The sequence below is a fragment of the Leuresthes tenuis genome, unplaced genomic scaffold, assembly GCF_036924035.1.
Source record: "Leuresthes tenuis unplaced genomic scaffold, fLeuTen1.0.hap1 SCAF_4, whole genome shotgun sequence".
NCBI classification, from domain to species: Eukaryota; Metazoa; Chordata; class Actinopteri; order Atheriniformes; family Atherinopsidae; genus Leuresthes; species Leuresthes tenuis.
In genome coordinates, this window is record NW_027325358.1 from 13,364,679 (window position 1) to 13,645,809 (window position 281,131).

The 281,131-nt window shown below is 39.3% G+C and overlaps 12 protein-coding genes across 15 annotated transcripts; 4 read left to right on the forward strand and 8 right to left on the reverse strand.

The window, feature by feature from the left end:
• Positions 1–30,678: 30,678 nt before the first annotated feature.
• On the reverse strand, positions 30,679–58,432 carry ncf4 (neutrophil cytosolic factor 4). The gene is made up of 10 exons (XM_072384666.1): positions 58,259–58,432; positions 57,963–58,047; positions 57,653–57,812; positions 51,029–51,099; positions 50,191–50,318; positions 46,801–46,852; positions 37,015–37,113; positions 34,931–35,082; positions 34,634–34,699; positions 30,679–31,417 (listed from the first exon to the last, which is right to left on the reverse strand). The coding sequence occupies exons 1-10, from the start codon at positions 58,288–58,290 to the stop codon at positions 31,210–31,212; spliced, it is 1,053 nt and encodes a 350-aa protein (XP_072240767.1). The 5' UTR covers positions 58,291–58,432; the 3' UTR covers positions 30,679–31,209.
• On the forward strand, positions 37,110–72,224 carry pvalb7 (parvalbumin 7). 2 transcript variants are annotated; one of them, XM_072384668.1, is made up of 5 exons: positions 37,110–37,226; positions 70,235–70,303; positions 70,452–70,581; positions 70,706–70,815; positions 71,602–72,224. In XM_072384668.1, the coding sequence occupies exons 1-5, from the start codon at positions 37,220–37,222 to the stop codon at positions 71,625–71,627; spliced, it is 342 nt and encodes a 113-aa protein (XP_072240769.1). In that variant the 5' UTR covers positions 37,110–37,219; the 3' UTR covers positions 71,628–72,224. The 2 variants fall into 2 exon arrangements, with proteins under 2 accessions (XP_072240769.1, XP_072240768.1); XM_072384667.1 differs by lacking the exon at positions 37,110–37,226 and adding an exon at positions 65,924–66,113.
• baiap2l2b (BAR/IMD domain containing adaptor protein 2 like 2b) lies at positions 72,073–81,961 on the reverse strand. The gene is made up of 14 exons (XM_072384665.1): positions 81,475–81,961; positions 81,274–81,349; positions 80,592–80,678; positions 79,588–79,649; positions 79,084–79,155; positions 77,704–77,793; positions 77,446–77,577; positions 76,272–76,370; positions 75,527–75,629; positions 75,189–75,396; positions 73,867–73,932; positions 73,320–73,638; positions 73,144–73,187; positions 72,073–72,665 (listed from the first exon to the last, which is right to left on the reverse strand). Exons 1-14 carry the CDS (start codon positions 81,526–81,528, stop codon positions 72,590–72,592), a joined length of 1,488 nt encoding a protein of 495 aa, XP_072240766.1. The 5' UTR covers positions 81,529–81,961; the 3' UTR covers positions 72,073–72,589.
• A 1,375-nt stretch (positions 81,962–83,336) lies between these two features.
• On the reverse strand, positions 83,337–114,767 carry LOC140305699 (extracellular serine/threonine protein kinase FAM20C-like). Its single transcript, XM_072384669.1, has 11 exons — positions 114,690–114,767; positions 113,886–114,407; positions 112,776–112,951; positions 110,489–110,567; positions 110,144–110,236; positions 109,818–109,933; positions 109,445–109,625; positions 109,145–109,254; positions 84,555–84,636; positions 84,373–84,432; positions 83,337–84,068 (listed from the first exon to the last, which is right to left on the reverse strand). The coding sequence occupies exons 2-11, from the start codon at positions 114,401–114,403 to the stop codon at positions 83,816–83,818; spliced, it is 1,668 nt and encodes a 555-aa protein (XP_072240770.1). The 5' UTR covers positions 114,404–114,407; positions 114,690–114,767; the 3' UTR covers positions 83,337–83,815.
• Positions 84,643–106,949, reverse strand: LOC140305700 (dynein heavy chain domain-containing protein 1). The gene is made up of 43 exons (XM_072384670.1): positions 106,429–106,949; positions 105,857–106,048; positions 105,534–105,737; positions 105,315–105,425; positions 104,945–105,101; positions 104,490–104,741; positions 104,066–104,209; positions 103,818–103,923; positions 103,507–103,715; positions 103,155–103,398; positions 102,333–102,490; positions 101,562–101,687; positions 101,136–101,412; positions 100,891–101,018; positions 99,799–99,997; positions 99,629–99,717; positions 99,266–99,494; positions 99,012–99,137; positions 98,804–98,901; positions 95,539–98,674; positions 95,343–95,451; positions 95,078–95,237; positions 94,690–94,972; positions 93,051–94,581; positions 92,692–92,776; positions 92,472–92,586; positions 92,152–92,338; positions 91,954–92,056; positions 91,640–91,768; positions 91,303–91,494; positions 90,710–91,129; positions 90,173–90,596; positions 89,766–89,864; positions 89,488–89,664; positions 89,151–89,329; positions 87,800–88,834; positions 87,537–87,711; positions 87,351–87,425; positions 86,982–87,198; positions 86,738–86,829; positions 86,508–86,657; positions 85,657–86,276; positions 84,643–85,530 (listed from the first exon to the last, which is right to left on the reverse strand). Exons 1-43 carry the CDS (start codon positions 106,794–106,796, stop codon positions 85,102–85,104), a joined length of 13,539 nt encoding a protein of 4,512 aa, XP_072240771.1. The 5' UTR covers positions 106,797–106,949; the 3' UTR covers positions 84,643–85,101.
• Positions 114,768–122,253: 7,486 nt separating the features above from the next.
• On the reverse strand, positions 122,254–125,320 carry LOC140305706 (dynein axonemal light chain 4). Its single transcript, XM_072384677.1, has 4 exons — positions 125,235–125,320; positions 124,659–124,738; positions 123,496–123,579; positions 122,254–123,324 (listed from the first exon to the last, which is right to left on the reverse strand). The coding sequence occupies exons 2-4, from the start codon at positions 124,728–124,730 to the stop codon at positions 123,160–123,162; spliced, it is 321 nt and encodes a 106-aa protein (XP_072240778.1). The 5' UTR covers positions 124,731–124,738; positions 125,235–125,320; the 3' UTR covers positions 122,254–123,159.
• Positions 125,321–130,520: 5,200 nt separating this feature from the next.
• On the reverse strand, positions 130,521–141,384 carry nptxrb (neuronal pentraxin receptor b). Its single transcript, XM_072384671.1, has 6 exons — positions 141,233–141,384; positions 140,284–141,011; positions 136,724–137,111; positions 135,690–135,931; positions 134,600–134,779; positions 130,521–133,523 (listed from the first exon to the last, which is right to left on the reverse strand). The coding sequence occupies exons 2-6, from the start codon at positions 141,004–141,006 to the stop codon at positions 133,278–133,280; spliced, it is 1,779 nt and encodes a 592-aa protein (XP_072240772.1). The 5' UTR covers positions 141,007–141,011; positions 141,233–141,384; the 3' UTR covers positions 130,521–133,277.
• A 2,500-nt stretch (positions 141,385–143,884) lies between these two features.
• Positions 143,885–151,826, reverse strand: cbx6a (chromobox homolog 6a). The gene is made up of 5 exons (XM_072384672.1): positions 151,615–151,826; positions 150,616–150,659; positions 150,358–150,423; positions 149,171–149,237; positions 143,885–148,634 (listed from the first exon to the last, which is right to left on the reverse strand). Exons 1-5 carry the CDS (start codon positions 151,681–151,683, stop codon positions 147,351–147,353), a joined length of 1,530 nt encoding a protein of 509 aa, XP_072240773.1. The 5' UTR covers positions 151,684–151,826; the 3' UTR covers positions 143,885–147,350.
• A 2,955-nt stretch (positions 151,827–154,781) lies between these two features.
• pla2g6 (phospholipase A2, group VI (cytosolic, calcium-independent)) lies at positions 154,782–165,549 on the forward strand. 3 transcript variants are annotated; one of them, XM_072384673.1, is made up of 19 exons: positions 154,782–154,853; positions 155,488–155,708; positions 156,059–156,268; positions 157,090–157,270; positions 157,398–157,585; positions 157,865–157,961; positions 158,235–158,417; positions 158,776–158,884; positions 160,245–160,361; positions 160,973–161,063; positions 161,293–161,456; positions 161,544–161,694; positions 161,842–161,978; positions 162,201–162,278; positions 162,842–162,996; positions 163,091–163,142; positions 163,574–163,689; positions 163,914–163,987; positions 164,444–165,549. In XM_072384673.1, the coding sequence occupies exons 2-19, from the start codon at positions 155,494–155,496 to the stop codon at positions 164,586–164,588; spliced, it is 2,463 nt and encodes an 820-aa protein (XP_072240774.1). In that variant the 5' UTR covers positions 154,782–154,853; positions 155,488–155,493; the 3' UTR covers positions 164,589–165,549. The 3 variants fall into 3 exon arrangements, with proteins under 3 accessions (XP_072240774.1, XP_072240775.1, XP_072240776.1); XM_072384674.1 differs by lacking the exon at positions 162,201–162,278; XM_072384675.1 differs by lacking the exon at positions 160,245–160,361.
• An 11,433-nt stretch (positions 165,550–176,982) lies between these two features.
• On the forward strand, positions 176,983–191,706 carry LOC140305705 (platelet-derived growth factor subunit A-like). Its single transcript, XM_072384676.1, has 6 exons — positions 176,983–177,607; positions 177,919–178,015; positions 183,239–183,346; positions 183,524–183,717; positions 189,930–190,056; positions 190,723–191,706. The coding sequence occupies exons 1-6, from the start codon at positions 177,545–177,547 to the stop codon at positions 190,731–190,733; spliced, it is 600 nt and encodes a 199-aa protein (XP_072240777.1). The 5' UTR covers positions 176,983–177,544; the 3' UTR covers positions 190,734–191,706.
• Positions 191,707–220,786: 29,080 nt separating this feature from the next.
• LOC140305708 (dnaJ homolog subfamily A member 3, mitochondrial-like) lies at positions 220,787–226,515 on the forward strand. The gene is made up of 12 exons (XM_072384678.1): positions 220,787–221,021; positions 221,628–221,764; positions 222,002–222,085; positions 222,197–222,406; positions 223,161–223,313; positions 223,442–223,589; positions 223,792–223,856; positions 224,598–224,726; positions 224,998–225,113; positions 225,469–225,563; positions 225,808–225,948; positions 226,089–226,515. The coding sequence occupies exons 1-11, from the start codon at positions 220,817–220,819 to the stop codon at positions 225,933–225,935; spliced, it is 1,470 nt and encodes a 489-aa protein (XP_072240779.1). The 5' UTR covers positions 220,787–220,816; the 3' UTR covers positions 225,936–225,948; positions 226,089–226,515.
• Positions 226,516–228,666: 2,151 nt separating this feature from the next.
• On the reverse strand, positions 228,667–229,779 carry tmem187 (transmembrane protein 187). The gene is given in 1 exon segment (XM_072384679.1): positions 228,667–229,779. A coding segment is annotated over 1 exon segment (795 nt). The 5' UTR covers positions 229,692–229,779; the 3' UTR covers positions 228,667–228,896.
• Positions 229,780–281,131: the final 51,352 nt, after the last annotated feature.

The window sequence follows — 281,131 nt, forward strand, 5'->3', positions numbered from 1 at the left end:
GGCTGTAAATAATAACCTCCACATTTGGACACCTCGATATCTTGCAAACTTGTGTGTTCACAAGCAATGTTTTACTTATAACTCATAGTCCAGTAGACGGCACCAAAAATTCACAAATTGTGAATTACAAATATTGTACTAAAGGAGAAACAATGATGAGTTTGTTCCGCAAATGAAATAAAGAAAGCAAATGGAGAGGTTTCTGGTTTCTGAAAATTAGGCAATAGGTCGGAAAAAAATATTTTGGGTGAACTTGAGGTCTTCTAAACTTCTAAACCCTTGACATGGAATTGAAACATTGAAAAGCCACTCATATGATCAACCAAATCAAAGCATAGTGTGAATGGCAAAAAAGTAATGATGCTCAAAAAACGATGAAGGTGCAGTCACATAACATGCAGTGCTGGTCAAACTGTTTGTGGCTGTTTAGCATTCATTGATAGATAGCTAATTATGGTACAATAGAATTTAAGTTTTAGATAATTTTTGATAAAATGTGTTTCTTTTGGTGAAAAATTGTTCATGGCGTTTACTCTTTACATTAGCAGCACCTTATTTACACTCAATTTAGGATGGACTAATTGGAACAGGATTTTCTCCAAGTTAGAATACGTGCAGTTTGTTCTTTTGCTGTGGAAACAGCAGCAGAGCTTCGACAAAGTTCACCAGAGCCAGCAAAAACAAGCAGACACACAATAAGAAAGTCTTTATAAAAAGCAAGCATGTTGCCATGTCCCCGCTCTCAGACACTTAATTGACTGATTACAATTATGTTAGTAGCGATAGGAATGAAAATAGGCCCTATGTGTTATGCTAAAGAGTCGTGAGTGGGTGGTCCCTCCCCATCCTGAGATGCTCTGTTGTGGATTGAGAAAATGTTTCTCAGCAGTTTTGCTGACAAGAGTCTTTCTACACCCACTGGATAGTGTCAAAATGACCTTGTCATCAGTTTAAAACAAATTCTAGGCTGTTTCTTTTTCTAAGTTCCTCTGAAGTTGCTTTTCTTTTTTTTCAATATTTCCAACAAACAAGCTTACATGCCATCAGTGTTCGGCTCCTTTCTTCTTTTCCCTTGTAAGCCATAACCCTGTGGTTTGGTTCAGCAGCCAATAGGTGTCCAGGTGTGAGTTTGTGTGGTGTAATGAACCAATGAGGGTGAGCCAAAGTTCAGCCAGGTCACCTGGGCCCAACAAACTCTCTGCTACCAGTGATGTGTGTGTGCGCAGGCAGGGGTTGGCATGTGCGCGTGGCTGCCTGCCATACCATACCTGCGGTGTCCTTCTGACAAGTGTGTGCGATTGTACTCATGTGTTGTGAAACAAATGGAGAGTGTGTCTTCTGGCAATGTGTCCCCATGCTAGCAGCTTAATGAGCTAGCAGCTGGCAGCCAATCATGGACCCCGGCAACCTCCGAGGTCACACCAAGGCGTCCTGTGTAAACAGCGCGGTCGATCCTCCTACATTTAACACAGTCTTGACAAGATGCACACACACACACACCTTTAGGAGAGGTCTGAGTGGTTAGGGTGCAGTTTTAACAGATAAACAAACAGATGATTACATGCTTTTATGCAGACACAGAGACACACCTTCCTGGCTCAGTGCTGCACGTTGAAGATTGCATGTTGTCGTTGTCGTGAGAAGATGTGACTTTACTGTATTTCCCTGAGAATGAATCACTGTGAACTGACTTCAGCTGAACATACACTTAAACCTTAAAGAAATCAATGAATCAACGGTGAAGAGATCAATTTAAGCTGTAATTTTCATTAGGTCAGTCAGCACACTATCTCAAGTGGTCTGACAGTATACAGTTTATTTAGATTTACACAAAACACTGTCTGTCAACTACAAGCTGCTATCTACAACAATAGAAAATATTTCATGATAATTTATACTGCAGTGATTTAATTTCCCTATTATTAAATGAAGTGATTATTAAACCTTTTTGACTTTTTGTGATTGTGACTTTATTTCTTCATTAGATTTAAATTCAAACAACTGTCGTTGAAATCCTCTTCCATGAAACAGATAAGAAATTCACCGTGCCACTTAAAAAATCTGATAAATGTCAGGTCAATGCACTGCAACGATCATCAGTAAGTTTACAAATTCCCAGCTGAACAAGCCAAATACCATGACCCTTAAATAAAAAGACCCAAACCTCCATTTTGGAGTGCTGATGTTTTAATGCATAACTGATTTACAAGGATTTAACAGCAATTGAAGGCTCCAAGTGTGTGATAACAAGAATTACAGTGTACAGCATTTCTGTGAAGAATAGTTTTGTTTCTTCCACATCCACTGATGAGCCTTTGAAGTAATTCATATACCATGTGACAAAATTCTGTCTTGGTCAGAGTGAGGTCACAGCTACAGTTTCTGTGATCTGGCTCTGAATGATACTGCATATAAAGTGGTGCTTTTTTCGATTTGCATTGTTTTCTTTATTAACTCAGATTTAGTTCACTTGTTGAACAGCTTTCCGGTAAAACTCTCTGTCCTGCCGGGTTGGGAATTTTGGCTCAGTCTGCTTCTTATTGTGACAGACTCTGTCAATATTATCTGTCTGTCTCAATGGGGAAGTGAATCTCCCTAAATCCATTTGTTTCACTCTCTGGAGGAAACCAAGATGACCACCCCACCCCACTGACCAAACACACATACACACACAGTCTCCCTTGGCCACAATAGTGTTGTCATGTGGTGAGAGTGAGTTTGCATGGACTTGGCAGGTAGTTTGGTCTCCCTGTTGTTTGCTGAGGGGGTGTTGTGACTCCATGTGCGGCCTTGTCTAATACCCCCACCCACACACACACAACTTTGTCCTCAGTCCACCCTGTCTTAGGACACACACATGCACAACCATGTGTACATTATTCTGAAAAAACATCTGCAAGATTTAACAGGAGGATGATGTAAAACACACTCTGGCTGTGCAATGAAGTCAAACTGAGCAGCTGATTTTGAGTGAATATCACTGCAGGGAGCTCCTTAACTAAATGTTTTCTCTTGCTCCAAGTCTTAATCTTTGCTGCTCTGTGCCCCGAACCTCACCTTGACCTTGAGTTGTTTTAATCTTTTTTGATACAAGTAAAAGCTAATTTCCAGTTTGCTGACAGCAGATCTAAGCAGCATTTTAAGTTGATTGCTGGAAGTGAAGCAGGAATTGAAAAACACAAATAAAAAAAAAAGAAACTCAAAGCACACAAGTCTAATTTCAGTCTCATGACTAATGTGCAGTGCTGACGGTGCTTATTTTCAAATGCATTTCCATTACTTTTGATGATTACAGATAAATGATATTTTATTTCAAATGTTTCCCTAATCCCCAGATTTGACTGGTTTTGTTTTATTACAATGCAGTTACATGCACCGTTGAGTCAAGCTGTGGTAACAACTTGACTTGAGCATTTAACTGGACCATTGTCCTGGTCCAAGTATATAAGGGAGTTGAATCAAGTTATTGTCTGAAGTATGTCCTATGCTGCAACGCTGTGGACTGCGTGAGAAAACATTCAAGACGTCCTTATGCCTCTAACTTTCTCTGTGTAATATCATGGCATATGTAAGAATTCACTGCACATACGGTATCTTGAAGGTTTTTGAATGGTGGTTTTATCAGATGATGCTGCAGTAATGAAATCAGAATTTATTGAGAGCAGCGAGACAGACTGGAAATGCTTTAAGCAACCGTAAGTTGACACACTGTCTTAAAAAATGCATCACAGTCGTCTTGAAATACCATTTTGGGTAACAATAATGTGTTGGAGGCAACTCTGGTTCTGGCTATGGTTATAGCCAAATTACACTCTTGCCTTAAAAATGATGGGCCACAGACCAATTAGTGGCATCAAAATCACAAAAGCATGTCCATCATTTATGTATATTTTGTGATGACGGTGTTTCTAAGTGTTAAGTTTATATTATTATTATTTTTGCATTTTTTAAAGTCTAAGTTAAAGACTAACTACAATCATTCATTTATGTGATTCAGACATGATGCGTCAGAAAAAAAGGCTCAAATGAAACTCTAACCTTTACCCTAAAACAAGCTCCTAATTTCTCCAACATATCTGAAAAAAAGACATCTGCGTCCAATTGACCTCACTGTCCAAAAATGTTCAAATTCTCAGAAATTCTCAGGTCCTCCCAAAGATTCTACAAACAAGTACAAAAGCTTATACACAAAGAACTTCAGCTGTCACTCTTGCTCCTTATTTGGCATTATTTGACTTCATCACACAATAGCTTGGAATTTAATCATTCAGCACAACCTCTTGCTCAGTTTCCTGTTATTATCTTGCAAGGAGCTCAAGCAATCTATACAAGGCTGAACGTGGGGGAGAGAAAATCCATAGAATCAAGTATAACAAGACATCAACTGTCTGTCATTGTTTCTTTCATCGTTGCCTCCACTGTTTGTGCTCATCATTGGAAGTTTTCGTACAGTGTGATGTGAAAAGCGTTTTCTCTTTACCGTGTCACCTGTCCACTTTTTGTGCAAGGTGTCATAATGAGTAATATCTTCCGTCAGCGTCACAGGGAAATTACCTATCCACCTTAGTAAAGTTGGATTTCATGGGTGTGAACAGGTATGCTGACAATGCCCTCCTGCTTGGTCTAAAAAGAGTATATTTGCTCTGGGTTGCTCTGGGATAAGTCAGTTGTTCATTAACCCAGATTTTTTTTGTTGTTGTTGTTGTTCATGGAAAAAAGCTGGAGTAGTGTCGGGGCCAGCAGATTCCCAGGAGAGCGGGAGGTATTTTAAGAACAACTTTATTTGTCCTAGGGCTCTTGGTTGCAGTTACTAGGCATTAGCTTGTTTCTAAATGTCCAGTGAGGTTTACAGAAGTGAAACGAGAAGTGCGTGCTTGTCCATTTCTTCCCCTTGTCTTTGTTTCACTGTGCCTGAAAATCCAATTCTCTTTCCCTTCTGTATTCCCCCCTTTTTCATCACGCTCTTCTCATCTTGCTGCTCTGCACTTGTTCTTCTCATGAAAACACGAGGGAAATAACATAGAAAGAGGAACTCCGCTTTCCTTCTGACCAGAACTATATTTGTTTCTGGTTTCTTGGGGGATGTGGTGAAATGCAGCACCCATTTTGCAACATATTGCACACATCCTCAAAACACACACACTTTTCCTGATGGTCTGTTTTGAAGAAGTCTCACCATCAAACATGATTTTTTTTTACACATCCGAAGAAAATAAAGTCAAATCATGATGACATCAATCATTTGCCCTCAAATACTGCTTAATCTCATGAGGCAAATGCATAATTGAGTCATTAACAAAATATAATTGTGTAACAATTCATGGTTAACAATCATGACATGGCAATGTATCCCTAGTCTGCTGTTTTATGTCAAGAAAGCATCCATGTGAGAGTTCTGTAGTGCATGAGCCATGAATATTAAAATGTGTAAGCTCTGACCCTCTCCCTGTGCTTTTAACTGCTAATCTTAACCATAAACTAGTGATCACAAAGTAGAAAAATAAAAGGAAAACAATGGATTTAAAAGCACTTTAGGGTCCTTATAGTAATCTCATAGAGGTGCACTTTTGATTTTTCGATTCTGCTGTTTTTTTTCATGCTTCAAGCTTTAGGTTGGAAAAAAAACAAGACAAACAAACTTGTACATACTCTAAAAAGCAAGTGGACAAGAACAATAATCAAATGCACGCTATAGAGTTTACACAAAAATATTTAAAAAACACTTTTTTTTGCAACCCGAAAGCAATGCTATCAGTACAGTACACAGAGGCACTGCTTTTCTGCATCCAAACAAGGATTTACACACAAACAGACTGCACACACAGATTAAAAGTCCACCTGAGCTACACTGAAATCCACCACTTCTACTCTTCGATGCAATGGACCAAATCGACCGTGTAAAACATGTACATTGTCATGCAGTTACATGTCGTGGGTGAATGTCATGATGTACTGTGGCACAAACAGCAGGAGACATTTACGATGTTTGTACTGTGGACCCATGTAAGTCAGGTTGTCAGTTATTTCACAAAAAGTTTGCTATATTTTGAGGATGAGCGCGTCTTTGTCTTGTAAAATAGAGTAATTATGAATTAGCATCTATCTTTTTTTCCCTACTGTTCAGTAAAGAAAATTAGGCTATAGCCATGTTTTATAGTTTGGGAAAAATCCATTTGTTTAAGTGAAATTTTAGAGAACAGTGTTTCCAACTTTGTGCAACATTTTGATAAATGTCCTTGCTTACATCAACATGAAAACGCTCATGTGATTATAAAGGTTTTGAAGTATATTTGGTCAGTGTCTCATACTGTATTTTCATGCAGAACTCGACTGGCTCTGATCTCGACCTCATACAACACCTCTGAAATGTGCTTCACTGCAGAGTGTAGCACACACCTTGTAGCCGAGGAATAGTCTTCATCTTCATTAATGATTCAAAGCTGACCAGCTGCTTTAGGTCAAGCATTCAACTCTCTTTGAGATTTTGTCACATACTATATAAATCCCTCTTGATAATAGTGGTTTATTGCTGTTGTCGATGACACAGATACTTCTGCAACTGATGTGAGTCAAACCTGAAACATGAAGTGAAGCTGTAACAGTAGTAATTTAACTCAAATCTGAAGTGGTAAGAACAAAGGAGGCTTTTAAAAATGTTTTCCTTATTTCTGAAAAAAAAAAATACTGCTGCTTAACTTCCATCCACCATCATTCATCAGTTTTTTACCTGCTTAGCTCAGCATCACTCACTCTACTTACCTCTCGGCGCTCTCACTCTGTAATGACCCCGGTCTCTGCTGCACTCTGTCACTCTAATCCACTGTTGTCCTCCCTGGCTTGATGGTTATTATGCCGTGCTTGTTGCCCTGTTGTACCCTTTCCTTGGGATATGTGTGTACATGAGTCCCATTTTCTGTGTGGGAATATTTTTCTTGTTGATTGAAGAGAGCTTGCTTAGTGCCGATTCAGCGCCTGTAGTTAAAACATTAACTATGAAGTTACACACTTTTAAGCAAATAAATGTAGGCACTCATCCAAAAACTGAGAGACAGTAACTCAATATATAACTTGCTGTGTATTTATCGACTGTTTCTGTATAAAGCACGTAAATCTATCAAAAAATGAATGAATGCCTGATTTATGGTGTGCACAGCACTGGCTACATATTCAAGCAGCTTTGCCTTAGTAGAGCATCAACACCGGCTGTACACATCTTACTAGGAATGCTTGTACAGTCACTGTTTACTGTGTTTGTAAGTGCATGTGCCTGCATATCAGCAGTGTGAGGTCAGTACTGTGGAAACTCTGACTGTGTAGGTGTGCCACAGCCTTGGAGGCTTTAACTTATGTAAGAAGCCAGGTGTATCTGTTTATTGAATGAGCCCAATACACAAACAGGTGCCAACAAACATGTTACGTTTGAAGACATAACTGACAAACACTTCCAAATTTAGGGTTTTCTTCAAGACAGAATTCTGTCAGTACTCAGCAAATGTATGTAGACAAAAAGCCACAGAAAATTCGACATGGGTGTCCTTCTTTAAGTCACATAGCTGTGTACTGAATATATATCCAGATATCCATACTTAGGTGTTGCAAACCAGACTGAAAAAATCAGATATGAGAAAGTCAGGCTTGAGTCACATCAGCCTGGTAATGTGAATGTAGCCTTGGCAATGTTCTTTCTAACATTCCTGAACGCAGTGTGATGGAGCATATCATCCTGCTGAATGAGGCATTTTCATTGAGTTGTGTGACTGACTGGTATGCACCAACGTTCAGGCTGGTAGCGCATGTGCATTTTGACGATCTTCCAGGTGCTGATTCCTTGGCAGTATTGGCATTATATAGTATTGTGTACGCAACTCAAACAGTTTTTCTATAGTTTGAATTGTTACCATGAATGTATGGGTCTGTTGTCAGGCAGATGTGAAGATTTACAGTGAAAACAGGAAACAGTTTGACACTAGATTTGTGGTGTTGAACCCTGTTGGAATGTCAAAAGTAACATTTCAAATTTCTTATTGGGCAGTTTTATTTATGCATACTGAAATTTAACCATGAAGAAGCCCCCCCCCCCCCCCCCCCCCCCCCCCCCCCCTTCATTCTTCAGTGTGCATAAAGCCAATGAACCATCACCTAAAACATTTTTAATGGTGTGAGCCATGTTCTTGTCTTCCACCAGAGTTATGACTCGCGCACCACTCTTATGGCTCCTCAACAAAGAACCTTTGAATGAATGCAGATTTAGTAAGCACTGGTAAAATACAGGTGTTACTTTCATCATCTGCTCTTAGTATAAAATGCCTTAAGACACGCTTTGACTTTACTATAGTCGAGGAAAGGGTCAAGCAACTGAGCTGACATGTGGTAACATTTAAGGTTTCATATTGTGCTCCTTGTTAAATAGGTAAGGGGAGTCATACAGTTCACCAGAGAGTTACTTTCCACTTTCAATTCAAAGTGTCACACACTGCTCATTTAATCATTCCTGTATACCCATTTTTGTCTTTTTTTTCATTCCTGGCCGCACTTTTTTTCCCAAAGGAGCTGCTGATCACACTCTTTTAATGAAGAGTTCTATGATTGATAAAGCACAACAGCCAATAGGAGAAGTCAAGCACATCAAATTCACATGAAGCAAACTGACCGATGGGTAAGACATTACTGTACTAGTATAAAGTTAGGCTCTGCACCAGCACTGGACAACACGGACTAATTAATCGAGCAAATGGTAAACCAGTAGCTTTGGTATTTGTAAAGGTAAAATGACATATCAACAATGTTCATGTTGTTTATGTGTGCTGATGAGTCTGGTGACTGAAAACAGTGATGTAACTGTGTCAATTAATGGTTGAGTGGTTAAAAGCATTGTGCAACAGTAAGCACAATGTTTAAAAATATTCTAAATATAGAATTTTTTCAAGCTGAAATGTTTTCTGCTGTTTCTGTATTAAGCAGTTCACTGCTTAGCCTTTATTGCACACACTGCTCTTCCATACCATGGCATGAACTGCCCACACATAATTGACAGTTGAGGAGCTCACACAACACAACCTTCAACAAAGTTTGAATACTTTTATAGGCTTAGCTGGGACATTTTAGAGTAAGCTAAGACCACTTTACATTGGTCTCAGTGGCAGGCAGCGACGGCCCTGGACTGTGGAAATGTTAGCTTCTAATTGTTTTCCAGTTCTTATTGATTTGTAAAGCTTGTTGGCAAACTGGTTGAAGAACATTATTGAACATCATCATCACATTTATCAATAAAATGGGACCTTTAAACTTCCACAATGCAGCTATACACCTGTACTGTTTAGAATCCTAACAAGTTTCATTGTAAGTACAAAATAAAACTTGATGCTATTATGTTAGTTTCTATTGCTTAGTCCTTCAATAATAATAATAATGATATCAATAATCTGTTTTGACCAGTAACAAATGCTTCACTTCAAAGACTTGATCTTCCATTGAACCCATTGTCAATACTCTTATCTGTCATTCCGCCCAGCTGTTACCTCTCTGTCTCTCTCTATCCTTCAATTGCAGCTGTGTAATACAAGGACAAGTGTTTGACAAAGTCACAAGTCAACACTTAACATCCTCTCTTTCTTTTAAGCCTTCAAGCAGTTCCTCTGCAGCCCAATCTGTAGATTTGTGGTGACAATGGCATTTCTTGTGAGTCAGTGACAAAGACTCTTAGAATGAGTGTCTGTGTGTGACTTTGTGTTTTGTCCCTCTCCGTACTGTCACAGGCTGTCAGGGCCAGCGAGAGAGAGAGAAAGATGAGTCTGACAGAATGACAGCAGGATGGTATTTCAGTCTCCCATTGTTGCCGAGTTGGGGGTCATGAACCTGGTGTGACTGTCAAAAAGAGGGTGGACAGGGAGAGAAAACAAAGCAATTCTTTTTTTCATGTTTATTTTTTTGTGAAAAAAGAAGCATAAAAGGCAATCCGAACAAAGTCCTAATTTCATTTTATAAAGCCCTGTTACAGTTTAGTTTTCCTAATCAATTATGGTATATGGCCCTCAAGTTAGTCTTGTCACATTAATGCTGCAGTTTCTGCCAAAGAGTGGTTTCTTTCTCCTGATTAGTTTAGAAAACTGGAACAGTGTATTTCCATTGACTGCCAGAATTGGGTGTGGATCAGTGTCTAATTATATATTCACTTTAATTAGCGGCGCTAACGTCAAATAGTGTTACCATGTCATTTACATAATGAGAAATATGTTTTGGTTATTCCCCAGCATTTCTATTTAGATTTTTGTCTGTTTGGACCTTTTGGGTACCCTACCTCTATTCTTTTGTGACTTTTATTAAAATTCTGGTCTTGTTTCTATGTCTGTTTACCTCACCTGCGAATGCATTAGCTCCTCCATCCTGCCCTGACTCATCAAATTACATTGTTTTTTTGTTCCAGAGTGGGTATGTGTCTATGTGTGTTGGGGCACGCATTCTGTACTGTATGTGTTTTTGCATTGAAGCACTGTTTTCCCCAGCTCCTGAGACAGGAAGTGCTACCTTAGCAACATGAGGAAAATAGAGGAAGTACAAACTGCGTGCTTGAAATTCCAGCGTTTTTCTTACAGCGGTGATGGAGCTGGAGCCAAAAACCAGAATGAGCCGGAGAAAGAGGGGGAACAATGAGCAGCACAGACCAAGTTTGACCAAGAAGACATAAATGTTCAAACGGGAGAGTTGGAGTCACACAGATGGCTAGGCACAGACAAAAGGTCAATTATGAAGCTGAGGAGAAAAAAAAGACAGTTATGGCAGATGTGAGCAAATGTGCTCATATATCAAGAAACAGAAGAAACAGAAGAAAACAGAACAGTTCTAACTGCATATTCCAAAACACAAATATAACAATGTGTACCTGAAATTAAAATAGAAATCATAAAGGGGACATACAACAAAAGAGGAGCTTTTTCTATGAACATCCCCACCAACAGCAAAAAACAAACAACCAAGCAAACCAAATAAAAAGGTCAAGGTTTGAACATTTCTTATTTATTGAGTGGTTCAGATTTGCATCTTCCTCATTTTCATTTCCGCCCAACTTCATGTTCAAAAGATGCTGGATTCACTGTACCCTGGAAGGTGGAAGTTGAAACTCGTGCTTTTTGCTTTGCTATTGACAACAAATTCTCATCATCAGTTATATGACTCACTGAGCTTACAAAGAAATTAGAAAAATAATGTTTTATATATTGGCTGAAAGTTCCCGAGTTCCAGTTGTCAGTCCCGAGGTGTCAGAATGCAAATGAAGTCTGACACCAGTTGGTGACACCAACAGACTTTAGCTCTTGTGTGCTGTTGTGAGCTCTCAGGCTTGGGACTATCTGCTATGTTTTATGGTAATAATATGTTTCAAGAGTTATTTAGTGTAATATGTGTCCAAATTCATGTTTGCATAGTAGCTTGTAGTTGTAGATTAGATCTCAATGAAGCCCCACCCTGCAGAAGGGTAAAGTGGGGTTGAGTTGCTTACTCAAAATGGAAGCTCTTATAATGTCTCTATGGTATTTTGAGCAAAGTGTGTCACAGAAATATCATTTAGACCTCAAGAAATTGTGTCAAATTGAGGACAAATTGTAATACTATAAAAAAAAATAGCCAGTGGTTGAAGTTTTGAAAGAATAGTCAGCATGTGCAGATTGATGAAACCAACATGAATAGTCTCCCATTTACAATATGATCTGCCTGAGGTTACATACACAGTGCTTTAGGCTTGAGGCACTTCAGACTGCACAATCAGGAAACCCTTAATTATTTTTTTATGGCATCTTCAATTGACCATTAGTAAGAACAAAGAATGCAAAGTACTGGATAAAATGTATTATCATTGTTTATGAATTAGCAATAACCCACATGTTTAAAGTGATGTAAAATACTGTCTGAATTATATTTTGACATATGATGATAAGGAAATATGTTTAGTATTACAAGTGTACACAGCATGTATCTGCATAATAATTTAGATTTGCTTCGGGCACCAACTTCGACTTAACATCCTGTGACCAACCCTGATTGAATTTTGCCTCTTCATTAACAGTAAAAACAACAGCAGCGAGCAGCAAATGGACTCATCTGTGAACCTTAATCCGGCTTTATCTCAGCTCCAAGAGTCATGTTGTTTTTCAGAGTGTGAACAATAAATATAAACCTTCCAAGGAACTAAATGTTTTTTTGTTTTTACGGTAAAGATTAAGATGTTATTCTTTATGTTCACACAATATAGCAGTAGTGCTCTGGTGGAAACATGCATATCCGACCACTCTTCAGACCGTCCGTGTTTCTTCCCTTCAGATGTGTTTAAGAAGCTCAGTTTGTAGGGGTTTTAATGGCTTGTGTAATACATTCCCTCCTGAGAAGACTCAGTTGAAAGACTACAAACAGTTTGGTGCTTGTGTTACCTGTTAGTTCATATTGGACAACTATCCATTTTCAAACTCCAAATAGATTTAACACTGAAAACTAAACGTGTATGTAAGGTGTCCTCATTCATCCTTCCTAACCTGATTTGATATATTTTACTACCTCTCTTACTCTGGCTTATCCTTGTACATTCATCTGAAAAGTTTTCACTACTTGGCCTCCTCTCTGTACCTGCATCCCTCTCTCCCCTGACTTCCTTTTCCTCCCTCCCACACTCTCTGTTCTGACAGTGTGATCCATGGGGGCATTATCTTTCCATTATCTGTCCATCCCATAATCATTTCCCTCACCTCTGCCAGTGTCTCTGGAGAATATTAATCAGCTCACAGACAAGTCTAATCGCTGCTCTGCGGCTATAAAAGGAGCTGCAGTCCATCATGCACAAACCACACATACACACAAGAACAGTTTCCAATTAGTCTGTTACTCCCTCTCTCCCTCAGAACATTTTGCTGATATAAATCACAATAAAAAAGTTTGTGCCTCTTTTAAAAACTGATACAAGTGCATGCGATTTCTCTGCCTAACCTCCCACCTTTACATTAAACGAACATCCCATAAAAGCCATATATCATACAAAGGTGGTGTGTCAGGCAGATAAGTATCTGTAGCTTCAGTGTTTTGTTAAAAATGGAAACAGACAGTGCTGGGGGAAAAAAAACATATATTTTTGGAAGTAGAGGCTGTAAGGTGGAATATACACATTTGGAGATCTGTATAGAAATATTTGGATGTGATAACATTTTTGATGTTGAGAATAATCTTTTTTAAAGATATTTACAGACTGTATGACATCCAGATTCAGCGTATTTAAGTGATTCATCAAAGGAAAATTGACACTTTCAATTTGCGTGGCAATCTGTGTCTTGCTAATGCTGCAAAATGCAGAATATTTACTACAAAGTCCAGAAAGAGTATTTTCTTCTTCTACCATGGCCTACCTATACAGTATATGCCAGCACATGTATGTAAGTGATGGGAATCGCGATCCAGAGAATTGATGTAATTGACAGTAATTTATTTTACTAAATGGCTGTAAACTCCATTCTTGGTGCTACTATGGAGCCATAAAACAGATAAGATCTAGACTTTTCAAGGAGGAAAAGTTGAGGAAAATGGAGGGCCAGCTTTTGAATTTATGAATAAACATATATCAATGACTGTGTTTTATTAATCAACGTTTTGTCGAAAAAAGGCAGCAAAGAGTGTTGTGGATCTAGTAAAGATTCTGGAAATAACCAGTCATGAATGGACGTATTCCAATCTTGTTTTCTTTCTTTTTTTTGGATGAAACACGTGACCTTTAAAATATTTTAAACATTAGGTATCACAGGGCTTCAAAAGGAGTCTGAACTTACATTTCTGAAAATGTACTGTGTGTGTAAAGCTTCATTTGTCTGAAAAGAAAGGCACAGAAATAGCAAGGTTAATCATTAAAAACTTCCTGGATGCGATTGGAAAAATCATCAAGGCTTGACTTAAAACAGACCGTCTCCCATATATCTATGACACCAATATGTTTTATCTTTATTAAGGCTGTAAAGGATGTAAAGCCTCCAGTACATTTTGGACACATAAATATACCTGATTTGATCATGCAACATTGTCAATGATTTAGTCCCCAGTCATTTCAGGAACATCGCAGTATTTTTTTAATTGCTGTATTATTTGATTAAAAAAATTTTTTTTTTGTCCAGGGACTATTTAGGCCCTTTTTAGAGTGACACGAGGGAGAAAGGATTAGCAGTGAGAATGTGCAGCCATCCAGTTTTCTAGAACAGTGCAGTGCAATTTGACTTGAATGAAAAAACTTTTTTTGTGATTAATGATCTAATAGTGTGAGGGAAACATTTGGATTTAAAAAAGAAGGGATGTGAAAAAGTGGATTGATTGAAATGTATGAGAATACTGTTGCCAATTAAGGCAGGTCTCAACATTTGTATTAAGCTGGGAGGGGGAGGAGGAATTCTGAACTTAGGGAGTCATGACAAGGGAGACCAACACGGACGTGTTAAACAAGAAAAGGAACAACTGAAAGATATGGCGACAAATGTTGAGTGGCTGTGGTCCGTTCAAGGTTAAGAACTGAATTGGTTGAAGTGTTTTTAGCTGTGAGTGTCCCTTTGTATTTTTCAGATATTCTTTTCAGATTGCATTTGATGTCATCAAGCTAGTTTCATCCCATAAATCATCCTGCTGGAAATTATTGAAGCTTGTTGTAATCCAAATGACTTACAGAAAAGGGCAAAAGATGAAAGAATAGACTGTTTTCCCCCCAAAAGACATAAACCAGAATGTTCTTGCTCATGAATGGCTGCCCTGAGGATGGTGACAAGAGGGGGAGAGGAGAGAAGAGGAGGATATAAACAGAGGGATGAAAGGAGAAGAGAGGAAGATCAGAGGCTGAGGAATGTTTGCCATGGGGGTGCTTGAGTACAAAACATATGAAACTTTGAGTGTCCACATGCATGTGCTTGCACACATGGAGCCTTAAACAGACATAAAATAAGTTATGCAAATTTCCTACATGCAACTGCATCATTTGCCAAATGCACAGATACAGAAACTTGGCCACAGTCATGCACTCCATCCTCATTATCACACTCACTTTGGTGAGATTCTGTCCAGATGCATCTTAAAATCCCCAAATTCTCTGCATCAGAAAGGTGAGGGATGGGTTAGAAAGAGGTGCAGCGTTAGGCTGAATGCTGTGGAAAGATAAGAATTGACGGGTTATGTGAGGAAATATTTCTGTGTGTTTGTGTGTGTATGTGTGTGCATAGGCAATAAATCCCAAGGGGGACTGCAGCAGACACAGCTGTTTCACACCTGTCCAGATGTCAGAGGCGAAAGATACAGAACAACTTAGAGAGGGAACGAGACATGCACAGACCTATACACATCAAAGACAGTGGAGTAACACACAAGCGTTCATAAAAAAACACACTACAGATGGTGGAAGAACTTCTGGTGCATCAGAAGAAGCTTTGAACTGAAGAAATTAGCTCTTCTTCTCTCTTGTAATAATGTTGGAGTCTGCACACATATGCAAAAGTAAATATTCAAGCTGAACCCATAAACATCTCTGCTTTTTTTCCCATGAGTTACTGTATTTTATTACACTGTCACTTTTTTGCAAAAGAAAAGAGTCGCAAAGTCGCTGTTTAAACTGAATTCACTGAAATATCCTCAAGCTATTGTAGCTGCAAAAAACAAACAACACCCCCCCCCCCCCCAACTTACATTTGAAGTTTTATTCGTTATGTTCTCTAAAGTCTGTTGTTAGGAGCCAGATTTTTCCTGCAAGTTAGTAAATAAATACAATTTACCTAAAGGGATTTGCTGCACAGAATGACATATCCACTGAACAAAATAAGGTGAAAACATGCATGGTTGGTGTGAGCAGTCATTTAAAGTGTAGGGATAATCAGTGTCTTTTGTGTTTTAGATTCTGGAAATTCAGAGCCTTGTTATTTAGAAATACACTGACGTGAAATCTAGAAATATCACACAGAATGGACTGAGCCTGCTGTGTTTATGTATGCCAAGACAATTGCACTACTTTTTTACTTTGTTAAGGAGCAAAAATAAAACATTTAGTGTGATTTAGTGTGAATACAGTCTAAATGACACACAGTGCCTCAATGTGTGCATGTATTGTGGCTCAAACCCTGTCCCACTGCTGAAACAGAAAGAAAAGTTGTTTCATTCATCTAGAAAGACATTTGCCTAATTCTCATGGGTCTTTAGACCATGTTGGAAATGGCAACCGACAGTCTAAAGAACCTTTCAGCTCCTTGGCAAATACCCCAGGGACCCAAAATACCTTACAATTTTTGTCAAAATGCAGCACTAAAGGGCTTTCTTTGGCTGTCTGAGAGTTTGCAACCTCCCATAGACTCACACACAGACATATTTTCACTTAACAGAGCTATTCTTGGTGTTCTGCTGTCTTGCAGTCCTATATGTCCTCTAAAAAAGTATGGGAACTCATCGTCTCCTTTCCCAACTTTTGTGCTTTTTAACTGGTACTGTGTGCCTGTTAATGAATTGGAGAAAAGGGCTTTTAAATATTCTGTCCTCTGCCCCCAAACCTGAAATCAGCTCCACCAACTACCTGAATCTTAGGGAGCTAGTCTAACTACATCAATTAATTTGTTAAATGTATTTATGGAATCTATTTCATTTATCTATTTTTTATATGTATTTTTATATGTATATGTAATCTTGCATTTGGCTATATATATATATATAGTGTATACAATTGCAAATATATTCAGTGTGCGTTGTTATTACCGCTGACTTGAGCTCTGCCTGTCTTGGCTGGGACAAGACAAGACTTGAACAAGTGCATTTCGATTCAGTCTTAGATTAATGTTTCAATTAAAGTAAGAGAGGTCATATCAGCACAAATCAAATAAAGGGAATCCCCCAACACTTGGCAGGCTAACAAATGGTGTAGCTCAATCAGTCAGCTGCAAACATAGTGCACCTGTCTAGTGAAAAGCCTTTATGCAATGTGAAGCTGTTCGACTCATTTTGCCAACACCTCTGTCCTTCTTCTGTTTGCTACACATTGCATCTGCAGGTTTTTTTGTTTTTTTTTCAGTGAGCAAAACAGTACACATCCTCCCACAGAGATGTTTTTTTTTTTTTTTACAAGTATCCTACTCATTGAACGTAGCTTCAACTGGCATGTATCACTTCTTTGTAGATTGAGATTACCTTGTATTAAATCACATGGTGGGTATGTTGTCTGGAGTTGTGCAAGTGTTGCATTTTGTGTTTGCATAATTGTATAGCTAGTTTTCAGAAGCTAAGCACAGGAGAGCATGTCTCTCCTCAAGTCTGAGCATGCAAGCTATTCAAATAACCTTTTAGAGAACATTTCCATTACATACTTACAAACAATCCTTGGTAGGGATGTGTAGGAGCTCACAGCAAGTTACGAGTCATTGCTCTAAAACACAGTGCACAAACGCCTCTATGGGTATGCTGTCTACAGGATACAATCCACTGGAATGTTCATTTAATTGTTTTTTTAATAAAAAAAACATAATATCTGTCACAAGAATCAACAACAAACGGGTAGAGAGTTAACAATTCATCGCAGACGCCATTCAGCACTACTTCACTGTCATCTACCCATTTATCATTCATAAAAACATCAGACAACTTTTTAAGAGATGATGTCTTTGTTCTTTAAGGCAAAAAAGGTGCTTGACAAATGCCTGTCAAAACCCTTCACGTTTTTATTTTTCATAGTAGGATAGAATGTGTTTTAAGGACTATCTGCTGTGCTGATAATCATTTCATCAAGCGAGATCAAGTTTTAAAAATAAGTTCAAAAGGTGAAGAAAATCATTCTTAAACATTATTTGATTGTTTTATATATTATTTATTATTTGTGCCATATTTGTTCTATCAGAAATACTAGATCACAATAATAATTATTATTGAGAATCAGTTAACCTCTTGGTGAGCGGTGAAGTAGTCAAGCATCCAAACAAACCTGTGGCCTGAAAGGGCCAGAAGATCTTGGTGCTTTTTTATTAATCTTGTACCGTTTGTGAATCTGAACTGTGACAGCTGTTGAAGAAGGTCATAAAAGTGCTGAAATGGTATCTGCCCACAAGCTGCTCACAGCGGGAAGTGCCAACAGCACCCACCACCCTCACAAGATTTAGTCTAGACAGGCAGTCCAGAACACAGAGGCATCACAGGTTGGCTCTAGTTCTTAGATCCTGACCTGGCCTTTACCCACCAGGAGCATCTCAGTTTCATATTTAACTCGAAGTATGAATGTTTGGGTACTGAATATATATACTGTATACATATCTATATATATATAGATATATATACATATTTGTCAACTCCAACCCATTGTCTCAATTTTAACTGAATACAAATTGATTCAAATTTTGGAGACATCAACTCACATACACAATGACTTAGAGGGGTCACCTTTTTAGAGACTTAAAGAAGACAAAAAGGCTGTCTGTAAATAAAGATTCAAAATTTGTTATCAGCAATTTGTTTTTCAGATGCAAAGAGAATTACAGTTTTAGATCTCAGTGCCCATATGCCAGTGTGTCCAGTTCTGTAGTGGTAGTGGAGGTGGTTTCCAAGTAAAAGAGAATGCTTTTACTCGGTGAAGTTGCTGATAGGGGATGAATGCACTTTGGCTCACTTCTTGCACTTCTAACTCCAAACACGTAGACGGTAACACTGAAGAGTAAGTGTATCGGTTTCCCTCCTCAGGATGTTTTGAAAGTGAAAGTGGAGCCCTCTCTGTCTTTCTTCTTGTGTGCATACGGGCAAACGTTCACTGAGTTGCACACGGCATAGTAACCTGCATCTACCGCTGCTCAAAGTGGAAATGTGAAATTGGTGCAAACACAGCTGCATACAGAGGCAAAGGCACAACCCAAAACATGCACAAAAATGACAAAACACACATGAAAGCAACAGTAAGGAGTCTTCTTGAAGCAGAGACTAAATATAATATAACATAGATGTGCTTCATGACTTTCCAGACTTTCCAGTCGCTTCTCACTATTAAGCGACAAAAAAACAGTTAGGTCGCTTAGTGCAAAGTAAAATATTTCCCATTTCTAAAGTTTTAAGAGTGACTTTATCTAATTGTAGAGAGACCCATCAGTGAAATTTATGTTGCTGCTTCAACAAAATGTATGCGAATGCTGTCTCATTTAAGGCCCTTATTCTTATTGTTGGCATATGGGATATCAAAATGAAAATTACAGCACATCAACCACATGCTGCAGCAGTATGATAAAGTTGTGTTATACTACTATGGCCACTGTCACTGTCCTGCTAGTTATAATATAAGATAGTAATGAAAACTGTGTGACAGTCACAGCATTACAGTGAGAGTGTGAGTGGCCACGGTGTCAAGTAAACCTCTGACGAATGACTATCCTGCGAGCTGAGAGGATGATGGGTTTAAATTAAAGGTCAAGTTAAAGACCTTTAGAAGGTCAAGTTAAAGACCTTTAGAAGGTCAGAGTAAGCTGGTGACTGCAGGCACTACTGGATAAAATGTACGCTGCAGTTGCAGGTGTCAGGCTCCACACAGAGAAACAAAGTCATACAAGTTATACTACAGGAATTATTTGGATATATATTTGCATTAAAGAGGATGGAGGATGGTTTATTTAAATAGAGGCACACCACTATATTGTCTTGATAAGTGTATTATTTAACTTCCAAAATGAACATGATTGCATTCAAGCTCCTGGTATCTTGGGAAAACTCAGCCTTATTCAGACAGATTTATGAACCGATTTATGTCGTAGCTGTTTGTTTGTTCGTTGATTGCTGGTTTTTACCATTCTGAGGATCTATTGCTCAAGACCAGTTTAAAAGATTACTAGAAAGTCTGGCTGCTGGGAAGAAAACTGAATATTGGATAGCTTCCAGTTATAAGGAGCAACAAATGCCAAAGTTCATGACTCTTTCATCCAGGAAATCCAAGTCTGTGTCACATTTAGGCCTACATGTATTAGTTTTTCATGCAAATGTATTTTGTTAGATGACTACTTAACAATTTACCATGAAACAAGGCTGAGTTAACCGTGTTACACAATTAGTACGGTACATGGCACTTTCAAAGAGCTCCACTGTAACCCGATGAAAGAGGTTGTTGTTTCAGCTGTGTCACCGCAAGGCAAACTGCAGAGACCAGTTCAAACGCACCTTGGTCAGGGGGCACAGATACTTAACCGCCCCCAAACAACGCTAAAGGTGTGAGTCTTTCTGTAGTTTATCCACACAAGGCCCATTAAGTGCAGCAGCTCTTTGTATGGGCAAACCCTAATTACAGCTTGGACCATCATGAAAAAACTTCCGCTCCAACATCAAATGCAAAGTCACTGAAGTACAAAGGCTTTAATTTTTCCTTTGTTTCAGATGCCAACACAGCAGAAGGAGCGTAAGACTGAGGAGGAAACGGCGGACAGATAACACGATTTAGAAAGAGCTGGCAGAGGAATGGAATTGGATGGAGACAATAGTGGAGACAAAAATGGCACAACATGACAAGGAGACAGACAAGAATGAACAAAAAATGGAAACATGATAAGAATGATGGATGTAGGATGGAGGCTCCATGTACATATCAGATGGGTGTAAATACTGTGAGGTTTGGTGGACAGGATGAAGAAAATCCGAACAATGACTCAGACAAAGCTGATTCACAAACTTCATGAGCAAGTTCTTCCATTTTCTACCTAATCTGGCTCTATCAGAAAGAGTGCACTAGTGTGCTGGAGGGACTTTTCCAACTGTTTTCCTCTCTTTGTCACCTAAGGTTAACAATGTATTGTACAAATCTATTTCACACTGCCTGGAAAGGAGACCAGTACACCCACACCCATGTCTGAGCACTCTGAATATTACGTGTGTGTGTTGGATATTTCTGAGCTGGTTATTCCGATGACAGGGATGGTATGTGATGTCGATAAGAGTTTATCCTTATGCGTGTGTGTGTGCGGCTGAGAAGTCGGGTGTGTGTGTGTGTGTGTGTTCCTGTTTGTCAGTAGACTGAACAGACAGTTCCTGTGGAGGTGAGGATGCATGTGTGTTTCAGTGTGTACGTGTGAGTTTATTTAGAGAAAAGCCTGGTTGTTTATGGTGTGCTTCTATATTTGTGTGTTTCTCCCACATAATATCCGCTTCTACCTTTGTACTTTGACTTCAAAATTGTCTCTGTTTTGTCTCGTAAAGTGAACATTCAAAGAATGAGAGAAGGGATGATGACCATCCGTCACACTGCTGAGCTTTGGCTGACATTATGCCTCTTCTCTTGTCCACTTAGGGAAAATTATAATCAAATAACAGTTATATATATTATTGTAAGATAGATTATATCAGATCTGCAGTTCAATATGAGTACACATGAGATTTTTGGTTGCTGAAAGTATGCAGAAGTTGAGTCCTAAATGAAAGAAGAAAAAGTTCAATAGTTGTAGTACTCTCAGTTTCACATTCAGTGAATTTCCACTTCTTCTTGTGTTGTTATTCGTCTCCACTTCTGACAACTTGGGGTGGACGCTACATTTTTCAGAAATTTGTAAATACGGTTTTCACATTTTTTATATGCAAATTCACAAAGATGTTTGCCTGAGGTTGTACCTCTAATTAAGCCAGCAGTAGATACTACACCTGACCATTTCTACACGTCCCAACCTTAGCAACATTAGCAACACATAATTAGCTTTTTGATAAGGTAGTCAACTTGAGGGCATAAGTGTGTTTGAACATAGTTGAGGGTGAGCAGCTGCACACAAATAAGGTGTGGAGATGGAGGGAAAGCTACCTTGCAAGTTCTCAGATCTGTGCACATTAAATGAGTAAAAGGGAATAAAGTTATATATACAGACTGTACGATTTATCAAAATGGACATACCATTCCCATTGAGCTTGAAAAGTAAAGCCAGTGCATAAGAGCCTTGAAGCGCAACACTTCTAATGACTGCTATAGTGGTGTTGTAAATAATAATGACATTAGATGAAGCTTATGCATAAGTTCAGAAGATCTGTTCCCCCTCGTCTGCCCTGATTCTCTAATGTTTGGGCTTGTTTCTTCCATATTCTCATGCTGTCAAACTCACCTCAGTCTTAATTCTGTCATCGCTGCTATGCTCCAGTTGTCTTCTTACCTGCTTTTTTTTCAACCCAATCAGCCAGATCCCCCTGTCTATTAAACTGTGTTCTTTTCTGTCATTCTCCCTCCAAGTTGACTTTCATGCAGCTTGCCTCTCCATCTCCACATCCCCAAAATCTTTACTGATTCAACATCAGTTAATTCAGTTCCAACTGATCTCTCCTTTTTTAACAAGTCAGTCAGCCTGAAAAGGAGGTACTTTTGTCAAATCAAGTTTCAAGAATCCCTCTTTTACCCCACTGTCTCGTCTCAATGTGGTCTGCTGCTAGCTCCAAAAAGAAACAAAAAAAAGAATGCAACTTGTATAAATGCCAGAAGGCAAGCATTCAAAATAGTCATCCATAAACCAATGGGTGATGACACAATAGCTCCCTTAATTTATGATGTAAAGTCTATGGAAGCCATTTTAGTTGAAGACAATGTCCTAAACTTTTTAGTCAATTCTGTTATATGCACTGGACATGTAGAGGATATATAATGTGCCTCTCCCAGACCCAGCTCCAGGCCCCCTGCAACCACTAATTAGATCAAGCGGGTATAGAAAATGGATGGATGGATGCATAAAGTTGGTGGTGATATGCGCACAAGGCATAAAGCATTTATTAGAAAAAAGGTTTTCAGATAGTAGCTCAGTCAGTAAAAAAAAGACTCTTAGATGAGCCAGAGATGACCATTCAAATTCAAAGTAAACTCAAGAAACTTGTGCTAAAAAAAATGGACCAGACTCAGTGAAGAATTCCCTATAATACCTACTGTATATAGACCAGCGAGCAGTGCTGACCAACATCTCATTGGGGTCATCAGGTGGGAACCATAATCTAATTTTAGATGCTTTTTTAAAAAAATCCTCACAGTGTGTATATGAGATTTTCATGAACAGAAGAGATTAGCAACAAGAGGAAAGTACTTTTCTTGGATTTCAGACTTCAATCATTTTACCAAAATATTTTCTCATCAGACCTTTGATCTCTGTATGTAATCCCCATCAACTCTAACATTCACTTGCATCCCATCACATTCTCATAAACCCACATACATGCCGTCACACACAATAAACAATTTGCTTGGTATTTTGTAGTCCACACAAATAGATTTGTTGCTGTAAATCCCCTGGTGCAGACTCTGTTTCTTGTTGTCATGTACATCAAACATCTCTGTTGCTCTTCTAACATTCTCTTCTTCCTCACCTTTTTTTTTTCTCATCCTCCAACGAACTTTAAGATTCTCACAGAAACAAAAGCACACCGCCTGACAGTGACACACACATGCACACACACTGTATCCTCACACCAACATCTCAAGCCAAGTTCTTGACAACAGACTCCGAGCAGTCTCTGCCTCCTCCACAGCTTCATAATTGAACTTCTGTGTGTTGACCATGAATTGCCCATCTGTGTGACTCCAGTCACCCTGTTTGAACATTTTCACTGGTCCATCTGCATTCATTTTCTTTGCCCTTTCTTTCTCCTCCACTCTCTACCAATCCCCTTAAACTCTGCAGGATTAAATAGAGATGGCAGAATCACTCACTTTCTCCATAAAAGTCCCGCACTGCTCCTCCTCCCCTCTCTTGTCTGATAGAAAATATGCTGCAGCATGACATAGATTTTTCAAGTCATGCTCTTGTACTGACTGCAATGTGGCTTTTGCTATGCGTCTTTTCATTTTTACTAGTTTGGTGTTCGGTAATTAAGCTTGGACTTCTATAACCAAACTTCTATAACCAAACAGAGATAAAGCGGTACAGAGAGCAGCTAGGGGGACTTATGTTTTAAGTTTCACCTGCAGGACGCTGCAGGACGCTGCTGACAGTGCTCCTTGTGCTGAACCCTGATGTCGATGATTATGTTGATGAAGATGCACACGAGCTCTGCAGCACAGTCTTTGCCACAGACATCTGACAGGAACAGATCAGGAGCACCTCTCTGTGGCAAAGATGGCAAATTCAAGCTGAGAGAAAAGGATGATAGAGAGGTGACAATGCACAGGACTCAAATACAGATGAGCACTCACAATTTCCCATTTTTCAAAGTAGGAATAGCTTCAATTTTCTCACTCTTTTTTACATAAGCACAATCTTAACTCATTTACGCTGTGTGTAAAAGATTCTTTTTTTTAAAGGGAACACTGTTCTTTCCTTTTGAGTTTCCAAAGGAAAATATATTTTTGACAGGAGCATTTAAGCAACAGATCAGAATTGTGTATATGGTTATCCTCAGTTCTGACTGGTTCATGTGACTGAATAATCTTTTCAGGTGATCATTTCTCAAACAGGTAAACAGTGCCCCCCTGTGTCACGCAACAAAAACCTCATCTCTTGCTCACATAGTAAAGCAATGACATTAGCACTGAAGTTTGCATTGGAAAATTAATGACTGATATAAGTGTAACTAGAAATAGGAATTAAGAATAAATCGCTACAGATTTTTTACATGTAGCAGTTTTGTGCAGTGCTGTTGGTAGAAACTTTTTCTATTCTAAATTAATAATGCACCCATGAAATATCAGATGTGTAGACGTCTTTCTGAAGCATGTGTTGTGTGCATGTGCCTTCCATCTGTATGACAAATCACTACATGATCATAAAAGAAAGAGGAGGGGGGGGGGGTGAATGGAGCAGAATTGGACAGAGATGGATTGTACTCATTACCAGGAGCAGACAGACAAATCCATCTCTCACCAGCCCATATGTGTTTGTACAAGATATATGTGTTCATGGATGAGTGTTAGTCATGTTGATATGTTCTAAAAAATGTTATGGGAACATGACTTCTTTGTGAGAAAAAAGTTTTATCAAGGTAAATCATTACATCCGACAATAATTACATGTTCTATGGTTAGGGTTTGGCAAGTTAAAATTAAGTCTAGAGTAAATTTCTAGTGTACCATGCTCTGAATTTGTGGATATATGCCTGAGTGTTTGTGCACCTTTTGTAAGTAGAGATGAATATCCTACAGATTTAAAAGCAAAGCTTTAGTCTTTTTGTCATTTTTTTTAAGTTCTATTAAATTATTCATGTGTGAGCAGACGAATACTCTTTTACAGTCTGTAAGTCTTTCAAATATAAAATCTTGTTAATCTTCTACTCCACAGAATGTTGTTGTCATTGTCTAGCAGCTTTTAAATCGCTCTTTACAGTTAAAGTTTTGCCATCTTAAACATGGATCAGAGATGAACACCTTTATATTTAGATGCATTTGGACAAAAGACAGACTGATCAGAGTGTACTCAGACCCTAAAGGGCTTTCCACTTCTTACATTTTGCTGCAGTTCTGCTTTTTAGATTAAGTAGAGAGACCTGAAAAAGGCAGATGAAAAATGGCAGAAGCTGACCTTTTGACCCTGCTATGGTTTAATCCTCTGAAGCACAAGAACTGCTTTTATTAGTTTGGAATTTGTTAGTTTTAAAAAAAAAGGAAAGGAAAGGGAAGATATATTTATTTTAGAGGATTTTGAATTGCATCAGAAGGTCTTAAATGAGTGCACAGATTATTAGGCAGTGACATCTGAAAAACATTAGAACAGGTGTTTATTGTATATACAACCAAATAAAATCTAACAAAGTTGGTATTTGATGGTTACATTTTACATAAAGATTTCTGAAATCTCTGTGTTGTTTACTGTGGACAATTTTGATAGAATAGTAAGATGTGTGAATGTGTAATAACACTGTTTCTGCAAATTTTGAACAAAGACATTTTTTCAAAACTACTGCCAGTTTTTACAAATCCCCATGACCTAACCTTTCAAATATGAATGTTACTGTGAGCAGCTGCACGGTGGCACAAAACTGTCCAGTTTTGAACAAACGAACTAGAACGATTTTCAAACGTTCTGGCTTCTAAATTCAAGTGGGTGCTGTATATATTGCTTGCATGCAATACTCAAAGCATGGCAATAACCAGCAATAACACAGTAATCAAGTCAAACAGAGATTGCACAGTATTCTGCTTAACATCGCAAAGGTATGTGATGAATAAGTGTTTAGTTTGCCTAGTACAAAGAGGTCCAAAACACAATTTCCAAAACCTACATATCTCCTAATGGCAGGATTTACCTTACAGTAAAACTTTAATGGATGCTCCTTACACCAAAGCTCTTCAAAAAGCAATTTGGATCGCAGAATAATGTGCTTTTGAAAAAAGCAATCTCAGAAAAAAACAGCAATAGCAAAAGTAGTGAAAGGTTTGTTTTAACTATCCCTTATGTTAGGCTGCACTCCCTGTGGACTGCAATGAAATTTGGCAAGTCCAGTCAAACCTCATTCCAGATATTTTCTAATCTTTGCTGATTTTTCTCCATCTTCGAGTCAACATTGAAATTTGTTTTTTAAATTGATCACAAAACTGAAGGCATACAATCAGCCCAGACTGTCCTCTTCCCAAAAAACGTGCCCATGTAGCATCTGTTCATGAAGACAGATATGGCCAATAGTTACACTGAAAGAATATGCAATCTCTAGTGGCCGTTAGAGCAACTGCATGTGGAGGGTGAAAATGGTGGTATGTTCGCATTGCAAAAATAATTATTTTTTAGTCCTACCCATAACTCTTTTCTAATCCTAACAAACAATAAAATGTCCATGTGTCAAGCACCACATGGTTCCACAAATACAAAATATACCTTTGAGAGATTTTTGAAGGCAAAATCCTCCTACAGAGGAACCACAGAGGAGGATAGTTCAGATTTAGATTCAGATTCTCAGTCCTGCACTGAGAGTAATTGCAACTTCTTTGTCTTTCCATTCTTTTTGACCTTCCGCTCTTATTTCCTCCTCTCTGCCTCAGACCCTCTGGATTTATGTGACTTGAACCTGTCCCTGAACAGATTGTGACTGTAAAATATGGCCACATATGGACTCAGCAGAGCCAGCGTGTCAATGGAGGATGCGACCCAATTAACCTGCTATGCTAAGTGAGTCTATATTAAGCGCAAGAGAGCATTCAGCAGCTCGAGCTGTGGCTCTCCGGGTTTGGACCTACAGACTCTGGTTTGTCAGATTGTTCTATGAGTAGGTAATTTTAGACATTCACCAGGTAATGGAGCAAAGTCACTGAACACTTACGTCTCCCAGGATAACTGCCTTCTTCCTGTTCTCCCTCTGACTCTGTCCTTTCGCTGGCACTTCCATTAGAAGCATATCCCCTGCCACCCTGAGTAGTTTGCTGCCTCTGTCCTCACAGTTTCTGTGGTCCTTGTTTTACCCATCACTGAAACTGTCTGCAGCTCAAATCTGCAGCGATCCAATCAGACATCTGAATTTAAGTTCAGCTAAGTCTCTCTCAGGGGCCCTTTCACCTTGGAAGTTTTACACTGACATTTGCAGAAGAACATGCACCATACTGTACAAACACAAATAATATATTTAGTTGGCAGCTTATGTTTTATTGATAAACATCTATACATAGCACATCTATAGCAACATAGACTTTACTCCAGTCAGCCATAACATTATGGTCACCCAGGGCAATAGGAGTGTGTATGACTGCTCAGCAAAGTTTAGGTAGATGATAAGTGTCAAAATAACATCCATATGAATGCAAGGAAGCAACATCTCCCAGCAGAACATTGCATTACAGCAAAATGAGCGGTGTTACTCAAGTTACCTGGCAGTGGTTTTATTATTGTGGCTAATTCTCTTGGTAAAGAAAAACTCATTTAATTATAATGTTATTCCTTTACTTTTAGCTCTCTGCTATTTTAGCATGTGTCCCACGTATCATTGTCAGTTGACGGTACACGGCTCATCCGCAGGCTGACATGACTTTGGCCCTAATGACATTCATTATGTGGTTAATTAGATGTACAACAAGCCAGCGTTGCAGAAAAGAAGAATGCAGATAATTAAATTCTGGGAAAAGGTTGTACAGGTCACTTACTGTAGGTAGAGCCTGTTGTTTCTGGTTGTCTGGGTTAAGAAGTGCAGAGACACAGAGAATGACAGCAAAAATGATCAAATGTTAGAGGGACTGGGCCAGTTAGCAAACAGGAATATACAGATATACAAAATATTCTCCAAGAGATTTAGTTCCTTAAATGTACCTAAAGCTGGCTTTGACTTGTCTGAACCACACTCAAGTTTCAGAGAAACTCCATAACTAACCAATCCAATATTGTCCTTGTACTGTTAATAATCGTCTGGTTTCTTTGGATGAGAGACTCTAGATATATGTGGAAAACATGCCAGCAAGTTAAGACGATAGTAGCAGTAGAGTGAGCTTCTTTATGTTGCAACAGAAACAAAAAAGCAACTGGGTGCAATCACAGAGCTCTGTGAGCCAAGAAAGTGAAATAAAGAGTGATTTGAGTTTGTGAGCCATGTGTCTGTTTTGGCTTATGTCACCAAGTCCCACATTTATTCAGTTCCAAAGTTATACTCATGCATTGCGCCTCTCATTAACCAGAAAGGGATACATTTTGCTCACACTTTAGAAACAAAGAAGCCAGTCATGTTAGCACACAAACAAGCGGGTTTATCAAGAATATGTGCTCTTTTATCACTTTAATAACCCCTGTTGTTTGATTTGCATTGGAATAAATGTGTGTTAGGAGTCATGGATGTTTATTTGTGTCTGTTTCAGAGTATGTGTTGTTTACCTCATGGCTTACCAATTGTGTTTTCACTGCTTCCAGCTCACAAAGATAGATACAAACTCTCACTCAGCACAGAATTCAGCAACATCCCATTAGAGAGTGATGCATTCATGCAGGGCAGTGTACCATGCCTCACAGGAGCAGATCATCACAAAAACACCCATTAACACCTGAAAAACCACTATTTACACCTACACGTGTCCAGAGATCCCAGCTGTGCCCTCATATAAAGAGCTAACATCATTTTAGAGGGTCCAAAATAGCTGTCGTTTTGGACACTGGTCTGAAAGGAGCTGGATTTCTCATCAAACTATAATATGTCTCTTTCCGATATGGAAAAAGCATGAAAAGATATAAACATGTTGTTTCTCCCAAAATGCATATTTCCTTTGAAATATGTTAACTTTACTGTGCACATCCACAAACACAAAGTGAGGATATACACTTGAATATTCAGTAGATTAGGTATGTTTACACTGCATAACTTTCATAACACCTGGGAGGGCTTGTTAAAGAAGGAACATTAGGAGGATAACTTTGATGAGGAAAAATTGTACTGGTGCAAAGGCAATATCCGACTTTCCCGAGGCAGGTGAAGGTGAAATCCAGGCACATGAACAAAATGTGAATCTGTGGCATGAATGCGACTAAAACCCAGGTAAACAAATAAGGAATAAGATGAATCCCTGATCAAAACAAAATGAGAAAATAGTTTTTAACCCTTTTAGATCAGTGCTGTGAGGAAAAACAAGAAAAACAAGAAAAACAATTAAAATAGATTTTTCTTCCAGGCAAGAATAATAAGAATTATTATTTGTAATCAGTTATCTAGTTGTTGTATCTAGTATTATAAACAATTTGTTTAAAAAGTATTAAAGCTTTCAAAATGTGACAAAGTAATGTCATAAAATATACGCATTCTTTGCATTAGGCCTACATACCTAAACAGATACAGGTAAAGACGGCTCAGTCAGGTTTGCTTTAATAAAGTTTTAATAAGATATAGAAATAAAAATGTGCTCTACCAAACAGTTGAGCACAAATTAACTGCTTAATTTCTACCAATTACGACAGTCTGACTGTAGAATCAATGGTCACATTTCTTAGCTTTCTTAGGTTCATATACAATATTTCACTTGTCATCATCATCATCATCATCACAGATTAAAGGAAAACTTAAAAACATGCTCAAAGTGTTAGACCGTTTGAAAGTGACTGATTTTTACAACCTTGGAAGGAAATAAGACTTTCTTAGGTAGCACCAAAGTACTGTTAAATATCTGTTGGCAAGGTAAATCAATACTCAATGATCATTTTGATAAGGAAAATGATTTATTCACCTCTAAGAAGGTGGACAGAATGATGTTGCAGTTTATTTCGTGAAGCAGCAACATTTTTGTCATTTGCAAGATCAGAATTCAGAAAGATTTCCTCTTCCAGGCTCCAGCAGATTTAAACTGGTTCATTTGTTTGGTTGAAGTTTATAGTTGAGTCAGGTTGACAGATGTGTCATCTTGTAACCTGTAGTATTAATATATATATTTCCAAACTTGTTTTAAGTGGCAGACTTCTAAAATGATTATTAAGACAGATAAAGTTTAAACATACCAGAGACCAGTATGTTTAACAAAAATAACTAGATATATTTGTAGGTGTAGGATTTCGGCTACCAGATGACGTCAGAGAAAAATTCGAATTTCAGAGAGAAAATTGGGATAGATAGAAATATTAATTTAACTGAGCTCGCTTTTATTTCCCATGATCTTCACTATGGTCATGTTCAATAACAGCTGTTTTTTTCAAAACCGGATTTATACAAATATGTGAATCGGTAAAATGCTCAAGTATTGAAAAATATCCTGGCTTGCTTACAATATATTAAGGTAAGATATTAAAGTACAAAACAGAAAAAAGCAGCAAATGCTTGAATTGGACAGGCTGAAAAAACAAAAATGTCTGCAATTTAGTTTAATGGATCACAGGGTTAATGTTGTCAGATAATTGTGAGTGTATGGAAAGATGTGAGATAGTGTAGCTCAGTATGCAAATGTATGCAGACATAAAAAATAATAATGTCTCTCATTCTTGACTAAAATGTGTGCACATTTAGCAAGAACAGATACGTATCATCAGCAAAGAATGAAAGCCACAGTTTCTTTCGGTTCAGTTAAAGTATACCTCATTTCTGGCCCCTTAAAATGAGTCACCTTGGGGTTTTCTTTACCCTGAGCTGAGATTCCATTTCAATGCTGATAACCTACAAGACTAGACTTATAAAAGTAAAAACTTCAAAGAAAATATGAAAAAAAATGGAAAAATGGAAGCAAAACTATAACAAACTGGTTTAATGCAAAGTGAAATTAATGGTCCATTAATTGAAACAGGCAGGAATAAATGTAAACAATAAAAAAACATTAGAATCAATACATATTTCAATATTTTTATGATATGAGACTACTAAATATATCTCAGTGTTCTGCTTCGTCTCTCAGCCTTCACTGCTGTAAACGGAAAAGTCAGAGGCCATGGTCACATGCAGTTCCCATGGAAACTGATTGACAGGTCTCTTGACTTTTCCCTGCTGACCCCTGGCCTCCTTTATCATCAGCTGGACATCCTCATCGTCGAGTAAACGGATAAGGTCGCCATCTGGGTCACGGTAGTTCAGGGCAATATTATCCACCTTGAAGACGTCACTGAGAGAAAGAAAAACAGGGAGACGGCAACTTCAGAGTCAGTCCAAAGAGACATTTTTCTTCTCACTTGGTCCTGAGCTGAAGTACGACACCGCAGCAGTCAAAATAAGGTCAAACAAAAAGAACACAAAAAAGGAGCATTTTTTACTTCAAAAGTTAGACATCGAGCAACAACATTTAATTGAAATTTATTGTAAACATGATATGTACATCTATATATCGATATATATTATATATAGATACGATGTTTACATACAATATAAGCTGCTGGATACTCATTTAATTATCCTAATTTCTAACCATGAGTTTAAGTCTCTAATATCTCAAGCAGGAAAATTTCAGAAACCTGGAAAAGATGATTACCTGACATCGTATCCTCTTAAGCAAAACTGCAGGCAGTTTTCAGGATAAAACCTTTTCCAGGTTTGTGGAAACAGAATAAGACATTTACAAACAAACAACAAGGTATTCTGAAAAGATCCAACCGTATCCAGGACTCTTATGTGCATGTCAGTCCAGTCCCTGACAATGTTTAGCATGGATAGCAATTCATTTTTCTTTAAATTCAAAGGTTTCATTTAATTTTTGACTCACTTAAAGTAGACAAGCTGTTGACTTTTTTTGGACTGAGTCGTCTTGGTAATTTATTACTGATATTTAAGTGTTGTCATCTTTATCATCATTCCATACTATATAATCGTCTCTCCTCTTTTACTACACACATGCTCTTTTGGTCTCTTAAGTTGATTTTTTCCCCATCACCAGCCTCTTCTTCTCATTCTCCTATTCTCCCCCTCCCTTTATTAGTGATGTGCATTATTAAAACTCAAGACCAGGATCTCATTCGTCCTACTCCAGGGCACAATAGGCCTGAAAACAGACAAACAATAATGAGCAGATAAGCAGTGGCAATTAACTGGTTATGAAAGGGGAGGGCATCAATACCTATCTAAATTAACAAATAAATGAGAGATCGAGGAAGAGACTGCATGAAAGAGGGAAAAGACAAAGAAGCCCAGACAGGGTAATGAGCACATTCGGTGATGGTGCTGTGGCTGAGAAGAAAGAGTAGAGAGTTCCCAGAGGAACTAATCTGATTAGTGGTGATGATAGAAATTGGCAGTTTGCAAGTGTGCTGTGCACAACGACTAAATCTACAGATCCCTTAGGGTGGGTTGGTCAATTAACAGTCTTTTACCTGTCCTTGTTTGTTTTGGAATTGCACTGCAACCATACATATAAAATGCTGAGGAAGTGAAGAGGTGAAAGTGTGGGCAGTTGAAGGTCAGCAACCAGCTTTGTACATCAGAACATCTCAGAAAGCAACACTAAACAAGAAAATATGTTCAGCTATGCATGTGGTAGAGAAGGGATACAACTGTTACTCCCAACATGAGAACTATATGCATCTCAAAACTGTCCAACATGACACTATATGCATCTCAAAACTGTCCAACATGACACTATATGCATCTCACTACTGTTCAAATACACTCTCTTCTGTCTACACTGTAAAACGTGCAGACAGAAGAGAGTTCATTATTGTATAATGTAAACTAATAGCAATACTATGATCTGCTGGGATGTCAAGTAAGTTGCCAAAAAGACAGTGTAGTTGTGCAACGATTTTAGGTTACAGTGGGTTGTTGGCAATGTCCAATCAAATATGTCGGTTTTGGGCTAAACATATACAGATATTAATATTTTGGATAAAGAATTAGAAAGAAAAATAATTATTTTTGCAGCATAAAGCATAAAGAGCCAACATGAGATCAATAGGAGTTTCATGACACAAATATGAACCACTGAAGCCCTTGGACAAAAGTATACACCTGAAAATGTGCATGATTTGTCCAATTTAACTGTCTTCACATCAGGTATTCATCAAAATATCATTATCACATACTACAAAGGTGTTGTAATTTACTCAAAGGTGTGACGTTGTACACAATCATTTCTCCATTCACAGCTAAATAACCATCTACTCTCAACACCTTTGTTGATGCATTTTCCACACGGGTGTAAATGCATTTAAATCATCACATCAAAAACAGCCTTTTATGCTTTCATCATGCCTTCTGCTTCTACTTTTCTCCTGTTCTGCTACAAACCTCATTCCCAGAAAAGTAAAATCCAATTTAGTAATTTGTTAATTACAGACGCAAGAACAAAGGAAATTATTTTCAATGTCTTCACTGACTAATGACAATTTAGACAACATTTAACAGAGTTAAAATTGAATACCAGAAAGACACAATAAGCTGGGAGAGAGGACAACAAAGACAGAGAAGGTTATATGAAATACAATTCACAGTGCTTTCATACTCAGGACTGAGTATGAAAGAAGCATCCACCAAAGGCTTCGTCTTTCCAAACAAGGATGGGTGATGACAGACCATCTGAGAATCATCACTAAGCATTTTTGAAAAAAAAAACAAACATTTACAGGGCATTACAGAGTTAAAAGATTCAGGGAGCCAAGGATGGAAACCATTGTTGGATGTGTGAGACCTTTAAGCCCTCAAGCGGCACTGCGTGAGAAACTGTCATGGCAGAATGATCAGTGTGGACATGAGCCTCTCAGTCAAGACAGTTCGTCACTGCATCCGGAAATATGACCGAAAATCTGTACTATGCAAGAAGGAAGCCATATATTAACTCTGCAGAAAATCCACTCAGTTCACACAAGTTCATCTTAGAAGAACAGAAAGTGGACACATGTTCTGCGGTCACATTATTCCACGTTGCGTCAGCTTCTGGTTAAATAATAATGTGCAAAAGATGAGAAAGATCGTACAGGTTGTTATAAGCTAAAGGTGTCAAATGTTTATAATGCTATGAGGCGGCTGAGATGACTTGCAGATGTCTGAAGGTACCCTTAATGAAGAGACATATGAACGAGGCTACTACAGCTGGACAAAGCCAAAACATTGTGGAGAGGAGAATAAAAAACAACCACAGACTGTTGACAGGCTAAAATCTTGCATTCACAAGAATGAACACAGATTCATCTGAAATGCTGCAAAAATGACTATCCTCGGTTTCCAAATGATAAAAAGCAGAATTAAAAAGTTAAATTTTCTAAACACAATGATGCTGAACACACTAAAATAATTTCTTTGTACTTGTGTCCAATAGCTACTTTAGAAAATGTCTCAACTTTTCAAGAAATGGAGTTTTAGAGACAGCAGATAAACTTAAGCGGACAACATTTACCTCATGCGAGCCAGCAACTCCTTCTGTGATGGTTGGCTGGTAAGGTCCTCTTGTACACACACATCTCTGTAAGATGGGACACAAACTCTGTTAACTTAACCAAATTTATATAAATTCAGTCATTAGCATACTCTCAGTGCAAAGTGTTGTGTTTGAGATCTACACTCCAAGTGGAAACAGGAGCTTGTCTACTCAAGATAAGATTGAATACCCTCTTTAGTTTCACGTTGGAATTAATGTCACACAGAGCAATCTAATAACAGAAGACATCCTGTTAACTTGTTATGTCAGACAGACCTGGTTTCAACCCCAGAGGGGGTGAGCAGGAAGCAGCGGAGGCAGCTGTATGTGTAGCCTCCACCTTCACCTTCTGAGTCACTTTCTGGGAGGGGTTTAATAATCTTGACAAAGGACTCTGGAAAGATCCCTGTCTGATTATTCACTGTGCCCTGGAGAAAAAGAAGACAAGAAGAAAGAGAAAAAAACAAAGACTTAAATGTGTGGAGAGAACAATTTAGATCTCAGAGGATGGAGTGATCAGGCGCAGATGATAAGATGAGTTAAAGAAATGAACCACAAAAAAGCTGCACAGAGAATCATCTAGAGAGAAGTTCAATGGAATAATTAGCCTGTTCATAATAAGATGCTGGTGATGGAGGCACGCAGCACAATCATACAGCCTTTTTCACTACACCCCTGGTGTCAGACTGCGTTAGTCTACATAAAGACATGCAGAGACAATTTAATACAGCATCAAGCACTTTCACAGACGTACACCGCAACAAGGAAACAATTAGAAATAAAAGACTTTTACTTTATCAGCTTAAAATAATCATTTTTAATACAGTTATGATAAAATCCAGTCTGCCCTAAGAAGAAGAAATTTGTTGCTGCTGATAAAATATATTTATTGGAAGCTCAGGAACTGGAATGGACAAAGTAAAGCACCCAAGCCAAAATATGATAATATTTGCTCCCTTGAATGGGTGTTCTTGTACACACTTATCAGTCTTGAGACTACATGCTTAAAAAAATCTTTCAGTCTAGTGTCCAACTACAAGCTGTAAGTTGACATACTCTCTCAAATTTGTATTAACTCAGGTAATTAAATGACAAAGTTCCTCCAGAGTTAGTCAGACTAACATGTTTATATGCTTTCTAAAGGTCCGGTTTCGGTCAGGCTGACATGTTTAGATGCATTTTAAAGGTCTGCTTTCAGTCAGAATAACGTGCTTAGATGCATTTTAAAGGTTCGGTTTTGGTCAGAATAACGTGCTTAGATGCATTTTAAAGGTCCGGTTTTGGTCAGAATAACATGTTTAGATGCATTTTAAAGGTCCGGTTTTGGTCAGACTAACGTGTTTAGATGCATTTTAAAGTTCTGGTTTTGGTCAGACTAACATGTTTAGATGCATTTTAAAGGTCCGGTTTCGGTCAGAATAACGTGCTTAGATGCATTTTAAAGGTCTGGTTTCGGTCAGAATAACGTGCTTAAATGCATTTTAAAGTTCTGATTTCGGTCAGAATAACGTGCTTAGATGCATTTTAAAGGTCTGGTTTCGGTCAGAATAACGTGCTTAGATGCATTTTAAAGTTCTGATTTCGGTCAGAATAACGTGCTTAGATGCATTTTAAAGGTCTGATTTCGGTCAGAATAACGTGCTTAGATGCATTTTACCGGGGTATGGCATGCTTTGTGCAAGTGATTCGATTCATTCACCGCCATATATCCAAGGATAGTTACCCTTGCTCAGATAGCTATAATCGAGTTAATCTCATCATGTAGACCCACTGAATGCTGCAGCCACAGCACCAAATTTTGGTTCGCACAAAAAGTCTATGTAGTATATTGCACACATGGACATTCATAATTGTCATATAGATGCAGAAACTATAAGCTGGACAAGAGATGACTGTCTAAACTTTTGGAGCGTATGCTGGGAAAGTAGTGGGTGGATGTGTATGCGCTCATCTAGTTTGCAGCAATATGTCCTTCTATTCATATTATCCTTTCATACCATCTGTTAGTATGTTCACTCATCTTCTGTGTACCTCCTTTCCTTTTTCTCATCTCTGCATCTCTACTCTTTTTCCCTCTTAACCTTTTTCTCTTATTTTCTCTCCTCCATGTTTGCTTCTCTTCTTCTCCATCATATCCATATGCTCCATCACTTACTCCAACACCAATCCACCATCCTAATAAATATCTCTTTCTCTTTAGAAATGTTCTTTTCCTCTTTTATTCAATTCTATCTCCTCTCCCCTGCACCTTCTCTGTTTCACCCATCCCTCACTCTCCAACCCTTCCTCTCTCCTTCTTCACCATCCTCTCTTTCCCTCCCACCTCACTCTCCCGCTCTCTGCCTTGCTCAGTTTCTTACCTCCAGCCAGTCGGCGTTGACTCTGCGCAGCAGGAAGATCACTTCTCCCCTCTTCAGGTTCAACTCTGCCTTGTCGTTACCACGAAAGTCAAACATCACCTGAGACGCACGCACACAAAGAAGACAGAGCACACACAAGAGTGTGTGAGAGACAAGAGGATCAAAGTACGAGTGAAACGGACAGACTCCACACAAAGAGTGAGCGATGACGGGTAAGACTTTACACACTTTTTGAAGCGTAGTAATGGAAGAGAGCAAGTGTGCGAGCAAGAGAAAAAAAGGATGATGGAGAAGATTTTCCCAGCTTGAAGAGGCTGAAAGTTTTTTTAACCTATTGTTGAGGAGTAAGTAATGCAGAAAGAAGTAAAGTCTGCAGTTAAAGAAGATTATGAGTGTGTGAAAGAGAGAAAGAGAGAAAGAAGCCAGGGGAAAGGGAGATGAGAGTAAACATCATCTGTCCCAGATGAAAAATGACCAAAGTGAAAGAATCGTGTTGAGATCTTTGATTATGGCTAAAAACCAAAGATTGACATTTCTGGCATTGTCAGAAATTTCGGACGATCATCCTTCAGTGTGACTGCAGTTTTGGCTCTCATCTACAAACCAACTAATTGGGATATATCCTGGAATGCCGTGTTGATGTGAGTAACATCACACCAAACCAAAACAGTGTAAATGGAAGCCAAAACAGCAGAATACAACTCGTGGAATTCAAACGAAAACAAAGTAATTGTGGATGAGCTGTAACAGCAAGAGCCTTGTTTCTATAACGTTATCCACAGTTCAGACTGAACCAAGATGATTGTAGCGTGAAAAGACCAAAGTTCACCGTTTCAGCTCATAAAATCTGCTTTACATTAACATGACACTTAGCATTTGTATTGTTTTTCACAATAACACTTGAGCGGCTCGTACATTTCAGTGGAAGAGGCAGTAATTAATAAGAGGTGTCAAACACAAAGTATCTTTTCTGTCACTGGTCAACTAAGACATTCTGTCCCAGGTTTTGCTGCTTCCTGTAAGGAATCAGTCATGTGTTTCCTTGTTCATTCATGAAGCATTGACTGATGCATTGGGAGGCCGATCATGATGCTCAAAACGTCCAACTGTTCCTTTAGCTTCAAACATTTGCTTGTATATTTCGGGCATTCAAACAAGAGCTTATAGTGAAAAATGTGAGATTTCAACACTGTTCTCTCTCTCAGCAATTATTAATGTGAGTGACACGATCTTTGGATGTGTCCATGTTCTCTGAACTATGACAATTACTTTTTTTTTCCTCAAAAGGGAGGGCTCAGTTCATAGTCTATACAATAAGTCTTTGCTAACATCAGTCCACAGACAGTGAAAGTTCAGACCAGTCATGATTTTTTAAACACTTAATTTGTCAGTGGTGTAACAAGCATGAAGCATTTATTTCAATATATTATGCAAATACTAATGTAAATGTATGTAACTGATGGAGTTGGAGCTCAACATATCAGGCTGCAACGTCTTCTTATTAACATTAATAGGCTAGTTATTTTCTCAGTTGAGAATCTCAGAGTCCAGAGAGACCCCACCACAATATTTGATTTGTCCAATCAAAAGCAACAAACAGAAGTGATTAATTTCATCTTCACCCATTGCGCAATATTTGATAAGTTTGTTACATTTTGTATGTCAAAACCTTAAATTAAAAGCTAATCTATATTAAATTAGTCATACTTCGTTTATTTGGATTTTTCTGTGAAACACAAGATTAGAGCAAAATATATCGTAAAACGCAGGTACCTCAGTTTTGTAGTATAGTTGTGTATAGGGATGCACCGATATCACATTTTTTTAAACCAAGTACAAGTACTTACCTTTTAGTACTTGCCGATACTTAGTACCGATATGAGTACTAATCAAGGCCGTTACAGTTCTTACTATTAAACACATTTTCTTTTCTTTAGGCATATTCAACCCAAATACAACTGTACTCTGTGCATTTTAGTAATATAAAACTACTTCTAGTGCAACATATTGTTTTAACATTTTATCTTTCACAAACACATTGGAGGAAAATTAAGCTCCTGTCACACTGGTATTGGTTCTGTAGTATCGGATCAATAAATACTGAGTACAAGTACACGCACATGGTATCGGTACCAATACCGAATATCGGTGCATCCCTAGTTGTGTACTTTATTGAAAGTAATTAATTACATTCAGTTACTGCTAATTTGTTTCCAAGCTGTTTTTATTAATGACTGAAATGACAGAACAAGTATCGTTAACATAATGTATGGCATGTTATGCGTGCTAAAACTGCAGTATTTGTGCATTTATTCAGGTGTGTGTGTGTGTTTTTTTAAGCAAAAAACGTGGATGAGGATGCTGTAAAAGGTCAATAGCCTGAGCAGGTGCCAATACAAAACTGTGCGTGTGTGTGTGTGCATGTGTGAGTATTTGAAAGGGTGGTTAGATTCTCAACCATCTTGGTTAGCATCAGGGTGTCTAGAATAAAAGCCTGACAAAGTGCATTTGCATCTAAAGTAGAACTCAGTCGAGCCATTATCATGCTTTAAACCCCCTCCTGTGCTTTTGCTAAGAGACTCAAATACACACACACAAATGCAAATGTACAGCCATACACACACTCAAACTATAATAATCTTTTCACCTTCTAATAATTAAAAGATGTGCAAATCCAAAAACAAACATAATGTACGTGCTCAGTCTGGCTGAAATGAACCTGCACATACTGGTGTGGTGAAATACAATAACATGCAGTTACACTGGACAGAAAAAACTGAGGGGAGAATTGCAAGCACAGAAGGAGATTCATCATAAGAGGCAGTGAAACTAACAAAGATTTGGAGAATCACTGAGGTACAGAGACCAAAAAAAGAACAACAGCGGTTAAAGCAGTGGGCGGGAGGTGAAGAAGAGGAGGAGGAGTAGGTGGAGGAGGAGGGGGTGATAAGAAAAGTTAAAGTTATGCAGAGGTACTGGGCTGCAGAAAGCTGATGGATCTATGCTGTCTTTATGTTGGTTGTTTTGTAGTCAGGGCCTGTTAGTTGCAGCCATGAACACTTCTGGGCAGACAGTATCCCTACTATGGCGTGCGCATGTAAAACCACGTTACAGTCGATCAAAGTCAAAACAGACATTTACGACAAGCCCATCTTACTGGATATGCAAAGTGTAATATCCAGTTTAAAGCTTTCTCGTGGCACAAGTGTGACAGCAGTACTGCTCCAAGGAGAGCAATGCCGGTCCATCTGTTGATTAGTCCAACGGTAATTCAACAACTACTAAATCAATTTAGGAAACTAGGTTTCTGAAATGGAAATAGGGTATTATTATTATATCTATCACTCCATGGTGGCTAAAACAGGATGAGAAAATGACGACTTATAAATCAGTTGTTCATTCGAACCTAATTTCAACGTTGGGGCATGCATGCATCTTATTTACACTTTGTCCTCGCCAGTCTTCCTCCACTTGATTGGGTGGAGTGTGATACAGTATGAGTGTGATACAGTGATATAAATTCATAAAGTTCTATACAAACATTCTTAGTCACTGATGTGACCAGCATTTTTCATCTGGCACCACAAAAGAGGTTGACATATATTGCTGTGAGTCAGATTTTGAGAGTAATATTATTACCATGGAAATATCAATGTCCTCTCTGAATGAACTCTAAGCTGGCTTTACCTCTACTGCTATCATCGGGGCAGATTTAAAACCTGTGATCAGAAAAGGTTGGGATGTGCAAAAAAAATGGAGAAAATCTTACACTGACTTTTATTTTATGGCACACAGTATGAGCCCAAGATGTTTCACATTTTGTCTCGTCAACTTAATTTAATTTGTTAAATCACATCCATCTTGCATTTCAGGCCTGAAACACATTTCAAGAAAACTGGAGACAGTAAAGCCTTCATCGCTTTGTAATGTTGTCATTTCATCTGATAGATTGTAGGATGTCTGGCATTGAGGATACCAAGTGATTCAGGTGTTATTTTGTTCCATTCTTTTGGGCATATACATCTTAAGGTGTGCCAAAATATACCCTGTAATTGTTGTGTTTCTCGGGTCAAAATGTTTCTTGCATTCTCTGTTGGGGACAGGTCAGTACTGCAAGATGGTGTGCAGCTCAGTGCCCGCTCTTCTTCTTTTGTCATGTGTACATAATGTGGTTTTACATTGTCTTGTTGAAAAATGGAAGTCCCTAAAAAGAAAGGATGTTCTCTCGAAGGCAACATGTGCTCTAAAATATCAGTGTACCCCCCTGCGTTAATCACGCTTTTTCAATTGGCTTAGCTATCATGCTAACATGCTTCTCTAAGACAGTGAATAATCATATCTGCTTAGCATGCATTTGTCATTGTCAGCAGACTAGCATGTTACTGAACTCAAACATCAGCGTGTAACAGTACAAGTTTCGAAGGCTCTATAGAAATCTAAATACTTAGTCTTGTTACATTAAAAATGGAGAAAAGTTAAGTGGGGAATGTTGCGGAGCATTCAGGGAGATTTGTCTCTCGGGATGAGGTGAAGACAAAAACAAAGCTGGACAGTGAGTCTATTCATCAGAAGCATACAGTTCACAAGACTGAATAGATGCTGAGACGTGTCTGTTGGATGTGTAAATTAGCTACTGTCTACTGAAGTGTCAGCTTTAACATCATGTCTTCATGGAGTTGACCCTGAAACAAGTGGCCATAGCTATAAATCAATTCACGTTGAAGCTTTCTATTCTTCTGTTCTCCATGTTGAAAACCTAGTGTAAATCAATAACGTAAATCCCAGTAATCTGTCTGAGACAACACGTACAGTAGATTTACTACTTGAGGCAGCAAAGACAACATGTTAAAGGCAGTCTGAGTCAGAAATAAGGTTTGACGTGTTAGAAATTAAGATTAAAATATATTTCACTGTGTATAGGCCTTCAAATGACTGTGTGAGTGCGTGTGTGTGTGTGTGTCCAGGGAAAATGAGACATAGACGCGTGGCAGATTAATGAAGCTGGGGAGAGAGGGAACAAGCTGGATTAACAATCCATTGAGATTACCCTGACCCTGTGGACACACACTCATGCACACACTCTTTGAATTCAGGACTGCTATTTTTAATGCATTATTCCATGAGCTGTTCTATTATAGTGCTGACCTGCCAGTAGATGCAATTTATAGATGATGTGAAAATGTGCTCGAGCTGATACGCTTCTATCTTAAACACAAACACCTAACATGATGTGACAAAGCAATTTGTCCTCTCTTACATCTCTTTTCATCTCCCTCTTTGTCTCCTCATAATCTTTGTTTCAGCTTTTTATCCTTTTACTTTAACGACTCTCCCTTTGTCTACATTTTAGTCCACAGCTTCCAGCTGCTGCATATAAAGTACAGGATCCTTCTCTAAAAATAAATATATTAAAATCAATCTGGCAAGCTGCAGAGACATGAACAAACACCACCATCGTTATGCCACCACTGCCATCAAATTAAAATTAAAAGACTGTCGTCGCCCCCCCCCCCATTCACTCTTATTTTGCTGAAACATTATACAATCTGAAATTCTACATTATAAGAACCAGTAGCACTAATTCAGCAATATTATTAAGCTAGAGTGAAATGTAGTCACAGAGTTCATCCTCACATCATGTTTAATAGCCTCCCCAAGGACGTTTACACCAGCCATACACAGCAAACAGTTTCATTTCATGATACGCACACATTGTATTCATCTAGAGCTGATATTTGGTTAAAGAGCATCTTAAGTTCTTAGCTCCGGGCTTGTGTCTAACTGTAGTGAAACAACCCTTGGGTTCACAGCCACAGGAGCAATCACCCAGTACAATTAGTCTTACATTGACCCCCGCATTAATGAGCTTGTTAAACCCTCCGCTCGTTAGTCTGACAAGAGGGAGGTGGAGATTAGAATTGAATTTTTTTTATTTCCCTCTTTCTTAAGTTAAATGGAAGTGGATTGACTTAATAGATTGTTTGTTCCCCATCGAGCTTCAGGTGATGGATCATGTGAGGTAAGAATGAGCACAGGTGTAAGAGGCTGCATGCGTGTGTGTGCATCTGTGCAGGGCACTCCTACTTTTCAGCTGTCATGGAGAGTAAAATCAGAGCGTCTTTAAGTACTTCCACATTTGTTTGGCTATATTAAATTGCCATGAATGATTGCTAGTAGAGCAATAGGTCATTAAAATTGATTTGAAAACCTTTTGTCTGACTATCTGACAAACATTAATTAAATTTCAGCTCTCGTTCTACATTGTTTGGCTCTCTAATAACCCTTGTAAAAAACATTCATCTTTTTTTTGTTTAGCTCTTTTGGCACAATGTACTTTCAATGTGTTTCTTCTGTTTAGTGCTGTTAGAGTAAGAGACAGAGTTTTTTTTAGCTATTGAGTTTTTTTGCAGACAACATTGTTGCTGCTGGAGATTGACTCGACTCGGGTGACAAGACCAAACCTAATCATTAAGTCAATACCCTATAGAGTGTATTTACTGTTTCACAAGGACAGATTAATCGAGTAGTTAAATCTATGTCGGGGTAGGCTGAAATCTGGAAACGGGAAAGAAAGTCCAAAGCCTCTCTCTTCCACTAGATGAGCAAGGACATATGCTGCATAAATATGAAAGTGGTTAGCAGGAGGTTAAACTATGAGCAACAACATAAACACGCATCACCTGCTGACATGGTACTTCAACAGTGGCATGCAAATGTTTTTAAAAGATGAACAGATGTTCCAAAGGTCTACGGTTTTGAGATGCAAGAGCTTTATAAAAATACAGACACCCTAGACTTTGCATCTTTAGTGTTAAACCAGGGAAAACACCTGTTTGTAATGTTTTAAAAAAAGGCTGAGGTTAAGACGGCACAAAAACCTGTTTGACAACAAAATATCTTCAGAAAGATGTAGCCAAACTCAACTCAACTATGACCCTAATGGAGTAGCCTTCAGAGGAAACTTTTACTTCGCATTTAAAGGAAGCTGTGCCACATATCACAGATATGGCTCCATTGTCTCCTTCAGAGCTGATTGATTCTCTTCATCTTGGTGTAAACTTCCAGTGCTGTTTTCAGACTTATCTTTACTGCTTTTGCTGCTTGGGCTCAAATTTAAAAGGCTGAAAGGACGTTTAAATTCAATATGCTGAAAAGTATGTATTAAAATTGTCACCCAATTACAACAAAACATGACTGCCTCCTCATGTGTTAACGGAATGAAACACAAACAAAGACATGCCGGTCTTTCTTCTTGCCCTTTCTACTCATTAGCCAAATAAACATTTCCATGAGGTTAACTGGTTGGGTGAAGTCGTCTTTTAACCCTGTATGAAACCTGCTAAATCTATGGCAGTTTAATCACATTAATCCACATCCATATGCAATAATGAACCTTTAACTAGACAAATTTAGTTTAGAATAAAGATAAGAATCAATATCAGAGTCATGTGGTCATATTTCTCTCTCATTTTGGATAGCAGGGTGGCAATTCACCACTTGATTTTTTAAGACCTGATTTTTTTTTTTTTTTGTCTATCTAAGAAACTCTGTACCTCTTTTCTGTCCTTAATCTATTTGTGCCTCTTCATCTGTCCTAATTTTTCACATTGACATACCATCCCTCCGGCTTGCAGATCTTTTAAATCATGCTTACAGAGAGCAGCCTGTCGCATTGACCTTGTTTAAAGCTCCTAGTAATACAGCTGACAACAATTACTCATCTTACTGTTCAGGGTGAAACCTCACCTAATTCTAAGTGGAGTGGAAAGTGTTGCAGTGTAAACATGGTGAAAAATGCCTGTACTGTCTTTTTATCCATAAGGCTCAGACCAGCCACTGATAATTTTTTGGATGGAGTTTAATAGGCACTTTCCTATGCTAAAAAACACACATAGCAAGGCATGCACAAACACACAGAGTGTGGCTCACTGTTCTAGAGAATAAAAGAAAATGAGCTAAAATAAATGTTGAGTAGGCTGGCAGCTTCATGAGAGGAGTACACCAGTGTTTTAGCTCTGTGTGGGAGAGAAGGGAGGAAGACAGAGAGGAGGGAGTAAAATGGAGTTTGGCGATGGAAGACCGCTGGAGTGTGCGGATAAAAACAGTGTGTGTGTGTGTAAGAGCCTCACTTTTTTAGTGCAAAGCAAGGTTAGGAAAGTTAAATGCTTATGTGGGGGGATAAAGTACAGATAGTTCAAGAGCTGAAAAAACACTTCACCTGCAGACATGAACTTATAATGCAGGCTGTGTGCTGAGCAGACAAAGTGCAACACACACACACACATGAATATATACATTAAATTCAGCTGTTTGAGTTATGTCTTTTACTAAATTCTATAAATTTGTTTCATACTAGTGCTGCATGCTAGTGGTTAAAATATCAATCGTGATTATGTGCATGATTCCTTCACAAATTCAATCCGTTAAAATATTTGAAAATGAAAGATTTCTAAATGAAAACCAGCCGGATTTACCTCCTTAGAGAGAAGCATTGTGAGGAATGTGGTTGTGAGCTGTATTTAAGAAGTTGGATACAGCTGAGGAATGTGTCTCGACAGAAGTGCTTAAATTACTTATAGTCACAGAAATAATGTTGCGTAAACGTTACTCACCATGTTCAGTGTCTCAGAAGTGGAGATAAACACCCCGTGGATGCAGTTACAATGTTTTCTCACTTTTGGGGTTTTTCCACAAAAGAGGTTCCGATACTGGTTTAGAGCAAGAGCCGAACTTAGAACCAGTTCTTTCTGTTTCAACCACCAAGACCCTGACTCCAGCAACAAAAAAAATCTATGCTACGCTAGCAAGAACTCTTTGCTGGTCCAGAGCAAAGAAATGCTACGTTTGGTGACTGAGGCCCGGGTCATGGAGACTAAGTAGTCCAAGTAAACTGTTTCAATCGTCATATGTAGAAATCAAGAGCTAGTCTAGCTTTTCGTTCAAAAATCTTTCGTTTTATTTCATGGGATAACAATAAAAACTGAACTTTAACATGCAGTGGAAGAACAAGAGGTCAGTGTTCCTCTCATTTTCCTGCAGTTTATTATTGTAATATCACCAGCTGCGAATATATTTCAACCTGTGAAAAATGCCCAACGCACCGTATAGAACAACATTTACAGTCCTCGTTTGCACCTGAATTTTTAGTGTTAGTAGTTAAGTTTATGAACACTGCGATGAATATATAAAATTCGATCAGTCACATAGACCAGAAATATTTTTACAGACCATAATGCAAACAATCAGACAATGAGATGGAAAATAGAACAGGGTTTGAGAGAGAGAAATAAAGGTAGAACTAGGACTAAACTTTGGTGATGTTTAAAGCGAAGGGTGGTGAAGGGAGGAGAAACACTGAGGAGAGAAGGACGAAGGCTGATATGAAAGGAGAAACTGATTCAGAAATTACAAAAAAAGATGCAAAGTGAGGCAGAAACTTCTGATGAGGTCAAACAAGTCAAGGGAAAAAAAGCAGGAGGAAAAGTGCAGCAAAACACTTGATGTTCTTCATTTTAATATTGATTTGTAAAATTAACCGATACACTTGTGTATGTTGTCTCTTACTAAGTGTGTGTTATTTGTTGGTCTTGCATAGTAATACATTTTTGTGGACAGGACTCTGTAAAGTTGTGTCATGAGATGTCATGAGATGCAGAGGATGCTGCTGATGAGATCAATGGGTATTTCTCAGGTTGAGAAATATTTATTCTATTTTAACTGAAAGGGTGTTACTCTGTGGGTGGCCTTGGTGATCGTAACCAGAGCAACAACAACATATACAATTACCTCAGCCCTGGGGGAGGAGAACATGTCCTTCTTTGGTGGCGTAACCATCTTTCTAGAAAACAGACGAGAACAGAGAAAAGTCATGAGCATTCTTTGCAGGTGTGTCCAATAACAAGAGGCTTATCCCTTCAAGTGACATCAAAATGGGATCTTCTGGGCTTTCTAAAGCATGGCATTTCCACCAGCTGTAGTTCCAGTTGGACCCATTTCATGCGTTTTGAGTAATGGCAGCAGCAAAAACTCAACAAACGTCAGAGTTGGTCATTCTGTTATCCCCTATCCTGGCCCAGATTGAAAGATCTCAACAGTTCAAATGGAATATTTTAGAACCGCTGATGCCCTGACTTTTCATCCAGAGCCATAGCAGAAATCACCTTTCTAATTCAATATGAAATGCTTGAGCTACTATTGGGTAGATTTGACACAAACATTTCTGACCTCATCAATATTCATTTTAATTCTACTCAAATACCATTTCATGGTATTCTATTGTTGCATGACAACCTACAATTAAAATGATTTTGTGGGGTCTGTATAATTTGATCAACATGCCTGCCACTTTGCAAATATAAACTATTGTTGATTATGAAAGAAACATTACACAAGACAAAAAAAGAAAAACATGAGCATGCATAAAATTAAATTTCTCAAAATTCATACCTTTTGCATCAATTACCTTCATGCTGAATGGGTTCAGCTGGTGAACCAGAGCCTGATTTAGTTATACCCGTCTCTTATTCGGATGAATTCTGGGCCTTGACAAAGGTTTTCCCAGACAGATAGATATCTTCCAAATACAGCACCATACTGCCACCACCATGCTTGAGTGTGGGGATGGTTAACTTGGGGTGATAGGTTTGTGCCACATGCGACATTTCAGGGCTGCAGTGGGTTTTTGGAGTCTATGGCTTAAAGTAGTCCAAAGAACACTGAAAACTCTTCTTGGGGAGCTTTGCAGCTCCTTCAGGCTCACCTTTGGCCTCTGATTAAGGTCCTTCCAGCCTGGTATGTGATTCTGGTGGGCTGCCCTTTTTGACAGGTTTGTTGCAGCACCATATTCTTCCCATTATCGAATAGTGTTTGGTTCTCTGAAGTATACTCAGAGATTTCGATATTTTTATAGCCCAACCCTAATCTATATGTCTCTAGAACTTCAGATGATAAATTAGTTTTTCAAAGCATAGAGACAAACACGTGTGCACTGACTATTTATCTTTTGTTTTATACTTTAAGATTTATTTAACCCCAGCTATCTTTTCTTTATATATTTCAAGTCTTCTTTCATATCCATTTGTCCACAGTAATCCCACAATCTCTAAATTCATATTAGAGTGAACTTTTCTGTGGCTCTGTGTTGACAGATCATGCTTTAGATGTCATTGTGAGCGTTCTCGACTCTGTAGTGAAAATCAGTCAAATACATAACTTTTAATTTATTTCTGCTGAGACAACAGGGAAACTAAAAACTGCTGTTTTTAGAAAGTGTTATCAAATTGCGTTTCTTTCAGCTCCTCTGTGACACTAGCAGACAACTCACACCGATGATGGTGACACCTGATTGGATGAAGCCTGAAAAGATGATATAATGCTTCAGTAGTGCTTATTAGCTGCTCAACTCTCACTTTTAATCAGGATTCCCATTTAGATTATTTAAATACCCCAATGAAGAACCAAAAATGCAATATTCTCACAGCTACCATTAGAATGAATGCACAATTATTGTATCTGACACACTGCAATTAAGCAATTCTAATTGTCTTATGCAACAATAAATGCTAAAGGTTCAACTAAGATTAGGTATTTTACCCTACTAAAGTAAACAAGTATGCAAGCTAAGTTTAGCTAAGATAGAATAAGGCTCTTCCTGAAAAATATCTTATTTATTTTCTGGTTTGTCTATTTTCTGATATGAAGACCTGCTGAGGATATTGAATTTGACAACTGGTGTCGATGACAATGACAGACTTAGATATATTGTAATAGTCAAAAGAGGAAAGGTCTGTTTCATGAAATGTTTTGATTAAAAAGAGATTATACAAAGTTTATAAGCTCAAAACCACATCCATGGAAGAACAGGGGAAGTACTGAGACATTTGCATAATTTCCTGTTGAGAGAGTCCCTTTTTTCCACATCTCTCACCAGTGTAACCTGACCACAGGAAAATGGGCCAATGAGAAGCTTGAATAACCGTTATGGATGAGGAAGTGGACTCTAAAAATGGTAATGAGGCTCTGTGGATTTCTCTTAATGCCAAACTTCTTGTCATGTCACCAGTCTAGAAGGTGACTGCTCTGCAGTCCTGGTTTTGACATCGATATAAACGAAGCACTGTTGTAAATGTTGTATTTCTCTATGACCTTTTCATTCTCCTGCAGTACCCAACAATTACTACGACTTTAAGGATTGCTTGAATAAAATATGTTCCACATGCTAAATTTTCATTAACAGATACGGTTGAAAAAAGGAAGGAATCTTCACATAAAGACTTCTTTAACTTATATCTAAAATTATGAAACTAAAACATAATCATAATCTTATATATTACATATAAAAAGCCATCATTTGTTCTGATAAAATTAAGTTTAACATTCACTTTCTAACTGGAATATCTGCATCATTTGAGCATAGCTGTGACTCATTCAAAAGCTGCTTGGCTAATAACTGACTAGCAGACATCCAATTATATTCGTGCAATTTTTCATGCTGGTTATATTTGACACTGATTTCAGTTGATATCATACTGATGCAGTTACACTGCAAGTGCTCTCTCCACCACCCAACCCCCATATTTAACTGTATTCTTCTTAAGAAATAGTCTCCTCTGGCAGGCTAATTTCTTTATTTAAACAGCATCTGTTGGTATGAATATTTATCTGACTTGGTAAATTTGCCTTCCAGCTGAAAAAGTACTATCCATTCTGACTGAAATTACCCTGTTGAAGTCCTCGGTATTAACTGGTTTTAGTCTCTATTTGCAGTCGTTCAAACATAACACCTGACATGCTAATTGCTCCTCTCTAAGTTGTAAGAGTGAGTGTAACCCTGTTTATGCTTTTAAAAATGCACATTCAATGACTAAAATGTCTTACATGGAGACTCAGAAAAAAAAAGAAGAAAAAAAAAAGAGATATGAAATATCCATTATATTTGTTTGCTTGGTGGAGCTTATTCTAATCCAGGCGTGTATGGCTGGTGCTGTAGTCAAAACTACTGGACTACTTTTCTCACAATGTCATGCTTTCGAAGTAACAATTTGGAAAGCAGGTACCACAGTAAAGCAGGATGATCACATTGCTTCCGGCACGAGTAAAAGAGTAAAAGCTCTCCTTGTTTTAGCAGTAATACGTCTATATATTAAAAACCTAATGTTTATCAGGAGTGGAGCTTACACTTTGCGGGTAGGAGGGCGGAGACGCCTGAGGGCTTGTGGCCTGTGCTGACTGTCCTGCTCCGTCTGATAGAAAAACATCCTGAGAGCTTCATCAAGCAACAGCCATGTTGGAAGACCAAGCAACCTCTAAGAAGAGAAAGAGGAGAATAAGCCATGAGTGGTGAAAAACAAAGCTATATTTATGGGGATAAAAGACAAGACAAAGATGGGTGTTTGGAGGGGAAAACAGAGAGAAGGGTGGAGAAGGAGACATGATGCAAAAAAAAGGGATGACTAGATGTTCATAAAGAATCAAGGGTGTCAAGAGAAAGTGAGACTTCGATAGAAGAAGAGAAGGAGAAGTTGGGTGGTGAGAGATTCAAGGTAGAAGGGTGGAAAGAAATAAGAGGAAATGAGGCGAGAAGTAATACAAGTGTATGGTGAACAAAGGTGAGAAAGTATGGCAAAGCGAGAGCCATGTAGGTTGCAGGAAAAAAAAAAGCAGTAAAGCAGAAAAGAGAAGTGAGCGAGTGGGAGAAACAGAACCTGATCATGTTTTTAGCGATGGTGCAACAGTGAAACATGTCAAAAGTCCCACAAATACAGTCAGTCAGACATGATGTGGGCACAGGGCAGAGCAAAGAGAAGAGAGCAGCAACTCCTACATGTTGAGCTCAATCTCCAAACTGCTGCTGAAATATCCGAGTCAGTGCTTATCCACCTACAGCATCGCTCAGCCCACTAAGATGTAGGCTACTGCACTGCACGCTGAAGAAGTTTGCAAGCATGCCAATAATTCTTTCCTTTGTACAAAAGACCAAAGAACTTGCACTTTGGGTAAAATTAAATAGGATTACCTTCATGTACGTGTTGAGTTCAGGGATTCTGCTCTCTGCAATCTCTTGTTTGTTTCCAATGTAGATTTTTCCTGTTTTTGCAATTGGAGGTAAACAGAAAAAAGTCACTCATCAAGTATGAATTGGTGGCACAGAAGAGCTGCACGATGCAGGCAATACACACAACAAAAACACTGTATATTCACATGTTCTGTAATGTAGTACTTTTTAACTGCAGCTGTTTTCTTTGATTATATTGGGCAGAATGACATGCCCTCAGTTTTGCAGTTGCAGTGATGTACAAAAAAAGAACATAGGTTAAAGCATGATTTGTTATAGAAACAGACACCTTTTAACAATGCAAAACAAAACTAGCTCCTATTATAGCTTCAGCTAAGACTCTTCAGAACCATTTCTAAGATACTGATGTTTGGCAACTTAAAGAAGTCAAGAAAGGCCATGAATAATCTTTTTTTTCTGACATAATTTTCTCGAGGGGCTGCATGGTGGTGTGTTGGTTAGCACTCACAGCAAGTTGGTTCCTGATTTAAATCTCAGCTGAGGCCTCTCTCTTTGTGTAGTTTTCATGTTTACCCCATGCATGTGTGGAGTATCTCCGAGTACTCCAGCTTCCTCCCACCACCCCAGAAACATGTTAGGTTAATTGGCAATTCTAAATTGACTCATTCAGGGTGTAACCCGCCTCCCCCCAGGTGGCAACTGCAATAGGCTCTACTCCCCACGGAAGGATGAATATTTTCATCCATAAGATCAGAATTTAAACCTTCCTTTATCTTGAGATAAAAAAAAACTTGTTTTGTAGTGATGAGGTATCAGTTATCTCATAAACTAGGTATTGTTTTCTCGAGATGAACCGGTTAAAAACATTTTGTCAGTTTGGCCTCTAGTTTGTTTTCCTGTCACTGTAAACATACTCTTATATATGCCCACAGATGCCACAGTCTCTGACGAAGAGCAGACATTTACTAAACAGGAATTACTCCTGCATGCCTTGACTTAATGTTATAGATCCTCCACAGTTGTCACAGCAGTAATAATAACTAAATTAGGTTTAACACAGGAACCACTTATATCCAAGCTCATCATAATGACCTTGTAACCTCAATAAACTAGAGCTTGTTTTCTGATGACAACAGGTTATACTATGTGTTGTGATCCTGAGAAAACACGAAGTGGCAAAAATGAACTAATTATCACACAAAATTGAGCTGTTTCCTTAACATTACAGAATAATCAGATCGTTATCTCAAGATTATGGCATCAAAATAAATTACTTCCAGCAAAGCCCCTGACATGTGCACTATGTTCTGCATTTTAGTGTGGCATGTTGAAATATCAACAATGCAGCTTAATGCAAATCAAGACAACATCAAATAACTTCTGTTTCAATTCTATTTCTCTGCATCAAATCTCTTGACATTGAGCAGATCTGTCAGGACAGATAATGAGAAACTGAGTGACACTAAAGAAAAAGAGTGCATGCAATGCTTGATAAAACATATGTATACATAATCAGCAATGATCCCAACAAAAGCCTTGCAAATGTGTTACTTGTTCTACAAAAGCAGAATATACAGGATCATGGCAGTATGTATATTTACTCTCACACCATTAATCTAGTCTGAAATTGGCCAAATACTGCCTGAAAAAAAACAAAAAAAAACATGAATGAAGAATGAGGACGTATCACCCTTCATCCTTCATGTCTCACCAACTTCAGTCAAAAATTACGAGGCACAGCACTGACCCCCAAGACTAAATCGAGCTCCAGCAATTCATCCATGGCCATCTAACACTGCTATAAAATCAAATTTAGCTCGGCCTTAATGACCCTCAGCCCTCTCCCTTCTCTCTGAGTCTCTCATCTCATTCACTCTGGAGCATGATAACTCACTCAATTGCCCAAATCCACTCATTCACTAACAGATGAATCAGTCACTCATCTGCTCACCTCACCTATGTTGAGTTAAACACTCCGTGGATGTAATGGAATATGTAACATGCAAGGCCCGGTGTCGTACAGAAAATAGAAATGGCTTCTGTTTGACCAGACAGACCTCAATACTTTTCCCATTATTTTTTTCTATACCCATCACCCTTCCTCCCCCGTCTCCCTCCAGTCTCCCCCTGTCTTTCTTATTCCCTTTCCATCCTGATGAGATCTGGCACTCCAATTAAACCAGCAGACTCCGCAGTGGCAGATGCTAAATCTGAGTTTGTAGAAAAGTAGAACTTTCCCAATATAGCAAATGACATTATAGCCTTAAGGTTTTTAAAGAATGATGTGCTGAAATGATCACAACAAAGGCTTTGTTTCTTGTAAAAGTTCCTTCAAAGAATAAACCAAAGAGGGTAATAAGATTAAATTAAAAGTCTATGCTGTCTAATGAAGAATTAAAGAATGGTCTCAGAATACACTGCCTTGCCATGAAAATTTGGTGATATTAAAGACAATGTAGAGAGAAATCAAACAATTAATAGTGGCTCTGATGGTATGCTGAAATAAGTACATTTACAAGTTCAAGTTACTATGAATAAACTGTACAGAAAGACAAGCTTTGTTTTATTGGATCGGGAAGAATTCGGCTCTGGCGGAGCTCCAGCCACAAGATAGCACCACTCGAATAAATATGAGCAATATTGTCCACTGATTACAAATGTTAACTGCTTTTGATTTACAACACTGTTGTATCCATATAAAAAATCACTTAAAGAGATAAATGCCACTTTGGGAGAACATCCTCAGTTAACACCACTGTTTAGTTCTAATCTTTAATAACATGATCCACATCCAGAGTTAAATGTGTCCCGTCTTTGTGTGTGCTCAAGCTCTCCACCATGTTTTGTGATTCTCTGTGACACCAATAGGGTTTCAATGATTTACAAACACATGAACATGTGCTTTTTACTGTCATAACGTCAACTGCTGGAGGAGCTGTGTTATATAGAGACTGTAAAAACTTTCTCAGATTTCACAATTTCTTGATATTTGGACATTCCTATTTTTTAAATTTAATTTAATTAAATTTTTTTAATTGAAAAATTCTAAAATATCCAAAATGTGACAGTTTAGGCAACTATTGCGATGATGTCACGATTCTCAAAATCAGATTACTGTGCTTCTACTGTACAGCTGCAGTATGTAACACATAAATGAGCAATACATATACTGCACAGTTTAATTTGTTAAACAGTAACAAACTAAAGCCTTTAAGTCAATAGAAAATAGTTTGACTGGGACTTAGGAAGAGGTTTAACTGCACTGCAATTTGATTCTTAAGGTATTCTTAAGGTCCACACATACACACACACAAAAACCTCCCTCTGCCCTCGTCTCTTCCAAATCAATGGTTCGAACCACCTAAGCCTTTAGGCATTTATTGGTGCAGATGCTGGTTTCAAGCCTCCAATAATCAATGCAGACACTGATGGCCCATCCCAGTCAGACAGAGTTATGGGAAAACGATGAGCTGAATAAAACCAGAGCCACCAAGGTGATAAGGACAAGCGGTCTCACAGCAGCATAACCAGTGACAGAGGCCTGGGTATATTTGTATATAACTTAAAGGATTAGATCATCTATAAATATCTGAGAATCAAAGACTGCAATAAACACCACTAAACAAACCCAGTTTTTGGGAAATTGGTTTTGTGTGACATTGAATTTTTGGGCTTCTGTGTGCGCTACGTGACATTGAGCTTTAAAACGCACTCTTAAGAATCCGTCTCTTTACTGCTCTCACTTTCCTAATTTAAAGTTTCTGTTTGGTTTTGGCCAGCATAGGCATCACTTCACAAAGCTTGCAGGGGCCACTGCCTTTTTGTTCCAGGAACCTAGATATCTAATGTCTGTACATGCTCTGCTGGTTGTACTCTATCTCTTCTCTTTCTCTTTTTCTACTCTTTTCTTCTCTTCTCTGTCTTTAGATGATTATACCACTTAGTTCTTTTTCATTTAACAATTTCATACAACAATAATACAGACAGCTACAAAAAAAATGCACATTATTTAGCAGGAGCAGGCAGTCAAAACTGCACTGCCATCTACAATTTACTGGATACTTAACCCTTTAAACATCCCTGTAGCTCAATAGTCACAGTTTGCCATGTTATCATTCATAATTACATGAAGCAAATTCAGTTATTAGTTATTAATTGTTATCTTCTGAGCTAAAGTTATCATGCTGATGATGATGGACACAACTGAAGTTAAAAATAATAAGAAGAAGAATACTTTATAGAATAGAATGTCAAGGATTACATCATCTGTTGTTAACAAACCCTTCTGTCCTCCTCCTCACTCTTATTGCTCTTGTCTGCAATCTCTGAATGACTGGAATCTGAAGTCAAGAATTTGTTCCTTTGTGAAACACATAATCTTGCATTCTTAGTATTCCCACTGTGTTCTTGACAGCAGTCTAAGCTCACATGTTTCATTTGCCCATGATCTCACGTTACCCACAACAATCAAAGGAAGAAATGGTTTAAACTTCCTTTTTGCTCATTATTTCGCTCCTGCCCATCATCCTGGATGTGTCCTCCTCAGGAAATGGATTTGGAAATGTTTGGTGAATTATGCATTGGGCAGTCGCACCCTAATTTTACAAAGAGGATGGTTGCTCCATAAGGAAATTTAAGATTCTTAAGGTATGAAGTTGCAGCTGTTTTCTACTTGAAACAGCCGCGCAAGATGTTATGGTAAATGCCTTGATGCACTTAGAGGCAGAAGTAAACACTACATGCAGTTATTATCTCTCCCAGCTGAGCTGAGAGTGCCTCAGTAAATATATAGTAAATCCCTGGTTACTATAAAAAAAAATGGTGCTTAGGTTCTCAGCTCCTTCTGCTCAGTCTGTTGCCATCATGGTCAGGCACAAGATCCATACCATCTGACAAAAGATGGATGAATCACCTTCTTCCGTCTCACAACATCTTTTGCTTCCAGTTAACCTGCATTCTCTCTATGGCAGTCCTCTATCCATCAGCTTTTCCTGGAACGTCCTCAATGTCCGCCCACTTACTGTTTAGTAATTTATAAAAGTGAACTTGTACTGTAGGTTACACTCCCCTGGAGTACTACAGTATAACACCTGCTTTGTATTTGTGATACTGATTTATTTTTACATTTTCATAACAATTGGGCTTCAGGTGATTAAAAAGATAGGAGTGCTATTCCAAAAGACCTTGTGAGAAGAGACATAAGGCTCATTAGGTCCAATGGTATAAGAGTGTAAGCGAAAATAAACTTTAGTTCAAATGGATGAGAGTGGTGTTACACTTGAGTTGGCAGATGCTTCAATGGAGATTTTAATGCAGCATCTCGAGTTGTCAAGTGTCACAAAATATTATGCAGCAACGGGCACATAAAATATATCCACACCATACTCAAGTGGCCTGAAAAGAATTAGATTTGCATAGCACTGAGTTCACACCAAACTTGGGAACATTTTTTGTCAAATCTGTGAAGGCCACCGCCGTAATTATTCCTTAAGATATTCTCCTTGATTTCATCTGAGGCTAATGTGTTTTGAATTCTTGAAGCAAATCGAATCATGACCTGGACATCAGAAAGTTTGGGCACACTGCCACTCAGTACTTATACGGTACTATAGATGATGAGGCAACAGCAGCAAGAGGAAAAAGACTTTATGCTAGCAGCTTTATTGCATGTGAGTTGTCTGTAAAAATACTGAATCCATTGAGTAACAGCCAACTGAATTTGTGAGAGTTTTGAAAAGGGCACAGTACATGCATTAAACACAGACTCAGAAGACAGAATATGTCCTCGGCATGGCAGAAAGAAATGATAATAACGGATCACTCCATTACTTTAACTAACTCCAGTGAAGCCAAAAGTATGTTAGCAATAATTTGTGGTGAAAAAACAGTTTAGCAAATAGCATGTGTTTGGATGAAGCCATAGGCCTCTAGGTGCCAGCCCCAAAGCATGCATGGCTCTAATAGACATTTGATGACATTTAAAAACATCAGCTTCTCTCATGGAAGTCTCGTCAGTAATTTTCTTTTATCACTTTTCATCTCTACCCTTTGGTCCAAATACAATACAATAAAGTGTGATGTGACACAATGTGACATTAAACAATACAATGTCATAGGATAGGATACTATATGATATAATAACAAATAATACGATACAATATAGTATGACATACTTAAATTTCCACTTAGAGAAATTTTTCAAATGATGTCCACATACATGCCCACACAATAACAAGAAAAAATAAGAAATAAATATTGCCCCTTCTGTCTCTTTAGAAAAGCCAACATGGCAATGGCCCGAATGTAGAATAAGCCAATGTATGACATCAGACAGTTTTTGTACTTTACTACAGGTGTGCCAACTGAAACTATTTTCTAAATCAGCTAGTGGAACATCAAATTAGATTATCCCTTTGTTTGACAAACTGCCTGTCATTAAGACAACATCTGGCATGAAACTGAAAATATTTGGGTCACGAATGTTACCTGCCTGATTTCGGACGCCTGATTAATTTCCTGCTGAGCTCGATGACAAACTTGTATTTGAACAATGTGAAATCTGGCATCGTGTTACATTCCATGCCTGCATGCCACTGCAGTTATGAGTGCTGTGAACACACTCACCTGGCAGAGTAGGTAGGGTGCAGGTGTTGGGACCAGGTTTCTCTGGATTCTCGGGGGAGTATTTGGACTCAAGGATTTGGTGGAGGTTGAAAAACTCTCTATACCTCCTGTAGATCAAATACTTGCTCCCTCCTTTTGTTTTCACCTCAATCACAAACCTCTGGGAGAGAGACAGAAGCCACACATGGAATGCAGCTCTGACATTTTCTGGAGAGTTTGCACGACATGAACAACTGTTGTAAACAAATGTGCACTTTTTTTAGGGCGCTAGGCTCAGTTAGGCACAGTTGTGGTCATTGTTAATACTTACAAAGTAGTCTATGAAGCCCTTCTTCTCCTCAATATCGGCAATGGTGGCACTAATAGGGATGTTGTGAGGGAGCTGATCAAAGTCACTAAAAAATAGGAAAAGACGATCATTTTAATGTTTAATTAAAAAATAATAATACACTTAGAAATAACTTTAAACAATTGTACTGCCAGACAGTCCGCCTTTACTTTAATTACCAAGTTGTTTTATTTCAATCCTTCCGGGTCAATAACCACATGAGCTGAGGGGGACTACTATTCGCTAAGTAATGATGGATTTTACAGAATCTTCCTCACCTTTCGTCTCGTATCTGCTGCGGCAGCGACATATTGCGCTCTGTGCTGGCTCCTGACGCGCGAACAAACTTGAACTACAATCTTGAGAAAAAGCTGCTCTTAAAAGAGTTGCTGGCAAAATGTGCGCGCACACAGCACAGCCTGCGCCAACTCAGCTTGTATGGACAGCTTGCAAACGCAACAGTGCGGAAAAAGGCAATAGTGAGGAAGCGAGAGTTCTCTCTAAAAAAAATGTTCGTTTATTTGTTAGCGCAGATGTTCCGTGTGTTGCTGCAAGGGCGGGGGGAGCCCTCAGACACAGGAGGCATTCAATGACACAAGCGAAAAGTGCAGCAGCTGATCAAGTGTCGGCAGTGAGGCTAATTGAACTAATTGAACATGCGATCAGCTCGTAGAAAATACGCACATGGATGAATTTCACTCAAGGCATTAGCCAAATCTGAAGGCGACACGAATGACTGAAAGAAAGACAGAAATGTTACGTATTGGCGGATATGGGACAACATATATGATGTAATGGGCAAATATAAGCTGATAACACAGGTTCCTCATAACACTGTTCAGGATTTACTTTAAAATATTTAAACTAAACTTGAAAAACAATTCATTATCTTTTTATAAGTTAATCAATCATTCCAACACTTCCCCTCAGCATTGATACATTCTGACTCTATCCACACTCACACACCCATAAGTATATGTGGGGGTTAGGGTTAGGGTTAGGGAAGTTTCCACATCAACCATGTGTATGGTTCGTATGGGTCAACAATTGGCCTCCAGGTAAATTGTTCTTGCAATCTTGCACACAAGGGCCTTATTTGTGTGAAACACCCCACTTCCAGCAGTCCTCCGGTGTGAAACTCACACAGGTATTCTGCTCAGTGATGTTTAACCATCAGGGACGCCATTTTCTGGGGTGTAGTGGGACCTAATGTTATTGAAACCACTTACAAAAACAAAACTACCATTTATCAAGTTGTGATATTTATCCATAAATGATGCACTGACTGAGAGATAAACCACTTTGTCATTCACCTGCTAAAGTCTTTGATCAAGTTTTTCAATTTGGATTTTCAGCCATCCAAAATGTTGAGAAGTCTAGCTACAGTTTATTAGAGCTAGTCTTTACTCTGCTGTTGGAACCTGTGGCACTTATTTAGCGTGAGCAACATTTACCTGTGGACCGGATTTTAAAATATGAAAGTGTAGCAACCACACCCATCTATTGAATCCAGGGAATGGAAAGCACCTTGTTCCACCAAGACTGAAACTGGAGCGTCAAAAGAGGGATGTAAGAACAAAATGACCTTCTATGCACACTTATTCTTCTCTCTGGTACAGATGCATGCAGAAAGCTGACACATCTGCTTCTGGATTCTGGCTCTGGTTTTGTTGACTTATAAGGACTCTGTAATATGGCTCGAGTTGTTGATTATTTGAAGTTGTATTTAGCTATTTTTTAAAAACCTATTAAGAACCTGATTATGACCAAATGTTTTCAACCTTAGAACTTAAAGAGGGTTTTATTCACACTGCTATATATTTTAGCTTTGAAACTGAATAGGTATATCTAGGTACTTATCTATTTGAGGTATTATTTGTAAAAATTCTGATTCTGTTTAGGACATATTTATGCATACAATTTCATCAGGTTCACTCATGCACAAGGAACACATTGTAACTGCAATAATGGCACCAGTTTCAACTTGCTTTTAGTTAAGGCAAAAGTGGAAGTGAGCAGTTGCCTATTTCAGGGGTGCCCCTGTAGCTGAGTTCTTCCTGTTGCAGCCTGTGGTCTATTCCAACCAGGGCCCTTTCCTGCACAACATTCCCATACTCTATACCTCTTTACCTTTTATCTTCCAATCCAACACCCACATTGCTTTAGCATGACTCAAACCTCAGATAATGACTTGAGCTCTACTATTAAGCAATAAATGCAAAGCAGAGTAACTGATTTGCAACCATATGACTTGCAAAAATATATAAATGTTTAATCCTTGCTGGCACTTACAAAGGCTGTTATCAGCTCATGACTCAGAAGGGAGAAAGCTACACAATTGAATTACATTTTGGGTGCTCAATTCTTTAAACACTAGATGTCAGTAAAGTTGTTGATGTGCTGGGCTTGAGTTTGTGTTAGAGGCAGGAGGAACAACCATGATTTACTGTTCAATCTAAACTGGTTTCCCCAGTGTTCAAGATGGCATGCAGGTTACTGACTTGGTTAGATTTCTCATCAGCACAGATCTATTTGATCTCTCTTTGCGACATCACTTCTGGTTAGGGCTTCAGATGTTTCACACAAAAGATTGAGGCTCAGCAAACAATCTGCCTGTTTAAATCAGCCACTTTGAGCTTCCAAATGTGCCACAACTTGCTGGTTTTAGAATACCTCAATCATGACATCTGTGAACCTTCAACAAATGCAAATACGCAAGCAAAAGAGTTGACATAAGTTGCATAACTTTCTAAACTAAACAAGTTGCTTTAAGGGTGTGCTCAATTGGTTATGTTCTCTCATCCTGTGCTAACCTGACCCTGACTTGTTATCTTCACTCATAAGGCAGTCTTTGAATACTCGTGCACCAGAGCAGTGACACATTGTGGTGTGTGAACAGCTTGTTAGCTACAGCACAAGAGAAATTGTACACGTGTGTGGGGGGCAAGAAACTGCGCAGGTGTAAATATTTCCTTGATAAAAAAAAAGGGTGTGAGCGACTGTGTTTGCCAGAAAAATAAAGAAACAAAAACTATTAGTGAGTGCAACAGTGCGAAGACAAATGTGTGTGAGTGTGTATGGGTGCAGCACATATTGACTCCATATCTATTTTCACATAGCCTGAGATGGATCCTTTGAAACGCTGCTCGTATAACGGAACATCGCCAGCCATGAATTGCAGAAACATTTTCAAGGGTGTATTTATCTTCAAGGTCAAGCCAGCTGCTGGAGTCTGTTGTGCTTGTGCGAGTGTATGTGTGTTGTAGAATTTGTGGATTGTGAATGTGTGCGTGTGTTAGCACAAGTCCACTGTAACTGTTTGTACATAGTTTATTGCATGTTGGCCTTGGAATGTAACGCTGAAACAGAAGCACACTGTAAAAAGTCTGCTGATGAAATATAGAAAGACATTAAGTTGACAGGTACCACTACAAGTGCGCACACACAGAAACACAAGAAGTGAGACTGACAGACCGCCTCAACAAACACACGGCCTGTGTTTACCATGTTGACAGCTGGTTGCCATAGCAGCATCATAAGATAGCAGAAAGCAGAAGAGGTGAGGCTGGGCAGCTATCTAAACTCTAAATCTTTATGTTGCGTAAGTTAAACCTTGAAGCTTAGTTTGAAAACTTTTAAAATCCGTCAGTGTCAAAACAGAAAACCCAACACTTCTTTATCACTTGAGTTTTTAAAGGATAGAAGCCGAGACAACTGCAAGGTGAGCAAAGTGTCAAAGCTGTTACAAAATACACATAAAGTAGACTGAAAATTGTATAAATATGGGTCACCCAACTTCAGGGAATAACTGTTTTGGTCTAAGATTGAATTATTGTGCATGACATGACCTGCAGATGTAAAGGACAAATGACTCTTTTACTATTATAAGGGTTTCTATGGCTCAGTGTGACCCCAACTGTGGGTGAAATTCAACATTTTCAACACTTTGCTTATTCCTAACTGATTGAGCGGAATATATTACTTACATATTCAATATTTTTTCATGCCATTCCTCAATAATCAACAAGCATTGCAGCTCCTCTTCCTTACTAATGAGCTCACATAGAACCTGTCACCATAGCACACCGCTGCATAGCTTAAAACTGTAAGTCTGTCTGAATGAAAGTGCATAAATGTCTGCTGTCAGCAGTACACAGAAAAGCATTGTTTTAATATTAATTACATACATACAGCTGTGTTACGGTCAGCCAGTGGGCTGCAACATGCAAGAGGAAATATGACCACTGACATGTTGAAAAATTTGCAAGATCTCAGAATACAGGACAAAGGCAACAGCCTGGATAGTTTTTCCATACATCTTTTTTTTTCATGCACACCTTTAAAAGGCTAAAAACATATTTCATACTTTCCCGGACACTTTATTGAAACCCTTACCCAGAAGGTAGAGGAACATTTTGGAATGAACATGAGATTTTTTAAGTGAACCACATGCAGTGAATCATAAATAAACGTTTGCCATTTTTTAAAAAGAAACCACTCAAAACTCCTTTGAAAAAAGGGCGAGGGATGATTACTAGTTGTGAACATTCCTGCCTCCAAGAAATGTATGCATGATGCAGATGCAAACACAGCATATGCTGCATAAAAGACTCAGTCTATCATGATGTGGAAAATGTGTAACAAGTTGAAGTCCCGACAGCTTGGTGTATTCCTTTAAAAAAGCACCCTCTGCCACACATTCCCACACACATGCAAACAAGTGGTTATTTTAGGACCACATATACCACTATTTCTAGCACCATAACTAGAGGTGCATATATGGAAAACTGTTGGAGCTTGCATCTCTCCCTCTTTCACACATTTTGTCTGCACTGCTGCATTGAAATAAAAGCAAACTAAGCTTTACAAGCCTTATTGTTTAAAAATCATATCAGTTTTAACTTTAGGTCATTTATGTCACATTTGAAGGGACTTTATTTAACCTGCGTTAATGAAAGGGATGAGAGGGAACCAAAACAGATGTTACAAAGCCCCAGTGAGCTAGAGGGAACTTGAGAGTCAGGTGACTATATGTGGTTGTGTCGCACATTGTAAGCATGCAATCATTTGATCTATTGTTATCATAACAGTACTTGTTTTTTAGGTTCTCCTTTATGATTTCTAGACCAGAAATAAACATATGTAACACCAAAATGGCGGTAATCTTTCCAAAATGTTTTTTCACAGCTCTGCCTACATGGGAGTTTATACTGTTCAAATACTGATGAAGGTGCACTGAAAAGATGTTGAACTCTGCTTAAGTGAGGCTTTACTTTACAATCACAAGTCTGATATTCAACTGCATCTCATATCCTCCTACAAACACCGGGTTCCCAAGTTTATTTTTAGGGTCATTATCTGCTAATCTTTCGGTGAGTAGACAAGGGAAACCCCTGTGATATCGGTACCATACGCACATACACACACACAGATTAGATCGTGGCTTGAGTAGCTGCCATGACCTAATCCAGCACCTGTTGCAGAAAAGCATGTTGGTCATTAAAAATACATCCTTTCTTCTCACTCTCTCTGCCTGTCTGTCACTGTCCAGCTCGCTTTCTCTATTTTCAGTTTGATCTGTGGTGTTCACTGTACAGTGTTTATGCATGAATGCATCTACTTCACTCTGTGTGATCATTACTTTGTATATTCTAGCCTTTGCAGAGTCAGTCATGTCCCTTCATTTCCCCCAACTATTTGTCTTCAGTGTCTCCAGACTGTTTGCTCCAATTCTCCTCATTTATTACAACACTTCATCTAAAATGACTCATTTATTAGGCTCCTTTCTCTAACTTCCCCCCATGACCCAGTCCCTCACAACAAATCCTTCCAACATGTTGTCCCCAGCTCCTCACCCCTCCCGTTTGCATTTTCTTAATGCTTGAAAGTGCTGATGAGGGGTAATTCAATAGAGAGGAGACAGCTAAGTGAGTATCAGGACAGGACACTGAAAGGATATACGGTCAGTGCAGGACATGAGGGCACAGAGACGAGTAATTTCATTTGTGTTTTTGTGATCTGTGCAGTTGGACAACTGCACATAAGTGAAACACTATTCAATTTTGTTCCTCTATCAGGGAAGGATCATAGTATATAACCTTACAGTTGCAGTTCCATGTGCAGATATTATGATATTGTCATTGTGCCTTTTGTACTATTGTCATAGTACAGATTATTGTCAGATTGTTACACTGGAACACGTTTCTCCTATCAGTTCAGGTCAGAATTACTGAGACTCCCGGATTTAGACCATATTCAGATATGTAAATGTCTCGATTTAACATATTACACCATTTAAAAGATGCCAAGATAAGGCTTCATATATCATTACAGAACGAAAAACCATTGACAAAACTGAACAAAAAGATATTGTCATTCTGGTTAAAACTGTTTTTAGTCCTATCAAGAGGTTTCAACTTAAAACCTTAAGATGCTTTGTGGAACTACAATGAAGTCTGTTTTAAAAGTTTGTGAGGTTGGTGTAGACATCTAAATAGCTTCAAGCTGACCTGGACAGACCTGGAGAGGTGGTATCATCCAGTAGCACACTGAAACCAGCAGTGCTTCATGTATAAAGGATACAAAAAAGATACCGCGATTAAAAGAAAAGCAAAAAAAAAGAGTCAAAAATAATAGATTGATGATGTGCCACAACTCTTCTGGAATAATGTTTTATGGACACCCTTTATACAGTGAAACATAATGGAGGTTCTGTCATGTTCAAGGGGTGCTGGAGACACCGAATGTATCAAAGAAATTAACAAATCATGGGATTTGATAGAGATTTTAGGTCAAACTTTGCTACTAAATTTCAGAAAATGAAGTTAGAGGTGCACGTCATGTCTCAGCAGGACAACAAAGCACACATCCAACAGCACAAAAGAATGCTAAAAAAGGAAGAGATGGAAAGGTCTAATATTTGGTATTGTAAAAAGATAAATAACCAGGCTTATAACCAGTCCCAGAAATAGTTAAAAGCCCGAAAGTCCCCACCAGTCAGACAGTGCTGAAGAGGTCTTTGGGATCAGAGGTGAAGCGAATTTAAGAACCAAGAAAGGAAATCCAGCTTTTTTTCAAGTACTTACAGTAAGATTACCATGGCCTGGATGACTAAGAATCCACACAAACCAGATCAAAAATTAATTGAAAAAAGCTAAGTGGTTTGGTAAGCTAGTAATCAAAAACTAATAATCAAATTAGTAAAGTGATTCATTAATCAAAAGTTGACAACATACTTAACAGAGAAGCAATAAAATATGGATTTAAAATCCCAACACTGGGCTTGTTTTAAATTCAAATCAGGATTAGAAGGACATTTCTAATAATCTTATAAGATAAAAGGGGCCAGTGTTATTTCTTCACTTGTGTTGTGGTTTTTTGTTAAGGTCACCTAGCAACACATTTATGAAACATTTTCAGCTGTTAGTTGATTAAATAATTGAGGATCACCAAAGTATTCTTCTAACAGAGCTACTTGTTATGAATGGATGACTATCTCCTGAATCTAGTTGGGTTAAAAACGATGTACCCTGGGAACATCTGTCATTTTCTGACATTTCGTAAAAAGCTGTTTTGATCATGTACAATACCCTCCAGACTGCACTGTTAATCACAGCAGTCATCTTTTAAGATATACTGACCTTTTAGTCTCGTTTAAGGGGGAACAAAATGAGACTTTTTGTGCAACAGTGTAACACCATCAGACTGCTGTCACTGTGGCAGTTAGACAACATAAGCTTCATAATACCAACATGACAGAATCAATCACAACAGTTAAACAAAGAAAGGACAGATGTGTTCGAAAGAGCAAAGAGAGAAGCCATGGGTGGCGATGTTGTGCCCGAAGGAAATCCGATAAAGAGGTATTATTAATAGGTCAACAGTATTTGCGTCATGTCTTGACAAACCCCTCTTCTCAAAATAGAGAGGTGAGGATAAGGTTGGTGCACGGGGGCTCCATGGGACAAGGGTGTATGAGACTGGAGGCAGCTATAAAAGTCTTATTGTGTCCTCCCCCCTCAACTTGCTCATCTTACTACAGTCTCCAGACCTTTCTTCTCCAAGTCTCCCTACATCACCCTCCCTCTTACCTTCTCTCTCTTCTCATCTGCAGTCATCCACCCCTTCGTTCAGGTAAGACAGAAAATAAATAGCAATTGATGTAGAAGGGAACAGATGTTTGAAAACAAACACACAAATAGAAAAAAGATTGTTCAATTGCAAGACTGAGTTCTGGGCCACTGTGAATAAAAGAACTTAACAATAATGATTGCTGGGATTAGTTGTGACAAGCAGATATGCTGGAACTGAATGAAATGCCACGGCTGGTTGTTTAAATGATAAAGCTAAAGTGGCAGCCCGTGATAGAATATTCTACAGCTATGGAGTATATAGCAGCGGTGCATTTGTATAAACCTCTGGGTGAATGCAAGAAACTCAATCTATCATAAGCATCACTGATTTAAGATGTGCAAGGTTTATAGAATTATAACCTCATATCTTAAAATGCTATCAGTATATGATACGATATTGTCAGTATTCTGAAACATGTTGGATGTCTCGTTGATTCCCAACAAATGTGTTCTTAATGTAAGTTGAAAAGTTGGGAGCAGGAGTGAAAACAAATGTACAAACAGCATCAAAATGAATGTGACAACTTAAAATGTGGAGGCCAAGTATGGTTCTAATCATAATTTAAAAGCTTTTTAGTTGCTTCAAACACAGGGCAGTCTGAAGAGGATCATCTATCTAAAATTAGTTTGGTTTGATATTGATTTCACATCTCATACATACCCACTCACAGTGCAATGTGTTGTCTCTCTCACACTGTTCTCAGCTCTGCAGTGTTTGGTAACAAATAATCATTTTAGGAGCAGGTGCTGGTCGAATGGGTGTTGTCCTGGTTTCTGGTGTCAATGATAACAGGCGTTGATGCATGAAGTGCCGTACATATTACATGTTTTTCATCATTCTTTTTACAATTTCTACTGGGCGGGTCCACCTTGACAGAGTATACTTTATGAAGAATGAAAACTTGACTTGATTCAGAATCACAAGTTTTAGTCCTTAACTTGACGAGTTTTCTTTATTTAGTTAATCATGTGCTTTAGAATTGAGGTGTCTGATATTTACCACCTGTGCAAAGTTGTTTTGGGAAATGATAAGAAGTATGATGACTACCAGTTGTGTAAGTCTCAGGCTAAAACAGGACATTTTGAGAATAACATACTCCCCAGTTAGTTTATCCAAAAAGAGGCTCAATAGATACGCATGGATGGGAACATACAACATCTTCAAGGTCACTAAGAACAGGCAGATTCTACTTAACGAAGAGCTGCACCCACAGTACGTCAAAGATTTTAGGGAATCCGGGCCTGACACAACTCTCCAGACTTGATGCATCATTCTGTAATTCTGATACAGACCTGGTTGACAATAAAGGTTTCTGTGTTCGACTAAGTCTGTGTCAGCAGAGTTCTTCCTGCATCATCTACATACGGGCTGTTTGAAGGCAACCATCCCCAATACACCACAGAATGTGTTTAACTTCCTGGAATTTTCACCCAATGTTGGTTTTTTTCTTCAAATTACGAATTTCTCCTCCCTCAGAAAAAGAAATAAGAAAGTAAAACCGTGGGCAATTTTCTGAGGAAACTCAGGTCTGACACCTACAGTTTATTTATAGCACACTTAAAGGCCCGAATGGGTTTTCAATCCCCACTGAAAGTCTGTCATTTGATGAATAGACATGTTACTGTGCTAAAACATGGACTCACTGATCCATCAAAGAGCTTCTTCACTGTAAGATAAATTGCAGAGTCATGCTGTCTGCAGGACAGGCTTATAACAGGATTTCAAGCTTTAGGGAGGGACGAGGTTCTGATATACCCTTTGGCCTTTTTATGACAGGGCATTTTTCTCTTACCACACCTATCAGCCACAAACCTCAAATTCAAAGCTGTTTGAGCTTAACAACCCTGTTCCCAAAATAACCGGGATGCAGTGTAATGTAAACAAAACCAGAAAAAAAAAATCACATTGTTAAAACTGACTATTGTTATGGCTGTATGAAAAATGTATACAAATCTGAAGGTAGCAACACATTTTAATAAAGTTATGACTCAGGGATTTTTACCGTCGTGTTTCCGCCTCTGCACCTGTTTGGTACCTGAGGAGACAAACTACTGCGGTATCAAAGTGAATTGTTTTCAATAGGTGACTGATCTGTACTGCAGGCAAGCCAGTTCAACATACACACTTCCTCTACTTTAAAGGGTGTAAAGAACGTGTTTTGACATCTTTTTTCTCCCTAATAACAAGTCAAACGCGCCCACTTCTGCCTTGGACCAGTAGGCAACATGCAACGATTTCTGTATTTCAAAATTTCATTTGTTACACAACAGGACAGTCTTCCACTCTGCCTCAGACCACCTTAAATAACTTGGTTGCTGTGGCACTTCTGCATTTTGTGTCATAGAGTTTTAACTTGCATTTTTGGATGCATTGAGCAACTATGTTCATTATCAGTAGCTATCAAAAGCATCAGATATCATCTACTTTTAGCCCTTCACTCTTAACACCCATCACTCTAGTTCCAAGCACAGAGATTATTAAGAAACATTATTCTAGTCATTGATCTCCTTGATAAAGTGATCTCTCACAGAGTGGTGATGATCTACCCAGTTCCATTGCTAAAAACCTCTCTGGGATGCTCTTTTTTACACCCAGTTATGTTCTTGACTTGCTGCATATCAACCTAAGGAATAATGCGATCCACCAGGTGCTTTTTTGTCTTCCAGGCTTTTATTGGGACTGCTTAAACCATTCTGTAAAATCTGGCATCATATTAAAAATTTGCATCAGGTTTTCATGAAATAAGATAATTGCTACAGTTTGATTTGAACAAAAATTGCTAGATTTTTTAAAGACGGTTTAAAGGATTTGTATTGCAGTTGTTCTTGCTTTATTTGCATATTCTATAGTGTTTTTTGGACATGGAACTGAGGATTAGACTGAAAGCACTTTAGGAATGTGGTCAGGTAATGAAAGGTATGACTGAGATGCAGGTCCTGCTTAATTTTTCCTTGGTGTGTTTACTGAAGCACACCGACTGGGCATCCAGTCTGTCTTCATCAGATGACCTCAAACATCTTTATCTGAAGACAGTATCTGATAGCTGGGGGGAAAAAACACAGCACATCTCAAAAATCCCAAATAGATGCTGCCTAATTGGCTTTTGGTGCCAAAAGTGAGACACAAGATAGGTGACAAGAAAGCTGAGACATACACTGGACAGAGAGAAAGAGGAGGACTTTGAATTTCTGTTTCTTTTACTTTGTGTCTTGGTCAGGAGTGTCATTATTTTGTTGGACTCAAGACAAACAGGTGAACATGCTCCTTCCCTCCTCCATACACATGGGAGCTCAGTCTTCTGACATACAAAACAAATCTACCAAACATGTCTTGTCAACTCAACACTTGTTGCCAAGTGCAGTAAACTGATCAAGGTGGAGAGTGAGCTCCTTCAGCTCAGCTGTGACACCTACTGACAACTAAAGGTTACTGCAGTACACCGCAACTAAGGAGAGAGAGAGAGAGGGGGGGGGGGGGGGGGGGGTCACTCAGTGACATGCTTCACTTATTGTTCTGAACACAAAGAGCTTTGCAGGACAATCAGTGTTTTCATTGGAAAGGTTTATTGGCCAAAATGGTCCATACAGTAATAATCTGTAAAACAAAGGAAAAGAAATCTGCCTGGAAGTTGATGCAGTCCTCCAGCCGGCAGTTTCTATGCAACAGATAGATTCAAGGTTGACAGATGAATGCAAAAGCAGTTTCTATCCAACAGATAGATAGAAGATTGACAGATGAATGCAAATACATGAAGTGTTTTGAGATGATAGAGAGAACAACTTGTGCTTATCTGAGTAAAGGGCAAATAGTATTAAAATACAAATGGTTAGCTGATGCCAGTGATTAAACCCCCTGTTGTGCCACATTCTGAAACTGGAATGCCTACTAGACCCATCAGGGTCTAAATTGTCCTTTCATTTGTTTGAGTGCATCATCTTCCTACCAACACCTACTGGTGTTTACTATCTGCAGTTATTATGTATCACCTGGAGATTGCATTTATTATTTTACAATCAACACAATTTTCAGATGCATGGACCAAAGCTTCTGCCATCTACACTGTGGAAATGTCCTCTCTTTCCTGAGAATGACTTTTTCATGTCCTCTGTCCCTCTTTGCAGCTGGCAGAATGGTAATGACAGATCTGTTAAAAGCTGAGGAGATCAAGAAAGCTCTTGATGCCTTTGCAGGTCTGTAACCACCGCTATTCAATTCATATCAACGTACACACAGTTAATGTGAAAAACTGTGCACGTTCTGTTTTTGTAGTACTAAAATCTTTTTGCCCTCGATGTTCTCGTGGTTCAGAATGTACCTTTTTTGCTTTGCCTTTTATAGCAGAAACATTCAACCCCAAGAAGTTTTTTGAAATGGTGGGAATGAAGGCCATGTCAGCGGAAAATGTCAAGAAGGTCTTCCTGGTACTGGACGTGGATGGTAGTGGGTTCATAGAGGAAGAGGAGCTCAAGTAAGGAACTAAAAAAAAAAACACACTAAGAAAAGGTTCAAACACATACTACAAATAAGCAAATACATGTAATGCCATGTGTTACCCTACAGCAAATGTTGTGTGCATCGTTTTCTTCTAACAGGTTTGTACTGAAGGGATTTTCTAATGATGGCAGAGATCTGACTGACGACGAGACAAAATCATTCCTCCAAGCTGCAGATAAAGATGGAGATGGAAAAATCGGCATTGACGGTGAGTGAAGGCAGAAACATCCCATGTTATAAACCCATGTCCACTTTGGACAGGGCTTCCCGCTTGGAGTGAAAAACTTGATCAAAAACAGAAAGTGGTCCACAAAAATAATCAAAAAGCGCGCTATAGAGTTTGTGCAGAAATGTTTGAAATGCCTTTATTCTCTATGGAAAAACATCAAAATTGGTCAGGGTCATTGTCTGCTGTGGGTTGCTCTCCGGTTAATAATAAAGTTTATATTTGGAAAAGGGATAAATGGGTGAAGATGGAGTGGACGAGGAGTCTGTAGGTTAGCATTTTGGCTACGGGTGGGCTTCTGTAGGTCCACACATCACACATCAATTGAATCCGTTATAAATTCAATACGTGGTCAGACATCCTAATATCCTTGTTTCTCACTAGTGGTAAATATAGCAAAAGTAGATTTTATAATACAAAGGGGCAAATACATTCAAATGTATTTAAATAATTGTACTAAGCTGAGATTTTAGGCATAACAAGGAAAAGAAAACCTTTGCTAGCAATGTCAGCTGCTCGGGTGTAGTTTAACTTGTCGTATCTTTGTACGATCTGCAAATTCCTTTAAAAGACTGCAATCAACAATATATTATATCATCAGTCAGTGCTTCAGTTTTTTACAATACAAAACAACTGGATCACTTCGTTGTTATTATTTTCACTGAATCTGTAGATAAAATGTTAATATGTTATATTGTCAACCTTTTGTAGGTCAGTTTGTCTTATTTGGGCACAACTTCATTTGAATTTTTTTTCTGTATTTTCCAGAGTTTGAAGCCTTGGTGCATGAATAGGGGACAGCTGAGCCCCTTCTTCTTCCACCTCTTTTTCGTCCCTGCATTCATATTCTGTACCTGCCACCTTCAAACTCCTCTTACCTCCCTGTGGACCCCGCATACGGAGTCACACCAGGCCTGGTCCCAACCAAATACAGGCCAAAAGAGAGTCACCATGAGGAGGAACATAGGCATAAAAGGCACCAGTTTCATTTCTAACTTTCATTTTTTATATATATATAAATATTTAACCGCACACATGCTGAATGGATTTCAGAATCATTCTTAATGATTTTCATGAGGGTAGCTTGTGGTCTAAAAGCAGGTGGTACTAGTGCTGTAGATGGTGTAGATGTTAAAGACTCCTTCAATCATAATTTCCTTCCTCTGTCTTATTTCAGACTGTGTATTATTTCTTGATTGGTTTCATTTCAGAATGTTCACATATCAGTTCACTTTCTTCCCCTCTCCTCTTCCTCATCCATGTCCCCTCCTCCTTCACCTCACTCCCTGCCTCTGAGAAGATGATGTAATTAATAAACTCATATATAAGGAGAGCTGTGAAGAGAAAAAAAAAAGACATCAGTAAGAAATGATAATAAAAATCAAACTTGAGTTACCGTCTCTTTACTTAATGTTGATCACTGTCATCACAAACAAACACTCACAAAACATACAGGTGAAAAATCAAAAATCATCAGAGCACAGAGAAGTCATTTTGCTCATCTAACCTACTGTTGATTGTAGCCTTACATCTAGAAGACAGAGCAACATATAAACCAAACTGCTGTACACAGAGATGCTAAAACAACTATTTTATTGTATAGTTTTAATCATTTAGATGTAATACAGCCTCACTAACACTGTACAAAACGTGTTCATCAAGCAAAAGTCCTTAACATCTCAGAGAATGTGAAAAAAACAACAATAATCTATATCCTGCCTGCGCAACCTGATCTCACAGCGCGAGTGCTGCCACATCAGTGGATCCGAGGAGAAGATCTGTCATTGGTCGTCGTGGGGCGAAGCTTTACCGTGGCAAATGGGTTTGTGCCTCTGAAACAGGAGCATCGCGGGTAATGTTACACAATCTCACACACGCTCAAGTGTTTTCTGCCAGCGCACATTAAACAAACGCACACACATGCACAGGATCCGGGTTGAGAACCTAACACCACACTGACCTCAGCCTGAGGAAGGCACAATTTGACTGCGGGTGGTGAGCACGCTTCACGGGTCATTTTTCTACAAGTAAAACTGCCCGATGTTTTTAAACATTTGTGGCAGGAATTAGAGGTCAAACTAGGTGTTCCACTTGTTGTTATCGAATGCCTTGAAAAAACATAAAGCTAAAGTACATTTACAGAATATATGCACCAGCACTGTAAACAGGTATCAGTTCTTAAGATCTATGCACCCACACAGCTGACTCTTAATAAAATATCAGCTAGGCTCTGATAGTGATCATACACTGAATTTAGGGTATACAAATGTTTTATAACCGTTTTGTCAGCAAGTACACACTGATAATTACCGTGGAAACAGTGGGTTTTCAGGGGGGCCAGGTGGTGATAACGTCTAAGAACAAAGAGGTTTGTCAATGTAGACAACAACGAGAGAAAAAAGGGTAGAATCGAGTTAAAAAACATACAGTATCACAGCTACTACAGCTACAGAGAACAATTCTGATTCGAATTAAACATGAAGTACCTGGACATCAGATGCTGAGTCACTCTTCCTGTCCGCGAAGGGAGAGATTGGTCGAAAATCTGCTGAGCCCCTTCTGAGGTTCTGACTTGGGGGAGCAGGAGGTAGGGGCGGGGGAGGAGGAGGAGGAGGAGGCTTCGTCTCTATCACTGGTTCTGCCTTCTTTTCAGCGACTGGAGAGCTCGGTCGGAAGTCTACGGAGGCTCTTCGGTTAGGTGTGGCTGGGGGCGGGACATTGCCATAACTCTTGCCCTCTGATTGCTCGTTGAAGGTGTCAGTGTCCGGCAGATTGTTCATGCTGTGGCTTCTCAGAGAACCGCCACTGTGTGAGTCAAAGGAGCATAATAATAATAAAAGAATATATAATAATGTAAACCTAAAAAGATAATGACCTGGAATCTTTTTATGAACTAAGACAAAGTCTGAAGCTTGTCTTCTAAGCTCTACAATTTGTTTTGGGTAATGGCGAGAGAAGGTTTTCTCTTGACAATTAATCTACAAAGATTTTAGTCATGTAACATTTTCAGTGCAGACTGACGGAAACTCCCACCTGGCTGCTAAAGTGTTGGAGAAATCCTCAGTGGGAGCCACATACGCAGCAGGGAACCAGCCCTGACTGAAGGACATAAAGCAGAACAGATTAGACAACAGCAAACTTTAGAAATCTTCTTGTCCTTGTGCAACAATTGAACAAGCTGTGAAACATTCTGCTAAACAGTGAAAGTCAGAATAAGTGAATTTGTCACGTGACAGAAAAATGTGTCACGAACCATGCAGACAAATATGAACGATTAAAACTATCATCAAGCAGAGTTCTTCTAAGGTGCAGGGTTCATGTTCAGTGTGGATGCTGTTTAACATCTGAAATCATCTCAAATTAATTCCAACAATCTCTTACTGCGTAACTCACACGGACGGCATGTCCTTCTGACACGTTGTGAGAGCTCTAATGGATGTAGGAAATATTCAATCAAGTTTACGTTGTTGCAGCATTGTATCTGGTAAACCAAGCGGTCTCTGATCAAAGTTTTTAAATGTGACATCGTGTGGGTCAAACTGGTCGCCCCCTCCCACATGTGCAATGCAACCAATCAGCTTTTGTCTTCACAAAAGAAATCAAATTCTTCTTCATCTCATTATTCCACTGCAATTTACCAATCCAGTTTTTGCAAATTCTGGGAAGACACATTTCTGTGATGAAGGAAAAACGGCCTAGGTGGCATGTTTGAGGCAAATGAATTATAGTGGGTCTATTTGGCAGCCTTAAGGACCTAAATATCAATTCTGTGGTGTCATAAAGCTCTGGTTTCAGATCTAAGCTGAACAGAAAATTGTTCCACAATTCAATATAATGGTTTGCAAGCCTCCACATTTGTTGTACTCTGACTTTAATAATTTATATTTTCAGTCTTGCTATTGGTGTACAGGTAGATTGTCATTTTAGACCTGATTTCATAGTTTAAAGTGATAAAATTGTAGATATTTACCCAATTGATGGACATCTGTGTATCTGCGTGTGTTTGTTGTATTACTGATGAATAATGTGACCGAACCAGCACTTTTCCAAGACTATCGCTCACTGCCCATTCAAGTAAACAGCTAGCATTGTGTGAAAAATAAAGTCAATTGTTAACAGTGCTGACAGAAATTCCTTTCTGTTAGCAAACTTTTCCATCTCTGCTGTGAAAACGAGTCTCCACTGCCACTGCTCATAACAAGGTAAGAGTATGGAAAAGGAAAGGTTGTGCAAGGCAACAGTCACAGAAATATGCTGGAAAACTTTGTGGATGTTTATGAAAACACAGCAAATGTGAGAAATTATAAAAGTGATCCTTCTAATTGTGCAAACATATCATCCATAAACAAACACACCGCAGGCTGCTGTCAGTGCGTCCGTACAACCAGCCGTTGCGAGGCTCCTGCACCAGTACAGTGACAGTCTCTCCCCTGTTGAAAGGTAACAGCTTTGGGTTGGATGAAGAGGGGTGAGATACAAGGGCTCTCATGGCTCTTCCTGCTCCCAGACCCAGAGATTCCCCCACAGAACTGGAGCGAGAGCGGCTGGGGAGGGGAGATGGTGCTGCAGGTGGAGAACAAAGGCAGGAAGAATGGTCAGAGGAAAAAAAAAATACATAAACGTATATATATTTTTCACAAATGCACAAGCATTGTGACACACAGCAGTTGCCATAGGTGCACCTATCTCCCACCTCTAGAGGGCACTCTGCCCAGCGCCTGCTGCTCCCTCCTGGCCCAGGACATGTCCTCATCTCTGGCAACTGTCTGCAGCAGGGAGCTCACTGATCCCCGGAGCTGAGCAGACGCAACAAACAGTTTTCATTTTCCTGAGACTTCAAGTTAGGTCTCACTTTTAAGTTTTCTTTTCTTTTCTTCTTATGTGATATTTAATTATTTTTCTAGGGTTGTAGAGCTAGAAAATTAGAGTTTAAGGAAATCAATTGTGTTAAGATCGTTGGACATCTCCAGTTTCTGGCAATGTTTTCACTTTAACTGTGGCTAACAGATTGGGTTTCTTGTACTATTTTAAATATTAACAATGTAAAGTATGTGGGAGATTAAACCAGCTATAGAAAACGTGGTATTTAAAATGTAAATAAACCTAACTTAGTAGAGCTATGACATCGTCTACATATACAGATACATCCTACTAAGCAGCAGACATAAAGAATAAAGAAATGTCTCCAATGATTGTATGTTTACAAAGGTAATTCTTTGTGTTTTAAAGACGTACTGATGCCCTTTTTACAGTACTCTGAATAAGTGGTGGGACATTTTCCATAAAAGTGTCACTGAGGCTCTGAACAGACTCTTGTGCAGCAATTCCAGCATGACCAGCTTTGGTAAAGCCCGTTTATCGTGTGGACATTCACTGATTAACGAGTAATGTTCCTTAATCATAGAAATAATCGGCTAAACCAGATATAGCTGCGATACCTGCGCCTCTTGGTCTAAATGGGTGGGAGATCTGGACTCTCTAGTCTCGCTCACTTTCTCCTTCCATCCATCCGCTTTTTGCTGGAGGGATGCACCAGTCTGAAAACAGATGATAGCTAAGCACCTTAAATTAAATTTAAACCTAATCAGGCTGCAACAAGATGAACATGTGCTGCAAAATGAGACTTGAGTTTCATCAGATAATCAAGCAACGTCTAAAATACTGACGAACTCAACTGCTGCGCCGAAAATCACTCACTACTCATTTTGTGGTGGACTAAAGGGAGTTTGCTGTTATGTAGTGTGGCATAAAAACAACATGTCAAATTTAATATGATTAACGTGACCGGAGCATAACAGCACAATGAACAAATTAGCTCAAGGCATTTACTATGTATTTATTTGGGGAAAAATAACAAATACAGAGAACACGTGTTAAAAAACATACATGGTGTGTTAAATTGTGTCAGAGAACCATTCACAGAGCTAAAGAAAGTAGTGTCTGTAAGTTCTCTTTCATTTTAATGACGAGCGCACGATATAGTCATCTACAAACAGCTCCCTCAGTAGTTAGGAAGGATTAGTGAGTGAGTGTGTGATTTCGACCACAACTAATATGTTGTTCGATGAAGAGCCCTGCTGACAGGAACGCTGAAGGTATGGGTGCCGAGGTGGACACAGCACTGCCTACTGGCAGGCGGTGTAACTAAAAGACACAAGGATAATCAAACAAATCAATAAAAATTAAGTATAAGAACTCTATAAAACATGGTTGTTCATTAAATAATCCATCCTTTGTCATTTTTTCCAATATTATTTGCTTTGATTTCAGAATATTTCAATGTGATGTCCATGTTAACTATTTGATATAAAAAATCTATGTGAGTTTTATTACTTTAAAATAGACTATTTCCCCTCCACTGTTGTGCATTCTATGTCACTACAGTAGCCCGGACGGGACAAACCAAAGACAGCAATGGAGTCAGCCTTTGGAATTTTTAAAAGCCACCGTAGTTTCTCTGACAGCAGTATTCAGTATGCAGCAGGTTACCATGGTTACTGATTTCAATTGTGTATATTTAAACATTAGTCAAGCGTCATAAGCCAGATTTAGGTCCAGAGATCACCAAATTGCTCATTTCTTCTTGTGAGAAGAAAAGGTGTGTATGCATACCTTATTTATCAGGAACAGTAGTGACTGAGTCAGGCCACAGTGCTTCTCTGCCAAGAAGCGATACCTCCTCTCCTCCTCCTTCAGGATCTCCTGCTGGCTCTGCCTCAGGTACAACATGTATTCACTGTTTTCCTGGAAACATGCACAAGGAAGTAATAAACACACACAGTGGCACAGAAGCATTAGTACTGAACTGTGTTCAGATGTGCTCGTAAGAGAACCTGCATAATGTTGATGCATGTAAATGTGTGGAACTACCAAAGACTCCCTGTAGGTTCCACGTCTGAGCTGCTTCTCCAAAGCCTCCGCCCGGTTCCTCACCTCCAGCTCATACACTCTGCGACTCCCCTGCAGCACAGCAAACAGTTTGGTTCAAAAAAGGACACATTTCACACAGTTTGTTTGTAGGAAGTGCCAGTCGGGGAGTGTTGCATAGTTCACCTGTTCTACTCTTAATCAAGCCTGAAGGAACACTGCGGATGTAAGAACTGGAAGCTTCCCTGTTCACAAGACTGGTAGAGATGCTTCTTGTCAGCCCTTAAATGCATCGACCAGTTGCCTTTACCACTGGACAACTGATAAGGGTCATCTGATCATGCCTGCACTGTCTTAGCATGTCTTACCTACTATATATATGAACTTGATAAGATTTTGATGATCCATTACTTGACCCGTGTGTTTAATTTGAAGATTTTTCAATGATCTTTTAGTTAGTTTCACTTATGTTTCAACACTAAATATCAGCATAATTTCACAGTTTAATTATGGATTTGAATTAATTTATTAATTATTTGCACGATGAGACTGACACTCGTTTAAATATTGCTTTGTTTTTAAATGAATCAGTGTGGACTGGAAAGTGTTTTGTTTAAATAATCTTGATAAATCCTATGGCTGGTGTCTGCTGGATGAGGTTTCAACTTGTTCCATGCACATACAGACTTGTTTTTGCAGACAGTTTGGACCAAAAGCTTGTCATGTAAATCTTGTTTTGGCTAACCTAATCTTGTTTAAACAGAACATATGATACCTTAACTCAATAAGTTAATGCAAGTCATATCTGTTACCTAAATGTGTTTTTTTTCCTACCTAAGAGGAAACTTGATGCAACAGGGAACATTCATGTTTCTGAGTCATCATTTTATTTATAATGTCATGACGAGTGGCACAGCTGCATCATCTCTCCCGTGTTTTTTCTTTTCATAGCCTACTGTTGTATTCTTGATCTTTTTGACTGGATCTATTTCCTTCACTTTTAACATCACTTCTTCTTGCAATCCTGATTGGCTCATTGAAAGACTTACATTCTGATGATGAAAGTAAAGACATTGGAAAAAGCTTGTTTCTCCTATTTTAATGTATGTTAAAAGACATTTAAAAGTAATTATAGCGACTTGATCACAAAGAAAAAATCTGTCTGGTTTGATGAAATGACTTTTGTATTGTATCATGACTTCAAAAGAAAACGTGTTTAAACATGAACATTTATCTGCAAAACAAAAACTATTATACAGAACATCATGTCTATTCAGCTATGTTTCAATAATGTGATAAATGGATTTAAAGAGGACAAATACATATTTACTTCAGGATATTTATGCAGAATTCAAATTGGGTAAAAACTTAAAGTAAACTCACATCAATGTACTCCTCATCCAACTTGATATTCTTCTCCATTGTTTGCAAAACCTCTATCTGGAACCACTGAAACTGAAGCAGGAACAAAGACTGAGATGTAACCAAATTATTATGGAAACTGCACCCTTGTTTAATCAAGATAGTTTAATTATGAGGTTCACTGCATAGACCGACTAAATCTAAATGCAAATATAGTCCATCCTCAGGCCAGCTGTTTAATTAGAGGCCACGCTTTGCTTCATAAGATGTCTGACAGCAACCACAATTAAGCAGGCCCTGATGTGCCTGGAGTAGTGAATCGGAAGAACAAAATGTGCTCCCAAAAAGTCTACCAGTATGTAAGTAGTAAGACGTAATTTGTAAGATAAGTAGAACTTACTTATCAAGAAATTACTTGAAAGATTTTGCGCATTTACAATTTGTTGCTGATGTTTTCGAAATGTTTTAAATTCTATCTCATGGCAAGATGCAGGCTTTCTTCATGTACTGACAAAATGAACTGACCACTCCCTCCATCTCTGCGGTGAGTCTCCTCTGTGTTTCTGATATCTGGATCAGGACATCACCTGGTTAGAGCAAAAACAGACTTTACAGACCGACACCGGACCAGATACCAAGACACACGCCTGTGAAGGTCTGAACAGTTTCCATATGTTAAATATTTCATTTGTTTTATCACTCTGTCCAGTAAAAAATATGGAAAGAAAGAAATTTGAAGAAAGTGAGATCACTCTAAATCTTAATTTCATACTCTAGGTCCAGTGATATTTGACCACTGAAATGCTCTCAGTCATTCCAGTTAATCTGCATGAAAACATAATTAGAATTTCTTGGTAGGAATCTTAGTAATTTCATGTACGACTGTTCCACAATATATCACGGCTCAAGTCATCAAGTTTGCCAGGCTGCTCAGAAAATGTAAAGTCAGTCGAGCATTTACATTGTAAGTGACTCTGACCTTGTCTATTGTGGCTGAGCTAACGAACTGGGAGCAGCTGAACGACTGTCCTCATCTATATTTCAAGGGCTGCTACTTAATAGGGCCTGTGGTCACGCTGTGGCTCCTTGACATTCTCAGTTAGCCAAACTAGCAGAACCATGTGTGTCGTGTTGAGCTGGCCCTTACATTCAATGGGGACATGTTAGCATCGGACTAATTGCCACGAATATTACCAGCACACAACCCTATGGTCAGAGTGAAAGTGAAGCTCATGGAAAATACATGCTCATGCACGCACTCAAGCGAAGCACATGAGAGTGCACACAAAAACAGGCATATAAAGAAGAGGATGAACAAGAGCAGGAGAGACAAAACTGTAAAGTTACTGCATTTGTGAGTCACTTTGTAATTTAGGAAGTGTCCTTTTGCTTGAAATGAACAGCTCTTTGGCCCCTCTAAAGGGCTATTTTCTGTTTCTGTAATGAATGATGTACATTAAGGCTGAACCTGTTAAGTAATCAGTTACTAATGTAAACACACACACACACTCCTACAGACGCATTCTTACCAAGAGAGCGAGAAGAAACGGTGTGAAGGGCCTGGTCACCCATCTTCGCCACAGCGCTGAAGTAGGCCTCACTGCAGACAGCTAAGGCTAAAAGTGTTCACAGATGAAAATGCAGCTTTTAAATACAAATCTTTATGAAAATTCAACATTAGAAGAAAACATTGGCTCTACAGTAGGATGACATATTTTCAAAGTGTTCTCAATTGGGCCAGTCAGTGCTGCCTTCATTCATTAGGAACACAAGCCTGGCAGTGGTGACAAGTGATATGTGATTCTAGTTTAGGAATAGCAACACACCAGTGAGTATCGTGTTACCACACTGCCCGGTGACGGATGGCCTATTCTTGTTGTATGAAGCTAGAGTGCATTAAAGATGTGAGATGCTCACCTAATTACCAACTTAAAGAGATGATCACGATTGAAAAAATGTAAACAGGAAGTGAAGGAAAACCAATATGTTCTGAGGAAGTACAAGTTTAGATTCTGTCTGATAGCCTCAACAAGGATTTTTTTTTAAATCGTGTGTATGTTGTATGACTCCACAAGGGTCCACAATGACTTCCAGCTTTGGAAAACAGAAATTAAGATATACATTTGTACTGAAGAAAACCTTTGCTGCAAATCGATAATGATACACATTCACAATTCTGAATTCCAGCCAGGCCTAAACCCACTTACTCACCTTGGAAAGCCTTAACATAGCTGCTTCCAAGTGCAACAAGCTTCTGAAGACCTGGGTTGAAGTGCTCTATCAGGTTCTACAGTAACACACAGAGACAAACGGACGAACCAACAGAAAATTCATCTGCACCCAAAAGCTGCACAGACTCGCATTTCCACGCCATGACCACAAACCCAAAGAACAGATACGTATAGAACTCACCGAGTAGACATTTAAAGTTGATTTGTGCAGCTGGTCACTACTGACTCCTGACATGGTGACCAATTTTAAAGATAAAAGTGAATCTGAACCTAGAAAAAAACCTGTCAGAGAGTGTCAGAGACAGAACAAAGCTGCGTAAAAAGTTTGCTGTCCCATTCAAGCTCCTCAAAAGTTTCTTCAGGTCTTCTTCTCTCGACGCCCTCAAAGAAAGTCACTTTCACTGCAGTCCCACTTGTTCTGCTGTTAATCCAAAGCCAATAACACCCTTGTCATAGAATGATGGTGCTTTCCTCCCTCTCTCTTTTTCACTCATCCACTAATGAGCTCCTTTACCCCTTTGTTTTCATGGAAAGAGCGAGCAAGCATGTGCAAAGAAGAGAAAAGGGAGTAGATGGCATCGATATGACTAGATGAATAATTAATTGGTGACCTGAAAGAAAAGGAGGACAGCCAGCTGCCCAACTAGCTGTGACGTTTAGGTTCACACCTGAGGATGAACCGCTAATGAAGTTAAACTAACTGCTGGCCCCCAAAAAAAGCTACTTGTCGGGAAAGGAGCGCAGTTTAATTCGATGGCATACAGGGCCTTGAGAGGAAATAACAGGTGTTTCTGCATTGTTATGTGGTTGAGACTTTGGCTATGACACCTTCAGCTGAAAAGCATCATGTTCAGTAACAGTACCATAACTGTAAGGTCACACTGAATAACCCACGGACCTGCAGAGGCAGACATTTAAGAGAGTTCTGAGAAACATACCTACTGATTGAGTCTACTTATCTTTTTCAACAGGTAGATCTGAAGAGCTTCCTCATAACAATGAGCCAGTTACAGTGTGATGATTATACTGAATCAGCTCTAATATTAGCTTCTATTCTATATAATATAGCTTCTAATATTTAGGTTTAATTAATTAGTTTTAGTTAGTTTTTTAAAACTTTTTCTTTTAATCTAATCAAGCTTGGGAATCATTCATTGTATCTTTTTCAGCCAGTACTAGTATGGCAGGCTTGACGAAAAGGCAACTTCATCCCTGCTCTCCTGTCAGTGTGCACCTACTTGTTTGTGTGATTGTGTCATTTTTACATATCACTTGATTTATTTTTTTTAATTTTTTTTCTTTGTTTCTGTATTCTGTTTGCTTGCCCTGTCTTCACACCAGCCATGAGCACCTGCCCTGCCTTCTCTACCTGAACCATGGTACAAATAAGTGGAGTTAATAAGCCACAGAATACTCCAACTGAACAATGTAGTTGTTCATCAAAGTTACCTCTGACTTGTGTTTACCTTTAAGTTTGTGTTTCTGAGTCATTTCCTCCATTTTTGTGAGAATTTGTTGCAAATAATCATTTATAACCAGTCAAAAACATTTCAAATATATATCCAAAAGGTCTTTTAAATGCAGAAAATCATGATCACAGAAATGTAGAGCTGTGATGAACATGCAGAAAAAAGTCAAATATCAAAACTATCAACTTTAAATAGTTATTTTAATTGTAAATGAATTAGGTCTACTCAAAAGTATGATGTTATTATTGATAACTTATATTTGAATCAGATTACTGACAACAGTGGAGATAGTCAAAGTACTTTAACAATATTGTCAAACAAATAAAAGAGATATTTCTTCAATATTTATTTTTCTCTGAGAGAAAAAGAAAAGAAAACGTCAGAGACATCTTTGCATCTGTATCACAAACAGGAAATCACAAAAGTTCTCCAAGCCTACACCAACAGACCCACAAACTCTAAAGACAAGACAAATCTTATGTATTTGCATTTGAATGTTTCAAAATATACATATATAATTCAAATATATTCAAATACTTGACATTCAATACAAACAAAAAAAAAAGAGTCCAGAAAAACTGTCCCAGCTCTTACGAGACAAAAGTGGAAGCATACGTAATCAGAGGACTTCACATGCAGCAGAACACGTATTGAAACTGCATATTCAGGATATCACATAGTACTTGTCGTGGGACTGCTAATGTATAGCCACTTGTGTTGATTGTTTGATGACTGTCACTTAATATCACAGAAAGAAAAAAAAAGTGAAGTCAGTACAGTGATTGAGCCAGCAGCCGAAAATATGTCCCCATCCAGCAATTCTGCATCATACTGGCCACAATGTAGTGTGCTACTAATCATGGAGGGCCTTTTAAACTTCAGTGCATCATCATGTAGTGTAACATCTATAAATTCTGTGTTACTGTGAGCGGGAATAACTTAAAACACAAATTAGGTTCTTATGACTTTGGGTTTGGGATTAATTGAAGGAACTATGTTTAAACGAGGTCATTATAAGACCAAAGTATGAAGTTTCTCGACTCCAATGCGGCTCTATTTTAAATGGGCAAGGTCATCATAGATGACATCTTCACCACCGCCATTCTCTTTCTGTTTGTTTTGGCAACGACTTACAGTCTCCAACACAGTTTTCAAACGTCGACTGAGAGCAGCAAGGTGAGGCTCGGCCAGCAACGGAGCCACCTTGTGAAGGGGATCACGTGACAGCGAGGCCCTCATGACATCACTGATATGATACTGACGCAAAGACAGGAGACGGAGACGTAACCAAGTGGAGCGACGGATTCTAAAGTAAGAACAAAGTGAAACAGATTGATGGAGATAGAAGGGGGTGATTAGAAAGTGAGCAATAATGGGCGCGACAAGACAAAAAAGATTAAAATGGACAAAAAGGTGAGATACAGCATCAGTTAGAATTAGGTTGAAATTTGAGTGTTTCACTGCACTTCATAAGCAAAGCAGATGAAACCACTTCACTCATACTGGAAGCAGTTCTAATATGGTGATATTTATTTTTTTACAATATATCTGCAGCATAGAGAGGGACATGAAGAAGAATTCACAACATATCATCACATCCTTGTTCGTACCTGCAGCACTGCTCGAGAGGCACTAAGATAGAAGGCTCATCTTTGGAGTGACGCCCAAATCTGCAGTGACAACAGACCCACAGTCAGTCACAGCCACCGTCGCAGTCGTACCAAATGAGAAAGTAGGACAATTCCAGCATGGATGTTAAGAACAGCACATACTGCACACCCAACACACTCACGCTCTGCCGTTGTCAAGGTGCAGCAGAGAGGTTTTGTTGCCAAACTTCTCAAAAGTCTCATAGTGGTGTCTGTCCAAGTTACCTGCAGGAAGAGAAAAGATTCAGTTAAAGCTTTGCTTTTCAGAATGAGTACAAATGTTGTAAAGACATAAAATACCTGTAAAGGGTCTAACATCTACTGTGTGCTTTTATTGGTGGAGATAAAAACACGCACATCTATATTACAACAGAATCTGACACACTTTATTCAGATAAGCGCTCCTTACTCTTGGTTTTGTGGAAAACTGCCAGTATCTCTCTTAATATATATATATACATATATATATATATATATATATATATATATATATGCAAGGCATATAGTGCAAGGCATCACATAATATAAGGTATGAGCAGACAGTTTAGTGTTGTCACAAATTTATTTTCAAGTTCATAAAAATTCATAAATCTTGGCAGTACACCGCACACGTTTTCTGATGCACTGCAACGCCGGTGCATTTGAGTGTCGGTTAGATGCTTCACCGCAGGGGGCGGCAGCTCAAATCAGTCAAAGGGTACTCACGAGTCGCACCCTTCTCAAGCTACACAGAACAGGCTTTAGTTTGGAAGGAAGGGGAACCTTCGTGATAATGTTAACGTCAGTCAGTGCCCAGTTCCCACTTTGCCGCTCTTCATCGAAATACAGCGGGCAGTGGTAGGTTGGTAACTGTGGGCCAGTCAGTGAAGACACGCCTGCGGCATCAACGTTGCCTGTATTCATTACGTATGAACTTTTACAAGACAAAGTATCTGTGGCACTGTCTGAGCTCCTGACTTGAGCCGTGACACAAAGAAGAGGCATTGAAAATGGCTCAGGCGAGAGAGCGTCCTGTAGGGCTCCTTGCTGCGTGTCCCACGATGCCCCTTTCAGCTCCAGACCACACAAATACACAGCGCTTGGAGGAGGTGAGCCTGGGTATGTGCTGTCACACAGAACCTGGAGTGGAAAAAAACGGTTCAAGTTATCCTCATGAATTACTTGTAAATGTTTACAGTAAGAAAGAAACTATTCATATTACCTGTGTTCCAAATTTAAAAAGTCATTTTATGCTGTATGCTTTACCTGGAACTGCAGTATTATATCACTGATATATTTGCGGTTTACTTGAGCAGCCTCTCGCATCACCGCTATGAGGAAGGCTCTGGCGTTTCTGAAAGCAGACAGTCGGTAGGCACCAGGTGGATCTGAAACACTGTCGTGCCAGAGATAAGCACTGAGCAACTCAGCCCTCCTCTCCAACTGAGACAAGTTAATGAACTTGAGGAGGGAAGCAAAGGACAGCAGATGTCGAACAGGCTGTTGGAGATGTGAGATGAGCGAGGACACCAAATCAGTGAGATCATCCCATTCAGCCAGGAGGAAGTCACGAAGGGGACTGCGAGAAACAGCCCCCACATTTGTGAGTGCTCTGTCTTTCTTGAGAGCGAGGGATCTTTTCAGAGCCTCCATTCTGTCTTTTGCATCGCTGTGGGCTGGCAGTTTGGCAAGCTGGTTCAGCTTGGTGCTGAAACTCCTTGATGATCCTACAGGATTTTGGGAAGCCCGCAGTAGTAGGTTCAGGTTGCGGTTGTTGATCTTGGTTAGCTCGGATGCCACATCGACACTGAAACCCAGCAGAACAGGGTCACTGACGGCTGAGCCCTGAAGACATTGAGCCAAAACCTGCAATAGTCCTGACAAATCTAAGAAAAAAAAGAAACGCACACTGAATCAACATTTTCACGACCACAGAACAGCAAATAAACACATACACGTGGCTTTGATGCATTCATGACTTGCCTACATTGATTTTAGACATCAGCCTTATTTTCAAGCAGCGCTTCGCTACCTTGCTTTGTGTGACGTTTTCAGATAATAACCTAAAATGTCTCCACTGTCTGTTCATGCTGACATGTGAGTGAGCTTCTGATTACCAAAATGGCCACAACTGCTGATACAATTGGCAAGGATGTGGGGCCAACCGCCCAAAAGAGATGACTCTGTGGAGAAGCATGTCTGGGCAACACTCTCAACCGCCTCCAAATCTGCAGAGTCCGTCACGTGACCGCCGTGCACAAGATTGACTAGAAGTGGAAAGAAAACCCCAGTTAAAGTGTGCATTCACTGAATTAAAAAAAGCTTTTATTGTTTAATGTGGCCTTACCTGCTACATACTGCAAAACCTTCATCTTGTCATGACAGAGGCTGGCAATGCCAATGTGGGCATCCACTAATGCATAGAGGTCCTCCTGATTCCTTCAACAGAAGGAGAAATAAATCCATATGACGAACCAGATATTTGGGATTTGGTGTCACAGACTTGACACAAAAATCCAAACATTTGTGAAAGAAACATCACATTGGGGTGGTCACAGTTCGCAGTAAGTGTGCCCACAGCATTTCCTCACCAATGATAGACTTTTCCACAGTCTAAATATTTATAGGTCTGTCTCTGCAGCAAGACCGAGTGGAAGATGGCACAGCGGAGAATCAGCTCTGTGTTGTTTGCTGACCATGACCGAGGCTGATTGACTGACAACGCCTGTTGCAAAGAACAACTCAGTTCCTCCTTCAGGTCCCAGGGAGAGTCACAGACCAGCAGCAGAGCCCACATCCGCACAGCAGCTGCAAAAGGAAGGGAGTTTGGTGTTTTCTTTGAGCCGCATCGATAAATTAGTAAATAAACTCAATCACTAATGCACATTAATAACAATATCTATAGCTTACTACCAGGTGATAGATAACAGAACAGTAACAACAGAAGAAACATTTTTTACCTGGGACACAATGTGAGGCATTTTCTCGAGTTACAAACCACAGTCGGAAGCATGGATGAACCAGGCGCTGCTCCTCTGTGTAAACCAGAGAAAGAAACGTTTGATTGGCTCTTGGTCGCAAGCTTTTGTCTATGATAAGGAGTGGAGAGATTGTACTTTCAAACCGACTCTTGATGCGTTGCTTACCTTCCGAGTAGGAGATCAATTGACTGAGACGAGCCGCCACTTCATCGTCCCAGTGTTCCAACAGATGACAGTTGTTAAAAACCAGCCAGTGACCATCACGGCTGGCTTTGTCCAGCATTGAAAGAATGACTTCTCTGTCACACAGTGCCCCAAAAGAAATAACTTTAACTTGAACCTAAAAGATGTTAAAAGAAATATCAAGCACTGAAACAAACGTTTTAGGCTGAAAAAGATAAGAATTGTAAGGAATTCTGCTATATTACCTCGTTTTTCTCTGCCACACAGTGGGCCAATTGATTTATTAAATGAAGAGGCTGAACGGTTATTTGCACATCTTCCTCTGGATTAGGCATTGTAAGAATGATGGGTCCTTCATATTTCACTAAATATCTTGAGAGAGCCTGTGGATTACCAGTGTGAGGAGACTCAGTCCATTCTATCTTGACAGACTGGCAGAGTAGACAGGCATATATGATGTCTGCTAATCCAGCCAACCAGTCTGGGAGCACCGTCTTCCAGAGAAGAGCTCGCTGCAGCAAGGACAGGTGTGAGTGAGAACGACAGGGGACACTTCCTGCCACAGTAGAGGATGGGGAATGTAGATACTCCCGCCACTGCATGGGGGAAGCACAGAGTGAGGAAATCAGCCCTCTGAAGGTTGGGATCTGTTCCAAGCAGAGAAGCTCTGAGTGGACATGAGGGGGTATCCAGCTGGGGAGGGAACCAGTGGGGTGTAAAACTGTGCCAGAAGACTCACAGGGTTCTCCTTTAGTTACAGGATGTTCTATGCCTTCGAGACCCCTGAGGAAAGCCATCCTCTCTGCCTCGGAGCAAAGCTGATTGTGCTTGAGCAGAGCCAAACACACCAAAAGCCTCAGAACAGCAAAGTGATTCTTAAAGAGACAAGGTCTGTACTGTTCCAGCAGCTGGAGTACCATCGTGTTCATAATCTCCGGTAACAAGCTCTCTACTGCTTTACCTGTCGTATATGACACTAATGGCCTGCCCTTTACACTGAAAGCCTCACGCATCGCTGTGATGAAGCCATGTAAGGAAAAGTAATAGGCAGGAGAAAGGTGAGACACCACCTGCAGTGCTTGATAGAGGTCAACAGCCAGCTTCATTAATTGGCGCGGTGCAGCCAGCAGGGACTCATGATAATCCAGCTCCTCACTTAGCTGCTTGATCTCAGTCTGTAGTTTCTTCATTTCTTCTTGGTGAACAACCACACGAGGAAGAAAATCTGAGTCATTCAGCAACAAGGTGTCAGACTGCAGGATATAGTCCATCACAGCATCCTAAGACATACAGCATTTCAGGACATTAATGTACAGTTATGAATATGAAATAACTGTTTAACTGTTTAACTGTTTGTGAAATTGTATGTAGCATGGCAGCTTTGTATGGATTTGAATTAATTTAAGGTTAGACATAAGATTCACAACTTGACAGAAAATGACACTTAAGCAAACACAAAATTCAGTCCGCAATTAGTATAATTTAAGAGGGCAGTATACGCACTACCTAAACCAAATGTCTATTCAACTCACCACATGAGACAAAGCAACCAACACACTTATGACTTATAATGAAGCTAAAGTTGAGTCTACTCACCTCCTCTGTGAGCAGTTTCTCCTGCAGCAACTGATTGTAATTCTGGAATTGCAAGTGCCGACTCAGCAGCTCTCTACACTGAGACTGCGTTAGCTGTGTCAGCATCAGCTCCTGCATCTCCTCTGAGCCCAGAGAGAGGTCAATAACATGCACCCGAGCCAAGATGGACGCATGGATCGCTAGGAAACAAGAGTAAAGAAAGCGTTGCATGATCTCATTATTAACCAAGACTTCAGCCGAAAAGAGTGCCTGTGCATTTACTGCATTGAAATCTTCATCAAAATAGAACTGAATAAAATAAAATGATACATAAGACAACTGTAACTGAGATGCTAACCGCTGCTGAGTAGTCTGACAGGCAGATGGGTGCTGAGGAAGAGACAGAAGTCAGGGTGAACCATCTGAGGAACCTGCTGCAATCCTGGAAAGCAACATTCAGTGGGCCGGGCCAACTTTGACAGAAACTCAGGACTAGGGACCGCACGTTCCACATGAGTAACGAGAACTCTCCACCCTGAAAACATGAGGTTTGAATGATTATGGGGCAATAAAAACGCCTTGTAAAATGTAAATAGCAGGTACTTCCATCAATCTGTTCAGTCTCTTCTAATTCACCTTTCTCAGCAGCTTGGTCCAGCTGGTGCAGGAGCTCCAGATCATCTGCACAAACCACCAGCTGAAATCCTATCTCCTTCTCAAGCTTTGCATTCTGTCCTGTAGAGCGGATATGTAACATGCACTGATTTCAAGCACAAATTTGAAGCAAGTTAAAAATGATGTACACTTCCAACATGATCTTATCTAAAGCCGATGGATTACAACATAATTAACATAAGCATTTGTTGTCTATATAAAAAATGTGATTGAATAAAAGAAGTAAAAAGGATGCAATTTATGTTGATGGTTACAATGCTACTACAGTCAAAGATAAATGGATTTGTTATTCTCAGTCAGCCAATATAGAAACTAAAGCAGACAATAGCAATTTATTTATCAATATATTCATGAATGTAAGAGCATACCTGTGATGAGCCGGTTTTGAGAGCTCATCTCTAAATGTTGCTCAGTATCAGCTAGTAGAGGCCAGCGCTGGACAAATGAACATCTGTAGCCCCACAGCAGCAGCTTAACCACCAATCGTCCAGACGGAGTGTTCTCAAGCTGCCACTCGTTCATCCCTAACGTCTGACCAAGAGGCAACAGCAGCTTCTCAGTCACGGTAATGGGAAAACCCAGAGAGGGAGAAATGGGTTCCGTGTCCATGTTTGCAAACAGAGATGTTCTGGAGTCCGTGGGGTTTATATTGATGCTCCCCGTCTGGCACAGCCCCCTCCATTTGCTCATTAATTCTGTGCGAATGTCAGGTCCAAAAGGCCCGAAATAGGACATGATTGCAGCCAGAATAAGGGCATCACCGGGAATGTTTTGATGATGTAACTCTGCTTCCTGAAGGAAAGAAAGAAAGAGAAAGACAATCACAATCAGTAGAAAAAAAGTAGAAAAAGTCAGTAGTCAGCGTGTCTCACTGACATTTACGTTATTTACAGATTCTGCATCACCTGACAAGCAGCTCTCCAGACACCAACATGCATCTCCAGCTGCTCAGCACATGAGGTGGCTTCTCTGGTTTGGTTCTCGGCCTTGTGCAGCTGAAGCAGCAGGTCCTCCAGCTCATTTTGTATGAACTGAAGCTGGAGCTGTACATCCTCTAAATGCTTGTAGGTATCGTTCTTGTGCTTCCTGGCCAAATGCAGCTGACTTCGAGATTCTCCAGCCAGCTTCTCTAACTGCTGCTTGACCATCAGTCGGTGTTGCACCAAGCAGGCCTCGTACACGGCCTGGACCCATTGACACAGGGATTCGCAGGCCTTACTGACTTCTCGCACAGAATCTGGTACAAACTGAGGACTGTGAACTATCTGTCCAAGCTGCTGCAGTTGTTCTTCTGTCAGGCTGCCGCGGTCAAAAAATTCCAGCTCCTTGGAAAGAGAGATGTATTTCCAAAAGAACAGGACAAATCAATTGATAAAGGAGTAAAAAATAAATTAGAAAGGGTTCGCTAAATCTAAAAAAAACCTTGTTAATGTAATACTTCATTCATTCAATGCACTGACTTTCATTACAATCTGTGTTCCCCCTCCCCCACACACACCTGAAAAAAGTTGGACTGTCCGAGAAGTTGCTTGGCACTCTCCCAGCCCAGTGGACGATTAAACAGCAAACAAATGGCATCCATGATCCTCACCACTCCATCAGGAGGATCTCTGTAGTGGCGAACCTCCTCCAGGTCAGATGGATTCAAACACTTAAGAATCTTGATGCCTGCCCCGAACACTGAATTTATCTAGGGAAAAGAGGGATTATAATCAATACCTAGGTAAATCTTTGATGATGTTTGACTGAATGTGATAAACAAGGAAGCGTTCTGTATAGTTTGTCATATTTAGGACTTTGAATGCAAACATTGTTAAAAAAAAAAAGAAAAAGACCTGCTTCTGAGCTTGATTACTCAGCTCCTCCTGGTGATCCAGCTTTTTCTCCTCTTCGACACATTTATTTAGGGCTCTCTCAAACAGTTTTTTCTGATATTCTACAGCTTTAATGAGCTCTTTCTCACGCTGCAGAAACGTGGCAAAACAAAAACACACATAGATATCTAAATTAGTAAGATTGCAAAAGATATTTTGGCATGAACATTACTCAACAAAATACTCATAGAGCTGTCTAAATCACTGGTGACTGTGAAATATGTTCGTGGTAGTGATCCTATTTAAAGGACATGTGCTTAGTCGCACCACCTTACCTGCTGGGTTTGAGCAACCTTCTTTCGTAGTCTGAGTAAGTCCTGTTTACTTTGCACAGCTGCGTTGTTCATGACATCCAAACGAGTCAGAGCAGAGGTAACTCTGAAAAACAAAACTTCACATAAACACCTCTGTTTCTTTCTGACCCATTAAGCCTGAGTGAAATACATGTGGAATCCTTCTTTAAGAACTGCTACCTTTTGTTTTTACTCTGCCATTGCTGGTGCAGGTGGCTGCACAGGGAACCAAAGTGGGCAATGAACTCCATATAAGTCCGAGGGGTGAAAGGCTGGGCTCTTAAAAAGACGGAAGCATACTGACATGCAGACTGATGAATTCCGGCCATGGCAACAGACAGGCTGTCCTCAGAGCCCAATCGGGCAACTTAATGACAAAAAAAAAGAATAAAGAAAGAGAAAACAGATATGTCTTAGTCGTGTCTACAGCAACTCTGCGAGGAAAAATGAGTGACAACAGACTGAATATACTGTAAATTAACTTTAGTGTTGTGACTCACTTTTGTGGGGACAGACTTTGAGGCACTGAACAGCAACTTCCACCAAAGACTGCTTGGACCACGGTTGGTACACCTCTACACAGCAGCTGAGCTTCGTGGCCTTAGTCATCTGTGCCTGCAGTGTAAAATCAGCAGATTTCAGGAAAAAGGAAATGCAATGTGCACACAGTAAGTGAGAATTTGGCACAATGTTTCAATGGCATTAGTAGAAATGACTTACGATCAATCTTTGCGCTTCATTGTCGACAGGTAGCTCACAGCTGTGTGACGCAGTAAAAGGCATCAGCAGAAACACATGGACATTTCTGTGGAACAGACCATGTGTAAACCACAGTGTGCACACACTCTATATTTTTCAAAAATGTTGTTAATGAAGGCAAATATATTGGAAAACACCATTATCCTTCCACCTACAGTACCTTTACAGTATAAAACATTACCACTTCACATATTTGTCATTAAAGTCCCAATGGGCACTGACTGCGATTTTTGAATTTCAAGGCCTAATTCTTAGATGAAATGCTAAGTGCTAACAATTAGCAATGGTAGCTTAATGGGAAAATGAGGTTTTTCTCTTACTTCTCACTTAACCAGCTGTCCATAAGGTATTTTCTTGGGTGTTTCACAGCAGTCACCCTGGAAACAAGTCTCCCAAGCTCTTCCTCTGTGTACAGCGCTGGGTAGGTTCTGTGGGCCATCGCCACCAGTAACTCCTCTCTGACAAGTGGGCCGATGTCCTCGTGGACCAGTACGATGACAGTAACTCCATTGACTCTCGTTTGATTCCCAGCCTCTCTCAGCATTCCGTACAACTTATTTTCATTACAAGAATGTACTTCCATCAGCTGACAGCCTGTGAGATAGGCAGCTAAACGTACAGCAGTTTTACGGCCCGTTCCTCTGTCTGAGCCTACCAGAACTCCGTGACCCCCAGGTATGAGCAAAGCTCTGAGAATGCGCAGCAGCTGACTCACCCCCTGCCTATGTACAAAGTATTTGGATGTTATTTTGTAGATAATATCAACTTTCTTCCTTTCGTCTTCCTCTTTTCTGTCCATGAGTGCAGATAGCTCTTGAAGAAGTATATCAAGCTCTTGCTCCTGATAAGACCATCCATCTTTATATTTGTGCGACTGATTCACTGACTTCAGGGCCTCGAAGGACTCGGGTCCATACACAAGCCGAGCCATTATTTCTTCCAAATGCTGACGAATCTGTGGTTTCACAGCTTCAGCTTCTCGGCCAGCATCGTCTGAGCAAAGACTTTCAGACTGAAGAGAAGGCTCCGTCTCTTTCAGTGCATGGCCTTTATCAAGGTGTAACCTACCAGCTGGTTGTGGTACTTGAAGCAGACTTGTGTTAGCAAGGCCCTGACTTGCATGCATGATGCATGCTGTATCCAAGGGTGATGTGTGAACATCGAGGCTCCTGACAGTGGGTGGCTCATCTAAACTGTCTGGGTTGGTTTCATCAGCCAATTTGCCTCCATAATGGTTTGCTGCTGTCTCGACTAAGAGTGACAAAAAAGTTTTTCTTTCATCCTCCGAGCAGAGCCTATCACTAAAAGTCCGCATGCACTCATGCATCCATAGATGCACAGTATGAAGAACTGACACAGGAGGACCTGAGAGGACTGGAGGAGAGCCCAATTGTACATTTTTATCAGGCTGCCACAGGGACATCCCAAAAAGCACTTTCTGAAGATCATGATGGGAAAACATAAATTGGGGCCTCAGCGCAGTGGGCTGGAATTGGTCACGTACAGCATGGTAGAGATCTTTGGTAGCAGTGATGATACACTTTGACATGTCCTCACCACTGGGCTTTTGATGGATTCCTTTGAGCCAGATTTTCAGCCAGGGAGAATGGATCGACAATATAACATCTACAGACAGGCTGGGGAGCACAAAGATAGAGAACAGGCGTGAGAGCCGTGGGGATATCCCATTACTGCAGTGATCTCCCAGTCCTGAGACGCAACATGCAGTCAAATAGCTGACACTTCCAGAACTCAATGACTTTAAGGAGTAGGTGTCAAATGTCAGAATCTCTCTCTTTGAAATACTCTGACGTAGACACTCCAGAGCCATTGACGCTTTCCCAAAGACATCTGTCAACATTAACAACAGACATATTGATCTTAAAACTTAATATCACGCTGAATAAAAACAGAAAATCAATTAACAGGAATTCCCCTCGCCATATTTCTCTTGCTTACCACTGGGGGCTTCGTGCAAGTCATCCACAAACAGAAGCAGGTTTGGCCGTTTCGTCACGCAACCTGCGGAGTCTTCGCAGACTTTGTGGCTGCAGATGCTATTCAGTATAATGCGCAGGTCTCTGGAGCTCATGAGTGGACTCGCTGGTACATGAATGTGCGGTTTGTCAAAACTTAGTAAAGTTTTGCACAGAGTGGTTTTTCCAGAACCGGGCTCTCCTGCAACCAACACTGGTTGATTTGCCTCCAACATGAGGTTCAGCAGACGCCTGTACTTGCCATACTGTGTAAATACATTTAAGACTCTTAACTTGAGGGTTAAACTGTAAATTAAATGGAAATGAATACAACATTTTTTATATATTTCCACTATGGTGTGAGTACAAACCTTGGGAATGATGGAATTTGTCAGCTGTGAGTTCATGGGGTACATCTTTCTGTCAATGCCAAAAAAGTGCTCAAAAACACTCTCTTCATCGGGAACCTCAATTTTGTATCTGCAAGAAAACAGCACCTGGCGGGCTAACAAATCAAACCGTGGCCAGTGGCTGATGTAAAAAGAGAGAAAAAAAAAAGATTTTTATAATAAAAACATATACCATTGAACATCTGTACACATAAAGACACAAGAGGTTCTGTAAAGATTTTCTTACCGAGAATGCAGATGTCCACCAAATCCCCAAATGTAAGCCACCAGGAAGAGATTTCTGGTGAGCAACTCTCGTTTACTTCGGGGATCTGTGCCTGGGGTGTTGGTTCCATCTACAGGTACAGATGATATGAAAGTAGGTTCATTTAAGTCAAATAACTGCCACAATGTTGTCAGCTGATCAGTGATGATTACCGTACCTGTTTTGTCTGTTTGCGGGGTTGTTTTAGGTTTTTCCAGCTGCTTCGCAGAATGTTGCAGGAGGGCACGCAGGATCCTAACAAGCGACATGATTTCTTGCAGGCCGTACCTTTCACAAGATCCTCTTTCAAAATGGTTGGCAGAGGTTAAAGCATTTTGTCCAAGCAAACTCAGAGTGGCAGAGAAAAGGTCGTCGGCCAGGCGATTCCATACTTTCACAATTCTTTGATCCAATTTGTATTCAAAAGAGAGAGCATCCACTTCACTCTTCCACACAGCCTTCCACAGATCAGTGCCTGTGAAATAAACAAGGCTGCAGCGGGTCACCGCAGAGGGACTTGCATCCCGCAGGTCAGTGGTCTCCATAATTAGATTGAGGTGTGATTGAGGTACCAATGTTTCACCCGATGACAGGCACAAAGATGGATCCTGAGAATCGCACAGTGTAGTTAAGTAATCTAACCAGCCAGGCTTCCCCACAGGCTCCCCATCCATCACCAGCCACTTCACTTTCGATGTTTTATCACTTTTCCTGTCATTGTTGCAGATTTCAGAACATCTATGATCGCATTCTCTCAGCACCCTCGCAATGACTCCATCTTTCCATCCTTGCTTTTCACAGAAGCAGCCAAACAGCTCATCGTGGGACATGGCATTAGGAAATAAGACCAAGGTGTTAACAGAGCACCAGTTCATGGCAGAGATCTGTGGATCTGCCTGTGAAGCATCTCTTTTAGTCATATTCTCATTTTCAAACACATATCTGACTTCCTTGGAAGCCAGTCTATTGAATGCCCCAGCCAGAACACTGTAACAGGTTGTCTTTCCGCTACCTGAGGGGCCAATGAGCATGACCGCCTGAGAGAACTTCAGGGCCTGATGGAGTGTAAGAGCAGTGCAAATTATTTCCATGTCACAAGAAAGATGTGTTTCCTGTAACTCTTCTTTCACTGCATTTTGAAGCTGATTCTTTTCTTCCTCTTCAACATTTTGTTGGGGCAGTGGAAACTGACTTGCTAAAGGAAACGTATCCTTGAAAATGATGTAGAACTGTGAGACTTTTTTGTGCTCGGGCATCAACACAGAAAGAATCGCTTTGACGATAGCTGTCTCCTCCATTAAACCTTGTATTACTGACAGCTGAGAACTGCGGAATTTTGAAAGCTTTGCCGTTTTTTCACCATCCCTCTCAAAGAGCTGTTCAGGGATATTTTCTGAAGCAGTAAGATCCGCATGTGAGTCAGCCGAAACTTTAGACTCATTTGAAATTTCTCGTTGGCATACAGCACGATGTAGGTGCATTTCTGATGCGGAGATGATCTTCTGCAAGACACCAAGAATGCAGCTTTGATCATTAGGGGACAGACCAGGCAGACAGTTGAAATCTTTGGCCAGGCTGACCAAGGACACGAGACGATGACTTAGAGGCAATGCTTCTGAGAAACCACACGAGGTTAGCATCACTTCTGCAATAATCCTGCAATCTGGATGTGCGAATGCAATGGGTCTGGTTGCAAATCGCAGACTTTCTTGTATCCTGGCTGTATACCCTTTTGATGAGATGAGAACACATCCATAGCTTGGGCTGGCAGGAATGCTTTTCCCTGAGATTACCATGTGGTATTCTGGATCAGAAATCTTTGTGCAACCTCTGACCTTTCCAGCAGTTTTATACCGTGTCTCCTTATTTAGTCTCTGATTATTCTGTCTTTGTAACCTGAAGAAGGCCTGGTGTATGTCTACAAGTAGCTGTCCCAGGAAACACAGGACCCCTTGTGACAATAAGTCCACAGACTCCAATAGAAGCCATGCTCCAGTCTGAAGGGAACCCAGCAGCATCTGCTGAACAACACAAGGTGTCATGCTTGGATAACCATGTTTAACAACAACCTGTTGTCCCAGAGCTTTTCCTAACTGAACTACAGTCTTTGTCTTTCCAGACATGGAAGGTCCACTAACAAACCCACATTTATAGCTCGTCAGAGCAAGGACAATCCCGAGTATCGCCTGGTCTGTGGAGGGAGTATGCAGCATCACCGAGTCTTCTGGTCCGTAATACTCGAAGCCATACTGGAGATGATGGCCTAAAACATCCACGTAACAAGTTGGATTATCGTTGCCTTCCAAGGTCTGCTCTCCTGTGTTAATATGATATTTCATCAAGCTCAGCCATTCAAAAGACGATTCCAGTACACATGGTAAATCCATTAGTCGAGATAGCTGCTGTGCATGCTTCATTGTAAGCTGCACTAAAGCACGCAAGCACATCATTGTGTAATTGGAAAGCAGAGATTCACTTTTAGAGTCAATGACTTTATTCCTGATCATGTTGCCCAGGTTTTTCAGTCTTCTAGAGTTGTGTGCCTTTATTTTGTTCAACTTCAGTAGACTCTTTTCTTGGAAAGCCTTTAGAACAACACTGCACCAACTTGCCTCCTCAGCCACCAGCAGACACTGAAGAGGACATTCAGAAAGCAGAGTTAGCTCAGGTTGTACATCTTCCATCCTGTCAGCATAGCAAAGCTGGGTGTCTATAACCGTCTTGTCACATACTAAATGTTGACTGCATGGTTTGAGTTGATTTTGCTGCACAGCACATTGTTTCGTGAGCTTTATCATGGTCAACTTCAACTGGTTCTCAAAGGCACTCAGCCAAACCAAGGCATCACGATTTGGTTTCAAAGGAGGCTGAAAAGCAATGTGTTCCTGGAGGCTGCCAAAAACCCCCAGCACCTGCATCGGTTCCTGGTGTTCAGATGAAGCCCCGCAGCTCTCCACATCTCTTGTATTAGATATTTCACAGTCAACTTCAAGCCAACGTACCCCTTTAAAGCATTTACGTACAAAGGGTTGCAGCGACAAAGGCGTAGCTGCACAAGAAAGTAGCTGCATCATTTCCCTGTTGCTCAAGAACCAGAGTCTTGGAAACTGCTCACAGAAGGTTTGAAGGAGATTCAACATCTGGTTTGAAATGGCTTCCATTGTAGATAAACCATTCACGAGAATCTGGCAAAGGCTATTACCATCAAATCTGTCATTTATCTTACTGGAGACTAAGTGTAATACATTGAGGTTGGATGACACTGAGTCTATCAACTCCTTAAAAGTCTTGTCAACTGTTTGAAAATGCTCCAGCTGTGGAATAATAAGCAAAGAAACAGAAATTAGATAGACGCAAAAAATTCCGAATAAAATTCCAAATAAATTTGTTTCAGTGTTTTACAAAAACTAGATTTGTTCTATTTTGATGCTAATGGGACATACCAGATCCACTCTTTGATCACCAAAGGATGTTTCTCCGAATATCATTTTCAGGGAGGCCCACATGTGTTGATATCTTTCAAATAAATCCAGCAGATTTGCTATAATGATTTAAAGGAGGAAAAAAAAACATGACGATGCACCGCATGCTAGCAAGTTAGAGAATCATACAGAAAATCTTTCTTAAATCCTTCTCTAAGTACTGCTTTACCAAGTTCTTGGAGTGACCGAACCCAATCCTCCAACTGCAGCCTGAACGCATCACTGTGTCGTGACTTCAACATGGTGGATAGAGTCATTAAATCATTCTCGATCTCAGCAGAGTGTGTTTCTAGATCTGATCAAGAAAACACATAACTAACTGTTACACTTTTCTTCCCATCAGACGAGCCAAATTAGTAATTCAGCAGCAATACTTGCAGGGACATCAATATTAATAATCTTCTAGATTTGATTTAGTCTCACCTCTTATGATGAATCGAGCATCATTATGGGAGTGTTGACTCGTGGTTTGTACATTTGAACTGATGTCTTTTGAGGGCTTCTCTTTCTCTGTTAATCCATCCTGTGACTCCCAACCTCTGTAAGCAGGAAGAGTAAATTCACCCAGCTGAAAGAGTCTGTCTTCCCATCCAAGACAAAGCTTTTGGAAGGTCTGCTCCATCCTCCACTCAGTTTGTGCATCCCTGCAAATCTGACAAAGTAAAAGGTACTCTCATGCCAGTTCCTTATTGAACATCTATTCACAAGCAGATATCTAAAAAAAAAAAGAGTAATTGTCCACTGTTTCCATAGTAGCACTGCCATACCTTTCTACTACTTACTTACCTTGTTAATTAGTTTTTGGTGAGTTACAAGTTGAGACATGACATCAGCAACAGTCACCTTCTTCTCTGGGACATACAGAAGGCCCATGGCTGTGCGATGGAATTCATTTATATCATATTAGATATGCTGAGGGTCACAAAGTATGCATGCAGTGCAATATGTGCTCTGACCTTGGAAAACAGTTTCCCAGTGTTTTTCTTTAAAAGTGGGGCTGTGCAGCTTCACCATTACTTCAACTTGATGACTGAAGTTTTCCAGGATTCCTAAAGTCTCCTGCAGCACTGCATCGACGTTGGGTATGACATTGGTCAAAGACTGAGCTTGCTCCTTCCACTTAAGAAGTTTCCCCTGTGCCTCTGACACCACAACCTGACAACAAAGACAGATCTATGGATAGATTCAAAAGAAGGTGCCGAGCTGCAATTTGACACGACACAATAGCCACGTTTCTATTCCAAATGAGTGAAGCAAATTAGAAGTGATCTTTTGAAAAAAACAGCCAAAAAAAACAAAGATACTCAGACGCAACTAATATATTCGTGTTGCCTGAGAGCGGCAGCACAGCTTATGATGTTCATGGCTGGAATCAGTTAGAAGAATTAGTTGTGCAACAAACAACAACTGTGGAGGACATCCACAAGAGGAAGGAGAGGGCTCTTCTTCAGGAATTACTCTCCTATCAGGAAACATCAGGGATATTATATCATATTTGGGAAGACACCTATCAGTTGATTGTTTTCTAGCTCAAACCAGAAACAGCTGATGAAACGCATCATTTTAATCTTTTCCAGGTCAGACACGATTACTAAAGTTATTTCCATTCCCGTTATTGAACATCTTATTCACATTGTTTAAGAGCACATCAGAAACAGATGGAAAATTGGCTAAAAGAGGTGGAAAACACTAATACTTCAGGATATATCCCATGAAAGAAATAAAGACTCTTAATTTGATATCCATATAGGGCTGTGCGGTGGTGTGGATGGCACTGCCACCTCACAACAAGAGAGTTCCTGATTCACCCCCCCCCTCCCGTGACCCTCAGTTGGATTAAGCAGGTACAGAAAATGGATGGATGGATGGCTATATAAGTTAATATCATAGATTTATACTGATTATAGGTGCCAGTATCCCACTTTTAGACAATGTCTTTGGTCCAAAGGAAGAAAGGAATCAAAATGAATCCACACAGATCAGTGCCCCCATAACAAACATATTTTATTGTCTTGCCTTAAATAAAAAGACATGATATAACATGTTACCTCTCTGATGCTCTGTAGTTTCCACTCCTCCAGCCATGTGGTGCACACAGCTTTGAGTTGCCACAGCTCTTTACGGGCTATGACCTTCTGGACATCGAGTGTCAAAACGGTCAAATCTATTGTTTGTTCTAATAGGAGACAAGAAAACCACCAGAGAGAATGGAAGTCTTGTAATTAGAGATCTTTTTTTTTTTTACATCAGAAATAACTCCTTTCAATCCTGGGAACATCTGATCAGGCCTCACCTTGCATGTTTTCACTGTTCGTTTTAAGTTCTTCCACTTTTTCACTCAGAGTTTGCACATGTGCACACATGTAGTTCAGTTTGTAAACCATCTCATTAGCCTTCTGGCTTGGGTCAAGGAAAATCCCTGATGTAGCCTTAAAGACTATATTTCTGAGGTCACAGGCCAGAAAGGAAAACATTGTGTCCAATGCATTAGCCATTGAAGGAAGACTTTGGCAAACAAGGCTATCTGCTTGCTTCAAGAGGGGAATGAAAGAATCCCACAAGCCCAGCATCTAAATATAGAACACAAACAGAGAAAAAGCCACATCTGAGTCTTCATCAAACGGCAATACTTTTAAAAAAAAATGCTTATATAGTAGCTCAAGACCATAGACTCGATGTGGGTATTTGTGGCAAAATTTGTATTTCTATGTCAACAAACCTTTTCTTCCAAAGTCAGCTCCTGCTCTGTCATCCTCCTATAGTTCGTGCAAATAGTGTCATGGAGTGAGAGACTGTACGCCAAACGCTTCTGCATGTCAGCCAACACTTTCACCGTTTCCCTCACCTGCGCACAGATTAGTTCTCCCCGTTTGTCATTGCTCGATGAATTACATTTGATTAGTGATTGTAAATTACCTCCCGTCACAATGTTCTGAGGGGCTAAAACAACGCATCTTTAGATTTTGGGGTTGAAAGATTACAGAACAATTCAGGGACATTGCTTCAGGGATTTAATGTCCCAAAATTTAACTGCAGTAAATTATTTCAGAGGACTTTGAAAGAGCCTAAATTCTGCATGAACTTAAATCATTATCCAAAAAATGTAGTGGTAATTCTACATTATACATGACACTTGCCACAAGGGTTATGCACTCGTGTGCCTGTAAAAACAATACTGGAGAAGTTATGAGACCAAGCAGCATTGGATATGTATAGATAATGGAATCTAAGTACAGTACTCTCACAGGACCGTGTCCTCTGCATGAATAATTCAGATAAAGTGAATTTGTGACTAAAGGAGAGCCTCAAAAGGACCCCAATGTTCTATTAACGCTCCTTTTCGCGGTAAAACAAACAAACGGTTACTCCTAATGTGCTGGTCCTCCCTTTAGGCTGTTTTATCTCTTTTGCATGAATTGATATGTTTTTCTTGTTAAACAATCATTACATTTTTCCCCCGCGCACATGCAGTTTTAAAGAGTTCCTGTACCATAAAGGCGTATTTTGAGAGGTCGTGTAAGTCTTGTGGTTCAGTCCTAAGTTCAGCAGTAGCTCTCTCCAAGTCCAATGTGAGGCTTTCTGAGTGCAGCTTCATCTGCTCAACCAGCTGCTTCAGCACTTGCTTCTCAATAAGGCTCAGCTGCTGCCCTGAAGAAACAATGGCAAAAGGAGAAGAGGATTTATTGTGAAGAACAGAATGTACGTTACAGATTTCGCCAACGATCCAATTATACATCAGATTTCTGACGCTCACTGACCGAAAACAATGTTGTATCATTCATACGATCGATTTTGAGGAAATGTATACTTGAAAAGATATTGATTTAATTAATGTGGGTTTTTTTAGACATACATGCAGAAGTTTAGAATAATAAGTAGGCATAGTCACGTCACATCTGAGAAGTCTTCTGCTTCAGAGCTCTGTGCAGCAGTAAATGTTTGTAATTGGATTAAAGTTAGTTGATCTTTTTCTGATGTTCAAAGTAATTCTATTTCCACTCCAGCTGCTAACTTTCCTGTCTATGTACATTTTGTTCAGTTGAAGAAATGCCACATCACTCAGGCAACTGCAACAAAAAACTCCTCAATGTCAAAAGTCTTATGTGGTTCTGTATTTGTCATTGCGTAACGTGTCTTAAATGGTCAACTCTACCTTCAAATGCAACTTTAAATACTGCAAATATAGACATACTTTTTCAAGAATCTAGATTCTTACTACATGTTCATAAAGTCACTGAGGTTACTAACCTGCAAGGTGAACTTTGAGTCTATGCAAAAAAGAAGCTTTTACTTACATATGAGAACAACATACCTAAAGTTTCCTTTGTGTGAGTACAATGGATGATGAACACTTTGTTGGAGGTAGAGACTGATGAGTGGATCGCGCTGATTCTTTCAGCCCAGCTGCGCAGCCTCTTAATGTGGTCTTCATACACCAAAGCAGGCTGACCTTTCATGGATTCCAAAGACGCTGGACTCCACTGATTAACGAACAAATGGACGTCCCCCAGCCACGCATAGTTCTTACACAACTGTTGGATTTCTCGTTCAGCCTCCTGTCCAAAGTACACACACACACACACACACACAGGACTGCAAAGTCTTTTTCATGATTATTAATTATGCATCAACATCAGCTCCTACTGGACTTATCACGGTCTAACCTGCATGATCTTGGCTTGCTCAGTCTCAACTTGTTCTGTAATGTCATTGATGCTGATCTGCCATTCTAGTTGTGTTTTGGAGAGAGGAGAGTAGCAGCCATGCACCATGTTGCTTTGCACCATTAGAACAGTCTCTTCAGGCAGCACCAGCTTGCGAGCCGACATGTCTCCGAGTGACTGACCAATCGTCCTACCGCTGCTTTTCTCTCCTAGGAATGGAAAAATCAGATATTCTGTCTTCAGAGTGAATACATGATAAAATGTAATGAATGATATGAGACAAACAACGACATTAAGACAAGGGATCATACCCGTTACGGTAGAATGGTTTATACAGCTGAAGTCTGATGTTAAATCCTGAACAGAGCGAAGTGCGTTGTTGCTTAGCTCCAGGAAGAGTCCACAACTGTCACACATCTGCCAAGTTTGACAAATGTTTGTGGTCAAAGACTCATGATAGTGGCATGAAAGAGCACATGAGACTAAAACATTCAAACTCATTAAAATAATAATCAACTTCACTGTTTGATGTGCACACGGATGATGCAATACAAAATACCTGAATAATAGAGGTGCCAGCAGTCAGGAGAGATTCTCTCACTGCTTCTTGAAACACGTGTACTGGTGGATCCACAATCAGCTGCTTGCTGTCGCTGAAACTCAGCTCAGTGTGGAAGAGACAGTACTGCTGAGATGCCACCCTCTGACAAACAAAAACACATCAGTGGGTTTGAGCTATTGCCAACTTGCTTATTATTTCACTGAAATAGCAGGTTTGAGTCAATATTTATTGTGACAGTTTGAGAGCAAACTCCAGAAGTGCTCTCTCTCTCTCTCTCTCTCTCTCTGTCTCTCTCTCTCTCTCTCTCTCGCTCTCTCAAAGTAGTGTGTGTAAAAACAAAAATCATTAGGTTGCAATCATTTGAATACATTTTCTTCTCTAGCATAAAGTTCTGTATCACTGACGAATACTTTCTTGGCACCTTTAGACAACTGAGGAAAGAAACAGCATCTTGTTGGATGATTGTGACGAGGCTCTGTGCGATCATTTGATGGACAAGCGCCGCAAAATTCCCCAATTTCTGCAAGGTGCGTTCGGACCGAGCCAACTCTTTCTTCAGCTCAAACCGGTAAGCCAAATGTAGGTGAATGGGTTCGTAGCATCTATTTGGCCTTTTTGCAAGTTGTATGTGCAGCTGGAGCTCCTGGTGCGTCTTAAAGCTGTCTTCTCTCACCTGTAAGATGTAAGAGTATCATTAAAACTGATTCAGGAAAATGATCAAGTTCTTAAATCAAACAGGAAAATTTCTACAATGTTCGGTAAAGGTTCTTTGTAGCCTTAAAACATACTCATGAAAAAGAAATGCCATGCTCTTAGTTAATAATTACAGCTATCCACAAAGGTTGGAAGTCATGAGAGTAAAACAAAAGAAGGTACCGCGTTGAGAATGACAGCATGATACTGGGATAACTTCTCCAGAGTCAGAAGACACTCTTGATTCTTATTTTTCAGTTCCATTTTGAATTCCAGCAGTGTGTAGGTTTTCGAGTCATCCAGAGGCATCCGGTGCTTCCCTTTAAGCTCCTCAATCACTCTATAAAATATAAAATATTGTGTCTGAATTTTTCTTAAGCTGAACAGCTTTGCTACAATTGAACTCAAGTTAAAGGCAAGATGCACTAAAACAATTTAGAGCCACTGTCAAGTCTGATGTTACACTAAACTACATGTGTTCTACACTGACAAAAAGTGCCTCGGTATAAATCTCTAAACTCCTAATCAAATACTCAGGTTATCCTTTTCTCACCTTGTGAACACATGAAGAGCATTTCTGAACTGTGGTACTGAGAGAAGAAGCACATCCTGCAGATTGATACATTTGCGCTGAAAAAGGATCGTGCGCACATTCTTATGCCACCTGCCACAGAAACGCACAAAGCACATGATGAGAGAAGTAAGAAAAACAACTGCCGCATGAGTTGTGCTCAAATGGTGAGCAATGCAGAGCACGGCGACTCCATATTACCAGGCAAAAGTTTTCCGAAGCCTGAAGTTCTTGAAAAAAGGGATCTGCTGTAAAGCCGTCCACAACACATACTCTCTGTACCACTCTGCAAGGCTCACAAGTCCACCAAAGCCTGTCTTTGTCACGTGAAGAACAGCGTTAGGGGAGAAGATATAGTGTTCAGAGCCAGCGTCACTGCAATGGACCACTCGCAGGTCATAGGGTCTATGAACACATAAAACACTAAATCAAATGAGAGCCTGCAATTAAAAAGAACATTATAACATGAGAGGATCTATGAAAGTCTGACATTTACAGTGATTCATGTCCCCTCTTACTTCTACCTGTAAGCAGTTGCATCCGTTTCCTTCAGGTAGTGAAACTGCACATCTCCCTGGTCTCTTTTTTGGCCAAACATCTCAACGACCTCTGTGCCAGTGAGAGGATATTTATTTGGGTTGGTCGTTTTTCCATCCGCTCTTATCTTTTTTTCCTCAGAAGTTGGCACTTTTATTGAGTCATCTCTCACTGTAAGACTGAAACAACAGAGGCGCAAGAAAAAGAGAAGGGCTCAAAAAGATTGAGGAGTGAATGTCGATGGCTGAATTTGAAAGCTATTTGTAAACTGAGAAAATCTGACAGATTGTATCAGGTACAGAGATAAAGTTACAGCATGTCTGTAAAATAAGTCTCAGCTTAGGTTGTGTCAAAGGTTAACCAAGGCACACCGAGGTCTTCCACCTGTGACCCTTGTTACATATTCACCATGCTATCTTTTTCCTGCAAATGTATGATGTATGCAATAACTTCATTTTATTTGTATATTAGATAAGAGCATATCATATAAACTAAACTGAAAATAAAATATGTGGAGTGAGTTTAAAATCTAATTTCTCCAGTGATCACCATTGTGTACCTTTGTGCATTGGAATGAGTTGTTCTGGTGGGGATGGTAGTCCCTAATGCTGAGGCCATAAGACGAGGTCCCTCTGTCCATTTTGCCTCAGTTATGGCTCTCCCTGGTCCTACTTGAGCAATAACATTAGGTAGTTCCAGCACAGACAAAGCTCTGTCAGAGGGGACACTTTTGAAGGTGGATGCACAAGTGATCGTAGGCTTAGTCACAGAGTGTGCTGTGTAGCAAGGCTTTGCGAAAAGAGGTGGTAAAGACACTTCAGGGGTGTAGACCTTTTTCTTCACCTTTGATCTAGGCTTTGAAATGTCTTTATCACAGATCTGAGAAGATCCATCATGAGATCTTTCCTTTGAAGGGGCAGCGAACATGCTGCTGATCTCTCCACTAATACCATTTAGGTATGAAAAAAAAAATGTGTCCTCTTACCAGTCTACTCACTCTGACATTTCTGAAGGGAAAAAGAAAAGAATCGATTATTTTAGCAAAGACTTGGTCAATGGTACATTTATCAGCTGTTGTATTATGAGTATTATGAGCTACATATCAATAATGTGGTGTGATTAAGAGATTCTAAACATATTTTATAAAACAAAACAAACCACAAACTTTATCTTTAGTTTTCAGATTTTTTTCACATTTTCAGACACTGCTCGTGCACATGAAAAGAAAACGGATTTAGCTTAAATCTCTGCAGAAACGACAGTAAACAAAAGAAAAAAAAGAAACGTCTGCTTTGGCATGTTTTGCTTAAAACACAAGTTCTATCACGTATCTTTTACATTATATGGGTTATAGATAACACAATGTTTACAGTAAACTAAATAACAATTAGTCGGTTATTCTCCTCTACAGTACTCTAATACTATACTGTCCGATTACTTGCTAAGCTTGGTATGAGCGAGTGCCAGCCTCTCGTTAGCTAAAGATGCTAACCTTTTTTATGACAGCTGAGGTCAACTCGGTGACTCGAAAAAAACAATATTTCCACAAGTTTAACAAATTTGTATTATACCGCTAGACTTCAGACACCAAGAAGAGTAGAACGTGGCGATTCTGAAACTAACTAAGTACTCCGGCATAATTCAGAAGATGCCAACGTAAAAATATATATATATAAACTAACTTTTGTGACTGTCTTACCTGGTTGGGCAGAAGTTGGAGCGTAACCACGGCGACGTCTCGTTGCCATAGTAACACATAGTAACTTCAGTTGGGGTGTGGAGCTGGTTGTCTTCGTGGTAGCGGTCAAGTGACTAATGCTCATAACTTTAACTTCAGTTTGGTTTGTTTTTTTCTGCCTTGTTCTTCTGACGCAAATGCATTACATACACTAAAGTTGACACGCTGTGTGAAATGTTACTAAATATTAAATCTAATATATTTTAGATAAGTTAAAAGGTTGTGACAGGGACACGTTCACCCTCCTTGAACATCACTCTGTAAGCATAAGAGGAGACGAATCGCTGACGTTTTGAAAGTGACATTCCGTTTCCTGCTTACCAGATAGAAAGGGTCCAAACATGGTCTAAATCCGAATTTTCTTTGGCCCACATTTTGCCGTTAATGACATTGTTCACCAAAGGTGATGGCTGCCAAGGACTTAGCTACATATCCACCAGGCATGACCCAAATGAATCTGCATTTGGGTTGAATCTAGCCCATACAACTGATACAATCCAGTTTGGCCCAGTTCATGGCCACAAATAACTCACATGACACAAATGACCCATGCCGTGACTAAACCATAAATGCTTAAGTGAGCCCAAATAACAGCCAAATGCATTTGTCATCAGGTTTGAAACAAGACTTCTGCTGTCCAACTGTTTCTTGTGTCATATTTTTCATTTTATAAAGTGCCAAACGTTTTCAATGGCTGAGGAGACTGTAAAGCAGACAGGTTACTTTAGCACCCAGGCTCATTCACTATGAAGCCATGCTGTTTCAATAGGATCAAAATGTGGTTTAGCACTGATTCCTGCAATACACAAAGCCTTCCCTGAAAAAAACATTGTGTGGATGCAGGATTTATACAGAACAGTTCACCACTTAGCCTTGGTTCATCTTAAAAGAGCATGAGAATTCATTTATAAATGTTTCAATGAAGCATCTCGTTGAGATTAGAAATCTCTTTAAAAAGAACATCTTGTCCAAAACAACAGCAGCAACTTGCAAAGCATGCACACATTGCATTTTTTAAAATGTATTAATTTATACAGAGTCAAAAGTGGTTGTGGTTTTTACCTGTATACTGTTTTTTTAGAGATAAGGGTGTCTTTACATTTTATAGTTGTGCACATGTTTTTATTAATAAAGTCAGTGCTGGCTGAGTTGGATTTAGAACTGAGCTGTTATTAGTGCTGTTAGTAGCACCCTTTTTCATACAGCTAAGAATGTTTGTTGAGGAAAAGATAAACTCTTCTTCATCTGAGATCTTACATCTGTCATTGCAGGAAAAGTCGAGTGAGATAGCATACACAACAACAGAACCTTCATCTGACTGTTTTTTCTACTCTGTCAAAATGTCGGCTGTGAAAAATTCCCACTGAACCCTCAAAAAGCTTTTTAAAAAGCCAAACTTTTCTGCCGAGGCCCAGGTGACAACAAAACCATCAACTCTTGACAACCTTCTGTATCCCACTCGATACTCATAACACGAATGCTGCTTCTAAAAATAAACTCTGTCCTCTGATACTCGGTGTACACAGAACAGACGTACTCATTAGGAAATCCAATATGACCAGATCTATGAAGTCCACCAGCCTTGTGCCTTTGTTGTAAGGAGGGGTCTTTTTTACCGTTGAACAGTAATCAGGGTTTGTCTCCCATCTGAAACACACAAGACACTTGTGAGCAGAACAACAAAATGAATAAAATCATTTAGAATAAACATAGAAAACAATGAGCTCCTGTGAAAACTAACTTTCACTTTATTGTAAGTTATTTTCGGTCATGCAGAGGTAGAAATGCTGAATCACTTATTATCATCCAGCACACTGAATGGTCTATATCCACTAACTTTGCCAGCTTGCTGCGGCTGTACGAGCGTCTCCAAGGGGATCTCCAACTTTTGCGAGGCGCCAGAGAAAGATCTGGCAGCATTACAGCCAAGGAGGCCTCCAAGTCCCGGGGACGGCCACACACAGCATGCTCAGTGGAGCAGTAGTAGGAACACTGGCCATAGAAGCACACATTTCCCACTAGGGGGAGCAAGAGGTGCACCAAGAAAGAAAAAAAGGGCTAAGTATGGGGAGGCAAAAGCAATGACAAAGTAAAAATTGACACTGAAGAGGTTTGAAGTGGCTGAAGGAAGGAATATTATTCACAACATTTGTAATTAGCCTTTCAAAGGCTATTCAAGCAATCTGAATGAATAATTGAGGAGTGTGTACCAGGGGAGTTGAAAAAGGTTTTGGCCAACTTGCGGTCAGGAGTGACATCTTTGATCTCCTTGACCACGTCCACCAGCCTCCCAACCACAGGAGGGACTCTCCTGTAGCCCAAAATTCTGCAGAGAGAATAAAAGAAGATGTGAGATGAGGACAGAGTCAAGTGCAGAGATAAAAGACCAAAAAAAGGCCAGAGAAGGAAGGGGAGAGACGAGAAACAGTTTCAAATAACAAGTACCCTTTATGTAGATACTTCATCCACCATTTCTCTTAAGCGGCTCACTGTGGTTGTGTTGTAGTATCTTTAATCTAAAACTCAGACTCTGTACCTGTCCAAATGAAAAGCTGCAATTTCTGCATTATGTCTCTCAAAGTCAGAGAAGTAGTAGAGGTTGTAGTTGGTCTCTTCATGTCTTTCCTGCCTGTAGGAGAAAAGGCAAAGTCACAAATACATTCTGCATCAAGACGTGGTAAAATCTGTATTACTTGTTTGCTTCATCTGAGTAAGCGCACACAGGCTCAGGATGTTAACACAATGTTATCTATCTGCAGACAGACATTTAAGATAAGGGTGTAATTTTCACAGTGTTGAACACTTTTCTTCTTAGTATCGGATTAAACTGTACATGTCTCAGGTGTCTGTTCAACATGTTGTTGTTCCATGTGTAGCTTACTTCATAGGTTTGAACAAGGCTTGTCCATAGTTGGGAAATGACATCACCAGCTTCAGTTGTGTCCCTCCAGACTTCTGCACTGAAAAACAGTACGGAAAATGTTTCCATAGCAACAAAGCACAAGGCACATTCACTTCACTTGCACATACCACACTGTGACCAAACACACTGGCCATGAACGGATCACGCCAGCATATGCGAGCAAGCATACCCAAAATGTAATGAGGAGGATGTGTGCGTCATCACAAAGACACTTTAGACATTTGAATCAGTTTGTGTGTACACACAACCACCTCCATCTATGTGCTTTACACCAACATGGCTTTGATATATTTGCCAGCACTTTGCATCATTTGAATCAATTCCTGTCAGAGCTACACAGCTTAATTGATATTCATATTATCGGACCCATTCAGTACAATATTTTGGAAGGATGTATCCCAAATGTTAGTAAATTTTTGTAATAGCTCTAATTCTGTTCATCCTGATAGTTATTCTATTTAAGCTGTTGATATATTTCTCCTCTGTTTTTTTAGGCTTGTTTCTGTATATTTATATATGAAAAGATCAAGGACAGATTAAGAGGTCAGAATAATTTGAATCGACGCTGAACTGCACTTCTTTTACACATGTACTTCTGTAACAAAAATTGTTTAAGTCAATCTTAAACTAGGATGGTAAAAGCATGTACATGAGCCCTAAAACTACAGTGTTGTGCAAAAGTCTAAAGCCACCTCTCACAGCTGTCACAAAAATGCAATTTCATTCAATTTCTTTAGTTTCATCCACTAAAAACTCCACAGATGACACAATTTGACTGGCATGGAATAATATTTTGGTGATTCCTAAAGAGCTTTTAGCAGAAAACTATGTCAAACTATGCCAAACTATGCAAACATCAACAGGATGTTTGAGGAAAGTAGGAAACTGGAGAATGAAGGAAATACCAGGCCTAAAAAAGTATCTACAAGAGGTGACTAGTATCTGAAAGTCATGTCCTTAAGAAATAGGAATAAAATACAGCAAATAACTACATCTACTGTTTATTGAGGCCTCACCAGAAATGGTTTTCATGGAAGAGTGGCTGCCAAGAAGCCATTCTTAAGCCCAAATATCAACATTATTGAAGCAGTGTGGGGTAATCTTGACAGAGAATGGAACAAAAGGCAGACTTAAGACTACTTAAAGAAATTACAAGAGAGCTTCTCTAAGAGGGTTCAAACTGTTGAGAAATAAAGGTGCTCATACTAAACACTGTGTCTCAGTCTTGTTGCATTTGCACAAACTTTGCTTTTACCTTTCACAATTTATTCCCATTTCTGTTTGCACATTTCAACAAATCACTGCACCTACTTCTTGTTTTCCTGGCATTATTTAAAGAAATGATAGATGGCTCAAGACTTTTGCAAAGTACTGTATGAGTAGTTTTGACAAGGTTGTATGAAGGTACGATCATATCATCTCACAGAAAATGTATTTGTATATGTGAAAATATATGTGCATATACATATTTTTTTTTTGTCAGAGAAATCTAATTAACCCTGCCTCAGTTTGAAACTGTTAAGGTTTGTTTCTGCCATTGCTGCACTACTCCTATATAAACAGAGGCTAATGGTGGGTGATGTTAGCTAACTTGAAACAAATAGGTGAGAATAGGTGAGAAACAAGAACCAGCCAGAAGCCAGTATCTCCAGGAGTCTAACCAGAAAGTCTTCCCAAAGCTCATAGAGAATACACAGTGAAAAAGTTGACACGAAAAAGTTTGCCGCAGGACAATTGTCTCTTATGTTCTTGGCCATCCACTGAACTCATACAGTTTGTGACTGAATGTCCAAGGTCCCTCAAAGCTTCACAGCTTTCATCGCAGAAGGACTTCAAAGTGATTCTGTATTTGAAAGTCTAGCCCTAAACCACAGATCACACAATCACAACAGCCTTCTTATTTATTCTGCCATTACATTCCCTGTGGCCCACAAACCTTTACAACCACGTTTGGCTGAGAATTTCAAAGTTATTTATATTAGATATACCTCTTTTCAACTCAAAGTGTAATTTTGTGCAGATTGCAGTCCAAGCATAGTCCATCTATTTTAATTAAACTGAATCAGACGCCCCTGTCCTTGACATGAAAAGCATACAGCCGCTGCTTGTTTAACACCTCAGCTGTGATGCCTGATCAGTGTGCTGCTGGTAAAACAGTATCAGGCTCTGTGCTCTGCTTATATCATACTCTTGAGGGGTAAAACAGCTGAATACATACTGAAAAGCTACTTTGCACATGCCATACCTGCATTGACAATGAGGTTTGTGGCCAGCTGCTGGGTCAAAAGCTCAATTTTGGGGTCAAGATGCGCGTAGAGCTCCCAGCGTGTGATACCCAGGTGGAAGCGCAGCCATGGAGGGTGGCTGTTACTGCTGCGGTTCCACTGGACGTCTTCATAGCCGTCTTGGCTGGCACTCACCCTGGAAACAGACTGCACGTGGTTAATATATTGTAAACACGTGGTACCTTTCTGCCTTAACAAACAAGGGGTTTTAGAATTAGCATCATTCACCCACTCACACAGAAGAACAAGTTAATGATGCCACTGAAGACACCTGCCTGCTCATTAGGAGAAAGAAACAGGAGTTAAGGGGCAGTGAAGTGGCACAGGAAAGATAATTCCCTCAAATTGATCAAAAGTTAAAGGGGTCAGCACTGGGATTGTTTGCATTGGGCAATCATGGTTTATTCAGGTTGTCATATTAAACACCAAAACATTTGGAAGTTTTGGAATGTCAAAAAAAGCAATTTGATAACACTGTCTAAGGCACTTTTACAATATTTTGATAAATATTTAAAAAAAATTAAAAAAAAAGATTTCCAAATTATTGAAGGAGTTAAAGATTTGGAGCAGCCACTATACAAATATTATGTTAAGGAAGCTTTTGTCTCCAAATACTCAAGATCATTGAGTTTGGTTTCGTGACAACATACAGTGGCTATAGAGTTACAACAGAAACCTAAAGCAGCAACACTGTATGTCACTGTATGATCCACCTATGACAGCAAGAGAGTGTTTGCTCCCTGCAGTCTGACCCATCTGGTGAAAATCTTTTACGGTAAATATCTGAGGAGAATGCAAAGAAACCAACTGGTATATGACCTCAGTCAGAACAAGAATGTCCCGACTGTATGATGCTGTTTAATCCTGTTCAATTCAATGTGTTTTTTAGCTTTTTCCTAAGCCTGTTTGTTTTGTCGTTTGCAGAGCGAGGTTAAAATTAAAGCAAAGTCAAACTGAAATAATTAAATTAAAAATGAGAAAAGCAAAATAATGCATATTTGGTCACAGAAGAAGTCAGTCACACAAACACACAAGCACAGTCTTTGGCTCATTAACTGTGTCATACTGACCACATTTGGGAGCTTCTCTCACTTGCCTTCACCTTTGGTTTCACTCTCAGTAGCCAGTCATCCTCAGGAATAGTTGGCTTGGGCATGTTGTAAAGTGGATGGTCAAACAGTGCCTCCAACTTTAACAAGTCAGATTCCAAAGACTCAGTTTGACTGGCACTATAGCGACTCTCAGTTGTTGCCATGGTGGCTGGGGTATTTTTATCTTCTTTCACTGACAAGCTTTTATAAGAAAGTGAGTGCACTTGACCTTTGTTGTCTTTTTTGGCATCTTCATGGGAAGAATCTTTTTGTAAGGTATCAGTTGGAAGCTCAGCTGAACCTCTGATCCCTGCTGAGGAGGTAGTGTTGGTATGTGCCAAGTCTCTAAGGACATGTATCTTTGGTGGCAGTGGGGGGTCACAGGGCAGGTGGTGAGTGGAAAGCAAGACAAGTGCCAGAAGGAGGTGGAGGAAAATTGTAATAAAGGCCAAGGACAGACAGATTGTCCTGGAGCGACGACGCACACGCCATGTCATTATACTGAAAAGAGAATAAGAAGGTCATGGGAAGAAATTGCATGGAAGGAAAATTTAAAAGTGTGGTATAAGAATGTGTTTGAAGAATAGTGAAGATATAATAACAGTGTCATGGAAAGTACAGTTGGAATACTGAGAATCAAGGCATGGGAAAAGGCTTTAATGAAGCACTTTACAGTGTAAGTGCCAATGTATTCCTATTTCTTTCAATTCTCATATATCATTGAAATCCATTTATTCCAGTCAGTGTAAAATCATTTTATACAGGAAGATAAAAGAAACTTACCAACACGTTCCTTCCTTTTAAAAGCTTCCTGACACCTCTGAGCTCCGCTTGCTGTTTTTACCACAAGCCTGAAGAGAGAGTGTCCAGCATCCAGGCAATATTTACCCAACTGTTTGTACTTTTCTCTACTTTCTACAAGGTTCAGGTGGGGATTGGTGCCAGGTTAAAGTGATCCGAACATAAATCAATTTGTTTGCACATCTCTTTTGAACCAGGCCTTTTTTTGACATTGTATTTGTCTTACAAAACTCGACTCTGTTTTTTTCTATATGGTCTATAAGGACCAAATACATTACAAATTACATTATAATACTTATATTACTTCATACGCTGCAAACATTGGCATAAAAAGATCTTTTCTCATGCTCAAAATTTTATTTCTAACCATTATTTTTCAGACACAGTACTGGGTACAACAGGAAAAATCCAGCGCTGCTTACTTTAAGCTTGAAATGTTTATTTTTAACAGTACCTCTGATGGCAGTGCAGAGATGAACAATATGTTCCAACCTTAGTCACACACTCATACACTTACATGTGTCAAAAGTCAAAATGTACTTTGCACAGTTATTCAGTCTATCTTGCAAAACATGTTAATTGCAGTATTAAATTTTCTGTTATTTGTGCCATTGTTGCAGAATGAGCAGTCTAATTGCACACATAGTCTGGCTGGTTTAAAGTTTGGTTTGACTTTCTTAAATGATTTCTTAAATTTTAGCTTTGGAAAATATGTGTCAGGGAATTATTGCAATGAGAATCAAACTGAAGGGACAGAGGAAGCATTTCTTTGTGTCTTCTACAAGTTAAATGACCTACACTCAGGAGTTGAAATTGAAGCATCTGTGAGCTGGACAGACATTTTATATTCTGCATGAGTCTGCATTGAGACTTTGATTCAGGCACCTCAGGCCTCGTGGCTCCCACAGGATACATCGTTCCTGTGAAGTATGGCTCTTTAAAGCATGTGCATAGCAACATGTTGTGTAAGTGTGTGTGTGTGTGTGAGTGTGACACTCAGCGCTATCCATGTGGTATGTGTCATGAGCATGTGACACTCTGTGGAGAGCATATTGACAAAAAAAAAAAACGGCAACGTGACTCATCTATATCAGCGTAACAGGGTAAACTGACAACGTTTGAATTTAGCTCTTTCACACAGTGTTCATTCATTATTCACCAGCACTCATAAGATATTGAAGTGTTGGATAACAACATGATCTAAATGCAAATGAAAAAAAATGTTCATGCTGATGTTATAAAAACCAAAGCACATTTGAAGAAAAAAAGCATTCTTTAGCATGCATGTGGCATAAACTTTATTTAACCCTTTAATGTGCTCAGTGATCAAAACAAAACAAAACATGGAGAATGTTTCTTCGCACTTTTTCTTTTCTTTATGACAATCATTTGTGGAATAATTTACTATCATTGATTAGCCATACAGCTAATAAATCTGGTATATATTCTACATGGTTCTCAAGATTCAAAGAGATTCAAGAATTAAAGTGGATGTCGTGTTTCATAACGTTAAGAGACAATATCAAAATACCAGTAGAATTTTCTTTACTTTCTTTCTTTAATTTGCAAATCTAATAGGAAAAAGTAAACTGTTATCACAACCATGAGAGAAATCAATCATAAGTCAAGATGAAAGCAAAATCATAATTGTCATTTCAATTCCCTTCCCTCCAATATTTCTCATTTCAGATAGCCCAGAACCCTTTTCTGCCTTTGACTAATCACTTTTTGCCTGCTCTCTGCCTCAGTCTCCCCATTGATGTATTATGAACAGACTGTTTTAGGTTTGATCCACACATCCACACACAGCCCTCATCTTTTATCTCCTCCATCTTTCTGTTCTCTTTTAATCTAAAAACCTTCCTCTATTTGAACTAAATTTACAGTCCCCTTTTATTTCTGTCTCGGCTTTGGCCGATAGATAGAAAGCATCAGTTTGGCTACCAGGGATCAAAATGGATACTGCTCCACAGACACCTACTGAAACACACATTAATATTGTACTGTGTTTCTTATTTCTCAATTAAAAAAGTCCACAATTGATATTCAGATAAAATATTCATCCCTCCCTCTTTGTTTCTTCTGTCCTCTGTTGCACCCGATCTAACACGATCCTCTGTGACTCATCTACACATAAACTCTTTGTACTTTTGAACAACTGATATCTTTCAATTTTAAGTCCATAAATTCTCGAAAATCCATATTTTACATACCATTTCTAACAATAGCTGCAGAATTCTGAGTTGTCTGTCACTTTATATTCAACCATTGATCCTTTCTCTTTTTTATCTCTTGTGTGTGTCAACAACATACACACACACGCACACACACACTCGGGGATGCTTCAAAGCTCCACTTGTCATCACAGGTGGTAAGGAGGTTGCTAAGATACAGCACAGAGTTTTTCCTACACGGTGAGAAGCTTCCTATGAGGCCAGTGTGATGCCCTAAAACCCTTTGAAGTCAAACATTAACCATTGGAGGACTCATATTTGCAGCTTCATGTAAATAAAAGCTAAATTTCTATTGCCTGGTGCTGCGATAATCAATATGAACACTTTGACTGTGGCTGTCCTTTTGCTTAGACCTGAGAAGTCTCCAAATTGATTCCATCTTTAATATATTTGTTTTTTGGCTCTGTATAGTTTCATATTTTAATTTAATGCATATCCCCCAGTTTTATGTTGTTTTATGTATAAATCTTTAAATTGGTTTAGAATTTTGTCTCCTAAATGTGTAGATAGATAGATACTTTATCTGTGCTAAGGGGGAGGTTATTGGGATGGTGGGATGAATTGTGTATGACAGAGAGCATTCTGTTCCGTGACATCCCACCCATCTCTTAGTCAAACATTCCCACGTGCTGCCCAATCTTTTTCTGGCCATATGAAGAACTTTATTTTTCCTGCTGGCATCTCTGGCACTGATGGCACGGGACCGCAGATGGTACTCGTCACCACAGACCAGATCTTCAGGATCTGAGCGCATTCACTGAAACAGCTGAAGTTCTTCAGAGTGTAAAATCAGCCGACCCCCCTCTTACACGCAGCGTCACAGTTGCTCCTCCAGTTAAGTTAATGACTTCCATGTCTACTTTGTTATCATCTCCTCCCATCTCCCCTAATCATCTCCCCTAATAGAAAATTGCCATTTTTTTTACCATGTTCAGTGCCAGCTCCCGATCGCAGCTTGCTGTCAGCCAGTCTCCAGTTTGTTTTAATGTTAAGGTCTTTGGTTGTCCTGCACACTGCTGGTTTATTAAATACATTTAGCTCTGACTCCTGCTTGTCATCCCCTGCTGAGTCCTACATTTAGGTTCTCTTTCCCACTCTGCCATAGACGGTGAAATCCTTTTCTTGGTCTTGGTGACATTTGGGAGCAGCTAATTACTGCAAGGACTCCTCTATAAAGTTCTCCACCAGTTTCCTGTACTTTGACTCCTGCCCATCTCTAATACACCCCATCACTGCAGAGTAATTAGAGAACTTTTGCAGGAGGCATAACTCAGAATTACACCAAAAATCCGAGGTGTAGATAGTGTATGTGAATGGAGACGTTGCTGTTTACTGACCATCACCACCATCAGATAGGAAACTCCCCAGCCACACAAAATGACAGTAGGCTAATAACACGTCAATTTCTGTTTACAGGTCACCTATCTCACATTGAAAAACCATGACCTGCAGAGAAAGTGAAGGCATATGCTTTTTCCAGTAAGTCCTAATCAAACTTGGAATATATAAGACCATTTGTTTGGTAATGCCATAAAGGGTGATTGACTTTTAACATTTCCTCTGATGGAAATATGTCTGTAAAGTCCATCAAAATCCCTACAGAGCCTCTACCAGGAAAGTTAGCCCTCATTCCCAGTACTGGGGAGAGTTTTCAGTGTTGAGACCGAACAAACTTGCAGTTGCAAGAGTGACTTTTCTGTTCTTCGTATGAATATTTTAGAATGTCACCAAGACACAAGCAGAGGGAGGAGTTATATAAAAACTGTCTGAGGTGAAATATGGATGAGGTGGTTCTCTTGGTTTTGTGTTTCCCAACACAAAATCTACCAGATTAGTAATTGCTGAATGTGTTCATTCCTTCGCAGGAAATAGGTCGCTCAGGTAAATCTGCGTGAAAGCTATCAGTGTATTACGCTGGCATAAATCCCAGCACATCCAGATGTATCCCTTTCAAAACCATCTCGTTATTACGCTAGGATGGTTACATGCAAAATTAGGTCAGCAATCCTCAAACTGGGACTGTTTCTCAACAAAAAAAAAATCAGTGACTTTCCTGGTAAATGTCTTAAAATATTTTCACTAAACCTACGTAGTTTAAGTACATGTTTCTGACTTTTCTGCACAGCTAGAACTTCTGATTTTCCTTGTCTTTTTTCTTGCACCAACCTCTCAAAATGAAACATTTTTCTGTACTTAAACGACAAATTAGAACTTTATAAACACTTTATAAAACCATCACAGTGAGGGTGCTTTTTAAGTTTTAATGAATGAAGAAAATCCACAGTGGGGGGCTGGAGAGGTTTGGCAGTGGAGTTACACATAACTGCCAGTTAGGGAATCTGATTTCTGGTCTCATCTAAACGTTTATGTTGTTTTTCCACCTTCCATTAGTTTAACTTGTTGTTTTGTGGAAGTGTTTCTTGGCTTTTTAGGATCTAAAAAAAAAAAAAAAGCTATTAATATTCTATTAATCATTGATTTGAGAAGTTCTTCCAAATCTCTTTGAAGGTAGAGTGTGACAGAGATGATGCAGCCTTGCTGTGTCACTGCTGCGACAGTCACCCTGGTCTCGATGGAAAATTAAAATCACTAAAGACAAAAAGCAAGTTTTTTTTTTTTTTACTGACGGGCATGAATTCTGCATTTCATTTTTATTTTTTCATGATATCCAGCACAACTTTGGAGGTAATGTGGTTCAGTGGAGGGATTCTTTTGTGCCTGCGACACATTTGTGTATTTTCCAAACAGGGAAGCATTCTCTCTCACTCTCACTGAAAGAGGAGATCTGTAAAATGACGTGTTAAAATGACGGGTCTATTTTAAGGCAAGCTATGATCCATCCATCCATCCATTTTCTATACCCACTTAATCCAATCCAGGGTCGTGGAGAGGGTAGGCTGGAGCTTATCCCAGCTACCACTGAGTGAGAGGTAGGATACAGCCTGGACAGGTCGCCGGAGATTTTTCCTCTCTAGTTTTTAATGCTTTTATCTAATCAGGGGATTAGATAGGAGTTATTATTACTTCCAGACTAATTGTCCCTGACTGTTAGTAATGTATAGTGTTGTACAGTTCTGGTGCTTAGGGAACCAGTACATGCAGTAAAACAGGCAGCTGGCTTCATTGTGGATAAAAATGACTGGAGGATTATGACTTACAGTTTTAACACAATTCAGGGGTTACTCATAACATTTAGGCAAGAAAAAAGCCATTTAGAAATATTCTGTTAATGCAAGGACAACAATCGTTGCACATCCAAACTTGTATGTTCAGTTTCCACCTAAGATAACCTTAGTTTATATACACTTTAATGCTGGTTTGTAAGTGCACAAAAATCAGTGCAACACTATGACTTTGCGTCAGTGTTTCAGACAGTTAGTGATTCATTTGCTATAGTTAAACAGAGCTTACATTTTGTGTGAGACGCCTAATCCTTTTTTTTTTTTGTGGCTGACAGAGCTAAATGTTTAATGTTTCTGGCATTTCAACAAAAGTGGTTCAAAGCTCAATCTGCTCGGCTCAAAGAAATTTCCACTTGAGGAGTAAAACTTCATTTTACTTCAGCAGCCTCGAACAAAGGCTCTACAGAGACAACAGTGGGAGAGAAACAAGGCGCAGAATAATATTATGTACATTTTGTGCTGTCCATGTGTGACTCATTGAACCAGTTAACACAGCAAACAACAGTAACTTCTTATTTGGACAATCTCAAGTGTTACTCAAGTAAGAGAGCAGATAATTGGACTTTTCTATGTTCTGCATTGGGTGAGAAAATAAGCGTGTCAATATGATGCCATGATGAGATTTTTGGAGTATGCTGAAAGTGTTCTACACATGTTAAACATCTTTTTCTGTTTTCTCCAACCTGAATGAGGTCCCAGAGACCTGGATATTCTACACCGATGACTCTACTATACTGTGGCATGTGAACACCTTTGCAGGGTTTCCAATCATCATCACAGTTGCTGAGAATATGAAAAACTCAAGACGACTCCACACACAGTCAGAAACTTGCATCCACGATATGAGCGGGTTTCACTTTTCATAGAGGAATATATTCGGAATATGATCAAAGTCTGAGTAAGAGTCAAAGCCGGGCTCCTCATGGGCATACTAACACATTCTCTTACAAATTGAAATAAAAGATATTGCATGTAAATGTGAACAAAAGGCAGATGGTGAAATGGCAGGAGTGTCTGAGAGCCCAGAGAGCAGGTTGACCTGATGTGGGGGCATGGTGTCTCGGGTACACAAACGCTGAAGCAGAAGTTGCCAGATTCTGCTAATTTGTCAATAACAGCGTCCTCTGTACCTTCACCGCTGGGTCACAGTGGTCTCTGCTCTTTGGGCGACACAGCATAACATACTGTATTTATTTCTCTCACGCAGACACGTGCCACATCTTTCAGTTCCAAAAAAATAAGTAAATTCCTTTGTTTAATTTGTCAAAACAGTGTCAACACAATATTTCACCAGTTTCTCCGTTTTTGAACAGATGCAAAAATTCAGCTTCATAGAACAAGGCCGCAGTTTGTTTGGACATCGGATCTATTTGATCTAATCATGGCGATCGGAGCTGGACTGGGGTTTATTTAACACCAGCCTTACTGATACACTGATGAAGATTGATGCACCGGAAATATATTTTTACTGGGACAGATTTTTACAGACAAATTGATGCATTTAAATGGGCATCATCTACATCTACTTCAAAGTGCACTTCTTTCTTTCACTAAACATTAAAAGGATATTAAGGCCAAAAAAAAAAAAAAAAAAAAAAGCTTTTAAACATTACTTTCTCAGAGATAACCTTCCTTGTTCAGCTGCCATCATCCACTTTGACACTTCACAGTTTACTTCGTCTTTCCATATAAACGCTGGTCAGATATTTCAGGAAGGATCTTTTCTTAGTCTGCTCCACTGGGTGTTTTTTTTTTTTGGTTCCATCTTTAAAAAGCCGTTTCAGAGCAGCTGCTGACACATTTCTCTTCTGTGTGAAGCACATATTTTGAGCAGATATTAAAATCGAATTTGATTGACACATCAAACAATTGTGTCTCATTTTTAGAAATGCTGGAAGCGGTCTCTATAAATAAAGGACTGTTTTTTTTTTTTTTAAAGGACAAACTCCTAATGTTGTCATGCATCCTCTCCATTTCAACAGCTACTTTCCCCCCACAGAAGTCACACAAAATTGCATTTGCTTAGAAGTTCAGCCTAAAATGTCTTTTTAAACTTAAACCCATTAGGCAGCAATAAACAAAATGAAAAAAAAAACAAACAAAAAAAACAAAAAAACAAAACAGATCCAGTTCCCATTTCATCACGCTTTAGTTTAATGTACAATCAGATCAGTTCACATGTAATGGTCCATTACACTGGATCATTAAAACTGGCATCAACATGAAACAATCACATTGCTTCGTCACCCAGCGAGGTCATATTATCAGGGATAATTATAAACACCTTCACAAGGAGAAAAGGCTGATCTTGTTCGTTAGGTTCAGAAGTATCTAAGCCCTCACTTGTAAGAAGATGATACTGGTCTTCAAAAAAGAAAAACAAAAAAAAAAAACCCAGTTTCTTTTTTTTTTTCCCAAGTTGCATCAAAATATGTACACATAAAAAATATTACAAACTGTATTGAAATACTAGTGCTGTATTAGAGAGAAAGACACGTGTGGAAAGTTCAGTGGGGCATGGCCAGAAAAGGGTCGCACAAATCTGCTCAGACTACAGTGGACGGCGACATTGTGAGGTTATTCCAAATAAAAAATGTGCGTGTCCAGCACACACAAACACGTAAACTCACTCACTCGCACGCACACTCCCTGAAGAGGAAGGAGGATAAAGGACTCTGGAGACCCTGGCTGGCTGTAGGTTTTTGTAAAAGTTGAACTTGCTTGCACGTGCACGCCCACAAACGGTCAGGATGCGAGTTAGATGGAGGGTAAAAAAAACAAAGAGGAGAAAGAACAGTGGCAGACGAGGCATGGAGCTATTTTCATGCCTACCAAACAAAGTGACTGTCACACTCTAAATTCCCTTTCATGTATTTCCCAACTGCCAACTGCAGTTCAAGCTGGACGAGAACTTAATCGTCTGCCACAGTGGCCGGCAGCGTGGACAAAATGACCTGCCACCACAGCAGTGGAACCAGCATCTGGCGGGTAGCCGATGTTCATTCCCAGCCCCGTGACCATGTCGGTGAGGAGGTGCTACGAGCACTTCCACACGCACACGGCCAGGCTCCCTCCAAAGAACATGTAGAGCAGGTTTTTCACTTCATGTGTGACCTCAAAGCCGAAACCTTCACCAATCACCACATGCCACGAGCTGCCAAATTTTTTGTCCATAGACTCTTTGATCATCTTTGCTGCACTCTGGGACATCATGGACAAAAAAAAAAAGCAATAAGAACACAAATTCTAGTGCATTATAGCAATTATAAACAAAGTCATGACACAACACTGGGGCACAACTTAATTCTATTACAGGGGCCTGAATTTAATTTCTGATCCATCTCACATCTCACTAGCATGAGCCACACACACCTCATTGTTGGTGGCAAACTTCTCACAGGCCGTCACACACAGCTCCATGGTCTCAACCCTCATCTCCTCTGGCATGTCTGTGTGCTGGGGACAAACAAGTTGTTAGGGACTAGTATTTTCCATCTTCTGTATGCTGCACCGCACACATATATGCAAGTTAGCCACACACACACACACAAGAATTAAAAAGGTCTTATGGCATTTAACTTAATTCTCTATAAACACGGTGAAAGCAGAGCCACCCGGTACATGTAAAGTCTATTGATCAAGTGTCATCACTGAATGCCTTTTGGACACTGAACGCATCACACAGACGCGACAGTAGCAAAGATGTACAAAATGGAATAAAAATGTCCAATGTTTTGAAATGTAATGCATTGGAACCAAACAGGGCATAGATTAGTTTATATAGTTACAATATAAACTCAATAACAGTGAGTACTATGTGAATAGCTAAGTATCCTTAAACACTGACAGTAAAACATGTCAGTGGTGGATGCAGTTAGTTGAAAATGCCACTTTTAGACATGCTTATGCTTTTTAAACAAGTGGTTGGATGAAGTGCTTTTATGCACCTCTGGCTCACCAAGCTTAAACATTTATAAAAGCTTCTGTTCCTACTGTTCAATGTGTTTCACACAGCTACATTATTCCTCTGTTGGTCAATGTCTTGCCAAGAGCAAATACTGTGTGTACATGGTGGCTCCGTCCAACACTAACGGAGGATATGTCTGAAAGAAGCCACAAGCAACATTTATGTGAAGGTGAGCCATGTGAGAATGACCGCATGCCACCACTCCATTCGATGAATCTGTAAAGTTGCACATCCAGCTTCTAAAAACTTTCTTAGCCGCAACCCAAAGTTAAAGTTGACAGATTGAATTTACGGATCGTGATATTTGTGCTCGCTGTTGAACCGTTTGTGCTTCAGCCTCACAACATGGACGTTTTAGAAAAGAGGAACCGCAACATAAAGCAGACACAAATTTCTGCAAGCATATTTTTTATGTGCACCATGTGTTAGTTACCCAAAGTCTTCTTCACAATGTACATGCAATTTATAAGTCAGAACTTTACCAACTGCATTAAATGACCTTAGTTTTGCAAGTGGTTGTTATGATAGAACAGATGTTCTTGTTCTGCATCCTGATGCCCTGTCTTACCCTGATAAGAGGGAAGCTGTGCAGTCTCTTGTAATCGGCCTCTTCTTTCTTTACCTCACCCGTCCCAGCCATTCCGACTCCTGCAATTAAACATGTTTCACGTGTCAAATTAAAACATTTGACTGGTTAGAAAGCCTATTAAATGACCGAGAGGCATTTAATCGGGAGCATGGGCAGTGAAATTCTGCATGTCAGTCTCTTGTCTGTACCCACAACGCTATAAAATGACCCAACTAGAGAGGAGGTTAGCCGACATCACTGAGCCACTACTAGCTAGCGACAACAGTTATCCAATCGTAGTTGACACACAAACAGACGGTTCGAATTACGTTGACAGATGACACACATCACTGTTCATTCCTAAAAGTGGCCGTGGTCTGTAGGGTTAGGAACAGCGAGTGATTTCACTAGCTAGCTAATTAGCTTAGCTTATTTTTAAAGCAAACAGCTGATGCTACTGAATCACGTTTGCTACCACAAAATCACAATACCTTATTCCACAGTCCTGATATGAAAAAAAATAGAGTATGTTGGAATTAGTCGATAAGTATAGCGTATCAAAGAGGCTTTACTTACGACGCGTCTGTCCAACGAAAACTTCTGCTGTTTGACTCTCAGATCGGTTGTTAAGGAGACATTTTAAACAAGGTTTATGTGTACAGGAAACCCCGCCTGCTACAACAAAGCTCCGTTCCTATTGGTTAAAAAAATCTGTCAATCATCTTAAAAAACCACGTCACAATTTTTTAGAGCGGCTCATTTCTTTCTTTCTTGATAAATTAACTCAGTCATTTAAAGGGCACAGCCATCTAATATAAGCAGAATAAATACTTACAAAGCCAAAATTTGAAGAAATGTGTAGAAGGCTTTCACCAAATGATTATTAGTCACTTAGTACTTTTATTTGAATGTGTTTGTGAAATGCATATAGGTGGACATTCCACATACCCTTCTTGTAAAAAAAATTAAATAAAAAATGAGTTGATTGTCAGACACAAGGTTCATAGTCTTTGTCAACTTGTGTACTTGCATGAAAGTCATTAGGCCAATATGCGGTAAATAGCACAAGACACCAGCATGTCACCAGCACTCTACTAAAGAAGTAATTCAGGGGTCTGTTCAGTGTTATTTAGTAAGAAAGTCAGCTTGTAGACGAATAATGAATAACCCTTAACCATGTCCAACACAGTGACCAGTCATTAAACTTAACATTACTCCAGAGTAAGTTACCGCTGCCATGCTATATGTGTAAATTGCACACATAACCTACATTTAACTTTGGAGACAGTATTGATCTTGCTACATGTTGCATGATGCTGAAATTGTTAAATGAAGCAAGAGACAACATCTGTCTGAGAAGTCGTGAGGCATGCTAAATGCATTTGACCCATTATAATCTGAATGAAATGGAGGTTTGGATACAGGTGAAAATCTGACAAAGAAAAGCGGGAGCTGACATAATGTTACCAAAGAACAACCATAGAATGGAGAGGAGGCGAATTTTTTGACAAAAGGTCTTGTGAAAAGATACCAAGGAATGAGAGGCATATAAAAGTGATGACGATGTGATGGCAACAGAAAAATCTTAAGGAAAGAATTCACCTGGATGGGAAAATGTTCCGTAAATATTTGATAGTAAAATAATATGCAGCAGGTTTTAACATTGAGTAATTTGAGGTGAAGGACTGGTCATCAGTGGATTTACATTAATGTACACATGTTAGGATCAGACAGAATGGCTTGACTGCAAAGCTTACGGCAGTAAGGTGAGGTGTTAAAAAAAAACAAAAAACTTTTGTTATCTATCTCTCTAATACCCTGTGAAAGTGCTGTGGAGATGAGAAGAAGTATTAAAAGAAAAATATGTAAGAGGAAAGAATATTTTCAGTAAAAAATAAATATTTTATATGGTACGGGTAGGTGGTGGGTAACTTAAGGATTTCATAGGACATGCCTCCCTGGGAGAGTGTTAATGAAGGTAAGCTATATCTATAATTCAGTAGTAGAGGAAGCAGATTGTTCAGAGGGAAGAGGAAGACCCCATGCGATTCTGCTAACAAGCTGTGATTGAGGCAATATAAACAGAAAGATAGAGCCAACAATAACAAAATGACAGCAAAGAAAAAATGTTTACTGGCTGGGTTACTCACTGCCTGACTGATTAACTGCGTAACTGATGACTAGCTGACCGACTCACTCCCTTCGTATGACAATCTGGATTGGAACCCACATATCAGTGCGAACAAGGCTGAAGCAAATGTACGCTATGAGCTCAAAATTGGTGACAGGAGCTGCCTTTGGAAATTCAATTAAATTCAATTAAATATTTTTTTATTAATGCCCAAAGGTAAGAGATATTGTTATAGTATAGATAATGAATAAATGAGGAGAACAAATTGTCATTTTGTCATTGTGTTTGGCTATATGTTGCAGACGGGAATGGTCCTTGGTGGAGCAGAACTGAAAACTCTTTGTTGTTTGATCAGTATGTTGTGTGGAGGTTGTGCAATGTTATCCTTTAGGTTGATCCGTTTTTGCAGCATTCTTCTTTGCATAATCAGCTCCAGGCGCTCCAGCGCTGTCCCCAGTACAGAGCCATTCTTCTACATCAGTTTCTTCAGTTTCTCCGATGCCGCTGCCCCAACAAATGGCTACAAAGCAGACTGCACTCTCCAAAAAAGATATGCGACATCTTAGTGCAGACACTGAAACTATGAGACATTGAAAGACCTAAGCTTCCTCAGTCTGTTCTGTTCCTTCCTTCAGACAGAATTTATCTGTCGTCCAAGTAAACCCCAATTATATGTCGTCTTTCACCACCTCCATCTATATCCCAGGATGGAAACTGTTTTTGTGGCTTATTCCTAGTCCTCCTATGATCCGTAATCACCTCCTTTGTCTTCTTTGGGTTCAAAATGAGGTGAATGTTCCCACACCACTCATAAGACTGCTGTCTATGGAGACAACAACAACCTCATACTAAACATAAACAAAACCAAAGAATTCACTCTGGACTTTAGGAGACGAGCCCCTCCGCTGCACCCACAACTTCCTGTGCCTTGTGAGAGTCTCAGTTGGGAAAAAAAGACTGTAACAACAGTAAAAAGAGACTGCACTTCATCAGGATGCTAATGAAGGCCAGACTTAAACATTACCCCCTCACACAGATCTACAGAGGAGTCGTTGAAACTGTCCTCACTACTGGCATCACAGAGTGGTATGGCAGTATCACCCTGGCCGAGAGGAAATCACTGCATCGCGTCATCAAAACTGCAGAGAGGTCATTACTTCCAGTCTCCCTTCCATGGACACCATATACACCCAATGCTGTCAGAGGAACGCACAGAGTATCCTTGGAGACAAACATTACCCATCTCGTGCTCTGTTTCAGTGGGTGGATTCAGGCTACAACCTGAGACACCACAGGCCAGCGAGCATCCAGAATTCCAATGCACATGAACCTGTACCTGCGCTAATGGCAGAAAACTCATTTCTGTTCTATTCTCTGTACTCAGCCTCACTGATACACCAAACAGCTATGGAGTCATATTAGTATTTCTGGAGATGACAGGACTCTGAGTTGTACTAGAAGTCTGAGGTGTACAAAGTGAAGAGTTCCCTGCAGTTCTTCTGTGCTGCTGACCACCTTCGCAGACACACAACTCTTCTGTCTCACAAACTGGGGTCTTTTTGTGAGGCGGTCAATAATCCAAGTGGTTGTAAAGGTATCCACCTGTTTTTTTCTGCAGCTTCTAACATAACAATGTGGGCTGAAAGTATTAAAAGCACTAGAGAAATCAAATAACATGATCCTCACTCTGCTGCCTGCTTTGTCCAGATGACTGTAGAAGCAGGTAGATGATGGCATCTTTAATACCAGCTGAGGGTCCTGAAAGGTGCTTATTTGTTTACTTAGTTAGAAACAGTTTCCCCAGGACTTTAATGGAATGTTGAGGTAACTAGTCTGTAGTCACTGTGGGCAGATTTTCTTTAGGTACCTTGTCTTCCACTGCACTGGAACTTGACTCAGACCAAGGCTGAAGAAGTGCTGTAGTTTTGCTGCTCAGTGCAGGTTTTCAGGACCTGAAAGCTGATACCATCTGAACCCACAGCCTCATTCTGGTTCTGTGTCACCAGTTGTTTCTTCACCTGAGGTCAGATGAGATGTGACTGGAAAAATTGCTGTTCCAAGATTTTTTTCTTATTTTCAAGACTTTCTGTTGTACATCATTGGCCTGGTTAGGGTGAAGTGAGTTATCACGTTGTTGTAAAGCCACTGTTAATAGGAGAAATTCTCTGAACATTTTCCAGAAATTCTCTTTAAATCTATTAAATTATGAGACTGTAACTTTAAATCGTGCATTTCTGGGCTTTATAGAATTGTAAGGAACGTGTCCATATAATTTTCAAGCAATTTTGAAACAAACTTTTTAAATGTGGCAGAAAAAATGTAAAAAATGTTGTGAATAGGGCTTGTTTGTGTAATTTTATTGAGAATGTTAGTCGTCAGCTGCTGAACAAAAGAGGTTTAATCTGGAATTTCATGATGGCTCAAAACAAAAAATTCACTGGATTGTGATAATAACAAACACTGTGTGAGACTGCAATCTTTCGCTGAGACCGCATTTAAAGAATCCAACACTGTCATCCAGGTCTGAATGAACTATAAAAGCTATTTACTTATAAACTCTCCTTTGGTGAAATTTTCATCCAACATCCTCGAGAACTTTAGAGGAAGCTAACGATTAGACAAATATACCAAACCAACCACACAACCTTCTCAGAGGTAATTATTACAATTTAACCTGAGGATCTTGAATGTGAGCAGCAGGATGATACAGTTACCCCTTCTTCCAACCAAATATTTGGATCTTAACATGTGATTATGGATAGCCGTAGGTTTGGGAGTCAGCATGAGTGGTTGTTTTAGCCTTGTAACAGCATGGCTAACAGCTTGCCAGGCTGGTGTATCCCGCCTCTGACCCAGTGTCATCTGGGTAGATCCCAGCCTCCTGTGATCCACCAAGGGGTAAAGTGGACTTAATTAATGGATGGATGGATGAATCACCACAATCCTTGGAATCATCAGATGAGCAATAAGAATGTGTGCCCACAATTTTATTGTGATCAACCTGATATATCTCTTCAAACCAACAAAAAACATCAATTGTAAAGCTTTATTTCCTGTGCACTATTTACTTTTTTATGAAAAAAAGCTCATTTCATCAGTTTTGAAATCAAAAAGCATTAAAGGGCTTGGTAATTATTTGCTGGTGAACTGAAACTAAATATTTTCTATATTATATGCCAGGAGTTCCGTCTTAGTTTGTCTGCTTAAAAAGCTCAAAGTACAAAATGAAAAGAAACCAAACCGAAGTGAGATAAATCAAAAATGATGTTTTCATATTATCAGAGGGGGTTACACTTCCCAGCACCTAGTTCAGCTAAGACACGAGTCAAGAAATGTGTGTGGGTAGATCAGCAGTCACGAATCAACATGGTCTCGGTTAAATTCATGAGTAATACATCATGTCTACAAAATCCGACTTTCTGTGGTGCCTCTGCAGAGTGCTGTCTACGTTCAGTATACATGCATCATAATTCGTCAGAACACAATTATGCACTTACACGGTCTGACCACTGCTAAATGAAATAAGGCTAAACAAATGAGTGTGTTTGTTGTGTATGCTGGTTGTGAGCACAGCTAAGGTCAACAGATCTCTTTAAACCTGTCCAGTCACCTGGACTACACCACAGCCAAGAAGACTGTAAGCTCTCTCCATCTCAGCGTGCACCACACAAACACATTTAGAACATTTGCTGGTGTCATTTTCATAGGTACTACAACAACAAAGCTGCCATCACAATTTTATTAGTTTTAGTCCATTTATTTCACAATACCATACAAGATCCATGATGATGCAAATAAGGACAAGCGCAGCACAGTCACAGCCATTAACAACGAAAAACAAGAGATACAGAGAGAAGGAGAAGAAAGAGATGATGAAGAAGAAGAAATTATGATAAAGAAGAAAACATGTTTTTAAAAAAATGACAAAAAAACCTTTTATCTTTTCAGGGCATGAGAGCCCAGGCAGGCACTTCACAGCAGTATGGCAAATCATAATGTGGGGCAGATGTCTTGAGGTAATAAGTGAACAGAGAACTTGTTGCACAGTGTTGAAAGGACATATTGTTTGTGTATGTGGTCGAGGTGAAAATCAAACCCTTACCCAACACAGTGTGTCTGGCTGGATTTACCTTTGACTCCTGTGCTGTACGTCTGAAAGAAAGACATATATCATCATCCGTCTTGTTGTCACCAGTAAAGATGCTATTTATACGCCAAACTTCTTCAGAATATAATTTCATAGAAACCACTGAAAACAAAAGAAACAACCTGATCTCAAGAATGTGACTTACAGAGCGTCACAGTAGTAACTGACTAAGCAGACTAAAGCCACAGATTTACCTTGTGTTAATGTGTTAAACTGACATGCACTCAGTTAATCAATGCTGTTGTTGTTCCAACTATTCAACAGACATCTCCTTTCCATGTGACAGAGTTCAAATCTGATAAATTATACTTTGGAAACTAGAAAGTCTATGTTTTTCACTAAATGTATCATGACAAAAAAATAAACGCAGGACCAAATTCTGTTGTTGGATTCTTGCCTTGGAGAGATTACTAAATAGCAACGTTAACAAATAGTCTATGCGACATGAGATTTCACATTATTTTCATATTAGTTTGCTGCAAATGTGTGGAAAATAAAAAATACTATAGTAAAAATAATGTTGTTTAAGATAGATGTCTACAGGCTTAATACAATATTATTATATTTTGATTCTGTTGTCTATCTAACCAACTGTCTCATTGTCAATGTGCAAAATAGAACATTTCACATAGAGTAAATGCTTGCATGACCGAAAATTTGGTATCAGAGTTATCTGTGACAAAGCATGAATCAATAATATTTGACAAATAATAAATTAATCAATTTATTAAAAATGCCTTTTAAGACTTTAAGGCTGTGTCTCAAACGTCCCTTCACACACTTGCTACTTTGGGTGCATAAGTGTGCTTACACACACCAAGTACATTAACCCGTGGAGATACTAATATTAGCTAGCTTTATAACAGAAACATTAACATTGACATGCCTCTATCATTGGTGTCTCTGTGGTAAATCATCATCTTCACTGTTAAAGAATTTAATATGAGGCTCAGCTAACTGTAAATATGGCTAAATACAGCAGGAAGTGAAAAACCTTCATTTATAGTAAATTTGCCATCAAAATCCACACAATATACAACTATGTACATAGCGTAAACAGTGGCAGTGCAAAAGTGGTCCAAATCAGAAAGAGAGCTCTTTCGTTAGGTGAAAGCATGACGTCTGGAGTTCATTAACATCTGATGATACCAGACTCAGGCTCTTCTGTGTGTGTCAACAGGTATTAAGAACAAAATGATCACCATGTAAGGAATACACCGTGCACTCTTCCCTCTCTGTAGAGTTCCAACAAAAATACATCTACATGTTTTGGGGGAATCTGTGAAGACTAACAATGTTATGAGGAAATTCTTTTCAGCAGCAGGAAATGTGGCTTTGGAGAAAACACTCATGCAGTTTCCATTCCATCTGGCTTACATTCAAGGAAACCGCAATTTTATCAAACTCATCATAAAATCAGTGCCTGACTGGCACTTAGTGAAACATGAAGTGTTTATTTCAGTGGTCAAGAGAAAGAGCTGCTCTGTCTAGTTGCGAACCAAACCTCTGCAACTTCACTGCAGGACTGTGAGGCGTGACAGGCTTACAGCAAGGGGAGCAGACTAGCACAGAACAAAATTACCAGAAGTTATTACATTACACATTATACACTTAGAAGTAAACTCTTATACCAAATCGTGGTAAGCAATATAGAAAACTTAAAAGCACACAGACAATACCCAACAGGATCATATACAGTTCAAAATTTAACACCATTCATTTAGTTCCCCATTGATCGACAAAGTCAAAACTACCACGAGAGCATGTCAGAAATCAGTTGTAGCATTTAACACAACCAAGCTGACACAACATGAACAAAGACAGAACTTTGTGTGACTGTTTTATAAAATGAAGAAGCCCTAAGATGTGGCACCATTACAGGTTCATTCCATCACACTAAAAAAAAACAAAAAAAACAGCATAGCCCGCTGTCTAAATTAGCCTGTAAGGCTAAATGACCAAAAATGATATTGAGACACAAGGTGGTACATTTAACCAGACCCAATCATGACTCTACTATCGTATGTAGCGTCTCCATTAAAAGTGTTCATGCCAGAAGTTAATCCACCATGCAGCCTTCACTAAGGTGATTTTGTGACTAAACTCACTGTATCTCACTGCAGAAGTAAACACATGAGCGTAGACACCAACACAAAGAACACAAACAGATACAACACTCTTTATGAGCTAACTGCGCTCTCAGTCCATCAGCACGTTTATCACCTCCCAACAAGAAAATATTCTTTAAACTCCCATTTGACACGACTTTAAACATCTGAGTCGACTCCTAATTTGACCTATCAAACAGGACCACAACTGGCTGACTTCCCCTGGTCAGCCTTCACTGTTTGGGGCTGGAGGGATTAGATCTCTGGGCAGCGTGACATGGATCCAGGGACTCCTTAATGGCACCGCCATAGACATCAACATCATGATCAGTCCAAGGGGCGATGTTGCCCAGTGCTGAGGAGCTGCAGTCAGCTACGGCGGCCACCTCTGCAGGCTTCAGCACCCGGTCCCACAGGTTGAACTGGGATAGCTCCCCGACCAGGGCCTGGGACGCATCAAAACGCCCGCCCAGTGTATCCTTGGCGGGGGTAAAGTCAGCACAAACAAAGCATTGGACATCAGATTGCAATCGTGAAAAACTAAACTGAGCTTACCACAGTGAAACAAAAAATATTCTAGTCTATTAGGTCTAATAAAAGTGAGTAATTAAATCTCTTATTTTGGTCACCAGACCTTATCAGCTCCTGGGACACTATTTCTAATGTATATTATATTTGGGTATGAGGGAATATTCTATGCAAGCAGGAGACTTCATTTTGTGAACTCCAAATCTGCCATATAACATATAGTAGTGTCCAGAAGTCTTGTGCCAACTCTCCCATCCTTTATATATTCAGAAGAAGAAGAAGAAGCTTTATTGTCATTGTACAAGAATTTTAAAATGTGCTTCAATATTATACTTATTTCAGTGAACACCAATAATATATCAACACTGATATACGGTACATTTCTGAGCCCCAAAATACTCATTAGGAAACTGGTTTACTACTGTGCCTTCGAGCCTGATTAAATAATAATAGAAATGGAGCTGGAGCTTAAGCCAGGCACAAGGATACTGAGTTTTGATGATTTCATATCAATAAGATTAAAAATATTTATTCTCCATCTGAGTACCCCCGTGAGGGAGATGTCCTGGGATTTTCCCATTAAATCTAGTCAACACATCCTCACAACAGCAATTCATCAGTCATCTGCTACAGAGATTAATAAAGTGCTCGCTCTTTCTAAAATCTAACCAGTAAAAATCGAGCCTTGTTGCATCAGTGCATCGCCTTGCTGAATTGAACTTGCAGAACTCTCCTTTATATCCTGTATGCAAAAACAGTGAGCTGCTTAATAAGTTTCACATTGTTCCTTAACACTGAGGAGGAGGAATAACATCAGATTTCATAAGGGTTATATAACGTACAAGAGTCACTAATGAAGGAGAGTGGCAGCTGAGTGTGAGATTAACACAACTAGGTTTGTGCCTGTTGGTGTGTGACGAGCTAATGATTGTCCATTAAAAGAGATTTTATTCATATCATATTATTATTCATATTCATCCATCCATCAGTCCATACATACATCCATCCACCCATCTCTCTGTCTCACCTGTTCCTGTCCCAGTATGAGAACGCCCCCAGGTTTGATGGGATGCCAGGCAGCCAGTCCCTCTCCTCTTCCCTTCATCTTTCCCCCCTGGTAGGCCTTCCATACCCCATCTCTCAGGGTCCAGCTGACACAGATGTGCTGCCACTCGTCCTGCGGTAGGGACAAAGGCAGCTGCGCCACCTAAATATCAGAGGACATGGGGGCTGTGCTTAGACCGACCTTTGCAAAAGGACTGATTTAAGTCCAGTTTTAACCAAGCTTGGATTATGACTGGATATTAAACAAACGTGGACAGAATGTGGATTTATTGATGACTTATTTTGGAACGTCTGAGCCTTCTTGCCACCACAGCAAAACTCAGTTTCTGTCTGCCATGGGAACTGCGTAAGCACTTTAAAATGCAACATATCGAGCTGCAGCTCTAAGCTCAGTGGCTTTTCTCCAGAAGGTTTCACATTTTCACATTTCTTTCTTTATTGTTTCCTGTTGTAAATCACTATCCTAAAGAAGTGTTTAGTTTCTCCTATGCTTTTTTTTTTGTCTCCTACATTTAAATGCCACAAAAGAGTTATGAAATTTTAATGTGCTTTTCGAGGGCACCATCTGTTTTTGTTATAGCTGTTCTCATGCACATAAAGATGTGAACTGTTCAGACTCCAGAAAAATCTGCTGTGGACTGTGATTCACGTCCTGCTGAGGGCATCAGTGATGGAAAGCTTTGGCATTTTGCCTTTGGTTCTTTTCAACACTCATGTAAATGGTGTATAAAATCATTCTGTTCCAAGAATTGTCATCTTTCATTTTAATCAGTGGATTACAATGAGCCAGCAATTAGCTTGTGCTGCTCTGTGGAAAATCCCAATAATGTAGTCATGATTTCAGGCTATTTTGTTTAAGCTTAAAAGCTGAAATTAAACTTAATGGTGTCCACGCTTTTCTCCAGAAAGACCTTGTCATTTCCATATAAAATTTTCTTGCTTACACCTTATTTTGTAAATCTTCACCAAAATATTTCTAAGCCAGTAATTTATAGTCCCAACCCCAAGGTATGACAAGCAGCAGCCACTATTAGGTGAGAAAATCCTCAGACCTTGTCGTTGATGAGGAGCTCCACAGGATTGTGGACTCCCTGCAGCAGCACCAGCTCATTGGGCTGCCCTGGTACGGAGTAGGAGAACGGGGTCCCGATGCCGCCTTCCTTGGCCTTGAGCCATGCACAGGCAGTGAAGGCATACATCTCAGTTATTTCTTTTCTCACCAGGCCGTACATGTAGTTGGTCCGCATGGGGAAGGAGAGGACGAAGCCATCAGGGAACGGCGGCTCTGTGAGCGCTTTTGAGAAAGAGATCAAGGAGATAAAGTGAAACAGTCAGATAGTGAGGGGGGATATACTTTGAGGCAAATGGAGAGAGAAAAATGAGGAGCAAGATGTGAATGTTAATGGCCAGTTTATACAAGGACTAGTGTCTAGAAAGAGCGAGTGTTAAAATTAATGATCGACCATCGAACTCGAGGCAACGGTAGCTCTTAAAGCAGAGAAGACACTTGAGAGAGTTGGGAGAGTGACAGACTGCTGAAAAAGGTTTTATTTTTCTATAATAATTTCCCTTTTGGCAACCTTCAACTCTCAATATGTCTCCGAGGCTTCCATCTATCAAACATACCTCTTTCACCAGTGGCTTTTATGAGAGTCACTTTAATTTTGCAAGAAAAAAAATGTACTGACAAATTCCACTTAAAACCCTTCAAAACCATCTCCAAAACACATTTGTACCAGCCACAAAGTCACTGATATAAATTCATAGAGTGGAGATGATTATATGTCTAGAGCATCAAATAAACCAGATAATTAAATTTCCATTTAATCTTTTTTTAGCTCTATCATTTTTTCACCCCCTATCCCTGTTTGACATTTCACAACTTCCAGCTCTCATTAATAATCTTATCTTAATCTACAGTGTATTCTCTACTGCTGCGATGACCCAGTTCATCCACAGTGCTTGTTAAACTTTCATTTCAGCCTTCTCTCACAACGCTCTCATGTATGTTAGCTTGATGATGCAATTATCTGCCTCCCTTCATACATCAGTTTACTCTCCCCCGCTTTGTCTCCTACAGACTCACTGTGTTCCAGCTCAGTGATGCGGTGGGTGACGGTGTCAATGCCGTGGTTGATTTTCTCATGTTGGCCCTGCGTCTCCTTCCTCATGGCCTGTCGCTCCTTCTCAAGCATCTTTATCTTCCTCTCCAGCTCCCCCTCTAGGTCCTCCACCCTCCAGGTGCCCTTTCCTCGTCCAGGAGAACCCTTTGAGGAAGGCTTGGGTCCAGGGGAGGCTGGAGAAGCAGGACGACGGCCCCCTGGGGAAGCTCCTGCTGGTGAGGAGGAAGCACTGCCAGTGGGCAGAGCTGGAGCCTTGCCAGAGTTAACAGTCGGGCTGCTGCTGCCACTGTTGCTGCTGCCGGCACCCACAGATGTGTCAGTAAGGTTCAAAGCAGCAGGACCTATCTCTGCCTACAGAAAGAAAGCAAGAAAAATAAGTCTGAAGCAAAAAACTGGTTAGACACTCAAGAGTCATAGGAAAAGAACTAAGTTTTAAAGGCTTGTGTTGCTATAAGGACAAAAAGTCTTTATAGAAAATAAGCATTTTCGAGAGCTGAGCTGCTGCAGACACCTGAAATGAAGGAGAAAGTCATATCTTTTTATACAGGTCCAGCTGCGGTTACCCTTGGTTACTGAACAGAAAAAAAAAACAGACCCCCGTTCTCACATTAGAGCCAAACACCTGCAACCCCTCATCCAATTTCAACATATTTTTCCTTTCACAGAAACCAGTCACCTCAAACGCTGGTACACAAATGATTTTAAATGGATTTTCCAACTAAGGTAATCAAAGGACACTTTTTACTGCACTTCTATCTATAAATGAAACATCTAAAAGGTTATATGACACATGAAATATAATAAACACAATATTAATGAACTTCAAATCAAACTCATATGGATAATATGATCAACTTGTAGTGTAATTATATGACAGTATGACTAAAATCATATTTATTTATCACCCCATCATTACAATCAAGATTTTTTTGTTTAGTGTGGGATGTCATTATAAGTCGATCACATATCTATAAGTGACAATGTCATTGTGAATACACACATATCACAATTTATAGCTTTAGGTGTCCATCTACAGTGCAGTTGCTTTAACGTCCTCCCACTGCATGACATGGTTCAAGCTGCCTTGACTCTACCCTTATTTTTTTAAACTTTGTTTTCCATTATAGACGTGACCTGGTGCTCGAAACTTTTTTAGCATCACTCCAGAGGTTCCATGCAAGCTGAGTCAATGCTTGCAGTTAAAGTGAAAGCACTGCAGGCGACCGATAGGTTAGAGAAAATCTTCACCAATGCACGTAGCAACAATGTCTCTGCGGCACATGAGCCACAGAGCTGTGCTCATGGGCTGCAAAACAATGGGTATGGACCATGAATCCAAGAACACAAGTTGATAGTAGGGAGTTACACATTGCTCTTTCTTTTCCTCAGCACCTCAAGTTACATCAAACACTTTGTCAAGTTAGTTTCACGCAGTGCTGCCAAGATGATCGGCTAATCCAGCAAATGTTGAGAGGGTACTATCACAGCGGAAAAGTATCTGTACCAACGGTGCGTCCAATCGGGTGAAGTTAAACCGTGCAGTGAAAAAGAGTTTTTATGCCTTAATGAAGCTCTGAGATAAAACAGCCCTAATTAATTTAAAAGTGATTTTGGTGGATTCCTCATATCTGTGCAGACATTTTTAAGCAACTTTATTAGCTTCCTTGTGGGCAGTATTTCCTGATGGGGTAAACAAGCTGGTTTCACTAAAACAAATTTTAGTAGAAGCTGAAGCAGCACTTGTAGCCGTGATTATAGGCTTTAGTAGTATGTGGCACCTTTTGGTTTAGCAGTAGGCATGCTGTAGTGATATGACGCTAAGGTCATAGAAATACGATTTATGTAAGAATTCTCAGTTCCAGAAGATCATTACACTCAGGAAAATCCTACGGTTCAGAGCGAGATTAAAACATTTCCTTTCTTTTCTATTCTATATTCAAAAACAGTGTATATTTCCATTATAGGGACGTCATGGCTGTTTACTGCATTGATTTATCCTGGACTTTTGCAAGATGGTGCATCTATAGAGGTGTTTTCTGTGAACTGAGATTTTGGCATCTGAGTTTTTGTTCATTCTTATCATTAGTCTTTTAATTCCCTCTTGCTGGTTCTGATCCATGTCTAAAGATTGACCATGTAAAAAAATACTTGGATTAGGGCAAAATGTCCAGCACTTTTCTTGTGAAGATTAAATAAATAGCAAAAAAAAGAAACTAACACAAAAATATTCTGTCTTCTTCTTTGGAGCCTGTTGCTCAAGTTTCCGTGACTAATTACTATTACTATGAGAGATTTCAGTCCCATTTGCCATTTATTGGTGGAGCTGGGGTCAGTATAATGGTTAGAAGGGGACATACAAGCTGAGAAGACACAGCCAAGAAAAAATTAGATAAGAATGATAAAACGTGGTCAGCAATTGCCTTTATATTAAATGGATATAGTGAATCTTGTTTGTAGGCTGATGACACTTGTGCTGACTTGATGCAACCGAACATGAAAGCCAAGGATACATATTGGTTTTGATATAAGCAGTTATATTGATGATAGAGTAGATAGGTAGAGAAAGTATTAGTATAGCATAGTAAGAAGGTGTTGCCGAAGCAGTGGCAAATACAGGTGGAGCCATTAGTATGGATGAGACAGCTGCAAGGGCGATATGTAATATCAAGAGAGTTGCTGAGGCAGGATTGGATCTGGACATCCAAGAGATAAATTCCCTCTGACGGAGACAACCTTGTAACTGATTGTGCTTGGAGCGGGCGGGCAGTGATGCAGCAGCGTTTTTGTGTGGCCTGCCTGTGTCTCAATCTCAGCTCACGCACACACAAAGACACACAACACCCCCCTCACACTCGCTCTTTTTCCTGTCCAGTCAGCCACATATTTTATTCATGTCTTTAGCCTGTTGGATGCTGGGAGACAGGATAGAGGTGCCTGACATAATGAGGGGTGGGGTGAGACGGGATGTGAGGGCCTGCAAGGATAGATTTCCCCAGAGTCCGTGGGAACGTGCGCAAGACATGAGAGGCACTTGTGTCATGAATTACTTTTCAGAGTGAAGGCAAGCTGAAGACAAGAGAAGCATTGTGGAATAAAGATGGTGAGGGATGGAGTGTGCACAACAGAAGATGATAATCATTAGCCACTGTACAGGCCTTTAAACTGAATCATTGTCATTGTGTCTGTCTTCAAGCAGCAGAGCTGTGGCACTTTTTGTTTGAAACCTTTAATTTTGCTAAAGTAGGCCTAAATAGGACATACTGAGAGGATTATCTCCTCTTGCAGAGGTTTTTATAGGCTACTGCAATCCAAAACATAATACGGGGACATCTGTCTGAAATGGACAAGGCATGGGCCTCATTTAGACTGGACAACAAAACAGGCTACTCATTGGCTTACATAAACTTTATAAGACTGTGTTTTCTACCCTGTTGTAAAACAAAACTCAAACAGAAAGGCAAACCAGAACAACAGGTTAAACCCACCAAGTTTGATAAACCTTTTCTTTTTAAATTGGGCCTACCTCAAGTTTCTCAATGCGGTCCTTGAGGTCCATGATGGCCCTTGCCAGTTCCTCAACGGCCCGCGCTGTCTGCAGCTGCGCGGCAGCGGAAGAGCTCACATCATCCCCGGCCATGACGCGCCGGTTTCCGCTCCAGACCCCGATGCTCCGCGCCGGGGTGGTCCTCTCGTCCTCCAAGCCGCTTTCACACTCGCTTAGCTTTCCAGTCAGCTCACGGATTGTCCTCTGGTCCATGAGTATCTGGTCGTTCTGCTGTAACACCATCTGCCGGAGTCCCTCCGCGGTTGTCCGGAGGTCTTCATCTCCGTTCCCGTACAGCGGGTCATCAGCCTGCTGCTGCTCTCGTTGTTGCCTCAGATCTTTAGTCTTACATTCTCCGACAGGTACGGGAGTGCAGATCAGTCGGCTGAAACTGAACTGTTTCACTGACCCTCCACCTGTCTCCTCGCCAAGGTTGAGCTCGTTCAGAGTGGGAACCTCCAGGCCGATTCCGCCGAGTCCGTTTCCTACATCGTAAGAGCCCGCTCCGTGGAGAGCACCGAGCGGCCCAGCGTGAGCCACCGATCCAGAATCCAGGGGCTGGAGCAGCGCCTCGGATGTCAGGGTCTCGTTGTCGCCGGGAGGCGCGCCGCGTTTTCTGGGATAAACACTGGCGATGATGCAGATGACCGCGCCGAGGAAGGCCAGAGTGCCCGCTCCTACTAACACCACCACGAACTTCATTATGACTGCGAAGACAGATGCAGATTACACTAAAGAAAATAAACAAAAGCGAGTATACTCAAGCCTGCAACATCAGTCTGTAAAGCAACTTCACATTAGACGGCAGACTGGGCGATACACGAGTAGTCTATCGCGATATACCCTGGTTGCTCAACTCAAGTGTCAGTCTAACATTTCAAAATAATTAGTAGAAGATATGTTGTTTGAGCTAAAATATGACACTTACGTTGACTACAGCAGATTCAAGACTGTTTGCCAATGGAGCTGCTATCGTCTTCTTGCCACCCTTTGCGTGTGATATCGATGGCACCGCGCTGTCTGGATCAGGGATGCTCCCTCTTGTCTCCGTGTTGCTAAGCTGCTCTCCTCCGTGCGTTACCATGGGGATCGCTGTTAAAGGAGGAGCGAGACTGTGGGCGTGTGTAAATCAGTGCAGAGGTGAGCCTATAACAGCTGCAAGCAAACGAGGCAGTGATAGATCGATGTAAATATATGTGTGTGTATGTGTGTGTTGGGGGGGATAAAATAAAATTGTATTAATGTGAAAAAAATTGTATTGAATATTGAATATTGTATATTGAATATTGTAATGAAAATAAAGACATTAATACGTCTGGTATGGAAAGACTCATTTTCACAGAAAAATGTTAGCTATATGATATTTAGTCAAATGTAAATAAAACATTCAAATCACATATAAATCTCGCTGTACAGTGCCCATACGTGTTCAGAGTCATACATAGGCTACACTGATACATAGAGTCCACATCAAACAGCACACACATTCTAAGTCACAATAAGCCAGGTCACATATCCTTATTCTGGCACACACCCCCACATGGGCAGCCTATGCATTCACAGATGTGACGGTAGCACAACATCTGATAGAAAATAAAAATAGGCCATGTAGCCAATTTCTAGTAAGCATCAGAGAAACAGAAGGAATACTGTTAAACATATGAGGAGGGGGGAAACATACTAGACCCAGCCCTGGCACAATAGTCCTAGTCCTAACAGGGTTGTGCATCAACCTCATTCTCCATGAATTTCAGGAGTTGCTTTAGTGAAATGGAAACATTTTTGGTAAAGTGTCACTTTCCATCAGCCCTTCCCTGACTTTGTAGTCTACAGTTTTTAAATGTCTCTTAAACTTCCACATACAACAACTTTGAATGACAAAACTCTGAAGCCAGTTTAGAGCCGTGCCAGCAATTAATGCTCTAAGATTTCTTAATACTATTGTGAGCATGCAATCATGCCACATTTTAGCAGGTATAATGCTTAGTCAACCTTACATTCACTATTTCAGTTTAGCTGTTAATCATAATGATTAGCAACAGCTATGTAATCCTAATGGAGATATACTGTTTTACAGGCAACTTATCCTGTTAGAGAAATAATGGATGTAATATATCAATATGATCAACTGGAATTTCATCATGATGACCATCCGTACACCAGCTTTGTACCACATTTGAAAGCGTTCCATTAAATATGTGAAACATGTTATAACCTGGACAGTATTGGCTGGATATACTGTTAAATCATCAATGCTAAAGTTAGACCCACACCACTAGATTAAAAAAGATGAAATAAAACGTGAAACGACATGCTCTGTAGCAGGATTGTGTTTTAGATGGCAGTGTTTTCAGAGCAAGGTGCCGCTTTTGATTTCACCGGACTGATTGTTTTTACTCATCATAACTTAAAGTGCTTTTGTTAAAAATCACGTTCGAACCTTCTTATTATGTCCACAAGATGTTTTTTTTTTTTTTTTTTTAACGTGCTACAAGATATATAAGTGAAATCAGCCATCAACAGCATGGCTGAGGATTTCTGCTTTGAATCTACAGAGCACCATAGTCTCCAGAAGGAGATGTCAGACAGTCTTTATGCTCCACACAGTTCAGTTTCTTTATCTTCTTTCCTTTCTTCGCTGGTTGTTCTTGAGCTCGGCAAGCAAAGACATGACTTGTAGTCTGTTAGAAAGCGCAGTGTTCTCATTTCAGCCATTCACAGTAGAAGGACGTCACAGACCGCATTAATTGTTTTAAATTCCATCCACCAGCCAAACACCTGCAATAACAGATCTTTAAAACAGCAGGGGGAAATGTTTAAATGGACATCAGATGAAAATGACACAATGTAACATCCACCACAGTCAGAGGCGCAAACTCCAGTTTAATAAGGCTTCGGTGCACCGTCCAATAGCCCGATTCTAAATTAATCTCCAGAGGTGACTGATCTTGCATGCACAAACAGAGTCTGTGGCGATTACTTCATAAATGTAATGTGGGCTCAAGCCCCTTTACCATTCAACAATTGCAAGTGATTAATATTACCTTAATCTTAAGGCAAGCTTTAAAGCCTAAGTGTCAGCTTCAAAGACTGATTTAAACACACACGAAGACACACAGATGTAGGCCAATCGTGTCAAACTGTGATGACTATTTCAGCTCGATCTGGGTCACGAGCCGAGTGGTTCCCTTGCATTTAATACAGAGATCTATGAGATATAGTGAAAAGAGACGACGTGCAGAATAGACCATCCCCATCTTTCTATGCAATCAGCCGAAATAACAGATAAGATAAGATGAAAATGGTGGAAAATGAGGCTGTTTGCGCGATTAATCTAAATGTCAAAACACAGAGATGACCTAAATGTCTCTTCAAACCTCTCAATCCCTCTGAAAACACAGGACGCTGCAGCACTAAAGCAGTTGAACAGCACCTCTCTGTGGCACATATGAGAAAAATCAGCTTCCACTGTAAATAGCTTAGGTCATTTAGGTGATCATCATCTGATTTCAGATGTTAATTCTGCCTCAACGCTTACGCTCAAACAGTGAAGGAGTGAAACAAAAATCAGACGAGATCTTTTTAAAGTGCTTTTAATTAAAAGCCTTGTACAAGAAACACAGAAAACAACAGTAACATGACACTGAATACATAATCTGTACAGCAAGAGTTTGCAAAACATGCTTCAGAAGTTCAGATACATTACAATGTCATCATTATCCTCCGCCTCCATATCATTACCATCAATGCACATAATTCATATTAGCATAAAACAAGACAAAACTGCAGTCTTGACACAGAAAATAAAAAAAAATAAAAAAGAAAGAAGTTTTCTTTCTGATAAAACCCATACTGGATTATTTGAAAAAAATAAAATAAAATGAAAAAAAACGACATTCAAATGAACAGCAACACATCAACATCATTATGCATATTTCAAAAAAGTATTAAAAGTACAGTACAAACTGGGAAAAAAAATGCTTAAAAACAAACAATTTATAATTAATTGAGCATCTTTATTCATACATTACACATGGATCCTTCCTTTAATCCGATAAGTGCCTAAGATTTCTAGCACTTTGCAATTACAACACATACATGTAGAACAATTTAAATGGGAAAAAAATGAGTAAAAATCAAATAATCGAGCCCTATTTGGTTGAAAGACAGGCCACTAAAACTGAGTTGTGCTACCCCATGTAAGAAAGAGAATGAAGAAAAAGAATTGCTCAGCAGCCTAATATCTTACACATCTACCAGCTGCTAGTGTCATTTACCACCACCTAAAGATATTAAAGACACAGCACATGAATGAAATCTATTCCAAATTACAATATATCCATTTGGAGAAGAAGATGATTCCATGGTTCACCGAGTTTTAACTTAATCAAGTAAGGATTTAAGAACCGTCATTTTTAGAGAATACCTTCATTTATATTTGAGCTTCAGAAGCTGTCATTTTGTTCTTCATATAATGGATGCTTCATTTTGGAATAAATCCTTCCATGTTTAACCTACTAAGAGTATTGAAACAGCATTGAGGACAACCAGAACATGACAGGGGAGGAGGCGATGTCGTCCCGCTGTGTGAAAGACGGAGACCGAGCCGCTCAACACGTTCGGAAAAGCAGACAACAGAAGCTGCGTGAAGCTAGAATAACAGGATCTTTAAAGTCATGACTAATGAAGCACTATCTTATCTGTCCTGTGTGATAAAAAAAAGACAAGGGGTGCACGGAGCAGCTATAAGGCAACGCATGCGGAGGGATTAGAACACATCCAGAGAAAGGGGTCAAGGTCTGGGAAGGTCTGGAAAGGGCAGGCAGCACCAGAAAAAAAAAAAGAAAAAAAATACTCCTCATATGCTTTAAGCTCAAAAGAAAAGAAAAGTCCTGGATGGAAATGAGACAACCTGCAGGCAACGTGCTTGGGAAAAGATCATCATCAAGAATTCGAAAGCAATTGATCAAATCCTCCGAGATCAAAGCTCAATTCTAACCAACCAGCTACCTGATGCCATCTGACTAATTCCACCGAAAAGGGCAACTGCATCAACTTTTCCACTCAGAAAACATGTGATATGCATTTTTACCCTCATCTCTTTTTTGCCTTATAAAACAGGTAAAAATGGTGAGGAAACCTAATAAAGGTCATCAGTCTCACGAGATCTGACAAGAGAATCTATATTGAGGTGATTTCAAATGAGAGAAGCCAGCAGCAAAGAGAGGATGTTACGCATGTTTGCCACTGGCATAGCAATGTGTTCCTGGGTCTAATTTCCTCATCATTCCCCTGTATGCGTTCAGTCTGAAGTAAGGAGATTACCGGGTTGCTCAGAGACCTCTGCCGAACAGATGGGGGCAAAGCAGGAGTCCCAAACGAAGGTGTTCTGGAGCTCTCTCGCTATTATTTCCCCTTCATGAGGACAAAAGACAGAAAAGATTAAAAAAAACAAAACAAAACTAACAAAACTTTGTTCTACAAAGAGATACCATAGAGAAAAAACAGCTCATTTCCTTTCATTTCCTGTCTCACCCCAACACAAGTGACCAGTAACCTCTTAAAATGGATCTGAAGGTTTGGATCTTCGTACAGAAGAAACTAGCCCTATGGGTAGCAAGAAGACACCGTGAACCATGCTACACACACAACTTCTATCGACACAAGTACTGGATAACATACGAATAACAACAGTTACTGGAGCTAAGAAACACCGACTGAGAAATGAAAAGAAACAAAGTGCTAAAAGCCGTTTGTTTTACCAGCCGAAATGTAATGTATGGTAGAAAAAAAACAAAAAAGCAACTTTCTCCATCGATTCTTACAGGTCAAACCTGCTTGCGTTCATCTTCCAAAGAGCCGAAACAATGGCCAATTAGACCTCCGGCTCAACAAACTAAAGTTTTTGGCTTAATTATGTCGGGGGCTCCTGGACTTTCTAGACCTTGACAAGTTGGGAGTTTACATGTCGTAATTCTGGCACATCTTTCCAGACAGCTGTAGACATGACAGAGTTTATGTTTATGCATTTAGCAGATGCTTTTATCCAAAGCGACTTACAGGTAGGCATATAGGGTAAGGGGGTCTTGCCTAAGGACCCCTACTGGAAGTAGTACCTTTCATGGAGGGGATTCAGGTCTCCCACATGGAAGGTGCCAATCATACCACTACACTATCCAGTCCCAGAGTTGAAGAAGGTGGTGATTTGGGAGAAATCAAGGCAAGTAAGGAAAGACTGCAAGAGTAGCAATAACTTAAAATCTATTGTTTTTGTAGGTTTTGCAGCTTTCAAAGTTGTGCGTGCATATAAATACCTACTCACACTGTACGTATATGCATGTGCGTTACAGAGAGCATTTCAAGGCCTTAAATTATCGATGAACTACACTGAACAGTATGCTTTCAAGTGCATTGCGTTTACCTTGCTGCGTTGATGCCATATCCGAGAGTTTCCACTGTCTTAAGTGCAAAAACACATCTACTTATTTAACACGGACAAGCTGGACTTCAGAGGCCACTAGGCGTCGGGAAACTGACATAACGCCAACAACACAGCTGAGTATGCGTCTAAATTGCAAAGTTTAAAAAAAACAAAAAAAACCACGTTTTTAATTAAACCTACAGCATGTGTGCTGATGGAAGTTTAAAGCCCACACACCAGATGAGTGAGGGCTGTACTGTTAGACAACTCCTATTGCACCAACTAGGCAAGTGTGCATCAAGTGAAACGGAATCTGCTTCCAAGAGTCGATGCAGTGCAAGTGGACAAAATATGGCAATTTAAAATGACAAGAGGGGCGTATTAGCTGCCCCTTTTTGAATTTATATATCTCTTTCTAAAAAAAATATGCTCTTCTTTTTCTTTTTTTTTTTTTTACTATTCAATGGCTGGGCGGTGTTGAGTACATAAATTTCATTAAGTGTTTCACAAATATGGACAAACCCCTGTAGGGTAACGTAGGAGAGGGCTGAAGTGGCAACACTGGCATATTTGTTTTGTTTTAAATTTATCCTCAATGGCAATCAACTTCATAATATGCGATATCTTATGGCTTCGTTAGCGGGGAGTCCTCGGAGGTGGGGACAGGAAGCGGGGAGGAGGCGCTTTCGGGGCTAGCAGAGGGCGAGGCGGGGTCGGATGCAGGGGAGGGGAACTCTTTTATGGTGACAGTGACCAGGTTGGTAGTCACGTCTGTGACCACCACATCCTTGCAGCTTGGCGCCATTTCAGGATGCCAGTCAGGGTCTCCTTCGGCAGGCACTCGTTGGGGTTCAGCCGGGGCAGCTGCTTGATCCCCTGGAGCGACAGGGGGAGGCGTGGTGGGCAACTGACGTTTAGCTTTGCGTTGCCTGGGATTTTTCCTGCCTTCCTCTAAGGGCAGTGAATGGTCCAGGGCACCGTCCTCTTCATCCTCTAACGAGGAGGAGGGGGAGGAAGGCAGGAAGGGAGATGCTGACGCCACAGCGTTTGCGTCGGTGGACTTGGCAGGAGCAGATGAATTTGAGCTTTGACCCTTTTGGGTTTCTCTTAGAGGTTTACTGGACTTTGAATCCTTGCTGGGAGGAGATGCTGCAGCGGAAGGCTGAGACTGTGTGGCTGTGGAATCGGTGGGAGATTTACCTTCAGAACCACTGGAGTTGGAGGGGGAAGGAGAAGGAGGTGACTGGTACTGAGAGGAGGTGCTGTGGCTGTCCCTGGCCCCAGTACCGGAGCATGACCCTGGATGGGAGTGAAAAGGCACAGGGCCTCCACACTGCAGCCCAAATGGCTTCCCATACATCGGGAACCCCAACATTTTCAGAGGAGGCTGGAAAGGTCTGTAAGGGGCCCCTTCCTTCTTACCAATGATGCGATTGCGAGAAGGGATGTTCTGACGTCCTGCTGTAGAATTCCGACTGCCTGCAGATGAGCCACCCCTACCTGGCTTGTCAATTACCTTCAGGTTGAGGATAATCCGACCCCTCTTGACTTCCCGGGGTTTGACCCTGCGGTTGAGGATGCGGACGGTCTCAGAGAACGGGGAGACGTGCATGCGGGAGGGGAAGCCACCTGAGCTGGAAAAGGTGGGCGCCATGGGGTCTGAGCGAGGCAGAGGGCGCCTGGACATTCGGTGGCAACGGTGAATGTCTTTTTTCAACTTGTGGGTGGCCGCAAGAGAGTTGAGTTTCGGGGAAGGTGCCACAGTGGAAGAGGAGGACAGCGATGGTAACTGATGACTTGAGGCAGATGAGGAAGGAGCTGCTTGCCTGGAAGTGGACGAAGAGGATCGTGATGTGTTCTGGCGGCTGCTTGAGGCTTGGCTGCTAGTCTCTCCTTTCTGACCACGAGCCTGACGGAAACAACAAATACAATCATTCTATTATTTGCATTCAGTGATATCAATTATCCCCCAAAAAAAAGACTTAGCGGCTTAAAATATAGGGAGGTTGAAGTTTTAAGGCAAATCAACATTATCTAACTGCACTGTGATTCTTAAGACCAACTAAAAACAAGAATGGCTGCGTTAAAAAGAAATGAGGACAGCACAAATGCTTTTCTGCATAATTCTTTCTTTGTGTATCAAACAGCAGGACCCAGATGGATGTCTGGTGTAAGAACAAGAATTAAAACGGACTTCAAGAGGCAAGATGGCCTGCCCACAAACAGAAAGTTCCACGTCTCTGTAAGGTGCTGCAGCTTGAACAGAGATGCACAAATCGATCCAAGATAGGCTAAATTCACTGAATGGAACATAAAAAGGAGTTTCTTTAACAGCTGCACAAAGTCTAACGCTGTAAACTTCGAACAAGCCTCAGATTTCATGAGATACAATTTCACATTCAGCAGCTGGAACAAACACAAAAGCACAAAATGACAACAGTGTACCTTCATCACAAAGTTTTTGGGTTTTGGTCCCCGTTTCTTTGGCCCATGCATCTCCCTGTCTCGTTCCCTTGAAAAGAAAAAAGAAAAGGGTGAAAAAAAAAAAGAAAGAAAAAGACCGTTAAAATCAGGCAGCAACGACAAAAACTAAAGAGACACCAAGAAAAGAACACGACAATGAGAATAAACAGAACGAAACAAGAGATGACAGCCATGAAAGTTGCAGGGATGTGAAAGTAGAGCATGCAGGCACAGAGAGCTCGTGAAGCCACACTCTCATGTCCATTTTTGTTTCCCTTTGATGTGTCATTTTAGTTTTTTTTGTTTCCTGCAAACATCTCTGTGAGATGCACAAGATCTTTCAAGTGGCCTGGCAAGAGACAAAAAGAAATTCAGCTCAGGATGCACGATGCTGCATAGCTAACAGCCCGTGGCGGAAAGTGCGATTTTCTTTACAGTCAATGGCTGAGGCAACAGAATCGAAGCCTGTGACTCAGAGCAACTGAACAATCCAATATAGAAAGCTGCTGGTGTGCTCTGGGACTCACAGATCTGACTGTTTAAAGAGGCATGTTAGCTGTTCGGCTAAATGGACAACACTGCAAACCCTCCACACATCATACTGAAGAAACAACAGACTGTGTTCAGTCAGAGGCTTCTGCAGCCTGGCAACAATAATAACGGGTACAAGAGGTCGCTCCTGTCCACAGTAAAAACCTTATACATGGATGCAATAAGCCAGGAGAGGCTGCAAAAATTAATGTAACATTTGCTTCTCTATGAAAACAACACTGCTGTCATTTTGTTTTTTCTTCTTTGGCTTTGCTTCAAACCGATGGAGTACAATCCAAGCAAAAACACTAAAAACTGTGTGTCCAAATATTTATGAAGCTGACTGTATGACAAAAAGCTAAGCAAAGACTAACGGCAAAAGCAAACACAGCATACAGGCTTTAAAATGGTTAAGATTAGAGTCAAAGACTTTAACCTGTGTTCAGCAATAGTATAATAATAGTATAATAGCAATAATCCGCTTTGCTTTAAACCAGATTGGCGGGGTGCATCGAGCACATTCTGATGTTTATTGGATTATTCGTAATGTTGACTTTCACAAAGACAGAAAAAATAAAAAAATAAATACACAAAAAAAACAAGGTGCATATCTAACCCAACGTGACAGATTTACTCACTTTTGCTCAAAGCCCAATATCAGCCTGTCATCCAGAATATTCTCCTCTGGCTCCCAAGTGCTGTGCCTTCACAAGGTCGGAACAATGTGGGGGAAAAAACAAAACAAAAAAAGTCACAATTAATGACAAATATTTCACAGAAAGGGAGATATGATGCACACTTTTAGCTGGCTGCGAACACATTAATAACAGTGCAACTAAAGCACACATAAATAAATAAAAAAGTCTTATTTTAAAATTCTTTGGATTGGCACTTACTTCATTGCCCACCCTTTCCATTTGACCAGGTATTCAACTCTTCCCTGCAAGAGAAAGAAGTGTGGATGAATAATCAATAACAGGTCATGTATGAGAGCACACATTTTCTTTTTTAAAGTACCTAAAAATGGAGCACATTTCAAGTTTTTTTTAACTTTTCAGTCACATGTGACTGGGATGCTACACTCTTCTCACTTGGATATGAGCTCATTCAGGTTCTGTTCAGACTAAATATGGTAAATCTCACAAGCGATCATACATTTTCTCTTTCCAGATCAATGTTTACAACACTGGTTCCAAGTTTTTCTGACAATTTTCCTGGACTGCCAACATTATAAAGGAAATGGTGCAGCTGTGAACTTGTGGCTGACAAATCATAAGTAACTTGGAGGCCTGGTGAGCCATTTGATTAGGAATACACACCAGTCACTTCGAATGGTAACCTAGATTCAACTGCAGGGTCTTCTCCATGATATAAACCTTCTTGCACTGCTGAAAACTTCAAGAATGTTTTTCATGAGTGCAAAACTAATGTTCTGGCAACCATCTTTTACACACTGCAGATTAACTCACCAGCCTCAGAAAGCCTTTAATGTGGGCGCTACACTAACACAGGCTGTAAACTGCAGATTATGACTACATAGCCTCTGCTACCATTAGCTGGCAAGGAAATCAAGCCCCTCCATTTCACAGCACAGCCCTCACATCCAGTGGGATGGGCTGCCTCGTTCTTTTGCATCTAGCCCTTTCTTTGTGTCCTTGTCTTTTATTGCCCTGCCACTGTCTGAATCTAGAAGCTATTATTTATAGCCTTGCTAGTTAGCTTCTAGCTAACAGTGGCTAGCAAAGTATAGGCATCCGCCAGCCACAAGGCCTCCATAGCATCGCATAGGCGCAATAAGACAGCCCCTGAGCCTATGGACGGGAGCAGTGCCGCGCCGCGGTCTCAGCGGCCAACATCTGCAAGCAGTCACAGCACGCGGGGTGGTAGCGGCTCACCTTACGAACGCGGCGTTTCAGGATGGCTTCCGCGGCGAAAATGCGATCTTCCACCGCTGAGGGCTCCATGTTTCATGCCCGAGCTAAGCTCCCTGTCTCTGTTTGTCTCTCTCCGGTCGGCAAGCTCCGCTCTCTGCTTGAATTGACCACAGCCAAACAGAGTGAGAGGTAGCAGACGCACATGCAAACACACTCTACACAAGCGTTTGGCATGCCAAAAGGGTCATTTTTCTCCAACTTCGCCCGCCCCTCGAAAACGCCACCTGGCGTCTAGTAAACAGCCATTACAAGCGTCAGCAGAGGTGTGCCTTTAACTAGGCGCTCACACCAAAAGCGACAAAAATCGCCAGTGATCGCTCACAAAAGCGATTTGAGCAACCAAAGCATCCATTGAAAATAAATGTCAGCTGGCTGCAAGATGCTTTTGGTGTGAGTGGTAAGGCCAAGTGACGCTTTTATACCTGGTGGCGTTTGATTGTAGATGAGTGGTTGCAATTGAAGTATGAGTAGAGTGTGAAATGGCTGCAGTCAAGTGCAACTAGATCACAACAACGGCAGACCTCATGATCTCATAAATATTGGTTAGAGCATCGCTTTGATCAGAACACTTTCTTTTGGCATCACTTTGTCTCTACCAACAACAGCAACCTAATCGGAGGCTAGATATGAATAAAAAAGGTCTGGGTTGGTTTAGTACTTATATACATTTAATGCCACTGCTTTTTCAGAACTGCCTCTCTCAAACATCCAGTCTTGAAAAGACGTTCAAAATGGTTTTATGAAGTTCCAGCAAACAAAGAGATGCTCTACAGTTTCAACCTCTGTCTGTCAATGTTAAATCTTTTCTGCAGAATTTATAAGTATCATTTGTCATTTTAGGAGCTGACACTGACCCGCCTGCTCTCAAAGCTAACAGTCATTTGAACCTTACATCTTGTGAACATAAAAAGTCTTTAAGACAGGTAAACGACACACTGATAAACATTAGGTGGCCCCAATAGAAGCACTTAATAGATGTAAAATAGTGTTTTAAACTGAAGATGGATTGGGTGAAATATGACCCTCTTGGCATTCCATACTCGGCAGGGGCAGCGGTGCGGCGAATCTGCTATATGTCACGTGGGCTTTTGGTCGCCCTGGCAACAGTGAGGAAACCGAAGAGGATGCAAAGAGAAACTCCTTCAGCTCCTAGATGACATGTCTCGCCGTGATAACATCACCCTGAGACAAAAACTCAGTGTGATCTAATTAAATTCACCAAGTTTTCATTGTTAGTAACACCAAGAAGGTTGTCAAAAATGTGCAGTCTGATGTGTACCAGCAGCAGTGCACATTCAGAACAAAGTTTTACAGACAAACTCACGTCTCAGTTTCCTAAATGTTTGATAGGACAGTAGATTGTTTTGTAAGGCTAAAGATTACACTTACATTTCATGGAAAACCTAATGATCAGTAAGTACAGGAAAAGCATATTAGATATTAAGAGTTTACCCACCAAGCAAGGATGACAAGCAACAATAGTTGTATGGTATTGTGTCAATCTGCTTTGTTAAGTTATTAAGAATGGTTCTTATAGAATTACTGACCTTCTTTGGGCCATTAGTCCTCACTGGGACCGCCTTGTCCCAAGGAGTCAAAAGGTCAATTATACAATGCTCTAGTCAATGTGAATGCTCCGCTTGTTCTGAAAACCAAATTTTGAACGCCTGAAATTCAGGACACAAACTCTACAGATATTTAGACGATTAAAAATAGTTATATTTAATTTTTGAGCGTTTTTGAGGAAAACTTCACTTTCATGTAAACTGTAATGATTTGCTGTACGTTGGTACAGATAATGACACAGAACTGTAAAAAAGATAAAATAGAATAAAAACAAAGCTATTTGAGTTTAAATTACTTGACTGTCAGGATGGTAAATGACCAAGTTCAGGTTATTAAATCCTAACAGCTATAGTGATGAAAGCACTTTTCAACTATGTCACCATTAGCGTAAACAGATTCAGGCTTTTTAGTACCAGTAAAGCAAAGTCTAAAAAAAGTTTGGTCACCGCTTGAAAAAGATAAAGCTGTTTGCAGACTATTACATACAGGGCAAACATGGTGGGAAGAGATAAATCTGAGCCGTTGCCAGTTACTCAATACAAGTAACATGATATGTTTTGTAAGTCTGATATATTGGTTCGATAACAATGAAAAAACTTAATCTAATGTGAATATTTTTGGACCACCTCAAATCCAAACACTAAATCATGCACACTAAACCAGATAGAGAATGTAACATTCAAATATATGCTATAGTTAGCCAAATCAAATAATCGTAAAACATTACAGTAATGGACAATGACTGCAGACATTCTTTGTGCGAATTATAAAAAAGATGTTGTTTTGATTGTGTAAGATTGTATTGCTGCTACATGTGGTTTTGATTATTGCTGACATGGAGAACTTTCCCCTTTATAACACACGGAGCAGTTACTCAAAAGTTCATCTTTCATTCTGGATAGAAATATGAACTCTGAATAATGTAGAATAAAAACAAACTGCACTCCTTCTTTTGCTTGATTTTTTTTTTCATGTCACGTTTTAAGGATGAAATGAAAATGTTGTCAAGAAATCCTTGACAATATAACTAAGAATTACACATTTTTGTCAAACATAGCCTTCACTTACAGTAAGCGAAGTAAAATGGAGAAATAGAATTGCTACTTTTACAAAATGAGCATTTGAGTCATAATTCAGTTATTATTTCACAATGTTTGACTTTTAGGGTAATTACCATATAGTAGAGCTGATTAGTGTTTAAAGTTACCACCACAGCTATTGTGTTTGCTCCTCTTAGATGGTCCTGTTCCTGAGGAAAATTAAATCAAATGAATAAATCAAATATTTAAATTTCACTTACCAAATTAAATGTTTTTTTCTTTTCCATTTTTCTCTCTGGATACTCAAAGAAAGTCAGTGGGAATATTTTTCAACATGTAGGCTAAGATTTATATAAGAGAGTCGTTCATTAGTTTGTCAAATGTCACTTATCTTCTGATGGGACTTTCCACTCTGAAGAAAACCCGAGCATCTTGATTTATCATGTTCCACTCTTTTTGCCAGCACGTACACAGTACTTGTGCTCTGATTGGACACTCACGCGTCAATCAAGATTTTCAGCAAGGTTGGTTGCGGGAGCGGCTGTTGATGTAGCTGTCAGAAGTCAGGCGGTCACGGTGGAGAGCAGCTAACAGGTAATCTCACTGGGTTTATAGCAATTAATGCGATTAACTCCGGTTTGCAGATACCCGACTGTAATATGTTTTCCTCCAAAAGCATATTACAGCCAGAAGGTCAGAAATTTAATGTACAGAGGTGTTTGAGTCTAAGCGCTATGAACTGTTTTTAGCGTTGGTGTCCTGTCATTCTGGATGAATTGAAACTCGTAACATGAATGCAGCCTCTTATTCATCATTTAAACGGGAACCAGCCTCCTTAATGGTCAGTTTTCATAGCAAGAAGAAGGTCATGGAGCAAGAGCGGACGTAGTTGATAGCTAACCTTAGCCCAGCTAATTAAAACACTTTTACAACGTTGATAATTATGGTTTGCAAGTGCAGGTCGAAACTCAATTAGCCTTCTAATAAACACTGTATGCCGTCATAAAATGTAATATCTGAGATATTTCACTTGTTGCTTTTCTAGAGGGATGACATCTTGTCCTGGGGATGAAATAAATTATTCATTAATGTTGGCAACAATCGCCTTGGCTGTGGTAGTGCAAAGTGAGCTACCAGAAAGGGGCGGAGCTTACTCCATGCACTGTCACGCGAAGTTCAGACGCTACGTTTAGATTGTTTCAGTTATCCCCCATCTCTGTTTTCTCAGGTGACAATGCAGTTTCTGGGTCGGCTGCTGGACACAGTTTCCTCTGTGTCAACCCTCTTCACAAACCCTTACCGGGTCAGAGATGTGCCGCTGTCCGACTATGGAGGAGGAGGCAAGGAGCTGTTGAAAGAAGATGGACGCATGCTCCTGTACAAGAATACACAGTGTCAGTCATGGGACTGTCTGCTTATGTGCCCTGAGACACCAACTGTGGTGCTGAGGTCAGTATGGATCGCATCATGTGATGTTTGTGTTGTATGAACAGTGATCTGATCTTTGATAGTCTCTGAGTCTCTGAAGAATTGTTTAAGATTCTTTCAAAATGTCCGATTGAAATATCTGACGTGTGGCTCTTTGACCACTTTCACCACGTCCATATGCCTATTTTCCTCAAGGCAACACAAATTCCATGACGCTGGAGAAAAATGATTCGTTACTCTCGTTTTTCCTAAATATCCTAATCTACCATTTCAACAAGTGCTATCATATAGCCAAAGGCCAGAATTCAAATTCTCCTCATACAGTTCATCTGCAGTTTGACTCCAGTTTGTAACAGCTGAACCGTCTGCAGGTTGTTCCAGGTGGTGTCAGAGGAGGATGCCATGAACTGGTTCCCTCAGTACGCCCTCAAACTTCGACCCTTCTACGAGATACTTCCTCTAAAGGCTGAGACGGCGCAGACAATCGTGGACTGCATCCGCAGCCACCCGGACTGGAGCTCGGCCCACATCGCTGTGGAAACGGGCCTCAGAGAGTGTCTCAAACACAACTACGTTCAAAGGTAAGATGGGAGGTGTTGATTTTTTTCCTCTGGACTGCTCCAGTGCATTTGAATCTGCAAGTTATTTATTTTGATTGGTCTATTATTCAGGTACATTTCAAACAATGCCACTTCTCTCTCTTCAAAATGACCTCTTTGAATGTGTGATACTATAGTAATAAACCTAGACTTGTCATTATAGTGCGATGATATTCTGGCAGAGAGCAGGTTGACTTCTTGATTATTTCATTATCACACAGCCAAATGAAGAAAAAGTTATGATGCACAAACGCCTTCAACAGAGAAACGATTGGTAAACAGTCAGTATGGGAGTGCCAGCCAGATGCATGCAGTGCTGTTAATAATTTAGAGCTCATTTATATAAGCAGGGCTTCAAAACACTCAACAGTCATTTTGAAGCTTTTAGGTCATTAGCTACAATTTAGCTGTTAGCCATTCTTCAGATTCCCTGATTTAGATTAAATGTATTTGTTCTCGAGTCTGTTGGTTTTCAGTGGAATGTTATATGAGGAGCCATCTTGAAAAAAAAAAGCTTAGTGTTCCTGTGAAGTGTCAGATTGGAATGGCTGGAATGTTTTGATGGGACGCACCGAAATGAGATTTTAAAGCTTGCTACTTTTTGACAACACAAGCCAATCAAACAACAAGAGCTTGATAAAGCCAGCTTTCATAATCTGCTGACAGGATTAGAACTTTACGACTGCTAAGAAAGTGGGGAAAGGACTTCAGGACCAGTCCTATGCTTGAGAAAAAAATGTCCAAAGCATGCAATACCACCTGTACAGTCTGTACAGTCTGCTGTAACATCTTTCCGCCTCTAGTCAGATAAATGCTCGCGATGCATCAGGTCAGACGCCACTGCACCTGGCGTGTGAGCGCGGCGACTTGGCCTGTGTCAAGGAGCTGTTGGAGGAAAGCCAGGCCCGCACCGACATCAAAAATCATAATGGAGAAACGCCCATGCACTATGCCGCCAAGCAGGATACTCCTGTCATCGTTCAGGTAAGACTGAGGCCGGAGTGTTGCATGAAAAAGTTGAATGTGTCACCGTCCATTAGATCTCATGTTAACGTGATCCTCACTCTCTGCTTCCTGCTGTTGTTCGTCATGCTGCCCGCTCCACATTCAGGTCCTGTGCTCCCGCTTGTGCTCGGGCGTCAATGAGCTGAACAAGAACGGGGAGACGCCGCTCCATGTGGCCTGCCGTTTGGGACGTGTGGAATCTGTGAAAGCCCTCCTGGGGGGCGGGGCCAAGTGTGATGTCATTGGTGGCACAGGCTACCCTGTCCACACTGCCATGAAATATAGTGAGAAAGGGTGAGTTGGAGAAAGACAAAGACTTACAGAATGTTTTTTTTTTTGATTCAGCTGAAACTGTATTTTTCCAATGATACAAGAGATTGGTTTCCCTGGTTCCCCCTCTGACATCCTGTTATATCTCCACCTGTAGATGAATGAAATGAAACACAAAGCTCTTAACTTGTAAAGCCAGTAGGGTTCAAAGAAGCAGTAGAGGAGTGAGGAATGATAAATGATAAGTCATGTGCTTTGGTGAATAGAAAATTCTTATTATTGTTTTATGTCTTTGTCTGTCAGCTGTGTGGAGGAGATCCTCAAAGCAGACCCTGGCCAGCTTCAAGCTGAAGACTGTGTGTATGGAGGGACGCCTCTGCACTGGACCAAAACCGCTGAGGTAACAAATACTACAACATGTGTTTTCAAATGACACATTTATATTGTGGCTGTAAAAATCTGGAAAAATGCACGTGTTTAAACACCAATAGATGTTTCTTTGTGACCCTCTAATCCTGGATAGATATATGACACAGTGCCATGTCAGTGGTGGTTGCCTGTTGCTGGTGTAGCTGTGGGTGTTCAGTTCTCTCACACCAAGACATCAGTGTCAGACTGATGAGAAGGGCCAGGTACTAACTTATTGTCTGCTGTTTTGGTCTCTCTCTGTCAGATGTGTCGTATGCTGCTGGAGCAGGGCTGTCAAGTGAACTACCTCAGTAAGACGGGAGAGAGCGCCCTGCACATTTTGACCAAGAAGGGACGCTTTGAGGCTGCCATGGTGTTGCTCACCCACGGGGCGAATGCCAACCTCAAGGGTCAGGATGGAAACACAGCTCTGCATCTAGCCATGAAGGTTTGTGCAAGACGATTAGTTTTTCTGATCTCTCGGGGTAAAAACGGAAACGTCTTACTGAAAATCCTGATGTGAAATGGAAATGTTATGGAATTCCACTTCCACAACTGGTGGGCTGCTATCACCAATTTATTTAAGTGCTTGCAAGACAGTGTCAGCAAGAAGGGGGAAACACTAAGAGATTACTGAAGGTTTTAATTCCTGGCACTTTAGAGTTAGGAGAAAGGATGATCTGTGCAGATCTGCCTTTTTTCACTGAATAAATTAACGTGACTGAAGACGTTTGAGAAAATATTTTTGGACCTGAATATGTATCTCACTAAACAAGAAGCACTTTTTTTGTGACTATGCTCATTAGATGGACCACATAGATCTGATCAAAGCTCTGATTGTGTTTGGGGCTGATGTTGAGATCCACAATGACCTGGGAGAAACTCCAGGACTCATCGCTGCACGCACCAGCAAAGGTAAGCAAGAGCCCAGAACCCTTAAACTGCTCGGCGATGACAATGTCTAACGCCAGGAAGTATAAAAGGACTGAATTGGTTATAAAATGAATGTTAACCACTTAAAGTCTGGGTTTGGACTGTGATAACTAACAATGAAACAAGAACGTAATGTGCCTGGCTTAACAATAAACGTGTGATCTTAATGGAGTAGAATGGATGTATTGCTCAAAAGCATGTGCTGCACAGCAGATGGAGGAGATCTGCATGGAAATAGGTGTGTAAAAAGTTATTTTTGACAATGATAATAATAATAAATCACTTAAAGACATGCTCACGACAGGTTCTCGCTACATGAAATGAGATAATGACTTTTTTTTTTTTTTTGGGAGGTCTCTCAGAGGCTCTTTTACCCCTCCTCAATGTACAGTAATTGCTTCTCAACAGTAGAGGGCAGTGCTAAAAAATGAATGGCATTACAAAATATTCCATTCTTTGAAGCCAAAAGTCAGCGTGGTGTTTTCATTACCCCATCACTTCAGAAATCAACAACTTTGTACAGTGTGTCAGTGATTAAACCCGAGTGCACATAATGAAACATATATTTATCATTCCGACAACTCGGCATATATGATCAAGCTGGAGATTGAATTCACTTGTATTCAGATTTGCCTGTGACTGTGTTATAGATAGATGTTATTTACAGTTAAGTATGCTGATAAATATGAAATGAGCCTTAAAGATCAATTGTGTAGACTGCAGTGACATAAACTGCCCATTGAACTGCAGGTTGAAACCAGCTGAAAACCTCCCACCTCATTCTTCCTTTCAAAACCTAAAGGAAAAATCCCCATGGCCATGAAACTTCCATCCTCTGGGCTGCCCTAAAACAAGGCAGTCAAATGTGGAGACTGAGAGGGAGGGTCCTTTGTGCATTCAGACATACAGTAAATCACAAAAAATAAAAAAAAGACCTAAAACCTCAGAACATAGTTGTGAATATCGTATAACATTGCTGCCTGTAAATCCCCCTGAGAATTACTCGCTGCAGCCTGTATAAGCCGGTATATCTTAGATTTCTCATAGAAGATTCAGGCATACTCCTGAATTTGAGTGATTGTTGATTTATAAACATTTTTTGAGTAACACATGAAGAGTTTTTTCCTATAAAAACCGGTGCAGAAAATGTTGGTAAATTGAGTTTGTTGTTTTTTCACTTTTGAATAGCATGATAATTGCTAACAGCTGGCTTGTCCTCTTGCTTCCTCTCTGTCTTCTGTGTGTCTCTCCATCTTAATCCGTCTCCTCTCTGTGCGGCTTGTGCCCCTCGTGCATGCCTAACACGTTTGCTTGTGTGTGTTTTTTTGTGTTAACACAAAAGGTCCTAATAGAAAGATACTGCTGGACATGCTGTGTAGTGTAGGAGTCCAGCGTTGCCTTCCTCCCTCCCCTGGCAGTCCTCCTCCCATCTCCTACAAGACCAAGCCTCAAGGCATAGGTAACACCATCATCCCGCAGCTCCACCTCCCCCTCACTGTCTGACTTTGTCTTCTGCTTAGGTATCATCTTTACTGGGAAGTTTTTTTTGTTTTTACACTTCTAACTTAATGAGATTGTCCCTTTTTTTTTTATATGGTTATTATGTATTTACTGAACATCTTAGACTCCACCGCAACCTAGATTTTCCACTGATATAAAATTGTCGTAAATCAATTTAAACGGTACCTTTTTGTGGTGTTGTGTTTGATGTTTATATTTCAAACACATTAGTGTTCTTTCAGATAAAATGCAGCATGAAAAAATGTTGCTCTGTTTTGATCATGAGTGCATCTTGTAGTGCAAAGTGTTATTTTTACGATAACATTTTAGCGCTGGCTGAAATAAAAATGAGTGCAGAGTTGCTGCACTCCCAGACTTTTCTCATAAATGGTATACTGAGACAGACATCGCTTCTGTGCACATTCCTTTTCCAAACAGTTAAACCATGCTCAGAGACCCTTTTGTCAAGCCCAGAAATACCCAGCGTCCTCTTCCCCTCTCTATCCTTTTTGCATGGATTTTATGCCATGTGTTTGTTTTGGATTCATAGCTTTTGTGTTTGGCCTGCAGGGTTTGAGGACATCATGTACATTGGGACTGCCATGGGTGCAATTAACAGAGGAATAACTGAAACCGACGGCCCAAAAATGGAGAAACGGGAGTGAGTATGGGACCGTTATTATGAGGGATTGAGTTCATAAAAAGAATGTTATGTACTTTTGGTATTTGCTGATGAGTGGACTGTCTAAATTTGTAGACGACGGTGGTTCAGTGTTCAAAATTCACTTCTGATGTGATTTAAAAGTGTTTTAAAAAGCATGTTTACTAGAAACATGTCATTGCCGGATGTTAAGCTCTGGTAAGAATTTTCTTTCTCTCCTGTCCTGCAGGATAGACAGACTGTTGTCTCTGGACGGTGGCGGTATTAAAGGCCTGGTGCTGATCCAGATGTTGATTGCTCTAGAGAGAGAAGCAGGCCGACCCACCAGAGAGCTCTTTGACTGGATAGCTGGCACGAGCACAGGGGGCATCCTTGCTCTCGCCATAATCCACGGTCTGTTTTTGTATGCTTATACGCTTCACAGAGTTTACACCGTATAATGTGCCATGGAAACAACAACGGTGTTTCATCTTTGTGCAGGTAAGTCCATGGAGTACTTGCGCTGCTTATACTTTAGGATGAAGGAACAAGTTTTCAAAGGCTCCAGACCCTACGAATCAGCACCACTGGAGGACTTCCTGAAGAAAGAATTTGGAGAAAACACCAAGATGACAGACGTTCGATTCCCCAGGTAACAGTTCACATCAGAATGTGACACAAAGTGTCGCAGAAAAGCAATTCAGTGCCTCAAACGCTTCAAACTGTCTCAGTGTTCAACAGTGAGTTCTTACAAAGTGTTCAGTTTTCTCTTTGCACTCATTTACTTCTCCCTTCACAGAGTGATGGTGACCAGTGTTCTCGCTGACAGACATCCAGGCGAGCTACATATCTTCAGGAACTACGACCCTCCATCTGCACACAGAGAGCCCCCGTATGCCACCACTGCTACCTTCAAGCCTCTTACTGTCCCACAAGGTGCTTTATTATAAACTGTCGAGTCTGTTCGCCCTCTTCATGAGGCAATTGCTACATGAAACCAATGTTTTCATGTCGAAATTAATTCAGGCAAACAAGCCAGATTAGGAGCGGTCCGATTGAACAGAAAAACTGAATACAACTGAGTTTGTATTTCATCACATTTATGAAGAAGCCTCCTTGTGCTGTGTTGTTTGAGTGCCAGCCATGTTGTTGTTGCAGGATGGGAGGATGAGGATGTGTTGATAGTAGGATACACAGAGGAGCCACCCAGAAAGCGTAGGAAGGTGACAGATGAAGGTGTGTGGACATATGTGAAGGGCAGTGTTCCTCATCTCTGGTCCTCAGGGGGCCACGGCCCTCCAGGTTTCCAGGTTTTAGATATTTCTCTGCTTCAACGCACCTATCTCAAATTAATGGCTCATTGATAGGCTTGTGCATAACTTTAGGCCAAGCTTTTGAGGAGAGCCATGTTATTTGTGTTGGAGCAGGGAAACATAAAAACCTGCAGAGGAGGAGGACCGGAAATGAGGAACACTGCCATAAAGGTTTTCTGATGCGTGCTGCAGGCACAGAGTCAGTTTTGGCAGCTGATTGTTAGCTGTCGGTTTACATCTGCAACCCTAAAGTGAGATGATTGAAATGGCAGATTATACTCATTTTCTTTGAATGATGTGATTCCATACTGGTGAAAGAAGAAACATACTTATGGATAATGTTTTGCATTTTAGGCAATAGATTATTAATCTAAGTGTTGAGCACTTAACTTTAACCAAAGTGTTCTGAGGTACAGAGCCTTAGAACCTGCACACAGACTGAGAGTCATGGATTTTTGTCTTACTCGGATCTTTTCTTTATACCAGAGCAACTTGTGTGGAGAGCTGCCCGCTCTAGCGGTGCTGCTCCTACCTACTTTCGACCAATGGGTCGCTTTCTGGATGGAGGGCTGCTGGCCAATAACCCGACACTGGACGCCATGTCAGAAATCCATCAGTACAACAAGGCCTTGAGAGCTGAGGTAAACGAATCCACTGCTGCTAAAGTGTGCATTCACCTATAACCCATTCGATTTGCAAGACTTTCATTTATCATTTTGTTTCTTTCTCTCTCAGGGCCACAACAGGGACATCAAGAAGTTGGGTATAGTTGTCTCTCTTGGTACAGGTAGGTCAATTAAGAGACCAGTTTGCAATACCGAAAGTGTTGTGTATCCATCCTCAGTTGGTATATAAATTTTCATTATATTATTACATGCACATAAAGTATTTGTCATATGTATTGACACATGTAATCTTTCTTAAAACAGGGACTTTGATTTGAAGTATTTTGCAATTTTCCAGACAAGTACAACTGTCACTTTGAAACATTATGCTCCAGTTAGTTGTCCTCGCAACAGTTGTTTGATACAGTATCCCATGACATATGACCATGATGAATTGTAGTTATACTTTTTAAATAATGGGACTAAAGCTATGAATTAGTTTTGATTAGAGAAACGTGCATTTCATCTCATTTCCTTGCGAATAAAAAGCTAGAGTTGAGTGTGTTTGAGTATAATCCCACCAGTTGTAAACATGCTTTCTGTGTGTTTCCAGGTAAACCTCCACAGGAGGTGGTGAGCTCTGTGGATGTCTTCAGGCCATCCAACCCTTTGGAGCTGGCCAAGAGTTTTGTTGGAGCAAAGGAGCTGGGCAAAATGCTGGTGGACTGCGTGAGTGTGTCTTTGTTGTGTTATTGGACTCTAACCATCGGCTTTGCTACTCGGTCAGTCATATCGCACTCTTTTGAATGCCTTTGATGACTGTTTTTTTTTATTGTTTTCACGATAACATATAAACTAAACATTATTTTAGATATATTTCTATTCAAAGTATTTCTATTAAGTATTTCTTTGTCTTTCTGACTCTGATATATCTCTCTTCTCTGACTTCACAGTGCACAGACTCTGATGGCTGTGCTGTGGACAGAGCCAGAGCCTGGTGTGAAATGATCGACACCATCTACCACAGGTCAGCTGTTCATGAACATGCCGGGTCTTTGGTTCGTCCTTCCTTTTGTGTCTGCTCTCTGTTTTATCTCTTTGTCTGATACAGCTTACCCTCATCCTTTTGTTTAGCTTACATCGTTACAAGGCCCCCTTCTGTTTTTCTCTCTCAGTCTCATCTTGTCCCTCCGTTCTGTTTTAACTCCTCAGCTTGTCCACTGAGTGATGCAACATGTAGCGGTTTCTCAGATTTGCTAGACAAAACTTTTAGGTGCACAAAACATGTTTGGTTGGTGTCAGTTTGGTGGATTAGTCTGGGAAATATGCATGGGAATGATAAAGTACATATAGAGGTGATGTAAAAACGTTTTAGTCAAACAACCAGCTAATCATTCAATCATTATTTATTTCTGCTTTATTTAGTTGTTTTGTAAGGACCCTGAAACTTAAGTATCCACTGTGTTACTTGTGTTTTGCACAGACTGAGTCCTCAGCTGTCTCAGGAGGTGATGCTGGATGAGGTGAGCGATGCAGTTCTGGTGGACATGCTGTGGGAAACCCAGATGTACCTGTATGAGAAGAGGGAGATCCTCCAGTCTCTTGCAAAACTATTACTACGCAACTGATAGCACAAGGCATTTAAAAGAGAGGCTGCAGGAAATAAGAGAGGGAGGAAGAGATGCAACTGAGCCACGTGGCTGCCTCAAAACTGCATTATCAGTGTTGGTTTGCTGTTTCTTAAAACAGATGACAGTGAGCAGCATATTTAAACACAGTATGCAGCAGCATTGGAAACTTGGCAGACATTGACAACTGACACAGAAAATGACTGAATTCTGGCTTACCTTTGGAAGGGCGGGTGATGTAGCATCATGTGACCTCATCACTGATCTTTTCACTGCTGTGTTTGTCAGGTGTACAGTTTGTATTTGAACCACTGAAGCACAGTTTGTAGACTCCTTGGTCTGTGCACACAGGAGGGGTGTCAGAAGAAGTAGCATCAAGGGAATCAAACAGAACTATGACAGCGTTGGCTAACTTTCATCCTCCCCAACTCTCCCACTCTTGAGTTACAAAGAAAGTTGCCAGTTTGTTTGGAGGAAACTGTAATCCTCTTCTTCATCCCCTCTTCACATGTCCAAAACAGCAACAAAGCCACTCAAGATGCAGACATTTTCCCTAGGGCCATATGATCAAAGCAACCCTGCATTACCACCAGAAAATCTGTGTTACTCTGTAGTGCAGCTTGGATGATGGACCTGTTCTGCCTTATTTAACTGTACCAACTCCTCTCATCTTCCTGCAGCACATTTTCATACCTTTGTATGTCATTTATACTGACCTTAAACACAATATGTAGCCTCACACCTGACAAATTACACGCACACTTCTAAACATCTTAGTGTACAGTAACTGTTTCCTGTCTCGAGCCTGTATTTACCATGTACTGTTGCAGCTGCAGTGGAAACTTACTTGAAGGACAAAGGGGTATAAGACCTGCTGCGAGCTGCATAACACGAACAACTGCTTGTTTTCTAATTATTATTTTTTTTTGTATTTGAATTAATAACTGACGTGTATACTAGTATGGTAATAAATTATATTACTATTTACAACAGATGTGTGACTGTTTCTTTGTAGCTTAATAAATCTGAATTGAATTCCTTATCTTGATTTAGCAAAGAACGCTGATTAAACCATTAAAAGATTCCTGGTGCAAGTGTGGGCTAAATGAGTCAAATCAAGATTTGGTAGATAAACTGTAAAGAACGAGCAAATAAACAAATCAACATGATAAAGTTAACAGACCCGTATAGTTATTGGTAGCAAAAATATATTCTAAATATCGTAATACGTGTCAGATATATTAATAAATATGTGACGCATAAAGGTCAGACGTGTGGCACCAAGAGCAGATAAAGCATGTGTAAAGCAACAGGTGCTATTTAAAGGGACCAATATGAATAATAACGGTTCGCTGCTGATTAACAATACTGGACACATCCATGAACATGCAGAACTGTTCAAACTTGGTATGTTTGCATTGTTGCTGAATTCTTCCTGCATTACTGGGAAAATAACTTCAACCCACCACTGTTGCAGACCACAAATGGATTTTAGATTTTTTTCAAGTGAACAACAATGGCACGCCCAGCTTATTCAGTGACACAACAGAAAATCTGCGTGCATACAAATTCTGACACGTGCGTGAATATGCTCTTTGAGGTCTTATATGTGACCAAAATGTGTCGGCAGCACGAATTATTCTTAATTTCCTCATACTTCATAAATAAATCAGAGCATTTACAATAATCACTCAAAGACACAAGAGGCTGGAGGTGAAGATCTCTGGACATGGGTGTTTTGTTTGCTGTGCTGTGTCCGGGTAGAAATTAAGAAGTGCTGCCACCTGGATTTCTTTGTTGCATAGAAATCACTGAGTCTAAAATATTGGTAATAGCTAGTCGAACACATCGGCGTGCATAATGAGAGGTGGAATTCTTTTCTGGGGAGCTCGTGCCTCATTGAGAGGCGCTTATCCTCCTTCATACTGCTTGGTGGAGTCAAAGAAGGAGGCTGCCCTGCCGCTTGACCTCCATTCAGGCCTACTCTTTTTTTCTTTCCCATTATTGCAGTTTAAAAGTGGGCTTTAGAGGGCGACATTGTCCCAGTAGCAGTTAGCGCTTTCAGTATTACAGTGTTAGAGTCTTATGCTGCTGTAGCAATTAATCACTCCTTTCAAACTTGTCTCCAGTAGTATCCAGTAGTTTTCCTTACTGTACCCCGGTTACTGGCTGTGGTTTAATTCATGCTATTGGGCTTCGTGACCACAAATCATTTCCTTTTAGCACTGTTTTAAATTTAAATTTAAAAGATTCAGCAAAAAATGGGAGCAACTGCTTGGTACCCACAGCAGCTGCAGCCTGTCTGCGTGTGTGTGTTTGTGTGAACAACTTATCAAGGTTGCAGCCTTGTCGCGCTCACTGTCCAGCCACAACATTTTTTAAGAAAGAAAGCACCTAACAGTGGGACAAGGCCAAAGCATCTGCGTGAGTGTGTGTGTTGTCTGTTGAGAAGCTGTTAAGAAACAATCGCAGCTTTCAATGCAGCTTAGCAGGTGAAAAACCCAAACAATATTGTATTGACCCATTACACATTTTCTACAGTTTTGACATGGCGCAAGTTAAAAAAGAATAAGATCAAACTGTAGGAACACTGATGACAAAGAGTGACTAATTGTTCTGGTCTGCATAAAGAGCAGAGTGGATCTGAGCCCAAGACTAAGAACTAAAGACGCTGTGTCACATTTCATTTTGAAAGTTTGTGGTAACAGACAGCTACTGAGTAACTTGAATGTATCACTCAGTAATCTTTTAAATCTTTTAAACAATAAATAAAAAAAGAAGTTGTTTATATTACATATAGTTCTCTGTTCTTTGGTTTGCAAAGGCACTTAATGACAATTAACTATTCCCATTAATGAATTAATACCTTGATGGTTATTGTTTAGAACTATTCACTTGATTATTTGTGTCACAAAGTAACGATAAGTTTGATGAAAACTTTAGAAAATGCGTACATTCTCACCTCTGTCATGTCGTGGTTTTGATATGGGACATAATTTCTGTTTTCACAATTCATAAATCACAAATCAGTTGACTGATCAGTTCATTTGAGAAATAATAGAAAGTGCAATTTATTCATCTTTTCTTTTTTGATAACTACAAAACACAAAACAATATAAGGTTTTCCTGTGGTCGCTATTAAGAAGACTATTATCATGCAATAATCAATTATTTGGTACCTCTATGGGGCAGCAGAAAACTTGTGTAAAACCTGAAACTACATGGATAATGAGAAGCTCATCAGCAAACAGTTGCTTGTTTATTCATTCAATACAGGCCAACGTTGTCGTTCCACTTTCAGCTTCTATCCACTTGATGGATCCAAGTACAATTCTACTGACTTGTGAGGGAAACATCTGCTAAATGTTGCGTCAGTATTACCATCTAGCTCTTAACTTGATCCGTCTTTCATGTGGTGTGGTGCACACTGTAAGGATGCACTGAGGTTTTACAACAGCATCTTACTGTGTTTCAGAATCATTTGAAGTTACAGTTAGCTTTGCATTACTGGCCTGTAAAATTCAAGGATATATGAAGCGGTTAACAAATATCAGATGTCTGCAACTTATCAGCATAAAACAGCATTTTCTGACAAACAGACCCCATCCACTCTCATTTACTGACACAACGAGTGTGGGGAGTTGTTGGGACTATTGATATACTAATCTGTCACTCAAATTTGTAAATTTAAAGGTGGTCCATTTTCAAGGAAGTTTGGAAATGAAATGCAGAAGTTATCAGCTGAAAAACTTGATCCTCTGGAGTCTAACCTACCACCACACTGGCTTAGGCTATGGAATGATAAGATAATGTGAATGCATGATGCTCAGAAATATTGAGATTTTTATATCATTAATTACTACACTATATAGCGATGTTATACTGACTAGTTTTTTTACTTGCTGGTTGGTGGTCATTATAATTTGCTGTGACTGGTCAACTTCGGCGGCCTGATCAGGCTCCTCCGACCATCCAGCATCAGCTTTTCTGAATTTAAAGGTTTGAACAAAGCATTTGGTTAAATATTATATTCGAAAAACAATAAACTACAACATCCTACAATGCTCAATAGATAGGGAACTGCAGATCTAGGTGACAATTCATTGTTGATTAATTCTGTTTGTTTGCCAATGCATATTTATCGTGCCAGTCTTAAATCTCAGGTTCATTGGTTCATAAATGATTAGGCAAGAAAAAAAGTGGCATATTCTGTCATAATTATTCAAGTGTGTCATCAAGTTTTAATAGCAAACTTTCTATGTAGCTCTTAGTGCCAAACACAACTTGACAGATTAATTAAACAGATCATGAGTGAGTGCCTCCTAACACCTGACTGTGGCCTCAGTAGCTTTTATAGCCTCTGCAATTTGGCTTCAACCCACTCATGTTGAGCCGCTCAAGCTCAGACTCGTTTAGTGCTTCAGTAGGACGTTTAATGACTTCTTCACAGTTATATAGTGGATAATAATGAGATGGGTTTGATGAAAAGAGGAGCAGAGCCATGCCACTTCATGTCTCGACACAAGTGAGAATCCCCAACATCACCTGCTGGCAAGTTGGCAAGCAGGTAATAGAAACACTGCATAATTAACTCATAAACATACACAAGTATGCTGAAGTTTTGCTCCCTGTGCCAAAGATGAACTGACGTTAGTTTTGGATTTTTTATTTATCTAATTTTTTCGACTTGAGCTAACAACGATCTCTAAAACTTGTTAAAAAGCTATTAGTGGAATGTTTGGATCAAAGGTGTTATGATAACTGCATTCACTAACTGTAAAAACTGTAAAAAAACAGCTGGTTCCTGGCACGTCATCTTTATTCTGCTCGCTGACATGAATATGATCCTTTCTCTCAGTGTTTGAATCCTTTTGAATAGGATGCACTTTCTTTCATCAAGGACAACATGTTCTTTGGCCCCTTTTGGCCCACTTTGGCCCACTCACTTCTTAGTAAATTCTAAAGCTACCTTACAGACGTCACTGTTTAAGTAAATTCAGCAGCATATTTGGATTTTCACACTTTGGCTTGCCAAAACGTCTACGCTAATATAATTAATTCTGCCTTCTTATTGTGTTTGTAGGTAATAGGTTAGGTTAGGTTATTAGGATTTATTTCTGTTGAAACACTTGGATCTGCACTGATATGTAATATTTTGTGCCGTTTCACATTCGGCATTGTCCAGAATGGTGTTTCTGGTGCTTTGCCCACTTGTGTCATTTAATGGCCTTACAGATTCTCCAGCTGCAGCTGGTCAGCAGCAGAGTCACAAAGGTTGGGGACTGAACCTTAAAACAGAGGTAACCTTTAACTTTTATACCTTACAGATTAATCTACCAGCGGGGTAAGATTTTATTAGATGGTTGCTTCCTGTTTTTTTTTGCTCATTTGGTGTTCAACTTAAGATCAGTGCGAAATCTCTTTAGACCAGAAACAAAATAAAAATGTGTTTTTTGTGTTAGATCAGTGTTTTTGAACTCTTAACCACTCCTGATTGAAATGATCAGCTCGTCAGGCAGTGGCCTGATAAGGAGCCATTCATTTGAATCAGGTGTGTTTGAGGAGGGAAACAATGAAAACATGCAGGGCAGTGGATCCCGAGGACCGTGTGTTAGATGGTTTGATATAACGAAATCTTAAATCTTTGTTAATTCTTTGTTAACCCAGGCTTCTTTCCATCAAGCTCCAATTGAAGTGGCATCTTGACATTTCGTCTGCATGAAATTCAGAACGTGTATGAGTCGTCTACTTTAGCTAAGAGGAACAAATTATGGAAGGTAAAAAGCAGCCTTATGTTGGTTTTGAAATCACATCTTGAATGTATGAATGATTAAAAGCACTATGCAACTACACCATTTAACCCAACCCATCTAGCCTTTGTGTGAGAATTTTGTGGCTTGTTACAGGAAACCCCTCACCTACTGGGTCAAAAGACCCATTTGGTTGTTTTGATTGGAGGACTTCATGGGACGGATACATGAAAATTACTGTAGTTATTTTGCCAAATCAACATGAAGTTACATTTATTGACTGAATATTCTCTGTGATTAGAATAAATGGAGAAAAATGTTTTTTGGGTAAAAACAGCTCCGGCCAAAATAATACCGATTCAAGTAGCGATAGCAAAACAAAACAGTGAACTGGAACAGTCAGCTAAAAGAGGAAGACTGTTGAGTTGGATAATAGACTACTTTCATCCATTGTTAATATGAACATCTTGGCAATAGCTCCCATGAATATTGGGAAATTCTCACAGGATCGTTCCCTATACTTTGTAAAGCACTTTTCATACACGACAGAAACATGTCCGTTTCTGTCACAAGACAAAGAAAAAATAATGTATGTAAATGTATCCACTTTAAACTAAAAACACACTCTGTCTCTGTTCCACTGTATCTTTCCTGCTGCTCATTACAATCGCACAAAGCACCCTGATTTGGAGTTAATTCGATGCTTCCTCCTTCATCTGGAAGCTAGTGGGGCCTTCAAAGTGATGCCATGATGTCACCTCACTTTGAGTGTGTGCATCACATGTGAACGCAAACACACACACACACACACACTGGGTAAAACACTACCTCCATTACTTCCCTCCATTACCCCTCTTCAGACAGCACAGCATTGTTTCCGAGCCAAAATTACCACATCAGCAGCCCTCCAAATACACCCCACATCCTTCGCTCTCAAACTGGTGACAATGAGGGAGAAATCCTTCTTTTGGAACAAGAAACAGGGGAATTTCTTCTCTCTCCAGTTCCCAGCGTGGTAATACCTGCCGTGAAAATTTTGCTAATTGGTCTCTTAATCTCCTGAATCAGAGAGGGTGAGAGAGATTGAAAATGAGAGTGATATGGAGAGGGAGAGTGGGTTAGACCATACTGTTGTTGTCTGTGGGTAATGATAAATGTGTGTGTATGTGGGAGAGTGTCGGAATAAACGAGTGTGAAGAATTCTGTGCATGCACACATAGTTTGTGTATTTTGTTTCATTTGCAGACTGTGCATGTGCTTCCAGTTTGCTTGCATAAGGGTGTGCATATGTTCAAGTGTGTGCAGTGTGTGTGGTCAGAGAGGGTTCACCAACACTTCCTGATGATTCAACACTGGAAAATACAATTAACTCCCCCACTGCCTCCCAATTATTTCCGCAGAGGAGATTAAAGTCTCCCAACCGAAACGATGAACAATTGAAGACGGACAAACTTTGGACTCAAATGTTCCACTGGTCAACTGATCCACTGACGCCTGTTAACACACTCTGGAGTCATAGTTCCCGAACAGCTGTCAGCTGGGACGACCTGTCAGTCGAAGTGAACTGCCTCTTGTTTTCTTGTTTTTTTGTTGTTTTTTTTTTTAGCTCAGGCACAGCTGTGCAAATTGCAGTTATACAGTTATCGCATAAATCTATTGGCCTGCATCAGAGGTGGAGGTGACAGAATTGGTGGAAGAGGAAAGAGGAAAAAGGTGTTAACCTTCTGTTGCAGCTGGTTGGAAGAAGGAAACAATCTCACTTAGGAACGAGAGGCGAACAAATTAAATTGACAAAATTACTGTAGGCTTGAATCACCACTTTCCCAGGTCTTCATGTGTGAAGCGAGGCCCAAAAAAGGACTTTTGAGATGGCATTTTTGCAGTGTAACTTGACTGGCTTTGTCAACTATTAGCAGCTCTAATGCAGTGGTGAAGACAAGCAGTTTTTTTTTCACTTTCCAACTAAAATGAATCTGGTATGTTCTTTCGTCTGTGATCAGATCTCAAATAAAATCTATCACCGTCAGACTCCTGCTCCTCATTTAAGTCAAACAAACAAAGCTTGAATCGTCTCATGTGTCATCACTGTGTAATTAACCAAAGGCTTTTGGATAAGCAAACAATTTGATTTCAAGTTGATATTATGGGAAAATGCTAACATAGCTAATGTTATCACATCACTGAAGCTCTGTAAAAAGACAAAAACGTGACATGTTTTATATCATTACTAAAAGACCCTGTTACAAACTTCTTCTTTACTTCTCTTCCTTTTAAACTACCCTGAGATGTATGCTACATTTCAACAGACTGCGGGCTGATAGAAAACTATCAGTTAGAGACAGATACAGTTACAAAAAAATGAAAGATCTTGTGGAATCTTGACTACGCAAATCTTTTCCTGTGTTTAATCTCTCCATCGGGAAGGTCACATCATTGCGGGCAGCAGCGTCACCATATATGCTTTGATCCTCTCAGTGTCACAGAAGGCTTTTCCAGGTCACAAAGGCTTACACGAGGATCACTGAATGAAAAGGTTTATTTTCAGGTTTATTCAGCCAGTTTTCATTAGGGATAACAGAAAAGATTAAAAAGTAAATTGGAAGGGCACTTGGAGAATGCTAAGGCCCATACTTTCATCTATGAAATATGAATGGGAAACCAAAGCCATCAAAATAAATGGATATTTTTACAAATCAGCTGCACCAGAATTTTACAACTTACTCCACTGCCCATGTTACACCGCATCAACAAGTTTGGAGCAACAATGCACACGCCTACACACATTTTCTGTGGTTGCTGCTTCATAATATGACAGAAAATATCATTGAGGCTTTTCTGAGAAAGGTTGACAAGACTGAAGTATGTCTGGCTTTAACAGCGTGGTTAGCAAACCAGATTTGATTTTCTTGTCTGTTGAAGCAGAGAGTGAAAGCAGCTTCTTGCCTTCACCATCTGAAGTGACAGACAGGGATTACAGAAATCGGCACAGGAAGTACTCATGCAAGTAATGTTTGGTCTCCAGGCTCTGATAAGAAAGAAAGGACATGTGTGTCCCTCAGTAGAAACATCCTGTTGCTAAGTTTACACACGCCATTCATTTTGTATAGGCATCAGGTATCTGTTTTGTGGTATTTAGTCTTTGTAATCCTTACTAAGGTGGTTATGTTATGTATTCATTGATATTTAAGGAAACATTAGCAATAATGGATGGATGAAATGGTAGCCAATTGTTGGATGTAGGGTTTGTTTCTTTTTCTTTTACTTTGTAGAGTATCAGTGTTAGAATTTGTAAGGCTCTTCCTTCTTCCATATCCTGTTCTTGATCATGATTTTTCATTATGTATAGTTTAATAGAAATCCAGATCCACCTGTAATTTTAAGCATGTATAAGCAGTAATCTTTTAGTCAAGTAACAAAATGGGAATTGTTTTATGAAACTGTGGCATTGTGCACTATCTGAGAACTTTCTGGTTTATGGGATAAGTGGGAGGTCCAGCATTTACTGTATGTGCCCCCCCACCCTAATTTAAGATGGCTCTATGTCTTCGTGACTCACACAGCAAAAGAGCTCTGTGTTTTCACTCCCCCAAACTGACTTAAATAAAGCATTCTCTCTTGTGGCCACTGATGAACAGAGGGGTGGGGTGCGTTGGGTGACTTTTTACAGATAGGTAAATACCAGCATGTTTCAGATGATAATCCAGGATAAGTCTCCAGTTGGCAGATGACCAAACATTCATGTTGAGCACAGTTGGGTTTGGCTGTTGTCCAACAGGGGACTTACTCTGGGTTTAACAGTGAAAGTCATTCAGACTTTTTTTTCAAAGGGCTTTATTAATTAATGCTATCTGGACATAGCTGAGGCTGGAAGAAAAGAGTGTTTATAATGGGTATTTTTCCACCATTGTAAATTAACCTCCACCTGGTTAAATCTTTTTGTTTTTTTTATTCATCACCTTGTGAATTAATTTTGATTCCCTCTGAATTTCTTTTGGTCTCTTTCTTTCCCAAATCAGTGGTTTTCTTCCCAAACATCTCTACTTTTCTTTTATCTGTCTAAAGGACATTATTCTAGAAATCCACACATTTTGAGGACAACTGGTTCACTAATAGCTTTTCCCTCCTTCAACCTTTTATTTTATTGTGTTAGCAGCTGATTAACAATAAGAGCAAAACAGTGAAGCAGCATAAATGGCCCAGTACAGAAAACATTGTGCCTTACACTTGATAAATGCAGTACATGCAAATGAATTTGGCTTTAGCTTTCTACTGTGCACTGGGTGCACTGAGCTTAAGGACAAAACAAAGGTTTTACCAGAAAACGTTAACAGAGCACTTCCCTGATGTTCCTTCTCTTTGTCCGTGACGCTCACTTTAGCCCTGATGGCAGGGAGCCCTGCTGGCCCAAAGACAGACAACAACATCAGAAGAGGATAAAAAGAAGAAAGAAGAAGACACAACAGAGTAACTTGGATGCACCAGAGAGTTCATAGAAGAAGCTGCTGCCAGAAGGAAGTGAAGGCGTCGCGGCACCGGTGATGCTTTTCAAGTTCTGACCCATTTCCCCTCCATCATTCCGGTTCTTTGTCTCTCTGTGTGTGCATCTTACAGGGTGTGTGTGTTTCTGTTGGTTACACTGCAGCCAACCAAGGGGATATGGAAGGTTAGAGTCAGGGGTGGAAGTTGTTGTGATGGTATTAACCTCTGTCAGACTAAATGGGTTTTAATTGGGGGAAAGTTTGGTCCAACACAAGCTGGATTTTCTTCCCAAGCATGTCACTCACGTACACGTACACACACACACACACACACACACACACACACTGTTCATCTTCTTTAATCCAAATGAGCTTCATCTTGGTGCCAACAATCTTATCTTCTCTTTGCCATTCTTACTCTCACTCTTTAAGAGCTTGTCATCTTTTCTCCTCATCCCCCTCTTCCTTTCTTCTTCTTTTCTTCTATTGTAATTTTTTGCTCTTTTGTCTTCATAAGAACCACAAAGTCTGAATCTTCATAACTGACTGTGTTTGTTGTAAGATGAAGGATAATGTGTGAGTACGGGAATGAGAACAAAAAGCAGACAAAAGTAGCATAAATGTGTATGTGCATGTTTGAATGCTTGGGGCTGGATTTCCAGATTTCCAGATTCCAGTGCTGCTTTAGGAAGCTTTAGACCAGCGAAAAAAAATCCCCTTTTACATTCCCTCATAAAATTATGTCACTGACCCAAATAAATCAATGAAACAATGAATCAATGTTTTTCATTGAGCTGGTAATCAGTTTGATGCGCACTTGTATTCCATAATATGTGATTCACACATTACAGCCAACTTGATGTTATTTCCAATCAAAATCTAGAGCCACCTCCCAAGGAGCTCATGAGCTTGGGGTGCTGGAGCCTATCCCAGCTGGAGAGAGGCAGGAAACACAGCAAGTCCATGACAGGACAACACAGAGACATACAACCAAGTCAATCTCCTATGGTCAATTAAGAATCACTAATTAACCACACATGCAGGTTTTAGGCAGTGGGAGGAAGCTGAACCCTGTATGCACTGGGAGAACAATCAAACTAGACACAGAAAGACCACTTGGGATTTTTTATGTGAGGTGACAGAACTTACCACCACTCCACCATGCAGCCCACATAACTTTCAACTTTGAGAAATGCACCACTCTTTTCAAGATTAACTTATTTCGCAGTAGGAAAATATTTCTTTCAGTCGAACAAAGTCTTTACTGTTTCCATATAGTGAAGCAGACCATTCCATTAGTCAGACTTCTCTCTCAGTAAGTTTTAAATAGCATTTCTAAAGAGATATGCCTCTTTGATTCCACGAGTATATGCATGCAATTTTTTTTTTAATTACAGTTTTTCTGAAGGTGTGACTACAGTTCTTTATATTGTAACATAATTTGAAATGTTCTTTATGTTGCATTCAAAGCAGCCTCAAAACTGGATGTGTGAGGGTGGAAGTAGACCAAAAGAAAGTATTTATTCCTCTCTCTCAATCAGTTTTATCACAGACCGGACATTCATTAATGAGGCTTATTACACAGCAGACAGGGCCACTAATCTGTTTCACTCATCAGTTTTCTTGTTGTGAGTGCAAGTGTTTGTGTGTCTTACATACAATTAAAAAAAGTGAAGGGACAAGAGTCTCTGTTAAAGGTAAAATCAACTTATTAAACTTTGAATTGAACTCCTGACAGACAAAAGTCCAGATTTCACTGTTTATCATATTGATAGATGAAGTTCCCCTGCGTAAACATTTGAGGACCACATGAGAGCAACTGTAAAGTAGGTAGTTATCTATAAAAGCCAAATAGTTTCGTGCTTCTCTTCTTTAAACATTGTGGAAAAAGTGACGTAAGCTTGTGATCAATTCACGATTATCCGATGTGGTTTAATGCCACGTGAGTGAACTCTGCTACTGCGATCACCAGTGTATCATGCAAAGCGCGCTCCCAGTTGAGTGCAACGAGGACGCGCACAACTATATTCACTGACTGAAAGCATCCCGACTTCATTCACCCTGGAGATCACAGGACCATTGGGAGCTGACATCACGCTCCTCCGTACAGCAGAGAGGAGATTTTTCTTGTAGTTTGCTCGTTTTTTCCTCCTCTTAACCACAAGAAAAGTGCTCAACTTGGGGTGATTCACTTTAAATACTTCAACAGATGTCAGCGGTTTGCCCACACTAAATACCAAGACGCTCACTGGATCATACTGAGGACAAATTAGTGGATATTACTGGATGTGTGGATGCAAAAAGACGTCCCTGTACATTCATCAGCACCTGTTCTCTCCAGAAGAAAAACTGAACGACTAGACAATGCTTTATGTGTGTCATGCTTTAAACTAGTGGACAAATGGCTCTGAAACCCTGAGGTTTGTATTTTCATCCACCTCTGACTTAAGGGGTTAATGGTCACTCATCATTTAGGAGAATCCGCCCTTTGTCACCCGCAGTGATTTACACTGGATACGCGAGACGATCAAGTTTGCCTCTCTACTTTACGATAATTCAGGATTTAAAAAGATCATCTGACGTTTTATAAGTGTATTTACTGAAGTTGTGGAGGTGGCCTATCCTCCCGAGGGATGGTTCAGGGTTCTCGAGAACAGGGAGCGACAGCCCGGCTCCTCCTGTGGACCTTCACCCCCTTCTGGAGCCTATGCAGCAGATCTGAGAGGAGATGAAAGCCGCGGTCTACCACCTCCTTGCCGGCTACCTCTGCCTGTTACGCACAGCTGCTGAGGTGAGCTTCATGAAAATATTCTGTGATTGATCCTTTCTCCTGCCCACTGTTACATTTAGATTTGTGTCACCACCAGTTATTTCAGAACAGAGCCTTACCTTGAAGGCTTTGTTGCAAGTAACAAATTCTCTCTGCGTAATTACGCGCAAAGCTTTTACAAAGCGCACATTATTTGTGTGATAATTGCTTTAGTAAAAGCTTTTTCAGGGTAAATAGTCTTTGCAAAATCATCATTTTGCATCTTGTGCGCATCAGTGAACGTGACTTTGTAGTTTTACTACCAATAAAACCGACCAACTTTCCTCTCACAGGAGTCTCCTCTCCCTCGGGAGCTGCTGGAGCGGCTTTCCCGCAGCGAGATCCGCAGCATCAGCGACCTCCAGCGGCTACTAGAGATAGACTCCGTAGGTAAAGCACTTTATTATACCTATTCCATTCCTGCGAACCAGTTCCCAAAGATGAAGAAAAAAAACGTTTTCACATAAAATTAGTCTGTTTATATAACTTTTTCATACTGCCACATTAAAGTGCAGCTGTAACTTTGAATGTACTCCAACAGTCAACTCAAAATCATTTCTACTAGAAAAACAACAAAAAAGAACATGTACAAATAAAATTGAATAAACATCCATAAGATAAAAACTGCATGGAATTTCTGAAGGTTAGTTTTTAGAAATCCATGAAACACAAAGCTGAGTTTGAACCCCTGATGTCCTCAGGCAAGCTAGTTCAAAATCTAGGAGCACTAAATGTGAAGCCTCCCTCACCTCTGTGTCTAAGTCTGGAACTTGGAACAATAAGATGAGCACCACCCGAGGGTCTCAGGGAGGAGAAAGGGACACAAGGTCAGAGTTACAACTTAGGGCAAGACCTCTGTGGACTAAAGAAGCAAGCATTAGAATTTGTTTAGGAATTTTAAGAGTGAGAAGTAGACAGTCTTGCTGAGCCAGGACGAGTGAAACTTGATTATTTTCTTTTCTTTTTAAATCCTAACAGCTTGAATAAACTGTTTGGAGGAGAGAGATATTTTCTATGTGTGGTCGTGAAAATAAACCAAAGTAATTCATTTAGTTGGAAATCAGTGAATGTTAATCAGACAAATGGTCTGAAATGCTTAAGAGGAGTGGGGGACATGACTTAAACACTGATTTCTAACTTCTGCGATGTTGAGTAACTGAGAGGAGCAGCTTATTTTAGCATTTCATCGACAGAAATTCGAAAGGAAAATTTAAAGAGCTACTAGTTGGCAAAGATCAGCCAGTGGAGGCTTGGCTGGTCAAGGCTCTGTTTCATCCATGTTTTCTGCTTGAAAGACTCTGACTTGAGGCATTAGTTGCATCTGGTTCGGTGCAGAGCAAAAGGATACTGTGTCGTCTCGTTACTTGGATGCCTCGCCAGATGTTGCTGGGAGAACAACATTTTTTTTCTCTTAAAAAACTGTGACATCTCTGTTTTCCTTTGTGTTGGCAATAAAGTTTGAGCTGTAACTAGAAGCACAAAAAGGGCTTTTGTGTGCACAGTTAAATTCTATGCTAAACAGTCTGTAAGTCTAATAGACTCTTGTAATCACCATCAATAAACACTGGTGCCAGTCCTCATGATCCAGATAATAAATCTGAGTTGAAATTGCGAAGTGAGACAGGAGGAATAACCGTGGCATTAAACAGGCATGTACACTTCTGTCTGACTCCTAATTCCAGCCATACAAACTTTTTGTTGCTCTGATTGTCTCGTTGCCTGTGATATGCAGCTGATTCATTTTTTCACGTCTGCAGAGCAGAGCAAAGCGGTGCCACCATTAATCCTGGCATCATTGAGATGCAAATGTCGAGTGTGACGACTCCCCGGCTCGGTGGGGGTCAAGTGGCTCACTTCATTATACTGTTGTCATGCTGCCCATTATTGGTTTGAGAGGAGTGCTCGCTGGAAGGCTGCTGTGTTGCTATGTATAATTCATGCTCAAATTCCTACATGTCAGGGCGCGAGAGACAGACGCACAGATGGAGAGGGAGATGTCGGAGGTAGACTTTGTTGTGTTTCACCACAACATTGTGTATTTAAGCAGGCATCTGAGTGAGTGCTTGCACACACACATACATGCACAGTCATGAAAAGACAAGTGGGGCTTTGTAATTGGAATCAAACAGAAATTGTGTTGACACAATTCACACTTATTGCAAGGAACCTTTGTGTGTTCTTCAGACACTGACACCCGAAAATACTTCCTCTTAACACACAAGAATTTATTGGCTTTGAGCACATCTCTGGATTTTTTGTGGCTTGAATCAACTGAAACACGCTCACATGCACGGCACACAACTCAAAAACAGAGCTCTGTTTGAAAACATGATCTACACAGTGCGGTTGCCAGTCATATGCTGACATGCACAGTGGTAAATCATCACTTAAAGATTAAAGATAAACATCAATTTAGATTGTTTTTATATGTTTGATTTAATGATTACTAAATGATCATGGAAATATGACACAAGTCGAGTATTGTCAAATACGTTGGTTGGACTCAACTGCTCAAACAAACCGATCTCATTATCATAAAAAAAAAATCATACATTTACCATATTTTTCTTCCACTGTTCCCTACATAGATACAGCTAGAGTTGTGATATGTCAGCACCTTGATGACCCATGTCACCATACCTGTTCAGCCATGATGTTGATGAACCATGATGAATAGTCCCAAAGGCTTGTGGTTGGAGGGGATGGCAGGGGGTGCTAAACCATTCCCCCTTTTGATTTAGAACATTTATGTGCAAGAAAATGCTTGTTTGAGATTCCTGATCAATATTTTCATCAGTCACTATATTTTTCAACTTCTCTCCCACTCACAATTAGATACTTTTCTACTGCACTCTCACCTGCGAATGGTTTGAGTGAGGCGTTAAAAATGCATTGGTCATATTTAGAATCATCTTCATGGTTTGGTCTACATGTATGAATTGTTAGTAAGGGATAAAAATCTAAATGGTTATAGCTTACACATGTTGATATTCATGTGTCGCTATTCCCATCATGTCAGCTGAGGGGTATGTTAGCATCTGACTATCTCTAACTATGGATTGTGAAACTACACTTTGGATAAGTGGAGAAATGGTTGACTAAATGAAAGTTTAGATTGAGAATTTATGAATTTATTCCTTGCAGAAACCAATTAATGTGTTTCCATGTTTCTTTTTTTTTTTCTTTTCAGGGACAACTGTGAAGGTTTGAAAATAATCTGAATATTTTGCTCATTCCAGACCATTTTATTTTAGGTAGATCTCATCAGGATATGTGATTGTGCAAATATATAAATCAGTAAAACATCCCATGAACGCTGCTTCAACGTTTGCAATTCTTTTTCTGGACAGGCTTCATTCTTTCTCTGTCAGCCTGCTTTCACACAGACAGAGATTGAGTCTTACTGTAGGCTCACATCCTAAACTCATTAAACAGTCTGGTCTGATGACCAGCTAGATTCAGAGATAAACTGACCTCAGATTCACTTTTGTCTGGTTTAACGTATCAAATAGTCAATATAGAATCAATATTCAGATTGCACAATCAAGTTATTCATATAACAAATATAAAAAGTATGGACATGAGAAAAAACTCACATCAAAACTACTTAACAAAAAATGATTCGACATTCCAGCATGATGGTAGAGTTTTACTGAGTGTATTGCTTTAATGACTTAATGTTTAAAGCACTGACTCCACATAACAAGCTTTTCTCAGCTGACAACCCATGAGTGACCTCAGAGTAAGCTCTTGATGTCGTGTGTGTGTTTGTGCATTTATGTGAATTTGATTTATCAAGCTCATACACTCACTGACTGTGTTTCTCTCAGCGAGCATTCATGAACTCAGTAACCTGTTGACACATATAAACATCATAACTAAGTTAGAATAACCACGTTAAACTTAGTCTCTGATCAGAAGACACTTGATTAAGACGTTTGTAATAAACAGCTTGCTGCTGGGTGCGAGCGTCCAAGTTTTTAAAAACATTTTCATCCATCAATCAGACTATAGTTTATCATGACAGCTCACTCATGGTCCAGAGCGGGGAAGTAAGGATGATTTTCTACTTTAGACTTGAACAACAATTTTGCCAATAACATTTTTGAAAATGTAGTGGCCAGATATCACTGAAATGTGGAAAAATCTGAATTTTCGTGGTTCACAAAAGATGAATTCTAATCTTCCTCTTTTAGGAAACTGGGGGAAACAAAAGGCTGGAAAAGGAAGTGGTATCAAAAAAGAATCAGCTAGACGAACATGTCGAAACTAATTAGGTTAATCTGCAACAGGTCAGTAACGGGACTGCCTATAAAATAAGCACCTTCGAGAGGCAGAGTCTCTCAGAAGTAAAGCTGGGCAAAATGTTCAGCAATCTGCAAAAATGATTATTCAAATTGTATATATATTTTAGAATAAAGTAACTCAATGTAAAATTGCAAATCGTTCTATGTTCCATCATCTGCAGTACATAATATCATCAAAATATTCAGTAAATGTGGAGACTCTGTGTGAAAGGAATACAACTCATAATCAGTACTGAACATCCATGATCTTTAGGCCCTCAAACAGCGTTACATTAAAAACAGACATGATTCTGTCATGGAAAGCACTGCATGGGCTCAGGAATACTTCCAGAAATCAGTGTCTGAGAACACAGTTCAATGTTCTATCCAGAAATGCAGATTAATGCTCAACAATGCAAAGAAGATGCCGTATGTGAAACATCATCGAGAAGATCCGCCATCTTTACTGGAACAAAGCTCATTTGGATTGGACTTTAGCAAGGTGTATAACTGTTCTGTGGTCAGTTTATCAACATTTGAAATCTTTTTGGGCAAAAGAGGAGAGGGACCATCAAGCTTGTTATCAGCATTCAGTTCAAAAGCCTGAATCAATGATGGTGTGGAGGTGCGTTCATCAATACTAAAAGGTATAAACAGGTTTTAGAGCAACATATGCTTCCATCCAGATGATGACTTTTTTCAGCTGAGGCCTTGCATATTTCAGCATGGCAATGCTAAACGGCATGCTCCATCTATTACAACAGCATGGCTTCGTTGTAGAACAGTCCGACTGATGGACTGGCCTGCAGACCAAACTTAAACCAACTAAAACCATTTGGTGCTTCATGGAACATAAAATACAACAAAGATTATCCAGGACTGTTGATCAGCTAGAAATCCTGACACAAATGGGGCAACATTCCTCTCCGAAAAGTCCAGCGAATGGATCCTTCAGTTCTCAGACATTTATGTTCTTATAAGAAGAAGAAATGCTAAACAGTGGTAAACGTGGCCCTGTCCACACTTTTCTTAGATGTATTGCTGCAATCAAATTCAAGATGAGCTAATATCTTCCATAAGAGATTAAACTATATATTTTTTTCCTCTGTTCTATTGTAGATAAAATTTTGGTTATTGAATTGGTTAATTTACATTTTACATAGTATTTAAACTTCTTTGGAATTGGAGTTGAAGAGCATTAATGTTTCCCAGAAAATAAACTTAGTGGAAGTTTGTTATCAGTAAGAAGATAGGTCTCCAAGTGAGTGTGTTTTACACAGACCTTTGTGTTAACAGTTAAAGTGTGTGTTATTTTGTCTCCATCCAGAGAACGAGGTGATCACAGAGAACAAACGGAGCTACCACAAGGACTTCTCTCACAGCTACTCCGATCTAAAGAAAGCCCACCCACATGCAAGACAAAGGAGGAGCATTGGTGAGACACACATACGGACAACTGAATGTGCTAAAGTCATTTTCATATTACATCTATATTAATATTGCCATTGCTTCAACTATAAAATATGCTAAATCTTGTATTTTGGGCAAAATGTTGCTTTTTTTTTTACTGCAAGTTTGATGAAAAGCCTTTGACCTCTTTGTTCACCTGCAGTAGTGGAAGAGGCCTTTCCAGCCGTGTGCAAAGTGCGCACAACAATTTATGAAATCCCCAGGAGCCAGGTGGACCCCACTTCGGCCAACTTCATCATCTGGCCTCCCTGCGTCGAGGTGAAACGTTGCACTGGCTGCTGCAACACGAGCAACATGAGGTGCCAGGCAGCTCGTAAACACCACCGCACTGTCAAGGTAGAAGGCAAAATCCTGCGTCTTGTATCTGAAAAAGTCCCCTGCACTTCTTGTGTGCACCTGGTTTTACCTTAATGAGTTTGCCAAAGTGTTGGATACAATGTTCTCCTCTTTGTGTTTGAATTGGGGGAATTACAGTTGTGTAAAATGACAGAGAATTTAGTTGAGGAGAGAAACCTGTCCCCCTCTTATGACTTGAGCGGCATAAAAAAGAGATATTTCCTGTACCTGCAGTCGGGAGGGGCTGCGCGGTGGTTAGCGCCATCGTCTCACAGCAAGAGGGTTCCCGTTTTGAATCCCAGCTGGGGCCTTTCTGTGTGGAGTTTGTATGTTCTCTCTCGGTACTCTGTCTTCCTCCCACTGCCCAACAAACATGTATGTTAGGTTAATTGATGATTCTAAACTGACCCCAGGAGTGTCAGTGGGCATGGTTGCGCGGCCCTGTGATGGACTGGCGACCTGTTCAGGGTGTACCCTGCCTGTCGCCCAATGACAGCTGGGATGGGCTCCAGCCCCCGCCCGCGACCCTGAGTTGGATTAAGCGGGTATAGAAGATGGATGGATGCTGTCAGGAGGTGGTGGTGGGTGTTTCTTTTCAGAGTAATTTTTCAGTTTAATCAGAACATCATACTTGAACAACAGACTATTCAGATACTGTTACAGGGTAACCATCATACTTAGAATACTCAGACTTAGAACTGTATCCAAGAAAATCTAAATAACTGTTGTAAACTAGAATTGTTAGTTCAAATTTGACTAAATATAAGCCAAGGCAATTTAGTGTAAACATAACAAGGTTGTTGTTGTTGTTGCCCAGCAACAATGTAGTGTTGAACTGGTGAATAAAGAAATTGACCCTGTTGAATATTTTTCATTCCAGACTGTAAATCAATCAGCAAATTATTGCTGGTGATTTATGATCTCTGTGGTACATTTATATTGTCAGCGATTAATGACTAAACACTAAACCTTGATTGCTTTGACAGATTATAGCTGTTTAAATGACACCTCCTCCTGCAAGCAGATGTTTTTCCTTCCATTTAAGAGATATACTACTACTACTACTACTGGTCTAGGTTTGATTTTCTTTTTTATGACACCTTTTGTCTTATTCTCATCTGGAATAAACTTTCCAATAAAGGACAGTGCCAGTCATAAAATAATTTTGGACTTTTGTAGCTGTGCCCAAACTTTTGATCATTCCTGTATACTGTTACTGTGTAGGCTTTTGTCAGTTGTTTTTGATTGTGTTTAACTAAATCATAGACCATTTCAAGCTGAGTCTACATATTAGAGGTATAAACAGTAACTTTTTGTTACACTCCCAGTATCAAAAGTATGTGATCAAAACACAAACAAACACAATGTTGGCACTAATCCATCGTAAAAACAGGTTATTGTTCTACAAACATTCTGAAAAAATTCTTCCGTTATTTGTCATTAAGTGACACAAACTCTAGACACACACATAAAACCACCGAGGGCACACAGCAGCTTACTGAAAGAATACACCTGAAATCTGCCAAAAACAATTATTCCTCCCAGCTTAACTACTGTGTGAGTGTGTGTGTTGGTGTGTGAGATTCTGGCAGTGAGTTGGTTCAAGTAATAGCTTCCTTTTGATCACCCAGAGCTGAAAATAAGACACAGTAAACCCCAACTGGCTCACAGTTACAGACAGCCAACTGGGAGATGACCCAAGTGTGTGTGTATTCTGCAAACAGCAGGAGGATCTGGCATGCATATTTGAACATTGTAAAAGATGACACGAGTGGTACTGATTTTTACTCACAGACCAGTTGAAGCTAGCATGTGATAGACAAATGGATCATCCAATCAGATGCCAATTAGTTTAAAAGTGCCCTTTCTTTCCAAACAATTTTATGACACAGTACCATCTATCGTCATGCTAGCTGTGAACATTAAATATTTACTACAGAAGTTGAAATATGGACTCTATACATGAACAACTTACTCAAAAGTTAGAAAAAGAAGATTGAAAGGTAGGTGGCTGGAAAAATAAGAGTAGTGAAAGATTTGAAAATGAAAGAAGTATTAAGAGTGTTGCCAGAGGTCAAGAGGGAGAAAGTGAAAAAAAAGGAAGAGGAAAGGGCGAGTTTGATTTTATGTGCTTTGCCCTGCTGAAACCCAATCTTAGATGAAAGGACTCTGCTTACAGAGGAAATCAAAAATAAAGTCACTCACATGTGCTGAGATTCAGCGTAAGAGGATAAACGGTCACGACTGCAACCGCATTCACATACAGCCAGAGGGAAAATGGCAAGACTGAGGTTTAGGTGCTATGGCCGCATGTGAGAAAAAGAGAGAGAGAGAGAAAAAAAAGATAACATTAGCACATATCTTCACCGTTATAACTGATATCTGGTTCATGTCACAGGTGAGATCTGAGTCTATAACTCTAACTTCAAGACTGTTGTACTTTGGAGGAGAATGATACATTGTCTCTCAGTTTGGAGCAAGTAAATGCCTCAAGGGTTAAAGTTCAAGAGTCTCAGGGTCGTGCAGATGCATAAATATTAAAGCAAAAGTATGCAGTCTTTGCTGGGCAGTACAACAGTAATTCTAGGTTTCTGCATCTGCTTCGAGCTCTAAAGGGTGCTGAAACTAACTTATCAACTGTTCATGCAACAAACACGAAATCATTATATCACCACAGAGACCGGCAATTTTAATGTCCACAGCAATTCCTACTATTTCCTACCACAAATTTGCACTTCAACACATCTTACACAGGATAGAATCCAGTAGTAAAAATGTACGAGCTAAAAGGAACCTCGCCTTTGCTTATGATAAAAAAACTAAATGAAACGAACAGACAGTGAGCATGTAGAGCCAAATGTAAGACAAGTACAACACAAGGACAAAGTTGACATTTACGCTATAACATTCCTCACAGTTGCTGTCAAACGAGTTTGTGTGTGAAGGGAGCACTTCCTCTGATTTCCCAACTAGGAGTCTCATTTAACTCAGTAAAGCTCAGCTCAAATAGAAATGTGATCAATATTAGTTTTTAAAGACCCAATTTCTGTCTGAAGAAAACACGACAGTCTCTCATCTTCTTTTTGTGTGCTCCAGTTCAGCTGGAGTGGGTGTGAGCTGTTGTCCAGTAAACGCAAGTTAGCCAGAAAAAGAGAAGGAATAGCTCATCTGGAGAAGCTACTGTGGCTTTCGTCATAGTCAGTGTGGCTTTTCTGCCTCCGTGCACAGCGCTTCCTTCTGACTTTGTACAGCTGGAGCTTGTTCCAGAGATTTATGTTTTGGCAATGCTACTTTGGGGGAAAGTAACAAGGGTGTATTTCCGAATTTGTATAAAATCAGTCTGACTGTGGATAGATGGAACCCACTCTTTTCTGAGATGGTTTTGTAACCCTTTCCTGCCCGATAAGCATCTTACTTCTTATATCTGACATGTTCAGAAATCTAATTGGTACATACCATGACATGTTTCTTTTGAATAAAACAGAGCGCCCACTCAAGTCTGATTGTCACAGCCTTGACTGAAAATTCTCATTTCACCTTCAGTTTATCAATGAGGTTCACATACTTTTACCACTCAGAGATATTTTACAGTAGATCACTTTACATATTAGATAAAGAACAGCAATTTCTCATTTGCTTCTTTGGATTTCCATGTTCTACTTTACTGAACTGTGTGAAAATCTGATGATTTTTTAGGTCAATACAATAATAGAGGAACTTTAAGGCACCCCTGTAGATCAATGTCCAGCTCTTAAAGTTCATAGGTGCCTCAACTGTGTTAGTGACAGTGAAGCTACATGTATCTTGCAATTCTGGGCATTTAACTTGATGTAGCTGTAATACTTTAAAAAGCTTAACTCTTTAAAAAAAACAGCCACAGTGTTTGTCTTCTCACTAAGGTAGGATTCACACTTGTGCACATGTGAATTTGTTGAACTGTTAAAGCATTAAAGGGGTAGACTGCAAGATGTGATGCCCAGGCTCCATTTTAAGTCCTGTGTGTGTGTACATGTATGTCACTAATTATCAGCTTACAGTCAGGAAAACGCATCATTGTCTCAGTTTACTTTTAATGTACACGATGCAGTTAGTTTTCATACCTTTGAATAAGAACACACACAGTATATGTAACTACTGATAGATCTATCATAGGCTCCAGCTGGCTGGTCGTTCAGGGTAGAATGTTAAGGCAAGTACTTTTGCGATGCTCCTGTGTAAAGTGAGATGCGACAAATGCCTTTTGATGAATGGTCCAGACTGTTTGTATTTTTGATTCCAAGATGGTAGAACAAGACAATCCAATTAGAGCAGGGGCGACCCGCTCTACCTTCAAGAGTCTTTTGAAGACACTTCTTCTGAGAACGCATTCTTTCCCAACACCTCTAAGACTGACACACACTTACTTTCACTTGTGCACTTCTTTGCATGGCTTTATCTGCTGTACTTGTCATTTGAACGGACTAACATTGTTTAGCACTCGATGTAAAGACTTGGATTTCTTACTGCACCTCTACATTTAAATGTGGCCATGTAGGGGCAGATTCATACTTGCTTAGATGGTATACTTAAACAGTCCACTGCAGGTTATCACGGCTCAGCTTCTGCCATCATGTCATGAACGCCAAATCCTCAGGTGATGAATGCTTTAGCAGTAGAGTTTCTTACCTTAGATAAACCTCCTCCCTTATGCCCTTTTCTCTCCTTTTTTTTTATTTAAGTCTCTGCCTGGCCGTTTCAGAGTTTGTTCAGACTTGAAACAGATGCTTGTGCAATCACACCTGGAGCTCAACTAAATTGGCTCCGATTGTGAGTGTGAAGCAAGAAGTGTGCTTGTACGTTTTGTGTCACTGGATTGGTGTATGCTCAGTTTGTGCGCATGAAAACGTGCTTCAGAGCAAGTACTGTTTCAGCAGCTATGCTCAGACATTCAACAACAAGTGTGGCGTGTGCTGTCTCAAGACAAAATATGCATAATTGAATGGAAGTGAAATCAAGCCATTTTTATCTAAACTTGTGGACAAGCTCAGGAAAAGTGTTGTCTGCAGCAGATGCTCTGAAAATCCTGCTGCCTCATTTTACTTGAAATGAGGATACAGATAGGATTCAAAGAGACAATAGTGATTCTGACAATTAAGCCTGAAATAGTATTAGATCCATATTTTTATGAAATGTGATTTTTTTCTAAAAGCACGCACACATACAAATTATGGAGTCACTTACTTACTTGCTTATACAGCATCTTAGTATCTACTGTTGTAGTCTAATATATGTTGTTGCATCTCTTGAGTTTTCTGTTTCCTGGTGCAGAAATGCCCTCTACATTGATGATGGAGTTAGTCCTGACTCTTAAAATTCTCTGTCTTTTTGCAACCATGACAAATGTAAACAGAAGTACTTTTCTGCTTTTCCAGGCAGCAATGAAAAAATTGTGCCGTCTTTCTGGCCATTCTGGCAATGAAGTAATTAATTCTGAATCAATGAAGTAACTCAGTGACAAAGGGGATGATGGTGAACATATTTAATATGAGGCCAGATCTTGAGAAACTAATCATGGATGCTCACAATGATTGCTTAGATCTGATGAAGCTATGTATTAAGTTTTAGAATTTGAAGCCTCTTTGCAGCAACATCTCATTTTCGGCCATTGTCCCTACTCTGATGAGAATGATGAAATAAAACTGTCCTGACTTTTGAAATTTCAGTGGATTAGCCTCCACATTAATTTGCATTTTCAAAGAGTAAGTTTGTACCTTTGACATTACGAAAAGAAAGACTGAGGACTAACTATTACGCTTGGCACAGTATATCAGTTGGAATACCGCTGGTTTGAGTTGCTTAGGTGTTCACACCGCTGTAGCCAATAAACAGCAGGTGCAAGCAGCTGCTAACCTTGATGGAAATTTTGAAATGCTGATGTGACATCTAGGAAGGGGGAGAACATTCTGTACATAGTCATCATCAGAACAGTGGCTCAGATCCTTATTGATGGGAACACAGCAACCAGGAGCACACATTCATTTTCAATGAAGGTGCTGCATTTGAGGCAAAGAAATGGGCGTTCAAAAAACTATTGTAAAACTGCAACTTTTGGTGTGAAAAATCTCTCTCAGGCCTTTTGACTGGAATCACAGAGCAGGTAAAGACACATTTCATCCTGTTTTGGTTCTGAAAAAGATTTCCTCACCTGAATCTTTCATCTCTGTCTCTGTCAGGTGGCAAAAGTGGAGTACGTGCGGAGACGGCCAAAACTGAGGGAGGTGCAGGTGAGGCTGGAGGATCACTTAGAGTGCATGTGCACCAACAAACGTCAAGTCAGCCCAAACTCAGACACAGACAATGGTGAGCATACAGCTCTCTGTGTGTGTGTGTGTGTGTGTGTATACATTTATGCAGTGGTTGATTTCACATCTGAAGGTCTGTCCTGTTTGAATTTGTCTTCTCACACCAACACAACAGATAACAGATCTGAGGTATTTACAGTATTTTTCCACCCTGCCTTTTCCCCCACGGGCCAATATTTCCACCCAACACACATACACATGGCATACACATAAAAACACACTCCTAAACTTCCCCTTTTTTTCAAGACCCACATTACATAATATGCTAACCATTTGTTCCTAAACCACTCAAGGTTTTTTTTTTCTGCAGCTGCAGCAGCATTGCAGCTACCTCTGAACTAACTTGCCTTCTACTTCTTCAAGCCACACTTACATTAGCTGAGTGTAATAATGAATATCAAGCCTCTTTCACATGTAATATTGATTGCACAGAAGCAAATGTTTTACTTAGAATTCACAGTAACCCTCCTATAATAAACCTAAACTTATACATAATGGCGTATTTCTGTTACCACAACTATTTATCTGAAAAAAATATATTTTTCTCACTCACTGGACTACCAAAGACAAAATTTATTGTGATTTGTTTAAAGCCATTTCACAATTTATTTTTCTTTTTGCTTGTGTTCAGTTCATATATTCACTTGACCTTTTCTTTGAACAGGCATCAGGTGAAGAGGGACAAACAGATAAAGGAGAGGAAGAAAGAAAGAAGACAACGACCTGAAACAAAAAAAAGAACTGCCCGTAACTTTTTCACCAGCTGCTATTAAGGGACAGGTTTTATGGAGCACCTGTTGCCAGAGGATTTGCGGGAGGCTTGACGGATAATAACGGACTCATGTGGATCTTTAGTATACATTGAAGTGTTTGCTGAAAAAGCAAAGCATCAAATTTACAGACCCAGATGTGGATCCCAAACAGGCAGACAACTCTTTGATGGAGGGAAGCAGGATTTAGAGGATAAAAATACACCATATTGGTAGATATGACATGGGTTCTGTGATATCAAGGAATTTATTGTCTCCACCCTGCTCCTTCACCCAAATATAAACCGCTCAGAGACACGGATTATATACTGGTTGGAATCTGCTTTCGAGACATTGACTGGGATTATTCTTTTGTACTCCAAGATTTACTCTTCCTCAGCAAAACACTCACACACATGCATGCACATCTTCTTATTTTTATAACCTTGCATTTTCTATCGCTGTCTGTTTCTACTTCTGGTATGTTATCTGCGTAAAGAATAGAGGGAAAAAAATCCCTCTGGCATGGTACTGACACTAATAAAATATTTATATAAAACAAAGTTGTGGTGATCAGAAAACAGTCCTTAACTAACAGATTTGTCACTAAATTCCTTAAGAGGGACTTGAGGATTTTCAAATGAGTATGAATGGGAACTGAAAGGGATTCTGTGTCTGATATTAGATAATACTGAAGCTGGAATGCTCCTTGATTTTTAACACAGACACAACACCTTGCTAAAGGAGAGGGAGGAGACAGCTATGGGTTAAAAGGCTAGCAAGTGACTTTTTTGTTCTGTTGTTTAGTTTCTGCTGTTATTTCAAATTCAAGTTGAGGAAATTATAATTGTAAAAGTAAATGTTTTCAGTAGTGACTTCATCCACTGACTCACCAGCACTGAACAAAGTGGAAGAGAAGGTTACTCCAAATCAAAACATTGATTTCCTGCGTGTTCCATTAACAGAACTACTCTGGAACGAGGTGTAGTCATATGCAGTAGGTATGTTCAAAGTGAAATCTTTTGTCAGAGGAGGATGCCATCGATTTCGGGTGATAAAAAAACACGTGAAGCTTGTCGCACCAGAATCATCAAAGTGAACTGCTGCTGTATAGGTAAACTTATGACAAATAGACACAAACTATTTCAAACCTATTTTAAAGGTGGGGCACCTCATTCTAGTTAAAGACTTACGTCCCAGTAAAAACCCAGTCATTTTTCGCGTGGGTCTTTGGGTTATCTGACCAAAAGAGAGACAAAACAAAGATCATCATAGCAGCAGATAGGATGAATACAACAGCATCAACTTTACTAAACTGGCATAACCAACGACAGGACTGTTACAAATATACCCTTTATAATCTTTCTGCATCAGTCCAAAAAAGAGTTTTTTTTGGACCAAAGAACCAAAGAGTTTCTGCAAAAGGTTTGATGCATGCAAACTTTGCAGCGATTTCCGAGATGTGTCTGTATTTGAGGGATCAATAACAATCATTTTAAAATTTACTGGCACTTTTCCCCTGCAAAGACTAAGATGACAGTGAAATAAGGTTTCAGTGACCTTCCCGCATATCTGTGCTGCTGCTTGCTTTTCTCTTCAGCCATGAAGGCCAAATGTGATTGATTGTGTTTCATTCATAGATTTGGGATGCTACACTGACTTTTTTTACTAAGATGAAAGCATGTTCAAGCAAGTTTGAAAACTCCTTTTTTTGGCATTAAAGCTCCTTTAGATGCCAAACTCGAATGTAACATTGTGCTCGTTTGACTGATACATTTATTTTTCTAAATCAAATGTGGTATTAAGATTGGTGAAATTCCAGTGGAATAAGTGCCAGCTACAAAATGTATTATATTCAGTCATCCCTTAATCATTTACACTTGTGAATTTGCATAATTGTGATTCATTAGCCACCAGCCTTACTGTATTTTATGCAAGGATTATTAGCACAATTAGACTATGCTTATGTGTTTTAATGAGGATCTATCACTCAAACATCTCTCCATGAGTCATGACTACCCTTAGTATATGTAACATTTAGTGCGTGCCCACTTTGTGGTAGTCTCAACTCACTATTCATGTGCTATTTTCTTTCATTCAACCCTATCCTATGGCCTTATTAAGCAAATGAAACAGGCATTCCCATAATTTGAATTCGAGAAAATGATCGAGCTTAAACTTTGGTGAAAGCTTGGTAACATCAGAACCATAAAGGCTTTGTGTCAGTCTGCAGTTGCATAAGTGTTATGGCACAACTAAACTGGTTTTGGAAAAGCACCTAACGGCAAAAATAAAGAGAAGATTGTAGAGTTTGTGCTGAAGGCTGTGAAAATCTCGCTTCCTTCATCCAAACCTGAGGCACAGAGTCGGACCTAGTGTGAGGTCGTTCCAGTCCCTGCTGGCATCCTGCAAACATGCTGTTTGGACTATTATTTGTGGTTCCACGCAGCGTACTGCAACCTCAAACAGCTCTTTATGTTTCAGACATTAAACAGTTGTTATGACATGCTTCAATGGCTGACTACACCTACTTTAAACACAGGACAAAACAAATGCTTGATGGTTGCGGTGGCAGAAAAGCAGACAGTCAAGTGACTTCATGCAAGTTTGAGGCATAACTTACTTTGCTGGCATATTACTCTTGGAAGAGCTGGTGTAAACCATGTGTAGACATTGGCCAACAGTGTAGCCAGCGTGGATAGCTGGTATAAATACATAAATTTCATAATTTAGTGGCTCTATGTAAGCTGCACAAAGAGATTAGTGTTCAAAGGGGAAAAAAAGCTTTGGATTTTGGATTCCATTCTGTCTTTTCATCTGTTGTGTTTCCAGGATCCAGCCAAATAACCAACAAGTAAATGCATAAAACAGACAGTATCGTGTGCATATAAAGCACTAAAATACAGTCGTTTGTGAGGGAGGGAACACGGAGAGAGGAGACAGATGGGGATAAGACTGTGTAACAAGGTCTGAAAGGTGAGAGGGGGGAAATGAAAACAGACAGGATGGAATACAACGAGTGTGCTTGTGTGCATATGAGAGAGTAGAAAACATGAGTGTGTCTTTGTGTGTGACACAGGATAAAGAACGGGTTTGAGTGTGTGTGTTGTGTGAAACAGAGAGAGAAACCCCATCTCTCTAAAGCTCAGTTAAGCAGATTAACAACAGGCAAGCTAAAATGCTGAACGCTCCGCAGTTCAAGTACAACCTGATATAAGCTGATGGAAGTCCAACTCGCCCCTTTGAAGACAGATTTCAGATCAGATTACTAAACCCTCGTATTTCTACACTCAGCCATTAGGAAGTAAAAGTATATCTGATTCAGGGTCAGGAAGTTTTTCTGGATAAACACCTCCAGGTCTTGTTGCTGCTGTTCTCTGGTCACAGCAGATAGACTTCCATTAATCAGTCTGAAGAACTAGTCTGACATTTTGAAGAATGTATCTCATCTTTTTAAATGGACTTGGATGGAATAATGTGAAACAGTCATAAAAACTATTCGTTGATTCACGTCCATAGAAATTATTTTTGTAGTATTTCTTTGTGCTACCCGACACAAAGATTACTACATAGTGAAGCACAGAATCGTCACATGTCATGAAACAACTGTTACATCACATTTAAGAGGCCAGAAAGACGGCATTTGGAGGCTGGAAGACGGAGCAACACACACAACTGTCAAGAGAAACAGGCAAGTTTGAGTCTCGTCCCAGCAGCTGGTGCTTTGAAATAACTTTACTCAAGAAACCATCGTGGCTTGTTTTCAACCTGATTTGTATACTGTTTCGCATGAAAATACTCTTTTCCTGAATTTTTGGCTTGTCAGTCCCATAAAAGGTGTTGAACACATGAGCAAGACATCTGACTAAAATACATAACTCTGCTGGGTGGCAAGACAGTACTGCAGATGTCATGTTCAGAGTCCTCTGGTTTGTGAAACAGCCTTTTCTATGAGACCCGGTGTATGTCTGGTGTGATCCGTGCTGTGAGTGAGTTTAAGAGGTACTGGAACTGGTACTGGTTGAACTTATCTCTTTGAAAAAATGTTTTAATGTGCCTGTGATCTATTTGTTTTCATATACCTTTGTGTTTTTCTTTATACACTTACACTGTTTATTCACTTATTCACTCATTTATTTTTTCCATATATCTTTTTTACCTCTTGCTTTTATTGTGATTTTAATTCCTGTCATGAATGATCTTGAGTTTTCTTAAATTTTCTTTTTACCATGGCTGTTTGGTCTTGATTTTGTTTTTACCTTGTAAACCACTTTGGGTTACACTTGTGTTTAAAAGGTGCTATATCAATAAAGTTAAAGTTGAAGATGATGTTGGAATCCCAGCATAATTTTTTTTTTCAAATTCTTTCCAGTCTTTATGTTGAGCTAAGTTAACCATCTCTTTGCTTGCTTTATATTTAATATGTTGATATTAGGGTGATATCAATCTTCTCATATAAAAGTAAGCTTTGGTTAAAATGTCAAAGTATAGCCATTGGTCAGTCAATAGTACACCTTCTGTCCCAGTGAAGTCAAATTAAATCCAAGAATAATCACCTTTTTTTTTTTAAATCTCTGATCTCCCGCTTTCCTTTCTATGTGTCACACAGAGCTGCTTTTCCAGATAAACAGGTCTACCTCCCTGCATCAGACTTGTTCCCACCACTGGATACTGCAGGGATGGAGAATTAGAGAACTGAAGCTGAGGTTTGGCATCATACAGTAGGATTAAGTTTTACTGCTGTGTGGTCAAGACTGATGTTTTAAGTGCTGGATCCTGTGGGAAGGTTTTATTTCCAATGAACAGTGATGTGAGTAGGCAGGAAAAATAGCTCTAGAATTACTGTTTGCTTTTACCTGCTACTCGATTATATACCAACATTTTCAAATATCCATCTTTCCTCCACATGTTTATAATGAAGGCTTATAGTCACCTCAGTCACCGTTGTTATCAAGTTCAAGCACTCTGTTTCTGATGTATGCAACAGGGTTTGACAGTTCGTTTGTCTTTCTCGTGTTTTAACGCAGTGTAACAAATCCAGTTCCACATGTCGGTTAAACCCATTTCCCTTCTGTATGTATCATATTTTTTTTCAGTTTTCCTCCTCAAAGGCCTTCATGTTAAAAAGAAGCCATAACGGATACAGATTCACAGCCTCACATTGAACAACCTAACAAGATTGAATGAGTAAAAGCTACATTGTTCCACAGTGCAAAATGTTGCAGTTTCACAATAAAAGCTCAGAAATTTTACAACGATTACATTTTGTTCCCTCAGTTACAGTAATGAAGCTTATGTCTCCTTCCTTGCATGACACCGTGCGTTAAAACGCATTCTACACAGTCTTTCATACAGTCCTTTCACTTTTTATTTTGGTCTGACTTGCGAATGCTAATCATTAGATGTTAAACATTCACAGTTAAGATAAGAAATAAAATACATGGTTACTTTCAGATTTTACAAATGGTGAGATGACAAAAGAGTTTAGAGCTTTACACTTTTAACATTTCATAGATCACAATTCTTGTCATTTCACTTGGACACTGCCCAGCACAAAGTAACTGTCCAGGGATACAGTCATGGGAACAAGAAAGTACACCCTCTTTCTGTTTTAAGGTTTTAATGAATCAGGGTGCACCAACAATTCACTGGTCCTCACTAGGTCTTCACATTAGGTCAATTTCATCTCAGATAAAAAAAAAACACATATTAAACCTATGTCAAAATTAATTTAACAAACACAGAGTCAAAATGCAGAAGCAGTGTGTGAAAAAATAAGTACGAGCCACGATTCATTTGCTTCCAAAACCACCTTTAGCAGCAATAACATGAAGAAATAGTTTTATATATAATGTTAACGGTCTCTTACATTTATGTGGAGGAATTTTGACACACTCTTCTCTGCAACATTGCTTTGGTAATTGAAGTTATGAGGATGTTTGTGCATGCATAGCCTTCTTAAGATGCTGCAGATTTTCAACCAGTTTGAAGTCTGGACTTTCACTGTTTCACTGCAGCACGTTGATTCTTTACTTTTTCAGACATTCTGTTTTATATATGCTCGAGGTGCTTGGGACTATTGTTCTGCTGAATGACCCAAATTCAGCCAAGTTTTGGCTGTCAGACAGATGGCCTCACATGTGACACAAAGCCACTGTGGTATACAGAGGAGTTCATGGTTGACCAAACGTTGTTCAGGTCCTTCTGTGACTGCGAAAATGAGCCCAAACCATCAACCCTCCACCACAGTGCTGACAGCTGGTATGAGGTGTTTGTGCTGACATGCTGTGTTCGTCATCAAATATGCTGTTGTGCATTATGACCAAACATCTCCACTTTGGTCTTGTCTGCCCAAAGGACACTGTTCCAGAAGTCTTGTGGTTTGTTCAGATGCTGTTTTGCAAACTTAAGCTGTGCTGCTGTGTTCTTTTCAGAGAGAAGAGGCTCTTCCAACCAAGCCATTGTTGTTCAGTCTTTTTTCTAAATGTACTATCATTAACTTTAACATCTAACGTGATATCTAAGGTCTGTGGAGCCTGGGATGTAGCTATGGGTTATTTTTTTAATCAATCGCACGGTCTGACCTTTTGATGAACTTCATAGAATATCCACTCCTGTAAAAATTGTCAAGTGTCTTGAATGTTTTTTCACTAGTAAAAAAATATTCTTACTGTCAAATGATGCCCTTCAAATGATTTGCAAATGGTCTTATAACCCTCCCAGACTGCTGGGCAACAACTACTGCTTCTCTACAATGTCTTTACTCCTTGGCACTTTGTTAACATACCTGAAGGTACCAAATATATCAAATTCACATCACCTTTGCTTTCATACAGGTGCTCACATTTGCAGATGATCAATTGATTAACTACATTTGATCAACAGCACTTGGCTGCTATTTATTCTCCTAATCTTATTGAAGCAGTACAATGTTGTTACTTTTTCTGCAAACTGCTTGTACATTCCTGAATAATTAGCCTTACCTTAAGCAAACACCTGCAGTGATTCAATTTTACGAATGCAGCCAGTCTATATGTATGAAGAGACAACAAAACAAAGATGACAAAGATGGAGTGAAGTAAATTGATTGGCCACATACTATTAATTGAACCTTCTGGTATTATTCCACAATGTGTGTGCCACTTAAACACTGTAAATAATCTTAATCTGTATTTGTGTACGATTCATATTTTGCAGTATTTAATGTAATGTAATATGGTAATATTTACTGATACGAAGAATAAGTTGCTCTATGGCTAATGCTTACAGAGGACCAATCATCAGCTCTGGCTTCTTATCCCATGTATTCTCAGTACTTAAACCATCTTTGACAGGCTTGTCATTGTAAGTTTAAAATGTTTTATTGCAAGTTGTTTTTTTTGTTGTTGTTTGTTTTGTTTTAAGAACTTTTCTATCTAGGTAAAAAAAAAAAAAAACTCCACACAGACTTATTAATAACCATCTAAACTGTGGCTCTACTGTGTAATCAAAATAACCCACATCAGAGCTAAAACAAACATTTGCCAATGCTTTAGAAATTAAACTATTTTGACCTTGGGTTTGTCCCCACATGACTTATGAAGCAAGCACTGGCGGCTGCAGGTCTTTGTTACGCTGAAGCCTCCAGGAAAACAGCTGCCTGATCACTATCAAGAAATTCACCCGATTCACCTCTTAACCACACGCAGCTTTTTCTGCAGCTCACAGTTTGACTTCAGTGCAGCTTTTTAAAGACATAAGCCTCTTTCACACACATACAAACACTACAAAAAAGCTGTCCTGCTGCCAACCACTCCAAATCACTCGGCAAAATACCCCCCCTCTCGTCTCCCCTCATCGTCGTCTCCATCCCCTGCAGCTCTGGCATTGTCTTTGGTCAGGCCGAGCAAAAGGCTTGCTGCTGCCACTGAGTGACACAAAGAGGAAAACTGCCATGCGGTTGAACAGGGAAATAAGAACTGAGAGGGGGAGTGAGTATGGGAGAGGTTACGTGTTTCTTGATGGATTTACTGGAAAAAAACGAGTTGATCTGTTAAGTTATGAGGGTGTTGATGTGTGCATGATCATTACCCATATGTCAAATGCAGCTGATTTCATGTAAGCCAGTACTGTTACACAACACTGACTCTCACAGCATTAAATATCTCCGCTTCCACTGTCCCAACAAGTCTTCCAGAGCTCGGACTCTGCTCTAACCTATTTTGCAGGAGTGCGGTTGAATGGAGATTAAGCCTGATGTCAAGCCTGTAATCAAAGTCGGTCTGTTGTAGTTATTTTTATGTCTAGTATGTTCTCTCTCTTTAATCCCTCTGTGATTGTGCTCTCATTTACCACAAAGCCATTAAGAGCCATTCTGATATGAGAGGCCAGCAAGGGCTTCAGGATGAAAGATAATATTTAGATCCTTTGCAGTATTTGTATTTTGTTGATGAAAAATCCTGTAAATGCATGACCCCTTTATTCTCTACCCCCGCTCATGTGGAATATTGTAGATTTATGCATATATTTTGCATGTTTTGCTGTTTTGTTGTTCAGTGAATACTCCCATTAAATATTTTTGTACTTCTGCATAACACAGAAACGAGAAGCACTTCCAAAACACTCACTCTTACACACAAATTACAAAATGAATAAAGATTCTTTGAGAATGCAACATTTTCTACTATTCTAATTTGAGAGTACAACACAAACCCCCTAATTTTAACAATTAGGTTATGCCATAAAGGTGGCACATCATACAAAAAAAAAAAAGTGCCATCTACTCTTGATTGATTGAATTTAAAGTAGATTCTCTTACATGCAACAAATAGAGAGACTTTGAAAACCCGTTTGCTGCTGTAACAAGAGGATTAGCTGGAGTTTTAATGCAGGAATGAAGTCACTGAGCCTCAGAAGATGATAATCTTGAAAATTATAGGGAGTTGGAGACACAGAGTTGGCAGTTGATTAAAAAAATGTCCAAAATGGTAGTAGTTTACCCATGCTGCTCTCAAGAAATATTAATTATGGTTTCTTGAGGAAAACGACTTTTAATGGCATTTCTTTGATGCACTGCCACTGCTTAAGCGTTTTCTGTTACTATGAGTGATGCCAGTGGTATGTGTGGTGTTGGATGGCAATACTTACTGATCAACTCTTTAGTCTAAACTGAAATATTTAAATGACTGTTGGAGGAATTTCAGTCACTTTTGTTATTTTTCCGGACTGACTTTCATCATAGTTTAGGAGGTTTACTTGGACGGTATCTGTCTGATAATCCCTTAATTTCATACTTTACACCATCTTCAGATTCATATCTGCATGCATTTTGTGTCATCCATATTATTCTCATTAATGGAGCATCATACCGAAAAAAAAACAAGAAAGAAATTGAAACTCAAGTTTAAGACCACATTGCTAACTTTGTTTTTACATTTCTTTTAATTTTTTTTATTAATTTACTCTTTTCCTTCGGTTCTGCTGTTTCATTCGCTGTTTGATTAGGTTTAGGCATCCCAACTTGGTTAGAGTTAGGAAACCAACACGTGTTCCAACCAAAATGATCAAATAGATATCCTTTCATAATCTTAAATCCAACTCATATCAGCGTTCTTTAAAGTACAGACCATATAGGAATGAAACACGCTTCATATGAGTGTTCCACATCGGAGCATACATAACTCTCAAGTGCAGAGGGGCGGTGAATAGCCTATCTTCATCCAATGATCTAATTCAGTTTAAATTATTGTGTTTAAGACCAATATATGACAACTTTGTTTTCACTTTTTTCTCAGTCCTTCTCTGCCATCATTCAGTGTTGGCAAAATAACACAGTGCACCAAGAGGGTGAAAATTATTTGCTTTACTTGTTCATTGTGAGCATGTTAAAGTCTGAAAAAAGTGAATTCAGAGATTTGCATGGAAACAAATCTCTGAATTTAGCTTGCTAGCTAACTGTTCTGCCATCACAAAGTAAATTTTCCCTGTGTGCTAGAAATAGCAGAATTGGGATCTGTCCATTTAAATCATTTAAACTGTAGAGCAATAATGAGAACAAAAATGCCAAAATAAATTTTATGAAGAGTACCAATACAGATATGTCAACAAACCATCTCAGAGTAGCAAATCTGTGCTCAGCGGAAAGGCTTTTTTCAAGACTTTGTGCAGAGCTGTGGTTGAGAATCACTATGAACATCTAGCTCAGTTTTCACCTGGTAGTTTTCTAAACTTGTAGCAGAGGAAGTGGGGATTAACTGATAACATCACTGTAAATGCTGGACTGAGTCTCTTGCCCCCCTTGCTGGTGTACATGTACATCTTGGCTGAAACCTCGGCTGGATTTTACAGGTTTGAGAAAGTAAGCTGCTCAATTTAACAATATTGGACACTTCTTTAAAAGCTGGAAGGTGACCAAAATGTTTCATATCCGTGGTGTGCGTTTGTGATTTCACATCTAAGCAGCTTGCTGTGGTTATATTGAGCTGCTTGACCCGTTGGTTTGTTTAATTTGAGCCGATCTGAGATCTGTCAGTCAAGGTGCTGTGCAGACGCAGAGCACTGCTCATTTTCCTGTAATTCTGAGGCTTGATTTTATTTACTTGATGTTTTGCTGAGTGAAGAATAACACATTTTTCTGTAATGTGACAAACTCAAATTGCAGATTTATATCTGCTTTGCTTGGACTTTAACACTGTCATTATGAACAAGTTTGAGATGCATTTGACTGTGTCGTCACCCATGAGTTTGTGAACTTTGGCATTTGGCCGTCGCCATCTGTGTCTTTTTGGAGCCAGAAGTGACCGTATTTGGATAAGAGTGTGATACTTGAAACCCAGTTTGGACAAAATGAAAATTGTGTATATATTTTCAGAGGGACCACCAGCACACTGGTCCGAGGAAGAAATCCTAGCTGATGAGGCCACAATCATTTGTTGGAAGAAATTATTGACTTGGTATTTGACGAGAGAAGTTGACGCCTTTTCGAGTCCACTGGAGCCAGATATGTTTCAGAGCCGGGCAACTTGTGACCGCCAGTGGTGCCTTGTTTAATTGCATCTGAAGCAAAGGGGATAGGTCCATCTTTTAAATACAGTCAGTGTTTTGTACATGTTTACCCCTCACCACCCCAGGTTCTCCAGTGCATACAATGTTTTAGACATAGGACTGAGTGTTTGCCTTGCTGTTGTTCTGGCAGCCAGTCCAATCTTTAGGGGGCAGTCTGGAGCATTCTGACGTAATTATGCTAACATACATTCCTCCATCACAACAAAACATTCTCCAGCCTAAGACAAACACAGGGTTAGGTCAGGAGTCATTATTGTTCTGTCTTCTTCGAAAAGCTGTGCAAGACCTCGTGTTTATTTGAAATTTTGTTTTGGTTAATTTTTTTCTTCTTCTTTTTTTGTTTCCCAAGTTGTTGCTCTATTGTCTCATCCTCTGTTTTATGTAACTACAGTACCACCCTGTGTGTCTTTTGTGATCATCCATCTATCCATTTTTGTCCAACACAGAGACAAATGAGAAAAACAACATGCCTGCTCACATTCACTCCTACGGTCAATTCAGAATTAACATTCAATCTAACGTGCACGTTTTTGAACAGAGGGAGGAGGTCAGAGAAAATCCACAAAAGCACATGGATTTTTATCTGTCGAATTCAAAGGCAAAAAATTGCAATCGAAAGTCTATTTTCTAAATGACTCTTGTTTACATAGTTTTGGCCTGACATTTCCTGAATCCCTTAAAGGTGGTGTTTGCAACAATACCACACCACACAGAAAGGGCACAAACACGGAGGTGTGACAAGTTTCAAAATATATCGAAACACCACCACATCTGGAGTTTTCAAAGTGCTCTAAATCCTGTGCTGAGGCATTCTTATTGTAAAGCCATCATCTAAGTCTTCCCTTTTTCTCCTCTGAATTGAGAACTCCCTTGAATTATGGAGTTCTCTATGTAGACACTAAAACTCCTGTCAGTGGTGAGAAAAGAAAGAAAGACTTCAATAGTTTGAAAGAGGAAAAGAAATGTCTTATAGATGGATGTAGAGACAGGGGCAGAGTGGGCCATTGGGCTGGTAATAAATCTGCTTTTTATTATTCAACTACCATTGAGAGAACAGATGCTTCAGTGAATTAGCAGCAGATTTTTCCCTATCATGTGATTAAAGCTATTCTGCAAAACTGACACCAAGTTGACGTTTTTTGTGCAAGATTAAACTTAGCTCTGTTAAGTTTCAGTGAGCTCTACTTTGATCAAGAAAGACATCATTTATAAGTATTTCAACCCTATGAAGTACAAAAGAGCAGACACCATGTCCTGATGCTAGAGCCACTTGTGCTTTTGTTTAATCTGGAAGACGCAACCAACTTAAGTGAATTAAATTACCCTTTGCATTGCCAAAGAAAGTAAATGTGCTTTATTTAAGTCTCCATAAAGGGGGTCTGACTTCAGAGAGACAGCCACACAGTTACCCAATGAGGACTACAATGACTCTCTTCTTTATTACCCATAAACCATCCTTTACAATGCTCTGAATGTGGAGCACAGAGGTGTTTATACACTAATATATTCACATGTTGCTTTCCATGTATTTGGAGAGTTTAAGTGCACTTTCTATCAATAGAACCTCGAACTTCAACGACACAGGGATTTTTTGCAGGAGCTAAAATATTATATTAGGTTTATTGTAAATCAGGCAAATTTACTCTGCTCTACCTCATCAGGGCTCATCACAGTATCATCACTACCGTGCTGGGCCTAAAGTCGAACCAGGAAGTGAGCTTCAACTGTTAACTCAAAATATGTCTGCGCTACATTTTATAATGGGGTTTGTTGTGCTTTTATTTGTGCCTTAGTGTGTACACTGTGAAACAACCAAAGGCTAGTGTTTTACTGCTCTGATTCAAATGCGTTCTTCTTTTATCATTCAGGAGCTATCAAAATGAATATCTGATAACAACTTCTGAATAACAACTTCCTATGATGCAACTTAGAGTTAACACATTTTATTCTATTGTGGACATTAAATCTGAGATGAGAGAAAAGTGAAAATAAAACGCCTGGAATACATTCGGAAACTTCCAGCTCTGCAAGCACCTTTCTAAAGGCTTAAGGTGATTTGATAAGTACCACTTTCCTACCAACGCTCTTTTTGGAGCTGAAATTTCCCACACAGGGCTCTTTTTAATCCATGGTTCCTGCGGTTGAATCAAAGGTGGCCAAGTAAAGAACCCCCATAAAGTGTCATTACCTTTGAGATGCGAGTCTAGAGACTTCAAGATGAAGATTTCTCTTGAGACAAAAATTGGAAATAAAAACTAGAGAAATAATTAGTAAAATCAGAGGTCCAAAGAAACAGTATGACATCTATCTGACATAACCTTTTTTGTTTTCTTTGGTATGGCAATCTACCTGCTTTGGCAAGTAAGGGTGCGATAGATTCACAATACTAACATTGTGGTATATGTTCTCAACTCACTTGTGGGTGAGACTCATTGGAAAGGAAATAGCTCAGTTTATTTTTTAATAAACATAATGACTTGATATTTATGATCAATGAACAACAAGAATGATTAATGCTAATCATGAAATATTGGTATTGCCGGGGTGTTAAACTAAGATGTTAACGTGGTCTGTATGTTAGCCTTTTGTGAGACGTTAGTACTACAGATGCTAACATTTGCCTCAAAGTAGCTCTGAGCCAGAGGAAACATGCAAGTGATTCAGATGTTGTCCCAGTCAGACAAACTTTTTCCAAAAAAGAAAGAAACAGCTCCTCTCCTACCTCCAAGGAGCTACATACTAATAAAAAAGAGACAAAATGGTCTAAGGTGGTTCATCAGTCTCCTTTCTGCTTTCACATCAGATCTCTGCTCCTGACCCTTGACCCCCAACCTCTTGACCTCTGCTTTGTTCAATAGTCAGGTGCCAGCTTGCCGTCCACAAAGATCAGGATTCCTTCAAGATGCTCACATTTAAGGGGGTATAGAACTGCCCTCCCTTGACAAAGAAAGAAAAATCACCAGTCAGACACCCTTGAACAATACCGTGTACACATGCCACACACAGTTTTTTTAAACACTCATACCTATCATTAAGTCCTTTCATTTCTCCAATCAAATCATTTCTCCCCTGGTATGATAAGTGAGGCAATTTCAAGAGAATTTCTGACATGCATCAGACAAAGACATCAAAACATTTGTACAGAATTGTAAAATCTTTCTGACTCCCTGCTCCCCTCCTCTCTGATTTGTAACATTTTTTGGGCGTCTTGTCAGTGCTACCTCTCTGCAGGTTTCATCACATATCATACTTGCCCACTGGCTTTGATATAACTGTCCTCCTCAACAGGAATTCATATCAAACCACCCTCCTTCTGTTCTTCATCCTCCTCTCAGCACAATACATAATAACAGCATCGAAACTTCAATCTAGGGATTGAGGCAAATCATCCCTGACTTCAAAACCAAAAGATATCCATCTTGGCATTGGTGAATCTATGTTTTGTTTTCATTCTGGCAAAGTCAGCATGCACTTTCTGTCTCATCTGCTTTGTTCTTTGTCTCTTCTGCCGTGCATTTATTTCTTTTGTTCACCATTCTCACTCACCGGGTCCTGCCCCTTTCTTCCATGCCGACCAGAAGAGCACAATATGTGAGGATCAAACAGGATCAAACGGTAGGGAAGCAAGGAGCAAAGTGTCTCTCTCTGTCCTCTAGGCTAGGGGAGGATTAAGGCTAGGAGACTTCTGAGGACCAGTCATAACTTGTGTTGCAGGGTGCAGAGGGAGTGATGGAGGAGGAAGGGACTGTGAGGACATTGGTAAAGTGAAATAATAGGAATGTAGCTGATGACGCAAGAGAGCCAGAAAAGGTCCAGCTCAACATTTAGAGTTCATCACTTTTAAATGAGGGTATTCAGTGTCTGATTATTTTGTAGCATTATTCATACTCTGCTGCTCAACACCAACTGCTCAAAGTTGGCCCGACACTGATGCACTTTTGAACCTGCAACATAGATAGTCACAGAAACAAAATGGTCTGTGTGTAGGCCTTTTCAATCAGTGTTCACGCCTTATCGGCACAAAAAGGATGTACGCATTAAGGGAATTCCCGTTCCTCTTCAATAATTTATGCAGACCAAACAGAAGCAGATCACAGCCATGTGTGTTGCTAACAAAAACGGTATGTACCGGGATGCTGGCTCTCCCCTAAACACACAAACCATTCAGCCCTATGATTGCTTCCCTTGTTAGAACAGAGATGTATCAGCAGCAGATCAACGTCAGTCCCCCATTCCACTGTACTTTCACATCAGCCCCACCTTGAAGCAGATTGCTTTAAAGGGGCATGTGTCAGGCAGAGCTAATACTGCAGGACACTCCATTCTTACCAATGGCGCTGTCATCACTCAGCTCAATATCCAGCTTGTTGTTTGTAAGCACACGTTGATGCATTGCTGAAGAGACTTCAGCAATCTCTTTGGCCTGAGTGAAAAACCAAATATGAACACCGACGGCTTAATAAGAGCATCGTTTTAGTCACTCTAAGGTGCCACCACAGTGTGAAAAAAGCCACAGTAACTCCACCCTTTGTTATTATTCTCATGTTTTGAGGCCTCAAGCTCAGCTATTAAACTGAGAGTTATGAGCAAGTAGCAGATCTGACAGCAACCATGGACACTACACACTCCTATTTGATAGTGGCTTGTCATTACTAATATAGCCTTGTCTTAATGTTAACTATGCTCCATAAAGTCAACAAATGGCAACGGTTGTTTTTTATTCTACATCAAACAAAGAGAGAGAAATAGTCTCTTTTTTTTTTTACAAAAATCTATACAAAAACATTTAGGTTTTGTTTGCAACTTATTCATTAAAAGAGCTATAGTATGAACTTAATTTTTGAGAAGAAAGGCCTTGTCTATCTATCTGATACATTTTTTCATACTGTTTGTGGTCTGAATCCCTAACTTAAAACTGTTAAAAATTAAGGAATTAGAACCAATTCAAGTGCACATCATTTTGGCATCAGAGGAAACAAAAATCATGTTGACAGTTGTTTTTTTTGGCTACTGTACACAATGGTACACAAAGGGATGAGTTTGCAACTTCACCTCTCTCCAACCACTAGGCCGTCATAAGTTAATTTACTTGATGATGAATCACTTATGTACTCTTTAAAAAGATGCCTACTTTAAATAGTGTTGCTGTAATGAACAGCATATTTGTTCTTTAGGCTGGTGATGCAACTGAGGTAAAAGCACTCCAACTATTAACAGGAAACCACATTCAGATTTTTGTAAGAAAATATACGCTGAAAAGTAGATAGACATGTGATGTAAGTTAAGCAAAGCTGATGGCAAAATACACCACAGATACATTAACAAGGAGGGGGATTCACAAAAAACAAAGAGAGCACAAGATGTTCTCTGAAGATGACAGATCATTTCATGGAGGGCTTTGCTGGGATTTCCTGCATACTCTTAGAGTGAAAGATGGCGATGCAGGGTTACGACTTGTCATGCATGCAGATGCTACCGTGCCTGGCACAATAACTCCTGCACAGATGTGAACCTAGGATAAGATCCATATGGGAATTTACTCTCCTTGCTCCTCTTCTCATTCTTCTTCTCCGGCAGGTGGCAGGTTGGCGTACAGGTGTGGATGGAAACCAATGAGAAGAGGGTCACAGACAGGACATTTTGTTTTCAATGTAAGCTGGAGGCCAGCGTGCATTAAGTCAGTCATGATTGCCAAAGTGTCTAAGTGCAAGGGCCTGGTGATATGCATTATCTGAACAATTCTGAACAGAGGCACATGCACTGGGTGAAGGTATAGGCTTATATTATGTTAGTACTTTGATGAGAACTAACACATTTTAGCTCAGGAAATTATTCTTCATTGTTTTCTGCCAATGAAATACTTTTCCTTGTAGTGTTCAGTCAATTTAGCAAAATAGAAACACGTCTTCCACAGTTCAAACAGAAAATGATATTCCATAAAACGAAATGACGGTGTTCACCCTTCCGGCATAATGTCTTACCCCCACCCACCCCCCGCCTTGACTTTCAGTCATCAACCTCAGCTCATCATCACATCTTACTTCCAAATCACACTTAAGCTTTTTATCTTCACCATAATTCATTCCTCTTCTCCATTTCACCTCTTTACATTCCAACATCTGTTGCCATTCTCTTTGTACAGCACTTAAGCAATATTTTATACCCCATTAATCTCGTAAGCAGATCTAGGCCTGGGGGGGGGGGGGGTGTCAGTGTTTCAGCCACTGTTAATTAGAGTCTTCTGTGTTTACAGCAGTCAAAAGAGCATAATCGCCACCTGATTCATAACTTAAAATACTTTTAAATTGAAATATCTAATTATTATTACTGCATTGCAGAGAATAAGATTAGTACCGAAAAATAATAGTAATAATGTAGAATTTTATAATAGTAATAATCAATTATTGTGTATTGGTCAGTTAAGAGAGCATCTTTAAGTAAATTAAAGGTCCCGGGAGCAGTAAAAACCTTTCACCCGCATTAAACAACTGTACTTACCACCCATCTGTGGCTAAACTACCAGTCTAGTCTGTGTGTACAAAGTTTTCCATAGTACTGTGCACTCAAAAGGAATTAAGAAAAATAGCACAACAAAAAAATCCATAGTACATGTTTTAATGGCTAAATGAGAATTTGCTTGCCTAACACAAAATGCAATAATTGTAGGTTTGTTGAGTGATTAATTCTGGTTGAAAATGACCTACATTCATTTGTTTGAGTTGGATCAACAACGATCAATGTGGGGTTCACTTTCTTGCCCAAGGACACTTTGGCACGTGGACACATTTGGGATCAAACCGCCAATTTTCCAGTTGGAGGACAACCAGGAAATAAAGAAACACAAGGAGAGCATTTTCAATATATAACTGAAAGACTTGAACCATAAAAAAGCAGACAGCAATTCATGTGTGTGTCTTCAGAAAAGTGAAGTGGGTGGGTGTCGTGTTTTTTAAAATATTTTTACATAAGGAAAGACACTCTGCTTCATAAAGGATGACATGCTTACTCACATGAAACTACAGAAGTTACTTTATAGTCACTGCACTGTGCAATAAACATGGCAATCTAAAGAAAAAACATTATGGTGGTACTTTGAGTCTACTTATCTGTTCTTTTAACATTTTACTACTGTGAAAACGCCATTTACAGCATCTGTGTAGCTATTTTGTGTCTTACAATGAGAGCCTAAAAGTTTACTGCTTTTACTGAGTTGATTCAACTTTAGCTAGTGTCACGTTTAGTTTTAATTACAATGACTTCATTGACTCTGGTAAATCTGCTTCTTCTTGTCTGTTTTCTTATTTTCTCCCTCTGGCCCTTTCTTAAAAGCACTGAAGTCCTTCTCTCTTTCCTTTTAGCACACTTGGTCAAACATTAGGAATTGTAGATGTGACTCTGTTAGAACTATGTCACAAAAACTATTTAAATTGACAGGGGAAAATTGCTGTCACAACAGCACACAACTGACTGGCTTGACAACCTCTTTTTCTCCTTTTCTTTAAATCTCCATCCTTCACAGTGGCTGGGGAGTGGTGAGAAGCCTTCAACAGGAACAATACAAGTAAAGTGTGCAATTACATCTTCTCATGTTGACAAAACAGCTCAGAGAAAGTAACATCCTGCCAAGTCATGTGTTTTCAACCATGATTGCCTTCCCACCCCCACCCCTTCTGCAAATATCTTTCAACACTCTCCTGTTCCTGCATTAATGGAACCCTTCTCAACTCGGTAAGAGCCTAAAGTGAATTTGTCAAAGTCTTGTCAAAGATAAAAGGAGCTTTGGTGGTCCTTGCTGGGAGCTGGAAGAAGGGTGAAGACAAGAGAGAAGATTGTAGATATAACAATAATACCCCCAAAACACTTGCTTACCTCAACCCTGCACCTTGTTGCAATTGTCCTTTAACTTTTCGGACAGTTTTTGGCTCTGTTCTTTCCACCGAGTATCACAAATCTGACAGGAACTGCGTTGTGTGTTCCGGTCAGCAACACGGTGGTCACCAGCTGATAGCCAGAGGCTGCACTGGTGGAGTGCTGCCCTAAATCCTTCAGTCACCTGAGACGAGGAGAGGGCAGAAATGATGGCTGGAGCACGCTGGGGTTGTCAGACACTGATGTGAACGACCAGTGGGCCGCGATTGGAACTTCCTGGGAAATCGGTGGTTAGAAGTAGAAGATTGAAATAGTTGTGCAATTAGGGACACACATACACAGTTTTACAAATTAGAGCATGTGGTAGTTATTGACACTTGCATAACAATAATGTTATGGCAGTGACTCAGAAGGAAGTGGGTCAATTCAACACTGAGGCTTTATGCAGAAAAGCTTTAACAACAATAATGCTTCTGTGTCTGCACCTCATCCAATAATAATGTCATTGTTTGCATTTGGAACTGTAATGACCTGAGAGCAAAAGACATTTGTTGTCAGATAATCACTCAACCAACAGACAGAAAATATGCAAATACGGACAGAAGACTACCCTGGAAATACTCAACAAATTAAAACATCAGATAATGAAGCCTAGGAGTTTTCTAAAGGGGGCACTCACTTGACAATATAGTTAGTATATTATATAAAACATAAATAAATCATAATGTGGTTCTTTGCAAATAATCAAACCCCTTTATTGACCTACAATAGTTCAGCCAAAAATGTGTATACATATTATTTGAAGAAATAGTGTCAGCAACATATTTTCAAAAAGTTGGGACAGAGACAACAAAAGACTTAAACAGACTGAGTCATACTCTAAAAAAGATATAAGGTTAGTAATATTATTGGGTTTACAAAGTGAGTGTTTTAGAAGTAAAGATGGGAAAGGGTTCTGTATGAGCGAATACTGTTTTTATTGCAACATTGTAAGGATTTGGGGGTATTTTATGATCTACATGTCAGGCTCTTTGGTTTGATGGATTGGATGAAACTTGGAAAATTCATTTTGGAAATCATGGACGCTGTGTCCTCCATAAAGAAGACAAAACCCCTTCAACTTTTATCAGTGTACAGTTTTAGGTTTGGCAGCAACAAATGCTAATGTTTTGTTTAGCATTATTAAACTAATAATATGACACACTGGGCTTAAAACATGTTAGCTTTTTTAGTAAAATACTCTGCAAAGCACACATTTCACTTTTACTGAAAATAATGAAAATGATCGATGTTTAACACTTACAAAGCAGAGAATATGGTATGTTTTAACCTTTTAATAAAATGATCCTGGCTTCAAATTCAAAATATGCAAAAAAATCTCAGTTTGAAATTCTTGGATATTGTTTTTGAACAAATTTGAATTGTTCGCACGTCACTTCATTATTTCGATATCTACATTCATTGCACTCAAATATTTTGGGAACTGTGTCATGAGTGAGCTGCACGGTGGTTAGCAATGTTGCCTCACAGCAAGAGGGCTCCCGGTTCAAATCCTGGCTGAGGCCTTTTATGTGTAGAGTTAACATGTTCTCCTTGTGCATGCAAGTGTCCTCTTCAGGTACTTCAGCTTCCTCCCACCATCAAAAAACATGCATGTTAGATTAATTGGTGACCATGACAAACACACATACACGTAATTAACAGCAACCGTTAACACTAAAAGAGGTACAGACTTTGCATTGACCAATCGTAACTCTCTATCAGGTTGTGTTACGGTATGACACAACATGTAGATGATGCTTTCATTTATCCATTTTCTGTTATGTTATTTGATTCTTATTTTTTCAGGTTTCATCCCTGTATGTACTGCATCTCAAATCAATATAAAAGGTATAAACGATGATCCAGTTTCAATATTTAAGTAGTTTTTTGTTAATTATGTTCAGTAAGTTCATTACGTTATGTTATGCATATCAATCTTAATTTGATTGCACAAGCAGTAATAAAGATATTTACGCCTATTCATAAACATGATATATTACTTTTAATCACTTCTCTGAAGCAGTCCCATTGTTGCCAAAATGTAAGAACTGGTATTAACTTAACAACATCCATATACTGTATCTGTCACTGATGTACTCCCGCTTTGTTTTATCTTATTTAACTGCTTACATGGGGTCTTTATTGTTTTCTAAGTGCAGTTATAAGGAAAGGTATTATGTGAAGGTTACAGTCTACAGTCAGTAAAGGAAAAAACTGCAATCCCAGCAGAGCTTAAAGGAGTAATTATGTTGCCGTTACATGTGGAAAAATGCAAGAATACTAAGCAGCATGTTACTGAAAACAAACCAACCTGGTTGGATTTTTTTAAGTATTTCATGAAATCCTTGACCTTGTTTGCATAAGTACCTATGAAAACAGCTTGAGAAAACAGTTTATATTCATTAGTGCAGGTACAGTATGTTCCTAGAGTCAGGATGGAACCATCCACACTGGCCAAAATTTGACCAGTGGGTCGATGTGCCATTCATCTCTTTAACACATGCACAACATTTGCATGCATCACACACGTATAGAAAATATACAGATAAACAGTTCCCAAAAAAGTGTGTTCAACTCCTATTAACTTCTATCAGTCGATATATAAATGTTTTCCATATGGAAACCTTTACATGGTTAACCACAAAAAAACAAAATCTCAAACTGAAAACATAACTACTGTGGCAAACTCTTTGAACAAACAACCGCAAGACGTCAGCATGCCATTTGGATGGTTTCAGGGCTTAGATTTATAGAGGGATAAGGTTTGGTAAAGTGATAGAGGGACATAAAAGGTTAGGTTGAATTTCAAGCAGGGAAAAATGTTTTCCATATAACTATCACAAAGGTCCCATTCACTTGTTTTTGCACTAATAAACACACTTTCAGTATTTCCCTGTGTTTACACCAGCTGATTCTTTTTCCACAAAGCTCTAAGTGACAAGAAAGAAAAGAAAACAGTTTTAAAATGAATGTTGGCTGTTAAGCCAAAATTTTCTTTCTTGTGCCTTTATTCAATCATTTAAAGAGAAACACACACTCATTTAGACTTAGGATGCGTGGATGTGATATATATACAGATATTTTCTTCACATCGTTTTAAGAGACTGTCTTCCTCCCAAACACAACCTCATGGGGTGTTTGTTCAAGCAGCCAAAACTACCTATAATTAGATAATTAGATTATAAATGATCAACCTCCAGCAGTCATGAGAGCAACTGCATGTGGAAAAATGGCATCACATTTAAAAAAAAAAACATATTTTAAACTTAACCGTGATAGTTGTTTACGTCTTACCAAATAGTTTTGATTTATAAACCTGGTAAAATATCCAACCAGGAAGCAACAAAAGTGGATTATTCCTTCATTTAGTCATTTTCCAGACTTGCTTTATAGGTCTATCAGGTAGGGAGCCTATCCCAGCTACCCACCCTGGACAGGTCGCCGTTCCAGCACAAGGCCAACACAAAGACAAGAGACAAAAAAAAACATGCACATTCACAGTGGAGTCTGATCTCTCGGATGATACAGGAGAGAACCCACAAAGGCTCTGGGAAAATATGTCAGCTTCAATAAGAAAGGCCCCAGTCAGGATCTGAACCAGGAACGTCTTGCTGTGAGGTCATAGTGCTCACCATCAGAGCCTGTGTAGTCCATAAACTGACTGTAAAACAGAAGTGCGCTTCATGCAAAATTACTGTGTGGGATGTGATTCTCCTGATCCCTACGTTTTTTTTATATAATTGTTTTGATTGGGCAGGTGGATGTAATTGTAGGCATGGCATTGATGATCATAACTATTCAGTTATAATGATCATGGGGCCTTGTAAAGTAGACACCTGACTCTAAATGAGTTACTTCTTTAAGTGGCAGCTAGCACTAACAGAAAACAAATGTTGCACATTGCTAGCTGTGAGTCTTTTTAATTCAGTAAAAACTTCCACAATGAAACATGCAATGCAAGGGCGTACGGCCATTGGAAGGATTTTCAGGGAGTCTTAAGCTGCTCCTTACACGGAGCCATTCACACATACAGACACACATATATAGAGGGTTGAGTTTGGAAAGAAGAGTTAGCCACAAAGACATTTATGAGTGGCTGCCATTATCCACACAGGACTGCTGCCACAGAACCACAGGGGCAGAGAAACCCTCCCTGTGTTGTCTCTACAGATTAGTGACTTAACACAACCACACAAAGACTTTCTTTCACTCTGGTGCACTAAGGGAACATGCAGAAGAGTAATCACAGTGGTTGCATAATCAGTGCTCTTTTACATTCTCAGGTAAGTAGCACCACCAGATTGGTATTAGTTTTAGTTTATTTGTTCAGCATTATTAACAGGCACAAATCAACCCTGGTTGAAGCGAACTCATCTCTGTTTATAAGAATGAATTATTTTCATTAAAAAAATTCCTTCATGTCTCAAAATGGCATGAATGTAACTTTAAAGGGGAACTCTGGTATTTTTAAACCTAGACCTTATTTCTGGCATGAAATACGTTATCTACTCACCGAGTACAGTTTGCCGAAAGTCCTTCGGAAGCTATTTAGATAACTCGCGATAGGCGTATATCCATATAACGGAGTGAACGGGGCAGGGACGATGCAGCCTCTAAATAAGGCATTATCTGTCTTTACTTCACCAATACTTTCAGAAGAATGAATGAACGAATGCGTACTATTGCTCTGTTTGCACATAGCTACTGTTATGTAGTTACTTGCAGCTATAGGAGAGCTAACGGAGGGATTTCTACAAACACCTCTACTGGGACCACTTCATCCACATGCATGGCTGCAGCAGCTCATTCACTCCTGTAAGAACGTCCATCTTACTCAAAGTCGTCGTTCACATTGTCAAAATTTGATAAATATCCTGCCATGTTGCACAAAACTAGCAGTAGCAAACTCCGTGTGAAGTTAGCCGACTGTCACAGAGAAAGGAGTAAATAAACTGTGCTCCAGGGTGTGGATGAAGTGGTCCCAGTAGAGTGCCTGTCACAGAGTTGTTGTCTGTGATTTTAATCTTACTTTTTTCTATGCTTTTTTGTTATAAATTTGTATAGTTCCTATGTGTTCATTTTAATTCTTTAAATTTCATTCTATCTGCATTTTAATTCCTGCTCTTCATTTGTGCTATGTTTTAGGTTTGTCTTTATTCCTTCTTTCTCTCATACTCATACAATTAGTCTCATACTTATTGTACAGCACTTTGGTCAGATGGTATGTTGTAGTGATTTAGAAAAAAATAGTCAATAACTGTCTAATAGATTTTAATAAGACCTCCAGGTATTGTACAATTTTTCTTCTAATTTTTGTATTATTTTCTTCTTTGTTTTTTATTTAGCGGTGGAAAAACTAGCTGTTTGAATCTGTATTTTTGAGACTCGTTGGTACACTGCAGTGCCAAGGTTGACAGTGTTGTTATTTCTTTGTATTTTTTACGAGTACTTTTTTAAGCATGTTCTGTATAAGTCTTGACTACATGGACATGCTAAAAAGATGAAAAATAAAAACAAAGCAGTTCTCATACTTTTTTTTTTTTTCCAAATTATGTATGCTACAGTTGGTGAAGTCTGATCAAACAGCACTAGTCTGACCAAGGAAAAGAATCTGCTCAAACACAAGGCATCAAAATCTGAAAAGGGAATTCAGCCATCTAGTCGAAAGCGACACCCCTGAGCCAGATTTATAGATTACATCTATCGTTTACAGTTCTTTAAAAATGACTGGAACAACTCCATCACTCAAAGCATCTGAAAGCAGACAAAACCCAATTTTTCACCGCTGATTTACTTTCAGTTGCTATTCTTCTCATTGTCCATTCAGTAGGTTGTATGATTCAACACATGAGCTCATCTCCGTTTGATTGGTATGACATTCTGGGCACAGGAAGCCAGATAAAAATAATGTGATTAAGTCTGTAATCCAAGTACTCCCAAAGAGAATTGGTTTCATATCAGTAAATTGAATTATTTAATGAAGATGCAGACCACCTACACAACATGGTGTCTGGAGAATACAATAACTTAACCATCAGTTGAGATATAGCATGTCAGTCCACTTAAAATTACTGGCCTGAAATGAGACAAAATGCAAAGGTATAATGGTATCTGTATTATTAGAAAGAATGACAAGAAACATGACAAACCATCAAAGAGTTGCCTGTTGAATATATAAAGAAAAGTAACTTCTGGATGCTTGAAAAGTGAGGGTAATCATATTTGATACTCCAAAGATGAATGATTTTTCATGCCGCTTCAATCAGTATTTCATTACCAGTGAATTAAAAGACTTATGTATGATGAGAAGGACGATTCAAGTCATGATGATCCTAAAGTCTCCATAAGACTTTCAACTTTTTTCTGCTCATTGTTTTTGTTAACCTGCCTGTGATTTCAGGGGGCAGATTTATATGAAGAAAAGGCTGAATGATTGTGTTAGTCCAATTAAAACTGGACTTTTAAAATGCTTGTAAATGTTACTTGGACCAAAATCTTATGAAATTAAGCTTCTCAAAAGTGGACTAATGCACCTAAACAATACAGTTGAGCATCAAATCACTCCTGCATGTATGCACTCAACCACACTTGAATTGCTCCACACACGCTCCAAAGTTCCATTATATTGCATCTTTTTATAAAGACAGTAACGTTTGAATGTATGTTAACACCCAAATTACCCATAAAGCTACTCTCATTCACATAATTTTGCTTTTCTTTTGTCAGATGGTTAAATGCATCAGAAATTGTGATAAAAAAAATTAACAATAAGTGTCAACCCGCAATTGCTTAAGCCATTTCCAGTATGCTGCTTAACAGTCTGCTTTACTTTGTCTCAGCGAGCCGTGACACGGAGAAAATTGGGAGCAGCAGAATGTCTTGAGCATTTACTCACACAGTCCAAAGCAAAGGAGAGTTGAACATACTTCAGTCAATAACTGGACTTCTCATGTGTATGCATACTGTGACAACAACGGTGGTCTAGTTGAATGGCCGAGTCAAGCTGTTACTTTTGCTTGACTCAACTGTGCGTGTGACCATGCCGAATTTCTTGGTTCGTGTCAGTGTTGCAGTTTAGCAGGCAGCTTTCAAACTTCATAAACTTTATGTACACTACCTGTCTAGTTAGCTGCCAATTGTAAGCATAGTGAAGTAGTCAATAAAGAGACAGACACTTGAAGGGATTATGCAGTGTTTTGAAAGAAAAAGGCTTTTTTTCGGTTCTTTGAGTTTAGAGCATTTATTTGGGTGTCTGAAGTAACAACAGTTAAAAAACCTATTAGCTGTTATTCACATTACTTACAATATTTCAGATAAATTTAAAAAACTAAACATATCTAAACTAAAAGAGTATATATATATATAAATTTATATGACAAACCATCAAAAAGTTTGTCGTGTATTTGTTCTGTATTTGTTTGTCATATATATATATATATATATATACACATAACTTATCACACAGAGAGAGACAGGCCTGTAAAGGAATACCTCTACTGAACACTTTAACACTTCAAGTTTAGTGTTTTGCTGCACTCATTTTGCTCCAATACTGAGAATTATTTTAATACACATTGGCTATGCAGTAGTACACTATGCAGTAGACACACATAAACACAGTGATACAGAAAGACCATTCAGTAATTCAGGAGCACCTCCTGTAACCATAACAGTAACATCATCTCCATAACAGTGAGGAGTGTGGAGTGTCATACTGGACATGGTTTGACATCTGCTCCCTCTTACTGTTGATATGTGTTCTGCTCATGAGCTATATCAGCAGCTGTTTGTTTCTGGTAGATGAATGTAAGATGCTCAGTTTCTGCTGCCGATGAGATCACTTTGTTGTTACCACACGGGTAGACAGTCCCAGAAGTAATATAAAACGAACTGATTACAGCTCCCTTATAAGAATAATAAATTAACAAAAACAGGATATTGGGCTTTCACCAATGAATAAGACTTTCCCTCATCATGCTGCTACAAGAAAAAAGTTTAAGTATATATGTATATGTATATGTATATATATGTATTTGTATATATAGACATGTGCGAGGGTGGGCGCCAGGGTTTTTAATTTGGTCATTATAATGTATGTATATTGGAATTTCTCTACTTTCTTTTATTTCCTGTCCATGTCACCTGTAATCTGATGTTTATAACTCCTCTTATGAAGAACACTGTGTGGACGTGTAATGAAATGTGCTTTATAGTACAGCATGTGAGCCCCATTTTCTTTCTCTACCGAAGATCTGGGTCAGCCCTGTTCATTCATGCGTCTGGGTTTGGACCTGTGGTATTGGTATGAAATAGCCATGCTGGTGCTTGGCAGTGAGCCTGATATATGGAGCTCTTTCATAACCTCAACACGTTAATTACCACCACAGGGTTGCAATGAGCACTTCTGCCTTGAATCTTGATAACAACACAATGTGTTTTCATGTATCTGTTCATGTAGAGGTGGAAAGGAGGGAGTGTAAGCAGTTAGATAAAGATTGACACCCCTGCCCCACCTCTTTCTAACTGGCTAACTTGACCTCAGGCCCTCCACCTCCCGAGTTGAAGAGATTAAAAAGTAAAGAATTACCGGTTAATAATCTGCAAAGGCTCAAACTACTCGCTGATTCAGATCACTCAAAAGATGTGAGCATAGAGGTTTTATTTCTTATATATTTGACTGCAAACATTCACTTGTTCGTAGACCACTTCCCAGTCTTAAAATGTATGACCTTGTGTAGAACTTCAAAATTGGAGCATCTTTAACTGAGATAAGAGTAATTGCTTAGAGGGATATTTACATTACTGAGAGGCATAGAACAGCTTACTGTGGTCTGGTCTACATTCCAGTCAGACACACACAGCTGGGATGCTGTTTTGCAGGTCGCCTCGGAGACAGCAGGGAATGAGAGAGGTATGGCAGAGGGAAACTAAGAGGGACGGAGCGGGAGGTTTCCTTTCATCGGGTCACACACACTGACAGCCATTCAACACATCCGCCTCGTAAAATCCCTGACATGTCTTGAGATATGAAAGTCCTCCTGACCCTCTCAGCTTTCAGCTGTCATGCCGTCCTCCTGTCATATCAATTGACAGCCACACTTTTCTTGGTTCTGATAAAAAAAAAAAAGTATATGTTTGACTCTCTTCGCTGCTTAGAAGACCTCTAGATCACTGACTGTGACATAGGTTTGAGCTGATTATCAGTTTAGATTTTAATGGTGCACTTATTCAATTTCCTTCTTATTGTGTTGGATATCATGGGACTCTCGATGTGTTTTTTGTCTTGGTGCTAAAGCCTAAAACTACATCAATCTAAAGCAGAGTAGACAACTGCCACTGTGACTATGAAGTAAGCTAATCTAAATGTATTCTTCTTCACAGCTGTTGCGATGGAGTAATGTTGGGCATTGTTTTCTCTTTTCACAATCTATTTCAGTTTTTTCACATTTGTCTGTTCAAAGCTTAATGACTTCTTCTATCAAAATCACAGGCTCATTATTTATGGCTTTCATTTAAAAGTTTTTACAGTTTAAAAAAAAAAAGTCATATTGAAGACTGTCTCTCATCTCACAATGATTTCCAAGGGTGAAAGAAATTCTTTAGATATTCTTAAAATGTCCAGAATGTTCAAATTGCACCTAGCTGTAATAGAAAGGGAGATAGTTGGAGCTTGAAGAAACTGTTGTTCTTTATCAAACATTATAAGAAAGACTTTTAATTCACACTGATGTACTTTGTTGATCGTTTTGAGACTGAAACCGACCTGCGCAGTCGAGTTTAGAATCAAAGTGTTGCAGGTAGTAATTTGGGAAAAACCTTGCGCTCCCAATTATGTTTTGAGGGTGTTTTAATTGACTAAGGTGTACAAAGTATGCATGACCCAGCCTTGACATCTGTCTCATGCAAAGGAACTTTGTTCATTCCCCCACACCCTTTCACTGACAGTTGCACCCTCACTCCTGAACACAAAGGTCAGCGTCCCCTCACACTGCAGCTGTGTTCGAGGAAAAAAGATCTTCAGTATTTATCATTATTTTGTTACGTTGTGTTATAATCCACAGTAATTTACCAAATCAAAATAAGATTATAAATTTGTGAGCTATAGATCGAGTATGTGGAACAAGATTGCCCTAAAATTGTTTGTCAGCTCAGTGTTGCCATCTGTTGTTCATTTGGGGCAAAGCAAGGGTGTGTAATTTGTAGATTTTTTGCTCCTATCAAATTAACTTTTATCAAAAATAAAGGCATTTCTGACTCACAGATATACCTGCAGGTGAGATTTTTTAAATTTATTTATGTTTTATGTTGTCATTAGAAACCAAAGCACAACAATGTAGCAGCTCTGTTAAAGATGACCCTGAACATCAATTGAAGCATATATACCACATTTTTTTATTGTCCTCGGTGGAGCAAAGTACACTTTCTTTATAACTGTATTACAGGAATTTAATTTCAGATTTTTTTTTTTTTTAAATGAGGGGGTGGGCATTAATTTATTGAGGAAAAAATAGATCATTTCCCATATATACTTCAAACCAAAATACCAACTTTCCTTAATCAGAAATAAATCATTAAAAAAATCTTCATACAGGCTGTGACATTTTTTGTCCTCTTTGCTGAATTTGACTCTCTTTATCTGCTTTATGTTCTTTGACGTTTTTCATGGCTTTTAAAACTAAATAAAACTCTAATTGGGCTCGTAGGCTCTCTGGCACATAGTATTTATAATACGTATAACAAGAAACAAAGTCAAAACAGCTATTATGCTGTTGACGAGCATATAGCCTAAACTCTTATTTTTTAATAATGGTTATAAATTCCAGATTTCAGTGAATAATGAAGAGACATATTATAAAACATATGATTTGTGTGGAATTCTGAAATTTTTTAGCATTTTATTTATTATTATTATTATTATTATTATTATTATTATTATTATTATTATGATTATTATTATTATTATTATTATTATTACGGGAGTTTCAATTTCCGTTTCAATCCACCGCACATGCGCACACGTACTCTTGCTCGTTGACACCGGTAGTGACGCAAAAAATGGCGAGCCCCGCTATCCGGCTTACTACACGCTGGCTGGCAACAACAGTTTCTTCTGGATATCTCAGTGGCCGTTTTCTTGTTGTCTCTGTCAGACATGGAGGAGTTTCTCAAGCGACAGTGTGGCAGGCGCACCGGGGAGGGTTAGCGGTTAGCCTGAGCTCCTGGACTCGCGGAAATCTCGTGACATTGAGGAGCCTGTCTGGTGAGATAAGTTAGCCAACTGTTAGCAAAACAATTCCCAGAGTCTCTTACATCATCAAATCTGAGTGTACCTCATGCAGTCTGTTGAAATAACCAATTATCCAGGCGTTATAGCGTGCAAATAGTGCAGAGTTGATGTTGTCCACATGCTGGCTCAGTTCTCCAAGGTTGCTTAACCTTGCTATAAGAGTGATGTAACTACTCTCTGTTAACATTTTGCAGTGTGTTTTCATAATGAGCAGCCGGCACCTACACTAACCTTGTTAGGGGCAATTTTGCCATGCTGTAAATCTTCTGGTTTATTTATTGGAGGAGTTCTACTTTATTCAGAAGTGATGACTTGGGAGGCAAGTGAAGCCCACAAATGAATTGTAATGGGGAAAAAAAAATTCTGCTTTGTGACATACCTGAAGCTGTCACTGTGGCTGCTAAGCAGTGCTTTTTTGTGTGCGAAAAAAAGACAATTATTGTAATATTTGCTGTATTTCGATTTTAATACCACGATTTCCTTTTGTTTTTGCATGGCATCGGTTGTAAATTTGAGACCCCTGTATTAGAGTCTTGTTTTGTTTTTTTTCTTTGTTCATATATCTTTTTCCCTCTGCAGGGGTGAGACGTCCCCGTGGAACTGGCTGCCATGCTTTCCACTCCAGCTGCGGGCTGGCAAACAAACAGGACTTCTATGAAATCTTGGGTGTCTCCCGCACTGCCACACAGAAGGACATCAAGAAGTCTTATTATCAGGTATCAGGTCTTCTGCGCACTCTGTTTCATCAGTACAATGATGTTTCTTATTTTGTCATATTAAGTGTAAAAAGACAAGGAAAGTGGGAAGAATGTTTGGTAGAAAGATGTGAAAGTGTCTTTGTCGTACGTGTAGGGCAAAATGCATTGAATGAGGAAACTATTTATTTCATGTTTCTAAACGTATGCATTCTTTTTTTTCCCTCATTTTTCCTCACACGCTTTTCCTGTCTCCAGTTGGCAAAGAAGTACCACCCGGACACCAACCCAGATGACCCGGAGGCCAAAGAGAAGTTTTCCAAGTTGGCCGAAGCCTATGAGGTACAAAACACCAAACAGTTCCTTTTCCAGTTACACAGAGATTATTTCATGCAAACCTGATCTGTTAGCTCAATATGTCACTGCTGTGGTGTTTTGTTTTTGTGTGTGTAGGTGCTGAGCGACGAGTTGAAGAGAAAGCAGTATGACACATACGGAGCCGCGGGCTTTGACCCGAACCGTGCAGGGGCTGGTCAGCAGCAGTACTACAGGGCAGGTGGGACCACTATAGATCCTGAGGAGCTCTTCAGGAAGATCTTTGGAGAGTTTTCAGGAGGCATGGGCTTTGGAGACATCCACAACATGTTTGAGCAAAGGCCTGAGGTAACGAGTCACAGAGAACACTGTAGTTGTATGTCGAAACATCAGCAGGTCATACACCGATCAGCCATAACATTAAAACCACTGACAGGTAAAGTGATCAATACTTCTCGTCTTGATCCCATGCAGTGTTCTGCTGGGAAAACCTGCATTCTGGGACTCACTTGGATTTCACTTTGACACCTACCTAAACATTTCTGCTGACCAATCACCGTCCCACAGCCACACAGTAAAGCAACACCAGCCCCCTAATGAGCAGCTTTCTGCAGAGAGTCACCACTGAGCCTTTCAAAAAAACAGCTTAGGAAGGGCTAAAAAGCATGTCAAAGAGCCTGAGGTGTTGCTTTGACCTCTACACTCTCCAGACTACCAATCTGATAGGACCTGATAGCATCTGTGGGAAGCAAGCCCAATACACAAAGACCCTCTCTTCAACCCACAGGGCCCAAAGGATTATCTGCTAATGTCCTGGTGCAAGATTCTCCAGGACACCTTCAGATGTTCTTTGACCACATCTTGACTGGTTAGAGCTCATTTGGCAGGATGATGAGAGCACACTGTATTAGGCAGGTGGCCATAATGTTATGGCTGATCGAGTCATAACCTTAAACCATAATTTTACATGTAGCTATTTGAACTTTTTCAATGTTGCTTTTTAATGAGCAGTCTGTTACACATACAAGTCTAATTTGTAGTAAGCTCTTAAGATATGAATGCCAAGTTCTCGTTGGTTAACAAATTTCCTGTTTTTCCACAGTATGTGATGGAGCTTACCTTTTCCGAAGCAGCAAAGGGTGCAAATAAGGAGCTGAGTGTGAACATTGATGACAGCTGCCCAAGATGTGATGGAAAGGGTAACGAGCCAGGCACCAAGGTGTCTCAGTGTCACTACTGCAACGGCACGGGCATGGTGAGTTTCACACAAACACCTCGGGGCAGAATAACCATTCTCAAGCTCTTCAGACTTCTCTCAGGAGTTTACCCACTCATCCACTGTGCTGCTGGTTAGAACATTTCTGTCTGTCTTGTCTCCTACAGGAGACAATTAACACAGGTCCTTTTATGATGCGCTCAGCGTGCCGACGATGTGGGGGAAAAGGGTCGATCATTATCACGCCCTGTGCTGTGTGCCGAGGAGCTGGCCAGACCAAGAAGAGACAGACGGTCGCGGTTCCTGTGCCCCCAGGTGAGTTTTCACTATGGAATCTTAACAAGTGGGAGAAAAAAGATTCACAAATCTGCTTTAATTCACGAATTATTGACCTACTTTGTTTGTAACAACTGCTGCGGAAATGAACGATCGCCGGAGAGTCTCAGCATAATTAATATCTGTGGTTGAAAGATGTTGAAGATGATAAATGCATCTATTTTGTGATGTTTCCTTACAGGGGTGGATAATGGTCAGACAGTGCGCATGTCAGTTGGGAGAAAAGAGATCCTCATTACATTCAGGGTGAGTTGAGTGTTCGAGGCGCTTAAAGACAGTGATCAAACCCTAGAACTAATCTGTATTCATTAATATCCCTTTATGTCTTAACATGGCTTGGATGTAACTACACTTTTGCTAGATTTATTAGTAAATGGCCTGGATTTATAAAGCACCTTCTACAAAGCATTTTACAGTATGCTTTTTTTTATTCAACGCGTCACACACTCTCATGCTTTTTCCCATCAATTAATATATCAGGGTAATTGTGAGGTTCAGTGTCTTTGACCAACGACTTTTAAACATGTGTAAGAGCTGGTGGTCAAATCACTCATCTTCTGATTGAAAGACAGCCTGAGTCAGGGCTGCCCCGGTGTTGTATTGTATCTGTAAACCTTCAGGTGAATCCAGGTAGTGCATAGGAGACGCATTTAAGAGTAGAGCCTACGGTTTGAGTTCAGTGACCCAATAAATGGCTCAGAAAGTGAGAACAGCTGTTTAAACTGTCACACTAGGCTAAAGTAAAAATGCTAAGATGCTTAACTATGTTATGATACAGTAAATGTTGTTTCACTAACGTCTTCGGTTAGATGAACTTTGATCCTCATCAATGTCAGCCCCTCTCTGTGAGGCAATGGAATTAGTTTCTTTGGTTTAGTATGTGTGAAATCCTGAGTTTGGTTTGAGATTTTTCACTGTCATTGGTGTTCTGCAGCTGATGCATTGGACTAGTGTTTTAGTTTTATCTGTTATCTTTGAACTATGCAGGTCCAGAAGAGCCCAGTGTTTAGACGGCATGGAGTTGACATCCACTCTGATGCATTTATTTCCATAGCCCAGGCCATCCTGGGTGGCACAGCCACATCACAGGGTCTCTATGACACCATCAGTATATTGGTGAGTATGAGGCATGGTTGGATTTATAGTCATTTTATATTCTATTGTTGCACATTTATAGAAAGGATTTTTCTCTTGTAGATATTACATCAGTGCATTATTACATGGTTTTGGTTGATTTTGAAATACTTAATTGAATCCATTAACATTTTCAATGAACTCATTGTTGTGTGGAATTTGGATGTATCTGTAATACTGATACGGAAAACAAAAGGTTTTCATGTCTGACATCTCTGCTGTCAGTTTCAACATGTCCGCTCTGTGTCTTCAGATTCCGTCCGGTTGTCAGGCCGATCAGGTCATCCGACTGCAGGGAAAAGGCATTCGGAGGATGAACAGCTACAGTTACGGAGATCATTTAGTTCACATCAAGATCAGAGTGCCTAAGTAAGACCTACCAAGTTGTCCTAAATGGATACTTTCCCTAATTTCCAAAGTTATGGTTATCTAACAACACTTTTAGTCTGTTTTTAATCGGACTGCGCTCTCGACGGGTTCGTTAGGATTTATTAATGTCTTTCATTAAACACAGTCTGTGAGTTGCTCACTCAAAGTGATTTGGAATGATTTAATTTAACCTGATAGTACATTGTTAAAAAGTCTTTTTTTTTATTGTTAGAGCTGCATGGATATACCAGTGCTTACCATTTAATTGAATACATTTTACAACATCACGCTGTGAGTTGGTAACAGTTCATTAATCTGCTTACGTGTCACTAATTGTGGTCTCACCTGCGTGCAGGAAGTTAACTCGAAAGCAGCGTTCTTTGTTGCTGAGTTATGCAGAAGAGGAGACAGATGTCCAGGGTACTGTCAACGGTGTCAGTCCTTCAGCAGGTCAGGACTGGAGTTCAGCTCTAAGATTTGATAAAAACTGCTCTTCAATGCTTAGATGTAGACTCTCAGATACAGTTAAAGCTATTTTTTTTATTTGACCACTAGGCAAGAATCCTCTTGGTTGAATAAATGTTTAACATAAATAAGATTTTTGCTTATGAACCACTCTGGGCTCAGTTGTTGACACAGATGCATAAAGTCAGTCCCTCATCACTAAGCTGGTGTAATGCATGTGTTTGTCCAGGAGGGGGCAGCAGCACTTCAGGTTCTCATGCAAAGTCTGCGACATCGGAGGAGGACAGGCAGGACAAGCAGCAGCAAAAGGAGGAGGAAGGAGGCTTCTTTTCCAAATTAAAGAAAATGTTCAGCTAACACGCGATTGCAGGTCAGATTTTTCTCAACATCTATCGTCTTCTGACAGATCATCAATCTAAATACAGTTTTATTCTGACCAACAAACGGTACACTCAATCATCATCTGCGGGTTAGCTGTATTTTCTCCAAACCTTTGTTCTACATTTGCAGATTTTAAAAAAAACAACAACCACGTGGTAAAGGAAAAGAAATCCACTGACTGTTCCTCCACCCTTCCTGCTTGGGAAATTGAGCAAAGAAAGGAAGAAAGAGGCCGAGTGGTGTTTGTGTAGACCCAGTCACACATTACTGAGGTTGGCAGACAGGCCATGCAGATGCCAGGCTCATCCACACACCCACAGACCCACCCCCCCACAAACTGGATGGGACACTCAAGATCTGCTTTAAGAAAAAAAAATTAAAATTACAATAAATTAGATGTTGACTGCTGGGAACTGTGACTGAAATGACTCTCTGAAGCAGGGCTCCACAAAACTTAACAGTCTTTGAAAACCATAGAAGATGAGCCAGATAAAGCAGGCTATGAAACTTGATTAAAACTGGATTTGAATAAACGGTTTGAGTGGAAGTAAATAAAGTTATAAAGTGGAAGTTATAGCTTGACTTTTTTATTGACATGTCTTTATGGGTCGTGCAAGTTTATTATAATGCCCTGTGTAATTTGGTGATAGTTATATTTTAAAGCAGTTTCCATTAATCAACTGGTGGGACTGTTGTGCGAGTGCTTGTTTCGCTACAAGCTTCTGAAAGACATGCGTACCATTGAACTCCACCTCAGACTGAAATCGTAATGACCCAGTTTATAAACTCACTCCATTTAAAACATTTTTTACTCGAGGAATACAATTGAAGAGTTTCACCATCCAGTTTTCTGTTTATTCTGATTCCACGGTGCTGCAGCTAAAACTCACCATGCGGTCTGGTCCTTAACTGAGTTAAATGAGCCAGAAGTATGTAAGTGGCAGCCGTGATAAGAGCCACGTAGTTCTTTGAAATGCAAAGGAAAGGAGCTCCAATGCTTCCTTTATCGACTCCCGTAAGTTGCACAGGGCCAGGCTTTTGGCATTGAAAGTGGATGACGCTCTTCACAGGCCGACTTGAATTAATTGGGATTCATGTACTGTGAAAGTCATGTGCAGTGCTACCACAATATGTTTCAGTTGTGTGGCTTATCCTTTCCTTATTTAGGTAATATTTCACCAGGTTTATTTAACCAGAACAAAACCACTTGGTAAGATCACACAAGGAAAGGTATCTGTGCTGCTTTTTGTTTTCCATCGTTCGAACAGTTGTGGCTCCAGCACAGCAGGCACTTCTTGCACATTGTCTTTGCAGCTCTCTGTCACTGTGGTGGAGTCGTTTTTTTACTCTGTGGTAACCTTAACTGCAGTTCACTACACACGGTTGATGGACTTGTAGCAATTACCGGTTTCTCTTTTTGCTGCTTGTTACACAGACTTTTTTTGTCTATTGCACTGCTGCTGCATAATGTTTCCACACAGTACACAAGACTCATAGATTTACACACATTTCAACTGTTTTCACTGTATTGCTGTCAGTGGAGTTTAAATTATACATCATATTGACTCTTGTCCAATCAGCCTGACCCAAACCAACTAGTATTTACTGGAATTTAAAGGGATCTAAGTGGATATTTTTTGTATTTGCATTGTTTTTACATCAAAAATGGACAAATTCTGTATGATTAATTATTTTCTCAACATTACTTATTTGTTGTGTTTGCATTTGTTTCAAATGACATGACTCTCACCAAGAAGCTGGTGAAGTTTTACAAGCCGAGTAAACATGATGCACTACTCCCCAGAGCTGGTGATGTCATTCTTGAACTGTGGGTCTGAACCTCGAGGATCTCTTTTCTGTCCATCAAGAGAGAGCGCTAAACTTCTTGGTTATTTTTATATCAAATCTTTCTTGTTTTTTTTTTCTCTAGTTATCATGTTAAAACTGTTTTGTAAAAATCTGTGGTCCAGGCCTCAAAAAGTGCCGCCTGGAATACAGCCCAAGAATACAACAGAACTAAAAGTGTCCTGCCAGAAAATGGGGTCGAAATCGCCAAAATGAAAACTGAAACTCATTCCAGGATTCAAAAATTGTTTATAAGTTGAGATAATTGCGAAACTCACTCTCGACCATGGACTGCCCAGTCTTGGATTTAGTTTGATTCAGTCATTGTTTCCCAAATGAAAACTGTTTAACACTTAAATTTCATTTTCATCCTAATGACTTGTGGAAATTGGCTCATCTTTTACTCATTTTGATTTACACAGGTGACGTGAATTTAGATGAAACCTTTGCATGCCACTGTATACTGATACACCTCATGTCCTTTACTCCACTGCAGCCCCTCAACCCCACACCTTTCATGCCAAACTGAGATCCAATATATCTCCCCACCACGTCTCTACAGTTGGTGACGTTGATCTTTCCGACAGTAAAGACGAGATGTCCTCTTCCAACATTCGATTAAGGAACTGGCAGTATAATCGGAGAGGTGAAGCAGATGTGGGGTTCACAACAACTTGTGTCCAGTGATGAATGTTTGTTGTCAGTTTACAGTTTTAAAGACCAATCAAACGTCTGCAAATTCAGTCTAAATTTCCCACATGACATAAGCAGTTTTTTAAATTGGGGATTATCTTGAGACCGATGCAGCACGTGTGATGTTTTACTGTATATTTGTGACACTTAATTTGACACTTTACCTTGATGAATTTAATCTTTGTTTCTTTTATTCATGTTGTCATTTGTGGCCGTGTGCACAAAACTCTTATGTGCAATGCATAATTAAATCATCCTGATCTGGAAAATGTGTAGTTGGTGATGTGCTACTGTAGAACACAGCGGAGTCCGAACATCTGTGACCATAGTCAAACAATGTTGAGAAGGGACGTCTTTAATCGCAGTCAAAGTATTCCTGAGTGGGAGCATCGGGGCTTCTCACTCCCGCTGGGCTGCAGTTTTTTCCTGTGCCCTGTGTGTCATCGTTGTCAGGAAACAGAAGCTGAAGTGGAACTGCAGCACGTCGCACACTTTTGACCAGAAATGTCCAGTGAGTCGCTGAAACAGCCAGAACTGAGCGAGCCAGTGGTCCAGCAGCTTCAGCACCACAAATCCCGCACACGACAGCGTCGCCAGCAGGAAGTAGCCCCCCGTATGGCCGTCTCCGTGCGTCAACTGCACGCGAACTGCTTTGTATATGGCCAAGGCAACGTGACAACCCAGAGCCACCTCGAAGCCTCGTTCGTGCGTTAGCGCCAGGCCGTAACTGACGACGGAACATAGTTCGAACGTCGCCGCCTGCGATGCGCGCCACTTCGCCGGCAAACGCTCTATGAAGTCAATCCACACAGGAACCCACGCGAAGATCGGCAAGGTGAACCACTGGTCGAGCACGGCGGGAGCGCGCCGCAGCGTGGCCAGGCGCGTCCACTGCACAGGTGCGTAGAAAACGGCCATAAAGGCGAACACTTCTCTCATGTAGCGGCTCCGTTCGGCTTCCTTGACGCCTCTATGCCACAGCAATCAGTACAGTCCCATGAAGACATAAGCCAAATTAACCAGAGAGTTACACGGCATCGCCAAGAAAGCAGGCATGGAATCAACTATTTTCTCTGCATAATGCTCATAAGTCAAGTCCACTTCAACTTCACTGAACAGGTTCGTGTTGGCCAAAACAACACAGAGCACGAATGGCACCGACACGTGAAGCAGAGCCGACCTCATTATATACATTTTAATTCATAAACCAAATGAATAGAGCTTAAAACCGAAAGCTGGACTGTTTAGCTTCTTAAACAGGTTCAAAGGTCAGAGCTGTGATTTGTTTTTCCGGGTTTCAAAATCACATGGTTTTTGGTCTGAGAGTTTGGATTGGCTGCTCTGCGCTCGTGCCGTCTTGTCACGTTGATTCTTGTGTCAACAATAACAAAAAAAAACCACATCTGTGAAAAACCTGTAAGCGAAATATCATTCAACAATTTTTACTTGACAGTTCACTGTAACTGTTTTAAAGAGGTGAAAATGAGTTATATTTCAATGTGAATGAAGTGGAAAAGCGAAAAAATAAAAGTCCTTATTGTTCCCAGTGTTTTCTTTTTTTTACAAACGCAACAATAGATGGCGGCATTTAGTTAGTGATGTAATCATTTGCCCAACACAGAACAACTTGCTTGAATACACACAAGCTCAAACTCTCAGTTTGATGTGTTCAGCCACCCACTTGATTACCGCGCAGCATCTGACCAGAAGCTCATCAGGAACATTGGCCTCAGTTCGGGTTTTTCCAAACACGCTTACGTCCCAAGTGGGTCAGTCTGCACAAACGGGACTTGTGACATCCCAGGGGGAATTTATGATATAATTTGAAGTCAGTGATACAAAATAGGTCACTGGCAGTGTTTTGCAATAAGTTGCCTTAATACGCAATAGATTAAATTTTCTTTAATCATGCTCCCTGAGTTTCTCAGTTAAGAGATTTCATGTAGCACAGTTACAAGGCAGATATTTCTTTTGCAGTTTAACTTGTTGGGAGAGGAAAAATGGGTGAGTTTTTGTTTTGAAGGAACTGAGACAAAGTCTCAAACAATGTAAACAGTTTGATCTGTGTAATTATTCTGTTGGCCAGCATGAAACTTCACTGAGTGCATCACTCGCTAACCACAGCCTCATTTTTATTTATTTTTTTTTTTTACAGTTTACAGGTTTGTCCCATTCTCTAAAGATCTTGTACTTGAATTGATGGAGTTTTACTGAAAAGACAAACTACATCCTTATAAGTAGTGTCTAAGCTATTATGGACTGCAAACAGATTAATGCAGGGACAAGAAAATCATTCATCCTGACAAATGTTGTAAAACACACAGGCAACTTTTGTAAGTATATCAAACACCGCAATGATGTGATATAATAGGCATCGTAGTCAGCAGCATAGATGAATGAAGTTAGAAGTCATATAACTACAAATTAAGTTTCATAAGCTGGTATGCAGTGTTAATTAGCAGATATAATCAAATTTCACTTTTACTTGTACTAAATCATAGACAATTAATGTGTCTAATCAGCAACTTGCATCTTGAAATACATCTAAAGTCTACACCAGATGAACTTAGCATAAAGAGATCAACATCTGAGAGCAGATTGTGGCCAGTGTGTTCAAAAGCCTAAAAACTACAATAAGGCCACTGGAAATCCAACAAGAAGTCTGTGCCGAAAGTAAAAAAAAAAGAAAGACTAGAATAGAAGCCAAACGACTCTTGGTAAAGTTGAGATGTCATCACATCAGTCAGTGGATTTACAGCTCATGTAAGACAGACCAAACTTCCTCCTTTCTTTTCTAGGGTTTTAAGATGCTGTAATTCACAGCTCCAGTCATTATGATGTCATTAGAACTTTACATTATCGTTCTTCACTTGTTACATCATGTCGTAATGAATGGGTTGTTATATCCTATCTAATATGGCCTTTCTATATCCTTCGGTGGGAAAAAAAACAACAATACTGGTTGCTGGTTTGAGGATAATTAAGGAAACAGCAGAGAAGAAACAAGGAACTGATATGAGGCTATTTTCCATATGTCTCTGTGCTGGATTCGAGGATGAAATAAGTATTGTATCATTGCAATTTATACTTTTATTAAAGTGCTGTGATTCCTCTAAAAGAGCAAATAGTCAAGTATTTTTGGGGGAAAATTAAATCCAAGACTATTGCATAAAAGACATCATTCTCTGTACTGAAATGTGTTTTATTTCAGCCAATAAGTGCCCCATTGACTCCCTTGGGCAGAAGTAAGAGTTCCTCTGCTTATTGCTGTTGTTATTAGAAGTTCTCACTTACCAAGAATTAGTTGTTCAAACAATAAACACTGAACTATAGAAAATGCAGTTAAATTTAAATTGTATTTGAATTTGTTAGCTGTAATGTTAAATCCTCATAAGTCCCTTTGGATGAAAGCGTCTGCCAATTGCTTAAACATGTTTAACATATTACTCATTCAATATGACCTTTGCTGCAGAGTAGCAAGAGTACAGTTATTCTATATTTACAACATTACTTCTTACTTCCTCTTGAACAGCATTATAAGTGTACAACTATACCTGACAATGATTTTAAACTGGCCAAGAGGTAGTTTAAAGCTTACACAAACATGCTTTTTTATATTAGAAAAGGAGCTTATAGAAACATGACAAATAGATCAGCGGAGGACTTTCATGTCACATGCCAAGTGCCATTACATTCTATGCAGCAGCTGAAAATGAAGACTCTGCTTTTGTACTACCAACGGCGTAGGGGCACAGTTGAGGAGTCAATAAGAACTTACCTCTTATTTTTCCTCCTAAGCTCTTTCGACAAACTGTCATGTGGGTCTGCAGCACTGAAACTACAGATCTTCAGTAAGTACAAACAGTGCTGTAGATATCTCATCAAATGCAATCTTATATTGTCACACAGAGGATACATCATACATAAATCATTAAATCAGATATTAATTATTATTTCATTGTCAACATTTGTAATCTAAGAAGAAAAGAAAAAGGCACAAAGGTGAGAGCTGTTGTTGTCACAGGCTGCTTATACTCATCCTCCTGTCCTCATTTACACAAATCACAGTTAGAACAACTACATGAATGTAGTTAAGATTGTAGAAGAGAAATATCTCCTTTCTTCCATAAAGTATGCTTCAGTATTTCCTACATTAAAGGAGACAATAGAGGAAGAATAAGCAAAAAAGACTATTTGGCTGGACCCTGGGTTACCTTCACCACAGAGGCCACTGGATGTCCCCACTTCCTAAATGGCATTTTGGCCCCCTGATGAGCAGTTTATAGGCTTTGGATAGCATTTCAGTTTTTGAAAGTGAATCAAAATGGCTGAATAAAAAAAAAAGGGCTTTGTCGCATTTAAGATTAAGTTGAATAAACACGTGACTTGTGTATGTACAGTTAGTCAAAGTTACTTGATTAGCAATGTCAGTAATGAACGTATGCCAACCTGCACTCAGAGTGAAAATGTCAAATAGTCAGAAAACAAAAAAATTGTATGAGGATTGTTTCCTTTGTGTGTAAAAAAACAAACAAAAAACTTTAAACTCTAAGCTACAGTAAATGCACAAAGTGTTGGGTGGAACGGTTTAGGAACTGCTGGTTGTTTAATTCCACAACCAAACCCCTTCAGCCTCCTTGGACTTTTTCATATGTTAATTCTGATCTTCCCTTCTTTTATAACATTTTCACAATTTTTTTTTGTTTTCTACAAACTTTCCTTGCTTATGCAGTTATGTTTTATGCCCATGTGCACATAAGAAACCCAGGACACAAAATAAATAACATTTCATGACCATTTCACAAACTAAACGACTGTTGTCTTTGCCAGTGACAAAAAATATTTGTTTGCTGGTTAGCATGCTAAACTACTCCAACTTACCCTCAGCCTTTAAGCTGCATAAAGCAAAGTAGCGTGGGATGCAGTGATGATTAACCTTGATCAACAACAATTCTTTTTCTTGGCTGGATAGATTAAATTAAAGATTTGCTGCTACAAAGCATCTGGGCTGCATGCCATTTACTCTTGAAATATAAAGATAAATAAATTGTATTTTTGATAGATGGACTGCAGGTTCATCTTTTTTTTCTTTCACGCGTATTCTTTGAACTTAACTAATTTGTTCTTTATTTCAAAATGTCCTTGATTTATTATTTTATTTGTAATTGGGTTCTGTTAACAAATGCATATAGATTAAGAGGTGAGCCATATTCAGTTACGACACTACTTTAATGTACAACTTAAATGGTATGGCCTTTAAAATCAGGCTCTATTCTGCAGAACATTTTGTCATGTGCAACTGAATTAAATTGTCTTCTGAGGGAATAGATAGTCTGGCTTGTCTGGAATTCCAAAACCAAGATCTCCACAAGCAAGACCAACAGTTTGTAGGCAAAAGGCTGTCACTCAGCAACTAGGTATTAAAACCCACAGCTATATACTACTTTGAATAGTGAATGGGTACATACTTGCCACAAAGACCTTCACAACTTGATTAAGTGGCAGATTTCATCCTAGACAGCCACACTTTACCAAAGTCAATAAAAGGCAATCACATTTTGTCCAGAACCATCGACTTAAAGATATTATTTAACCTTTCCTTACAATTAATGCCAAAAGTCTAGCAGGGCCTTCAGCTACACAAAAAAAAGGTAAAAGCTCCTCTCTGCCAATCAAGGGTGACTGACGTGTGGTTGCTGGGAGTAACTGGGAAAAGTGAGATGGCATCATGGGGAGTTCTAATTGATTTTTTTTTCTTTAGCTTTACAAGACAAGCAGCCCGACATCTTCTCACGGGTTATTCAAAAAGGTTAAAAACGGAGTGTGGTGGGTAATTGGACTTGTAGGATGCCTTTGTGCTACAATTGCAGGACTGATGAATAACTATGTTTTGAGGACAAGAATGCTGGCTGTGCACGCAAAAAGCCAGTGACTGAGTGCACTATGTAGCTGCCTGTTTGTGACAGCCTGCATTATAAAATGCAGATGTATTGGAGCTGCTGACAATGTGTGAGATTTAATGCCCTCCAAGCCCGAAAGCAACATATTCCAATAGTAAACCAGATTTACCAGGATTACTACTGGGCTGCTCTTTCAGCTGGATTTTGTTTTATGTGGAGAACACTAAGTCTGGGACTTGTTCCTTTTTGTTCCCTGTGAGTTCCCTGGGTCTTGAGGACTCTTAGGGTTTATAGATGGCACCAATTCGCTTATTTTTCCTGGAGGAAAGTGAGACTCGTGAAGAGTCCTTCATGTTTAATTGTCATATAGTCAGTCAGTTTAATTGGGAAAAAGTGGCCACGGGGATTAGTAAACACAAATCAGGATGATTTTATTATTTGCTGATAGTGTTTGCGTTATTCTGTGGTTGTCAGATTGCCTGTCTGCCAATTGATGTTTAATGCCAGCAGTGGTCTGGCTGTTTTTTAAAAACTTTAGTTTTCCACTTTCTGAACAAAACTGTTTATTACTTTAATTTACACAATGGAGTGAATGCAGAAGGCTACCACTTATTGCATATTGCCTCCTTTTACAGCTTTCTTCCTCTAGATGTTAGTATAATTCATTCAAAGCATACCAAACATAAAATGGCTTACAGTCTTGCGCTTATTTTCTCTAAGTGGATTCTGCATTTTAAACATGAAAAATGGGCTACATCACAGTATTTTACTGTTTGTCTGTAGTATTTTCTTAGAGGAGAAATGTATTTATCTGACTTGTTAAGAGCTTAGCAGGAGGACTCAACTCCAGGATCTGTCCAAAACATTTTCACTCCTACAATGTACCTAAAAGGTATGATCATCTAAGATATCATATCAGTCAGACAATGTTTGTCTCTGCAAAGTTAGAAATTGAAAGAATTCAGAAGGTAAAGAATGTCCAAGGTATATGTGACCTTCAGTGGTAGTGAGAACAACTTCATGTGAGGTGTAAAAATAGCACCTTTTATGTACACATTTGCAGGTCGAGTATCCTACCAAACATTTGTGGATTGACTTTGGTGGATTACAAATACTAGAGTCAAACAAAAACTTCAATACCTACCCTTAACCAAGTGATGCTATTTTCCAAACCTAACCAGGTATTTACACGTAACCACAGCAACCAGCAAAATGGCATCCAAGAAGGTGACGTCTCCTTTGTAAATAAAAGTGACTTAAGCCCAAATCATGTTCATTTTCAGCCCCCAACCCCCTGCCCTATTTCTTTCATTGTGGGGACTTTATTGCTTCTTAAACAATTTGAATTTGAACATTTGCTCTGATGTGAAAACACTCATACTTCCCTACTTCCACTTGGGCAATACTTTACATAAGGCCATATTTAAGAATATGACCAATAATCTCATGTTGATTGAAAGACTGAAGATTGAAAGTTTTTCAAGCTTTGGTGAGTTAAAACAATTCTCTGTTTCCCCATTCAGACCCACAAAAAAAGCATGGTCGTCTGCAGAGTAACATGAACATTGCTGGGAGGCACTTCTTAAATACAAGAGAACACTTTGTCATGATGGATTCATGCATGGATAGATGTTGGATCTGGTTCTACTCATCTACCTGCCCTCAAGGCCTCACTACCATTCATCTGCCACTTTGAGGTCTGATCTCTTCCCCTTTATTTGTTGTAATTCTTTATATAAGTGTCAGATCCTAAACTATACAAAGAATGGAGGGCTTATGACACTAGTCCACTGTGGGCTGTAGGACTGAAGCAGTGAAGGCAAGAGTGAGTAATCTAAATGCGATTAGTCTGAGATTCATTCCAAGATCCCGGCTTCCAAACTTATTTTTTGTTTCAGGCCAAAACACATTTGTATCCAGGGACTGGAGGCCAGTATCACAAGGCAAAGATCTCCACCAAGTTGTGGGCCAACAGATATTTATGTTTTGATCCAGGACGATCTTTCTATAGCAGTGTGTGTGCATACATATGTAAGGCTAAAGAGTAACATTGGTTCCAGCCTGTTTCCCATTTCCCCTCAATCAGGGGAACCTCTCATCCAATTTCACCCCCCCCCCCCCCCCCCCCCCTTCCTTCCACCCCGATTCTCAGCTAATTAGGGTTCCAGATCACTACCACATGCATGTGGGCAGACACTGCTGTGTGTGAGTGGGCACAAATGTATATTTATACCTATCTCAAGGGGTCAAGGAGATGTTCCTTACCTCTCCTACTATTAAAAGACTGACCCCAGATTTAGCATCAGATTACCAGATTGCCAAATGTTTTCCATATGGTTTTCTGTATCAGTCCTCTGAGCTTTGGCTCCAGCCCTCTTGCTCTCACCCGACTATAGAAACACATTGACAGAGAGCACACACACCAATGACCTCATGACTGGTAATGTTTTTCAGATTTCCCTCAGATTTGTGACGCAGACTTTTGCTTTCAGCCAAGTTATCAATTTGCCTCCTTCCTCACAGGTTTGAGGCTTTTGGTTGATTTATAGTCCTCCTGTGAAAAGAAGAGTGGCTGAGTGAAATCACTTGTGGTTGGGCGATAGCAGGCAGCTTGTGGGTGACATATGGTTTCGCCAAAAAACACAATGTGCAGAAATGGTTCGGAACTGGACTGGAGCAGCTGCGTATTAACTTACAGCGTGCTGTATTTCCACTACGTACAGAATTTTATACCTGCAATTAATTCTAAATACAAAAGTGATGTCACTGTTTTTGTTCCCGAAATTATTATAGCAATGAGCAGGAATTGGCCTGACAAATTACTATATATTACTTTCAGCTATACAGTTTTATACTTATGGGTCATGAAGTGTCTTTATGTAACTGCTTCATATGAAATGAGCTGCTAAATCGGTCGGTCGCTGAAGTTTTATTAGTATTTTCTACGTAATTTTTAAAGCATACAGGAATGAATGGATGTTATGTTTATCCAAAATGTTACAAGGAGGATTTTACCAAATAAAAAGGATATTGTAAGCATTACTGATGTTTTTAACTGTTATTTAAAAGCAAGGTGTGGCCTTGGGTTGCACAGGCTGGCTCATTTTACTTTGGAAAGTTCTGTTATTTCCACATCAATACGACCATGTCTTAATTGTACTGTGGCATTCGTACAGCATGGTGTTACCAATTCCTTCCTTGGATGATAACACGTAGTGTATCTATCAAAACTGTTTATGTTTTATGAAGAAGACACAAAAGTCAGAAAACCAGGAGATGTTATGACTGTGCCAAAGAAACTGGTTCAGAATGCTGAATTAACACTGATAAAGCATCTGATTACAATTATTTTTTAATCTATAGATCGTTTCAATTCTAATAGTTGATATTGGTTAACAAACCTAATTCTAATAAGAGTTCAAGGTATACTAGGTTCATATATTTTTAACAATATAATTTCCTATATTTTTATGGTTCGACAGGTTTAAATGTGCTACCCTTTTACCTGCTTGTGATACCCTCATCACAACTTTTCTACACCCTCCTGACCCACATGATTGATATCTGAAATACCAGAGAAGATATACTATATATTATTTTCTTATTTTTCAAATAATTATTTCTTTACAATAAGAAAAAGCAGACACAAACAGTAGAGGATACAACCCTACCTCCAGGGGCAAAACCATAAGAAATCTGATTGGTCCCTGAATTGCCCCTGTCCTGTATTTGGTGGCTTGATTTTATTTTTTATTTTTTGTACAGATGAGTTACAGTTTGAAACTGTTGTCCTTAAATTGTATTGGTGCTCTGTTTATATCTTGTAGCAAATAAAGCTTTAAAGTTTTACTCTGTGCATGGACGTTGGACACATATTTGGCCCAATTTTTCAAATATGGCCTTCATATTGCCCCCGACTTGGAAAAATTATAGATCAGCCGCTGCATGGAAGAACAACCTGAGTTTAGAGCTGATTAGTTTTTTTTAATGTTTGTGGATTTTACCATATTTTGCCTGAGATAATCAATGTATTTCGCAGGTATGTGCTTCTTTAAATGCATGCGCATGTGCATGTCTGGTTCTACCTGAAAATATGTATTTGATACAGACCCAAAGAGAATGACTCCAGACAGCATCACACTGCACACACTATCCTCTCAGTTCAGGAAAATCTCCCCTGCTGTCTCTCCCACCCACGTTCTCCCCCAGCCAGTCTCCTCTGGAGGGTTTAGTTGGCCTCACGGCAAACAGGACCTGCTATTAATCATACAACAGCACGGCCAGCAAGAAGCACAGCCTGAAGTATTATTACTAACTGCAGCCACTTATGGTAATTCTGGGAATTCGAGTTGCTGTTTACAAGTGTGTTTTCCGTCTTTAGGAGGACTAATTGAGCGTATGCGAGTTTCACAGAGAGGAGGAGAGCCTACACTGAACAAGTTTAAACTGCAACATTGAGTTTAAGTTGTTAAATTTTCCTTTTTTATTTATTTTCTTTATTTTAGCACTTGAGGGATTTTTCATGAATGTTGTACTAAACGCCAAGATTCAAAGTTAGCTGTCTCGTGGTAAAAGAGTCCCTCTGCTGTTGATGATGACGTGAAAAGATCAAACACTCAAAACTGACTCTTAAATGGGAACTTATCAGAATGTCTTTCTCTTTAGATGAGAGGACTGATTGCACTTTTACAAATTTGTGAAAAGTAGTTAAATTCAAAGCCAACATGCCAGTTAATTTCCCTCAGCAATAAGGCTAACTGGCTATACTCATCCCAAACTTCATAATTTTCCATCTAACTATCAGCAAACAAGTTAGCTAAAATGTTCTAAAACGTCAGAACACTCATTTGAGATGAAATTGTACTGCATCCATGCATGGGTAAGATACAGTTTCTCTGCACAGTAATTATGCTTGTTTCACACAGTTTGAGGGAAAGGTACATGATGCAATACTATAAACTGGTTGTTTAGAGACAAATATTCAATTTCCCAGCCAATCAGAGTCCCTCATGGTACCTTCCAAAGCTTTTTAAAAGCTCCTTATGTTCTACGAAACTCTAAATTTCAGTATATCACTATGAGGATGCATCTTTATCTTGTTTAGTGCTCTGGCCCCATTTAGAGTATCGTCATTGAAGAAGATATATGCTCTAACATCAGATTTCCAAAATGCCTAAGAGTCTTTTGGCAGCTGTTTTTGTCAGTGAAAAGAAAGAAATAGTGAAAAGAAATGCTGTAACTGTCTAGGCGGGTGGGGTTTGTTTGATTTATTATCTCTGCAACAAGCCAGAAATGTTTTTTTTTTAGAGCAGAAATGCAACCCAGCCCAGTCTGATTGTTCCCATGCTGCAGGTGGGGTGCTCTTTCTATCTAGTTGGATTTTGTTTTATCTGTGCTTTTTTAATTACCTCTTATCCGACCTTTGTTTCATCACAACGATCAGTTAAGAACTATTTTTTGATAATGAAAGTGTGTCAAAAAGTATTCTTGCTGGGGTATTGTGGAAAAATCAACAAAGAAGAATGGCAAAACAAAACATTAAGCTGATGGAAAGGAGACTGAAAGTGGATGGACACGCTGGGATTTTGAGACTTAAAGAATGGCACTTTCTACAGAAAATACAGCCAAAAGCAACAATAATATGTCATGTTTGTTAGTTTTGTTATGTTTTAAGTTCCTGGTTTAGTCTTTAGTTTTGCCTTGTTTTCCTTACTTTCTCATGCCCTGCCATCAGGTTTACTCACATCACCTGTGCTTTTCCCCTCAGCTGCACCCACTCACCAATCACCTCTCCTCAGCATTTAGTTTTCCAGGTTCTTTCATGCACTTTGCCAGATCCTCACCGTCACTGATAATCTCAGCTACTCATGTCACGTCGGGTTTGGTCTATGTCAAGTTTGTTCCCATGTGTTTTCATAGTCACAGTCAGGTTTTGTTTAGCCATAGTCAGGTTTTTGTTTTGGCAAGTTTTTCCATGGTTTAGGTTTTTTATATTCCGGCACAGCCGCAACTTTGAGTTATTTCCTTTAAATAAATCAAGTTTTTTTTTCTCTGGGGTCTTTGCATTGTAAGCTCCTAGGAGGACTGTTGGACTGTTGGTCTATCTGAAATCAATACTGTAAAGATATAAACCAGCTCTAATGCTTGCATACTGTTCAGATGTGTTTAGGAATTGATCCCTTTACTGACTACAAGTTCAGCATATGTGACATTATTGGAGTCATTATTATTGAGACGGTGAGCTTTTGTGTTGGGATTGAGCAGTTGTCAGTTTTGGGGATTCAGAATATGAAGTGGGTGAATAACTAAATAGTTAAAATCTGGTGCAGACAAAATGAATGCAGGTGCTGAAGTTATTGCTGGAGGTCATGCATGTATACCACTACTTTGATTTTGAATAATATTTGTAGACACTTAATGGCACAGTTATGTGTCCAGGGGCTGCACACAGCTGACAGATTTTTTTTTTTCTTCTTTTTTAAATATTTTCACAGTAGATTGTCAATTTGGAATACTGCACAATGAAAGGAGCGAGTTAGGCCTTGCAATCTCATCAGTTGCTGCACTCTCACCAGTGGAAAAAAATGGAGTCACAAGTGGAAGGGAAGTAAAAAATTGCAATGGCTGTGGAAAATGTGCAGATGGCATTGTGGATTAGTGCAAAATGCAAAACCCTCCTTCTTTCTCATAAGCGTTCATGGTCAAATGATCACCAGCAAACTTAGTGGAACGTCGATTTGATGACAAATCAAAACTTAAATGACTCTAAACAGAGTAAAACAAAAGTAGTTATGGAAGCTGCAACACTTTGTGCTGCAGTCAAATGTTCCTATTCCACATTCTGTTATGAGATCGGGTTGTTTCATCATGTACACCCCTCCAGAGCGTCACACACTAGCAGAGGCCAGCTTTATGTCTGATGCATTTAACTTTGCATTAGAAAATTGTTGCATAAGCACATGAAAGTTTACAGGCTACTGGTGCAAGTATCAAATTCGGCCTACTGCAGTCTTCTTTCTAAACAGATGGTGTCCAGAAACTACCAGACTACCAGAGAAGCAACATGCTGTACCGTTTAGAAAACAACAGAAGGGATCCTACAGGAAGTAAGTAATTCATACACAAATATAACCACATATGGTGCTTCTCAAATTCAAGGATGCTTCATTGGTAGGATGAGTCATTCGCAGTTGCTTCCATCTTAGACTGGGAAAGACTCATTTCTTGCATTTAGGAAACTTATAATGTAACAATTCTAATAAATGGACATATGTCACTGCAACTGACCCACCGTCAATTATACCCCCCACACAACAGCTGAAAATGCGGTTAATAAATTGCTTTAGCTGGCTACCTGACAGCCATTACTGGCATATTCACATTTTATACTTCTCTGTTCACCAGTGAAACGTACTACGGTACAAACAACTTTATGGTGACGACAAAGATGGTGAACACAAACAAAAACTTTCCATGTATATAGTGTCGTCCTTTCTCCATCTTCCATCTGTTCTGTCTATGACATCTGGAAGGATTGTAGGTGCTTTGAGAACACGGATGATGCACTAACATATCGTTGAAATTTTACACAACAACCGACTAAATTCCTCAGAATCCTTGACATCAGAACAGTCCTTCACCACGTTTTTATGACATGGCATCCTGGAATCATTGCAATTAAGGATCCACCCTTGACTTTGGGAAGAACCTCTGCTTTCAACTTCTATGTTTTACTTTTAAACAGTTTCTGATGTCTTGTAAGCTTTGCTATATTTGTACTTCCATTACATTTCCATATTTTTATTTTCCCGTTATTTGTAATTTAGTAGGTCCTAATCAATATTTCAGTTTAGTGTTTGAGGTGCACAATACTGAAACTTTTGTCCCTTTATCTTTATCAAACAAACTGTACCTAAAACGTCATGGGCAGCGATAATTAGAAAATAAAGTCAAGCTGTGAGATGGATGAATATTCACATATTCAATTGCCATATAATCATCCAAACAAGCTTTACATTCAGCATTTTTACAGACGTTGTGTGTTTTTCTGGTAAAAGGGAAGATTCAAAAGAAGTGCTGGTTAAGTTCAGCTCCATGCAGTCTGGAAATGTTAACCAAGGTATTCAAATGGTTGTCGTAAACAGATGAGGCTGAGTTGCTCCTCGGCAAAAATACAAATGAATAAATGCCTAAAAAGACCTCGTGTTTTTCAAGTAGACAGAGTTGTCCCTCTGTTTTAATAACTACATCTCTTAGCTTTGGGCTTCCTTCCACTTTCATATGAAATGTGCCAGTCTAACCAACGCTTTGCAGCCTCCCATTCAGAACGGATGGGAATCTTCCTCAATTTGCCCCCACATTGTCTTTAATTACAGGAGCACACAGGCGCAAAGAAACAAGTGGTCTATAATTACTTGGAATGGAAATAGAGTCACTTTGTGTTATTCTGAATAGATTACTGAAGACAAAGGTGTTAGACTGCCCCGTAAAAACACAGCCCTGCTACTTTCTCATTTTGGTATCTGAACTCTGTCATTTGGTGGTCGGGCACATATAAATGTTTAAGCTGCTGACAGGGACACAAATTCATCTCTTTAACATGATTTAGGGAAATGTAGAAAGTGTTCCAGCTCATATGCTCATATATATTCTGACATGCCCTCATTGAGATGTATGGGATTTATGCCTTTTATACTATCCCAAATTAACATTCCTATGTGTTGCATGTCAAATTTACCACCATACTATAGCTATATTTTGTGGAGGTATTTTCAACTCAGATGTGTGGCTAAAATTAGGTTTGGATAAATGCAAACCCATGGACATGGAAAGTGTGACTGTTCTGCCATTTAACCCTCAAATTGACTTCTTACCTCTGACTTTTTTGTGCTTGCAGTCATTGGACATCATTGCTTATAGTTTGTGGAAAAAAACAAGGCACACATCAGTCACTGCCAGTGAAGGATTTGCAGTGAATGTATACAAGAAGTCCCATATTAACCACCCATATTTTGACTAAAACATAATCATTTCCATGGACTATAAATTGCTTAAGGAGAATTTACAGGGGTTTACCTTCACTGAAATGGTTTTTTTTTAGCATGAAATGATAATAAATTCACCATGTAAGGTTTGAAGATTTTTCTTGGACTTATTTAGTATGAAAAATTAAAACCTTATAATCACAGTTATTATTTATCATTGTATGTTTAAATAAAACACTGTACCTGTATCCTACCTCTACTGATTTGTTTGGCAGTTCGATCAGAAATAAAGGGTGACTCAGTATATGCTCTTAATGTACCAACTTACCTAACATCCTTTGCTGAACATCTTTTATTTTTAAGTAATGTTTTTGGTATCTGCCTTAAATATCCATAATATTTATACTGTGATGTAACTGCCAGTGTTTTGACACACGCCACAGAAAATTTCAACCAGTGATTTGTGGCTTCATTGTTTAACGGTGCTTGTGCATGTTTGCGTGGACAATTTCCTCCTTTTAGTCCACTTTAAATGTCACAAGCTTAAATGGAGGGTGTGAGTGTTTGCAGTCTTCTCACTGAAGACTTCATTCTATATGAGTTGAGGTTAAGAGGGTCCTGCTCTCTTTCTCCCCTTCCGTCAGTTTTACAGGAGACGCCTACCTTCATCTCAACTCTGCAGCACGCTTTGCACAAATTTTGTTTGGGTGAGATGTAAACAGATGTTGACACCATCGTGTAAACACAACGAGGCTGTGGGTCAACAGGAGGCTGTGCAAAAGAGGTGAGAGGCGCAAGACTGCATGCTCTCTAGTCCAAACTGAGTAAAGACAGATGTTGACATTCATTTCTTTCTTTTTTTTTTTTCTCCCATTCACACCTTGTAACTACTGTACCACTATATGCCTCTGAGCAGTTCCCACTCCACATTGGGAGTCTTATACCTTGGGATAAACTCAACCCAACTGTTCAGAAAATAAAGTGACAAAAAAAAAGAAGTTCAGTAGTTGAATCTTCTTAGGTTTTGACAGGTCATGCAGATGCCTGTAGAGACTGACCATGTCACAAACTTTTCTCTTAAGCCCTTACTGCCACTCGCACCAGGTGACAAAAAGCAGGAGATCAAAATGTGCCAAACATTACTCCTGCAGTCTTACGAGCTATGACATAAGAGCAATAACTGAAAACACACTTGCTTTTTAGCTCTGTCCAACCGTGCCCCTGTTTTCAGGCTGCAGTGTCAGAGCTGTCATTTGATTTGATTGTCATTTCTCTCTGCATTGCTGTCACCAAATAGTTGGATTACATTTTTTCCAACTCTTTAATGCCCAGCCATTCTCAGGGCAGATACTTCTTTGCATTGTGTACAACACTTCTTGCAGTGATGCTTTTTTGGTAGTGATACAGTGAGACTGTAAAGATCCTTGCCATAATGTAACCCCTGTTACTTTACCACATGTTACTTATGGGCCTCAGCATCATGTGCTTGAAGAGCAGCTATACTTTTATCTGCTCTTGAATCATTTTCTGACTGGTTTCATTCTGGACGCCTTCTGTCTGTGCTCTTTCTCCCCAGGCTTTGATCAGTTCTGAGGTTCCAGACTTGCTTTTTGACTGGAAAAGGTTAAATTGCTGATTCAGCAAGAGTAGGTAGGAGGCTTGTGTCTGTGCCATACAGTATGAGTCTGTGCATGCTTTTGTGTGCGTTATCATTACTTCAAATAACAACAGTGAGAATCCCCTAGAGTTTTAATTCGCTGCAGTGAGACTGCATGCACATTTACCACAATCAGTGCTTATAGCTGCGATCCTGTGTAGGAAGAAGCAATGTGGCCTGTGTTTGAGGGCAGAGAAAATAAGGATGAGGGAAGTCCAAAAATTAGGCCTGAAACCACCCCAGCATTTCAGCAATTTTCTCCTGCTTCTGCTTATCTGCTTAAGAGCTTGTTGAGTGAAATAGGAGAAGGTGAAGTTGGAGGTAAAATAAGCAAACTGTGGGAGTACTGTGTGAGATTACAGTGGATAAGGACACAGAGTATTATTTTGTTAACAATTGTGCAACATTTCTTTCAGTGAACAGAACAGATTTAAACAATTTAAAGAGTTCAGCTTTTAAAGTATAAAACAGTGATTGAATGCTAAAATGTCACGTAAAACATCGTGATTTGTACATGAATCCCAGTTTGACAATCTCGCCAACCTTCAAAATTGGATGTCTTTTCTGCCTTTGAAATGCAAGAGTGACTGTCACGATCATGCTTGGCTGTGTTGTTGCTGTGGTTTCTGGGCCTTGATGGGGCTGAGCAGGTTTCCAGGAAGTTTGGGGTGGAGACTGGATTGCTCCTGCCTTAACGCCTGTTTCTCATTTGTCCTCATCAACACACAGTCTTAAGGAGCAGCAGGAGCTACCAGCCTTCACCAGATTGTCTCAATTCACCAGTGGTAATAAGGCCAGCTCATGTGTTCCATAGCGAGTTATTTTGTAGCGCTTACCTTGCGTTCTTGTTTTTCTTCAGTGCCGCTTCCGTTGTTTATTCTCCTCACTCTGGATTCCCATGCTAAGGACCTAGCATTCATCGTTGGATTCCTGGTTCCCCTACCTCCCTGCTCTCCCTGCTGCCGAGTCAGAAACACAGCACCACAGCCAGTATCCTCCTCTTCCATTCTGCTAAATTGTGTTTGTGGACATGAATCAATAAAGGTTTTGTCCCTATTTGACATTTCTCTGAGACTGGGTTGGAATAACTCTAATCCTCTTTCAAGTTTCAACATTTACACTGATTGTACTTTGATACATATTATCTGCCTAACCAGTGGTTCAGACCACGGACATCCCTCCATGCTTGTGGTAGACAAGTGAGTCCCGTCTGTTTTTCCATGAGTTACAAATATTTTCCCAAACCGACTTGTTCTCCTTACTGACGCAAAATGTAGTTGCCTACCAAACCACCTAAAAGAGATACAAACAAGCAGCTTAGATTCAGTGGCACACATTCAGAAAAAACTTCTGGAGTAAAATGTAGGTTGTGACATTTACTAACATTGTAAGATGTAACTGTTAATGCTAATTGCATGTCTCTATCCATAAGCATTTAAAGAGCAACACTTGCATATGTACAGCATGTTTAATCTCTAAAAAGTGAAAGACAGATGTAGAGATATAAAAAAAAAAAGAATGAGAATGGAAGGAGAAGACTGTGCTGCATTGTGGACTCAGAGGGGGTTTATTTTCTCTTGTGTTGTAACAGCTGTGGCCAAGCAGAAAGAAAGTCATCACCACTTATTAACATATTGCTGCACTGGGCCTCTATGGTAAAAGTGTTGATCATCAGGACTGCACATGGGGGGGTTCACACTGGCCTGCAGACACAGTTTTTTCATTTTTATGTACATTTGTGCACATTTCAGCAGCTCCCAAAACTGGATGATTTTGGGTAGGTAAATGGAGTGTGCAAAGGCTACATTTCAATTACTCACCATGATGAAAGAAAGAAGAAAACTCTTCCAGACTTATTGAACTCTAATCAGTGTGCGCCTGCAGGACTCCTCCTCTCGTGAAAAGCCGTCCTGCTCTGTGCTCGATCCCAGCTCAAATTGCTCTTTCTGTTGTGAAGTTCTGCTTTGAATCAACTTGGGTAAAGGTTTATTGCTGCAATCAAGAGATGTGAATGTGAGATCTCCCTGAAGTCATATAACACAGCTCTTTGGACATGTGTAATACTTTCCACTTTTAGAAACCAACAGGAGATTTGGCCCAGAATTCTTAATTTAGTTACTCTTTTCTCCATTTGAATTCCATCTACCTTTCTTGATGCTGACTCAAACCTATTTTTCTGATCCAAATCTCCTGCTGCTCCATGCGTTATTATGCTCACAAGACTGTTTGCCGACTGTAATGAGAAACATGTGTGTTTTTGTCCCTGTTTTACCTTCCAGCTTTTGGAAAATGCATTGCCTGAAACACAATACCCAAAGTTATGCTCTGTATAGTGTGAACCACCACACGCTAGCCAAACCTTAGTTGTCTTTGAACAAGGAAAGTCAGAATGTTTATCTTTAACTTAAGAATGTTCTGAAAAAAAGTGGTGGGGTAGCTCTGCACCACTTGTCGCTATAGTGACCATTCCAAACAGATTTACAGCCCACCTCGTCCTCCTGTTTGTGAGATGAAGGTCTTTCCTTCCTCTTTCTACTCAGCTATAAACAGCAGGACACAACAGTTCTCACAGCTTTTAGCTTGAGCCCACCACACTGACGAGTTTACAACACCTCCTCCATCTGTTTACCAAGCTGTCCCTGTTTGCTCAGAACACATAATCCGAGTTTCACATGATTTCAGACCACACGCAGGTGGGATTCTTGATGGTGCTGCAATCGAGTATCTCAGGTGTCTGTGTTTGCTGATGATGTTTTATTGTTCTATTCAGAGGATTTCCAGGTGTTTAGTCTGCCTGACAGGCAGAGAGAGATGCAAACAAGTGCAAGCAGGCAGATGATCCCTCAACCAGTGGAACTGTCATAGATTGAAAGATGAGCCCATAAACAGAAACTTCTTGCTTCACCACACTTTATGAAAAACGAGCCAAAACTGCAGAGTTGTGAGAAGGCTTGCGTGTTTGACCGACTGCAGCTGGAGTCAGTGTTAAAAGTAGGCGTTGGTGGCGCATTGGTCTTATTCTGATGGACTTTGTATGTTTTCATGACAATTCGCTAAACCCACAAAGAAACAAAAACTTCAGTTGTTGGCTCATTTTATATCCAACACCATTCAGTATATCCTGTTACAAATGACATAGTTCTACATGTATAAACAATGTGTATTTACAAAAGCCACGTGCATGCCTTTTTTTTCCTCGTACACAAGCTAACTTTTATTTCTAAACAAAGAATGTGCAGTGGCACGATGGAATTGAAACAGAGGAGCCTGTTTCACAGAGCTTGCATCCTAATCGTCACTGGACCTTTTTTCAGTTTATACACACCCATACTAGTATCCACAATTCACATTGTGCCTCGTGATCTCGGACTGACTTTCTACAGAAATGTTTTTTATTTGTGTCGCTTGACAGGAGTGAAAAGGGCCAGAGGCTGAGATGCATGAAGGAGATATGAGTAGATTCAGAACCTCATGAATCTGACAAAAACTAAGAGAATGCAATTTTTCTTATTTTTCCGTGTGTGTGCATACAGTTTTAGCTGTGACTGAACATAGTGTTGTTTACCTTTCCATCACCAGTTAGTTAGTTAGTTGGAGTTGGTAGTTATGCTTGGTTGGTCAGTCGGCGACTTTTGCCGAAACAGAAACGTTTAAATAACTACTTGATGGATTGCCATCAGATTATTTGCAGTTTAATTCTTCAGAGAATACATTTGAGGATCCCCTGACCTATTGTTTCAGTTTCTCTGGTTTTAAAGTTTACAGATAAAGTTTGGTAAAACTGAAGTTTGGGTTGAGCATTAAATGTAAAATGGCTACCATACAGAGATTAGATGGTGAGTGTGATAAACTTTTTAACTTTTTATCAGCACATTAAGATAGATGACGTTAGCTGCATTTAGCTGGGAGCGCACGCAGTAGTATGTCTTAGGATTTTAAGTCTTGTAATAAGAAAATTAATTTGTTTTTTGGAATACAGTTCTGATGAAAAAATCATGGTCTTCATAGTAGTTCTGTCTTAGTCTCCAATTTAATAATGTTTCTTTCGATATTGGTCTGATTTATGTTATTTTTCTGGCATTTGGTTCAAAATCATTTTTTAATCTTATAAGGACTATTAATTTTAAAGACACAGAGCCCATTCACCACACTTTGATCTCCTCATGCCTTGACTATTGCAACAGCCTCTTTTCTTGCCTCAACCAAAAATCTATTAAATGGCTCCAGATTGTTCTGAACTGAGCTGCCAGACTTTAATAAAAATAGGGCACATTACTCCTGTTTTAGCCTCCTTGCATTGGCTCCCAGTTTATTTTAGAATTGATTTTAAGATCTTACTAATTATTCTTAAAGCCTGTTGTGGCTTTTCGCCTTCTTATTTCTCTGACCTTTTAGTAAAACATATGCCTGTATGTAGACTGGTAGAGAACTTTTATTTGTTCTTGGAGACACAATTTGAGCTCAGAGGTGCATTTGAGGTCAAATCCTCCTAACTCCAAACGAGCCACCTGATAAGATCGAGTCAGTGTCTTTTTCCAAGACATTTTTCTAATTTTTTTGTCTACTGATTTTATATTGTTGTAATGATTTGTTTTTAAGTTGTTTGACTTGAATTGACACGTGGAGCACTTTTTAACATTTGTTTGAAAAGGTGTCATATAAATCAATTCCATCATCATTGTTATTATTATTATTGTGTTTTCTTTTTTTCAAAATTAAGCTTCTTTTTATTGAAAGTATCAAAATTTCCTTTTTTTAAGCCTTAAGTTAAATCTATAAAATCAAATTCATTGGTATGTTTATTCAGCTTTAGACGACCATTAAAGCCCTCGTATGTTTTGAGGATGACTGCAAGCTGAGGTGAATTCAGAAACAACAACAGTTTACTTGGGAAGAAATATAGTTTTTTGGGGTTTGCACAAAGCCAAACATATTTGAGTGTTTCTTTACCCTCTAAACTTTTTCTTTAGCAACTGAAAATTCACATTTACCCTCAGATTGTTTTAAGCCAACATATTTTAACCATATTTGATTTAAAATTATGAAGTTTTAAAGGACACAGCACCAATATATCTGGGACACTGGGAGCCTTTCATTTAGTAGAATGAAACCATGAAAAGGTTGACCCTGGGTCTTAAGACTACAGTAGGTGTGTACTGAAATACTGAAAACACTAAAATATACACTGAAATACTGAAAATCTAAAACACAGTCATGCTACACAATACACTTATAGACTTTATAAACTTTAAAATCTCAAGACTTTTGGAGAAAAGTGGAAAATAGATTAAGGATTGAATTTTGTGCCACATCTGTAGCTTGCATATATATATATATATATATATATATATATTTTTTTTTCTTTTACATCGTATGCCAATTAAAACAATAAAATAAGATAAAAATGGTATCTACTGCGTGTAGAGCTAAAATGAAAAACCCTTTTTGTGTACACAGGCATTTCTTAAATACCAACTAATTTTGAGGTTGGTTTAATGATTCCTGGAATACACAAAGACTTGACCTCAAAATCTTTGAGAACTTCTGCTGAACTAAAGCATCCTTTTGGAATCTCTGGGAATAGTGGACCGAATTATTCTTCTGTTTCAGTAGAAAAAAAACATGCATTATACATTGTTGTGGACTTTAGTTTGAATGATCAGAGGTTGATTTGCTTTTTGTAATTTCATGACAGCTCTAGATGTTTCTGTGTTTAATAATCTGAATATGTTAGAGAAGAGAAAACATTATTTGCAATTTTGTTTAGAAGCAAATTGACAAACTCTTTTCAAATATACAGTATAACAAATTAGATCTGCACCTTCGCCTTGTATGAATGTGGTAGTTAGCAAAAGAAAGAAAAACCTTTCTGAACATGTACTCTCTTGTATCAGAATCAAATATAGGAATGGTGCTTCCAGGCTGCCATTGAAGGGCGAGAGAACGCTAGTATGAGGTGGCTCCAGTGAGTAGCCACTCATCAAAGGTTAAGTTGACATAAAGGCTTTGTGAGACTCATATTTTTTTTATTTACCTGTCAAAAGAGTACTACATGGCCATAAGTGTGAGGAGACTGGAGTTTGTTAGCTCCATCACGCTGCAGTCATGCCACATCTTCCTTTCTATATACCACCCCAATTTTGAAAACGTTTGGATAGAGGGAAAACGCTAGTTGTGGTGTTTGGGAAAGTCACTTCTTTCTCGCAAAAAAAAAGGACAATGCCCTTGAGGGCCCTTGCCCAATTAATGGTTTCACCAAAACCATGGCAACAGAACAATTAATCTTGTTTGGTGCCTTAGTTAAATGATGAACAGTATACCAGCAGTGATGTTTATGTCCTCATTGTTGGTCAGTGGTCTTCTTAACAAAGGGCTTAAAGGTTTATAATGACTTACATGCATTCAGTGCTCATCTGGAGCCTTTTGAGGTTATGTTTTGTGGTTTCAAACATCAGACCACCCTTGCTTTTGTGTCAGTTCCTAATTGGTTTCTTTGTGTATTTGTATGTCCTTTTCTTTATGTTGCTCTTTTCTCATTTGAAATGTTTTTGTGTTTTTCCCCCCCGATGTTACTTGATTCACTGTGAGATTTGATGGTGTGTCTTCTGGAGTTTCAAATTATAGATTTGTGTCAAATGATAAATGGTGACAGTCACTGATAAATGCAGTTTTCATAAACTGCAACATGTTTTGGTTTTTTTGCTTTTAAGTTAATTAGAGAAAACTATTGAAATTCAGATTCTCTTTTTCAGTCCCTGTACAGAAAAGTGTTGCAACACTATTGTTTTTAAAGGGAAAAATGGAAAGCAAATAGATTTACCTCTAAACAGGTTTTGCTCTACGAAAATGCCATTAACCTAGATACCTTTAGTGTGTTTTTGTCATATACAAAACAAATCAACCCATTAGTCAAATTCTATTCAACTAATTTTCACGACTTTGTTACTCCTAAGCATTTGCAGGAGCACACAAAGAGATAAATGTACTCAGACTCAACAAACACTGTGACCATTAAAAACAAGTAACTTTTTCAGACAAAGCTTTATGGGGATGCTCTCCATTAACATCAGCCGGGAAAGGAGAGGGTTGTAGCAACACTATAGTGACTCAGCAGTATGAGGCTGGTGGTCTACTTCAGGGCTCTGAGCCAGCTTTTGAAAGACAACACTGGTGAGAAAGCAGCACTGGCACCGAATCAGCAGCACCGATCATCCGACTCTGCCAGACAAGGCTGCTCTCATGGACAGGTATTTTTAGCAGCTTAGGAGGAAATACTGGCTGGATCTTAATTCAACTTATTTGATTGCTCAATGTTGTTCTCTGGCTTGATCCCTGCATCCTTTCACACACACACACAAAAAAATTTACTTGTTACACACAAAATCTCAAAACGCTCTTCCTCTCTTGACTTATTTAAAAAAGAATGCAGGAGGTCAGATACATTCAGCTACAACTTTAGCCGGGTTTCAATTGCTGTTTTTAAAAGGATTGAATGGCAAAGGAGAAAGAAAATGATAAGAATCAGAAAAACGTCCAATAATGTGCAGAAAAGTTTATACACTTGAGGTGATTTTTGCCTGTTCCAAAGAAGACTCCAAAGACTTTGTGAATCTGTCAGGAACGTGGAGCGGAAGGGACGACCCAGATGCAGAACTTAAAGCAAACTTGATTTATTTACAAAAACAAAAGGCAAGAACAAAAAGTGCAGCTGAGCCAGATATAATTCATTCTAAAACTATGGCATAAATAAACAAGACAAGACTGTGACAACTAAGAGGCAAAAACCTGACCTGACAAATGTGAACTTGAATCATCCTTACCTCACCTGGGAAAGGTTTGGTAAGGATTCTGCATTGACCTGAGGAAACCTGGAAACTAAATACTGTGGGGAGGTGATTGGTGGTGGGGTGCAGCTGTGAAACAAAAACAGGTGATTAGAGTGAACCTAATGTGACAGGGGAAAAAACATGACGAGAAATTAACCTAAAACCTGAAAACAAGACAAAACAAAACTCAAAATGTGACATGACAGAATCAGGTTTGACATGGCAAAGATTAAATTGATAGGAGCTGTTTCTCGTCAGAGTGGGCAAACAGTAAACCCATGTTTACCATCATCTTCACAGATCTTCACTTCACTCCCTTTTTCAGTTTCGACAACTAGCTCTTTTACTTAATTACAACAACGCAACCTACACCATCCCCACCCCTTGGTTAGCTGTTTCCAACAAGTCTATGAAAACATGTCTGATGCGTATTCCTTTCCACTAGTAAATGGGAACCCAGCTATTGAAATGTTTTGTTAAAACTTCACTGACCCAACATGCATGGACTCTAGAAGATCTTTGAAGGTGCTCTGTGGTGTCAGACACAAGATGTGAAGTGGTGCCTCCCTTCACATCTTAGAAAAACGATCATATCCCATTTATCTTGCCCCTGTTTTCTGTCATTTCTTGACATGACACACAACACCAAAGTGGTTAGGTGCCATTACAGTGATGTAGTGATTACCTCTCAGGTCAAATGTTATTTGCTCAGCATGTCCAGTTTAGTTTTCCAGGGGAAATGGGATAAAATGTTACTTAAACCTGTTAGCTTCATGCCCTTTGTGCTGGTCAAAGACAGTCAGATTAGCTTGAAGTTGCAAGAGTGAAGTCAATCTTTAAGTAGAGATAATTCCCTTAATTATCTTTTTCATTAGAAGTATTGTGTTACATTGCTAAATGTCAGTTTTCACCAGTGTTTGTAATATCAGATTTATAGAAAAATAAATATTACTTAGAAACAAGCATATACATATTCTTGTGCACCACGACACATACCAAAACATTTTTCTTGCTAGTCTTTCCCTTTCTCTTTTTCCAACAATAACAAGTCCAGACCTTGACTCACTTCTTCCTGCCTGTTCCTCTCCCTTCGTCTCCACCTTTTGGGACTTTCCCTCATCCTCCTCCTTCATTCTTGATGCAGTCGTGGTTTATGTTAAATATCCACTCGTGATTTGGACGTCTCATCTACCCACACAATCCTCTGCAACCAAATGTATCACAATTCAATTCCCTTATGGATTTATGAATAACAATGCTCGATGTTTAAGTCTGACAGTAGATTACTCATGTCAGCAAATACCCAAAAAGAACTAGGTAAAAAAAAATGTATTTCTTTCAAATATGGAGAGCTGGAGCATGGACAAAGAATGACCAGTTAAGCATTTGTGCTGATACAGATCACTTACTTTAAAATGTTGTTCACAGGGATTTTAAATCACGGTTTGAGAAAGGATGCTGATCTTCCTCTTGGCAGGAATAGATCCAAAATACACTACACGTATAATCTGTAGTTCAAGTTTAATCAGAACTTTAATTGCATATTGATTCAAAACAACTTTTGACTGTTATTGACTGTTCTGCAACAATAGGAAGCTGAAAGTCACTGTGCAAGACAAATAAATCATATCAAATCTCCCTTGTGAAGCAAGTTGATTTTTTTGACTATTCCCAGGAACATGCCAATGTGTCAGAGTACGATGGTGATACTGCATTGGGTAGAACATTTTCTATCTTAGAATATAAACTACTTATTTCATAGATTCAGAACTTCTCACACGTCTGGTTCTGCTTATTAAGGTTGAAGCTGAAAAAAGAATCAACCATGAGCCAAGCGTAGAGAACAAACTAAAGCGTTCCTCTGAAATCATTTCTTTTGATGTTTCAAATACTTTGACTGTAATGTTCAGATTAAGGTTCAGTAATTTAGCGCTGAGGATAAAGCTGTAGATCTTTCTTTTTTTTATTACCACTATGAAATTTGAATCCAGGGAAGATCGAAAACTCTATGATCAAATTTAGCAAATAAGGAACAACTGCCTTGGCCTTTTATATATTCAATTGATATGAATATATTTACATTTATTAGTGAACATGTGCAATGCCGCCTGCATGCAAATTTATTTTCTGAATAACAAGTGGCTTTAAGTTGGTCTTAAGTTGGCTTTTTAAGGGAATATCTAAGCATTACGATATCAAACTATTGAAAATATTTATAAAATATATCTGTTACTTTACTTCAGGTTATTAGTTACTTATTGCGCACCCTGGGTCACGGATTTGATTTTAGAGTGGATTATTTATACACAATATTTGTATCACTCTTCTGAAGTGCGTCTGAATTGAGTAGCCTCTGTTGCATAATGATGTCAAATGAATTATCAATAATAAACAGAGTATGAGGAAAAGAGGATACTGAGTATAAAATCCTGTGCATTATTTGTTTTTTTTTTGTTTGTTTTTTTGTCCCAGCTGAAATAATGTCTTAATGTGAATGAGATGATGATCTGGAGTCAGTTAGAACTTGGCTCAGAGATGAATGTGTGAATCCACTGGCTTACTGTCAGTATCATGGGGATTTACTGGTGTTTGCATGTGTGTGTGTTACTTGTGCTGCTCATGTTGTGAGGACATTAATCTAATTACACAGTCACATTGTGGGGACCGGCCTCTTTGAGGGAAAAAAGTAAGTCCCCATATAGTAATTCAATAGATTTAAGGGTGATTATATGGTTTAACAGTCAGTTAAAGTTTATGTTTACGTTAAGGTTATGGTTATGGTTAGTCAAGTAGCTGTTATGGCAGAAGGATGTTAGTGACACTGTCCTCTCCGCCCCCTGTGACTGCCATGGATCTCTGTTATCCTGGCTCCATCCCAGCCAGATCGTGGGAAGATACCCCTGCCTGAAAACAAAAATAAACAGACAAATAAAATAGGATTAAGTAAATAAACCAGTTCAAACGCCACCCCATGAATCCATCCAATCAGCATTGAGTCCTATATTTAGGTCCAGATAATGTATAGTTTGGTATCTGTGATTACATGTGAATTATGGAGACGCCTGCTCATACATTTAAGTGTGTGTGTGTGTCTTGTCATAGAGCGCTCTGTTAAAGTGAGGATGCTTTTAAAACAAGCCACTGAATAGTTATATTTAAAGTGCAATGGACAAAAAAAAAAGATGTGAATCCAAATTTAGAATATTGTATCATAAACAGCACTACTTATTCTCAATGTCAGTTTTTTCAATAGTACCTTTCCCTTACGATCAAAGCTCTGTAGGGTTCAGCACATCAACATTGTTGTTCTCTGTGGGCAACCAGATGCCAAAGTATGAATGTGACATTTCAAAAAAAAAAATAGCGCCACAAACACAAATGTATGAGAAACTAAATAAGAATAGTTAAGGTTATGGGCAAACAAAGCAGCTTCAATGCACTTTTTCCAGGTCATTTTAGATCTACTGGAAGGACATAACATCATTTTTCCAAAAAGATAAACTCTTTTATTATGTTTTGAAGAAGATACTTTGTTCATGCTCATGTTATTCAGAAGATGATATATTCATCACCTTCCAGTTCAAGTAGCTGGCCCTCCTCCATGTAGTCCCCTGGCAGTTTTACATCTGTTTCCTTTGTATAAATTCTGAACAAAATCATATCTGCCTCATCCAGCCCACTTCTTCCTGATCTATGGAAATTGGTTAAAAACAGGAAGTGGGAAGTCTGACACAAAGGACATTCGATATACTTGTTTTTGAAAGAGTAAACTGCAGACATTTTGCTAAATTAAAAACCCATTTTGAGGAAACAAATTAATTGATACTAAAATGTATAAAGACTTTATCAATAACCTCACTTGTCCCTTTAAATTTTGAAAATGCAGTGTCTGTCTTAAAAAAAATTCAGGTTTTCTGTGGGCCCCACTTCCACAACTGTAACATCACAAGAAGACCTTAGGATGTCGTCTTTACTGAGAGAATGATGCTTGACTTATGTCTCAGGACCCATGTCCATTACATAGGAGAAAAATTAATTGCAAGGTCTCAGGTGGGTGGACTACCTTGTTATTTGCATACAGAGCAGGTAACTGGTACCTAAATGTAAACGGTCACCGATGAGGCATGTGGGAATGTATTGTAATGCCAGTAGTGAACACATTTAGTTAAAGGTGACCATTTAGTGCCCAATAGGTGCAATCAACATCAACAACAATCAAAGTGAAATTTTCAATTAAATCTTATCCCAGTTTTTAGAGTAAAATGTGTCAAACGGACAGCAAAAATTAAATATTAAACCTTGATGTAATAATAAAAATGGTTTTCTAGAAGTGTAACTGAGATTGCCAAGGGTTGATTTGTCTAATTCAAACGGGGCTTAAACATGTTACGCAGTGCCAGTTAAACTGATGAGTAGTTATTCTGGCTCTTTGGAATTCAAATGAACCGTCAACCAACGGGAACAACAATCCTTTCCTCATCCACTCGCTGAACCAATGATTGTCTATGTACTATCATATGGATGTATGTCTGTCTGTACATATGGATGTTTACAAAATTCTCCGTTTGATGCCAGTAACCATCCATTTCACTGACGTGTGTTTTTAACACAGTATTTTTTATTTTCTATCAAATGTCAAAGTTGTTATTGATCCAATCTTGATTTAAAATATTATATGACGTGTTGTGATTTAATGCTATGTAAAAATTGGTTAATTTGACCCCGACTTGTGCTTCAGAGTCATTGGCCCTCTTTTCTGTTTTTTTTTTATCCCAGTCCATCAAGAAACTATCTTTGTAACCTTTATCAGATCACAGAAAGTTTTCCAGCCACTCCTCTGGCATTACTCAACCAGCATGAGTGTTTTAGGAAAGATGATATTGTATTACATAGTTGGAAATGTAGGAGCAAGACATTCCGGGACTTGACTAAATCATAAAAGACTTGATATCGCTACCACTCACTGATAGTTACTTTATTTTTACACAGCCCCTCACAGTTGCTTCAATTTTTTAGTAGTGGGATAAACTTCATAAAGCTTTTTGACTAACTTCATGGTTAAAAAGTAATGCGATTCCTGCGATTCCAAAAGTTAGTTCATAGGTTATTCCAACCTAAACCCTGGTTGGAATAAATAATATGCTTTGAATATTTTTTTTTACAAATGAAAATCATAATGAGGGAAACTGCTGTAACAAAATATTGAAGAAATATTTTAAGGACATGTTGACTACACAAATTGACTTTATATCCTGCTTCAATTAATTCATATGCATGCATATAAATTATATTGAAACCTTTGGTATTCTGCAGTTGCAGAGAAGAAGGAAAATTCATGCAACAGGCCGGAGTTCTGTGGTAATGTGGGATATTTTGTCATTTGTTCAGTCTGGAATGAGCTGGAGTAGCTATAGCCATGGCTATGGTTTTTCAGACCAGCTTCCTCTCACTGAAACCAAGCACAAAGATTCCCCATTACCACCCACACTGCTTGATTGGCAAGTGGTTGACTAATAGGAAGTGTGGTGTAAATACAAAGAGATTTTGGCATAAAAATAATGATGAATTGACAAAAAAAAAGCCACCAAATGTTGATTACCATTTGAAAAACAAATTTGAATATGAAAGGAAACATTCTCTGGTCGCCTCAAATTTGTCTCTTTCTTTTCGTCTTTGTTTCCTGGCTCTTAACTATTCATCCACTGTTCATAATCACACAGACATATGTGACTGAGAGGAGCAGCAGAGGACCCACAAACAAACCACTAACTGGAGACAAATGGCGCTTGTCATGTGCATGTGTGAGATGGTGTGTGGAGAGTTTCTGTGTGAATAAGCAGTGGGGAAAGTGTGGGCGTCGAAGCTCGAGGGGAGTAAGCCAACTTTCCAGGGGAGTACACCAAGGTTTAGAGGGAGAACAGAAAACAAGGACAAGAGTGGAGGAATAAAGGATACGGAAAGGAAGAGGTCATGGGGTTGGATTAGGGATGTGGATTTTGAAGGTATGAGGGGGGAAAAAGGCTAAATCAGATTTGTAGATCCAAGTGTAAATATTGAGGCTATGCATGAATGTGTGCGTGGGCGCCAAGGCTGACACTGAGGATGATTAGAATGATGGAAGAAAGAAAGGAAGAGAAAAAAGAAAGTTAGCAGCATTTATTATACAAACAGGTCATGTCCTCATTTTCTTTGTCCACTCCCCTCTTTCCCTCACACACATGGATACACACACACACAGAGACACACACACAGAGGTAGAAAAAGATAACACAGTTATGAAAGTAACCCCAACCTGGCTTTGTGTTCTTTTGGTCCCCATCTCCCTCCATTTAACACACATTTCATGCCACACGCCTCCTCTCAGTGGGTCAAACACAACCACATGCTGTGCACATATGGGCAGCAAGAATCCAGATTTCAAGCCATCCACCTACACACACAAACATAACAAAACACACACTCATATCACACTAACATGCAGGGTAAAACACTTACAAATACCTCATCTGCTAAAGCAAGCACCTAAATACACACAACTTTTGCCAAGCTCAACAAGCACAACCAGCTACACCTACGCACACACCTCAACATGCACTGAGTGCTCATGTTCATGTGTGCGCCGACAAAGGCCCGGGACTGAGGACGAGGGGATTTCCAGCCTGATGCTGCACAGCTGCAGGACGGCACCCAGCGCGCCGCCAGCCTGACGCAGAGTGATGACCTCATCAGATGGGAGTGACTGAGAAAACAAATCGCACACTTTCAGAAGTAGAACTTTGACTTTATAGTCAACAGACAAGTAGTACACACAGCATGTTAAGTTCTGCGAAAAAGAGAAGGAAAAGGGAGCCTACTGTTGCCCTTTCACTTTTTTATTTTTGATCATCTATGTTCCATTTTAAAAAAATCCCATAAATATTTGATTACAACCAGAAAATTGTCTCAAATCATGTTAGTTAATGCCATAGACCATTGTTGATGATGTCTTGTAGTTTATATTTGATTTTTCTCAGTATGATGCACTTTCCCACTGTAGTTTTGGATGCTTTAAAATCATAACTAGTTACTATGTTGCTTCTCTATGCACTTTTTATGTGTCTGAATCCATCCATCCATCCATCTATCTATCCATTTTCTATACCCACTTAATCCAATTCAGGGTCACAGGGGGAGTTGGAGCCTATCCCAGCTGTCATTGGGCGAGAGGCAGGGTGCACCCAGGATCGCCAGTCTGTCACAGGGTGTGTCTGAATCAAGTTTATAAAATGCAACAAAAAAGGAGGAAAGAAACTGCAAACTTAATGTTCTATTGCTGATTTGCCAAGTGAAAACCGTCATAACTGATCAATTATGCTACATTTGTATTTGTCAGGTAAAGAAAGACAAAATACAGTACTTGCTTCATGCTTGAAAAACAAAACTGTTTGTCTTCCTAAAAAAACTTCAGGAAAGAATGAAAGTGAACATGCACTTAGATGAGAAGGGTGGACTTTCATGGACAGTAGTTACATGTTTGGGTTTAATGACGGCGAGCAGTATTTGTGTTTTGTCACCAAAAGTTGCATCAAAGAATGAAATGAACGTATTAACATTTGCCTTATCATTAAACAATGTCACTGAAAACATACCATTACAGCCTGGTCTCACCAGGAAAAATGGAAAACATACATTTGTCCACAGTGGTATCACAATCCATGGCTGAAGATTATGAGATGACAACATAACCTTAGGCTCTTATTCCAGTGGCATTCCAGCATTTTTGTGACATGACAGGAATCGCATAACATGAATACTGTATAAAACAGTATAAACTGTAACCATGTTGATATTTCTAACTGCCAAATCGTGTATTTTGAAACATGCAGACCATGTACATTATTTGGGACCCTAACCATATACGTTTAACTCAACATTTGCAGGTGAATAAAGACTGTTGAAAATATTGTGCAGGACAACTTTCAAAGGAGCTCTTGCACAGCATTTTTCAGACTGTCGCAAAGGCCCTCAGATTGGTTCCTTACACCAACTTTTCCTTTCTTCATGTAAGCGTATGTAGCTAAGACAACATTAGAAGGAACACGAACAGCATCGAATAGAAACACATATGGAGATGGAGGTCACTGTCGATGTGCCAAGGAATCAAAACTTAAGCTGTATCTTTGTAAACTTTATCATTTTACGCTGTGGACCTGTGTTTCGAATTCATGAAGCGTATGCTATGACATCAGGTAGTCGATTAATTTAATGAGCGATTAAAGATAAAGTCTTAGCATCTTCCCTTATTTGGTCATTTTGCTTTTAAATTGATTTGCATAATCCATGTTTAATGATAAATGAGCAAATAACATGTAAAGTTACTCCTTCACCCCCCTGATTTACATTCATACAAATTTATTTTATTTATTTGGCTGAGAAGAGTAATCTACACAATGAAGAATTAAATCAGACATTTAGGAACCTTTGTCCCAGCCTTTAGTTAACTTCCTTTTTCTGGATACTTACACATCTCTGCTTACCTACCTTGCAAAGTTTCCCAGGTCAATAAAGACAAAATACTGTGTTGTGAAATGGGAATGCTACACTTGAATTTATTAGTGGAATGGGAGAGTGGGCGATGTCTCCCTTGTTAGCATTAATTCTTGCCCATCGAGCTTTCTTTTGGATGATATGTGTGTGTGGGGGGGGATTACAAAATTCAGTGCCACATAAACTGCTAACCATGCTATTTGAAATCCTTTTCCTCCGCCAATGTGATAGAAACAGTGATAATAAGAACTTGGAGAGTTTATGGACACAAATGCTGAAGTTTTGTGGTGAAGTAGAGGATGAAGCAAAGTAAACTTTTTGAGCAGGACTCTGTGAAAAAGAACAGGAGAAGATAAAAGGATCACCTATTTGCTTTGCTGACAGAAGAAAATAATCCTTGAAGTACCAGTAAAATTCCAGAGTAATTAAAAACAAAAAATCCCTCACCTCTCAGTTTGCATTTTGGCCAGTCCCTTTTCATTTCAAGCCAGTGCTTCTTGGACTTACTCAGCATGTTTTTATGAAGTCTTTCATTCGCTGCTCTGCTGTTTTGTTTTCAGGCACTGCACTCAAAGAGCTGCCAGAAACAATTTAAGTACTCACATATGTCCAGAGCTGGCTCAACATGTCCACCTCTCACTGAGAGTTGCCTAACCATTTCACATTGTGTGCAGTTCAGATCTCATCACCATCTGTTTGTGCTCATTTGCCTGGACTTATCCAGCAAATACATGTTAATGGTCACGCAGCAGGTAGACAAATTGAAAGAGAAGGGAATGTATTGCAGGATGATTATACAGTTCTAGCTGCTCTGATCAATATTTTTACATTAACAATATCTAGTGTACAGCGGTTTGCTTGATAAGAAAAAGCTGCAAATAATTATCTCAATCAGCTGTTTCCCTCAGATCCAATGAATAGTTTAACTTCCTTCAGCTCAGTGTTTTGGTTGTGGTTTGGTTTGAATCTCACTGTTTTTAATCATCATGAAGCAGATGTAAACATGATTTTGGTGAAAAAACACTGCATTGGAAAATTGGTTCCAAATAAAAGTTGTACTACTTATTGTCATAAGAGTAAAGAAGCAGATATTTTACTGTGGACTGAGCAAACATCACTGTAATACATTGTCAAAAGGACTTCCCTAATCAAACTGTCTAGCAGAAAGATTAGTTTGCTATGGAGTTTAAAACCGGACCCAAATCCAAACATGATGTTGGACTGGATTTAGAATGGGTCGATGATAAACCAAATGAGTTTATTGGAAGAAAAAAAGTTTAACCAAAGTACTGCAGAGAAGGGAATACTAAAGTCCAAAAATAGATCAAAATGTTAATCTTAATAACAAAGCAGACTGAACAAGAAACAGAGTACTAACCAATAACAATAAAGAACAGGGACTAATGACAGCATATTGCATATTGTGACAGCTTTTGAACTTAATCGCAATAAAAAACTCAGTAATTGTAATACATTGCTTCCATCTATGCACATCTCATGTGGCATAAGATGTCCATATGATCCTCATATGAAAATGGTTTTTTGACCATATTCCCATTTCCTCCACTGTTCTATCAGATTTTTATGGGTTGAATCCTCCTATTTGTATTTATTTTTTTTTTTTTCACTTTTCAAACAGAAAACCTAACAGACACATTTTTGGTTTGCTGGTATTAGTGTCCACTCTCCTTTTTTCATGATAGAAGCCAAGTACACAAGAACTCTCACTTTACACATATAACTTTTTAGTTATGCTGGAATAAAAGGAGACAAAGGAGACAGCCAACAGCAGGACATTTCTTATTTCTGTTTTTTGCTCATTAAGACAAGTTCACATACCGAAATGCTCAAAAAAATTCTGCAGGACAGAGGAAGTCATCACCTCTAAGTGGAAACAGAAACATTAGGCTGAAAACTGAGAGCACCAGAAAGGTTAATTACACAAACTGTTACAGAGTGGCTGTTTGAGTCTCCAGTGGTGGTATATTTCTGTTAGCCTCCAGTTTCCACAGAAAGGTGATTCAGTGGCCAAGACTGCAGTTGCACTGGGGAACGTCCAAGAGGGAATCAGTGTAAGGGTATGAAGCAGCATGGTACAAAAAAAGAGGGAAAAAACACACAAAAATAAAAGCTATAAACAGGGTCACTGTACTACAAACTTTACTTCTCATAATAGGTCATGTGCTCTAGCCGAGATCAAAAGGCCAGCTTGATGCTAAAAGTTTTCCACTACACAGCATTTAGTAGCCATTTGGACAGGCCGCAGCAGTGATGAAAGTGATTATTTGGAAAGCTTGTGCAGTGTGTCGTTGGCTTTGGCTTGCAGTTTTACAGACTAATGTTCAGTCTGGATAAACCATCGTTGGTCAGCATCAACAGCCACAGGAGCAACTGTGCGAAGACGAAGCTGAGTCAGAGAAATGTACCAGGTTTGTGAATAGAGACTTTTAAGAGGATGAGGAAAAGGGAGGCAGTGAAGATGATACAGAGGAAAGTCTGTGAAAAGTCAGATAAAAGCGTAGGAAAAGGACAAAGAAATGTAGTTTAAAACAGTTCTGCTCATGTACAAGTCTCTTCATGGTCTAGCGCCAAAGTACATCTCTGACATGTTAGAGCCATAAGAACCAACTCGGACTCTGAGAACCTCATGGAGGTGTCTCCTGCTGGTGCCCAGAGTCAGGAGTATTTTATCTGCACTCTTTGCTTTTAATTTAATTAATTAATGATTATTTTTTATATTTATGGAATTACTTTATTTGCCTTCTTCTGTTTTTTTTGTAGCTGTAAAGCACTTTGAATAGCTTTGTGTACGAATTGTGCTCTACAAATAAACTTGCCTTGCCTTGCATAGTGACTGAGACCGTAACAACTCACTTATTACCGATTTATCCTGAATGTTGTCCCTTGCAATGTTCTATAGTTCCTACTATCTAGTCCAAAGGCATTAATTACTCTTTACATTTTATGGCCAATGAAGACATGGTGAGAACAAACAGGACAATTTTGCAGTTATTGAGTTATTGAGGTGTCATGGATGGTAGAGATGTGAAGTGACTCAAAATGCACTCGGATGAGGCCGGAGGTTGAGAGCAAACTGAGCTGATTTATTTAAAAACTGAACAAAAAGCGCAGGCAAGAGAAAAAACAAATCCAAAGAACAAACACAGTAATCTGACTGAGAATTGGAACACGAACGAGAACACGAATGGCTGAGGTAATGTGAGGTTATATGGCGAGGATCTGAGAACCAAAAGACTCGATGATTAAATCATGAAAAGACTGGAAACTCAAAGGACAAGAAAAAAGAACACAGATCATGACATGAAGTTAACTTCAATAAATCTATCTGACCTTAAGAATATTATATTTATATTACAGAAGATTTAGAGTTTAATGACTCAAAACGACTCTCATAGCATGTCAGAATGTGAACTTCTGCTCACCGAGGAAAAAAAAGAATAGTTTGCCTAACTGTCAAGTGCAAAATCTCTTTATCTGACAAAGTGACTTACTGTAGTAAGGGTATTTACTGAGAGGCACCTGATTCAGTTTTATACTGACAGAAAATATATAGAGATTTCAGCAGCTTGAGCTGTTTATGTCACATTTTAAACTTAACTTCTATACTTCTATATGCCGGGCCAGTCTGTTCTGTTGTAGTAAATGATGTCTGCAAAAGTGCACATCATAATGTGTGTCATATGTTTGTCTCCAAGATGTTTACAAGATGTTTGAAGGTTCGTTTTAATGTATGAATAGGCAGATTGTTTCTAGGTCTATCCTGATTACTTGTATGTTAGAAACTCTTGTGAATTTTACTGCGTTGACCTTTTGTTTCATCTACTGTAATCAAATAATCTTCTTATTAGGGGCGTGCAGCTGTCAGATGATAGGGTCAGACCATTTAAATACAAAATTCAGAAATATAGACACCATAAGATTTTTGAGGTCTTCAGTTTTATAAGGCTGTAGCATCTTTATTCTCACTTTGTTTTATCAAAAGGAATACGATCCTCTTGTTGGTATAGATCAAGTTAATCATTCTTTAGCTGTTTTGAAAAGAATTTGAACATGACCAACTAATACTAGCATATTAAATAGCATATTAAACTGGGACACACTTTAATCTAATTGGCTATGGTGTACCAAATACTTTTACACATTTCAACCTCATACATAATTGACTTTTGCCTATGAGGGTTTGTCCCAGGCCCTTTCTGACACTGATACTGTCAGATACTGATACTGGCCCTAGTCTGACACAGATGCATGAAAAATCATAAATGAAAGATGTGTGAGCATACTGAGAGCTCAAACAGAAAAGGTGCTTGAGGAAGGTCATCAAAGTGCCTCAAAATGCAGAAATCGCTGGTGTTGCTGCAACTTCTGCTCACGGTAGTGAAGTAACAAACAGCAGCGGTTCCAACAGTGACATTTGTGAGACAGACAGCAGAAAAGCAGACATGTAGAACCGCCTCCAAAAGACCAAGAAAAGCACCAAAGACAGCTAACATCCACACAGGGAATTATGAAACATGAATAAGATTCATTCCTGATATATTTTCTTTGGTAACTTAGAGAACTACAAGACAAATTGGGTTTGATTGAACAAAAACTAAAGTGATAATTGCTATTCTTATTTTTTCTTAATTACGAAACAGGTGTTTCTAATTCTGAAAATGGCTCGTTTTGTGAAATACATTACATGCATGAGATATTCTCCGTCGACCCTGAGAAAAGCTTTGTCTGGAGTATTGGCCGTGGAGCAAATTCTCAAGCCACTTTTTTTAACCTCATTCTAACTTGTGATAAACAAGCTAATTAAGGTTTCTGACTTTGGCAAAATTTCTGTGTTTAATGGAGAGTTTTGTTTTGTTTTAATTTCTTTTTCTCTAAAATTTCCTTAAATTAAAAATGACATACTGTTCTCATCGAATTTATGCTTTTTGGACATCAGTTAGTTTCCCTCTAAATTAGTCATTATGGGAAATCTTGATCACAGTTGTCCAAACCTTCAGATACCAGTGCTGGAATCATATTTGGCTCGGAAACATAGATGTCATAAGTATTAAATTGTTTTAATTATTTAATCGCTCTTTGGACTGGTTTAGTTTATTGTTCTTTTAATTATGCTGTTTTATTTTGTGGTTCTTTAGAAATATTCACATAGTTTTATACAATCTACAGCAAAAAAAATAATAAAAAATCTTAAAAATAACAATTTGATTTATCCCAAAGCATTCCCTCAAGATTTAACACATTTTTTCAACAAAAGTACTGTATTATTCTAATGTACACTTATAAGTGGGTAACAAACAATCTGAAGATCTCTTCCAACCTTCCGAAGCAAGCCTGTACTGGATTCCATTGTGTCTTTGAAAAGAAATACAGACGTAGACATGTCGGTGTACATGTCACATTCTATAAAAGCTTCTGATGTATGAAAGGAACCCAAGTGAAACAACATTGGTGGTCTTTCCATTTTGTTCAGGATGTCAGGAAAAGAAAACAGACTTGTTGCAACTGCGTGCAGAGATAAAAGGAACTTGACCCTCTATCGTTCCCCAAGGCTGCAACGTATTTACATGTCTTTGTATAGTAGCAAAAAAAAAAAAAAAAAAAACTCAGCAGGAGATGGTGACATATGATATTCATCTTCTGTCAAGGTGTGAAGTACACATCCTCTGCACTACATAAAGAAAATTATTGTAATGTAGACGGTGTTACTGTTTTTATTTGCTGTAAACCTCTATTACTCTACTCTACTGATACTGGTACTGATACCAGGAGTTAGCTTTCTGAAAAGTGTTGGAATCTTCTTCCCCTATTAACAAAACAGTCCTGGTGCTACCATTATCCAGTTTAGCAGGACACAGTATGAGCAAGATTGAAAGCGTCACTTCTACAGTGCTTAAAATAACTAAATCTTTTCCTCATTTGACCATGAGACTTTCCTCCAAAAGCCTTTTGGGCCTGTCTGAAACACTTCGATCAGTAAATCTGCACATGCTTACCTCAATCTAAACCTAATCTTTGTCTGTCAACCTAGTCTTCATTCCAAAACTTTATAAGTTCATCGAAATCACTTTCTGTCTCCAAATATATCATCACAAATGTCACAAATGAAGTCCCATTTAATGACTGTTAGGCACTGGATTCAGAACACCTCTGCTCCACTGCAAAACATTTCAGTCCATCTCATTAACTGAGACATCAACTAAGCTAGTCTGAACTGTATTTTGTCTGAATGAGTATCCTGATAGACTGAATTCAGTAACATTTGCATATTATGCTCAACACAGAACAAGCAGGCAGAGTGACTGTGACATCTGTTTTTTCAGTCAGCATCATAAACAAATGATAGTGCTGTCCAAAGACACACTGTGTTTTCCCTTGCCAATACTAGTAACACCTCATCTTTTCTTCTTTTTTTTTCACTGTGCCTGAGCCAAATGACCAAGAAGAATTTGACTGAGTGTACCTGCAGTATTTTAGGTTGTGGTGCAGCTGCTGCTTCTACTTTCATATGGTAATGGTAAAGAGTGGTGCAATAAAGAATAACATGAGAGCTGTTTAAAGCACAAAATGTGACATAGAATATGTAGAAATGCCATTCAATTTCTTTCATTTCTGACTTTTGTTTGTTATTATTAAAGTGTCCAGTCTCAATCGAATTTCCATCACTGTTGAAAGGACGCCTGAATGATGCTGTGGGTGTACGTCTGACTCAGTTATTAGACTGATGAAACCATTGATGGTATGTGTCCCATAAATGATTAGGGCTTAAATCAATATATTTTTTCCAGTCACCATTGTGGTTTCATAACCAAAACTGTTTTTCTTTTGATGAAAACGGTGGCGCTTCTTCTAAAAATGATTCCATAATTAGACATTAAGCCTAAAGATTGCTGTTTGGGTTCTTGAATGACTTAATGACAGACCTTCATGCCAGGAGGAGTGATCCATGAGCTATTTAAGAGAGAGTGTGTGTGGCTACTATATCATCGTCATTTGTTAGTGGCGCAGGCACTATGTTCTACAAAGGCAGTTTGGGATTATATTCATGTAATCAGCTTTTGACTCAGTTTGGTTAAGGTTTGTTCTGCAGTCATCTGGATAAACAGACACTGAAATTCTGATACACCGTTTTTGTATTTATGATGTAAATGTTCCATTTCTACGATATTTCCAGTGGCATTGCTCTTTATACTTTCAGCAGAGTACATAGTTTGAATCACACCTCTAATGTTGGTGTGTTTTCTCTTGGGTGTTTCGATTAAGTTTCTCTGTTATCATCACAGTAAAGCCAAATTATAGGCGCTTAACCCTGCTTATGTTCTTTTAAATTCTTGCCAACTTCTAATAATTTTTCCATTGCATTTATTTCCTTTACTGTCTTTATGGGTTTCTTAAAGAAGATATATTCTGCACTTGTTTATAGAGGTCTAAATGAAGTTTCTGGGACATTCCTTGGTCAAAATAACACTGACAGTACAGCAGCTCCTTTTTCTTATATTAATTTACACGTCTATTGAAACAAATAATTTCAAAGAAACCGAGTGATACCCTTGACTTTACTAGCCCCCTATTTTCCTAAAGGTTTGCCTCTTTAAAGATCTGTAGAACTTAATAACCACTGGAGCATGTTATTACAGAATCAGTGAGCATGAATAACCTTGAAGAGTGACAAGATTTTTACTGCAATCTGAGCAGCTTGCTGAATGACACTTTTTCACATATATGGGTCCCAAAACAAAAAGTTCAGAGTGTTAGGTTGACAGTGAGACCTAGACATGCGCTCTCAGCCACAGCAGAATACTGATCATACAGCTTATCATAACAGTGAGCAGCTTCCTGGTTCTGTCCAAAAGTAACCGCAGTCTATTTCTAAAGCTCCTCTAGAGCTAAAAATACTCAGGTATTTCTATTCAACATGTTTTCACTATGCCTCATCAAAAGAAACATTCTTTGTCACTAATTTCTAACAATCTTTCCTTCATCCTGTGAAAGCTGGGATGTTTCTTCTGATCCAGTTTTTTTACATGTTACAAAGCCAACCAATCAAAACAGAGCCAAGCAGCAATTTTTATTGTTGTCTTTAAGTAATAGCGTTTACTATTTCTAAGCCTGTTCTAATTTCACGAGCCATTGTTGAAGTGTTGGCAGTTTATAGAGTTCAACCTAACTATAGGACTTATGTTGTTTTTTCCAGCAGTTCAGCAGACAACATCAGATCATACACAGAGAGCTCGAAGGCTGACAGATCTGTCAGATTAATGATTTTTGAAGCTATAATGCCAAGAAAGCTGTCTCTCCACTTTGTTTTGAAGGATAAAAATAGAGGAATGTTGTTTTTTCCAGATCATTCTGAGTACAGACTGAAACCCTCCTCATTTTTTATCTTTCTAAGAGCAATAATCACACACTTCAAGAACAAACAACAGCCTTTACATGGAATATCTACCAGGAAGCTGTCGAGATAGAGTCAGCACAATGACTGCTTTGGCGGAAGTGAACATTTGTGTCTTTGTGCCTTTCTCAGGGTAATGAATGAGTTCACAGAATATCTTAAGGGATGCTGTTCACTTAAAAAGTCTTATGAAAGTTGTAGATGTTAGGGGAAAAAAACAGGGCCCCCTTATTATAGATAGATGGATAGATTTTTTTGGTTTAAAGAGTGATAAATACAAATAGACTGTGTTGATATGGCACTTTTTTTTGTCTTATAACCACTTGAAGCTCTTTTACATTGCCTATCACATTTCCCCATTTGCACACACACACTGAAAGCACTTTTTGGCCTGTAAAGCTTTTTATATAGAGATGAATTGTGGAGCCATTGTGGACTTCGGTGTCTTGCTCAAAGGCTGATGTGTGGAACGGTGAAATCTGAGATCCAATCATCAGCTTTCAGATTGGCAGATAACTGCTCAACCTCCTGGGGTTGTACTTACTTTTTCTATTGGATCTTTTTTTTTACATATTTATGCAGATGATTAATAAATAGCAATGTTTTTTTGTTTTAGAAAATCCCCTTTTTTCAATAGGCACCATCTTAAAGGTGATATTAGACCAAATGGTACAAAATACATACATGTGTCTGTGTAACTTCCACTGTCTTTACACATAATTTGAGATTTTACACTGTAAAAGTAACTTTGGAAAATGCAAAATGTCCTTTTGCGGTGAAGATTAGATTTTTAATTTAATTAGCATGAGGTAGGTAATGCTCAATTTACGGTTGAGGAGTTTTCACAAGTATAGTGAAGTGAAGTGTTCTACTCTCTGTCACAGCTTTTCCATTTAAAATAATAAGACACTACAAATCACAAAGTATGCTGTAAAGCCAGCGCATGCCATCACATAACTAAAAGATTATGTTAAGTGGTTTTGCAGGGTTTTAAATTCAATTCAACCGCGTCAGAGAAAATTACCATTTGCAGAACAGTTTTCTCCCACATGATGTTCAGTTTGGTGCCTGTGAGACGGAGCATCGCTGTTTCCACCACAGCATGTTTTTAGAGCTTTTGATAAGGAATACAGGTTTTTGTTTAACACTCATAATGTACGGTTTATCATGCTGACTTGGCAAAAAAAAAGCAAAAAAGATTACCTCACAAAGTGTACAACAACATTTTATTTACGGGAGAGACAGTCTCAGTTGTGGTTTCCATTGCAGTATTTCATTTTAATTGTGTTTAGTTAAGATGAATAATGAGATGAGGAATGCAGAGCTGAAGAGACAGATCCAAGAATGAAGTCTGACAGCAAATTATTGCTCTTCATGAAACACGTGGACTCACAAGAATTTCCTCTCCTCTGATTCTCTTCCAATTGCACAAAAGCATAAATTCACTCCTGCAACAAACATGAATTAAAACACTGAAAGAGCTCTTTAACGCTTTATGTAAACTGTATGTGACAGTTGGTTGGGGCTAAATACTGTAATCACACAAATACAATTACAAATACAAATATAAAAAGCATAGAAAAATCCCTTATAGTTTAGTCACTGACCATGAAGTGAGCTATGTTTGAGCTCTTCATGTAAGAATCATCACATTACTTGTCCCTTTTGCTCTTTTTGAGAGATCGTCCGAAAGTTACCCACATTTTTAGCAATTCTCTGACAGCTCACAGATTTGCGCTGAGGCATTTTGAGCTAAGTGCTAATGTCAGAATTCTGACGCTCTCAGATACTTAGAAGCATGCGTTCAGTTGGTTTATTGATTAGCATGTTTAACTTCTGAGTTACCTTAGTTTTCTGATCACTACTCATTCATCCATCCATATTCCCTTCATACCGTGCAGAGTCATGGTGGGGCTGTGGTCATCAGATGAGAGGCGGGCACACCTTAGCTTGCCCATTTTCTAATTACCAATAACCATAAAATACATCTCAGGCTAACTGGAATGGCATTAATCTAACAGATTATGGGTCATGAACCAAAGTACTCGGAAGCTTTTGGCTTATATATATATATATATATATATTATATAGTGATATGACCTGTAATAGCAAGTTGTTCTATCTTTCATTCTCTATACCTGCTTCATCCTACACTGGGCTGTGGGTTGCAGAAGCTTATCTCAGCCACCATTGGGCAAGATGCAGAGACCCACCCCCACCCCACCCCTCAAATTTAGAAGCATAATGCTTGTTCAAAGATGGCATGTTTGTACAGTAAACTTAATAAATTGCAACTGGACTGAAAGATCTTTAAATGATGAACTGAAATGCTTTAATGATCCTTGAAATGAACTTTACTAATGATGGTCAATCAATGGAGAAGAGACATAACACCCTACCCTGGTGTCCAAACCCTTAAAAGTAAACCTGCCAAGCGAGCAAGAGCTGCAGACATGTCGGGAGTGTTGAGCACGTGTTTGTCACAAGCCCTTACTCATTGAACTACATTTATGTATTTGGAACAAGAATGTGCCAAAGATGCAAGGATAGTTTACTGCTCGCTGACTCTTTAATCTAGCACTCAGCCACTGTCCTTGACACTGGAGTCACATCAACATGTTTAAACATTTTACGACCACAGCAAAGAACACTGAGCCATTACAAATGCATAAATGAAGAGGCTTGCTGACACTCTAAAGATGATATGTGGCAGAAAAAAGCTAATGTTGCATACACTTTCCAATTATAGTTTTGAACATGCTCTTTTTTTCATAATGTCCACAAAGATAGATTACTGTGTATCAAAAAGGCTGCTTTTAGTTTATATGTAACATCTGGACTCTGAGACAGAAGAAAACAGACTTACAAGAAACCCCAGCATTTTAGTACACAGCGCCATGTCAACCACACAAATGTAAAAATAACAAAAACAGTTTTTTGTCAATCAACAGTCCCTTGTGATCAGTTTTTGTTGTAAGTTAACCTGGCCTTGTGATGATCCGGCCTCAGTTTGATGCAAAGACAGACGTTTAAGAGATAAGTATGGCTCAACAGAGCCACACCTTTCTCTCTGAGTGAAAGGAGATGTTTTGGCATGATGACAGTATTTGAATAGCAAGTGCAATTGAACAACCAAAGGAAAAAAAAAACTGAGTGATGAAACTGGTGATGGATGTGGCTTTGGGGTGTGTGTTGAGAAGAGAAAGAAAGACCTGTGACCTCATGTGTGTGGGAAGGGGAGCGCGTTACAGTCTCACTGCAGTAAAACAACATTCTGACGGAGATGAAGCGTGACAGGACTGACAGCGGTGGGAGTTTTTGTTATCAACAGCAACTAATAAAAACTCAACTGTATTGTATTTGCATACCCACATATGATGTAATATAATCAATGACTACTCTATGAGAGGAAAAATACCAAATGTAGATGAAGTTAGAGGGACTAGTTGAGAGATTTGAACAATGACTTGGGTTAAGTCACCCGATCTCATCCCGGTTTATGACTTAGGTAACAAAATTGCAACTGAGTTTTCATTATTCATTCATAGTTCATATTCTACACATGGGATGCATTAACTCATAGTCACAGTTGGTGGTGTTACACTAATAGTTCTGCTATTAGAAGTCAGTTTTTTGTTGTAGTTTTTACTTTCTTTCTTTCTTTGTTGCTTAGTTTCTTTTCTCACTATTTGCTAAGTTCTTGAACAAGAAATTTTTGTAAAAGTTGTCTGCATTTATAAAACCTATACATGCCTGCTCACATCTTCACAAATGCACACTTTGAAATGCTCACGCAAACACAAGTTCTGTACACATTGGCTCCCATGGGGAAGCTGCTGGTGGTGAATTGTAAGAGTCTGACCTTTTGATGGGGTGGCCTCAGTGGAGGTCCTGTCAGAGACAGGATGAAGGTGCTGTTAGAGGTTAAGGTTGGCCTGTCTGTCACACTGCCTGCCTGATTAAGGCTGTCAGGGTCATGTGACGTCTTGACCTGGCTGTTTGCCTAGCCAGGGTTTATTGAGGGCTGACTCTGTCTCTCAAACTGAAACTGACCCACACTCCTGTAATCAGTGTTTGGCAAACAAGCAATGAATGTCTTTCTTTTTCACACACATAGACGCAGAGACGCACACACAGGCACGCACACACAAGAGATTCCACACTTTTGGCTCTAACTGGTCATGAAAAACTTTTCCCCTCATCCCTCTTTACTCTCATTCAATAACTCCCTTTTTCACTGTTTTTATTTAATATTGTATTTATTTATTATTTCAGGTCTGGAAAATGTTACACATTTAAGTTGTTTCATTCTTCATTTTCAATCTCTTTGCAAGGGTCAAGTTTCTGGAAGCATAAATCCAGTTCCTTTCCTGCGTAGACAAGGTTAGATGTTAGACTTGTATTTACAACAAAACAATGGCTCAGATGCTACATGGATAAGTACACTACATAATAGGCAAAAATATATCTCCAAGGCTATCACAAATCGTGACATCAGGTTATACTCACCATCTTTTTGAGTTGTTATCCATTTACTTTTGCTTGTGTCCATGTAGAATGAAACTGCAGAAGTAAAGCGTAAGTAAAGTCTAATGTAAAGTCTCCCAAATGGCCCTCCATTTTACCACTTATACTTTTTAGAATTCAACCAAATGTAGCGCTGTTTTGACTTGTGATTTGTATTTGAACACATATATCACTTAAATTTCAATAAATTGCTGTAGCCAATTGCATTTACAGTTGTAAAATCCCTTGTAACTCTCTAACTTGCTTGAAGAACCACTCTGCAACACAAAGCAGATAGAAAATGCCTATAAAAACCTAAACATAGAAATTAAAATAGAAAACTGTCAAAATGCATCCAAATTCTCCTTCTTTTTCTGTTTTCACTCATCTTTGCACCACACACACACAAAAAGAAACATGGTTCATCGTTCACTTACGTAATATGAGCTGGCTCATATTACGTGAGGTCATATTTAACTGTTTCTGGTCTTTGATTTGTTATACACACCCAGCTGTTTTTTTTATCACTTTTTACTTGTTATTTACTTTTTCGTCACACCTCTCCAGATTGTCTATGCCTACAGTGACTACAGTAGCTTTCCAGCTTTGTTTATTTACTTTGCCTTTGTGTGTGTGTGTTTGTGATTTCTTGTGCATATGACCTCAACCTGTTCACTCTTTTGTCATATTGCCCTGTTCAGCATATAATTGTTTGCTCCTAAATTTTTGGCCATTGCTGTGTTCCTGGATTAGGCCTTTGTTTATTTACAGATTGAATCACAGAATAACTTTTTTGAGATCGGTAGAGAGTGGTTAAATGGGAGTTCCTCCTCTCCAACGAGGTCATCTGTCCCCTAAATGGTCAGGATGATAACCTGAAGACCTGAATGAATTAGAGCTTCAATAGAAGCTATTGGTTTACTTAGTTAGGCTACTTTTATGTATTGGCAGCACTATATGATTTCAGTTACAATAAATTGGATTAAATTGGATTAAATTGGATTGAATTGAATGAATGAATTAATTAATTTTATTTTCGAACATGTATTAAAGAAAAAAAAGAATGTAACTATTTGTACATACAAAAGAAATAAAAAATAGAAATTGAAAAAAAAAATAAAATAACATAAAGAGCTAAGACATAACAAAACACCACACATTGTTCGAAAAAGGAGTGGGAAGAAGTATATATATACTTTTTTAAATTTCCCACCCCTTTTCCCTTTAGATAAATTGTAATTTATCTAAAGGGACTTTCTCTTTCAAATGCAGTGAGATGAAATGGGTTGTGAACTGATGCTTTAGAAACTGAACTGACTGAAATATAGCACAAGACGACAAGAAAAAAAGAACTTATTGGCAACAAAACAACGCTTTGATGTGCAAATGGTTGTACATATCCTTCATCGACCATTGAATATTTGGTTAAGATTAATGACATTCAGCATTGAGAGGCTGATTCAATTTTCCAAGAAATTTGATGGAAATCTGATCTATAAACTTCACATGTAGAAGAAAAGAAAAATCTTCTTAGATTTTTCGTCTTTTCAGCCTTTTTCTTCCCATTTTTGTTCTGTGAGCCCTCTCTTTAGTGGTTTATATTTATTCATACAATAAAACTTCAGATGTGCACAGACATACATGAACTCACATTTACAGCCCATTTTACTCTCCTCCTTTAAGCATTTTGACACATATAGTTTTCCGCAAATCCTTAAGTGAATATTTTCTATGAGGTTTAGAAGGGAACATTTAAAGAAAAATCCCAGCAGGGGGAACGCCCAGCCCAAAAAATGCTGACAAGAAACGAACTTGAAAAAAAGCAGGACTCTTTAGATTATGGGGTATAAATTTAACAGGACTATGCCGTTTCTGAACAGACCCAGGAGTTGTTTTGTCATTCCTGAGAAAAACGATTCATTCATTCATTCAGATGACTAAATTATGACAAGATACTTGGATTACAGTGCAGGGCAGCAGTAAATACATCACTCTTTACACCTTAGATTTACAGCAGAAACACACAGAGAAAAACAGCTCCATCAAAAACACTTTTCAGCGCACTCCCTCTTTCCACTTCACAAAGCCAAGGAAAGTTCTGAATGTTTTAACTGTTTCAATGGTTCACTTTTCCACAGATCCCATATTTACACCTTTAGGTTTTTGTTTAAATCCTTCACAAGATTAAAGTTAGAGAAATAATATCCAACCTCTGTGCTTACAGCCTCACCAAATGTTTCACATTCGTCTGTCATATTGGCAACGAGCTACAGAAGAAAAGCTTACTAAGACTAAAATTCAGTTGTGGGCAACCTAATTTCTTTTCAGACCAAAATATGTTGGATCACATTCTCTACATATTTGGTGTCTTCTCTATTAGATGATGCAGTGGTTCAGTTTTCTGTGTTCTATTTTATGTTCCTCTCCTCTGATGAAAGTGAGGTGAGTTTAAAGAAATTGTGTTTTTTTCAATGGCAGAAATCAAATCTCTGAACCAAAGCAAAGTGTGTTTACCAAAATGTTGACCCATTCCTTGAAGTTACAGAGAGGTTGTCCTTTAGTGTTAGGACTTAGGGGACAGCTTAAGTGTCCTCAATTTCCTTCAGTTGACAAATCCCTGCCTCACGGGTGTAAGGAGCAAGTTATTGCAAGTATTTTAACAAAAGAAACTCTATATTTATTGCAATTCCTTTATGTGTTTAGACTGAATGAGACACGGGTCCGATCAGTCAGGAATTGTACTGAACCATGTTACAGTTGCACATTCATCAGTCTGATCACTGGACCACCAGGCATTTTATAAGGATTCATGACCATACAGAGATGGAACTACATTTATGACAAAAATTAACAAAATCACAAAAAAGAAATGTATAATGAGGGATTTACTTTCACAGGACTTGGTAAATATAAGGAACATCTGGTTTGGTCACCTGAAAAGAATATGCAACCCATTTACATGAACTATTTCTTACCTATTCCTGCCTCCTGTCTTTTATCTGGCAGAGACCTTTGCTTCAGCATTCTCCCATGAAACCCCACCATGCACTTACTGAGATCTGCAACAATGTCTGACGCCCACAGAATAACGGCTGATCCTCTTCTGCAACGCAGCAAAGCTGGACTGATTTGACAAGCTCAGTGGGAAGAGACAGAGAGAAAAAGAAAGGAATGAAAGTAGGAGACTTGTAATGTAATTTTCAAAAGGGAGTTTGATTTCATCTTGCAAGTATTTGGAAAGAAGAGAGAGGGACAGGCTCCAGGGATAAAGCTCTCCTTTGTGTAAACTTTCCGCTGTATGAAAAAAGGACTGCTTTAATTTGTGTTACAGTGCACAGGAGGAGCTGTGGTGGAAAAGTCCGGGGCAAGTGCCGGGCATGGTTTTGATTAAAAGTTATGAGGTACTGCAGGAAGGGTTGCCAGAGTTTTTGCACGTTCGTAATTCCGTCCGTCAGTCAACACTCGGTCTGCTTGTTCCTCAGAGAGGCAAAGACAAAGGCACAGAATGAGAAAAGCAGATCTGAGATTTGGTAAAAAAAAAAAAAAAACATTAGTCACACAGTGAATTAATCTTATTGGTGAACACAACTTCTCAGTTTGAATAGTGTAAAAAGAGAATAAACACATTAACATATCTAAATACAAACATATAGTTTTCTTGAATATTCAAGAGTTAGCAACTCGCAACTGCAGACCAGAAACAGGAAGCAAAAATAACAAGAGAGAGAAGAAACAAGAAGTAGGTTAAGAACCTGATGGAAATGATGGATGATTGATGGGTGAGAAGTTTTTCACACAACACATTCAAGGTGGGACTGATGTTGTTGATATGCCTGTTATATGCCAACAGAGCCAAACTGGTGTTTATTTAAAATAAGATTAAGATCAGATTTATTGTCATGCATACTTACAAAATTTGTCCTCTGCTTTTAACCCATCCAGGTTGGCACCTGTTGACACACACATGCACATCCACACGGTCACACACTCATAGAGACAGATGCCATACACTGGAGGTGGGAGACACTGTGTTGCAGCACGCCATTCTGAATAATGAAACTGTTGTCACTCATCTGATTTTACAGTCCCAGTCTGTTGTTTGTAAACACACCTTGATATGACCCTGATCCACCTCTCTTTGGTCAGTATAAATTACTTGAAGGGTAAAGCAGCAGCTTATAGAAGACTCTGTTTTTCACCTCAAAATGACGAGACTGCTGAGTGAAAAAGCTAAAGAGAGCTAAGTAGAGCACAACTGATCAGTGCATCACATAGGACGATGCAATCCTTCAAACTGACACTAACTGTAGCTACACTGAATTTGTGATAGCACTTTCTGTCCTACCTGCACTATGTTTGTGTCTTTTTAAGATGTGGTGGGGTCTTTGGAGATGTTTTTCTTCTCTACAAGTACAGTATATCACAAAATGAACCACATTTTCAAAATAAGAATCCTTTATTCAGCACTTCTCCTCCCTGGAGTCATTGAGTAGAACAAATAAATTACAGAGCAAAGAGGAGCCAAAGCACAGGAGCTGTATGGACTATCTGTTTTAAAATGTTATCAGATCATTGACTGAGTATGATTTGAACCTACAAATTTGCATAAGTTGCCTACAGATATGGAAATGGTGCTGCCTATACTACTTAAATGGCAGCAAAAAGACATGCAGGATATTAGAATACAAATTCTGTTTGAAATGGCACAAACATTTTCTTTCTGCACCAAAATTAGAAAAATATTTAAGCTGCCCTGACTTCTTATATCTGTCAACATCTGCATCATCCCTGGCCTATTTCAATAATAAGAATTAGGATTACAATCAATCATACTTTATTTGTGTAGCACTTTTTTGTATATAAAACTGAATGTTGCACAAAAAAGCTTTACATACTGCAAATACAAAAAACACTGAAAATATAACATCATGCCCAATCCCACCCTGTCCCAGCCAAACTCTTATTTGCCATGGCCCCTATAAAGACATCAAATAAACTCATACTGCTAAATTTCCTTGACTTAAATGCACCATGTTTTCTTACAAGCCCCCCACCCCGTCCTCCTAACTCCAATCACAATGTGAGCAGAATCTAAATAACAAGAAAGTGTCCAGTTGTTCTAGATAATATATCCACATGCTGGTTAGATCTGACCATAAAATGTAAATGATGGCAGCTACATATCGTCCAAGTCTCTCTGAGTGCTCAGGTCAGATCATCACACCAACACTATATAATGTGGTTGATTCCATTGACGCCAACATTTCCTGGACTTAAAAGGTTATCATTAATGGTTTCTGGTTCTGTGAACGACTGGTGAAGAACCATGTCCAGGGTGTACCCTGCCTTAACAATTAAAAAGCGTAAAGAGAACAAATGCTAGTCAATAATTAAAATTCAACAGAGCGCTGTTTTCATTAGTTACTGCAGTGGTTTTAATTAGCTAATAATCTATCTATCTATAATGTAATTTCTTCACACTATCCAATTATTACATAACACACCACTTAAACATTGTGCAACAGTAAATGATTTTCAAATATCGGGCCACTGGAAAAAGAAGTACAATTTATCACTGGAAGAACATGCTTTTTGCTGTCTGACAAATTCTGGCAGGCACAAAATGTCATCTCTTGGAGGAAAAAGACTATGCTTTCAGAAATTTGATTTTACCGCTCAAAAGGGCACTTTGTCTTACAACCGAAGTGCAATTTACTTGTTTGGACGAGCAGCCGTCAGCTTGAAAAATAAATTAGGTTATCTTGATGGAATCGTCTGTCCTTTCGACAACTTCTACGAACATCCCTGTTCACTCAGTATTTTAAGTGGTTTACAAATGACGATCAAAGGACTGAGTTCACCCAATGAATAGACAAAAATGAACAACATTTCATGAAAAACAATAATTAAATTGTCTTTTTTATGGCACAGACTTGTCGGTCTGAAGAACGAGATAATACTAATCAAATTTATTGTACATAAAGCATGGAGACTTGAATCTAAAACGATGGAAGAGCAGTGTAAACTGATGTTGTTTGAGATAGAAAGCATCATAAATGTGGGCATGTTGCACCTATTTTCATGTTCACCATTTGAACTCTTCCCAAAGATAATGACTCTGAGAGAAAAAGTGAGTGATTTCCATAACACTCTGCCATATAGACCTTAAGGTTAGTTTATCGTCACAGCTCTAGTTTTGGCCTCAGTTTGGTGGAACATACTTCGGTTTTTCTTGTTTGACAGCTTTAGTTTCTTCCACTGTCAAAGTTAAACTATGCAGGTTTGGATGATTGAAATGTCAAGCTTAAAACCAGTGAAACCACCAATGTCTAAAAACTTAAAAGCTTTCAGACATTTAACTCTGTTTGTGTCAGTGTGGCAGGAAGCAGGGTTTGCACAACATTGAATGAAATCTTTATAAAGTCAGGCCTTGATGTGGCTTGAGATGAGCTTCAACTATACGAGTAGAACTATAATAGTAGAAAGATTATGTGAAATGCAGAGACGTTTAACCAAATGAAAGTTTCACTTACTGGTTTAAACAAAACCAATTAGAAAAAACACTTCCTCTTATACGATTCATTTATATTTAAAAAGATATATTCAGTGGAAACTGCCTCCACATACACATGAGGCTCTCGCATTCCTCCTTTCATAAACACAGATCTGTCTCATTGTCTTGCATCCTGTTTCATCAGGTTAATCTTTTGCTGGTTTCTTGACAACCAGTCAGTGCTGTTGCTGTTTCTCAACATGATACTTTCTCATACATTTTCTCAGCAGGCTCCACATGACCTGCTACTGAGTTTTAATATCCAGTCTCCC

Excerpts from the sequence above, each read along its gene's own strand:
- pvalb7 (XM_072384667.1), top strand. The coding sequence starts at position 65,939 with ATGGGACAAGGGTGTATGAGACTGGAGGCAGCTATAAAAGTCTTATTG. Across the intron at positions 70,304-70,451 it reads AGCTCTTGATGCCTTTGCAG|CAGAAACATTCAACCCCAAG; the intron begins GTCTGTAACCAC and ends TGCCTTTTATAG. Across the intron at positions 70,582-70,705 it reads ATAGAGGAAGAGGAGCTCAA|GTTTGTACTGAAGGGATTTT; the intron begins GTAAGGAACTAA and ends TTCTTCTAACAG.
- LOC140305706 (XM_072384677.1), bottom strand. The coding sequence starts at position 124,730 with ATGGCTGGGACGGGTGAGGTAAAGAAAGAAGAGGCCGATTACAAGAGA. Across the intron at positions 123,580-124,658 it reads ACAGCTTCCCTCTTATCAGG|CACACAGACATGCCAGAGGA; the intron begins GTAAGACAGGGC and ends GTTTGTCCCCAG. Across the intron at positions 123,325-123,495 it reads AGTTTGCCACCAACAATGAG|AGTGCAGCAAAGATGATCAA; the intron begins GTGTGTGTGGCT and ends ATGATGTCCCAG.
- pla2g6 (XM_072384673.1), top strand. The coding sequence starts at position 155,494 with ATGCAGTTTCTGGGTCGGCTGCTGGACACAGTTTCCTCTGTGTCAACC. Across the intron at positions 158,418-158,775 it reads CTCTGCATCTAGCCATGAAG|ATGGACCACATAGATCTGAT; the intron begins GTTTGTGCAAGA and ends TATGCTCATTAG. Across the intron at positions 161,064-161,292 it reads CCAAAAATGGAGAAACGGGA|GATAGACAGACTGTTGTCTC; the intron begins GTGAGTATGGGA and ends CCTGTCCTGCAG.
- LOC140305708 (XM_072384678.1), top strand. The coding sequence starts at position 220,817 with ATGGCGAGCCCCGCTATCCGGCTTACTACACGCTGGCTGGCAACAACA. Across the intron at positions 221,022-221,627 it reads GACATTGAGGAGCCTGTCTG|GGGTGAGACGTCCCCGTGGA; the intron begins GTGAGATAAGTT and ends TTCCCTCTGCAG. Across the intron at positions 221,765-222,001 it reads TCAAGAAGTCTTATTATCAG|TTGGCAAAGAAGTACCACCC; the intron begins GTATCAGGTCTT and ends TCCTGTCTCCAG.
- cbx6a (XM_072384672.1), bottom strand. The coding sequence starts at position 151,683 with ATGGAGCCCTCAGCGGTGGAAGATCGCATTTTCGCCGCGGAAGCCATC. Across the intron at positions 150,660-151,614 it reads TGAAACGCCGCGTTCGTAAG|GGAAGAGTTGAATACCTGGT; the intron begins GTGAGCCGCTAC and ends TTTCTCTTGCAG. Across the intron at positions 148,635-149,170 it reads CCAAAAACTTTGTGATGAAG|GCTCGTGGTCAGAAAGGAGA; the intron begins GTACACTGTTGT and ends TGTTTCCGTCAG.
- LOC140305705 (XM_072384676.1), top strand. The coding sequence starts at position 177,545 with ATGAAAGCCGCGGTCTACCACCTCCTTGCCGGCTACCTCTGCCTGTTA. Across the intron at positions 177,608-177,918 it reads TGTTACGCACAGCTGCTGAG|GAGTCTCCTCTCCCTCGGGA; the intron begins GTGAGCTTCATG and ends TTCCTCTCACAG. Across the intron at positions 183,347-183,523 it reads AAGACAAAGGAGGAGCATTG|TAGTGGAAGAGGCCTTTCCA; the intron begins GTGAGACACACA and ends GTTCACCTGCAG.
- ncf4 (XM_072384666.1), bottom strand. The coding sequence starts at position 58,290 with ATGTCGCTGCCGCAGCAGATACGAGACGAAAG. Across the intron at positions 58,048-58,258 it reads CAGCAGATACGAGACGAAAG|TGACTTTGATCAGCTCCCTC; the intron begins GTGAGGAAGATT and ends CCTATTTTTTAG. Across the intron at positions 46,853-50,190 it reads CGCCCTCCTACCCGCAAAGT|AAAGATGGTTACGCCACCAA; the intron begins GTAAGCTCCACT and ends TCTGTTTTCTAG.
- nptxrb (XM_072384671.1), bottom strand. The coding sequence starts at position 141,006 with ATGAAGTTCGTGGTGGTGTTAGTAGGAGCGGGCACTCTGGCCTTCCTC. Across the intron at positions 135,932-136,723 it reads CATCACTGAGCTGGAACACA|CGCTCACAGAGCCGCCGTTC; the intron begins GTGAGTCTGTAG and ends CTTTCTCAAAAG. Across the intron at positions 133,524-134,599 it reads TCATACTGGGACAGGAACAG|GATACACTGGGCGGGCGTTT; the intron begins GTGAGACAGAGA and ends ACCCCCGCCAAG.
- LOC140305699 (XM_072384669.1), bottom strand. The coding sequence starts at position 114,403 with ATGACATGGCGTGTGCGTCGTCGCTCCAGGACAATCTGTCTGTCCTTG. Across the intron at positions 110,237-110,488 it reads GCCTTGTTCAAACCTATGAA|GCAGGAAAGACATGAAGAGA; the intron begins GTAAGCTACACA and ends TTTCTCCTACAG. Across the intron at positions 84,637-109,144 it reads CATATTGGATTTCCTAATGA|GTAACTTGGACAGACACCAC; the intron begins GTACGTCTGTTC and ends CTCTTCCTGCAG.
- baiap2l2b (XM_072384665.1), bottom strand. The coding sequence starts at position 81,528 with ATGTCAGGAGTCAGTAGTGACCAGCTGCACAAATCAACTTTAAATGTC. Across the intron at positions 75,630-76,271 it reads ATTTAGACCAAGAGGCGCAG|CTCCGGGGATCAGTGAGCTC; the intron begins GTATCGCAGCTA and ends GCGTCTGCTCAG. Across the intron at positions 75,397-75,526 it reads GGGCAGAGTGCCCTCTAGAG|CACCATCTCCCCTCCCCAGC; the intron begins GTGGGAGATAGG and ends CTCCACCTGCAG.
- LOC140305700 (XM_072384670.1), bottom strand. The coding sequence starts at position 106,796 with ATGTTCGCTGCCCCTTCAAAGGAAAGATCTCATGATGGATCTTCTCAG. Across the intron at positions 92,339-92,471 it reads CAAAGTCTGTCCCCACAAAA|TTGCCCGATTGGGCTCTGAG; the intron begins GTGAGTCACAAC and ends TTTGTCATTAAG. Across the intron at positions 85,531-85,656 it reads ATATAATACTGCAGTTCCAG|GTTCTGTGTGACAGCACATA; the intron begins GTAAAGCATACA and ends TTTCCACTCCAG.